At 41.6% G+C, this 286,196-nt stretch overlaps 15 protein-coding genes and 1 long non-coding RNA gene across 36 annotated transcripts in view; 10 read left to right on the forward strand and 6 right to left on the reverse strand.

The window, feature by feature from the left end:
* Window positions 1-61,491: 61,491 nt before the first annotated feature.
* On the reverse strand, window positions 61,492-65,031 carry rln3a (relaxin 3a). Of its 2 annotated transcripts, none has more exons than XM_065964446.1 (2): window positions 62,612-65,031; window positions 61,492-62,012 (listed from the first exon to the last, which is right to left on the reverse strand). In XM_065964446.1, exons 1-2 carry the CDS (start codon window positions 62,769-62,771, stop codon window positions 61,729-61,731), a joined length of 444 nt encoding a protein of 147 aa, XP_065820518.1. In that variant the 5' UTR covers window positions 62,772-65,031; the 3' UTR covers window positions 61,492-61,728. The 2 variants fall into 2 exon arrangements, with proteins under 2 accessions (XP_065820518.1, XP_020512144.1); XM_020656488.3 differs by having other exon boundaries at window positions 61,492-62,015.
* A 137-nt stretch (window positions 65,032-65,168) lies between these two features.
* On the forward strand, window positions 65,169-78,807 carry rfx1a (regulatory factor X, 1a (influences HLA class II expression)). Of its 5 annotated transcripts, none has more exons than XM_020656493.3 (18): window positions 65,169-65,307; window positions 68,180-68,560; window positions 69,033-69,142; window positions 69,224-69,319; window positions 70,155-70,246; window positions 70,370-70,793; window positions 71,423-71,604; window positions 72,171-72,290; window positions 72,504-72,634; window positions 72,819-72,937; window positions 73,118-73,224; window positions 73,381-73,532; window positions 74,013-74,110; window positions 74,769-74,918; window positions 75,387-75,595; window positions 75,744-75,897; window positions 75,987-76,032; window positions 76,472-78,807. In XM_020656493.3, exons 2-18 carry the CDS (start codon window positions 68,200-68,202, stop codon window positions 76,630-76,632), a joined length of 2,712 nt encoding a protein of 903 aa, XP_020512149.2. In that variant the 5' UTR covers window positions 65,169-65,307; window positions 68,180-68,199; the 3' UTR covers window positions 76,633-78,807. The 5 variants fall into 5 exon arrangements, with proteins under 5 accessions (XP_020512149.2, XP_020512152.2, XP_020512154.2 ...); XM_020656496.3 differs by having other exon boundaries at window positions 71,429-71,604; XM_020656498.3 differs by having other exon boundaries at window positions 65,170-65,307; window positions 70,370-70,742.
* A 780-nt stretch (window positions 78,808-79,587) lies between these two features.
* Window positions 79,588-91,764, forward strand: atad5a (ATPase family AAA domain containing 5a). 2 transcript variants are annotated; one of them, XM_020656510.3, is made up of 22 exons: window positions 79,588-80,004; window positions 80,845-80,905; window positions 81,001-82,799; window positions 83,560-83,644; window positions 83,744-83,902; window positions 84,030-84,132; window positions 84,238-84,486; window positions 84,673-84,821; window positions 85,155-85,305; window positions 85,512-85,823; window positions 85,954-86,050; window positions 86,158-86,240; window positions 86,343-86,473; window positions 86,568-86,745; window positions 86,851-87,018; window positions 87,132-87,374; window positions 87,458-87,522; window positions 87,617-87,812; window positions 88,178-88,305; window positions 88,399-89,237; window positions 89,356-89,514; window positions 90,919-91,764. In XM_020656510.3, exons 2-22 carry the CDS (start codon window positions 80,855-80,857, stop codon window positions 90,995-90,997), a joined length of 5,424 nt encoding a protein of 1,807 aa, XP_020512166.2. In that variant the 5' UTR covers window positions 79,588-80,004; window positions 80,845-80,854; the 3' UTR covers window positions 90,998-91,764. The 2 variants fall into 2 exon arrangements, with proteins under 2 accessions (XP_020512166.2, XP_020512165.2); XM_020656509.3 differs by having other exon boundaries at window positions 79,589-80,004; window positions 85,509-85,823.
* A 235-nt stretch (window positions 91,765-91,999) lies between these two features.
* adap2 (ArfGAP with dual PH domains 2) lies at window positions 92,000-99,972 on the forward strand. The gene is made up of 11 exons (XM_020656489.3): window positions 92,000-92,322; window positions 94,174-94,298; window positions 94,392-94,483; window positions 95,263-95,351; window positions 95,713-95,825; window positions 96,770-96,919; window positions 97,005-97,088; window positions 97,756-97,818; window positions 98,098-98,175; window positions 98,259-98,487; window positions 99,219-99,972. The coding sequence occupies exons 1-11, from the start codon at window positions 92,235-92,237 to the stop codon at window positions 99,245-99,247; spliced, it is 1,140 nt and encodes a 379-aa protein (XP_020512145.1). The 5' UTR covers window positions 92,000-92,234; the 3' UTR covers window positions 99,248-99,972.
* A 94-nt stretch (window positions 99,973-100,066) lies between these two features.
* rhot1a (ras homolog family member T1a) lies at window positions 100,067-118,664 on the forward strand. 2 transcript variants are annotated; one of them, XM_020656491.3, is made up of 20 exons: window positions 100,067-100,408; window positions 102,781-102,839; window positions 102,956-103,037; window positions 103,589-103,632; window positions 103,715-103,768; window positions 103,879-103,931; window positions 104,237-104,345; window positions 105,136-105,237; window positions 105,441-105,539; window positions 105,871-105,979; window positions 106,102-106,222; window positions 107,292-107,376; window positions 107,484-107,629; window positions 107,820-107,920; window positions 108,018-108,148; window positions 108,616-108,699; window positions 108,838-108,960; window positions 109,357-109,559; window positions 110,398-110,520; window positions 116,511-118,664. In XM_020656491.3, exons 1-20 carry the CDS (start codon window positions 100,372-100,374, stop codon window positions 116,626-116,628), a joined length of 1,983 nt encoding a protein of 660 aa, XP_020512147.1. In that variant the 5' UTR covers window positions 100,067-100,371; the 3' UTR covers window positions 116,629-118,664. The 2 variants fall into 2 exon arrangements, with proteins under 2 accessions (XP_020512147.1, XP_020512148.1); XM_020656492.3 differs by lacking the exon at window positions 110,398-110,520 and having other exon boundaries at window positions 100,069-100,408.
* Window positions 118,665-118,799: 135 nt separating this feature from the next.
* Window positions 118,800-121,641, forward strand: LOC110001075 (uncharacterized). Its single transcript, XM_020656502.3, has 9 exons — window positions 118,800-118,986; window positions 119,059-119,136; window positions 119,252-119,284; window positions 120,028-120,114; window positions 120,194-120,494; window positions 120,566-120,649; window positions 120,751-120,837; window positions 120,936-121,007; window positions 121,170-121,641. The coding sequence occupies exons 1-9, from the start codon at window positions 118,924-118,926 to the stop codon at window positions 121,205-121,207; spliced, it is 843 nt and encodes a 280-aa protein (XP_020512158.1). The 5' UTR covers window positions 118,800-118,923; the 3' UTR covers window positions 121,208-121,641.
* c16h17orf75 (chromosome 16 C17orf75 homolog) lies at window positions 121,340-127,070 on the reverse strand. Its single transcript, XM_020656501.3, has 10 exons — window positions 126,719-127,070; window positions 126,051-126,125; window positions 125,490-125,615; window positions 125,139-125,267; window positions 124,897-124,957; window positions 124,689-124,808; window positions 124,009-124,073; window positions 123,761-123,900; window positions 123,571-123,674; window positions 121,340-123,333 (listed from the first exon to the last, which is right to left on the reverse strand). Exons 1-10 carry the CDS (start codon window positions 126,859-126,861, stop codon window positions 123,118-123,120), a joined length of 1,179 nt encoding a protein of 392 aa, XP_020512157.1. The 5' UTR covers window positions 126,862-127,070; the 3' UTR covers window positions 121,340-123,117.
* A 43-nt stretch (window positions 127,071-127,113) lies between these two features.
* Window positions 127,114-134,640, forward strand: LOC110001076 (BUB3-interacting and GLEBS motif-containing protein ZNF207). 5 transcript variants are annotated; one of them, XR_010668846.1, is made up of 14 exons: window positions 127,114-127,371; window positions 127,936-127,999; window positions 128,283-128,409; window positions 128,917-129,055; window positions 129,144-129,299; window positions 129,641-129,716; window positions 129,804-129,874; window positions 129,978-130,132; window positions 130,291-130,383; window positions 131,548-131,775; window positions 131,895-132,033; window positions 132,525-132,709; window positions 132,946-133,033; window positions 133,530-134,640. XR_010668846.1 is itself a non-coding variant. In XM_020656505.3 (13 exons), the coding sequence occupies exons 2-12, from the start codon at window positions 127,959-127,961 to the stop codon at window positions 132,683-132,685; spliced, it is 1,386 nt and encodes a 461-aa protein (XP_020512161.1). In that variant the 5' UTR covers window positions 127,114-127,371; window positions 127,936-127,958; the 3' UTR covers window positions 132,686-132,709; window positions 132,946-134,640. The 5 variants fall into 5 exon arrangements, 3 of the variants coding, with proteins under 3 accessions (XP_020512161.1, XP_065820516.1, XP_065820517.1); XR_010668845.1 differs by having other exon boundaries at window positions 132,525-133,033; XM_020656505.3 differs by having other exon boundaries at window positions 132,946-134,640.
* A 253-nt stretch (window positions 134,641-134,893) lies between these two features.
* Window positions 134,894-138,388, reverse strand: LOC110001077 (zona pellucida sperm-binding protein 3). Its single transcript, XM_020656508.3, has 8 exons — window positions 137,900-138,388; window positions 136,969-137,084; window positions 136,794-136,885; window positions 135,769-135,946; window positions 135,466-135,583; window positions 135,298-135,383; window positions 135,109-135,221; window positions 134,894-135,023 (listed from the first exon to the last, which is right to left on the reverse strand). The coding sequence occupies exons 1-8, from the start codon at window positions 138,272-138,274 to the stop codon at window positions 134,965-134,967; spliced, it is 1,137 nt and encodes a 378-aa protein (XP_020512164.1). The 5' UTR covers window positions 138,275-138,388; the 3' UTR covers window positions 134,894-134,964.
* A 1,763-nt stretch (window positions 138,389-140,151) lies between these two features.
* On the reverse strand, window positions 140,152-142,845 carry LOC110001073 (zona pellucida sperm-binding protein 3). Its single transcript, XM_020656500.3, has 10 exons — window positions 142,419-142,845; window positions 142,229-142,344; window positions 142,041-142,144; window positions 141,787-141,961; window positions 141,314-141,431; window positions 141,150-141,232; window positions 140,915-141,081; window positions 140,654-140,812; window positions 140,461-140,550; window positions 140,152-140,375 (listed from the first exon to the last, which is right to left on the reverse strand). Exons 1-10 carry the CDS (start codon window positions 142,764-142,766, stop codon window positions 140,200-140,202), a joined length of 1,536 nt encoding a protein of 511 aa, XP_020512156.1. The 5' UTR covers window positions 142,767-142,845; the 3' UTR covers window positions 140,152-140,199.
* Window positions 142,846-143,213: 368 nt separating this feature from the next.
* LOC110001079 (uncharacterized) lies at window positions 143,214-147,223 on the forward strand. Of its 2 annotated transcripts, none has more exons than XM_020656511.3 (4): window positions 143,214-143,624; window positions 144,831-145,190; window positions 145,644-145,750; window positions 146,735-147,223. In XM_020656511.3, the coding sequence occupies exons 1-4, from the start codon at window positions 143,576-143,578 to the stop codon at window positions 146,960-146,962; spliced, it is 744 nt and encodes a 247-aa protein (XP_020512167.1). In that variant the 5' UTR covers window positions 143,214-143,575; the 3' UTR covers window positions 146,963-147,223. The 2 variants fall into 2 exon arrangements, with proteins under 2 accessions (XP_020512167.1, XP_020512168.1); XM_020656512.3 differs by having other exon boundaries at window positions 143,217-143,624; window positions 146,750-147,223.
* A 1,016-nt stretch (window positions 147,224-148,239) lies between these two features.
* On the reverse strand, window positions 148,240-194,777 carry tnrc6c1 (trinucleotide repeat containing adaptor 6C1). 2 transcript variants are annotated; one of them, XM_065964277.1, is made up of 21 exons: window positions 194,678-194,777; window positions 188,126-188,228; window positions 186,780-186,801; window positions 174,933-175,283; window positions 164,766-167,270; window positions 162,915-163,109; window positions 162,343-162,509; window positions 162,177-162,254; window positions 160,998-161,216; window positions 160,736-160,885; window positions 160,177-160,296; window positions 159,742-159,825; window positions 159,372-159,612; window positions 158,889-159,053; window positions 158,591-158,767; window positions 158,184-158,333; window positions 157,757-157,867; window positions 157,193-157,408; window positions 156,344-156,417; window positions 155,682-155,821; window positions 148,240-155,589 (listed from the first exon to the last, which is right to left on the reverse strand). In XM_065964277.1, exons 2-21 carry the CDS (start codon window positions 188,186-188,188, stop codon window positions 155,196-155,198), a joined length of 5,622 nt encoding a protein of 1,873 aa, XP_065820349.1. In that variant the 5' UTR covers window positions 188,189-188,228; window positions 194,678-194,777; the 3' UTR covers window positions 148,240-155,195. The 2 variants fall into 2 exon arrangements, with proteins under 2 accessions (XP_065820349.1, XP_065820348.1); XM_065964276.1 differs by having other exon boundaries at window positions 160,736-160,888.
* A 32,193-nt stretch (window positions 194,778-226,970) lies between these two features.
* The window catches only part of LOC110003401 (septin-9), a 90,562-nt gene continuing 31,336 nt past the window's right edge, over window positions 226,971-286,196 (reverse strand). For 4 of the 6 annotated variants that reach the window (XM_065964751.1, XM_065964755.1, XM_065964753.1 and 1 more), the window contains 10 exons: window positions 281,106-281,852; window positions 236,533-236,742; window positions 234,407-234,535; window positions 233,992-234,073; window positions 233,599-233,736; window positions 231,357-231,474; window positions 230,509-230,604; window positions 230,308-230,404; window positions 229,316-229,367; window positions 226,971-228,671 (listed from right to left, as the gene is read on the reverse strand). In XM_065964751.1, the coding sequence (XP_065820823.1) occupies window positions 228,530-228,671; window positions 229,316-229,367; window positions 230,308-230,404; window positions 230,509-230,604; window positions 231,357-231,474; window positions 233,599-233,736; window positions 233,992-234,073; window positions 234,407-234,535; window positions 236,533-236,742; window positions 281,106-281,852 (1,811 nt within the window). In that variant the 3' untranslated portion in view covers window positions 226,971-228,529. Of the gene's footprint in view, window positions 228,672-229,315; window positions 229,368-230,307; window positions 230,405-230,508; window positions 230,605-231,356; window positions 231,475-233,598; window positions 233,737-233,991; window positions 234,074-234,406; window positions 234,536-236,532; window positions 236,743-248,514; window positions 248,649-281,105; window positions 281,853-282,754; window positions 283,118-286,196 lie in introns of those variants that run through there. The other 2 variants (XM_065964754.1, XM_020658970.3) reach the window with 2 other exon arrangements.
* LOC110003402 (uncharacterized) lies at window positions 254,660-263,983 on the forward strand. Of its 3 annotated transcripts, none has more exons than XM_065964757.1 (3): window positions 254,660-254,818; window positions 258,047-260,620; window positions 261,886-263,983. In XM_065964757.1, the coding sequence occupies exon 2, from the start codon at window positions 258,048-258,050 to the stop codon at window positions 258,987-258,989; it is 942 nt and encodes a 313-aa protein (XP_065820829.1). In that variant the 5' UTR covers window positions 254,660-254,818; window position 258,047; the 3' UTR covers window positions 258,990-260,620; window positions 261,886-263,983. The 3 variants fall into 3 exon arrangements, with proteins under 3 accessions (XP_065820829.1, XP_020514627.2, XP_065820830.1); XM_020658971.3 differs by having other exon boundaries at window positions 261,957-263,983; XM_065964758.1 differs by having other exon boundaries at window positions 263,596-263,983.
* On the forward strand, window positions 264,520-270,335 carry LOC110003400 (uncharacterized). The gene is made up of 2 exons (XM_020658967.3): window positions 264,520-264,550; window positions 267,746-270,335. The coding sequence occupies exon 2, from the start codon at window positions 267,747-267,749 to the stop codon at window positions 268,689-268,691; it is 945 nt and encodes a 314-aa protein (XP_020514623.2). The 5' UTR covers window positions 264,520-264,550; window position 267,746; the 3' UTR covers window positions 268,692-270,335.
* On the forward strand, window positions 273,250-276,859 carry LOC109985868 (uncharacterized). Its single transcript, XR_002278040.3, has 2 exons — window positions 273,250-273,927; window positions 275,185-276,859. It is a non-coding gene; the product is annotated as an uncharacterized lncRNA (long non-coding RNA).

Genomic DNA, 286,196 nt, shown 5'->3' on the forward strand with positions numbered 1-286,196 from the left:
CAGACTGTGACAGCCTGACAGAAAGCCAGTTGTGCCTTACTTTCAAATTATATACAGAGCGCTCATTTGACTGCTCCACAGCCTACTTGTTGCAAAGTTTGCAAGATGTGTTTGAACATTTTATTTTATGGGGCTTTCTGAAAAAATATTCCAATGCCCTATTACATGAGAAGGCCTCAGGATGGGGTCCGTTTATGGAGATCCTCAGGCAGGCAGCCAGGTGTTCACCTTGAAGCTGGTTTCAGGTCTGTTTTCACCTGAGGATAAAGCAAAGAAAATACCACAAACTGCACTAATATGAAAAAAATGCATGATTATTTGTTGTCCTGTTCAAGGTCATGCTCTTACCCTGTTCACCGTTGAGAAATCACGTTGTAATTGACACAGGAAACGGGTAAAACAAGTGCAATGCCTGCAAGGAGGCTCAGACAGGAGTAGAGGTTGGTCCACTCATCAAACTCGCTTGCCAGCAGACTCATGATCTCCTGGTTATTGTTCTTGAAACAACATTTGGTTTACCAAGGCATTAGTCTATGTGTGTGTATTGTGAACTGTAGTTGATTGTAGTCAGAATCAGCTTAATTGACCCACCGTGAATGCCCCAGGAAGGACATGATTTTTGAACGAGGACCACTCCTGCAGGACCTCATTCTCATGTTCAGGGCAACATTTCCTGGCAAGAGTCCGCAGATGAGAGATGTTGATTGTATCATCTTGTAGAGTGGTTGATTGCGGTGCGGGTCCCAAGATACTGAAGGCCCCAAGAATGTCCAGATCATGAAACCTCCTCTCCAGGTGTGTTTCCAGGCCAGTTATGTAAGGGTGGATGACCTACAATGAATAAATCAACATATTTTTAGAAAGAGCCTACACCCACTGTTACCTCCGTCATTAAGGGCCAGGCCATAGTCTATTCAGGAGTATAAATTCCATTTTCTCTCATTCATAGTTTCAAAATTGGACATTTACCTCTCGCTGGGTTCTGGCTCACTGCTCCTCCCTCAGCGCTTCATGACATCTCGCCCTCTCCTATTCCTCTCCTCCTCGTGCTGGCTCCGAGTCCTTGGGGATCATCGAGGTCCTGATGGAGGCGAGGCAGGCATGATCCAGGGAGTGGAGTCTGTCCAGCCAGAGACTGAATTGTGACAGGAACCTATATATAAAAAAGAAAAGATGCTGTTAAGTATTGGTCAGACCTGCAAACAACCCTCATTTCAATGTGTGAAATCAAACAGATTTGAATAAATAGATGATAATATAGATAATAAACACATTAAGCTTACCTGCTCCTTGATTTGTAAAAAGTTGACATTTGCTTTTTGAAAGATTTTGGACAGACATGCGAGGTGGGGCAAAACATCAGCCTGGAGGTAAACTGCTGCCGCTTTATCTGTATGTAGCACAGAATGTGTAGGGTCCCTTTGCCACTGGACATCTTCTCATCTCTGCCTCCTCTGCCAAGGCTCCAAGGAATGCACTCAAGTTCCTCAGTAGGGTCTCGATGACCCTGTGCTGAAAGAGCCAGCTTGTATCCTTCACTTCCTGAAAATGTTGCAATAAAGGACAGAATGATTAGTTATGAATAGACAGAAGATAACTACAATGGTATCAAATAACTATTACCTTTATTTTCAGATCACTGACACCCAGGGTAGCCGATGCTGCCCCGAGTGTTGCAGTACGATTTGCACTGTTTCTGAAAAATAAATGAAGTTCTTAAAGGTGGTCCCTATTCACCCCCATTGAATAGGGACCCCATTCACACGCCGCCAAAATGTATATAAAATCAATGAGTGACAAGCATGGGATACAACAGACAAAACAAGCTCACATAGGCATTAAATATTTACCTGTCATCACGGCTGCCCCCTCAGTCCCAAGTCCATAGAGTTTCTCTGTTGGGAGGCCCTTCCTCAAGATTACATCCTTGATGGCTGTCACAACACAGAGTCTGCTTTGCCATCGTCAATAGAGACCAAGTCCAGGAATTGACTCAACACATGTCCCTCTTTATCCAGGTATCTGAGAGAAAGCAAAGGCAAGTATTTAGTATTAAAAGTTCATTCGGACCAAGGATGTATGCAATTCTAAAATCAGACAAAATAAATGGTCCTATAGCAGACATGCAAATGAAGCAGTCTGGACATAGAGACATCAGTGCTAGCCTGGAAGTCGGCTCCTCGATGACTCCTGCTAAGATCTCAAGCATTCCGTCAATGATACGATGAGATCTATAATTATTCCTCTGGTCAATCTGACGTTGGGAAAAGTAAAATATAAAATATTTAAAAAATGTATTCATTAATGTTAAGATTGAATTAAATTTGAAATTATGGCTAGGGGACCTTTACCTTTAATCTCTTGAAATAGTTACATCCTAGAAGCTCAGCCAGGCTCAACAGCTTTGGGTAGTTTGTGTGGGGGGCCAGTTACTTTTTTATGAGCCAGTAAAGGCCCTTGAACCCACCAATGATTGCCTCGTGCTCTAAAACAACAGTTGGCTCAGAGGAATCCATCATTGAGATGCCTGTAAATGACAAAGTTATTAAAAATGGATTTGAATATACTGAAGTTATTACAAAACGGCTGTTGAAATCAGAACCCACCAGATGAAACAAGAGGCCTGACATCTGATGCTCTCCTGGTGGTGCTTCAGTGACGTGCCGTTCCAAGTAATCTTTTCTGTATACAGTCACTCCGACCTCAAGAAAAGCTCTCTTTGCCCTGCCTTTCTTATTTGCAGCACAGTCAACAAAACATCCCTAAAAAGTAAAGCAATCATTGATCAAATTAGCTAAATATCCACAGATATACCTGTTAATTTATTCTTTTTTTGTGATTGAATTATGCACAACACAATAAGATCACATATAATAACAAGTAGCTAAGGAAATAAGAAAGAAAATGGGGGGAAAAAAAGATTATTCATGATAGAACAAATTATGCAGGTAAAAATGTAACTTACCATGCTGTGTGTGGTACAGCCAAGTCTTTGAGGCATTCTCAGCCACTCTGGATCAGTGCCTCTGTGCTTGATGTCCTGTCTACAAAGCACAGAAGAATAGAAATGAGGCCTATTTCTAAGGAAATGTGCTTTTCTGACCTGACCTGCTTCTGCATCTGTGTTTGCTGTTGTCCTCCTCTCCTATTTCTCTCTCTCCATTACCCACATCCTATCCCATCCTGACTCTCCCTAGCAGTGCTTTTAGCTCTCGCAGCAATGTGTACTGTGTAACTATATTAATAACCATATTAATTTTCACTGAACTCATTTACAGAATATAGCAGTAGAAATATAAAATATAAATAACATATGGAATGAAAATAAGATATAAAGCACATAGATATAAAGTATAAGAAATAGTTTGAAGAATACAGCCATGTACTGAGCTCATGTTAATAATAAATGAGTTACTGTATGTTCTGTACTAAAGCACAGAGAGTTGGGACCTGTTAATGATTTAAATAATTCAGGTTATATTTGTTTCATGTTAAGATGAAGTACTATCCACAATAAGCTGCTTAATTTTTCCTCACCCAAAATCTGAGATCATTTGATGTGGAATATCATTGTGTGAGTGAGTGAGAGAGCTGAAAATAGAATGATTACAATAAGGTTTATCTTCTTAACTTTGAATAGATGTTGATTACCTGAATACTGGACCTTTGTTGTCTGGGTAGTACACTGTTGAATTTATAAATGTAATCTTACACACAGATGAATACAGAAAAATAGATGAGAACAAAAAAAATGATTTAATGAATAACTGATATTTTCTCTCTTTCTTTGCCATCCTGAAGACCCCTCACTAAAAGTCCATGTTCTCCTGGATCCGTGTCACATGTTCGAGCTTCTTCAGAATGACATTTCAACAGTCAAAGTTCTGGTGAGAGAAGATCGCCAGCAGATAAGACAGCAGTACATCAAGGAGCTCCACAAGCTTCAGGAGGAGGAGGAGGGTTTGCACCTTGGAAGACTGTATTCATGCTTCAGCTGTTCAAATAAAAATAGATCTCCTCCAAACAACTTGCAATCAAACCATTTTCTTCCCATTTTAAAACCCTTTGTCCAGTTTAGATGGGAGAAGTTGATATTATGTGATATTGATCTGGGAAGACTACATTTCTAAATCATTTTTAACTGTGCTTTTATTCACAAGTTATTGATCTTATTTACTCTCCATGTATATTGATTTAAGAATGGGGCTGTGTTTAAGGTCATCATTTTGCAATGACTCTGTTCCATCCCATTTTAAGAAATGAACTGCATTAGTATTTATCAAAAGAATAAAAAGTTGTGTAAAAGTAGACTTCCTTCCCTAAGCTATTGAGTTGAGCATTAATGCACATTTTAGTCTTGTCATTTCAAATCTGAAATGTATACTCATAAGTAGACATAAAGGAGTGCATTTATATAGAAATATTTATTTAATCTGAAAAACAACATTAAAAAAAGTCTGTTTTTATAGCAGAGATTAACATGTTTACAGCTTGGTACAAAACAAACAAATAGGTGTGATTAGCTCATGTCTCGATCGACACACACTGTACGGGGGGTGAATGTTTTGATGACTCATCAGTTTTGATTTGATGAAGGATAAGAGTTATTCACAATAAGGCGTGTAGCTGACCAGCTTGACAGGCGGGCGCGGTGTAACGGTTTGTCAAGAGGCTTAAAACACGTCTCAGCTCTCAGTCTGTGGGTGTCATCACTCAGGCCATCCGGGGGAGACCTCCCTCACAGCGAGCTGTTGAAGAGAAGCAACCGAAATCCACCCCAGAAGAACCAACAAATGCAGATGTTGTTGAAGCTCAGGTTTCTTCCTCTGTCTCTGCAGCTCTCTGGGCACCTCGACGGACCAGTCACCAATAATCCACACTGTGTCTATAGGAGAAATACAAAGGTGTTCAATTAATGCCTCAGACAAGACAAAATGTACAGTTAACTACATGTGACAGTTCAGGGTGTTTTTTTTGTTATTAGCCACATCTGCAGGAATAATATTGAACAAGGTAGCTGCAGCTCATCATAATAGATGCCAGTCTTAGACACTATTTTTTCTAATACTTAAATTTTTTGGTGTGAAGCTGACACTGTCCACAGACTCCATGACTTCACGGGGTTCAATAGAAAACAAATGTCTTATAATAAATGACAAAGGGTTTTTAATTGAGGATATGCTGGCAGAGGTAGGGGCATCACTGATCATCCCCCCACTAAAAACCGCCCCTCAGCTCAGCACATCAGACACTGGAAAAACTCAAGCTATTGCCTGCCTGAGAGTGTTGGTGGAGAGGATAATACGACGTGTCAAGGAATACCATATCTGGGATGGGGTTGTTCCTCTCTCCTTGGCCGGCTCCATCAACCAACTATGGGCAGTTTGCTGCCTGTTGACGAACTACCAAGGCCCCCTGGACATCAAAGGTGACAAGCCTGTCTAGCTGGTTGGATTTAGCACATTCCCCAGTTATTAATGACAATTAATCAAATGTAATGTATACATGAATTGTATATCTGTAATGTATATTATTTTGTTTATATGTTATTTACATTACAAATCAAGAGATTAACACATGAATTGTATATATGTGATGTTCATTATTTTGTGTATGATATGTTACTTATTTACATTACAAAGTCAAGAGATTAACATTTGAATAAAAAAGAAGTAAACACAGACCCTCACATCACATATTCCTCATTTTTATCTAAAATGGGATCACAGCATGTCAAGTAGAATAACTATTTAGTGCAGCATAAAAAACAGAACTGTAGTCAGTTACACAAATACATTTTAGTTTTAATTCATTAAAAGGCACATGTAAACATTTCATTTAACATTAATTAAACAGTCTTATTTACAAGGTTATGATTTTTCACTCAACAATTCATAAACTGCATTGATAGCACATACAGTACTCAATGTTTGGACTTGAGAAACACATCCATATAGATGTTGTAATAGAACATGTCAAGCTGCTGCCTCATTGAACGAATGGTGTCTTCATCCCTCCAGACCCTCTGAACTGTGAGATCTGTGTGTGTGCGTGTCAGTTACAAAGTCACACCACTCCAGTCCGCTGATGGCAAGTTGGCCCTGAACCTGCCAGTAATATTTATGACCCTTTTTAAGTGTGGCCTGACCTCTGACTGGTGTTAGGTGCTTAACCTCAGCAACAGAATCGGTACTGCAGCATTTCACTTCCACCAGTCCAAATGGTGGAGTTTCAGTCGGGTCAAAAACTTTGCCATCTGGGCTGACACCAAGGTGAGGTGCATCAGGGTGCACAATGAAGACAAATTAAACAAATCAGAAAACTGTTTTATTATGTCAGGCTCCTGCTTCAGACCCCTTTTCATTGCCAGGGTCTGTGGCGCTCCTTTAAGAATATGCGCTGCCAGGGCTTTTGCTGAGAACTCACCACGTACATGACATGCCTCCCTGAACCTGCTGGCAGTCACTCTTGGCTTTCGTACTGAGACCCACAGCGGGCTGACAGACTGTTGCCTGGTCTCAGCTTCTATGGCAGCAGAGAGTTCGTGAGACACCTTTAGGCTCTCAAGGTGGTAATGCTGCTCATAGTCAGCAGTAAACTCAAAGTCAGCTAGAAACCTGTAGCCTTCAACAGGCAGCAGAGGGAATTCTGGGGCATTTGGATGTTTCATTATTTCCCTAGTAGCCTCTAAGGGGCACTGGTATGATAGAACTGATCCGAAGGGCACAAGACCAAATTTGGACTCCACCATGGTGAGTTCCTCAAGCCCATGAAGAATCTTACAGATCCCCAGCTGTGGCTAAATGTCTTTCAATTTCTCTCCAACAGACATCACACCCGGGTCAGGAAGGGGCCCCACCACACAAGATTATATGAGGATTCATCAGTTATATTTTGTGTGTTTTTAATAGAACTGCCAACTGCAATTGTTTGCACACCTCTGCTGGAGACTCTGCTCTTCCTCTTCCTCCCATCAAGGTCCTGACCACCTCCCCCCCCTCTCTCAGCTCCTCATCAGCAGCTTCAAAGGACAGCCCACCCTCACCCTCACCCCGCTCACTGTCCCACTCTCACTCTTACTACCAGCCAGGTACAAAGAGAACTCTCCAGACTCCACATCAGAAAAGCCAGTGGACCAGACAACATCAGTCCCAGGATCCTCAAGGTGTGTGCGTATATACATAGATATATATACATATATACTGTACATTCTATATATTTATTATTATACTAGTCTATATTATATAACATTTCATTATATTACACTATATTGTTCATATTGCACTATATTATACCATTTATTTATCATACCAAGTCACTTTAATCATCACTTGTCACTTTGTCTTGTCATTCTCTTCAAATACTGTTTCAATTCTCAATTCCCCCCAGTTAACTTCAACATTCATTTTTGTACTGTATATACCCCCTGTTTTTATTTTTTATTTTTATTTTTATTTATCTCATCTATTCTGTTTAATGTGTATTTGAGCTTTCTTGTCTGTGCTGCTGTAACGCCCGAATTTCCCCTCTGGGGATCAATAAAGTATTATCCTATCCTATCCTATCCTAGATGTTTAGAATAACATTCATATGGTTGACTCACCTGAATATGCTGCATACAAGGTGGATTTTACACCTGATTTGACACCAACTTCAATTTTGGTTTCCGAACCACCATCTCATCCACTGACTCTGGCTGGATCCCCTGTTAAATGGCAACAAAGACATTTCAATTAATATAATATACAGGAAAAGATTAAAAGTTCCATTACAAAAGTTAAATTGTAGTAAGACACCAAATTGGGAGACAGTATATTGTTAGGGTTAAAATGTTTTGATTTCTTTTGACAGAAACAGAAGACATTGTGTAGTAGCCTACATCAGAATGGTGGGTGGCATAGATCAACTCTGAAAAAAACAGTCAACCTAAGATAACTTGCAAATAATCACTTTTTCCATGTCATTTTCTGGTTCAAGTCAATTACTTTATTTATTCTTTTTCAAATTGGATTTTTTTTTATAGTCGAATTAAGAATTCGTGTTAGGGGAACCGGAGCACCCGGAGTAAACCTAAATAAGAGAGACAAGGATTAAAAGGTAGAAAAGGGAAAGCTAGGGTCTAATATTAATTACTTTTCAATAAGTTGTGCAGTTGTTGTGCACTATTTATAATTTCAACAATCAACTTTATCAGCTTCAGTTTTTATAGAACTGAGGGAATAAGGTGATAAAGTGAAAGGTTTGGGGAGGGGGTGGAGCTAAAGGGGGAGATAAAAGGGGAGAAAATGAACGGTTGGTGAGGTATAGAGGGGGGGCTATTCCAAGACTTCGCAGTCACAGCAACAGAGGAATCGCCATGGAGTATTTTTCTCCTCCTTCTTCTTGCCCTTATTTGACTTGACTCCAACTTGCTGCACTTTATTCATCCTCAGTTTCTTAAACCAGCTCCACCTATTTGACTTGACTCTGACTTGTTCTTCAGAAATAGTTGGCTGAACATTATTCTTTTTCTGTTTGATGAAGATGCTCCACCACTTTGACTTCTTCTCTGCTTCTTGCTCAACAAAGCTTTCCTCTGTATTAGCAAACTCATAAAGTTCATCCATTTCCAAATGATTGCGAAGGGACGGAGTTGTGTCCATATTAATTATCCCCTGCTCTGTGTCGATCTTTTCATTGCTCCGCCAATTGACTGACTTCTTCTCTGGGACTTCACTTTTGATATCTGCATTTCTGTGGCTCCTTGAAGTGTCAATTTGTTTGCAAAGGCTTTTGAGAACATCTTTCAATGTCCTTATGACACCTTTGAACACCCCTCTGCATGCTCTGCAGTTTGGGCACTTGGCACAGGTACCAGAATGGACAACAAAGGGTTGTTTTAAATCATTCATAGCCTTTAAGATAATGGAGTCATCGCCATTGGTGAACATATTGAGGAAAGCCTCTGCAAATGTGGGAGTAACTCTGATCGATGCGTCAGCACCAACCACTTCCCAGAAAGCCTCGCTGAAGGAGCCTTTTAAATTCTGTTCCATTTTTTCATTGTAGATTTTACTGGCCCTTCTATGACCTAAACCTAAGTTCAACTCGTTGCAAACGATATCATGAAAATACAGTGGAGCGACTGTCTCTACGGAAAATCTCAGCACATCTGCATACATGCTGGTCAGCTTCTTCTTCCCCTCCATGTCCAATATGCCTCTGCTTAAATCATTTTTTTGCCTCTTAGTAAGGCTGTCAAAGAATGACTTGAATATAATACAAAAGCTATTTTTCAGTAGCATTACTTTCTCAGCAAAGTGTTCCTCTTCATCATCCATTTCCAAATGATTGCAAAGGGACGAAGTTGTGTCCATATTAATTATCCCCTGCTTTGTGTTGATCGTTATAAAGATGCTGCTTCCTTTTCCATGTTAGATGGATCCATTGTGCTTTGTTTGAGATTAGACTTTTTCTGTTGAGAGCTTTTTAAAGTTTTCTCCTTCCTTCCTTTCTTTTTGTTTGATTTCATGACTGTTCGCTATGATGGACTTCTCTGGGTTCAGTTAAAGGGATATAGTTATTCTGATAAATTTGACTGTCTGTTCACAATCTTGATCTGAAAATCCTAAATCTAATTATAAGCGAGTTATGGATTGTTACATCACACATCAAAGCGTCTACTCAACCCTGTTGACACAATGATGACGTATGTTAGCGATCGTACGCGCCTGCGCAGTTTGGCACCGGAAGTACGGCGAGGTGCGCGAAACTATGCGAGGGGATTTACAACAAAATATTATGATACCTAAACCAGCTGACTTTGTCAAGTTGTAAAACACTTCCAGGTTCGTATGGTATTAGAAACTACAGAAGTTAAGAGCACAAGTCAGTCATCAGTGGTCATATTTATAAAATGTCAAACAAGAAGACAGACTTTGAGTTAGCCTATGTGTCGTAAAATGACAAACTGGCAAGCTTAAAACAAGGATACAAGACCACTTTGTAAGAGGCCAGGGTCGTTATTAACAAGACAGAAAACTAGCAAAGTGAACCTATATGACAGGGCACATTTCATATTGTGTCTTTGGCTTGCTAGTGTTACACCCCTGTAGCTCAGTAGTCCCATGACAGCTCTCAGCTCTCCCACAGTCTTTGGTTTCTTCTCCTTTAAAGCTCTGACAGCAAGCGTATCAGCAGGGTCCATTTTGCTGCCCTCTGCAGATATACGTCCTAAATAACGAACCTCACGCTTGAAGACTTCACACTTACTTGGTTTCAACTTTATCCCATGCTGACGTAGTCGCTGTAACACTGTTCTCACATCCTCAACATGGTCCTCAAATGATTTGCTAAAGACAAGCGTGTCATCCAGGTATGGTATGAAGATCTCATCACGCAGCCCTTCCAAACATTCTTCCATACATCGCTGGAAGGCAGCTGGGGCATTCATCAAACCAAAGGGTATTCGAATCCATTCATAAAGACCCCAAGGTGTCACAAAAGCTGTCATAGGTCTGCTTTCTTTAGCCATGAAGCCCTGATGGTAAGCTTTACCTTGATCTAAGAGAGAGAACCAGGAATTTCCACCTAGGCCATCCATGATGTCTTGCACTCTGGGAATCGGTTGGCGATCAGGAAGGGTTTTCTTGTTCACTTCACGGAAGTCAATACACAGCCGCAGAGTTCCATCTTTTTTTCGTACACAAACCACTGGTGATGCATACGGTGAGTTTGACTTCTCCACCCAGCCTTGTGCGATGAGGTCATGCAAGTAATCTTTCATCTCTCTGTAAAGTGGCTTAGGTACAGAGAGGTATGTTTTTGCGACAGGTTCAGTGTCTTTCAGAGATATGCTGAGTTGCAGTTTCTCTATGCAGCCGATATCATCATCTGTTTTTGAGAATGAAGCCGACTCCTCTCTCAACATCTGGTGAGCTATCTCCTTCTCGGGTTCGCTGAGGTGGCTCAGATTCACAGGTGGGTCCCATAAATTGTCATTACTGTGTTTCTTTTCAACTCTGATGTGATTCATAGTTGCTGGAGGTGGAGGGCGGCAACCCTCTAGCATGGAAGCTGGATAAACTGCCTGAATCTGCTGCACAGTCCCAATCACAGTCCTTCCTGCCAGCACTATGTCATGGTCTGTAGGATTCTGTACACTAACAGTAATAGATGGTTTATTACCTTTTCCCACTTTTACAAGCGTGTCACAGAATTGAAGTCCCTCAGCCCAGCGTGGGTTCACATCTGGCTCAAAGATAAGTGTTGTATCTTCATCTGGTGCAGACACATTTACATGGCACTCAACTTTGACAGACATGTGTTTTGGTATGTTGATCCTGTCTTTTTTTGTCTTCACAACATATTCATGATTTTGCTCAACACTTACTTGCTGTACAAAGGCTTCTGCTTGGTTTGGCTTGAGATCAGGGAATGCTGCCCTCACTGCGTGACTGAGGCGTTCTCTGTTGTTAGAGCTGGACTGTTTTGATTCACTGTTTATAATGAGATCGATAACATTAGAGCCAATTATGGGACGAAACAGATTGTTACCTTTCATCACAAGTGTTGGAACTATAACTTCTGTGGTGACTGCTTCTCCTGGAGCTAGTCTGAAAGTAATCTTCACCCAGCCTGCATATGGTATATTCTCACCATTTGCTGCCACAATGTCAAGAGTATCTGCACTGTCCAGAATTTCAGAAATGTCTCTCAGTCTCAAGTCTGGTACGTGTTCTTGTTTCCATTGTTCATCCATTATTGTTACTTGGGAACCTGAGTCCCACAAAGCTTGAACTCTTTCATGTTGAATGTAACAGTCGATCACATATTTTTTTCCTACCAGAGGAGCCACTTTTGCTTGTTTTCTTCCTTTTGAGTGAGTGTTCACAGTCATACATGAAAATGGCACACATTTTTCTTGGTGCACAGCCCAACCATTAACTTGACATGACTTAGAACAGTAGAGTTCATTTTTACATGATGCACATTGTTTCAGTCTCATCTCTTCACCTTCTTTCCCACAGTGAGCACAGTGCTGGGACCTCTCTGTATGACTGGTCACTCCCTGTCCCGCGCGAGCGACCTTTCCCCGTTTAAAGGGTCACCTCCAACATGTCTTTGTCCTCTAGCTCGACAACCAGCCAGGAAATGCTCACTGCTGCCGCACCTGAAACAGTGTGTACAGTAGTCCTCAGCTCCCCGCTGTTGACAGCTAAAACATCTCCTCATACGTCTCTGATTTTGTGGTGGGAAGCTGCGCTGTGGGGCAAACTTTTGCTGATACTGTGCAGTCTCACCTCTCTGTCCGGGGCCAGGCGTGTACCAGTATCTCTGGGGCAATTCTTGTATCTGATGACCTGGGAACTGCTGAGCTGATGTGCCATCCAATCCTCTTGTTTGAGGCTGCTGATCTCTATACATGTACTGGGGCTGCTGCATAGACTCTCTTATCTGGGATACTTCGACTTTAAGATCTTTCAGCAAAGTCATTTCAGACCTCATTTCTTCAAGCTGAGTCAATACAGTTGAGGGAATTTTACCTGAGTTCTGTTGAGTTGATGGTTTTTCATTCTTTTCAACAGGAGCAGTGTTGGACTGGGCTGAGTGAATATTTATAGGACGTTGTTGTCCCAACAGCTTCCTTTTATTTTGGCTCTCCGTCTCATAAGCACATGCTGTGTTCATTCGCTCAAGTAACAGTTCATCAGAGATGTCAGTTTGTTCAAGGTATGGTCGAAGGTCACGTTTTATGTTATCATTTTGTAGCCCAGTTAACACAGTGTGAAGAAACATGTTCTGTACTAAACCTGGGTCATATTTGAGGCCTGACTCTGCTTCTTGTGAGGCAAACAAAATCTTTTGTCTGAGGTCAAAAGCACGAATGAGGAAGTTCTGCGGAGTTTCTTTGATGCCTTGAACTTCTGAGGTCAGCTGTTTGTAGAGTTCGGTTGCACTCTTTTCCTGGTAATGAGAACGAAGTATCCGTCTTAATGTGGGTACGGTCAAGTTAGCTTTTCCCTCTAGGTAGCTACGAATTTGCATGCCAGGGGAGATTGCTTTTATCACGGCATCCACAATCTCAGATTCTGGAACTCCTTTGCTCAGGCCATGTTCGATTTGTCGAGCTAAACTTGAAAAAGTGAGTCTCTCCTTCTGTCCAGGCTCACCAATTTAACCAGATATTTTAAAGTCTTTATGCCAAGGTGGATGACAGTGAGATGCGCTCTGTGTAGATGTTCTGCTAGAAGCCTTGTTGTTGATATCTATATTTTCTTGATCATCTGTTTTCCCGTGCCCCTGTGTTGTCGTCAACTGAAGCTGCAGAGCCTCAATTTCTTTCACTAGCCTTTCCTCTTCTTGATTTCGTTCTCTTTGTTGCTCTGTTAATTGTGTTCCTTGGGCATTTATCTGTCCTGATTTATCTTTCTTTTCAGCTACCTGGAGCTCAGAAATTGTGTCTTGTAGATGGAGTAAGTCAGACATACCTTTGTCCTCCAGTTTCTCTAACTCCGCTCTCTGGATGTGGTTTGAAATGAGTGTGATGAGTGCTGCACGACCCTTGCCAGTGACATGCTCAAATTCTGGGCCTGCGATGAAGAGATTGTCACGTAATTCCACCAAAATGGCTCTGGACAGCGCACACAATCCTCCTATTATTTCAAGCTGTAACTTCTCTAACTCTGATGAATCCATCTTTCAACAGAAGAGCTTAGGTGTCTGGGTTAAGTAGTGCCTTTGACCTTTGAGGAGTGGTAGTTGCCCTCCTAGTATGTCGTGATACCTCAGATTGCATGCACACTTTTCTCAGGTGTCGGGATACCACTGCAGCCGGTTCACCTCCTGCTCTCGATGTCTGGTAGATGTAAAAGGGCTGTACGATGCTCTGGGACATCAATCTCGAGTAGACACTGGCCCAGGCAACACACAATCCCAGCGGTGCCTCCAAATGTTACACCCCTGTACAGCGTACTGTAAGGGGAGAAATAAAGAAGAAAGAAACAAACACGTTGTTGCTGGCTTTCATTCAATGGTGTAATGAATAATATGCAATAACACATCATATTATCATTGTACAATATTATACACTTAGATGAACATACATGCACTGTTTAATACCTTTACATCTGTCATATAACAGGCTAGTATTTCTCAATATTGTATAATCTACTGCTTGTTTGATGTAAACACATTTAACTCTTTCTTAGTTGCTTTAGTAGTTATACACATACACACTTGCAGAGTGATATTTCTTTAAACTGTACCATGTAACTGTAATTGTTCAACTGACCGATACAACTTAAATAACACACTCTCAGTAGACGCACTACACCTGTCTCTATTGCTCTCTGTCTGTGTGATTCAAGCTAGCATGCACGCATCACGGCAAACACATTCATGCTTAAACTGCTTCATAAACATACTGAAATTACTTTGTATACAGAAAACATATCACTAACTTGTTCCCGGAAACTTACAACACATTTATACTTGGTTTTATTCACTTTTAACCAGTATTCTTACCTGTAAGGGGAGAAATAAAGAAGAAAGAAACAAACACCTTGTTGCTGGCTTTCATTCAATGGTGTAATGAATGACGCTCAGACAACACGCTCCCCCTGCTGGCGTAAAACCGGAAGTGTAAAACAATAACAAAAGCTTAAGACCAAACCAATCAATTACCGATATGCTTTTAAACTTAACCTTAGCAGCATGAATTAACATTAAATTATAACTAGCTTTTTAGCATTTTTAAAGGATATACAACATTTTAGAAAGACACTACTTTTAACATGTATTATTAATTTAACTTAGTGCACAATCTTATATCCATTACATAGACAGGCTGTATAAACGTCACTGAAAGGTTCAAATAGCCTAGCCTATATTTTGCGGCTCCAGACAGATTTTTTTGGGTGGAGCTACTGGCAAAAATGTCTCTTTTGCAGACCCCTGCAATTACCCAAATAAAGAGTAAATTATCTTATTCCAGACATACTTCTTTTGTAGATGCATGTCCTGCGATGTGACTATTGCGCATGCGCACATCATGATGACGATGAAACAATATATCGTGTCGTGTGGACATTTTGGATGTGGTTGGCTACGGAACTCCACCTGGCCACAACCTCCTCCCCTAATGCTAAAGTTGATTCCGACCAGTAAAGGCGCTTTATCACGCTCTTCCTTCACAAACCAACATCCTGTGTTTTGGTTATTTTTGCAAGCGCATCCATTTTTTTCCCAATCCTTGGTCACAAGACAAAAGATTTTCAAACACAAATTAATTTTTTATCATTGTTTAATTCAAATACATACCGTTTGCCCCCATACTTGGCAGATTGTCCTGCAATTATAAGATAAACGCAGAAAAATATTTTATTTTATTTTTATGCATTAATGGACAATAATTACCACAGAACCACGGAAAGCTTTTCTTTGACTGTCAGCATTTTTAAGACGGTGTTTTTGGGTTCGCCATATCTGTACATTGCATTCTGCGTCACCATATTTCTTCGCTGCTTGGCAGTTGATTGTCGACTCTGCTAGTTTTATCACCAGCATCTTAAAGTTAGCATCAAAACTTCTTCTCATTTGTTTGTTAACTTGCACCACTTTTGAGCAGCCTTATTCGGGCCGTCACTGTGCGTCTGCATCATTCAGGCGAACTGTCACTGTTGTGAGTTTTGATTGACCGCTTTACATGTGGGGGTGTCCCAACAACTGCTGTAGTAATGCTGCAGCTCCCAGTGCAAATGGGACATCTTTTGAATTGTCTTCATGGACAATGTACTTGGTCTCTCAAAGTAGCAACACATAGCCTACAGTTTTAATCATTGACTAATTAATTATTAAAGGTTAAGATTAATAAAAAGTTATTATAAGTAAAGTGACATGGTTGTCACGTCGGGGAATATTGCTCTGCTCACCCTCCTCTCGTATTTATCCACATCAATCATGAGTGTGATTTAATAAAAAAATATTGTTTGAAGTAGTGTAGATGGCATTCAAATCTACTACGATCACGCTGATGGATCGTTTTCATTAAAAAGTGAGCGTTTGAGCTTTGATTATGCTTGATGAACTCTTTGGAACTCTTCAATATTGTTTTTTTTTTTTCACGTTTTGCGGCTGGGCAACAGACCCAGGTGCTCCAACTGAAGTGGATGCAGACCATCTCCTTTGGCATCTCGAGGAAAACACAGGCACATTAGTACATAGACACCAGCTTATAAAAATACAAGCAGGGGCCGTCACAATGTACACAAAAACATATGTTGACATTATTAAAACTTTGGTAAGGCCTATGTGACTTTAACCTCTGAATTCTGATGGCTGATGGGAGCTGATGGGAGCATGACCCAGAAATTACAAAAAGACATAATAATACATACTTGCTCAATCAATGTAGGTGTTCTAATGTTTTGAATGGGTCTTGAAATTCACCTGCTCTCAGCCAAATGTTGGCTGTGGTTAAGAAGTGTGTAAGTTTCACCTGACATGTAGGCAGCTCAACCAGGTTTAGACTGCAAATAAAATAATATCAACTGCTGAAACTCTGAACCCAGCTTCCTGACAAAAGTTAGTTTCAAGCTCTGGTTATGACAAAGTAACAGTGGCAAAATAATTCGGACTTAATATGGAGAGACAAGTAATAAGTGAAAGCAGCAAGCGGAATAATAACTCATGCTCATATAACTACAAATCAAGCAAATAACTGCCAGCTAGTGTAATGGATATAAGATTGTGCACTAAGTTAAATTAATAATACATGTTAAAACTAGTGTCTTTCTAAAATGTTGTAAATCCTTTAAAAATGCTAAAAAACTAGTTATAATTTAATGTTAATTCATGCTGCTAAGGTTAAGTTTAAAAGCATATTGGTAATTGATTGGTTTGGTCTTAAGCTTTTGTTATTGTTTTACACTTCCGGTTTTGCGCCAGCAGGGGGAGCGTGTTGTCTGAGCGTCATTCATTACACCATTGAATGAAAGCCAGCAACAAGGTGTTTGTTTCTTTCTTCTTTATTTCTCCCCTTACAGTACGCTGTACAGGGGTGTAACATCTAAGCCCACTCACATTTCTAATATAACTAAATGAGCATTTATTTATATACTTTACCACATTAAGTGACAACTCTCCAGCTGGGATCTAATCAATCACCCCGTCTTTCTGCCAGCCTGCCTGCCTGCCTGCCTGCCAGCCTGCCTGCCTGCCTGCCTGCCTGCCTGCCTGCCTGCCTGCCTGCCTGCCTGCCTGCCTGCCTGCCTGCCTGCCTGCCTGCCTGCCTGCCTGCCTGCCTGCCTTGCCTGCCTGCCTGCCTGCCTGCCTGCCAACACTCAACAAGAAACCACTGAGCTGATGTACCGGCTCATTGTGAGCTGAGAGAAGACCTGCAGACACGTGCAACATGGGTATGTCTGCAGGCCTTATTTCATGTTTGATGGAGGTTAAAAGCCACGACCATCAGGGCAGAAAAGGTAGACAGTTTCTGTTCAGTAACAATAAGTTGAACATAAAGTAACACACCCACTTATGGAAAAAAAGTAGACAGAAATAGTAAATCAAATAATGCAAGATACAGTGAAAAAATGGATTCAATGAATTAGAAATCAATATTAATCCCAGCTGATGAATGAATAAACAAATATATAAATAATACAAAAACAAACAAATAACTTGCTATGTAGATTTGTCTTTTACCTACAATCTCTGAGTTTGAACTATTATACTACTTTTACATATTTTGGGATTTATTTGAAATACAGAAGCTTTTTACCACTTTGGATTTCACTCTGCATCTCCAAATAAATGTATCACCATGCAAGGTATCATGAAGAAGACATGTCTGTAAGAGCCACTTCATGATTATTAAACATGGAAAATAACTTCCAACGACATTCGGACATTAAAAGACTACAAATGGTAAAGTAAACGGAGTTAACCACAAAGTTAGTTATATAAAGAAAAGGGTTTGGAGGTATAAAGACGGTCATGTGTTTGGACTCAGTCCAACACTAAACTCTACTGGATGACTACAGAACTACAATCTATTAACACAGTTCAGGACGGTTAAAAGATCTTGCATTTTATTAAAAAACATCTAGGCCTACTGAATTACATTTATTTGAATACTTATGAAGGTGTAAACAGATCCTGCTGCACTATGAAAGTGTAATCTATGGATTTCTCTTCATATAATGATGTTTATTCTTCTTTTTTGTAATTGAAATATTTGTCAAATATTTCACCTCGAGATATCACTCATGCAATTTGAGCAGACTTTACCTTTAATTATGTCAGAAACTATACAGTAAGATCTGCTGAAAATTCTCAGGACTACAGCCAGGGACACGAGGAATAAGAATCCAGTGAAAGTTTCTTGTCTTAACATAGTGTTTTTTTTTCTGTCAGCCGTTATTATTGACGGTATCTTTTGCACGGCCGCATTCCTTCTTTTACCGTGGTCAAGTGAGCCGTCTTTTGCAAAACCCGGTCAAGCCAGCCGGTGCTTAAAAAGTGTCTAAACAAGGAATTACAGTACGGGTGCTCGTAGCACCCAAAAATGAGAAATGCGGCCGCGTATTTTGAGAAATTGTTATTAAATAAGACGTGTAAAATAATATAAAAATGTATTTAAAAATTGTATGAGTTCTCTACATTTTAAGATGCTTTAACTGAAAAGTTTTTGAGAAAGATTAAGTTTAATTCTGCTCAAATTGCATTGAGACGCTTTGATATTTTAGTCATATTGATTATTTTATTTTGAAAAATCTATGACAGGTGACAAAGCTCTTTCAATGGGTTCTTGTTCGTCATGTCCCTGGTTGTTATCCTGAGAATTAGCAGCAGATTTGACTGTATAGTTTTTGAGAAAAATGAAGGGAAATTCTGCTCAAATTGCATTGAGATGCTTTGATATTTTACTCATTTAGATTATTTCATTTTGAAAAAGAGGTGACAAAGATCTTTCAATGGATTCTTTCTCTTCATGTCCCTGGATGTTATCCTGAGAATTATCAGCATATGAGTAAAATCTGCTGAAAATTCTCAGGATGACAGCCAGGGACATGAGGCACAAGAATCCATTGAAATATCTGTCAGAGATTTCTTCAAAATAAAATAATCAATATGACTAAAATATCAAAGCATCTCAATGCAATTTGAGCAGAATTTACATTTATTTTTCTCAAAAACTACTACGGTTACTCATGATCTGTGAGTGCAGTCAAGAATACAGGGGTGTACATTCTGCCAGGAAGACTTTTTTTTTAAACTAATATGCTACAGATTGCTACAGGCTTGGGTGGCTCAGGCTTTCTCACCTAGCTGTGGGAGTGTCACCCACCTGGGGGAGAAGTTACTGCCCTTTGTGATTTCATGAAGGGAAAGTCTCCAAACGGTCTGTTTGAGCACACTTTTTTTTTTACTCACCAGAAAACACGATCTTGAAGAGTTACATTTGTTTTCTCCAGATCTTACCTTAACAGATTTACTATGTAGGCAACAAAAATGTCAAAATGTTTTGTTTTAAAGATTTATTTTTGGGCTTTTTGTGCCTTTAATGGATAGATAGGACAGTGGATAGAGTCGGAAATCAGGGAGAGAGAGTGGGGAACGACATGCGGGAAAGAAGCCACAGGCGGGAAGCGGCCCGCCTGCTTGAGACGACAGCCTCCATACATGGGGCGTGCGCACTAACCACTGCCCCACCAGTGCCCCAAAAATGTCAAAATGTTTTGATTTCTTTTGACAGAAACAGAAGACATTGTGTAGTAGCCTACATCAGAATGGTGGGTGGCATAGATCAACTCTGAAAAAACAGTCAACCTAAGATAACTTGCAAATAATCACTTTTTCCATGTCATTTTCTGGTTCAAGTCAATTACTTTATTTATTCTTTTTCAAATTGGATTTTTTTTTATAGTCGAATTAAGAATTCGTGTTAGGGGAACCGGAGCACCCGGAGTAAACCTAAATAAGAGAGACAAGGATTAAAAGGCAGAAAAGGGAAAGCTAGGGTCTAATATTGATTACTTTTCAACAAATTGTGCAGTTGTTGTGCACTATTTATAATTTCAACAATCAACTTTATCAGCTTCAGTTTTTATAGAACTGAGGGAATAAGGTGATAAAGTGAAAGGTTTGGGGAGGGGGTGGAGCTAAAGGGGGAGATAAAAGGGGAGAAAATGAATGGTTGGTGAGGTATAGAGGGGGGGGCTTATTCTTTTTCTGTTTGATGAAGATTTTTGATGAAGACACTTTTACTTCTCTGGGACTTCACTTTTGATATCTGCATTTCTGTGGCTCCTTGAGGGGGGAGAGCTAGATCTCATCTCTCTAACCTCTGCAGAAGGTGGTGTGTTATTTCTAACATGTTCTTCCACCATGACCTCAGGCTTCACAATTGAATCGGTGGAGGACGAAGTTGCAGGAACTTTCTCTTTCTCTGATTTATTTTTCCTCCAAATAAGAAACCTAGCCTTACACTTTGTTAGATTTTCAGCTTCCATCTCACGGGCTGAATAATACTCATCATAATACTCATCCAACCTCCGGCAGTATTCTTCATAGTCTATGCCTTCGGCTTCCCACATGGCTTCTTTCTCTTTTATCTCTTGGAGGCCTTCGAAGGCCGTCTTCATTGCATCCTGGATTAGCCATTCGGTATATTCTTCTGGGGTAATTAATGCTTCCTCTTCTTCTTTCACCATATCATTTTTGTCATTCTTCTCTTCAGATTCTCTGCACATATCCTTGGTCTTGTCTTGGACAGGAGCATCAGTCTGGGTAGAGGAATTGTCTCTAGGAGCTAAAGATGCTGCTTCCTTTTCCATGTTAGATGGATCCATTGTGCTTTGTTTGAGATTAGACTTTTTCTGTTGAGAGCTTTTTGAAGTTTTCCCCTTCCTTCCTTTCTTTTTGTTTGATTTCATGACTGTTCGCTTTGATGAACTTCTCTGGGTTCAGTTAAAGGGATATAATTATTCTGATAAATTTGACTGTCTGTTCACAATCTTGATCTGAAAATCCTAAATCTAATTATAAGCGAGTTATGGATTGTTACGTCACACATCAAAGCGTCTACTCAACCCTGTTGACACAATGATGACGTATGTTAGCGATCGTACGCGCCTGCGCAGTTTGGCACCGGAAGTACGGCGAGGTGCGCGAAACTATGCGAGGGGATTTACAACAAAATATTATGATACCTAAACCAGCTGACTTTGTCAAGTTGTAAAACACTTCCAGGTTCGTATGGTATTAGAAACTACAGAAGTTAAGAGCACAAGTCAGTCATCAGTGGTCATATTTATAAAATGTCAAACAAGAAGTCAGCCGCTCCTCGAGTTTACATGGTGAAGTGAGCCGCCCCTAAATTTCAAGTGCCCACGTATTCTGATCTTTATGGTAAATGCTCCGGACTCCAGAGCGAGCAGGAGGAACAGACAGAGAGAGCGATGAAGTCAAGTGCTAAATGTCTAGGTCTTACCATAAAACTGACTATGAGATACACGTGTATGAAACGGGAGTAAACACAATACTGTTCAGGGAATAGCTTCGGAGGTCGGGGAAGTTAGTGTGAGAATAATACTGCGAGTCTGCGGTAACTTCCGTTTTTCAAAATAAGGTGTTCACAATTAAAAAACAAAACAAAACAGTTTTTTTGGAGAAAACAATAATTATATATATTTTCTTACCTAAGTAAACAGTGATTCTGATATTGCACAGGTACTATGAAGTACTTTTACTGTGTGCTTTCTGAGAAATCCACTGTCAAAGTCCCTTATAAATCACTATAATGAGCCTTTTTTTCTGACTTTGATGTCTTGTAAAAACATTTTCCTCCATAAGTACACAATGATTCTGATATGGTTGGACTTAGTACTTCTTAGACTACATGCACAGGTACTATGAAGTACTTTTACTTACCATGAAACTTAGAATAGCCTTAACAACAACAACAACAACACAAAGCACTGTCAGTAAAATAGTGGTGGTATGAATTTCTATCACGCAAACTACTGGTGTGTATAAGGAATTATACAAACACAAGATTAATAACATACATAATCTTGAGAGTCACGTCTGTTGTATTCATTGTTGTTGTTGATGCTCTGTTTGTTTCTATCCATCTCTTTCTTTCTACATCTCCCTCTATCCCAGTTTACAAGCCCAGCCTAAATATTTAAAGCCTTTGAGCCCAGCGTAGTTTCAGCAGACGTCCGTTCAACATGAGTCCGGTTCTGCTTGCGGTTTCTGACTCCTAAACGCAGTTTTTTTCTTGCCACTGTAACTTCGCTAAATGTTGCTTAGTGCTCACATTTTAGACAGTCGAGCAAAATATAAGAAGGTAAAAACAACTGAATGATATGTAAAAAGCCAAAAATGAGTTTTATTTTGCAGAAATTACACAGAAACTTTATGGACACAAGCAGCCCTTTCCATTCATTCAGACTCAAAATAAAACAACAATTTAAACTTTTGTTTAACGGTTTCACTGAAGACATTTGATTGATATATAAAGAGTGAAACAGAAGTGCGGATGTATAAATGTGTGTTGTACACATATTCGTCTGCCTGTGTCTTCCCTCTCACATGAAGGGTGTGGGGGTCTCTCAGCAAAGGGAGCTGATCTCGCTCTTGCTGCAGCCCCACTTGCAGCAGGCGTTGGACAGGCCCACCACCACGTCCCGGCCCTTGCGGTCAGCCTTGCGAAGGGCTTCCAGGATCTCCTCTGTGATGAAAGAACGGGCCTTCCTGCTAAACACGTCCCCCTGGTTGTCTCTGGGTGTGATGCTTAAATCTCTGGTCCCCTGGAGGAGACCCTCCACCACAAAGTTGTGACTCACGCCCTCTGAGGATTCATCCTGACGGGAGCTGAATGGGTCCTCTGAAGAATCTGCTGCACGGAAACAAGAGGAAGCGTCATAAAACATGCAGGCTTCTCTAATACAGGGGAAACAGTTTAATCATTTTCTGTATAAAATCAAATGTAGAAATGATGGAGCATGTGAGTGACACAAGCCGGAGGGACATGGGTAAGTTTACTGAATTATGTCCTGAAGTTGTACATTCATTTTATAGTATATAGTACAGTATAGTACCTGCCCAGTGTTTCCGAGTGCATACATAACAATAATAATAATAATAATAGAATGTACATAAGATCGGGGTATTAGATTTGTTTATTCAAATATAACATAAATAAATATAAATAATAAATCCAAATAATAGCATAACATGTTTCCCCTTTGGCATCTTACTACAGACTGTGACAGCCTGACAGAAAGCCAGTTGTGCCTTACTTTCAAATTATATACAGAGCGCTCATTTGACTGCTCCACAGCCTACTTGTTGCAAAGTTTGCAAGATGTGTTTGAACATTTTATTTTATGGGGCTTTCTGAAAAAATATTCCAATGCCCTATTACATGAGAAGGCCTCAGGATGGGGTCCGTTTATGGAGATCCTCAGGCAGGCAGCCAGGTGTTCACCTTGAAGCTGGTTTCAGGTCTGTTTTCACCTGAGGATAAAGCAAAGAAAATACCACAAACTGCACTAATATGAAGAAAATGCATGATTATTTGTTGTCCTGTTCAAGGTCATGCTCTTACCCTGTTCACCGTTGAGAAATCACGTTGTAATTGACACAGGAAACGGGTAAAACAAGTGCAATGCCTGCAAGGAGGCTCAGACAGGGGTAGAGGTTGGTCCACTCATCAAACTCGCTTGCCAGCAGACTCATGATCTCCTGGTTATTGTTCTTGAAACAACATTTGGTTTACCAAGGCATTAGTCTATGTGTGTGTATTGTGAACTGTAGTTGATTGTAGTCAGAATCAGCTTAATTGACCCACCGTGAATGCCCCAGGAAGGACATGATTTTTGAACGAGGACCACTCCTGCAGGACCTCATTCTCATGTTCAGGGCAACATTTCCTGGCAAGAGTCCGCAGATGAGAGATGTTGATTGTATCATCTTGTAGAGTGGTTGATTGCGGTGCGGGTCCCAAGATACTGAAGGCCCCAAGAATGTCCAGATCATGAAACCTCCTCTCCAGGTGTGTTTCCAGGCCAGTTATGTAAGGGTGGATGACCTACAATGAATAAATCAACATATTTTTAGAAAGAGCCTACACCCACTGTTACCTCCGTCATTAAGGGCCAGGCCATAGTCTATTCAGGAGTATAAATTCCATTTTCTCTCATTCATAGTTTCAAAATTGGACATTTACCTCTCGCTGGGTTCTGGCTCACTGCTCCTCCCTCAGCGCTTCATGACATCTCGCCCTCTCCTATTCCTCTCCTCCTCGTGCTGGCTCCGAGTCCTTGGGGATCATCGAGGTCCTGATGGAGGCGAGGCAGGCATGATCCAGGGAGTGGAGTCTGTCCAGCCAGAGACTGAATTGTGACAGGAACCTATATATAAAAAAGAAAAGATGCTGTTAAGTATTGGTCAGACCTGCAAACAACCCTCATTTCAATGTGTGAAATCAAACAGATTTTAATAAATAGATGATAATATAGATAATAAACACATTAAGCTTACCTGCTCCTTGATTTGTAAAAAGTTGACATTTGCTTTTTGAAAGATTTTGGACAGACATGCGAGGTGGGGCAAAACATCAGCCTGGAGGTAAACTGCTGCCGCTTTATCTGTATGTAGCACAGAATGTGTAGGGTCCCTTTGCCACTGGACATCTTCTCATCTCTGCCTCCTCTGCCAAGGCTCCAAGGAATGCACTCAAGTTCCTCAGTAGGGTCTCGATGACCCTGTGCTGAAAGAGCCAGCTTGTATCCTTCACTTCCTGAAAATGTTGCAATAAAGGACAGAATGATTAGTTATGAATAGACAGAAGATAACTACAATGGTATCAAATAACTATTACCTTTATTTTCAGATCACTGACACCCAGGGTAGCCGATGCTGCCCCGAGTGTTGCAGTACGATTTGCACTGTTTCTGAAAAATAAATGAAGTTCTTAAAGGTGGTCCCTATTCACCCCCATTGAATAGGGACCCCATTCACACGCCGCCAAAATGTATATAAAATCAATGAGTGACAAGCATGGGATACAACAGACAAAACAAGCTCACATAGGCATTAAATATTTACCTGTCATCACGGCTGCCCCCTCAGTCCCAAGTCCATAGAGTTTCTCTGTTGGGAGGCCCTTCCTCAAGATTACATCCTTGATGGCTGTCACAACACAGAGTCTGCTTTGCCATCGTCAATAGAGACCAAGTCCAGGAATTGACTGAACACATGTCCCTCTTTATCCAGGTATCTGAGAGAAAGCAAAGGCAAGTATTTAGTATTAAAAGTTCATTCGGACCAAGGATGTATGCAATTCTAAAATCAGACAAAATAAATGGTCCTATAGCAGACATGCAAATGAAGCAGTCTGGACATAGAGACATCAGTGCTAGCCTGGAAGTCGGCTCCTCGATGACTCCTGCTAAGATCTCAAGCATTCCGTCAATGATACGATGAGATCTATAATTATTCCTCTGGTCAATCTGACGTTGGGAAAAGTAAAATATAAAATATTTAAAAAATGTATTCATTAATGTTAAGATTGAATTAAATTTGAAATTATGGCTAGGGGACCTTTACCTTTAATCTCTTGAAATAGTTACATCCTAGAAGCTCAGCCAGGCTCAACAGCTTTGGGTAGTTTGTGTGGGGGGCCAGTTACTTTTTTATGAGCCAGTAAAGGCCCTTGAACCCACCAATGATTGCCTCGTGCTCTAAAACAACAGTTGGCTCAGAGGAATCCATCATTGAGATGCCTGTAAATGACAAAGTTATTAAAAATGGATTTGAATATACTGAAGTTATTACAAAACGGCTGTTGAAATCAGAACCCACCAGATGAAACAAGAGGCCTGACATCTGATGCTCTCCTGGTGGTGCTTCAGTGACGTGCCGTTCCAAGTAATCTTTTCTGTATACAGTCACTCCGACCTCAAGAAAAGCTCTCTTTGCCCTGCCTTTCTTATTTGCAGCACAGTCAACAAAACATCCCTAAAAAGTAAAGCAATCATTGATCAAATTAGCTAAATATCCACAGATATACCTGTTAATTTATTCTTTTTTTGTGATTGAATTATGCACAACACAATAAGATCACATATAATAACAAGTAGCTAAGGAAATAAGAAAGAAAATGGGGGGAAAAAAAGATTATTCATGATAGAACAAATTATGCAGGTAAAAATGTAACTTACCATGCTGTGTGTGGTACAGCCAAGTCTTTGAGGCATTCTCAGCCACTCTGGATCAGTGCCTCTGTGCTTGATGTCCTGTCTACAAAGCACAGAAGAATAGAAATGAGGCCTATTTCTAAGGAAATGTGCTTTTCTGACCTGACCTGCTTCTGCATCTGTGTTTGCTGTTGTCCTCCTCTCCTATTTCTCTCTCTCCATTACCCACATCCTATCCCATCCTGACTCTCCCTAGCAGTGCTTTTAGCTCTCGCAGCAATGTGTACTGTGTAACTATATTAATAACCATATTAATTTTCACTGAACTCATTTACAGAATATAGCAGTAGAAATATAAAATATAAATATGGAATGAAAATAAGATATAAAGCACATAGATATAAAGTATAAGAAATAGTTTGAAGAATACAGCCATGTACTGAGCTCATGTTAATAATAAATGAGTTACTGTATGTTCTGTACTAAAGCACAGAGAGTTGGGACCTGTTAATGATTTAAATAATTCAGGTTATATTTGTTTCATGTTAAGAATAAGTACTATCCACAATAAGCTGCTTAATTTTTCCTCACCCAAAATCTGAGATCATTTGATGTGGAATATCATTGTGTGAGTGAGTGAGAGAGCTGAAAATAGAATGATTACAATAAGGTTTATCTTCTTAACTTTGAATAGATGTTGATTACCTGAATACTGGACCTTTGTTGTCTGGGTAGTACACTGTTGAATTTATAAATGTAATCTTACACACAGATGAATACAGAAAAATAGATGAGAACAAAAAAAATGATTTAATGAATAACTGATATTTTCTCTCTTTCTTTGCCATCCTGAAGACCCCTCACTAAAAGTCCATGTTCTCCTGGATCCGTGTCACATGTTCGAGCTTCTTCAGAATGACATTTCAACAGTCAAAGTTCTGGTGAGAGAAGATCGCCAGCAGATAAGACAGCAGTACATCAAGGAGCTCCACAAGCTTCAGGAGGAGGAGGAGGGTTTGCACCTTGGAAGACTGTATTCATGCTTCAGCTGTTCAAATAAAAATAGATCTCCTCCAAACAACTTGCAATCAAACCATTTTCTTCCCATTTTAAAACCCTTTGTCCAGTTTAGATGGGAGAAGTTGATATTATGTGATATTGATCTGGGAAGACTACATTTCTAAATCATTTTTAACTGTGCTTTTATTCACAAGTTATTGATCTTATTTACTCTCCATGTATATTGATTTAAGAATGGGGCTGTGTTTAAGGTCATCATTTTGCAATGACTCTGTTCCATCCCATTTTAAGAAATGAACTGCATTAGTATTTATCAAAAGAATAAAAAGTTGTGTAAAAGTAGACTTCCTTCCCTAAGCTATTGAGTTGAGCATTAATGCACATTTTAGTCTTGTCATTTCAAATCTGAAATGTATACTCATAAGTAGACATAAAGGAGTGCATTTATATAGAAATATTTATTTAATCTGAAAAACATTAAAAAAAGTCTGTTTTTATAGCAGAGATTAACATGTTTACAGCTTGGTACAAAACAAACAAATAGGTGTGATTAGCTCATGTCTCGATCGACACACACTGTACGGGGGGGTGAATGTTTTGATGACTCATCAGTTTTGATTTGATGAAGGATAAGAGTTATTCACAATAAGGCGTGTAGCTGACCAGCTTGACAGGCGGGCGCGGTGTAACGGTTTGTCAAGAGGCTTAAAACACGTCTCAGCTCTCAGTCTGTGGGTGTCATCACTCAGGCCATCCGGGGGAGACCTCCCTCACAGCGAGCTGTTGAAGAGAAGCAACCGAAATCCACCCCAGAAGAACCAACAAATGCAGATGTTGTTGAAGCTCAGGTTTCTTCCTCTGTCTCTGCAGCTCTCTGGGCACCTCGACGGACCAGTCACCAATAATCCACACTGTGTCTATAGGAGAAATACAAAGGTGTTCAATTAATGCCTCAGACAAGACAAAATGTACAGTTAACTACATGTGACAGTTCAGGGTGTTTTTTTTGTTATTAGCCACATCTGCAGGAATAATATTGAACAAGGTAGCTGCAGCTCATCATAATAGATGCCAGTCTTAAACACTATTTTTTCTAATACTTAAATTTTTTGGTGTGAAGCTGACACTGTCCACAGACTCCATGACTTCACGGGGTTCAATAGAAAACAAATGTCTTATAATAAATGACAAAGGGTTTTTAATTGAGGATATGCTGGCAGAGGTAGGGGCATCACTGATCATCCCCCCACTAAAAACCGCCCCTCAGCTCAGCACATCAGACACTGGAAAAACTCAAGCTATTGCCTGCCTGAGAGTGTTGGTGGAGAGGATAATACGACGTGTCAAGGAATACCATATCTGGGATGGGGTTGTTCCTCTCTCCTTGGCCGGCTCCATCAACCAACTATGGGCAGTTTGCTGCCTGTTGACGAACTACCAAGGCCCCCTGGACATCAAAGGTGACAAGCCTGTCTAGCTGGTTGGATTTAGCACATTCCCCAGTTATTAATGACAATTAATCAAATGTAATGTATACATGAATTGTATATCTGTAATGTATATTATTTTGTTTATATGTTATTTACATTACAAATCAAGAGATTAACACATGAATTGTATATATGTGATGTTCATTATTTTGTGTATGATATGTTACTTATTTACATTACAAAGTCAAGAGATTAACATTTGAATAAAAAAGAAGTAAACACAGACCCTCACATCACATATTCCTCATTTTTATCTAAAATGGGATCACAGCATGTCAAGTAGAATAACTATTTAGTGCAGCATAAAAAACAGAACTGTAGTCAGTTACACAAATACATTTTAGTTTTAATTCATTAAAAGGCACATGTAAACATTTCATTTAACATTAATTAAACAGTCTTATTTACAAGGTTATGATTTTTCACTCAACAATTCATAAACTGCATTGATAGCACATACAGTACTCAATGTTTGGACTTGAGAAACACATCCATATAGATGTTGTAATAGAACATGTCAAGCTGCTGCCTCATTGAACGAATGGTGTCTTCATCCCTCCAGACCCTCTGAACTGTGAGATCTGTGTGTGTGCGTGTCAGTTACAAAGTCACACCACTCCAGTCCGCTGATGGCAAGTTGGCCCTGAACCTGCCAGTAATATTTATGACCCTTTTTAAGTGTGGCCTGACCTCTGACTGGTGTTAGGTGCTTAACCTCAGCAACAGAATCGGTACTGCAGCATTTCACTTCCACCAGTCCAAATGGTGGAGTTTCAGTCGGGTCAAAAACTTTGCCATCTGGGCTGACACCAAGGTGAGGTGCATCAGGGTGCACAATGAAGACAAATTAAACAAATCAGAAAACTGTTTTATTATGTCAGGCTCCTGCTTCAGACCCCTTTTCATTGCCAGGGTCTGTGGCGCTCCTTTAAGAATATGCGCTGCCAGGGCTTTTGCTGAGAACTCACCACGTACATGACATGCCTCCCTGAACCTGCTGGCAGTCACTCTTGGCTTTCGTACTGAGACCCACAGCGGGCTGACAGACTGTTGCCTGGTCTCAGCTTCTATGGCAGCAGAGAGTTCGTGAGACACCTTTAGGCTCTCAAGGTGGTAATGCTGCTCATAGTCAGCAGTAAACTCAAAGTCAGCTAGAAACCTGTAGCCTTCAACAGGCAGCAGAGGGAATTCTGGGGCATTTGGATGTTTCATTATTTCCCTAGTAGCCTCTAAGGGGCACTGGTATGATAGAACTGATCCGAAGGGCACAAGACCAAATTTGGACTCCACCATGGTGAGTTCCTCAAGTCCATGAAGAATCTTACAGATCCCCAGCTGTGGCTAAATGTCTTTCAATTTCTCTCCAACAGACATCACACCCGGGTCAGGAAGGGGCCCCACCACACAAGATTATATGAGGATTCATCAGTTATATTTTGTGTGTTTTTAATAGAACTGCCAACTGCAATTGTTTGCACACCTCTGCTGGAGACTCTGCTCTTCCTCTTCCTCCCATCAAGGTCCTGACCACCTCCCCCCCCTCTCTCAGCTCCTCATCAGCAGCTTCAAAGGACAGCCCACCCTCACCCTCACCCCGCTCACTGTCCCACTCTCACTCTTACTACCAGCCAGGTACAAAGAGAACTCTCCAGACTCCACATCAGAAAAGCCAGTGGACCAGACAACATCAGTCCCAGGATCCTCAAGGTGTGTGCGTATATACATAGATATATATACATATATACTGTACATTCTATATATTTATTATTATACTAGTCTATATTATATAACATTTCATTATATTACACTATATTGTTCATATTGCACTATATTATACCATTTATTTATCATACCAAGTCACTTTAATCATCACTTGTCACTTTATCTTGTCATTCTCTTCAAATACTGTTTCAATTCTCAATTCCCCCCAGTTAACTTCAACATTCATTTTTGTACTGTATATACCCCCTGTTTTTATTTTTTATTTTTATTTTTATTTATCTCATCTATTCTGTTTAATGTGTATTTGAGCTTTCTTGTCTGTGCTGCTGTAACGCCCGAATTTCCCCTCTGGGGATCAATAAAGTATTATCCTATCCTATCCTATCCTAGATGTTTAGAATAACATTCATATGGTTGACTCACCTGAATATGCTGCATACAAGGTGGATTTTACACCTGATTTGACACCAACTTCAATTTTGGTTTCCGAACCACCATCTCATCCACTGACTCTGGCTGGATCCCCTGTTAAATGGCAACAAAGACATTTCAATTAATATAATATACAGGAAAAGATTAAAAGTTCCATTACAAAAGTTAAATTGTAGTAAGACACCAAATTGGGAGACAGTATATTGTTAGGGTTAAAATGTTTTGATTTCTTTTGACAGAAACAGAAGACATTGTGTAGTAGCCTACATCAGAATGGTGGGTGGCATAGATCAACTCTGAAAAAAACAGTCAACCTAAGATAACTTGCAAATAATCACTTTTTCCATGTCATTTTCTGGTTCAAGTCAATTACTTTATTTATTCTTTTTCAAATTGGATTTTTTTTTATAGTCGAATTAAGAATTCGTGTTAGGGGAACCGGAGCACCCGGAGTAAACCTAAATAAGAGAGACAAGGATTAAAAGGTAGAAAAGGGAAAGCTAGGGTCTAATATTAATTACTTTTCAATAAGTTGTGCAGTTGTTGTGCACTATTTATAATTTCAACAATCAACTTTATCAGCTTCAGTTTTTATAGAACTGAGGGAATAAGGTGATAAAGTGAAAGGTTTGGGGAGGGGGTGGAGCTAAAGGGGGAGATAAAAGGGGAGAAAATGAACGGTTGGTGAGGTATAGAGGGGGGGCTATTCCAAGACTTCGCAGTCACAGCAACAGAGGAATCGCCATGGAGTATTTTTCTCCTCCTTCTTCTTGCCCTTATTTGACTTGACTCCAACTTGCTGCACTTTATTCATCCTCAGTTTCTTAAACCAGCTCCACCTATTTGACTTGACTCTGACTTGTTCTTCAGAAATAGTTGGCTGAACATTATTCTTTTTCTGTTTGATGAAGATGCTCCACCACTTTGACTTCTTCTCTGCTTCTTGCTCAACAAAGCTTTCCTCTGTATTAGCAAACTCATAAAGTTCATCCATTTCCAAATGATTGCAAAGGGACGGAGTTGTGTCCATATTAATTATCCCCTGCTCTGTGTCGATCTTTTCATTGCTCCGCCACTTGACTGACTTCTTCTCTGGGACTTCACTTTTGATATCTGCATTTCTGTGGCTCCTTGAAGTGTCAATTTGTTTGCAAAGGCTTTTGAGAACATCTTTCAATGTCCTTATGACACCTTTGAACACCCCTCTGCATGCTCTGCAGTTTGGGCACTTGGCACAGGTACCAGAATGGACAACAAAGGGTTGTTTTAAATCTTTCATAGCCTTTAAGATAATGGAGTCATCGCCATTGGTGAACATATTGAGGAAAGCCTCTGCAAATGTGGGAGTAACTCTGATCGATGCGTCAGCACCAACCACTTCCCAGAAAGCCTTGCTGAAGGAGCCTTTTAAATTCTGTTCCATTTTTTCATTGTAGATTTTACTGGCCCTTCTATGACCTAAACCTAAGTTCAACTCGTTGCAAACTATATCATCAAAATACAATGAAGTGACTGTCTCTACGGAAAATCTCAGCACATCTGCATACATGCTGGTCAGCTTCTTCTTCCCCTCCATGTCCAATATGCCTCTGCTTAAATCATTTTTTTGCCTCTTAGTAAGGCTGTCAAAGAATGACTTGAATATAATACAAAAGCTATTTTTCAGTAGCATTACTTTCTCAGCAAAGTGTTCCTCTTCATCATCCATTTCCAAATGATTGCAAAGGGACGAAGTTGTGTCCATATTAATTATCCCCTGCTTTGTGTTGATCGTTATAAAGATGCTGCTTCCTTTTCCATGTTAGATGGATCCATTGTGCTTTGTTTGAGATTAGACTTTTTCTGTTGAGAGCTTTTTAAAGTTTTCCCCTTCCTTCCTTTCTTTTTGTTTGATTTCATGACTGTTCGCTATGATGGACTTCTCTGGGTTCAGTTAAAGGGATATAGTTATTCTGATAAATTTGACTGTCTGTTCACAATCTTGATCTGAAAATCCTAAATCTAATTATAAGCGAGTTATGGATTGTTACATCACACATCAAAGTGTCTACTCAACCCTGTTGACACAATGATGACGTATGTTAGCGATCGTACGCGCCTGCGCAGTTTGGCACCGGAAGTACGGCGAGGTGCGCGAAACTATGCGAGGGGATTTACAACAAAATATTATGATACCTAAACCAGCTGACTTTGTCAAGTTGTAAAACACTTCCAGGTTCGTATGGTATTAGAAACTACAGAAGTTAAGAGCACAAGTCAGTCATCAGTGGTCATATTTATAAAATGTCAAACAAGAAGACAGACTTTGAGTTAGCCTATGTGTCGTAAAATGACAAACTGGCAAGCTTAAAACAAGGATACAAGACCACTTTGTAAGAGGCCAGGGTCGTTATTAACAAGACAGAAAACTAGCAAAGTGAACCTATATGACAGGGCACATTTCATATTGTGTCTTTGGCTTGCTAGTGTTACACCCCTGTAGCTCAGTAGTCCCATGACAGCTCTCAGCTCTCCCACAGTCTTTGGTTTCTTCTCCTTTAAAGCTCTGACAGCAAGCGTATCAGCAGGGTCCATTTTGCTGCCCTCTGCAGATATACGTCCTAAATAACGAACCTCACGCTTGAAGACTTCACACTTACTTGGTTTCAACTTTATCCCATGCTGACGTAGTCGCTGTAACACTGTTCTCACATCCTCAACATGGTCCTCAAATGATTTGCTAAAGACAAGCGTGTCATCCAGGTATGGTATGAAGATCTCATCACGCAGCCCTTCCAAACATTCTTCCATACATCGCTGGAAGGCAGCTGGGGCATTCATCAAACCAAAGGGTATTCGAATCCATTCATAAAGACCCCAAGGTGTCACAAAAGCTGTCATAGGTCTGCTTTCTTTAGCCATGAAGCCCTGATGGTAAGCTTTACCTTGATCTAAGAGAGAGAACCAGGAATTTCCACCTAGGCCATCCATGATGTCTTGCACTCTGGGAATCGGTTGGCGATCAGGAAGGGTTTTCTTGTTCACTTCACGGAAGTCAATACACAGCCGCAGAGTTCCATCTTTTTTTCGTACACAAACCACTGGTGATGCATACGGTGAGTTTGACTTCTCCACCCAGCCTTGTGCGATGAGGTCATGCAAGTAATCTTTCATCTCTCTGTAAAGTGGCTTAGGTACAGAGAGGTATGTTTTTGCGACAGGTTCAGTGTCTTTCAGAGATATGCTGAGTTGCAGTTTCTCTATGCAGCCGATATCATCATCTGTTTTTGAGAATGAAGCCGACTCCTCTCTCAACATCTGGTGAGCTATCTCCTTCTCGGGTTCGCTGAGGTGGCTCAGATTCACAGGTGGGTCCCATAAATTGTCATTACTGTGTTTCTTTTCAACTCTGATGTGATTCATAGTTGCTGGAGGTGGAGGGCGGCAACCCTCTAGCATGGAAGCTGGATAAACTGCCTGAATCTGCTGCACAGTCCCAATCACAGTCCTTCCTGCCAGCACTATGTCATGGTCTGTAGGATTCTGTACACTAACAGTAATAGATGGTTTATTACCTTTTCCCACTTTTACAAGCGTGTCACAGAATTGAAGTCCCTCAGCCCAGCGTGGGTTCACATCTGGCTCAAAGATAAGTGTTGTATCTTCATCTGGTGCAGACACATTTACATGGCACTCAGCTTTGACAGACATGTGTTTTGGTATGTTGATCCTGTCTTTTTTTGTCTTCACAACATATTCATGATTTTGCTCAACACTTACTTGCTGTACAAAGGCTTCTGCTTGGTTTGGCTTGAGATCAGGGAATGCTGCCCTCACTGCGTGACTGAGGCGTTCTCTGTTGTTAGAGCTGGACTGTTTTGATTCACTGTTTATAATGAGATCGATAACATTAGAGCCAATTATGGGACGAAACAGATTGTTACCTTTCATCACAAGTGTTGGAACTATAACTTCTGTGGTGACTGCTTCTCCTGGAGCTAGTCTGAAAGTAATCTTCACCCAGCCTGCATATGGGATATTCTCACCATTTGCTGCCACAATGTCAAGAGTATCTGCACTGTCCAGAATTTCAGAAATGTCTCTCAGTCTCAAGTCTGGTACGTGTTCTTGTTTCCATTGTTCATCCATTATTGTTACTTGGGAACCTGAGTCCCACAAAGCTTGAACTCTTTCATGTTGAATGTAACAGTCGATCACATATTTTTTTCCTACCAGAGGAGCCACTTTTGCTTGTTTTCTTCCTTTTGAGTGAGTGTTCACAGTCATACATGAAAATGGCACACATTTTTCTTGGTGCACAGCCCAACCATTAACTTGACATGACTTAGAACAGTAGAGTTCATTTTTACATGATGCACATTGTTTCAGTCTCATCTCTTCACCTTCTTTCCCACAGTGAGCACAGTGCTGGGACCTCTCTGTATGACTGGTCACTCCCTGTCCCGCGCGAGGGACCTTTCCCCGTTTAAAGGGTCACCTCCAACATGTCTTTGTCCTCTAGCTCGACAACCAGCCAGGAAATGCTCACTGCTGCCGCACCTGAAACAGTGTGTACAGTAGTCCTCAGCTCCCCGCTGTTGACAGCTAAAACATCTCCTCATACGTCTCTGATTTTGTGGTGGGAAGCTGCGCTGTGGGGCAAACTTTTGCTGATACTGTGCAGTCTCACCTCTCTGTCCGGGGCCAGGCGTGTACCAGTATCTCTGGGGCAATTCTTGTATCTGATGACCTGGGAACTGCTGAGCTGATGTGCCATCCAATCCTCTTGTTTGAGGCTGCTGATCTCTATACATGTACTGGGGCTGCTGCATAGACTCTCTTATCTGGGATACTTCGACTTTAAGATCTTTCAGCAAAGTCATTTCAGACCTCATTTCTTCAAGCTGAGTCAATACAGTTGAGGGAATTTTACCTGAGTTCTGTTGAGTTGATGGTTTTTCATTCTTTTCAACAGGAGCAGTGTTGGACTGGGCTGAGTGAATATTTATAGGACGTTGTTGTCCCAACAGCTTCCTTTTATTTTGGCTCTCCGTCTCATAAGCACATGCTGTGTTCATTCGCTCAAGTAACAGTTCATCAGAGATGTCAGTTTGTTCAAGGTATGGTCGAAGGTCACGTTTTATGTTATCATTTTGTAGCCCAGTTAACACAGTGTGAAGAAACATGTTCTGTACTAAACCTGGGTCATATTTGAGGCCTGACTCTGCTTCTTGTGAGGCAAACAAAATCTTTTGTCTGAGGTCAAAAGCACGAATGAGGAAGTTCTGCGGAGTTTCTTTGATGCCTTGAACTTCTGAGGTCAGCTGTTTGTAGAGTTCGGTTGCACTCTTTTCCTGGTAATGAGAACGAAGTATCCGTCTTAATGTGGGTACGGTCAAGTTAGCTTTTCCCTCTAGGTAGCTACGAATTTGCATGCCAGGGGAGATTGCTTTTATCACGGCATCCACAATCTCAGATTCTGGAACTCCTTTGCTCAGGCCATGTTCGATTTGTCGAGCTAAACTTGAAAAAGTGAGTCTCTCCTTCTGTCCAGGCTCACCAATTTAACCAGATATTTTAAAGTCTTTATGCCAAGGTGGATGACAGTGAGATGCGCTCTGTGTAGATGTTCTGCTAGAAGCCTTGTTGTTGATATCTATATTTTCTTGATCATCTGTTTTCCCGTGCCCCTGTGTTGTCGTCAACTGAAGCTGCAGAGCCTCAATTTCTTTCACTAGCCTTTCCTCTTCTTGATTTCGTTCTCTTTGTTGCTCTGTTAATTGTGTTCCTTGGGCATTTATCTGTCCTGATTTATCTTTCTTTTCAGCTACCTGGAGCTCAGAAATTGTGTCTTGTAGATGGAGTAAGTCAGACATACCTTTGTCCTCCAGTTTCTCTAACTCCGCTCTCTGGATGTGGTTTGAAATGAGTGTGATGAGTGCTGCAAGACCCTTGCCAGTGACATGCTCAAATTCTGGGCCTGCGATGAAGAGATTGTCACGTAATTCCACCAAAATGGCTCTGGACAGCGCACACAATCCTCCTATTATTTCAAGATGTAACTTCTCTAACTCTGATGAATCCATCTTTCAACAGAAGAGCTTAGGTGTCTGGGTTAAGTAGTGCCTTTGACCTTTGAGGAGTGGTAGTTGCCCTCCTAGTATGTCGTGATACCTCAGATTGCATGCACACTTTTCTCAGGTGTCGGGATACCACTGCAGCCGGTTCACCTCCTGCTCTCGATGTCTGGTAGATGTAAAAGGGCTGTACGATGCTCTGGGACATCAATCTCGAGTAGACACTGGCCCAGGCAACACACAATCCCAGCGGTGCCTCCAAATGTTACACCCCTGTACAGCGTACTGTAAGGGGAGAAATAAAGAAGAAAGAAACAAACACGTTGTTGCTGGCTTTCATTCAATGGTGTAATGAATAATATGCAATAACACATCATATTATCATTGTACAATATTATACACTTAGATGAACATACATGCACTGTTTAATACCTTTACATCTGTCATATAACAGGCTAGTATTTCTCAATATTGTATAATCTACTGCTTGTTTGATGTAAACACATTTAACTCTTTCTTAGTTGCTTTAGTAGTTATACACATACACACTTGCAGAGTGATATTTCTTTAAACTGTACCATGTAACTGTAATTGTTCAACTGACCGATACAACTTAAATAACACACTCTCAGTAGACGCACTACACCTGTCTCTATTGCTCTCTGTCTGTGTGATTCAAGCTAGCATGCACGCATCACGGCAAACACATTCATGCTTAAACTGCTTCATAAACATACTGAAATTACTTTGTATACAGAAAACATATCACTAACTTGTTCCCGGAAACTTACAACACATTTATACTTGGTTTTATTCACTTTTAACCAGTATTCTTACCTGTAAGGGGAGAAATAAAGAAGAAAGAAACAAACACCTTGTTGCTGGCTTTCATTCAATGGTGTAATGAATGACGCTCAGACAACACGCTCCCCCTGCTGGCGTAAAACCGGAAGTGTAAAACAATAACAAAAGCTTAAGACCAAACCAATCAATTACCGATATGCTTTTAAACTTAACCTTAGCAGCATGAATTAACATTAAATTATAACTAGCTTTTTAGCATTTTTAAAGGATATACAACATTTTAGAAAGACACTACTTTTAACATGTATTATTAATTTAACTTAGTGCACAATCTTATATCCATTACATAGACAGGCTGTATAAACGTCATTGAAAGGTTCAAATAGCCTAGCCTATATTTTGCGGCTCCAGACAGATTTTTTTGGGTGGAGCTACTGGCAAAAATGTCTCTTTTGCAGACCCCTGCAATTACCCAAATAAAGAGTAAATTATCTTATTCCAGACATACTTCTTTTGTAGATGCATGTCCTGCGATGTGACTATTGCGCATGCGCACATCATGATGACGATGAAACAATATATCGTGTCGTGTGGACATTTTGGATGTGGTTGGCTACGGAACTCCACCTGGCCACAACCTCCTCCCCTAATGCTAAAGTTGATTCCGACCAGTAAAGGCGCTTTATCACGCTCTTCCTTCACAAACCAACATCCTGTGTTTTGGTTATTTTTGCAAGCGCATCCATTTTTTTCCCAATCCTTGGTCACAAGACAAAAGATTTTCAAACACAAATTAATTTTTTATCATTGTTTAATTCAAATACATACCGTTTGCCCCCATACTTGGCAGATTGTCCTGCAATTATAAGATAAACGCAGAAAAATATTTTATTTTATTTTTATGCATTAATGGACAATAATTACCACAGAACCACGGAAAGCTTTTCTTTGACTGTCAGCATTTTTAAGACGGTGTTTTTGGGTTCGCCATATCTGTACATTGCATTCTGCGTCACCATATTTCTTCGCTGCTTGGCAGTTGATTGTCGACTCTGCTAGTTTTATCACCAGCATCTTAAAGTTAGCATCAAAACTTCTTCTCATTTGTTTGTTAACTTGCACCACTTTTGAGCAGCCTTATTCGGGCCGTCACTGTGCGTCTGCATCATTCAGGCGAACTGTCACTGTTGTGAGTTTTGATTGACCGCTTTACATGTGGGGGTGTCCCAACAACTGCTGTAGTAATGCTGCAGCTCCCAGTGCAAATGGGACATCTTTTGAATTGTCTTCATGGACAATGTACTTGGTCTCTCAAAGTAGCAACACATAGCCTACAGTTTTAATCATTGACTAATTAATTATTAAAGGTTAAGATTAATAAAAAGTTATTATAAGTAAAGTGACATGGTTGTCACGTCGGGGAATATTGCTCTGCTCACCCTCCTCTCGTATTTATCCACATCAATCATGAGTGTGATTTAATAAAAAAATATTGTTTGAAGTAGTGTAGATGGCATTCAAATCTACTACGATCACGCTGATGGATCGTTTTCATTAAAAAGTGAGCGTTTGAGCTTTGATTATGCTTGATGAACTCTTTGGAACTCTTCAATATTGTTTTTTTTTTTTTCACGTTTTCAAGCTGGTCAACATCTGCTCAAGGATTTTTCATGTGTTTAGGAAAATGCTGTACCATTGATTTGCTGTGAAACAGACACAGAAAATATGAATCTACAATCAGTTATCTTAACGCACAGACTTGCGTGTGGGTGTGTGTGAAAACATAGTGTGGTGGAAGGTATTGAAGAGTGCACTTACACAAAGTGCTTCATGAAACGAAAGGTGCAGGCACTGGTCTGGCAGGGCAAAAAAAGAGCAAGATTGCAGAAAGCTGCGGCTGGGCAACAGACCCAGGTGCTCCAACTGAAGTGGATGCAGACCATCTCCTTTGGCATCTCGAGGAAAACACAGGCACATTAGTACATAGACACCAGCTTATAAAAATACAAGCAGGGGCCGTCACAATGTACACAAAAACATATGTTGACATTATTAAAACTTTGGTAAGGCCTATGTGACTTTAACCTCTGAATTCTGATGGCTGATGGGAGCTGATGGGAGCATGACCCAGAAATTACAAAAAGACATAATAATACATACTTGCTCAATCAATGTAGGTGTTCTAATGTTTTGAATGGGTCTTGAAATTCACCTGCTCTCAGCCAAATGTTGGCTGTGGTTAAGAAGTGTGTAAGTTTCACCTGACATGTAGGCAGCTCAACCAGGTTTAGACTGCAAATAAAATAATATCAACTGCTGAAACTCTGAACCCAGCTTCCTGACAAAAGTTAGTTTCAAGCTCTGGTTATGACAAAGTAACAGTGGCAAAATAATTCGGACTTAATATGGAGAGACAAGTAATAAGTGAAAGCAGCAAGCGGAATAATAACTCATGCTCATATAACTACAAATCAAGCAAATAACTGCCAGCTAGTGTAATGGATATAAGATTGTGCACTAAGTTAAATTAATAATACATGTTAAAACTAGTGTCTTTCTAAAATGTTGTATATCCTTTAAAAATGCTAAAAAAAATAGTTATAATTTAATGTTAATTCATGCTGCTAAGGTTAAGTTTAAAAGCATATTGGTAATTGATTGGTTTGGTCTTAAGCTTTTGTTATTGTTTTACACTTCCGGTTTTGCGCCAGCAGGGGGAGCGTGTTGTCTGAGCGTCATTCATTACACCATTGAATGAAAGCCAGCAACAAGGTGTTTGTTTCTTTCTTCTTTATTTCTCCCCTTACAGTACGCTGTACAGGGGTGTAACATCTAAGCCCACTCACATTTCTAATATAACTAAATGAGCATTTATTTATATACTTTACCACATTAAGTGACAACTCTCCAGCTGGGATCTCATCAATCACCCCGTCTTTCTGTCTGCCTGCCTGCCTGCCTGCCTGCCAGCCAGCCAACACTCAACAAGAAACCACTGAGCTGATGTACCGGCTCATTGTGAGCTGAGAGAAGACCTGCAGACACGTGCAACATGGGTATGTCTGCAGGCCTTATTTCATGTTTGATGGAGGTTAAAAGCCACGACCATCAGGGCAGAAAAGGTAGACAGTTTCTGTTCAGTAACAATAAGTTTAACATAAAGTAACACACCCACTTATGGAAAAAAAGTAGACAGAAATAGTAAATCAAATAATGCAAGATACAGTGAAAAAATGGATTCAATGAATTAGAAATCAATATTAATCCCAGCTGATGAATGAATAAACAAATATATAAATAATACAAAAACAAACAAATAACTTGCTATGTAGATTTGTCTTTTACCTACAAGTCTCTGAGTTTGAACTATTATACTACTTTTACATATTTTGGGATTTATTTGAAATACAGAAGCTTTTTACCACTTTGGATTTCACTCTGCATCTCCAAATAAATGTATCACCATGCAAGGTATCATGAAGAAGACATGTCTGTAAGAGCCACTTCATGATTATTAAACATGGAAAATAACTTCCAACGACATTCGGACATTAAAAGACTACAAATGGTAAAGTAAACGGAGTTAACCACAAAGTTAGTTATATAAAGAAAAGGGTTTGGAGGTATAAAGACGGTCATGTGTTTGGACTCAGTCCAACACTAAACTCTACTGGATGACTACAGAACTACAATCTATTAACACAGTTCAGGACGGTTAAAAGATCTTGCATTTTATTAAAAAACATCTAGGCCTACTGAATTACATTTATTTGAATACTTATGAAGGTGTAAACAGATCCTGCTGCACTATGAAAGTGTAATCTATGGATTTCTCTTCATATAATGATGTTTATTCTTCTTTTTTGTAATTGAAATATTTGTCAAATATTTCACCTCGAGATATCACTCATGCAATTTGAGCAGACTTTACCTTTAATTATGTCAGAAACTATACAGTAAGATCTGCTGAAAATTCTCAGGACTACAGCCAGGGACACGAGGAATAAGAATCCAGTGAAAGTTTCTTGTCTTAACATAGTGTTTTTTTTTCTGTCAGCCGTTATTATTGACGGTATCTTTTGCACGGCCGCATTCCTTCTTTTACCGTGGTCAAGTGAGCCGTCTTTTGCAAAACCCGGTCAAGCCAGCCGGTGCTTAAAAAGTGTCTAAACAAGGAATTACAGTACGGGTGCTCGTAGCACCCAAAAATGAGAAATGCGGCCGCGTATTTTGAGAAATTGTTATTAAATAAGACGTGTAAAATAATATAAAAATGTATTTAAAAATTGTATGAGTTCTCTACATTTTAAGATGCTTTAACTGAAAAGTTTTTGAGAAAGATTAAGTTTAATTCTGCTCAAATTGCATTGAGACGCTTTGATATTTTAGTCATATTGATTATTTTATTTTGAAAAATCTATGACAGGTGACAAAGCTCTTTCAATGGGTTCTTGTTCCTCATGTCCCTGGCTGTTTCCTGAGAATTAGCAGCAGATTTGACTGTATAGTTTTTGAGAAAAATGAAGGGAAATTCTGCTCAAATTGCATTGAGATGCTTTGATATTTTACTCATTTAGATTATTTCATTTTGAAAAAGAGGTGACAAAGATCTTTCAATGGATTCTTTCTCTTCATGTCCCTGGATGTTATCCTGAGAATTATCAGCATATGAGTAAAATCTGCTGAAAATTCTCAGGATGACAGCCAGGGACATGAGGCACAAGAATCCATTGAAATATCTGTCAGAGATTTCTTCAAAATAAAATAATCAATATGACTAAAATATCAAAGCATCTCAATGCAATTTGAGCAGAATTTACATTTATTTTTCTCAAAAACTACTACGGTTACTCATGATCTGTGAGTGCAGTCAAGAATACAGGGGTGTACATTCTGCCAGGAAGACTTTTTTTTTAAACTAATATGCTACAGATTGCTACAGGCTTGGGTGGCTCAGGCTTTCTCACCTAGCTGTGGGAGTGTCACCCACCTGGGGGAGGGGTTACTGCCCTTTGTGATTTCATGAAGGGAAAGTCTCCAAACGGTCTGTTTGAGCACACTTTTTTTTTTACTCACCAGAAAACACGATCTTGAAGAGTTACATTTGTTTTCTCCAGATCTTACCTTAACAGATTTACTATGTAGGCAACAAAAATGTCAAAATGTTTTGTTTTAAAGATTTATTTTTGGGCTTTTTGTGCCTTTAATGGATAGATAGGACAGTGGATAGAGTCGGAAATCAGGGAGAGAGAGTGGGGAACGACATGCGGGAAAGAAGCCACAGGCGGGAAGCGGCCCGCCTGCTTGAGACGACAGCCTCCATACATGGGGCGTGCGCACTAACCACTGCCCCACCAGTGCCCCAAAAATGTCAAAATGTTTTGATTTCTTTTGACAGAAACAGAAGACATTGTGTAGTAGCCTACATCAGAATGGTGGGTGGCATAGATCAACTCTGAAAAAACAGTCAACCTAAGATAACTTGCAAATAATCACTTTTTCCATGTCATTTTCTGGTTCAAGTCAATTACTTTATTTATTCTTTTTCAAATTGGATTTTTTTTTATAGTCGAATTAAGAATTCGTGTTAGGGGAACCGGAGCACCCGGAGTAAACCTAAATAAGAGAGACAAGGATTAAAAGGCAGAAAAGGGAAAGCTAGGGTCTAATATTGATTACTTTTCAACAAATTGTGCAGTTGTTGTGCACTATTTATAATTTCAACAATCAACTTTATCAGCTTCAGTTTTTATAGAACTGAGGGAATAAGGTGATAAAGTGAAAGGTTTGGGGAGGGGGTGGAGCTAAAGGGGGAGATAAAAGGGGAGAAAATGAATGGTTGGTGAGGTATAGAGGGGGGGGCTTATTCTTTTTCTGTTTGATGAAGATTTTTGATGAAGACACTTTTACTTCTCTGGGACTTCACTTTTGATATCTGCATTTCTGTGGCTCCTTGAGGGGGGAGAGCTAGATCTCATCTCTCTAACCTCTGCAGAAGGTGGTGTGTTATTTCTAACATGTTCTTCCACCATGACCTCAGGCTTCACAATTGAATCGGTGGAGGACGAAGTTGCAGGAACTTTCTCTTTCTCTGATTTATTTTTCCTCCAAATAAGAAACCTAGCCTTACACTTTGTTAGATTTTCAGCTTCCATCTCACGGGCTGAATAATACTCATCATAATACTCATCCAACCTCCGGCAGTATTCTTCATAGTCTATGCCTTCGGCTTCCCACATGGCTTCTTTCTCTTTTATCTCTTGGAGGCCTTCGAAGGCCGTCTTCATTGCATCCTGGATTAGCCATTCGGTATATTCTTCTGGGGTAATTAATGCTTCCTCTTCTTCTTTCACCATATCATTTTTGTCATTCTTCTCTTCAGATTCTCTACACATATCCTTGGTCTTGTCTTGGACAGGAGCATCAGTCTGGGTAGAGGAATTGTCTCTAGGTGCTAAAGATGCTGCTTCCACAAGGACAGAGCTCGGGTCTTCTTGCTCAGCAAAGTTTTCCTCTGTATTAGCAAACTCAAAAAGTTCATCCATTTCCAAATGATTGCAAAGGGACGGAGTTGTGTCCATATTAATTATCCCCTGCTTTGTGTCGATCGTTACAACCTCACTGGAGCACATTGAGGTGGATGGAGATGAATCTTTAGGAAGGGGAGAGCTAGATCTCATCTCTCTAACCTCTGCAGAAGGTGGTGTGTTATTTCTAACATGTTCTTCCACCATGACCTCAGGCTTCACAATTGAATCGGTGGAGGACGAAGTTGCAGGAACTTTCTCTTTCTCTGATTTATTTTTCCTCCAAATAAGAAACCTAGCCTTACACTTTGTTAGATTTTCAGCTTCCATCTCACGGGCTGAATAATACTCATCATAATACTCATCCAACCTCCGGCAGTATTCTTCATAGTCTATGCCTTCGGCTTCCCACATGGCTTCTTTCTCTTTTATCTCTTGGAGGCCTTCGAAGGCCGTCTTCATTGCATCCTGGATTAGCCATTCAGTATATTCTTCTGGGGTAATTAATGCTTCCTCGTCTTCTTTCACCATATCATTTTTGTCATTCTTCTCTTCAGATTCTCTACACATGTCCTTGGTCTTGTCTTGGACAGGAGCATCAGTCTGGGTAGAGGAATTGTCTCTAGGAGCTAAAGATGCTGCTTCCTTTTCCATGTTAGATGGATCCATTGTGCTTTGTTTGAGATTAGACTTTTTCTGTTGAGAGCTTTTTGAAGTTTTCCCCTTCCTTCCTTTCTTTTTGTTTGATTTCATGACTGTTCGCTATGATGGACTTCTCTGGGTTCAGTTAAAGGGATATAATTATTCTGATAAATTTGACTGTCTGTTCACAATCTTGATCTGAAAATCCTAAATCTAATTATAAGCGAGTTATGGATTGTTACGTCACACATCAAAGCGTCTACTCAACCCTGTTGACACAATGATGACGTATGTTAGCGATCGTACGCGCCTGCGCAGTTTGGCACCGGAAGTACGTGAGGTGCGCGAAACTATGCGAGGGGATTTACAACAAAATATTATGATACCTAAACCAGCTGACTTTGTCAAGTTGTAAAACACTTCCAGGTTCGTATGGTATTAGAAACTACAGAAGTTAAGAGCACAAGTCAGTCATCAGTGGTCATATTTATAAAATGTCAAACAAGAAGTCAGCCGCTCCTCGAGTTTACATGGTGAAGTGAGCCGCCCCTAAATTTCAAGTGCCCACGTATTCTGATCTTTATGGTAAATGCTCCGGACTCCAGAGCGAGCAGGAGGAACAGACAGAGAGAGCGATGAAGTCAAGTGCTAAATGTCTAGGTCTTACCATAAAACTGACTATGAGATACACGTGTATGAAACGGGAGTAAACACAATACTGTTCAGGGAATAGCTTCGGAGGTCGGGGAAGTTAGTGTGAGAATAATACTGCGAGTCTGCGGTAACTTCCGTTTTTCAAAATAAGGTGTTCACAATTAAAAAACAAAACAAAACAGTTTTTTTGGAGAAAACAATAATTATATATATTTTCTTACCTAAGTAAACAGTGATTCTGATATTGCGCAGGTACTATGAAGTACTTTTACTGTGTGCTTTCTGAGAAATCCACTGTCAAAGTCCCTTATAAATCACTATAATGAGCCTTTTTTTCTGAATTTGATGTCTTGTAAAAACATTTTCCTCCATAAGTACACAATGATTCTGATATGGTTGGACTTAGTACTTCTTAGACTACATGCACAGGTACTATGAAGTACTTTTACTTACCATGAAACTTAGAATAGCCTTAACAACAACAACAACAACACAAAGCACTGTCAGTAAAATAGTGGTGGTATGAATTTCTATCACGCAAACTACTGGTGTGTATAAGGAATTATACAAACACAAGATTAATAACATACATAATCTTGAGAGTCACGTCTGTTGTATTCATTGTTGTTGTTGATGCTCTGTTTGTTTCTATCCATCTCTTTCTTTCTACATCTCCCTCTATCCCAGTTTACAAGCCCAGCCTAAATATTTAAAGCCTTTGAGCCCAGCGTAGTTTCAGCAGACGTCCGTTCAACATGAGTCCGGTTCTGCTTGCGGTTTCTGACTCCTAAACGCAGTTTTTTTCTTGCCACTGTAACTTCGCTAAATGTTGCTTAGTGCTCACATTTCAGACAGTCGAGCAAAATATAAGAAGGTAAAAACAACTGAATGATATGTAAAAAGCCAAAAATGAGTTTTATTTTGCAGAAATTACACAGAAACTTTATGGACACAAGCAGCCCTTTCCATTCATTCAGACTCAAAATAAAACAACAATTTAAACTTTTGTTTAACGGTTTCACTGAAGACATTTGATTGATTTATAAAGAGTGAAACAGAAGTGCGGATGTATAAATGTGTGTTGTACACATATTCGTCTGCCTGTGTCTTCCCTCTCACATGAAGGGTGTGGGGGTCTCTCAGCAAAGGGAGCTGATCTCGCTCTTGCTGCAGCCCCACTTGCAGCAGGCGTTGGACAGGCCCACCACCACGTCCCGGCCCTTGCGGTCAGCCTTGCGAAGGGCTTCCAGGATCTCCTCTGTGATGAAAGAACGGGCCTTCCTGCTAAACACGTCCCCCTGGTTGTCTCTGGGTGTGATGCTTAAATCTCTGGTCCCCTGGAGGAGACCCTCCACCACAAAGTTGTGACTCACGCCCTCTGAGGATTCATCCTGACGGGAGCTGAATGGGTCCTCTGAAGAATCTGCTGCACGGAAACAAGAGGAAGCGTCATAAAACATGCAGGCTTCTCTAATACAGGGGAAACAGTTTAATCATTTTCTGTATAAAATCAAATGTAGAAATGATGGAGCATGTGAGTGACACAAGCCGGAGGGACATGGGTAAGTTTACTGAATTATGTCCTGAAGTTGTACATTCATTTTATAGTATATAGTACAGTATAGTACCTGCCCAGTGTTTCCGAGTGCATACATAACAATAATAATAATAATAATAGAATGTACATAAGATCGGGGTATTAGATTTGTTTATTCAAATATAACATAAATAAATATAAATAATAAATCCAAATAATAGCATAACATGTTTCCCCTTTGGCATCTTACTACAGACTGTGACAGCCTGACAGAAAGCCAGTTGTGCCTTACTTTCAAATTATATACAGAGCGCTCATTTGACTGCTCCACAGCCTACTTGTTGCAAAGTTTGCAAGATGTGTTTGAACATTTTATTTTATGGGGCTTTCTGAAAAAATATTCCAATGCCCTATTACATGAGAAGGCCTCAGGATGGGGTCCGTTTATGGAGATCCTCAGGCAGGCAGCCAGGTGTTCACCTTGAAGCTGGTTTCAGGTCTGTTTTCACCTGAGGATAAAGCAAAGAAAATACCACAAACTGCACTAATATGAAGAAAATGCATGATTATTTGTTGTCCTGTTCAAGGTCATGCTCTTACCCTGTTCACCGCTGAGAAATCACGTTGTAATTGACACAGGAAACGGGTAAAACAAGTGCAATGCCTGCAAGGAGGCTCAGACAGGAGTAGAGGTTGGTCCACTCATCAAACTCGCTTGCCAGCAGACTCATGATCTCCTGGTTATTGTTCTTGAAACAACATTTGGTTTACCAAGGCATTAGTCTATGTGTGTGTATTGTGAACTGTAGTTGATTGTAGTCAGAATCAGCTTAATTGACCCACCGTGAATGCCCCAGGAAGGACATGATTTTTGAACGAGGACCACTCCTGCAGGACCTCATTCTCATGTTCAGGGCAACATTTCCTGGCAAGAGTCCGCAGATGAGAGATGTTGATTGTATCATCTTGTAGAGTGGTTGATTGCGGTGCGGGTCCCAAGATACTGAAGGCCCCAAGAATGTCCAGATCATGAAACCTCCTCTCCAGGTGTGTTTCCAGGCCAGTTATGTAAGGGTGGATGACCTACAATGAATAAATCAACATATTTTAAGAAAGAGCCTACACCCACTGTTACCTCCGTCATTAAGGGCCAGGCCATAGTCTATTCAGGAGTATAAATTCCATTTTCTCTCATTCATAGTTTCAAAATTGGACATTTACCTCTCGCTGGGTTCTGGCTCACTGCTCCTCCCTCAGCGCTTCATGACATCTCGCCCTCTCCTATTCCTCTCCTCCTCGTGCTGGCTCCGAGTCCTTGGGGATCATCGAGGTCCTGATGGAGGCGAGGCAGGCATGATCCAGGGAGTGGAGTCTGTCCAGCCAGAGACTGAATTGTGACAGGAACCTATATATAAAAAAGAAAAGATGCTGTTAAGTATTGGTCAGACCTGCAAACAACCCTCATTTCAATGTGTGAAATCAAAAAGATTTTAATAAATAGATGATAATATAGATAATAAACACATTAAGCTTACCTGCTCCTTGATTTGTAAAAAGTTGACATTTGCTTTTTGAAAGATTTTGGACAGACATGCGAGGTGGGGCAAAACATCAGCCTGGAGGTAAACTGCTGCCGCTTTATCTGTATGTAGCACAGAATGTGTAGGGTCCCTTTGCCACTGGACATCTTCTCATCTCTGCCTCCTCTGCCAAGGCTCCAAGGAATGCACTCAAGTTCCTCAGTAGGGTCTCGATGACCCTGTGCTGAAAGAGCCAGCTTGTATCCTTCACTTCCTGAAAATGTTGCAATAAAGGACAGAATGATTAGTTATGAATAGACAGAAGATAACTACAATGGTATCAAATAACTATTACCTTTATTTTCAGATCACTGACACCCAGGGTAGCCGATGCTGCCCCGAGTGTTGCAGTACGATTTGCACTGTTTCTGAAAAATAAATGAAGTTCTTAAAGGTGGTCCCTATTCACCCCCATTGAATAGGGACCCCATTCACACGCCGCCAAAATGTATATAAAATCAATGAGTGACAAGCATGGGATACAACAGACAAAACAAGCTCACATAGGCATTAAATATTTACCTGTCATCACGGCTGCCCCCTCAGTCCCAAGTCCATAGAGTTTCTCTGTTGGGAGGCCCTTCCTCAAGATTACATCCTTGATGGCTGTCACAACACAGAGTCTGCTTTGCCATCGTCAATAGAGACCAAGTCCAGGAATTGACTCAACACATGTCCCTCTTTATCCAGGTATCTGAGAGAAAGCAAAGGCAAGTATTTAGTATTAAAAGTTCATTCGGACCAAGGATGTATGCAATTCTAAAATCAGACAAAATAAATGGTCCTATAGCAGACATGCAAATGAAGCAGTCTGGACATAGAGACATCAGTGCTAGCCTGGAAGTCGGCTCCTCGATGACTCCTGCTAAGATCTCAAGCATTCCGTCAATGATACGATGAGATCTATAATTATTCCTCTGGTCAATCTGACGTTGGGAAAAGTAAAATATAAAATATTTAAAAAATGTATTCATTAATGTTAAGATTGAATTAAATTTGAAATTATGGCTAGGGGACCTTTACCTTTAATCTCTTGAAATAGTTACATCCTAGAAGCTCAGCCAGGCTCAACAGCTTTGGGTAGTTTGTGTGGGGGGCCAGTTACTTTTTTATGAGCCAGTAAAGGCCCTTGAACCCACCAATGATTGCCTCGTGCTCTAAAACAACAGTTGGCTCAGAGGAATCCATCATTGAGATGCCTGTAAATGACAAAGTTATTAAAAATGGATTTGAATATACTGAAGTTATTACAAAACGGCTGTTGAAATCAGAACCCACCAGATGAAACAAGAGGCCTGACATCTGATGCTCTCCTGGTGGTGCTTCAGTGACGTGCCGTTCCAAGTAATCTTTTCTGTATACAGTCACTCCGACCTCAAGAAAAGCTCTCTTTGCCCTGCCTTTCTTATTTGCAGCACAGTCAACAAAACATCCCTAAAAAGTAAAGCAATCATTGATCAAATTAGCTAAATATCCACAGATATACCTGTTAATTTATTCTTTTTTTGTGATTGAATTATGCACAACACAATAAGATCACATATAATAACAAGTAGCTAAGGAAATAAGAAAGAAAATGGGGGGAAAAAAAGATTATTCATGATAGAACAAATTATGCAGGTAAAAATGTAACTTACCATGCTGTGTGTGGTACAGCCAAGTCTTTGAGGCATTCTCAGCCACTCTGGATCAGTGCCTCTGTGCTTGATGTCCTGTCTACAAAGCACAGAAGAATAGAAATGAGGCCTATTTCTAAGGAAATGTGCTTTTCTGACCTGACCTGCTTCTGCATCTGTGTTTGCTGTTGTCCTCCTCTCCTATTTCTCTCTCTCCATTACCCACATCCTATCCCATCCTGACTCTCCCTAGCAGTGCTTTTAGCTCTCGCAGCAATGTGTACTGTGTAACTATATTAATAACCATATTAATTTTCACTGAACTCATTTACAGAATATAGCAGTAGAAATATAAAATATAAATAACATATGGAATGAAAATAAGATATAAAGCACATAGATATAAAGTATAAGAAATAGTTTGAAGAATACAGCCATGTACTGAGCTCATGTTAATAATAAATGAGTTACTGTATGTTCTGTACTAAAGCACAGAGAGTTGGGACCTGTTAATGATTTAAATAATTCAGGTTATATTTGTTTCATGTTAAGATGAAGTACTATCCACAATAAGCTGCTTAATTTTTCCTCACCCAAAATCTGAGATCATTTGATGTGGAATATCATTGTGTGAGTGAGTGAGAGAGCTGAAAATAGAATGATTACAATAAGGTTTATCTTCTTAACTTTGAATAGATGTTGATTACCTGAATACTGGACCTTTGTTGTCTGGGTAGTACACTGTTGAATTTATAAATGTAATCTTACACACAGATGAATACAGAAAAATAGATGAGAACAAAAAAAATGATTTAATGAATAACTGATATTTTCTCTCTTTCTTTGCCATCCTGAAGACCCCTCACTAAAAGTCCATGTTCTCCTGGATCCGTGTCACATGTTCGAGCTTCTTCAGAATGACATTTCAACAGTCAAAGTTCTGGTGAGAGAAGATCGCCAGCAGATAAGACAGCAGTACATCAAGGAGCTCCACAAGCTTCAGGAGGAGGAGGAGGGTTTGCACCTTGGAAGACTGTATTCATGCTTCAGCTGTTCAAATAAAAATAGATCTCCTCCAAACAACTTGCAATCAAACCATTTTCTTCCCATTTTAAAACCCTTTGTCCAGTTTAGATGGGAGAAGTTGATATTATGTGATATTGATCTGGGAAGACTACATTTCTAAATCATTTTTAACTGTGCTTTTATTCACAAGTTATTGATCTTATTTACTCTCCATGTATATTGATTTAAGAATGGGGCTGTGTTTAAGGTCATCATTTTGCAATGACTCTGTTCCATCCCATTTTAAGAAATGAACTGCATTAGTATTTATCAAAAGAATAAAAAGTTGTGTAAAAGTAGACTTCCTTCCCTAAGCTATTGAGTTGAGCATTAATGCACATTTTAGTCTTGTCATTTCAAATCTGAAATGTATACTCATAAGTAGACATAAAGGAGTGCATTTATATAGAAATATTTATTTAATCTGAAAAACAACATTAAAAAAAGTTACGGGGGGTGAATGTTTTGATGACTCATCAGTTTTGATTTGATGAAGGATAAGAGTTATTCACAATAAGGCGTGTAGCTGACCAGCTTGACAGGCGGGCGCGGTGTAACGGTTTGTCAAGAGGCTTAAAACACGTCTCAGCTCTCAGTCTGTGGGTGTCATCACTCAGGCCATCCGGGGGAGACCTCCCTCACAGCGAGCTGTTGAAGAGAAGCAACCGAAATCCACCCCAGAAGAACCAACAAATGCAGATGTTGTTGAAGCTCAGGTTTCTTCCTCTGTCTCTGCAGCTCTCTGGGCACCTCGACGGACCAGTCACCAATAATCCACACTGTGTCTATAGGAGAAATACAAAGGTGTTCAATTAATGCCTCAGACAAGACAAAATGTACAGTTAACTACATGTGACAGTTCAGGGTGTTTTTTTTGTTATTAGCCACATCTGCAGGAATAATATTGAACAAGGTAGCTGCAGCTCATCATAATAGATGCCAGTCTTAAACACTATTTTTTCTAATACTTAAATTTTTTGGTGTGAAGCTGACACTGTCCACAGACTCCATGACTTCACGGGGTTCAATAGAAAACAAATGTCTTACAATAAATGACAAAGGGTTTTTAATTGAGGATATGCTGGCAGAGGTAGGGGCATCACTGATCATCCCCCCACTAAAAACCGCCCCTCAGCTCAGCACATCAGACACTGGAAAAACTCAAGCTATTGCCTGCCTGAGAGTGTTGGTGGAGAGGATAATACGACGTGTCAAGGAATACCATATCTGGGATGGGGTTGTTCCTCTCTCCTTGGCCGGCTCCATCAACCAACTATGGGCAGTTTGCTGCCTGTTGACGAACTACCAAGGCCCCCTGGACATCAAAGGTGACAAGCCTGTCTAGCTGGTTGGATTTAGCACATTCCCCAGTTATTAATGACAATTAATCAAATGTAATGTATACATGAATTGTATATCTGTAATGTATATTATTTTGTTTATATGTTATTTACATTACAAATCAAGAGATTAACACATGAATTGTATATATGTGATGTTCATTATTTTGTGTATGATATGTTACTTATTTACATTACAAAGTCAAGAGATTAACATTTGAATAAAAAAGAAGTAAACACAGACCCTCACATCACATATTCCTCATTTTTATCTAAAATGGGATCACAGCATGTCAAGTAGAATAACTATTTAGTGCAGCATAAAAAACAGAACTGTAGTCAGTTACACAAATACATTTTAGTTTTAATTCATTAAAAGGCACATGTAAACATTTCATTTAACATTAATTAAACAGTCTTATTTACAAGGTTATGATTTTTCACTCAACAATTCATAAACTGCATTGATAGCACATACAGTACTCAATGTTTGGACTTGAGAAACACATCCATATAGATGTTGTAATAGAACATGTCAAGCTGCTGCCTCATTGAACGAATGGTGTCTTCATCCCTCCAGACCCTCTGAACTGTGAGATCTGTGTGTGTGCGTGTCAGTTACAAAGTCACACCACTCCAGTCCGCTGATGGCAAGTTGGCCCTGAACCTGCCAGTAATATTTATGACCCTTTTTAAGTGTGGCCTGACCTCTGACTGGTGTTAGGTGCTTAACCTCAGCAACAGAATCGGTACTGCAGCATTTCACTTCCACCAGTCCAAATGGTGGAGTTTCAGTCGGGTCAAAAACTTTGCCATCTGGGCTGACACCAAGGTGAGGTGCATCAGGGTGCACAATGAAGACAAATTAAACAAATCAGAAAACTGTTTTATTATGTCAGGCTCCTGCTTCAGACCCCTTTTCATTGCCAGGGTCTGTGGCGCTCCTTTAAGAATATGCGCTGCCAGGGCTTTTGCTGAGAACTCACCACGTACATGACATGCCTCCCTGAACCTGCTGGCAGTCACTCTTGGCTTTCGTACTGAGACCCACAGCGGGCTGACAGACTGTTGCCTGGTCTCAGCTTCTATGGCAGCAGAGAGTTCGTGAGACACCTTTAGGCTCTCAAGGTGGTAATGCTGCTCATAGTCAGCAGTAAACTCAAAGTCAGCTAGAAACCTGTAGCCTTCAACAGGCAGCAGAGGGAATTCTGGGGCATTTGGATGTTTCATTATTTCCCTAGTAGCCTCTAAGGGGCACTGGTATGATAGAACTGATCCGAAGGGCACAAGACCAAATTTGGACTCCACCATGGTGAGTTCCTCAAGTCCATGAAGAATCTTACAGATCCCCAGCTGTGGCTAAATGTCTTTCAATTTCTCTCCAACAGACATCACACCCGGGTCAGGAAGGGGCCCCACCACACAAGATTATATGAGGATTCATCAGTTATATTTTGTGTGTTTTTAATAGAACTGCCAACTGCAATTGTTTGCACACCTCTGCTGGAGACTCTGCTCTTCCTCTTCCTCCCATCAAGGTCCTGACCACCTCCCCCCCCTCTCTCAGCTCCTCATCAGCAGCTTCAAAGGACAGCCCACCCTCACCCTCACCCCGCTCACTGTCCCACTCTCACTCTTACTACCAGCCAGGTACAAAGAGAACTCTCCAGACTCCACATCAGAAAAGCCAGTGGACCAGACAACATCAGTCCCAGGATCCTCAAGGTGTGTGCGTATATACATAGATATATATACATATATACTGTACATTCTATATATTTATTATTATACTAGTCTATATTATAAAACATTTCATTATATTACACTATATTGTTCATATTGCACTATATTATACCATTTATTTATCATACCAAGTCACTTTAATCATCACTTGTCACTTTATCTTGTCATTCTCTTCAAATACTGTTTCAATTCTCAATTCCCCCCAGTTAACTTCAACATTCATTTTTGTACTGTATATACCCCCTGTTTTTATTTTTTATTTTTATTTTTATTTATCTCATCTATTCTGTTTAATGTGTATTTGAGCTTTCTTGTCTGTGCTGCTGTAACGCCCGAATTTCCCCTCTGGGGATCAATAAAGTATTATCCTATCCTATCCTATCCTAGATGTTTAGAATAACATTCATATGGTTGACTCACCTGAATATGCTGCATACAAGGTGGATTTTACACCTGATTTGACACCAACTTCAATTTTGGTTTCCGAACCACCATCTCATCCACTGACTCTGGCTGGATCCCCTGTTAAATGGCAACAAAGACATTTCAATTAATATAATATACAGGAAAAGATTAAAAGTTCCATTACAAAAGTTAAATTGTAGTAAGACACCAAATTGGGAGACAGTATATTGTTAGGGTTAAAATGTTTTGATTTCTTTTGACAGAAACAGAAGACATTGTGTAGTAGCCTACATCAGAATGGTGGGTGGCATAGATCAACTCTGAAAAAACAGTCAACCTAAGATAACTTGCAAATAATCACTTTTTCCATGTCATTTTCTGGTTCAAGTCAATTACTTTATTTATTCTTTTTCAAATTGGATTTTTTTTTATAGTCGAATTAAGAATTCGTGTTAGGGGAACCGGAGCACCCGGAGTAAACCTAAATAAGAGAGACAAGGATTAAAAGGTAGAAAAGGGAAAGCTAGGGTCTAATATTAATTACTTTTCAATAAGTTGTGCAGTTGTTGTGCACTATTTATAATTTCAACAATCAACTTTATCAGCTTCAGTTTTTATAGAACTGAGGGAATAAGGTGATAAAGTGAAAGGTTTGGGGAGGGGGTGGAGCTAAAGGGGGAGATAAAAGGGGAGAAAATGAACGGTTGGTGAGGTATAGAGGGGGGGCTATTCCAAGACTTCGCAGTCACAGCAACAGAGGAATCGCCATGGAGTATTTTTCTCCTCCTTCTTCTTGCCCTTATTTGACTTGACTCCAACTTGCTGCACTTTATTCATCCTCAGTTTCTTAAACCAGCTCCACCTATTTGACTTGACTCTGACTTGTTCGTCAGAAGTTGGCTGCACATTATTCTTTTTCTGTTTGAAGAAAATGCTCCACCACTTTGACTTCTTCTCTGCTTCTTGCTCAACAAAGTTTTCCTCTGTATTAGCAAACTCATAAAGTTCATCCATTTCCAAATGATTGTAAAGGGACGGAGTTGTGTCCATATTAATTATCCCCTGCTTTGTGTCGATCTTTTCATTGCTCCGCCACTTGACTGACTTCTTCTCTGGGACTTCACTTTTGATATCTGCATTTCTGTGGCTCCTTGAAGTGTCAATTTGTTTGCAAAGGCTTTTGAGAACATCTTTCAATGTCCTTATGACACCTTTGAACACCCCTCTGCATGCTCTGCAGTTTGGGCACTTGGCACAGGTACCAGCATGGACAACAAAGGGTTGTTTTAAATCTTTCATAGCCTTTAAGATAATGGAGTCATCGCCATTGGTGAACATATTGAGGAAAGCCTCTGCAAATGTGGGAGTAACTCTGATCGATGCGTCAGCACCAACCACTTCCCAGAAAGCCTCGCTGAAGGAGCCTTTTAAATTCTGTTCCATTTTTTCATTGTAGATTTTACTGGCCCTTCTATGACCTAAACCTAAGTTCAACTCGTTGCAAACGATATCATGAAAATACAGTGGAGCGACTGTCTCTACGGAAAATCTCAGCACATCTGCATACATGCTGGTCAGCTTCTTTTTCCCGTCCATGTCCAATATGCCTCTGCTTAAATCATTTTTTTGCCTCTTAGTAAGGCTGTCAAAGAATGACTTGAATATAATACAAAAGCTATTTTTCAGTAGCATTACTTTCTCAGCAAAGTGTTCCTCTTCATCATCCATTTCCAAATGATTGCAAAGGGACGGAGTTGTGTCCATATTAATTATCCCCTGCTCTGTGTCGATCTTTTCATTGCTCCGCCACTTGACTGACTTCTTCTCTGGGACTTCACTTTTGATATCTGCATTTCTGTGGCTCCTTGAAGTGTCAATTTGTTTGCAAAGGCTTTTGAGAACATCTTTCAATGTCCTTATGACACCTTTGAACACCCCTCTGCATGCTCTGCAGTTTGGGCACTTGGCACAGGTACCAGCATGGACAACAAAGGGTTGTTTTAAATCTTTCATAGCCTTTAAGATAATGGAGTCATCGCCATTGGTGAACATATTGAGGAAAGCCTCTGCAAATGTGGGAGTAACTCTGATCGATGCGTCAGCACCAACCACTTCCCAGAAAGCCTCGCTGAAGGAGCCTTTTAAATTCTGTTCCATTTTTTCATTGTAGATTTTACTGGCCCTTCTATGACCTAAACCTAAGTTCAACTCGTTGCAAACGATATCATGAAAATACAGTGGAGCGACTGTCTCTACGGAAAATCTCAGCACATCTGCATACATGCTGGTCAGCTTCTTTTTCCCGTCCATGTCCAATATGCCTCTGCTTAAATCATTTTTTTGCCTCTTAGTAAGGCTGTCAAAGAATGACTTGAATATAATACAAAAGCTATTTTTCAGTAGCATTACTTTCTCAGCAAAGTGTTCCTCTTCATCATCCATTTCCAAATGATTGCAAAGGGACGGAGTTGTGTCCATATTAATTATCCCCTGCTCTGTGTCGATCTTTTCATTGCTCCGCCACTTGACTGACTTCTTCTCTGGGACTTCACTTTTGATATCTGCATTTCTGTGGCTCCTTGAAGTGTCAATTTGTTTGCAAAGGCTTTTGAGAACATCTTTCAATGTCCTTATGACACCTTTGAACACCCCTCTGCATGCTCTGCAGTTTGGGCACTTGGCACAGGTACCAGAATGGACAACAAAGGGTTGTTTTAAATCTTTCATAGCCTTTAAGATAATGGAGTCATCGTCATTGGTGAACATATTGAGGAAAGCCTCTGCAAATGTGGGAGTAACTCTGATCGATGCGTCAGCACCAACCACTTCCCAGAAAGCCTCGCTGAAGGAGCCTTTTAAATTCTGTTCCATTTTTTCATTGTAGATTTTACTGGCCCTTCTATGACCTAAACCTAAGTTCAACTCGTTGCAAACGATATCATGAAAATACAGTGGAGCGACTGTCTCTACGGAAAATCTCAGCACATCTGCATACATGCTGGTCAGCTTCTTCTTCCCCTCCATGTCCAATATGCCTCTGCTTAAATCATTTTTTTGCCTCTTAGTAAGGCTGTCAAAGAATGACTTGAATATAATACAAAAGCTATTTTTCAGTAGCATTACTTTCTCAGCAAAGTGTTCCTCTTCATCATCCATTTCCAAATGATTGCAAAGGGACGGAATTGTGTCCATATTAATTATCCCCTGCTTTGTGTCGATCGTTACAACCTCACTGGAGCACATTGAGGTGGATGGAGATGAATCTTTAGGAAGGGGAGAGCTAAATCTCATCTCTCTAACCTCTGCAGAAGGTGGTGTGTTATTTCTAACATGTTCTTCCACCATGACCTCAGGCTTCACAAATGAATCGGTGGAGGACGAAGTTGAAGGAACTTTCTCTTTCTCTGATTCATTTTGCTTCCAAATAAGAAACCTAGCCTTACACTCTGTTTGATTTTCAGCTTCCATGTCGCGGGCTGAAAAATACTCATCAGAATACTCATCCAACCTCCGGCAGTATTCTTCATAGTCTATGCCTTTGGCTTCCCACATGGCTTCTTTCTCGTCTATCTCTTGGAGGCCTTCTAAGGCCGTCTTCATTGCGTCCTGGAGGAGCCATACGGCATATTCATCTGCGTCAATTTCTGCTTCCTCTTCTTCTTCCACCATATAATTTTTGTCATTCTTCTCTTCAGATTCTCTACACATATCCTTGGTCTTGTCTTGGACAGGAGCATCAGTCTGGGTAGAGGAATTGTCTCTAGGTGCTAAAGATGCTGCTTCCACAAGGACAGAGCTCGGGTCTTCTTGCTCAGCAAAGTTTTCCTCTGTATTAGCAAACTCAAAAAGTTCATCCATTTCCAAATGATTGCAAAGGGACGGAGTTGTGTCCATATTAATTATCCCCTGCTTTGTGTCGATCGTTACAACCTCACTGGAGCACATTGAGGTGGATGGAGATGAATCTTTAGGAAGGGGAGAGCTAGATCTCATCTCTCTAACCTCTGCAGAAGGTGGTGTGTTATTTCTAACATGTTCTTCCACCATGACCTCAGGCTTCACAAATGAATCGGTGGAGGACGAAGTTGAAGGAACTTTCTCTTTCTCTGATTCATTTTGCTTCCAAATAAGAAACCTAGCCTTACACTCTGTTTGATTTTCAGCTTCCATGTGGCGGGCTGAAAAATACTCATCAGAATACTCATCCAACCTCCGGCAGTATTCTTCATAGTCTATGCCTTTGGCTTCCCACATGGCTTCTTTCTCGTCTATCTCTTGGAGGCCTTCTAAGGCCGTCTTCATTGCGTCCTGGAGGAGCCATACGGCATATTCATCTGCGTCAATTTCTGCTTCCTCTTCTTCTTCCACCATATAATTTTTGTCATTCTTCTCTTCAGATTCTCTACACATATCCTTGGTCTTGTCTTGGACAGGAGCATCAGTCTGGGTAGAGGAATTGTCTCTAGGTGCTAAAGATGCTGCTTCCACAAGGGCAGAGCTCGGGTCTTCTTGCTCAGCAAAGTTTTCCTCTGTATTAGCAAACTCAAAAAGTTCATCCATTTCCAAATGATTGCAAAGGGACGGAGTTGTGTCCAAATTAATTATCCCCTGCTTTGTGTCGATCGTTACAACCTCACTGGAGCACATTGAGGTGGATGGAGATGAATCTTTAGGAAGGGGAGAGCTAAATCTCATCTCTCTAACCTCTGCAGAAGGTGGTGTGTTATTTCTACTATGTTCTTCCACCATGACCTCAGGCTTCACAATTGAATCGGTGGAGGACGAAGTTGCAGGAACTTTCTCTTTCTCTGATTTATTTTTCCTCCAAATAAGAAACCTAGCCTTACACTTTGTTAGATTTTCAGCTTCCATCTCACGGGCTGAATAATACTCATCATAATACTCATCCAACCTCCGGCAGTATTCTTCATAGTCTATGCCTTCGGCTTCCCACATGGCTTCTTTCTCTTTTATCTCTTGGAGGCCTTCGAAGGCCGTCTTCATTGCATCCTGGATTAGCCATTCGGTATATTCTTCTGGGGTAATTAATGCTTCCTCGTCTTCTTTCACCATATCATTTTTGTCTCTAGGAGCTAAAGATGCTGCTTCCTTTTCCATGTTAGATGGATCCATTGTGCTTTGTTTGAGATTAGACTTTTTCTGTTGAGAGCTTTTTGAAGTTTTCCCCTTCCTTCCTTTCTTTTTGTTTGATTTCATGACTGTTCGCTATGATGGACTTCTCTGGGTTCAGTTAAAGGGATATAATTATTCTGATAAATTTGACTGTCTGTTCACAATCTTGATCTGAAAATCCTAAATCTAATTATAAGCGAGTTATGGATTGTTACGTCACACATCAAAGCGTCTACTCAACCCTGTTGACACAATGATGACGTATGTTAGCGATCGTACGCGCCTGCGCAGTTTGGCACCGGAAGTACGGCGAGGTGCGCGAAACTATGCGAGGGGATTTACAACAAAATATTATGATACCTAAACCAGCTGACTTTGTCAAGTTGTAAAACACTTCCAGGTTCGTATGGTATTAGAAACTACAGAAGTTAAGAGCACAAGTCAGTCATCAGTGGTCATATTTATAAAATGTCAAACAAGAAGTCAGCCGCTCCTTGAGTTTACATGGTGAAGTGAGCCGCCCCTAAATTTCAAGTGCCCACGTATTCTGATCTTTATGGTAAATGCTCCGGACTCCAGAGCGAGCAGGAGGAACAGACAGAGAGAGCGATGAAGTGAAGTGCTAAATGTCTAGGTCTTACCATAAAACTGACTATGAGATACACGTGTATGAAACGGGAGTAAACACAATACTGTTCAGGGAATAGCTTCGGAGGTCGGGGAAGTTAGTGTGAGAATAATACTGCGAGTCTGCGGTAACTTCCGTTTTTCAAAATAAGGTGTTCACAATTAAAAAACAAAACAAAACAGTTTTTTTGGAGAAAACAATAATTATATATATTTTCTTACCTAAGTAAACAGTGATTCTGATATTGCACAGGTACTATGAAGTACTTTTACTGTGTGCTTTCTGAGAAATCCACTGTCAAAGTCCCTTATAAATCACTATAATGAGCCTTTTTTTCTGACTTTGATGTCTTGTAAAAACATTTTCCTCCATAAGTACACAATGATTCTGATATGGTTGGACTTAGTACTTCTTAGACTACATGCACAGGTACTATGAAGTACTTTTACTTACCATGAAACTTAGAATAGCCTTAACAACAACAACAACAACAACACAAAGCACTGTCAGTAAAATAGTGGTGGTATGAATTTCTATCACGCAAACTACTGGTGTGTATAAGGAATTATACAAACACAAGATTAATAACATACATAATCTTGAGAGTCACGTCTGTTGTATTCATTGTTGTTGTTGATGCTCTGTTTGTTTCTATCCATCTCTTTCTTTCTACATCTCCCTCTATCCCAGTTTACGAGCCCAGCCTAAATATTTAAAGCCTTTGAGCCCAGCGTAGTTTCAGCAGACGTCCGTTCAACATGAGTCCGGTTCTGCTTGCGGTTTCTGACTCCTAAACGCAGTTTTTTTCTTGCCACTGTAACTTTGCTAAATGTTGCTTAGTGCTCACATTTCAGACAGTCGAGCAAAATATAAGAAGGTAAAAACAACTGAATGATATGTAAAAAGCCAAAAATGAGTTTTATTTCACAGAAATTACACAGAAACTTTATGGACACAAGCAGCCCTTTCCATTCATTCAGACTCAAAATAAAACAACAATTTAAACTTTTGTTTAACAGTTTCACTGAAGACATTTGATTGATATATAAAGAGTGAAACAGAAGTGCGGATGTATAAATGTGTGTTGTACACATATTCGTCTGCCTGTGTCTTCCCTCTCACATGAAGGGTGTGGGGGTCTCTCAGCAAAGGGAGCTGATCTCGCTCTTGCTGCAGCCCCACTTGCAGCAGGCGTTGGACAGGCCCACCACCACGTCCCGGCCCTTGCGGTCAGCCTTGCGAAGGGCTTCCAGGATCTCCTCTGTGATGAAAGAACGGGCCTTCCTGCTAAACACGTCCCCCTGGTTGTCTCTGGGTGTGATGCTTAAATCTCTGGTCCCCTGGAGGAGACCCTCCACCACAAAGTTGTGACTCACGCCCTCTGAGGATTCATCCTGACGGGAGCTGAATGGGTCCTCTGAAGAATCTGCTGCACGGAAACGAGAGGAAGCGTCATAAAACATGCAGGCTTCTCTAATACAGGGGAAACAGTTTAATCATTTTCTGTATAAAATCAAATGTAGAAATGATGGAGCATGTGAGTGACACAAGCCGGAGGGACATGGGTAAGTTTACTGAATTATGTCAGGATTGTTTGATTTTTTTTTTTTAAACTGCTAACTATTTAAACGAACACCACTAAAGACATTAAATGAGATAAATAGCTCTCTGATAGCAATGAATACATGTAAACTGTGACTGCCATAAAAAAAACATGAGCATACAATAAAATGATTATTGGAACTTGTGATTTCATTTTTAATTTAATTATTTGCTCAGGCTTTTATGCACAATTGCACACAACTCACCAAAGAAATGTAAAGACAGAAAAGACTATTAATTCAAAGGTGAACATAGAATTATCAATTTCCTGGCATTAGTGCAGGATAAAATACATTAAACAAATACAATAAGAAGAAATGTCTTCACCTTATTCTATGATTACATCACCAGATGAAGCCAACATCTTACATATAAAGAGACATGGTCAGAAATTGGGAATGTGTTGCACCCTCAGCCTCTTACCTGCACTCCTGAGGGACCGTTTCCACCGTGAGCCTCCACATGTGAAGATGACCGCCCGGATGAACTCGCGGCCACAGAGCTTCACCCCGTACGATGGCTCTTCCAGGGGCTGAACCCCGGCCACCAGCACACATACCACCAGTGCAACAGCTTTCCACATGGCACCCAAAAATAAAAAACAGCAAATCAGAAAGACAAGAGATGATTTGCTTTGAGCAGCACTTGGCTTTCTGTCTCCCTTTTTGCAAAGCTGTGACTCTCTAGGTGACCCAGGCGTGGTTTATAAAGGGGTTTAGAGTCCTGTCAGGCAGACATGCAAACTGCGCATACAGGCCTACTCAGAGAGAGAGGAACCGATTAGAAACAGAGATACAGTCAGAGACCTTTATGAAGACAAAAAGGAGACCAAAGGTGGCAGATTTAATGAATATGTTAACCCCCAGTGATATACTTGTGTTGCAGCATGAGCAGCACTTTGGCCACCTAATGTCCCTCAACATTATGCAGTCAATACAACTTGAAAACAGGTGCTGTTGACTTCCCCCTGACTCTGGTATTTTTACTATTGGATTTTTATTTAGATTTTGACGAACTTTAGTTTGGACATCTGAAAAAACAAAGCTTTTGGTTTTGCCTTTTGCTTTTTTTGTATTAATAAACATTTTCCTTTATTTGCACGTGGGTCCTCCTCTTTGTCTTTGACACTCATGACACCAATGTGCCATAAACCTTTATTGCTAATAACAACCGTGTATGCGTCTGTATGCTTCACCATGGGACACCATTTCTCTTGCTATAATGTGGCACCATTAATTTCTAATTCACAGATACCAAAGTCGCCCTCCCCATACGTATACTGATTGTTTTGCAAGATAGATTGAATTTCATATCAGCAATAACAATATGTCCAACTGACTGCCTGAAGACATCAAATTAAACTTTTAGGCCTATAGGCATGTCACCCAATTTACTATAATAACATTTAACAGTTGTTGATGAGACCAAAGGTATATTCAGGCCGTTGTTTTGTCATTACCGTCATTCAACATCCCAATTATATACGTACATTGCATTATTGTTATATGTAATCGAGAGAAAACCCTGTATTTCTCTAAGCGTTTATTCATCTCTTTGCCAAAAGGTGAACAAGAGGACTGAGACCCTTCCAGTGACATTTCAAATTTCAGATAACATAGAATTCTTATTATGAGTCAGACAAAAATAAAGCACATTTTTATCTGTGTATCCACAGTCAAAGGTCACCCATTTAGGGAATTACAATGAAGGTGGTGAATTTGTAATTAGCGTGACGACAACAAGCAAACAAATGGCATTTAAGGAGGCTGTCCTCTCTGACATTCGTTTACACAAAGTATCAGACCTCCTGAGGTCACAGAGGCAATATGGAAATGCAATGGCGTACCCTTTTTTATAAATATATCAATGACGCATACTGCAGAACAATATACTATACAGTCCTACACTATTACTTGTAAGACAGTATTATTATGATTTAATTTAGTCTCTTAGTAGGATACCCAGCAGCCGTGTCAAACATTTTGCTGTGTGACAAAAGCCAATATAAAACTGCAAAAAGCTACTTATAAAGCAAGAAATTGGAATACCCGCCACCGATAGTTAGTTAACAATATGTAGAACACCTGAGGAGGGTGATGCAGTTTAAGTCCAGGTATGTTGTTCTTTATTTTTCAATCCTTTTGTACTTTTATATTTTTAGACACAAATAGCATAGTTGTTATAATTTTCCAATAAGTCAAGATTCCTGAGTCCATTCATTCAACGAGATAGAATTTAATATAATCCAGTTGTTTAAAACGGTTAATCTGGACACGAATTATCTGGATTTGGAAATTTGGAAATTTCATTGGTTAAAAGTTACCCAATCGAGGGGCTCTGGTGGCCTAGTGGTTGGTGAGCGCACACCATGTGTGGAGGCTGTGGTTGTTAGGTGGGTGGCTCCAGGTTTGGGTCCAACCTGTGGCTCCTTTCCCGCTTGTCATCTGTCTACTGTTTTATCTCTCAAATAAAGGCATGATAGCCCAAAATTAAACCTTTTTTTTTTTTTAAAGTTAGCCCCATCGACTCAAAAGTTTGTGAACAACACAAACTGGAGGTTTCAGAACCAAGACTTGAATATAACTTTTCTTTTGAACAACGATTATTTGATGCAATGGGCTCGGATTTACCAGGCAAACACACAGGGCCATCATCACCAAAGATAAATGCATTAGCCTGCATATATTGAGTGTATTGACTATCCCACTTTTCTTTAGATTTAAGGGAGAATTTATATGAAAGTCAAATTATTTGCTGTTTTGACAAGCACTTGGATGAACCTATGACTTTTAATAGCCTAGCATTCACCTTATTTGTAAAAACTGTATTCGGTTGATGGACAGGGGTGTTCCATAAATGGGTGTGGAAGGATTTGTAGTAAAAAAAAAGAAAAAAAAAAAGAAAAAGATGTGTCTGTGACTTTAAGAGAATTTGGCAGGATTCAGCCAATCAGAGCAAGGAAGGGGGTGGGAAGGGAGCGGGTGGGTAGCAACAGTTGCCCTGGTGAGGACGAAGCGCCATAGCCACGGTAGCCCTGGCGACAAGAACCCAGCAACGAGAATCAACAACAACAACAACTGAATCCACCATAAAAAATAAAAAAAGAAGATATTTTACCGGTGAGAAACCCATACGTGGAATTTGAGGTGAAGCTTTTAAATACAGGAAGTATTTTATGTCAAATTATTCTTCAACGGAATCGTGCTATTGCTCTTTTCCCCTGTTGTTTCTGTAGCCATAACATGCACTGCCTTACACGATAAGCTAAGGCTAACCGTCGAGCCGATTATGAGTCGGGTACGTGTATTGAATGGGACTAGTTTGTGTCCGCTGCTCATTCCGGTGACAGTGAATTGTGCCTGCCATGACGACGCAGCCACAGATGCATACTCAAGCAGGCCGTTGTTATGGCGATGTCAAATGCAAAAGGCACAAAATGGCGGTTGTTGTAGAGCCCAGTGAGCCTGCTGCTACACAGCTAGCATCGGTGCTGTCACGACAGAAGCGTGCTCGTTGCTTTTTACCGGCTGACGGTTCGAGTTAACAGTCACGGTCACTTTTCTGTTTTGACGGTAATTCAAACGGCAGTATTTGACGTTACACGCAGCTTAACTCACCGAGCACATCATGTGAACTACACGGAACAGGAGAGCAAATAGTGGTAGTCAGCTTTAAAGTGTTATCATTTTGACATTTCAGGGTCAGTGTTAACCTCTATGCAGAATAAGAACTACACAAATACAGCTGATTTATCGCTCTCGGACATGGGAAGTTGTAGTTGGTGGAGCAGGTGTCGGACATTTAAGCAGATGGGCGTGGCGAAGGTGCTGTTTATATCCCAGTTCAGTTAGACGTGTTCATTCACTGATTTACTACAGTTAAAAACATGTATAATAAGGTGACTTATAATTTACTACCAAGGTAATAATGATACCTCATTTGATTAAAAACACACATAATATGTAGTAGGGCTGGGCGATATGGACCAAAACTCATATCTTGATATTGATTAGCAGAATGGCGATACTCGATATATATCGATATTGTATTTTATAAACAGTATAAACACATGGAAAATAAAGTACCTGTTTGTGAATTTAAAAAGTAATATTATAAAATAAAAATGTTCCTTAAATACAATAAAAGAGAGAGAGAGGAGGAGCAGGGTGAAGAGGGACAGACAGTCAGTCATCATCAGTGAGATGAGAAAAAGGCGACCTGGCACCTCTGTAACATTATTTTAATGCAACCTAAACTATATTTATATTAACGATATTGTCTTACCCTATATCTTGTTTGAAAATATATCGATATATCTTAAAAACTTTATATATTTCCCAGCCCTAATATGTAGGTCATTACATCCCCTTACTCTGCCCTGTCTTGAAGATCTGGGACACATTCAATAAACATTCCTTCATATATAAAATAGAAAGTAGATGCCATGCATAGCAGATTTCTAGCCCGGGCTAATTTCCAACCCCTGTCTCTGGTAGGGCTGTGCGCAAAATATCGACATGGCATTATATCGTCATGTGCTCCTTGCAAATACAAATATCGCTGCAGATGTTACAGAATCGATATGGCTGTAAAACCATGATGACAGTTTTGAAAGACAATTGACCTGTGATGCAGTTCACAATAACACCACATTATCCATAGAAATATGTAAACGTATTTCTCGGATCTCTGAGGACCGGAATTGAGGTGTTTTAAGTTGTAGGATCCATATACCTCGGTTCTTATTCTCAACAATAAAGAACAGCTGTTGTGGTGAATTCTGTGTAGAGCATGGTCATTATCCAAAATCAATGTACCTCACGATATTTATCATATCGTAGCATCTTTATCGTGATACCGTATTGTGGGTTGTGGGAAATACCCAGCCCTAGTCCCGGGTCAGGCTTTTAGGATTAAAACAGAAGCCATTAGCCTTAAAGAAATACATAGCTAGTGATACTTTTCAAATGTAGACATGGAAAACTCCATAAATAAGAGACTAAATAAGAACAAACATTAAAATGAGGACTGTTACAGGAAACAGTCAATAATCACAGACTATCTAAAAACCTTGATCTCTGTCAGTTTTATAATTTCAGATTGTTAATGTGTTTCTCTAACTGAGAAGGATGACTGTCCAAATGTAGTTCTGTGTTTTGGTGCTCTACTGTTTCCACCTGATGTAGCCCTTGTTCTGATTTCACTGATTGGTTTGCTTAGGAAAGAATGATTTACAATGTCACACAAATTGTGTGACACAATTAGTAAAAGGTGTGCGTGTAATTTCTAAGGAACTGTGCGAAATGAAGCATAAGACCTGTCTGCAAAGCCACAAACAGCGATGTGGTGAGGGACTTTCCCAACTTGTGCTTCTTCTGTAAATGGCCATAGGATGTGTGATCACATTACAGGTAATAAGACACTAGAGTGCTTGTTCTTGTCAGTGCGCCTCCCCCACACAAGATGCAGCACAAACAGGTCAGCTTTTGTAGTATTTTACCAAACAGCTCTTTAACTAATGAACTTACATCAAGACAAATAATTCAGAGAGTAGTAATACTACTTTGTGTCCAGGAAATCAATGGTTGACCACAGATAAAACTCATGAGAAAAAATGATGAGGAGAAGAGAATCAGATCACTTATTTAAACTTACACTGTAAAAAAACAAAATCCTGCAACAAACATAGTTTGACTCACCTCCAGCATTTGCCCAATTCATTTTCCAAAGTGCACTCTATGTCCCAAAGTACTCATTAATTACTTTGTACTTCAGTTTGTATATAAACGTATGCTTTATTATAAGATATGATTCTTAACATTTTGTTGTGTGACATCCTCCATTGCTCTAGGTAGGTCTCCATGCCCTCCCCGTCTCTATGTAAAGGATCAGTCAGTCAATCAAACCAGTTCTAAGATGAATCCTATATGGACAGATTTAGAGCATCCTCATACTTACCTTCAATTAATTTCTATTCACTTTTTTCACTAGGGTGATTCCCAGCTCTTGTTATGGCCACCTCAGGCTATGTAGGTGAGATCCAACCAGCAGCCCAAACCCAGGGGGCTATTATTACTGTCACATCGGGGCAACCTGACGACAACTCCAACCCTCCCACTGCCCCTCAGTTTCTGGCTGAGATTCAGACTGCTGTGTCCACACCCACCATCATCACATCCACAGGCCAAACTACTCACACTGATCAAGATGCCTCAATCACCGCTCAAAAGCCAGCAGCTGGAAGTCAAGCCCAGTTAGCAGCACAGGCCCAGCCAGCTCAGACACAGTATGTGACTGCAGAGATCCAGGGCTCCCCTACAGAGTCGGGAAATTCTCAAAGCACTCCTCAGTACATTGTTGTTACAGTCACAGGTAAGGATTAGCAGCACTTACCATATTCCATAGGCACTAATGTAGACTGGGTCAGCTCAGGGCTTATAAATACTCTGGCACAGTCATTAACTTTATGAAGGCATTCTTCAGTTACTCATCATATAATTGTTTAAAAAAATCAGACGAAGAAGAAGATTTAGAGGTTGTTACTGTGTAGAGCTACGATACTTTGACATGTTTTAATAAGCACATTAGTTCAGTACCTTATTATCAGGACTAAGTTTGAGACAAGTGGTGAACTAAAATGTGAGAAAGTAAAAGTCTTTCACCAACTGGTCAATGTATTTCAAATGTAGTTAAATATAAAGGCTTTTCATATGTTGACAAAACTCCAAAACAGAACTATTAGAAATGCAACATCATTAATTATAGAACAATATGAAGTAAAGATAAAAAGTGCATAATATACTGTACATAAATGACAATCTTAATACCTTTTTTTCCTTTTTAGAGGGCTCCCTTCACTCAAGTGACAGTGTGTCAGACTCAAGTCCCCCTCCAGCTGTGGTGCAGACAGGTGTCCCCACGCAGGTTGTTCAGCAGGTGCAGGCAGCTCAACAGGTGAAATGGGAATGCAAACAAAAGCAAAACATTTAATGTTTTCTTTACTCTTTGAGTGAATTCATTTCTTTATCTAAACAGAGGTCTGTGGTGCAGGCCACCTCTCAGATAGCCAAGACTGAGCCAGGCACCCAGCTCAGTGTCACCAGTCTGCAGCCTGTTCACATCAGTCCAGAGGTAAGTCAAACACACTGTAACTCAGTCAGTGTCTGTGTATTCATAATAGCATTAGTTCACAAATCATATCTGTGGTCATACCTGCCTGTGCTGGCTTCCAGCTTATCTGTATCACCGAGGTAACAGCATTAGTCAGGGATAGCAATCTAGAAGAAAGGCAACTGCAGCACGAGATAGGACAGCCAGAGTACCAGGCCGATGCATCAGGACACCATATTAAAGAATGCTGTGGAAAAGCAGTCTACATCCCCTTCAATATCCCCATGGAACTTCTTCAGTTTTACCAATCAACGTACTTGCCTTTTGTCCACGCAGACAAAGAGATAGGAGGCCACCTTGAAGTCACAGGCCCTGATAGCCTGCCCCTGCAGGCTACAACTGCAACTATCCAAGTAGGTCAGGGACAAGAGGGAGACTGCTGCTACAGAGTAAAGGGAACAGAATCTATCTGTAGCTAAAAATATGTGTACACTGTTGTGGGTCATAAAAGATAAAGATAAAGATAAACTTTATTGAGCCCCCGTGGGGGAAATTTGTGCATTACAGCCGCTCCAGAAAACAGGGGACGGGAATATCATTATTAAAAATAAAAATAGAAGTTAAAAATCAAATCAAACATATTTACATCAGTTAAATAAAAAATTCAATAATGGAAAATTACACAGTAACTACACTGGAAAGAGTTATTGTTATAAAAAAAAAAAACATAACCAAAAGTCATAACCATGAAGCAGTACATGAAAAATTCAAGAGTTTTCAGGGGATGACAAAGTTGATAAGGTCTAACAAGGCTGACCATGTTTTTTTGGGGGGATTTGTGTGCATCATTTTTTAGGTCCAGCAGCAGCTCACACCAGTGCAACATGTGTACACCAATCAGGTGCAGTATGTTGAAGGAACAGACACCAGCTACACCACTAGCACCATGTAAGAATAAAACAGATCTTCAATCTACATCACGTCTCGAGAGAGAGTTTGCTTTGCCGACAATACAATGTCCATAATTTTGCATTATTACTAATACATCATTGTCTCATGTCTCTTATTCAGTCGTTCCGGCACCTTCCCTTACACTGACACCCCGCTGTATACCCAGACCACAGCTGCCCAGTATTATGAAGGTCAGACAACCCCAGGCTCCCAGGCCTCCACCCCTGGCACACCTCTCACTGTCTCTGTGACTGCTGGCACAGCAGGTGGGGTTTCCATGTTTGTGGCCCAGCCCACAAGTGCAGCAGGGGGCGGGGCCACAGTGGTGACCACAGGTGGAACCACCAATGGGGCAGGGGATGGGGCAGGCACAAATGGTGGCACAGCCGGCAGCTATGTCATCCAGGGGGGTTACATGCTGGGCAGCGGCAGCGGGGGTGCAGCTGGCAACAGCCAGAACTACTCACACACTGCCCGCGCCTCTCCAGCCACCGTGAGTATTACAGAGGGCGAGGAGAGTAGCGTGCCGTCGGCAGACAAGAAGGTATGCAGAGGCGCCAAGTGCAGGAATTTCTTCTTCTTTTGTTCTCATCTACACAACCCTTTGATGGCACACGCTGATGACGCCATAGTTTGGTTGAGAGGAGAACACAATTAAAAATGTTTTCAATCACGTCAGAAAAAGGAGATGTTAGTCAGCTGTGTTTTCATGGAAATAAAACTTGTCACAAAGAGTATTTTTAACTGTGTTTTCCTCCCAAAACCAAAAAAAAACTATGGCCTCATCATGTTCATATCATTACAGTGCATGTGACAATTTCCAATTTGCCTGAAATGCCCCAACAACATATGATTCATCCCAAATTCATCCTATTGAACGCCATATGAAAATGACAACCAACGTATGTTTGGAAACATTCCATATTCCAGGTCATTTATTCATTGCATACCAAAGTTGTATGCCACGGCACGCTTGTGTTTTCATTCTCAATTGATGGATGATTTTATTGTGAATAGTCTGTGCCTTTATGATTTGTTGATACGAGGATTGTCTGTGCATGAACTCTGACTCAGGCGGGTCATCTTACGGGGATTTCTCTGCTGTTTGTATCTACTACTGGCTTTGCTAATTGCTCCAGCTACCTTCTTCTTTTTTCATTGCCTGCCTGCCAGGTACAGTGGTTGCTGGACAACTATGAGACAGCTGAAGGAGTTAGTTTGCCACGTTCAACCCTGTACTGCCACTACCTGCTGCACTGCCAGGAGCAGAAACTGGAGCCCGTTAATGCTGCCTCTTTTGGGAAACTCATCAGATCTGTGTTTATGGGGCTTCGCACACGTCGCCTGGGCACACGGTAAGACATCATAAGTCGTATTCCCTTTTTTTAGCCCCTTTGTCCACATTATTTTAAAAGTCTTGTTAGTAAAAACATGGAATCACAGACAGAGGGACACAGCACATTTCCCCACGGAGTCAGCACGCGTTAGCAGCTTACCCTCTTCATATGCACTGTATCATATACATGCCTATTCATCTCAACTAGTGGACACCCATACAAAGTTCCCTGCAGGAGACCGATGGAGAAAATCCATAAACCTCTCTGTAACATTGCAAAACGTTTTTGTAAGTGTGGGAGCAGTGTGGGAAGAGATGAAGACAGACAGCATGTGTGTGGGTGAGTTTGACAAAGGAGGGGAGGGGAGGGTGAGCAAGTGAGATTGACTTTTTGGAAATGTTTGTTAAAAATGGGTTTGTGTATGTATGAAGCTTTGGCGGAGAAACCAGTGTTTTCTGCAGACAACATGAACCATCTTCCCTCACAGCTTCCCGTTCTGTCCTCTTATATATTTCCCATGAGAGGCAGACAAGCCGACACAGGCCCAGTTTGATGTGAAAATGTATTTTATCTGTTCTTGACAGGGGTAATTCTAAATACCACTATTATGGGCTGAGGATTAAGGCTGGCTCTTCTCTCCTCCGTCTGATGGAAGACCAGCAACATCTGGCTATGAGGCAGCAGCCCTTCTCACAGAAACAGAGGTACACACACATCCTGTGTGTGTTGTTATGCCACTGTAACAAAGTGTCTCACACTGTATACAATATTTGTCTTTAAATACTCTCACAGGTCAAGGCATCTAGTTCTTGATAACATGAAATTGCCAATTTCTTTCACCTCATTATCTGCCATCCTTGAGTAGATCTGAGTGTTTTGTGTAATTTATTTATGTGCTTCACCCATTTTCTTTTCAGATTGAAGCCTGTTCATAAAGTGGAGGGGATGACCAATGGGACAGCAGCAGGAGCAGGTCAGCAGCAGCAGCAGCAGGGGTCTGGGCAGGTGGACATCAGCACCCAGGTTCAGCAGTACCAGCAGTTCCTAGGTGAGTTAACAAACAGTTACAGTTATAAGTGTTGATTAAAAATATGTCTTGTATTATGGTATTACATTTAAAATACAATACTGTACCACATATTGTTCAAATATAACTTTGAAGTTAGTCCATATATAAAATCTGTATAGAATCTTCAATCATCAAGTATCGATTGTCTTTATTTCTGTCTTAGATGCATCAAGAGCTCTCCCAGAGTTCCCAGACATCGACCTCCAGGGGAAGGCTCTGCCAGAGGGCATCGAGCTGGAGCACATAAAGAGCTTTCAGCTGCTGTACAGAGAACACTGCGAGGTAACCGACGGAGAGGGCATCAGTCAGTTAGCGGATGCCCATTGTGTATTGATGAGGTTGCTTTTAGTTGAGGATGAGAAACTACTTTGAAAACAATAATACAAACATGAAAACTGAGATCTCTTTTTGTTGCTCTCTAATTGAGCTTCGGACCATTTTTAATTGCTCGTGTCTTTTCAGGCAATTTTAGATGTGATGGTCAACCTGCAGTTTACCCTGGTGGAAACTCTGTGGAAAACCTTCTGGAGGTTCAGCCAGAATCAGGCTGGAGACGCCACGCTGGCTGTGTGAGTGCTCAAAACTTGTGTGCACACATTCAAAATACAGTTTTTAGTTCAAGACGCACAAAAAAAACATCCACTATTTCAGCACCAGTTCTATTATTTATCAAATGCAGGTTATTAAAACTGTATGTGTCTGTGTGCTTTGTTGTGTGTTTGCAGTCACGATGAGTCAGAGAAGCGCCTCCCAAAGTCCTGCCTGGTGTTGCTGTGCAAGTACGATCCAGTACTGCGCTGGAGTCGTGACTGTGACAACAGCCTGTACCAGGGCCTGGTGGAAATCCTCATCCCTGATGTCCTCAGGCCAATCCCCAGTAAGGCTCTGTCATCAAAAAAGCGTAGTAAAACACAGAACAATTTGTATACAGAGGAGAGGCTACTCTACAACCTTTTCTGGACCTATATTCACAATAAATGAGAGAAAAAAGATCAACAAGACATTTCTGTGACAGCCTTCTTCTTTGGTTGGAACATTTGAGCTGTCGCTGCTGGCTCTATCATGGGAGAGTACAAGGTTTTTCCTCATTTTGTGCCAACTGCTCTGCTGTGGAAATTTTCAAACAGCAAATTAAATGTAATAATTTCAGTTTCGGTTTATTTTATTGCATTGAACACAAACATATTTTCCATGTTCTGAGTTCTGTGTTTTTCATGTAGACTGGAATCACATTGAAAATGTGTTTACATAATACATGCCCACAATCACTGCTTTTCCAGAAGAAGCTTTGCCATGTCCACTGAGGGATGGAGGACATGTATTAATCATGCCTATCCTTTTAACTTGCTGCCTCCAGGTGCCTTAACTCAAGCCATCCGCAACTTTGCCAAGAGTCTGGAGAGCTGGCTGACTAATGCCATGATGAACATCCCTGAGGAAATGGTCCGCATCAAGGTACACTCTCTTTCCAGCCTGCAGCTGATGGAAAACAAAATCTCTAAGCCATGGAGCAAGCAGTGTTAGAGGCCTGCAGGATCATCACTTGTTGAACAAGTTTGAAAACATTTAGTTTCTGGGTGTTCCTCTTGTTGTGGTTTTACATCTAACTCAGTTGTTTATGTATTGTCTGTGTTTTATTAAGTGACTCTCCCTGCAACCAAATTTACCTACCGATAAAATAAACCTGAAGTTGAACCTGGGCTTTTAACTGCACCTCTGTGGTGCAGCTTTTATGGAAATCAACATAGATGCATTTCAAACTTGATTTTGCGATCATTTAGAGAAGAAAACAGAAATGACTTCTCATGGAAACAGTCTCTTTGTGATTGTTGTTCTCGATGTAAATGCAATTTGTTACTGAGAGTATTGGTCCTGACAATGTCATGTATCTGCAGTGGTCATTGTGAAAAATAGTCCTTGTACACTAGTCAATGGCATGCTTCTTTCACAAGCTCAAAGCCAGAGCTGAACATGCATTGCTCAACTCAAGTAGCCCAAAAACCCTGTTACATAATGTTGTTAGAGAAAATCTGTATGTATACATGCAATACATGCATTCATGTGAAATACATGTTTAATATCCTAGCATCCTTTCCCCCTGGTTTTCTCTCAGGTAACATCTGCAAATGCATTTGCTCAGACGCTGCGTCGCTACACCAGTCTAAACCACCTCGCACAAGCAGCCCGCGCTGTGCTCCAGAACACGGCCCAGATCAACCAGATGCTCTCTGACCTCAACCGCGTTGACTTTGCCAACGTCCAGGTTTGTTTACCCTTGCTCACGCCGGCAGCGCTCTTGTCAACCTCCATGAATTTCAGTGTTCTTGGTTTAAGTATGCAAAGGTTTTTTAGGTTGTGCAATTTCGTTATTTCTTTTGTTTTTCTGAGGTTCGTGTGTCAGACGGTTTATGAGTCAGTTTGATAATAAATCTGTATTTCCTGCAACCCTTCTACCCAGGAAATGTAAACCAAGCCCACTCAGCTTTTTATCAGAAACCAGTTGTCTTTCTAAGTAACACAGACACATGTACCAGATAGTGATTTGTTGTCTTGCATGAAGACATTTTAGCAGGGGAAGTTTTTCTGAGCACAACGACCTTAGTCTTGTGTTAAAGAGTGTTTTATGAAAACACCAAGTTCACCCCTTCTGCTCCCTGCTGGTAAACAAATGCAACAAGCTTGGTCTTATACTGACAATTTCCCCAATTTCCTCCTTATCCATCTTCTTCAGGAGCAGGCTTCATGGGTGTGCAGGTGTGAGGACCGTGTCGTCCAGCGGCTGGAGCAGGACTTTAAGCTGACCCTCCAGCAGCAGAACTCTCTTGAACAGTGGGCGGCGTGGCTCGACAGCGTGGTGTCCCAGGTCCTGAAGCCCTACCAGCACAGCCCCGCATTCCCCAAGGCCGCCAAGCTCTTCCTGCTGAAGTGGTCCTTTTACAGGTGTGATAGGAGGAGTTTAGATGTCTAACATAAAACAGGCAGCAACATTTGCTTTCTATTAGCAGCCTTTTAAGCCCTCTCTTATTGTGACTGAGAGAAGAAGTGAGGTAGTCACAGAGAAATATTTGTCTCCGTCTCTGCTCTTCAGCTCCATGGTGATCAGAGACCTGACCCTGAGGAGTGCCGCAAGTTTTGGTTCCTTTCACCTGATCCGCCTGCTGTATGATGAATACATGTACTACCTGATCGAGCATAGGGTGGCCCAAGCCAAAGGAGAGACTCCCATTGCTGTCATGGGAGAGGTACAAACACTCTCATACAAAACACACACTCAGAAATAAATGATGTGTGACATATTTATAACTCCATTATATTCCCCTCTTTCCATTAGTTTGCCAGTTTGGGTCGGGGTCTAAGCCAACTGGATCCTGATAAAGGTAACTACACTGTGTTTCTGCTGCTTCACAATCTAACCCTGCATCCAGGTGGTGTGGTAATCAACTGACTGCTAACTAACTTCCTGACTGGGAGAGTTAACATGAGCACTCCTAAGTCAGATGAACTCTGAGAGTCTCAGAAAATGTTGGGTGTTCTTGGTACCTGACAAACTTCACGTCATATTAGGCTGAAAAATGACGGACAGAGTAAACATGTCGATGCAGGAAACCTTTTTTATGCTTTCACCTACTGCGTATTAAGTTCTGCTTACATGTGTATGTAATAAAGTAGTAAAATGTTACCCTTTGTTACTGTACACAAACAGTGACCTAGAATTTTTACTCAGTAAATAAACACAGCAGTGTCACAAACCTAAAGCTAGAGAACAAACCAAAGCTGCAACACTGACTCATCCTCATATACCCGTGTGTGTTCCAGAGGAAGACGAGGAAGAGGATGATGAGAGCGATGATGAAGGTCAGGAGCTGTCCCTTCCCTCCGATGTGGCTGTGCTCGGGGACGAGTCTCTGGAGCCACCTGCTAAGCTGGCCAGAACCGACCAGAGAGTCCTGTTCACGACCGGAGCCGCCGACAACTAAGCACTGAGTAACACTACGAGCAGACATGGGTTAAAACTGGTTATACACACACACAGACACACACAGATGTACAAAGAACACTACTTTATACACTCCACACATGTATATAGATCTTGTATGTGTGTGTGTGTGCACTCCTTAGCTGCATACTGTAACTGTCCCACTTGTTTACGCACTCACACTCTCTGTCAGTACTGCTGCTGCCCGGATGGCACAACCACCTGTTGGTCCCATTGATTCAACAGAGTTTCATCTGCATTGTAAAAGGATTTCACAAAGCAGATTCTCTCGGAAACACAGAGAATTTTAATGTATGGTTGTGTTGTTGATTTGTAAAAACAAACTCAAGCCAGGCATGTTTTTGTTTTCTCTCATTGCATCTCTACCTGCAACAGCCTTCTCTCTCCCTTCTGAGAAACTTCTGCTCATCCTCCTTACACTGTCACTGCCATATCAAGTGGTGTTGAAAATACTGTGATGTGTGTGTGTATGTGTGTGTGTAAAGGTGGAGGTGGACCCTCCACAGTAAATTGTAACTGCGTTTAGTTGTTACTAATTTGTTTGGAGACTTGGTCTTCAAGAAGAAGAAACACACAAAAGGCAGCAGGCAGTAAGAAACCTCTTGGGCGTGTTTATCTTGTTTTGTTTTGTTGTTTGTTTTACGTGCAGGCACTTCTGTAACTCTGAAAGAACATGCACATCCACGATGGTGTGTGTGTGTGTGTGTGTGTGTGTGTGTGTGTGTGTGTGTGTGTGTGTGTGTGTGTGCGTGTGTGTGCGTGTGTGTGCGTGTGTGTGCGTGTGTGTGCGTGTGTGTGCGTGTGTGTGCGTGTGTGTGCGCGTGTGATTGTGAGTCATCTAAACTGTGGACAGTTTCCTCTGTAGATATTTTCTAAGGCATTCAGGTTTTGATTTTGGAAGACGTGCGTAGATTCCCAGCTTGATTTTATTTGCCTGAAAAGAAAACGTTGTCGTGTTCTTGGAGTGCCTGTCGCAGCTGCTACACTAACCTGTAAAGAAAAAGCTACGTCTGTGGAATTGGGGCTCCCATTAGTTGCTGCAAAAAAAAATCCTCTCTCTCTTATTGAACATGTGGTTCCATTAGAGAGGTTGTGTATGTGTCATATTATAAGTGCTTCATTCCTGTCCTTTAAAAAAACGCTCCTTTGTTGCCTAATTTCCCTTTGACATCATTTCTTGCCTTATTTAAATATTTTATCCATGTGTGTGCCAATCCTGTGTGCTTTTATCCGAGATCTCAGCTTTGTTTTTAAATTCTCTATGTTTTTACGGGGGACTGTGCCTGAGTAGGAACAGTGATCAACTTATATTCTGCTGTATATTTATCCACTTCTTTGAATTTCGTTGTCACTCAGTGAACCTCTTGTGCAGTGTATGGTGCTGTGTTGTCACACACATTGTAAGCAACCTCTGTGTGCATACTTGATTTGTGATTGTACGTTCGGTTATCAATCCTCTTCATATCTGATGACTTTTTTCACTAACAGGCAACTTTGCACATATTGTCGAGAAAAAAAAAACGTCCTGAAATGTTTCTCAGTTTCTTTAAAGTCATAGGTGTGATTTTTGTACCGTGGGGTGCAGGTGTCAGATTGTGTGTGAACATCTCGTGTCACTCGTGAGAGATGTGATGTTTTTTTTTTTTCTTTCTGCACAGTCCTCCACCGACACTCATCTCCCTGCACTGTGCTTTCATCTCGCTGCATTTCCGCCCTCCTGCCAATGGCTTTGTTTTGCTTCAAACATCCATATTCTTAAACACTGTTTGTCCCGATTGGTTGTTGTAGACATGTCATCATTTTGGATTTTCAAATGCAATGTCTTTAAATAGCTGCAGTGTGCATCGGCAGCCTCAAACCAGCACATCATCCTTTATACGGAGTCTAATGCTACCAAGACTGAGTACATATCAGTCCAGTAATGATCTACACAGCATATAGAATGGCCATTGTTTACCCTGTAAGAAAACTGTTTAGTCATTTTTACAGTGCATTGTTTCTTATGTACAAAACCAGTTGAAAAAAAAAAAGATGTTCAGTGGCAGTGTTTTATGAATTTGGTCTGCTGTAAGTATGACTGTGCCTTTGGAGGTGGTAGAATGCAATTCAGATGTTTTTAATTTTAAAGATATAAATTAAAGAATTTTTAAAACTGCTTGTGTTTTCGGTTGTTTACATTTTTATCTCTTAAAAGAAGAAAGAGGTGTCACTGATAAGTCTCACTTTATCAGGGTCGATAATCTTTGTGGCATGAAAGCCGTCTGACAAGCGCCTATATCTCACTGAGTTTTACAGTAAAGCTTTGATAGACAGACAGTGACTTCCTGTGTTTTTCTCACACACACACACACACACACACACACACACACACACACACACACACACAAGTAAAACTTCCACTGCAAACGACAACAAATAAAATTGGAACCGAAACCACATTCATTCTGTTTTATGATGGTGTGACTCAGCTGAACCAAATTACAAGTTACATCCAATTATTCCTGGAGGTTTTTTTTTTTTTTTTTCCTGGAGGCGACAAATCAAAGACAAAAAATGTTACAACCCATCTCCATGTGCAAGTAGCCCCTCTGAAAACATTCTAGTAAAACAGTAGTTCGACCCGTATCATTTGACCTGAGAAGAATTACAATTTTAAGCTTTAAATACACATTTTGTACTTTTTCTTACAGGGTTTCTATTCAAGTAATTATGTCGTCATAATATGTTTTTCTTTTTTTTAATACATAATATAATTTAACACGGAATCATGAATAAATTTTGAATGTAATTCCCAAAGAAACTGGTACAAGGTGCCGCCTGTAGAGGGAGCTGTCACTTTTTCATCTCCGTCGAATGCGACCATACCCGCCATCTTTCTTTTGGGCAAAAACGTCACACGATGCCCAAAGCGTCTCCTGCCGTGTGATTGGTGGAATCCTGTCGTGCCAAAGTTCACGCAAATTTGGCGCTCTTCAATCCTGACCGTCCTGGCGCGTTTTTGAAAGCGTAACACAACGTCAAGAAACATGTATATGGACTTTTTTTACTCGGAATTATTCGCAGATTGAGCGGCTAACGGGGTTTCCTCTCGGGTTCGTGTAACCGGGGCCGACAAGTGGAAAATGTTTGGGGCACTTTCGAGGAGCGGAGCCGCTTTGAGAGGAGCAGCCGGCGGTGTCTGCTAGCTTGTTGTTCTACATTGTATACGACTGGAAAAAACAAACAGCTGGACGCCTCACACGATGAACTTTGCCTCTAATGTTAATTCTCACACATACGGAGAAGTGTACAATAAAAGGCGAGAAGGGGGTTTCCTCTAAAGCTGAAGGAAGTTACCTGCTCTGTATTATCGGTGAGTGTTTTTCCTCCACCTTTATTTTCCTGGTTGTCCGTCTGTCATGTCGAACAAAACCTGGAAGAGCTTACGTTTCTGGACGACTTGTCAGTGGTAACATCAAAACCTGACATTATCTGAACACTGTGTAACACTCTCAAAGCGTTTGAATACAGATTTTGCTTTACTGGACCTCTTTTGTTAAGTATTTAATGCTACTGTACATTGTTCTGAGTATAATGCTGCATTCATGTGTATGTCGGACATATCGGAAAAACGAGATCCCGAGTTTTATAATGCGCATGAACACCTGCTCAAGTCGGAACAACAACTCGGAAAAGAGTGTGTTTTTGTAGATTGTTATGAGTCAGATTGCTTTATAAACAAATCGTACATGGTGTAGTGTTTACATAATTATAGAGGATGGGCTGCCCTTCGATGTAGCAATAATTAAATATGAAAAGAGGGCGATTGTAAACGGTGACGATAAATAATAAATAGCATGCATAGGGACGTCTTCCTGTTTATTTTAAGACTTATTGAACACAAAATGACAAAAGCAGCAAACCTTTACCTTTGAGAAGCTGCAACAAATACTTTTGAGAAGACATTTGTGAAAAAACCCAACTCAACCATGACATGATGAGAAAACTATTTGACATTTTTTCTCAGTCAGTTAATCAGCTCCAGTATGTCGGTCTAGGGAATAATAAATATGTAATGAGGGACAGAAGGATAGGTAGACAAATGTAAGTCTAATTAAACTTAACTGATGGTAACTCTTGGAAATTAAGTTAACAGTTTATCTGGATCCAAGATGTTCCACCATTTGCATAACACATTTTTCTTATTCTTTAGGTCTTAAATTATGGCTGGTGTTGTGGCTATGGCATCTGTCATCGAGGACTTTGACACCCAGGTAATTCTATCGCACTTATTTCAGCTTAAACATATGCACTTTGTTTGTTGTTATTCAGTATCACGTGTAATTAACTTTGTCACTGCTTTTTACAGCCTTGCAAGAAATCTCGCAAAGATGCTGTCAGTCCCGTCGTCAAGACAATCACAAACTATTTCTCACCTGTGCCAAAGCCTGCAGAGAAACCCTTTTCTCCTCCTCGCTCCAACAACATCAGGGACTACTTCAGCCGGAAGGCTCCGTCCTCTAAGGATAAAAGCGGCTCACCCGAGCAATCAAAAGAGAACTGTCAGACATCTCAGCCTGCAGAGAAACACACGGTGAGAGAGGCAGGGGCGAAACAGCCGACTCAGAAACGGAGCCGAAAGGCCAGCAAAGCAGCAAGGAAATTGGTGGAGGCTGAACCTGTTAACTCCACATCGGATGAGAGCTGCATGATTGTGGAAGAGCAACATGATAGCAGAGACTCAGCAGCAGGAGCAATAAGCAGCTGTGGCATTCTTGGCAGTGATGCAGCGGCCCTGCTGGTCCAGCTCAGCGCCGAGGCTTGTATCTCTCCGGGAAAATCGGAAGTGAATGACTCTGAAACTGTCGGCTTCGAGCAGGCTAAAAAATCCGAAAGTCATCATGAGGATAGTTCCAAACATAAACCAGAAATTGAATGTATCCAATTATCGCCAATTGCACCCCAAAAAGAGAAAGCAAAACAAGTCAAAACTGTTGCAAGAAATTCTCGAAAAAGGCTGCAACAGGAGGAAAAGGATTCAAAACCAGAGGAGAAAGAGAATGAGAGTTCCTTGTGTGATGTCAGTATGGAAGTCAACGTGGATGAGACTTCTCAGCTGAACAGCACGGTCACCATCTCCTTCGAGGATTTTGTGCGGAGTCAGGGTCAGGATGGGGTGGAAGGAGAGGACACAAGAGATGAACGGGGCAAAGCAGGTGACGGTGAGATCACAACAGATTCAGAAGAAATGGACATTGAGCAGATGGAAATCTCTAAAGCTGAGGAAAAGGTTGTTTCTACGGAGCCAATACTACAAGTCTCACCTCGAACACTAACCATCCAGGCTGAAGTGCATACAGTCTCACCCAAAACGGACGCTAAGGCTGGAGGGAAGGTAGCTTCCATCTTCAACAGGAGGAAAGGAGCGGCGAGTCCTGCTGAATTAAAATCAACTTCAGAGATGGAGGCTGGAAAACAACTTCCTTCTCCCTCTCTGACTGTCAAGCGGAAATCCAATGTGGTTCTTCAGGAGGAAGATCTAGAGCTCTCTGTGCTCGAGAGCGAATCCACGGCAAAGTGCAGCGACGCGGAGAGGAAGCAGTTCATGGCGGCCTTCAAACGGCCCGGTGTGGATGGGTCCAAAACCAAGCCTGCTAAGAGCCAGGGCAAGCAGAAGCAAGCCGGGGAGGAGGCAGAGAAAGTGGCTGAGGAGGACGACGAAAGACCGACCTCTGTCGAGCAAGAGCCTGCTCCCTCTGTGGAAAACAAAGCTGCGAAAAAGAAGAAACCAGCAAAGAAAGGCAGACGGAAAGGTCAAGAAAAAGAGGCTGTCACCCCTCTGCCTCCTGCTCCTGTGGAAGAAACAGTCGCCCACAGTGTTGAGGTCGATGATAAGAAAGAGGAACTTCCCATGACCTCTACTCCTTGCATCCCAGCAGTAAGGAGGTCCAGGAGGGAGGCTGCTGTTAGAAAAACACCCGAGGCCACTCTGACAACTCCTATAAGAAAGACCAGGAAACAAATCGAGTCGAAGGAGGACGCTGCAGCTGCTGATTTACCCGACGACAGCCCTGCAGACGTGTCCACCCCAAGGAGACGCCGGTCCAAACACGGAGTCTTTGTAGCAGAGATGCTGTGCCCACCTGACAAACAACAAAGTCCAATCAGGTAACGCAGGAGGATTTAAAACAACATATTAATATATAAAGTTTGTTTACTGTTTCATTTACACACCCAGTTTATTATTTAAACTCACCTAAACCTAATGCAGAGCTATAAATCAGTCCTGAACTTGCTGGTTAGACTCTCTTATTGGTTAGACTTCACGATACCTGAATTTGAATCATTGATAAGATACTAGTAAAAATCAAACGATATCCACAACAACAAGAGTCCTTGGCAATTTAGAGAGTGTCACCTCCCACTTTTTATGTTTGTAAGAATGCAAAAAGAGGAGGGGCTCTTAGACCGCCCCGTTCCCGGGCCTGTTCGATGGCCACGTCTGGTCTGTGTATTTAAAACACAAGTAAATCATTGCATATCTTTTACATCATATATAACTTTTGCATTTTTTTTACTTTGAGCTTTTTTACTTTTCAATACAATTCATCATTACAATGACAGAGATCGTTTTGGTTTTAAAACACGGGGTATCAGAAAGTATTGAAGATTTTGACAACCATAACATAGAGAAGTATTAAATAGTTTAGCATAGTGCAGAATAACAGTAATGCAATGCAGAGCAACAGCATTAACTTAACGTTATCATCTTCTTATAGGGAGGAATGACTGCTGTGAGTTTTAAGTGAGACTTAAAATACTTTAAGTCAAGTGTACTATAAAAATAACTCCAACACAGAAGTGCATAGACACATATGATTAGGGTTACATTTGATTATGTTCACATTTAAATGTTTTCTTTTGTAAGGATCAAGTTCACGAGAGTTCAGAGGAATGTCTCCTCGACCAAACCTGAAAGTGGAAGTGGCAAAAACACACCTGTGGCTGCTAAAGTAAGCATGACATTTTTTTTTTTATTTTTTTTTAAATAACTTCATTATATTCTCCTTATTATGGGCTCAGGATGATCAACTACTCTTTGTTTCTCTCAGGCATCAAGTGATGCTAAAAAAAGGAAGCAGGCGAAGAAGTTGGTGGAGAAAGCCAAAGTGATTCAGCAAAGTAAAAAAGCTGTGGTCAAGGAGAAAGGCACCGTAAGGCGATCGTCACGAGCCGAGGCCTCCGCCAAGAGGAGCTACTGTGAAGACGAGGTACACAACAGATGGATTGGGATTTATTTTAAGGGATAGTTAAATGTTTTTAAGGCTTGTTTCACACTAGTGACCCGGGCTTATTGATTTTTATTGACCCTGTTCATCCTTCTTTTTTTTTTGTCAGGATTCTGTGATTTGTCTGGAGGAAAGTCAGTCTGAAGCACCTGAAAAGACTCAGAAGTCTTTACGAAGTCTAAATGACGTTCTGGGAAAAGCAACATCTGCAGGCAAGGACACAAAGAACGCCACATGTCGTCTTTTCTGCTCTCGGTCACAATTTGTGTAAGTGTTTTTTAAGACTCTTATTTAACGTCGTGTTTTCTTTCCCACAGGCTCCAAAGTGTCGTCGCTGGCTCAAGAGAAATCTGCCCGTAAGGTGTCCATCTTTGATGACAGCAGCCACGACGGCTCTGAGAGCACGCAGGATGACGAGCAGTTCAGGGCGCGCAGAGAGTTCCTGAAGAGCGGCCTGCCCGAGTCTTTTAAGAAACAGATCGCCAAGACCGCTGCGAGCAAGGAGGCGTACTCGCTGTCCTGTTCCTCCTTTCAGCCAGTGATTCACGTACAGCAGCAACTAATCGGTAAGCTGTTCCTGCTTCAAAATGTGCATGTTTTTATCTTCATTTGAGAAATGTTATTTCTTTTATACCGCGCTGACTGGCAGCAGCGGTCACACACCGTGTTGATATTGGCAAAGGAGTGACGTACAGTATACAGATAATCGTACCAGAGTCTGTTCAAACTTTGTTTTTGTCTCGTTTTGACAGATCGTCCTCTTTGGAGTCTGCTGTGGCCAGAGCCTTCGTCACTGCGTCATCTTAAAGAGCTCTGGTGCCAAACATTCAGCCCACTCCAACCCGTCTGTGGCGTCCTCTGCACGAAGACAAAACCCGCCTGCAGAGCCTCTTTTGAACGAGTATGTTGGAATCTTTTTCATCCTCTTATTTTCTCAACGCCTGTCCCCAAATGTTCAGGATCGACTCCTGACCGAGGGACATGGACTTGTTGGGGATTTAGTTCTCTCTTTAACAGGATTTAGATGTCAAGAACACCTTTTTCTAGTTTAGAGCTTCAACCTTTTCATCTTCTTTGTCATATATTTAAATTAGCTTTTAAAGAGTATCTGCATAAACAAATTTGGATGTTTTTCTGTCTATTTTGATTTGTATTTTTTTGCAAAATTATGCCATGCAAGTTGTTTTTTTCTGAGCTTTGACACAAAACTGACTCACATCAAAACCTTTTGAAGGGTTCTGGTTGGAGGCCTGAGATCTCTGAAGGTGCTCGTCAGCTTCTCATGGAAGAGGTCCGAAAGTCAAACCCGTCCTTCCCGGTTCAGATGTTCCTCAGTCGCTTCCTGAAGAGACGCACTGACCACCAGCAGCAGAGCACGGCCTCAGGTCAGTCTGACACAAACCTTCTTAACTAAAACAAAAGTAGAAGTGTTGTGTTGTAAAGCATCAGCATCCATTTGCTTACTATGTTTTTCTTTAAGCCTTGACGAGATAATCATTTGCACAGAAACAGAAAATGCTGCTCAGGTGTTTCTTTACAGCGTCAAATAATATTAAATGATTTCCCACACACATTGCATGTTATTCAGTAGAGCCAGAGGCTGCAACGAAAGACCCGAGTTCAGCAGGAGGGAAGAGAAAGAGGGCGGACGATGACGGGGAAACAACAGTGAAGGTCGCTAAGAAGCAACGTGCCAACTCTACGCAAGAGAAGATTTCAACGTCTGAGCCCGAGCCGACAAAAAGGGGAGGCCGTACGAGGCGAGGGCAGAGAGCCAAGCAGGAGGACGGGGGGACTGAGAAAACCAAGCCTTCAGTTAAAGCTTCTCCCATCCCACCTGAAGACGACTCTGTGGTCGTGGTCGATGACGTCCTTTTGGTAGATGATGATGCAGAGAAAAAAGGTGAGACGACAAATTCCTATCGACTGAATCTCTTAGTTTTTATCGTAACTTCTCTCTGAATTCAGTACTGTCCTTTATAACACAGAATATATTTCAAGCCTCTAACTCAGTCTTTGGTTTGTTTTTACAGATGTGGTGAAGGAGGACGTGTTATGGACAGACAAATATCAGCCCCAGCACTCGAGTGACATCATCGGAAACCCCGCTTCAGTGAGGAGGCTGCACAGGTGAGACACTGAAACTTTTATGTGGTGTCAGCCCTGGATGCTTTGCTATTAAGGGTGGATTGTGGAACGGGAACATACAAAGTTTCATGTTTGTTTTATTTGTGCAGCTGGCTCAAGGAATGGAAACTCCGTACGGACAGGGAAGAGAGGAAAAAGCAGAAAGAGAAGAAACAAGAGGAAAGCAGCAATGGTGGGAGGTTTAAAAAAAAAAAAAAGTAATTATGGTCTTCATTTCGAGTTGTTTTTCCTCGATGGTGTTTGTTTTGACAACATGATTGCTCTCTGTGTTCAGACTCAGACTGCGGAGAAGACGACTCCCAGGACGGAGACGACATGTTGTGCAACACGATGATCATCACAGGACCCACTGGAGTAGGAAAGACTGCTGCTGTTTATGCTTGTGCTCAGGAGCTCGGCTTCAAGGTACAAAAAAAACCCTCCAGGATCAAAACTCTGACACTGGTGCAGCTTTCAGCGTCTTCATTTCCAAACGTCCCTCTGGTCTTTTCTCTCCCAGGTGTTCGAGGTGAATGCTTCTTCTCAGCGGAGTGGCCGTCTTATCCTGTCCCAGCTGAAGGAAGCCACACAGTCGCACCAGGTGGACAGTCAGGGGGTCAACGCCCACAAACCCACCTACTTCAACAGCTACGGCACGAGCAGCAGCGCCGGAATCATGAGGGCAGGGTCCTCCCCCAGTGAGTACACAACTGATAGTGCTCGCAGTGTGAAAGGATCTGTTCTCTGCAGACTGTGAATGTGCTTGGAAGTTGATTTTTGATTTGTTTTTCTACGTCTTTCAGGGAAGATCAACTCTCCTCGTCGGGTGGTTTCCTCTCCCAGGAAACATCCCCAGTCCCCAAGAGGTGCTAAAAGAGGAGGCTTGGCTCCCACGGCTTTAGCTAACTTTTTCAAAATGGGCGGACCCACCAACAAGGAGACGCCTAACACTAAGAAGAACGAGCAAACTGGTAAACACACCTTCAATGTGTCCGCCTTTTTGACATGTCTTATGATGTTATCTCTATAAAATCTGTTTGATAACCGGTGCTTCTTCATCTCTCTTGCTTATCTCTTCATACAGAAGCATCCAAGAAAGACGTGAAAGCGAATGATACTGCAAATAAGCGCAAAGCCTCAGTCGTCAAATCAGCGACATCCACCACCCCTAAAGAGAAAAGTAACGAGGAGCAGAACAAGAAGACAGCAACCTCGCTCATCCTGTTCGAAGAAGTGGATGTGATTTTTGATGATGACTCTGGTTTTCTGGCTGCCATCAAAACATTTATGAGCACCACCAAGAGACCGGTCATCCTCACGACCAGCGGTGAGTAAAACAAGGAGGAAAGAACGAGTCTTCAGTTTATTCCTTTTTTTTTTGTTTTGCAATAATTCATTTCATTTCTGTAGATCCGGCTTTCAGCTCCATGTTTGATGGAAACTTTGAAGAGATCCTTTTCAAATCTCCGTCAGTGGTGAGTGCACAGCTTCTTAAATAACATGTTCCGCTCTCAGATCTCACAGACTCGATCGGTTGTTAAAAGTTTGTGTGATGTCGTGATGCTTCAGGTGGATGTGAGCAGCTTCCTGAGGCTGTTGTGTCTGACCGAGGACGTCAGGACGGACCAATCTGACGTCAGCTCTCTGCTCCGACTCAACGACTGTGACATCAGGCAGAGTTTACTGCAGCTGCAGTTCTGGACTCGCAGTGGAGGAAGAGGACACCACAGTGTGACTGGGCCATTGACCCAAGCTTGCAAAAATGGTGAGGAGAGGATAAAGAGGAAATATGAAGACATTTGAATATTATCGCTGATTCTGACTTTACTTCCCTTGTTTATATTTCATTTTTATCATATCTATCTGAGGTTGACCTGGTGAAAGGAAAAGCTGCAGATCCTTAGATTAAAGGGCAGAGAACCAGCAGATGTGACATTTATGCTTCAAAAAATGAATTTAGTTTATATCGATGTCAAAATAGTTGGCCTTTTAAATTTCCTTAAATGGTTTAATCATCCGTGCAGCTCTTGGATTCTTTTCAAATGACTCCAGGAAACGTGCTTTCAAACAAAGTTCTAATAGTTAAGCTACATGCCACCGTCTTAAAAATGTCTTCTTCCTCCTAAACAGCTGAAACAAAACCAGAGACGGATGAAAAGGCAGCGTGCACTCTTCCTCCCTGCGACAGCGGCTGCACTGAGAGCTTGCTCGGTCTGCTGAACTCAGAAACAGAGAGAGACATGTGGCAGCTGCTCGAGGTTAACTCCTTTTACTAAACATATAAACATGACACAAGCGAAGCTGTGTTGTTCTTGATTTTAAAATAATGACCTGATGTTTGTCTTCAACAGAGCCGGAGTCTGGTGGAGGAGGAGTTGTGCTTTGAGCGGCTGACGAACAGCAGGCGACGAGGAGTGGACCTGCTCTATTCCAACATGGAGATGCTGTTACCTGTACCATGCACACAGCTGACTACCTCTACCTACAAGCTGCCGCTGCCTCCTCCTCCATCTCAGGACCCTCCCTCTGATACACTGCCGTCACACCAGAGGTTGTTGCTCACGTCGGAGTCAGCAGACTTCTCAGATGATAGCAGTCCAGTTAAAATGTCCAACAGAATGAGGAAGAACAAGAGGAGGCATTGTTTACCTGAACGGGAAGGACTAGACTCGGACTCAGACTCAGAAGACAATTTTCTGTCTCTCCGCAAGCCGCAGGAAGCTCCTCCAGCAAAGGAGGAAACCACACAGAGTTTAGTCTCAGAGAAGGTAAAGAGGACGCCGCTGACTCCTGAGGAGCGGGCTAAAAGTCTCCCAGTGTCCCGGGGTCTAGAATCAATGGCAGACTTCTTTGATAACATGTCCTACATGGACTCCTCCCTGTTAGTCCGATCAGAAGGGGTTGACAGTGCTCAGAGAAGGTCACAAACCGGTGCAGTGGTGAAAGATGGGATGACCGACGAGCCAAGAATTGACATGGGCCGAGTGAGCGGGGAGCTCGTCTGGGAGATCCCGGCTGCTGTGGAGGCTCTGAGCTTCCAGAAGTGTCGGGTTTCGGTGGCGGAGGCGTGGGAGAAAGCACAACATCTGGAGGGTGACGTTGGAAAGGAGGCCGCGGCAGAACTCAGCCTCCCTGTGGCCGCTCACCGTGAAGGTTTCAGCTTCTCTCAGGACGGCTTGTGTCGAACACAGTGAGTCTTTCTCATCTGTCTCTGCAAATATGAATATATGAATACCTGTTTGAATACCACGGTAATCTTATTTAACAACTGTGGAAAATAAGAGTTACAGCGTGTGTTTCTGTTCCAGGCTGGTCCAGCGGAGGAGAGAGGTGATGGAGAGTCTGATGGTCAGAGGAGTATTTGGTTCTCTCTGTAACAGACCTGCAGCTGCTCTCGACTATATGCCGGCCCTGCGCACCATCTGCAGATCGGAGCAGTTGAAGGAGCAGGGCAAGGTCAAACGAAGGTGAGCATGCAGAACACTTTCTTTTTTTTAAACTCGACCAGCAGCATCAGGTCTTAGACTTTATTGTCCTAAATGGGCAGCAGTGTACAGGTTTGACAGCCCAGAGGAAAACAACAGGGCAGGGTTAAGGGCAGTAATGTCTGCAGGATCAGGCTTTTCCTGAAGCGAGCTGTCCTGCCCCTCAGTGCTCGGTACCTTTAGGGCAGAAGAGGGAGCTGCTGGTCTCAGTTTGAAGTTTGCAGGTCAGAATGTGGTTGAGTATGACTTGACTCGTATACTGATGTAATTTTTCTTCATGTCTTTGACACCAAGCAGTTAAAAATAAGTGTATGAAAGTGTACGAGGACTCTGGATGCATACCAACACGACTGCAGCCAAGTGTCTCGTTTAGTTTTTATTTAAGATTACTGAACATGTGGTTTTAGTTCTTCTTGTCTAAATCAGATGTTGTACATTCTCTTTATGTTCACTGTTGGTCAGGCCTGTGGATTCAGAAATGAATTATATCGTACTTTGGAGGACTATCGTGTTTACAGAATGAATTTTAGAAACACTGGTGATTCTAGTTTCTGTTAGGGTCCTCCAAGCATCGTTTTTCATCATTATATTGTAAACAATCGAACACCAACCAAAAAAAATTGAGAAGTCAACAAATTATTTCCAAACACACATTAGTATTATTTTCAAAATAAAACTGTAAAGAAGATTTAAAAAAACCTCAATTTCATATACTCGTATACTGATGTAATTTTTCTTTATATCTTTGACGCCAAGCAGTTAAAAATAAGTGTATGAAAGTGTACGAGGACTCTGCATGCATACCAACACGACTGCAGCCAAGTGTCTCGTTTAGTTTTTATTTAAGATTACTGAACATGTGGTTTTAGTTCTTCTTGTCTAAATCAGATGTCGTACATTCTCTTAATGTTTTTTTCTTGTTGTTGTTTTGTGTTTTATGGAAAGCCCTTTGTGAACTTTGTTTTAAAGAAGTTACAAATAAAGTTATTATAAGCAAGTGTGAAACACTTTGAGACAAAATTTGAGACAAGATTTTAAGAAACAGATTTACAAGATGTGAAACACTTTTACATGTGCTGAGACAAATTTACAAACGACAGAATCTTGACAGAAAGGGAATGTACCATTCCAGACGAGCAGCCCGGGTTCAGAGCCGGCCTGTGGCTCCTTTCCCCAATCGCCTCTCCCTTATTTCTGACTGTCTCCACTGTCAGGTCTTGTTTGTAATGTTTGGGCATACTTTGGGTCTTCTTGTCTTCTGTGTTACTCTCCTCCACACAACCCAACATGATGTATCTAAATATAAATATTTAAGGTAAACACTGAGTTTCAGCGGTGTCTCTTTCCTCAGTGAACTCTGAGCTGTTGTGTTTCTGCCTCCTCCAGGTTCCTGCACTACCTCGATTCAGTCAGCCTGGGTCTTGAAAAGAGCACTCTGCAGCACCTCGCTGAAGACTTCCCTTGAAGAGAAGACGACGTGTCCTAACTTAAAAAAAAAAAAACTGTCCTTAAAGTGGGGCGCAATGTTTTTTAAAGGTCACACTTAAACGTTGTGTTTGCAGCACAAAGAGTCGCAGTTGGGCTAAAGCATGAATCAGCGTTGCCGGCCTCTCGTCTCTTCTTGGTGCTGGGCTGCAGCAGGAGTCGGTGTTTGTGCACAAAGGTGAAGCTTTTCCTCCGAGATACAAATGACTGAATCACTGCATACAGGAGAGGAAGTGTCACCTGAAGGCGGCACTCCTAATCGCCCTCTGGGACTTTGGTGCTCATTAAGAATGCACTAATAACTACTTTGCAAGGTTTTTTTGTATGAAGCTGTTGAGGAGTGTTTGATTTGTACAGTAGTGTTTTACACATTCACAATCTACCAGCCTCCTTTGCATTTTGCAAAGTGTTTTTATCGAATAGAAGTGTGTGTCTTTAAGGATTTGTATGAGATTCATATGTAAAATAGTTTGTGTCTGTACCTGTAAGTTGTAATCCTCCACACAAAGAACCACAATGCACTCAGACTTTCTGCTTCTCTTTGAGTTCAAGAGGGCGGACAGCTTTCAGCAGAGAATCCTGCTTTATCTGTTTTAGCCTTAAATGTCACCTGAACACTCATAACAGTTTTTTTTTCTTCTTGATTTCAATTTGAGCATTTTGTGCTTTGTAGCCTTTAATCTGTACACCTTTTCACTGTGGGTTTTGTTGTGACTAAATAAAGGTTTATCACAACCAAATGAATAACATTTGTCGGGCTTTTTGGTGCACATAAATCTTCACAATGAATTCAAGTTTTAGACAGATCATGAGCTGATGGCAGTTTTCTTTGAGAGCTTCGTGTGAACAGGTTTATTTAAGACACTGGGTGAACTGGTTTCAGGTATGAATGAATATCTAATTAGAGAGTATATTTAGAAGGAGAGCACAGAAGTGGTTTGGAAAACAGGAAACAACCCTCGGTGACAGAAGCAGCTCTTTGTTTCCGTCAGTTCATCTTGACGCGCTCGATAGAGGAGGGAGAGGGAGGTCCGCTTTGCGTAAACTCATCTGTCGCAAGTTCCAGTTTTTTTTTTTAAATTTGTATTCGACTTCTTTTTTTTTTTTGTCAGCTCGCATTTCGCCACGTGTCTCAACGATGTGACCACCATGTTTAGAAACGACAACACGCCGGATTTATCGTCGTGTGAGAAGGAAAAGCCAAAGTTCCTTTCAGAATGGCAAACCGTGAACGCAACCAAAGGATCCTGCTGGAGCTCGTGAAACAGCCGGGAAACAGTCGGTGCGCGGACTGCGGCGCGCCAGGTGAGCTCATGACAATGTGTCTGTAAGTCATTTGACCTGGATCACTCCTGATAGTTTCTCTACATTAACAGGCAGGGCTTCTCAGCACAGTAGATACAAAGATTTCTCACTTTTTAATTGTAATGTTGTTGATACTGACACTGGCGGACTCAGGTTGTCTGAGGGAAAGGGCCAAAAAACAACAAGGGCACCTGAGACTGAAGGTTGACTCAGGCATGTAAGCATACAAGGCTCCAGTATTTCACTGTTGGCTGATTAAGCAAGGCCTGCTGTTAAGGGCAGTAATGTCTGCAGGATCAGGCTTTTCCTGAAGCGAGCCTCCTGCCCCTCAGTGCTCGGTACCTTTAGGGCAGAAGAGGGAGCTGCTGGTCTCAGTTTGAAGTTTGCAGGTCAGAATGTGGTTGAGTATGACTTGACTCGTATACTGATGTAATTTTTCTTCATGTCTTTGACACCAAGCAGTTAAAAATAAGTGTATGAAAGTGTACGAGGACTCTGGATGCATACCAACACGACTGCAGCCAAGTGTCTCGTTTAGTTTTTATTTAAGATTACTGAACATGTGGTTTTAGTTCTTCTTGTCTAAATCAGATGTTGTACATTCTCTTTATGTTCACTGTTGGTCAGGCCTGTGGATTCAGAAATGAATTATATCGTACTTTGGAGGACTATCGTGTTTACAGAATGAATTTTAGAAACACTGGTGATTCTAGTTTCTGTTAGGGTCCTCCAAGCATCGTTGTTTATCATTATGTTGTAAACAAGCGAACACCAACCAAAAAATTTGAAAAGTCAACAAATTATTTCCAAACACACATTAGTATTATTTTCAAAATAAAACTGTAAAGAAGATTAAAAAAAACTCATAATTTCAAAATAAAACACCATCATGTTAATGCTAGCTGGAAGAGATGTTGTTCATTCTCCAACATATTTGGGTCTACACTTGCAAACATTAATTCTTTTACTATTCAATGAGTGACTGTGGTCAGATGGGGCCCCCTTAGGGAGATTTCCAACTGTCATTGCAAACTTTGCACATGAGACACTGCTGTGGTTTAAAGTTTGTCTGCCCTCTGGGGCGCCAAGGAGTTTCCTACCCCTGTGAGGTGCATGTGTGAACAAGCAGATCAGGAGGATTTCAGGGGCAGTCCTCCTGAGTCTGAAATCCTCTAGACCTTTCAGGAGTGCAAATGTGAAAACGGTTTTATCGATGTATTTGAATGATCAGTTTGGTCAAATGCTCTTGTTTTGTTCATGCAAAGAAACAAGACAGATTTTCAAACACAGGAAGTTGCCCCAGAAAAAAAGCCCCCATGTCGTCATAGTTACAAGAAATTACTTTTTGTTTCCTCATCTCAGAATGAGCTATGGTCACCTTAACCTAGATTATTTATATAAACCTGTAAGACTATTACACCAGGGTTAAAAATGGAACGAGAAGCTGAATGTGCTCTTTCTGTTCCCTTCTCTCGGTTGTTTCTTATTTTACGTGAAACTTTTTATCCTGCGGTCTCAGTCGAGAGTCAGAAACAGTTTTAATGTACTGTATCAATGAGAAGATTCATGGTCAGATTGAGGTTCAATAAAATAAAATGAACTAACTCGAATGCACATTTATAACGGGCAAGTTTAAAGTCTAATTGTTAGGTTTACTTTTTTACTTCGTCCCTGGGTGATATGGTGGTCTAATCCTGAACTTTCCTGAATTATACTTTGATTAATTAATTAATTATATTCTCTAGAACTCTGTAATTACCCAGGAGAAGAATACAATGAAGAGTGCAAGAAGGGTTAGGTAAGGAGCTGCCAGGTGATGCGTTAATGCCCCCTTGTCTTGGTAAATTTCAGATCCAGAATGGGCGTCCTACAAGCTGGGGGTGTTTGTGTGTCTGAACTGCTCGGGCATCCACCGCAACCTCTCCAGCCGGGTCAAATCCTTAAAGCTGGACTTCTGGGAGGACGAGCTGGTGGAGGTAAAGATCTGCTTTTTGTCATGCCTCACCCTCTAATTTGTCTCTCCATGATATGATAAAGTCCTAAGTGTGTCTTTCTCGGGTGATTGGAAGTTCATGAAATCCAACGGGAATGACAGAGTCCGACCTTTGTATGAGAAAGCTGTTCCAGCGTACTACTATCGGCCCCAGGAAAACGACAGCGCGTGAGTATACTATTAATCCAGAGTTTCTACATTTTTCAGATTTTTCTACTTTCCTTATCTCTTTGATGTTTAAATAATCTTTGCTTGCTAAGTATTTTTTCCAGGATGTAGATGTTCTTTAAAAATGACCTGTGTGACCTGATTCCCTCATGTTAGACTCTTGTGTTTTTTTTAAATCAAACTTGATTTGTGCAGCGCAAATTCATAACAAATGTTATCTCAAAACACTTTACAAAAAGCAGGTAAAAGACTTACTCTTTGTTTTTGTATCAACAAAGACCCAACGTTACAGTGGCAAGAAAAAACGTCCTTTAAGAGGCAGAATCCTCGAGCAGAACCAGACTCATGGTGAACAGTAATCTGATGAAACTGCGTTGAGTTTGAAAAATGGGATTGAGGGCAATGCAGGAAGAAGGATACAGATAAACAGAGAGAGAGGGTGGGGGTCCATAGCAGCAGGCCTTCCCCACAAAGATCCAGAGAAACCTACGAGACAAGAGAGCTCAGGTACTCCCAGGAAAATATGTGGTTAGTAAGTTACATGAAGGTTTTTCAGATAGTAATATGATGTGCATGTACAGTATGTGATCTCCTGTTCATGAGCCGTCTCAGTTTGCTGACTGGGCAGTGTCACAGAAAACAAAAGAGAAGTGCAACTGCTGAACTTCCCCTGCGAGAGCACAGCGATGGAGTCAGATTTATTTACTGTAAGTCTGACTTACTGCTGCAGAGAAGTGTTTCCTCTGTCTAAGTGTATTTGACGCCTGCTCTGTCCGCAGCATCCTAAGAGAGCAGTGGATCCGGGCCAAATATGAACGGATGGAATTCTCTGGAGAAATCAAATATCCGCCTGTCTCATACACAACAGGTGACTTTTGGCAGTTTTTTAAAAATCAGTATATCTTTTATGATGCAAACATTTCTATATGTATATTTATATACTTGTGTGGATAAGATGGTTCCTCAAACTCAGGCAGATCTGTGCAAGAAAAGCATGTTCTTTGTCCAACAAAAGGAAGAATCTCTGGGGAAGAGAAGAGAACATAGATAAGGACTGTACTCTTTTCTTTATATTAAAAACAAAGCATCCACCATGAGCTCAGCACTGAGAAACATTCAGCAAAGTTACAGTGGAGAGGGAGAAACTTTCAGAGAGCTGCTGGAGGGAAGGTGGGACCTGTTTGTAGTCTAGCACCTCTGACCGTGCTGCTCTGTTGGATGGACTCCAGGTTTCTTTGAGGGGATACTGTGGAAGAAAGGGAGAGACAACTCGCATTTTCTGAAGAGGAAGTTTATGCTGTCGGAGAGAGAGTTCACCCTGACCTACTACAACAAAGAGAATGTGAGTTACCTGCAGCTCTGACTCTGGTTTCTTTTCAACGAAAATAAAACAGGCTGAAGCCATGAAGGTACGACAATGAGTTTGGTTCAAGGACCAGGATGCATGATGTCAACTCTTTTTTTACCAGATAAAAGACATAATCGGCACACTTACAAAGGATGAACAGTTCAGACAGATCAAAATCAGCTGTTTGTTTATAAACTGACAAAACATATCAGACAAATTATCATATTGATCTGATGAGAGCGCTAGAAAGCAACCAAAGTTAGTACAAGTAATCCTGAGTGGACCACAGCTTGCTCTGAAAGGTAGGAGCGCTCATTCAGGTAGTACCTGTCAGAATGAGCTACTGTACTTTTCTTGTTTGGGGTGGGAGTTGGGGGGGGGCGTGGGGGGTTGTGGCTTTATGGTTTTATTGTAGAGACAGGACTGTGGATAGTGTTGGAAATTGGGGGTAGAGAGATCGGGTAATGACATGCGGGAAATGTGCCGTTGGTCCGATTTGAACTCCGCCCTCCCGCTTCAAGGGGTACAGCCTCTGTACATGGGGCCCAGGGACTAACCCCTAGGCCACTGGCGCCCCAGCTCATTATTTTCAATGCAGCTTATTTTGTCAGCTGAGCTAGCTTATTGTTTCAAAGGTAGCAATTAATTAAAGGTACAGTAGCTCATTCACTTGTTCAGGTATGGACGCTCATTCTGATGAATGTTATTTTTTAAGGTAAGGTAGCTATTTATTCAAAGGTTGCTCTTGTGAGTTGAGGACACGCATGCTTATAAAGGTAGGTCATTCTGTCCAGTCAGGTAGGGTCGCTCATCCTGGCTACTCCATCGTCTTAATGTTTCATCTCATTAAACCATTCTGCTTGACCAAAACAGCAGCACACTAACTAAAACCAGTGTTTGTATCTGTTATTCTAATCTGAGGTGTAATTGTGATACAGGAGTCCAAAGGCCCCAAAGCTGTGATCTCCATCAAGGATCTGAACGCCATCTTCCAACCAGAGAAAATCGGTCATCCTAACGGGCTGCAGATTACCTACCAAGAGGACGGTCGCACCAGGAACCTCTACGTCTACCACGAGAGTCCTGAGGTGGGACTGCACCACCAAACGTTCTGATTGTCATACCCGTCTTTGGAATCGTGTCAGAAGTTCATCATCTCTTCTTCTCCTCTAGGAAATAGTGTCATGGTACAATGCCATTCGCTCTGCTCGCTATGCGTACCTGAAGACGGCATACCCGACTGGAAGCGACGAAGAAGTACGTTTTCTATACCTGCTTTCAGTAACTTCTACCTGTCAATACACTTTAAAATGTGCTCTAAATCCGGGCTTCTCAACTAGTCTGGTCTCAGGACTCACCGCCAACTCCGTCATGACAAATCAAGACCGTAACTTTATGATGTTTCTTGACCAATCAGATTTATTTCATGGAAAATAGTGCAGTGTGGACCTCATACGGTACAATACATGGGACAGAACAAAGCGAACATGTTTAAAAAACGCTGACCAGCAGAACTTTCACTCTCAGATGAGTCAAAACAGAAAAATGTCTCCTTAGTAACTCATATTTGAAGGCTTAAAGGTCCCATATTCTACTCCTTTTTTTACCACTTTAAATAAGTCTCAGAGCTCCCCAAAACATGTCTGAAGTCTCTTGTTCTAAATCCACTCTGATCCTGTATTTGATCATGCCTATAAACCCCTCTATTTCAGCCCTGCTCAGAACAGGCTGTTTCTGTGTCTGTACCTTTAAATATGTACATGAGCTGTGTCTGACCACGCCCCCTCTCTGGAAGGGCTCGGGTGTCGGGTTTGAAGACGGACTAGAGACACATATTAGAGCTAGAGAAGCATGGGGAAGAGCATTTTACAGAATATCTGACATTTAACACTTCACTTCACTTCACTTCACACTCTACTTTCAGCTGATTCCAAAGATAACAAGAAAGTACCTCAAAGAGGGATACATGGAAAAGACCGGGCCCCAGGTGAGTTTACAAGGTGCAAGAGGGAAACAAACATACAGATGCTTGTTCTTTGTATGTTGTATGAACAGCTATCGTTCTGTGTTGTCTTTGTCAGAGTGTGTGTCTGCTATGTTAACCCAGGCATTGATCTAAATCGTGCTATGAGAGTGTGTTTCTGTTCCTCCTACATACATGTACAACCAAACACACACACAGGAATTGAGCTTTGTCATAAAAAGTTCAAATTGAATCTGCATTTCTCTGCTGTAAAAGTGTATTATGTAATGTTTGTCTCTACAGCAGACGGAGCCATTCAAGAAGAGGTGGTTCATTTTAGACTCTGAGAAGAGGAAGCTGTTCTACTACAAAGGGCTGCTGGTGAGGAAACACACCTCATCACTGTACATATGAGCTCTGTGTGAGTTTAAACGGTTCTCTGTTCTCCTTTATTGTGAACGTAGGATGCAGAGGAGTTGGGGGTCATTTTCATCGGCACAGAGAGCAAAGGATACTCTGTGAAGGAGTGCGTCCCGAAGCACGCTCGGGGAAACAAGTGGAAACACGGCGTGTTGTTGGAGACGCCTGAGCGGCAATTTGTCTTTATGTGTGAGCAGGAGAGGGAGCAGAGAGAGTGGATTAACGCCCTGAGACAAGTCCTACTCAGACCCATGTCCCCGCAGGATTATACTCGTAAGTAAGGCGACGAGGAAAGTGTACAGTGCATGGATGTTAAATGCTTTCTTATATTCACACACATATCATAAATATCATCTCTTTCATATGATGGTTGATGGAAATTCTCGTCCCATTAAACCTTAGAGTATTTGCATTATAATGCTTCATGTTCAGGTTGAATATGTCTCGACTTTAACCCACAAAAGTTGCAACTTTCTTACCTGTTTTGGACTATGGTGACCTATTGTACACGCCTCCGCTCAGTGTCTCCTCATAACAAACTGTTAAACTCTGACTCACCACTGGCAGTCAAAAGTGCACAACCACAAGTGTCGGAGGTTTCCACAATCCTGGTTGTTTATTACAAACATCAACCTGAGAAAGCCTGTTTGTATGGCTACTATTTTATCATACATGAGAAAAATATTTCATATAAAAAGTCTAAATTTTAAACTTTAAAGTGGTGCTGCATGAAAGTCTCAGCATTAATCAAGTGTTTAAAATACATTCATTATTATTTATTCTTAATTTGATAGAGAGGAGACATATGAACAAACACAAGTATAGAAAAAAGTTGTTTTTTAAGTCTCTTCCAATGTCCCTTGGTAGATACATTTCAAAATGTGACATCATTGAGATTTAAATATAAAATGCACGGTATTTATTCATGAAAAAAACTTTACACAGCACCACAGGTATCTGTCATATATAACTATTTTGTGACCCTGCACTCTTGTTTCTTTCAGTTGAAGCCAACAGCAGGTATAAGAGATGAAGAACCGCACGGTTAACAACGTGACGATGAAGACAGACTGCAGAGCTGAAAAACACAAGAGACAGAACTCCTGCAGCACGACAGATAAACGACATGGAGACACCGTGTTCCCCCCAGTCATGACTCCAATCTTTGTGTTGTAGTCAAACATGAACACTGACTGTGATCTGTGATCTGAGTCCCAGTGTGGATTAAAGACCAACTTCAACTTATTCTCACTCGTGCTGAATATGAGACTTCAGGAAAAACTCTGTCAAACTCACTGTTATGAACAAACTAAAGCTGTAATGTTCAATCAATGCAGGTCATCATGCTGTTTTTATTTTGTTTCTCATCGTTTCATTTTGTCATAAACATGATTTAGCGTTTTGTTGTGAACATATTTCATGGAAATGTTCCCCAAAACAAATCTATTAATGTAGAAAGTGCAGTTTTTTGTTTTTTAGATTTATTTTTGGGCTTTTTGTGCCTTTAATTGAGAGATAGGACAGTGGATAGAGTCAGAAATCAGGGAGAGAGAGAGTGGGGAATGACATGCGGGAAAGGAGCCACAGGCCGGACTCGAACCCGGGCCGCCTGCTTGAGACTACCAAGCCCCCCATAAAGTGTAGTTTAATGAATAAAATGTAAATTAATGTTGGATACAAAATTGTTTAATAACATTTGTGAACAAATAATTGGTGTGAAGATGCAAAGTTCAAACATTAAAGAGCTGCAGTTCTCTACTCTGACGCCAGAGGGCAGAGCAAATCTGTTTTGTTTTTTTAATTCAAATGAAGTTTGTCCTTTGCTGCTCGCCGTAGTTGCCGGGTACTGGAGGTCGGGCATGCCCATGAAACAGCCACTGCGAAGTGCTATGCAACCACCGAAAAGACTGTAAAATACACGAAAGTGCGAAGAAATGTGGCGCAAACTTCATCTTAAATGTGTTCTCTGTTGAGCTGATAAGTCGCACGTTGAGAAGAAACGCGGAGAAAAGCGTGAAAGAGGAACGTCCGGTTTGTCCTACAAAGGAGAGTTTGACAGACTTCACTGCGCAGGCCCGCTGCTAGAGAAACCACCGGGAGGAGGACATCAATGAAACAATAAAGACTGCCTTATTTCAGAGGGAAGCCAGATAAAAGATGAGGAAGGACGTGAGGATACTCCTCGTCGGGGAACGTAAGTAGAGGGAGACTTTAATCCACAAGCGGTGGTTTTAGCTAAAATGCTAGTGACAGGAGCTAGAGGCTAAGCTAACAGATGATGTAAAAATCTGTGTGCTTGAAACATGAGCAGCAAGAGGCTTGTTGGGTTATTCTTCAGTGTATCCTGATCATCTACACTGACTATTATTTTCCATATTTGTCTGTTTATAAAAAAGTATCGGTCTTTATTTTCTGTTTGGCGTTTTTAGCCAGTTAAATATGCATTCACGTGGTGTCTGAATAATCGGAAATATTAGTTCTCTCTGGGGAAATTCCCCTCATTCATTCATGCATTCCTTCCTAAAGGGAAAATAACATTTTGACATGCCCTCATACTCAATACACTACCGACCATAACCACGCCTTATCTGAGGACTTCACCTGTAAATAAAGCTGGGCGATAATGGAGCATAAATCACATCTCGATATGTTTTAGCTGAATGGTGATACACGATATATATCTTGATATTTTCTTTCTTTAATTCTGATCTATGTGGGTCGAATGTCACAGTTTTATTAGCAGCCAGCTGCTCAATGTCAACATGAACTATGGAAGAGGATTAGGGCCAAACAAGAGAAATAATAAATTATGATTTTTTTTTTTTGTATTTATTATGCACTTAATAGAAATAGACGTAAACTTCCTTTCATGCTGTGCATATTTTGTTATGCAGGCGGTTTTGAGTTCTGCTCTTAGAGGAAGAACAGCGGAGCAGGATGAAGGGGGGTTGAAAGTAGCCCTATTCGACCTGTTCAGACTGACCAAATAATTAACTGGAAGTTATGTACATGATCTCATATTTAAGAGATAACTGTAAAGTTATAATTAACATCATTGGAGCTGAGACGAACCGTTTTTCTTTTCGAGATCTATTCACCCTATCGTGTCTTCAACAAATTTTTTGGTCCTAAAAATGTCCTAAAAATATGATTTCTGAGAATTATAATTTTTTAAAGCTAATATTATGTCTTTGAATGGCGATCTTTATTTATTTATTTTATTTTTCCCGAATTTCCCCTCTGGGGATCAATAAAGTACTATCCTATTTCCAATAAGCCGATTAAAAAAACACAAAATAATATGCTCATTATGACACAAGAAAAGGAAAGATAGGCAATGCTCACAGTTGAGTGTGTTCCCAATGTTTCTAATTTATTATGACTTGAATAATAATCAGATTATGAAATTTAATGTTGATACATTTCCTGGTAATTGACTCTTGTTGGCACAGAGATGCTTAATCACACATGCAGCATATTAAGCAGAATTATGGGTAAATTTGGATCCCAGACCCTGGGTTGAGAGCAGAGTGAAGACTTAAAGGGCAACAATCCGATCCGGTCTTCCCCTTTGTCTGTGTCTGACCTGGACTATTTGTTGGCTGTGAAGCTTATGTGTTGTTGGTACTATTTATATTTCGGTTGTGGCTCTGCAGGGTGGCCTACATTGCCACATTAGGCAAGTTGGTACCGACTGTTCCAGAGAGACATTCAGGCAGAATGCTACGTGACTTCTTCGTCGTTGTGAAGTTAAGTAGAGCTCAGTTTGCAGGGTTACTCAGAGAGCGTTTAAAAATCACAGAGGTGTAATGCTAAGTATCAAGAAGAGATATTTGAATCATTGATTCAGATTTATAGATCGTGATTTCTTTTGGTCTCTTAAATGTGATAAAGGAGCATCACAAGCTCTCAGAGACCAAAGAGACTTCATCAGATCACAGGTTTTGTTCAACAAAAAGTCCAAAAGCCGTCAATTTTCGATATAAAGCCAAAACAATCTTTTCAATGAGATGTGAACAGAACAGAGTTTTTGCTTTCCTGCTGGTTCAGTGACTCTGAAATAGTTCTAATAATTATACTTGTTATAAACGGAGAAAGGGTACGGCCTGTCTCTGTGTCGTTTGACAGACTTTTATTTTGATGAATCCTTTGACTGAGACTGAGGAAATGTTGATATATCCAATAACAATGAATAAAATGTGACTTTATGACGTTAGACTCTGACATGACCTAATGCACGATTGGGAATCTTTAAGTGTAACTGCAGGCCTTTATCGGTCAAGTAAGTTGATTTTGAGTGACTGTGCGTCTCTTTATTAAATCTCTCCTTAATGGACTTAATTCAAGACCACGTTTCTCCACTTTGGCCTGAACTGAGTCTTTAGTTTTTTAAAAGCTTCTTTCAGAGTCTTTGCACTTCACTGTTAGTCCAAACCCGTTGAGCTTCTTTGATCTGTGTCCTCCTGTCACTCAACACATCACCAGAAAATGTAGAGGTAGCATGCTAACGCTCATCATCAGAGGTAGAAGCGTGCCTTTAAAAAACCTTTTTTTTTACCCTTACAGCCAAGGTGGGGAAGACCTCGCTGATAATGTCTCTGGTGAGCGAGGAGTTTCCTGATGAGGTACGTGTCACATGACAGACGTTGTATAAATCATCCTGGTAGCTGTTAATCATAATTGTTAAAATGCAAAATATAAATGATGCATGTTGTGATGTAAGTTCACGCTTGCTTGATAGGTTCCTCTCCGGGCGGAGGAGATCACCATCCCAGCTGATGTCACCCCGGAGAGGGTGCCCACACACATCGTGGACTACTCAGGTAAACTCTTCACCTTACTGCACAAACACACAGTCTGCAGTTATGATGTCTGTATTAAGATCATTCCTAAGATAGGGTAAATAAAATGCATTTTTAACCCTTTAATCTGTTATGCATCTATTTAAGAATATATTTCATGAAGACACAATATGAGTGGGTGCATTAATTAAGCTTGACTCAACTAATTTAGCCCAGTAACACATAGAGACATCCACGTCTTAATCGATCTTCATCTTTAAGCCGTCATCAAGCTTACAAAGGTCTGAGTGATCTTGGATGTTCAGCCTGTTTTTCATGTTAAAATCAAATTCCTCCTCGTGTAATATTCTCCTCCAACCACCCTTTTCTTTTAAACTCAAGAAATAGGTCATGAAACGGACAATAGAGGGTTATGAAATGCAGCTTTATGTTGACTATATTTGACTTGAATTGGCTGTATAAAGGCCAATCCAATGTGTAATGGTCCCTCCTCCCTATGAATAAGAACAGGTTGTTGTATGGCCTGATACATTTTATGACATTGAACATATGTGGCTTTCTGACCCCTCCAGAAGCTGAACAATCAGATGAGCAGCTGTTTCAAGAAATATCAAAGGTGGGTTTGACGTCATCGTCTGCACTCTGTTTTTTATTTTCTGTGTGAATCCCAAACTTAATATTTTCATTCGTCTTGACAGGCTAATGTGATCTGCATAGTTTACTCGGTCAACAACAAGAAGTCCATCGAAAAGGTGAGCGTCGTTGTCCTCACATTCAAAGCTGTTGCCATGTCGCTGTTTGAATCGGGACACAACTCAAGCTGCGTGTGAATGTGTTTGATGTTGTGATTTACTCCCCTCAGGTGACAAGCCACTGGATCCCCCTCATAAATGACAGGACGGACAAGGATAGCAGGTGCGTTCAAGTTACTATATAGATGTGTGTTTTGAGTGAATGTGTGTCAGTCTCCTCTGTAGGTCACGTCAGCTGAAATGGCATAACGTGCAGCTGCTGAGCGAGCGTTTTTTTCAATCAAATGTTTTTGTTCATAAAGAGATAAATAGCCTTTGCATATTCTCAGCGGGCTTGTTTACATCATTGAATTATTTTTTTGGTCCATCAAACTTCCCAAAACCTCCCAAAGATATTCAGCTAAAAAACATAGACTAATTGATAATTGCTTTGGCTCTATCCTGCATTGATGAATGGTTTTGTTGCAGGGTACCATTGATCCTCGTTGGGAACAAGTCGGACCTGGTGGAACACAGCAGCATGGAGACAATTCTGCCAATCATGAATCAGTACCAGGACATCGAGACCTGTGTAGAGGTATGAGATAATATGCGCAAAAACACATGTGCAGTTCAGAGTCTTTTGGATGCATTGAGGCTGTTTGTGTAAATGTTGAGGTAAACCTCGATGAAGCACCTGAGAGTGTTGACATTGAATAAATCTGTCAGAGCTTTCTGTCTGCGTGCTGCAGTCCAGCTCCTGACTCCTCTTACACTCAGAGTCATTAATAGATTTATATCACCGAACTCCGGGCGCTCTGATGGACTGTGTTGAGTGTGCTGAGAGGTTCTGCTGCCAGGGAGGAAGCCTGCCTCCGTCTGTGTTTCAGCTTAATTCAAATCTCCCTCTGTAGCATGAGACCGCTCAGTCATGCTCTGCTCAGGTGGATCACTTACAAAGTTAAAAAAGGGAGCATGAGGCGGACGTGAGAGACGGCACACACCGAATCAGCTGGTGAGAGTTGGACTGGATTGAAAGAGGTGAACTGATGTTGAACTGCAGACTCAGTGCTGGAGTCGTTGTCCTAATTCTTTTAACTTTTGTACATTTCTTTCATACACATCTGCATTATTTTATCCTGACTGTTAATCGTCTTTGTGTCAAAGTCCTCGTGTTTGGTGATTTTTATGGTTTTAAATCTGCTCAGCAGCTTAAGTAAAAAGCTACTTTCCATACTGTACCGTCTTGCAAATAATCTCTAAGCCTTTTTTGGAAATTAAAGTAATTAGGTACCTTGTCATTCCCTGAGAGTTTTTCTTGGTCAGGGCATCAACACTCACACATGGCCCTCTCTCTTTCTCTCTTTCTTTCTTTCTTTCCTCGTTAGTGCTCTGCCAAAAATCTGAAGAACATTTCCGAGCTGTTTTACTACGCCCAGAAGGCTGTTCTCCACCCGACGGGACCCCTTTACTGCCCGGAGGAGAAGGAGGTGAGGTCTTCAGTCGATGCACATGCAGCACACATTTTCCTTTGGTGACATACTGTACAAATAGATCAGATTTTAACAACGAATGGAGGAGATACTGGACAAGTTAATATTGCATTCCTGAGTTCTTTAATACACTGAAATATTTCTGTGTTGTTTCTGCATCATTGCATCACCTAACAAATCACATTTCTTTGTTGTTACAGTTGAAACCATCTTGCATTAAGGCTTTAACTAGAATTTTCAAAGTGTCTGACCTGGACAACGACGGCATCCTTAACGACAACGAGCTCAACTTCTTCCAGGTAACGTCTTCCACTTAACGGTCTGACTGTGGCTCAGCGGAAGAGTTGGTTGTTTCTCAACCGGAAAGGTCGAGTAGGGTTTTGATTCCTACCTCAGCAAATGTAAATGTAGTAGTTGTTTATCCACACTGGGTAGGTAAGGTTATCCTCATTGAAGAAAGTGAAAGTATGGGACGTTTGCTTGTCTTGCATCACCTCCAGTTAGTAATCATGTCGCGTCCTGTTCATCGGTGTAGAGGAGGATAAGTGCCAAACTGCTACGCTGGTTTAAGATAACGTGTTAAAACATGATGAAGAAAAACAAATGTTTTATTGTTGCTTGTGTTTGCAGAGAACGTGTTTTAATACACCTCTGGCACCTCAAGCCTTAGAGGACGTGAAAAATGTGGTCAGGAGAAACATGACAGACGGAGTCAAGGACAATGGACTCTCTCTCAAAGGTCGGACAAAATCCTGTTTTCTGATTCCTCTTCTTGTTCCCTCTTGTCTGACTTTTTTTTTTTTTTTTTTTTTAAGACAATCCTTGACCTGTTGTTCTTCTGTGATTGGCTCTTTGCTGCAGGCTTCCTGTTCCTGCACACGCTCTTCATACAGCGAGGGCGACACGAGACCACCTGGACTGTGCTGAGGCGGTTTGGCTATGACGATGACCTGGAGCTCACACAGGAATACCTGTTCCCCTTGTAAGCACAGATTCAAACAGGATTATATTTTATGTGAAGGGAAAGAGGGGACGGGACAGAGTGAGATGCTGGGACAAATGTCTGCATCGCTTCAGTAAGACGCCGTGTTTGATGACCTCACTGTGAGGAGTTTATGAACGATGACACCTTGAGAACCTAAGCTCCCTTTTGTTTGTCAGATTTAAAATCTGTAGGGGCGACTCCTGACAATTCCTTAGCTCATGAAAAGTTTTGCAGGTGATTTTCTAATTAATCGCTCAAGTGTTAAGTCAGTAAAATATGTTTCAAAAAATTAAAAAGTCCTGCTAGACTTTTATTCAGCAGAAGGAGATAAGGAAAAATAACAAATTCTGATCTTTATCGTCTAACATCTGATGCTAAAGAGATCAAATCCACATGTTTGATAATTTTTATCGTCCTGTTAGGAGGAAACTATGAGAATTTTTCTGTAACTGTTGAGACAATGCATGAGTTTTACTTAAACTTAAAAGCTCTAAAAATGTTGTCAAATAAAACGTTATATATTCCAGCTTGTTCAAGAATCCAGCCCACAGAAATATTTTAATATTTTGTCTGATCGTTCGTTCCTCGTTTCATCTTCTGTAAGAATTCTTTTTTTTAACCTTTCAATTGAAAGTGAATCGAGCTAGTTTATAATTATTGTGCAGGTTCATTTGAAACTGAGTAGAGATGCACCGATCAGGATAATCAGAGACAATGCCGATACCGATGTTTGAAGTTACAATTTAGCCAATTTAAAAATTTGGATTCCGATATTTCTTTCATGACTTCTTTTGGTGTCGGACTCGCACAAGGCCGACTTTTTCTCTCATGTTTGACATGAAAACAAGTCAGAGTTTGTCCAACAGCTGACTTCCCTGCCCAAAAAAAACCCCTCTTCTCTGAATCAGTAGTTAGCTGCACTAGATGTCAGCATTAAATTGTTTTGGCACAACAAATAAACATCGGCATTGAACCGATTGATGCATCCCTAAAAAATTAAGTGATATTACGTAAATGCTGCTGATGTTTCTGTTAAATAATTGATCTGTGTGTTCCTCTGATGCAGGATAAAGATCCCCCCTGACTGCACCACAGAGCTGAACCACAACGCGTACCTCTTTCTCCAGAGTGTCTTTGACAAACACGACAAAGTGAGCGCTTAGAAATGTTGAACTTACAGACATTTTTATATTTAAATGACATGTCAAGTTTGAAAGTGGACTGCTGTACACACTTGTCACTCTGTGCTATGATCCAGGATAGAGATTGTGCGCTGTCGCCGGAGGAGGTGAAGGACTTGTTCAAAGTGTTTCCCTACATGCCATGGGGGCCGGATGTCAACAACACAGTGTGCACTAACGACCAGGGATGGATCACATACCAGGGATACCTCTCGCAGTGGACGTGAGTGTGGAACATTTCTATAAATACACACACACACCCAGACACACACACACTCACTCCTATTTTAGTTTTACACAACCTGAATGAGTTCACACGTATGAAGCATTTACATCAAAAAATACACACAGTCTTTTACAAATGTAAATAATAACAATGTGACTCATCATGATGTTTCTGTTTTCTGCTGCAGGTTAACAACATACCTAGATGTGCAGCGGAGTTTGGAGTATTTAGGTTACCTTGGTTACTCTATCATCTATGAACAGGAGTCCCAGGCAGCAGCCATGACAGGTGAGGAAACCTGAAGCAGCTCAACAACCCATTTCTGCACAGAATGAAAGAACATCGGCAGTGAAGCTTGCTTTTTGTTAAACATCTTTTCTTTCAGTGACGCGTAACAAGCGCATCGATCTGCAGAAGAAACAGACACAGCGCAGCGTCTTCCGCTGCAACGTCTTGGGCGCTAGAGGCAGCGGGAAGAGTGGCTTCCTCCAAGCTTTTTTGGGCAAAGACCTGCAGGTCAGTGGATATCAAAACTGCAAATCTTTCCCCTAGAAGTCTGTTCTTTTATCTGTGGTTTTGAACTATTTTTTAATGGGAAACTACACTGGACATGAAGTTACAGGAGCTGTTATTCATCACACTATAACACCAAGTCAGTTAAACGTCATGGATATCAATCTGTCCATTTAGGAAGCACAAGTGATTGTAAATCAGTTTCAGCTGCTTTAGTGAAAATAAAAATAACAACAGATGAAATGGAAAGGCAAAAGAATAAAAGGAGGAGAGGAGGAGGAGGAGGGAGGAACTGGAGGGGCACAGGCAGAGTTCTACAAAATGACCTCCAGCAGGCTGCTGGTGTGGCATGCCTCTCCATTGCATCTGTCGTCACTTTAATTTGCACCAAAGCAGAAGTCAAAGAGAACAGACTCCAATCAATTTCTAATATAAATCTTGATGGTGTCCTGTTTCATTTTCCACCACAGCAACAGAGGCGGATCAGAGAAGACCACAAGTCCCTCTACGCCATCAGCACTACCTACGTTTATGGGCAGGAGAAGTACCTGCTGGTGAGAAACATTCACTCATCATCTGCTTTTTTTTCTGGATTTACTGTTGCGTAATCTGCCTGTTGCATTAAACTGTGAATCCCAGCGAAAACGTTAATCCCTCCGTCTGCACTCTCTGTCTCTCCCTCTCACTACAAGCTCCACGAGGTGATGCCAGATTTTGACTTTCTGTCCGAGGCCGACCTCGCCTGCGACGTGGTGTGCCTGGTGTTTGACGTCAACAATCCTCGTTCTTTTGAATACTGCGCCAAAGTGTACAAGGTATGTTTCAGTAGATGGTTAAATGTTCATCAGATGCACCGCTGCTTTCTACATTAGCTTCATTTTGTTAGTATATTCACCTCCCTTCGTTCACCTACACTAAGCTCTCAAGTGGGACACTGGGAGAGGAGGGGGAGGAGATGGAATTCATTTAACCTTGTAGATGGACAGCCAGATGTTCGCTCTGCACTGACTGCACTACTCTTTACAAATCATCAGAAATACCTGCAGTCTACCTGTGAAATAACATTCCCTCTAAACAAGGGTCGTTCCAATAAACAGAAAAAAATCTAGCATGGCCAAACACGATCCAAAACCACACAAGTGAAGAAGGGAAAGAAACGAGGGGCTGCATACTGTCTTATTAACGACATTGAATGATTGTGTTTTTTCCAGCAATACTTCATCGACAGCAAGACGCCATGTGTGGTGATCGCCGCAAAGTCGGACCTGCACGAAGTACGGCAGCACTACAGCCTCACGCCGCAGGACTTCTGCCGGAAGCACAAGCTCCACCCGCCTCAGCCGTTCACATGCAACACGACCGAGGCACTCAACAAAGACATCTACACTAGACTGACCACCATGGCCATGTACCCGTGAGTATTACCACCTTGTGTCGTCTCCTTTGTGTTTACCCTGAGCGAGTCCTGCTACATACATGAGCCATGCCTCTCCACTTTTATCCCCCGCCTGGATGTATGTTCAGGCAGTGATATTTCGCTCTTAGTATTCAGAGATCAGTGAAAACAGGAAATTATATAAACCCTCTTTATGATGTGCCGATAGTTAGACTCAACCAGTTCTTTGGTTTGTGCAGATTCTTCCCTTAAAACTGAAACATTTTAATCACACTTGCTAGGTCGATGATGCAAGCCCCTCCCTAAAATTCTTGAAGGTTAATCCTTCAATCCTTACAGGGTGCTTTAAAGCTTTGTGTTAGGATCAGATTGGAGAGTAGATTAATTAGCACTAAATGGGATGCGTCCATTAAATCTCATATTAACAGGCCAGAAATCCACTTCTTTAATTTGATTAACTGCAGAAAGGTCTTCTTCTGTTCTAAGAGTTCTGACGTGGAGGCAATGAATCCCTTTTATTTTGTTAGCTTTTGCATTTCCTTTGATTTGCCTGATAGAGTCTGTAAATGGTTATCATGACTGTTTTCCTCCTTTTGTTGTGATTTGATCTCCTCATGTCTCCCTGAAATATCTCTATAAAGTTCATGCGACATGTTTCCTTTAGCGGTTCTTTAGTTTTTCTTTTGAGTCGAGTGGTTGAATGTAACTGGGAAGAGTTCAGGCTTCATCTCAGAAGTTTGTATTGTCTTAGCTCAGGTCCTTTAGTTGTCGGCCTTGTCCTCCTCCTCCATCCTCCTGTTTGTGTGTTGTCTCTGTATGGTGGTGAACAGACGCATTTTTGTGTGTCTTTCCGCAGCCACGCCCGTCTCCGCTGCATGTGTGCCTGCAACAGGTGCACCTATTGCCTGTGTCAGAACCTCCTCAAGTCGGAGCTGCTGAGAAATATTAAGGCTCAACTCCGCAGGGTCGTTTACAACAGGTTCATATGTAGAATAGTTTAGTGTTGTTAATGTAGACTTTCTCCCTCCTCTCTCGGCTCCTTCCTCCTCTGAGCTCTTTAACACTGTTGGTGGTCTGGTGACGGCTCCTCTGCTTTCCTTCAGCTTGCTCCTTTTCTCAGATTTACGCTGCATATCCACTGCAGGAAACTACGAGATAAACTGTAATTAAGCATGACGGCAAAGTCATGTTGAAAAGAATACGTCAGGTCTTCTTTATGTGATGCTTTGTCGTCTTAAAGGGACATTCTCCTTTTTCTCACTGCTGTGTAGCTGCTTATCTCCACATGCCAGCTGTGTCTTGCTCAGCTGTTCCTCAGCATTGTGATGCTTGTTAAAAATAGTAATCAAGGGTTGCAGGGTTCAAAGTTAGTCTTTCTAAACACACGGTTATTGATTTGTCCTCTGGATATTTCTTTCACATTAGTGTCTGTTTTTAAATTTGTTTCTTTTTCACCGCAAAAACTCAAATCTTAAGGAGTCTATTTGTCTGTTTAATAGTCAAAATATCATGAAATATTAATGACATTCGGCTTACAAGTCCTGATAAAACTTTTATTTCAAGATATAAAGCAAAAAAATGAGGCTCGAATTGCTTAATGAGTAAAATATTAAAAGAAAAGAAGATGTCTGTCTGGACTTTAATAAAGCTTAATGAGATATTTTTGACCAGAAATGAGACAAATTCATCGGTTAAGTTTGCGTTTTTTCCGAAGTTATTATCTGGGTGTTAAAGGCACAAGATAAGAACTGGCTGACCTCTGAACTTGAGCATCATTTCAGAGTTGCCCATTATCGGTTGTTGTTTTTTTAGTTGGGTTTTGGTTTGACAAGAAGCTCACAAAGTCCAAGAAATGAGAAACAAAAAGTCACAAACACCTGCTCATAATAATGAAGACCCAATCCAAAAATGTCTCAGATTTCATCAGTGCACCTAAAACACATCAGTCATGTTAGCTGTGTTGGTTTCTGCTCCAGCTCCGGCCGGCCGGCCCGCTCTCTGTTCAGTTTGACACGGCGCAGCGTGACCCTGCTGTGCCAGCTAACACCTCGGCTGTTTGCCAGGAAGGTGACCGTGTGCTGGAAGAAGTGTGAAACAATGCATGATCCACTGCTGCTTGTGCCGTGCAAACCTCCACCCAATGATACAACTCTCATAAAACACTAACATGATGTTAAATTAGAGGAGATATGAAAAATATAGCTTTTCATTGGAAAGCATGGTTACTTTTTTTGGATGCTTCTGGAAATCTTTAGCCTTCTTAAGACTGCCGTTTCAAGCCGTCTTATTAACGCCCCTGTAATGTTTCTCCTTCAATCTGAATGTTGCAGAGGCGTAATAGGGGATCAAGTGATCCCCTCTCTAGTCTGTACCATCATCAGACGTAATAACAGAGGCGTTACAGAGGCCTAATAGTGAATCAGCTGATTAAATCTGTGAATTCACACCGCTAGTTTGTACTGCAGTGGATATGCAAACAGCAAATCTTGACTAATACTCTTTATAATTTGCACGGAAGCTAAGTGTGAGTTTTGATTTGTGCTTCATTTAAACTGAAAACCTCATTGAAGTCTGCATGATTGTAATCAGTCTTATCATTCTTCCTTTCTATGCATTTCTGCACGGCACCTAACTTAAATAACTTAGCACTCTCTGATAACTGATTACCTGTGATGATGTTTTCAGTCTCGCTTTGTTTTCTCGCTTCATTTCCATCCTCATCCTCAAAGTCGACACCTACAGGAGACGCTTTGTTTTCAAGCCAGTGATTTCAAATGTTTTTTTGCAGATTTTCTGATATAATTTCTCCCTCCTGATGCTGAGTCTGTCACCTGAACTCATGTATCTGCCAATACAGCGCATCTCTCCGACATCAGCAGGATAAAAAAAAAAAAGACTCTGACTTCTGACATTTTTATAACGTTAGCCGTTTTCATATATTCACTCCTGGAAAATATCTAGATAATGTCAGGAGGACTGCTCTGTAGATTCTCTCGACCTGGCTGTTTACACATGCTCCTCACAGCAGGAGAAAATCTCTGTCGCGGACGAGGCAACAGAGTCCGCTATATGACGCTATAATGAGAATATTTGCCTTTCTATGAATGCTACGTGCAGTTCGACGGAATAACAGCATCAACAAAAGAGCAGAGAACAACATACTGGAGAACAGGAAACATAATGCAGCATTTTAATAACGTGCACAGAGATCGTAGTGGTCGCGTGCAGACACTTTATGCATCGTCCAGCAGTCACAGGTTATAAGCGTCACCACCCTCTGTCACTCACTCGATGGTGAATTGTGCAGATTATATCCTCCTGCGTTCTCACATCAGCCCACTTTGACTTGCTGCGGAAAAAAACTCTATAAGGGTCTGGCAGGAGAAGATCAGGGTATCAGCTGTTTGCGTTCACACATACAGCTCCTACTGGAAATATCAGATCTTGTCAAGAGTTTTCTGCAAGTGTTAAAGCCCTATTTGACTTCCTGTTAGCACTCTGATATCTGGAGAATGCAGTATAAAAGGCTGATTTGGATACACACATTGGTGTCTGATCTGATGATCATGTGTTCTCCTGTAGGTGAAGACTACATGAATGTAACCAGCTGATGTTTTAAAATCAAAATGTGTTTCCTTGATGTTTGACTTGATTGTATTGTACTGTCATTTCATTCTGTTTTTCCCCCCATCTTGTACGTCCTGTCTTTGTGTTTTTCTTTCCACCCTTCAGGTGTTCAGAGTCATATTTTTGGCTGCCCCTCTTCCTCTTCCTCCTGCATGTTTTCACCCTCTGCTAATCTGCATGCCGCCTTCTTGCATGTCTCACCTTTTCTCCACTTCTCTGGGTAGCTGAAGGCATGCCTCATTCTGTTTGCAGCAGGATAGGTTTCTCATCTATCCACCTCTGCTGTAACGCAAGCTTGGTGTTTGGAGTGAGATGGGGGAGGTTTTCTGAAGAACAAGCAGGGTTTGAATGGCTGTTAATGGTGTTACATATCTGCAGTATTGTGTGAGTTTAAATCAAATTTGAATACATTTGTTTGCGCACATTTGGCTCAAAATGTAAGACTTTGGGTTGGGCTTTAATGGACTGAGACGGAGCTGCGTTTTGCTGCATCCAGAACTAACATTTTCTTGTGTTGATGCCTTTAATGTCTTTGAGTTGTTGACTCTATTAATAGCATGACACTTTGATAGCTGGCAGCTCAAGAGCCGAAACACAACCCTGAAGGCACCGTGCTGCAGAGAAGTGGGTCGGTTGACTGAATCAGATTCTGTTTTTATTCGACATTGGACGACATTTTGATCCAAGTCATTTGCACAGTGCAGTTAGTGAATGAAGTTTGAAAAGATCAACCAAAAACCTTAAAAGTTACTGCAAAGGTCATTTTCGCAGTTAATCGCCAAATTTAAAGAGTTTATCGCAATAAATCAGTTTTTCTTGTATTTGACATTTAAAAATAAAAATTGTAAGGCTTATATTTTGATGTTTTGTACTGCCTTAAGCTGAGAGTACTTCACATCCTGTGTGCTTTTATTTTTTAATAAAGTAAGGCCCTTCCAGTAGAGTGAAGGTTAGGACGTGAACTTCAGAAACAGAAACAGGAAGTTGTAATAGATCACAAACTGATGTCAAACAGCTCAAAGGAACGGTAACAAAGGTCAATGTTGATGTCGTAAGGTCAATGTGTGATGTCATAAGGTGGATATTACTTTGGACTCGCCAGCTGAGCTGTCTGAGAGTTTGTTAAAGTGAAATGAGACATTCCAAGATGCAGCAGTGTCCTTCTTTTACATCACTGAGACTACAGGGAGACACTGAGGACGACTATCTACGGGGAGGCTAAAGGGACAAAATAACATGAGATTAATGACATCAGTAAAGACCTTAATCAGTCGTTAATTTAACCAGTTAATTCTGACAGCCCTAATCTGAAGGTTTTATTTCAACTTGTGTTCATGAACAATAAAAAAAAGTTGTTAGTTTAAAATGCTAAACTCAACAAAGACAAATAGAAGAGTAAAAACTATTAAAGTAATAGTAAAAAGTATTGTCAAAGGACAGAAAAAACTAATTTAAACATTTTCATGAAAAGTGTTTGACATGATGAAAACAAGATTTAATGCTTGAACATTTCCAGTCATGTCCGGGCTGCCGTGCGGTGTGTACAGATGGTACATGTGGCTTCTTTTTATTTTCTCGTTGTTTGTGTGTGCGGTGACGTTTGAGCAGGTACGCAGTCAAGGTTGAGCTTGTGCTTTGATGGTTTTTGGTGCTGAGTGAAGTTCTGTATTTATCAGGCGAGGTGGAGCTGGGTGATGTGACTGAACACAGATATCATGGTTAGTGTCTTCTTTATAATCTATTTCTAACCTGGAGTTTAAAAAAAAAACATTTTTAGTCTTTTCTTAGGTAGTGCAGACGATTCTTGCCTTGTTAATACCAGATGTAGTTATCTTGAGTTGAAACTGTTCAGGCCCGATCACACAGAGACGCATCGCTGGATAATCATCGCAGCAAAAAGACTCTCTTGATCATTTTGGAGATTAAATACATAATTGTTAAATCAAAACCGTAATCGGCAGAAGATTTTCTTCATGAAAAAGCCTCTAGTTTCAGCCTTATTCAGTAGTGTACAGGAAATATCTCCCAGCTCCACCTGCTGTATCTGTGTGCATACACACCCAGGCAACCATATGACCTGGTGCTGTGTATATGTGTGTGTGTGTGTGTGCGGGGGAGGCTCCTGGGCTGGGTGGAGGCTGTGGGGGGCTGCCTGCTGTCAGAGGAGGGTTTCAGTCTGACACAGCAGGTTTCAGCCGTCTCCAACCTGGAGGAGTCGGCCTTTATGGAGGCCTCTGCTGAGACGCTAATTCTCCCCGACAGGTAAAGGAAGCAACCAATCACAGAGACTCAATACCACCCCTTTAGTTTGTTAAATCTGAAGCCACATCAGCAGCTGCTTTGTCTTAATATGCTAAGCTAACTGACAGCTTGTTGAAGCCCTAAATATGAAATATTGAACAGACAAATACTTTATAAATGTTGACTCTTTCTTGTGGAGAGGGAGGAGCAGTGAACCGAGTGAAAAAGTTGCTCTTCATAACTCTCCTGAGTGTCAGGGTCTTGGTGTTTGTGATGTAGACCAGTAAGGACCTCTCGGGTGCAGGAAACGATTTGAATTGAAGGTGGACACATGATTTACACATTTCTGTCTTTTCCTCTGCTTTTTGTCGATGCTTGCTTTTACTGTTAGTCGGCTTAGTTCCTCAGTGTTTGTGCTTCTTGCCAGACCAGCTGGCTGTGTGTTTGGTCAGGCCGGTTTTAACAGGATTTTAATAACCATTCTTTTTCTTAGTTTTCTGCCTCTTTCTGAGAATCAGCAGCTGCTTCTTGTTGTCCAACCTCTGCTTTTCCCCAGCCAATCGCTTCATCTTTTATCTGCGTCCTGTTCTCCAAACCAAAACTACACCAAATGTCAAGCGAGAAAGCATGTGCTCCTGTTTTAAGCCGCTGTAATAGGCTGCTGATTTCATCTTTTATGGTCCTGATTCAGGGAGGGAGGGAGGGAGGGAGAGAGAGAGAGAGAGAGAGAGAGAGAGAGAGAGAGGAGAGAGAGAGAGAGAGAGAGAGAGAGAGAGAGAGAGAGAGAGAGAGAGAGAGAGAGAGAAGAGAGAGAGAGAGAGAGAGAGAGAGAGAGAGAGAGAGAGAGAGAGAGAGAGAGAGAGAGAGAGAGAAGAGAGAGAGAGAGAGAGAGAGAGAGGAGAGAGAGAGACGAGGAGGAGAGAGAGAGAGGAGAGAGAGAGAGAGAGAGAGAGAGAGAGAGTGAGAGAGAGAGAGAGAGAATGACTTTGTTTTGTCATTTGGTGTCTCATCCCGCTGTGATTTTAACAAGCTGCTCCCTATTTATTTTTTATGCATTTGTCTCCTCTCACCTGCTCTCCTGTGTCCTGCTTCCTCCCTCAGGCACATGGCTCAAGCGGATCTGAAGAACTCCACCTTCTGGCTGAGAGCGAGCGTCGGTGCCACGGTGTGTGCCGTGCTGGGCTTCGCCATGTACAGAGCGCTTCTCAAACAGCGGTGATGGGACAGCGTGAGACTTCCCCGCTCCCTCTCGTTGACTCTGCCCTCTTTTCTTCTACCTGAAAGACTCGAGAAAAAAAAAAAAAAGACTGACCAACCAACCAGGGCAGTATCCTCAGTCCACAACTCCTCCTCTAACTCCCACAATGCAACACGGGCAAGAACAAATGAGCAAAATCCTAGGTACATTTTTTTATGCATTAAAAACAGAGTGTGGTTTATTTTTTTGTTTATATTGGTGGCAGACAGGGACACCTGACCTGCAACACCCTAAACAATTAACATGTGGAAAAACATTCTGCAAACTAAGAAATGATGCAGATTCAAACACAAATGCAGAAGTCAAGAACAAATGAAATGACAGAAATGTGCTGCAAATGAAGAAGAAAAAAACGTGTTTCATCGAGTCAAAAAAACCCACAAATACAGAAAAACTGCAAATGTTGCAAATCAATCCACCTCAACCGTAGACGGTATGAAATATGGACGTAGTCTCAGTGACATCACCCTTTGGTTACTGAATGGGAATTTTGAAGCGCAGCAGTGGGGGTGGCCATGTTGAAAATGCTGCCCAAGTTTCCAGTCAACCTCGAAACAGGCAGAGGAGTGCAGCTGAGGCGGGCTGTAAACCACGACTAACAGCTGTGTTGCGCCTGAGTGCATGATATATCATTCACTCCCCTGATTATGCAAAACTCTTATCCGTCATGAAATAAAAATGGATGAGTTATAAAAGAACGTACAGTGTGTGGCGATAAAGACCTTGACCTTTCCAGAGCCAAAAGAACCCGGCTGTGCACGTGTTTATTCCTGCTGTCCAAATTAATGTTTTAATGAGGTGTGCATGTTCTTTATGGGCTTACGGACCCAGCCTCCAGTGGACACTCGAGGAACTGCAGGGGTTTTTTTTCTCCCATCTTCCATATTTACCGTCATTTTTCAACACCAGAGGTCGCCACTCGATTCCAGCTGAAGGTCCCAGGGCCACTTCCTCATCTCCTTCTTTTTTTGTTAAAAAGAAACGGTGCCTCTGAGCGCCCCTACAGACTGGGAGCGCTTCAGTGGAGTTGTCTGGGTTTGCAGCATTTTTCTGTGTTTGTGCATCAGTTTTGCGTTTTCTTGAGGATTTCCGCAGAATGTTTTTCATTTAATTTGCAGGTTGTTTCCTGTCATTGAATTTGCACCATTTCTAATTTTGCAGCACATTTTTCCTAAAGGGAGTCATCTGAGGCCGTTGCAGGTCGTGCACCATGTTGACCACTGTAGTTTCTGTAGAGGGGGGGAAAGGGGCAGGTTTGAAATATCACTTCTTCATGAGTTCATTCATTCTGATGATCTGGGATCTGTTGGTCTAGTCCAGGGCAGACTCTACTAGTGGCTGGGTGTTTCCAGCTGACCCAGTCTTGTTGTTGTTTTTTATTCTCTCAGGTCAGTATTATTCTCAGCTAGATGTTTGGAGACCAGAGAGAAGCAGCCATAATCAGACACACCACAAAGGGACTCGATTCTGTTCATAGATGTGTATATGCAGTAAATATTATGTATGTATACTCATAGACACCTTCATGAGGTTTATACATCTAACACTAGAAAGGTCATGGATGTCATGCACTTGTTTATTTTTGCGTGTTAATTTATTAACCTGTTTTTTTTTTCTTGTCTGTTTTGAGTGCACTGCATGAAACAGAGCGAGGGATTGACATTCTCCATGTATTTTTGTATTTAGTATTCTTAAAGCTTGTCCTCCAGATGTATCATGACTTTATGTTTTTATGTTTCTGCTTTTCAAATAGAGCTCTGTCCCTCATTATATTTTTATGAAGTTAGAGGCATCGTAGAGAAAGAGATTTAGCAATTAACAACAGCCATTCTGCGCACCTCTCCCACCTTAAAACTACGACCGTGTTTCTTCATGTTTCTCTTCTTTTTTTCAACATTTACAGTAAAAAAAAAGTATGCTCTGACACAGCTGTGTATGTGTGAGTGAAACGACAATTTAACAGCAACAAGGAAAATAAAATGGTTTTAAAAAACTGACATTTACACCCACTGATGTCATTGTGTTTGTGTTTCATCACCCATTTCAAAAAGGAAATGTGGGACATGAACGCATGCACGACTGTTTACACGAACAACTGGGACTTTTGTGAAGCTGAACAGAGAAGTGAGTAAATGATGCGGCGCTGAACGATACTGCTCTGTTCTCGTGTGAGGAGGAAGTCACACACACACGCACACATACACACACAGGTAATCAGACTGTTAACCACTGTGAAAACACCACTGAGGCTTAAACATGTCTTTGGATTTGACTAAAATATTGTTTGAAGGCTTCCTGCAGAAAAGAAAAGACACTATGGTAAGCTACCATCTCTTTAATGTTTCATAAGAACAATCTGTGTTTTGTTTTAAGGCTTATTTATTTCTGTAGAAAATAAGGTGGGCGACTTATTGGTTCAGACTTCAAAACACAACGTTGTTCTTCTATACCAAAGAGAACTGCAGTGCTGTGAGTACAACTTAAGATAAAGTTGTTAATCTGTTACTATATCTGAAGCATGAAAAACATCCATTGGATGATGGTCACTGTACTGGTATTATTGTCTACATTTCTCTCTTTACAGTCTCACTTAAGAGGATATTACTATATTTACACAGTAAGTTTTTCTCTGTTTACATTTAAAAGAAGAAAAATATACAATATTTCTGTTTGTGTTTGAGGTAGATTATACTTATAATATCTGCTGCTTTTTATTTTAAGGCCAGATTGTGTTCTAGCATGTTTCAGCAACAAGGTATTTCAATATGAATCTACTCTGGACATTGAAAGCCTCCTGACACACGTCAAAGAAACGCACTAAAAGAAGACATTTAGTCAAAGTCAACCTTTTTGTCCAATTTTCGCTGTACGTACTGGATGTACAGAAAATTGTTTCTCAAACTGCAATAGTGTAAAAAATACAAAACAGATATACAGCCTTAAGATTTGTTACTAGTTGTAAACGTCGTACTCATCTCTGACCTTTACACCAAATCTGATCTGTCATTCTTGACGTTGCGCAGGTACAGTGTTTCCCCTACCATTATGTTAGGGGGGCATTGCCCCCACTTGAAGGTCAAGTTAATAAAAATAAATAAATAAATAAATGTTTGGGGGTTTTTTTGGGGCTTTTTGTGCCTTTATTGTAGGGATAAGATAGTGGATAGAGTCGGAAATCAGGGAAAGAAGTCATTTAAGGATACCTTCCCGATAGAACAGGATAGCTGTCATTAAAAGTAACACATGAACACCAAGATTTGTGTCGGCGTTCGTCTTAAGTGTGCTGCTGCCTTCTTGGCCAGGTCAGCCTTATGAAAGAAATCTGGATCTCAATGGATTAATTACCTGGTTTAAATAAAGGTGCAGTCAGTGCGAGAGGTCCAGAGAGCGGACAGCAAACGCTTCATGTTTGAGATCATCATGACGAACGGAAAGAGAAAAATGTTGGTGAGTCAGCTCGGTCTGGTTTGACTGTTCCTGTTTCAGTCTGCGGCCTGAGATTGAGATTGTGTGTGTGTGTGTGCAGGCAGCAGAGACAGCAGCTCTCAGACAGGAGTGGGTGGCACACCTCTGGCAAGCCATGCATCTCTCCACCTCGGGGGTCTCGGACTCCAGAGGCATGAGAACAAACAGCATTGTACCCGTCTGCTCACAAACTGACAGCGTGAAGTATCTGCCTCCTCGGCCCCTCTCTGCCCCCTCAGGCCACATCCACCATGAGATCAGGAGCATCGCCTCCCCCGTCTGCAGGCCCGAGGAGCTGGACATCGAGGAGGAGCCCTTGTACCAAAACCCAGAGTCAGCATCAAACTACCAGGATCAAACTGGTAAACTTGTCTTAATATCTGCAAAGCAAAGTTAATGAAGGTTAAACTTTCATACTGACTTCTTTGTCCAGGTGCAGTCCAATGGGGGTCCAATGAGTTGAGCAACGCAGAGGAAACACAAGAAGGAGACTATGATGTTTTACCAGTTAGAAAACGTACAATGCTTTAATATTCCTTCATTTTACTTCAGTTGTGTAGACAGAACAATCATGGTTAAATATCTAGACTGGTCCTAAAGTGTGTTCTGTCTTTTTAGAGATGTGTGAGTTTAAAGAGGAAACTGAGACAGACGAGGGCGTGTACGATGTCCCTCTCTCCAACAGGAGGATGGATGAACCTCCAGGTGGGATTAGACAGTTTTTTTGTTTTTTTTTAAATGTCAGCACTAACTCCATTTCCTCCTTCTTCTTTTGTAATATTTTTTATTTCGCTCCATTTTAGACCCAACAGAAAGCATCTATGACGTGCCGAGCTCTTTATTGAGGAAGACATCTGACTCAGATAACTCCTCAGGTGAAAACATGGATCAGAGTATTAGTGGAGGCTATGGTGGTGGTTGTAATGTGCAAGTGGGAGGGGGCAGGTTTCAGTACCAGAGGGGGGATCTCATATCGTGTAAAGGTTCAGAAAGTCAGTAACAACTTGAATCTTTTCCCCCTTTTGTTGTGGTTGCAGAGGAGCAGCAGGCAGACGGCGTGTACTGGAGGATATAAAAGCAGCTTGACCTTTTTCTGTGTAGAGCAGCAGCAGACTTTGAGCCACTGTGTATCTCAACATGTGCACACAGCAACAGATACACCATGAACCATGTCTGCATGAGAGACATCATGCACAGCCACCACAGAGAGGTTCAACAGTGGATTTTAATTTCTTCTTCTTTTAGTCAAGGCAGAGCCACAAACACACAGATACAAGTATAGAGACGATCTGTACAGAAAAGACAACACTCATTACTGACAGTCAGTCGTATATATTTTTACATGTCACCTACTTCAAAGCTTTCAAGTTCACACAACCAACATTTATATTGCTGTATGACACACTTTGGACTGGTTTAAATGGTTCTGAAAGCCTAAAAATAAAATGTAGGCATGCTAATAATATCTGTGAACCCTCGTTTATAAACTAATATTTATTCTATGTTTCACTTTCTTTCTTCTCTTTTGATCATGTTTGTGACTTTTGAATATTGCAGAACAGAAACTTAAATGTAGGGAGAGACATAATGACGGGTTTGTTGTCATTGAGTCTTCAGCTGGTGAAAAACAAAAAGAGTATCCATAATTACAGTTTGTCTTCACTACTGCACCCCCCCCCCAAAAAAGATTAAAGTCACAAGTTGATAGACGGATAAAAACAGTCGCAGTGTTCATTAGAAAATATAACAGTAGTGCAGCTATCGGGTTGAGATATAAACAAAAGCGAGGCGTACATAACAAGCAATGCAGAAAAGTGATTTGTGCATTCTCCATAAGTTCCTTCTGCAGAGATACGACAAGTACAATCAAACATGATACAAAACAATAATAATAATTAAGGAATATTTAGACATCAAATAAATCCACTCCGATGAGCAGTAGCTTTAGTTTGGATCAGCTCAGGGTTTCCGTCATTGTCAGTTAGCAGTAAAACATGAGGACTTGTATTTGGTTCATTGTTTGGAAACTCACACTCATGACGTTTAAAGTACAAAAGGAATGGATACGATGGATACGAGCAACGTGCCACAACAACTACACTGATATTTTCATCTGGACCGCCTTCTCTGGGATCATCGTCCGTCTGTTCTTTTCTGATATAATCTTCAATTAGGAGCTAAACTTTCAGGTTTTAAATGTAGTGATGTTACAGTTACAGTACGTTTGTTAGATCTTACCACGGATCTCCTCACTGAGAAGCAGCCGTGATGCCAGCACAGACAAAAATGTGTTTTATTACTTATCATGCTTCACAATGAAACTCCTGAAAATGTCCAGAAATGTTCAGGGTTGGGATGCATGTGCAAACGCAAACAGCTGAATTTTACCCAGATTTTGTTCTGCCAGCTCCTGGGTAAATTAAGCGGGAGGTCGTTTTGAGCTGTTGTGAGAATACAGCAGAAATATCTCATATAATTCACCACCAAGTGAGCGGGGGCAGAGGTGTTAATATCCTGTTACCGACGAGCAACCAGCATGTTTTGTTGATAGTGTGAATGTCTAACTTAGCGTAGTGTTGATCTAAAGTCTAAAATTGTCATCATAGCGTCAGACTCTGTTGTTTTGTTCACTGTTTCTGAGTGTTGTTTTTTTTCATGTCATGTCTTGCCTCCTGAGACCCCTCCTCCAGTCTGACAGGAACAGTCACTCGCTGTGAGGGGCAGCAAGATGGACATTTTCTTGAAATTTTCAGGAGTAAATATGTGAAAGCGGCTACATATTTGAAGTCTGAGTCTACCATGCAGAAATTGGTCAATTCAAAATTTTCCATGTGCCCATATTTTATCTGGCAAACTAATATTAAACTTACCATGTAGTGCTATAATTAAGTGATACTTGGTTGTTCTGTGGCCGGAAGAGCAGAGCAACAATAGATGAAGGTTTTTTTCATGCCCGACAGCTTAGAGTTATGTGTTGTAACACGATCAGGCCTTGGCCGAGGATTGATCCCTGAGGAACTCCTCCAGGACAGAAATTATGCTGCAGGCTTCAGGCAGGTCGCTGTGCTCGGCCCTGGCATTCTGCAGCAGAACATTCCCGTTTCCGCAGCCCTGCAGGAACTGGCAGCAGCGAAACAGGGCGTAGTGACTCATCTCGGCCTGCCGCACGAAACGCTTCAGGCTGTTCATGTCCTGGATCGCCTGCGGAGGGCAGAGTGGTGGTTGACAAAAAGAGGAAGAAGCGAGGTAAAAAAAAGGGAAGAGATTAGGGTACTTTGTATCTGACAAGAGGAACTACATGCCTTCAGAAGTTCACCCGATTGTGAATGAGTTGTATTGTTAATGGAAAAAAAAGAAAAAAAAGTATGCCACACGTTTTCTGGAAACTAAACAAGCTTTAAAAACATTCATGATCCGTCTTCAAATCTGTCCGCGTACCTTCAGTTTAAAGTTCTCCAGAATCTGTCCGAGCAGGAAAGGATTACATCTCTCTGCGGCGTTTAGAAATGCCTGAGTCCAGTCGTCGCAGAAACGGTTACTGACTGAAAGAAAACCGGTTTATTTTAAACCTCGTCTTAGTACAGTGATGCAGAATCCCATTGAAAATATGTCAGGGAGTTAGACTGACCGGTGTTAGAGAGAGTGGGCGGGCTGGTGGAGCAGTCTATGATCAGGTCGGACTGAGTTTCCTCTGAGATGGCCTTACACAGAGAAGCTGCTGTCGTGTCTTGTTGGGACAAACCCTGCAAGCTGGCTGCTTTGATGAACCTGAAACCATCAAACAGATGGTTAAAACATCGAGTACTACATGAAAAAACACAACGGGCAGGCTTTATTTCAGGGTTTGTTTAGCGGCAGGACTTTCCGCTCACTCACCTGGACACATCAGTCACCGTCCTCTCATCTGAGTTAGTGACCTCCACGTGCGTGTGACTCAAAGCCTGTACACAGGAAATAAATGACTGAAATGTGTTGTCTTGGAGAAAAATTACAAATGACACAAACAGACTTTGATTGCTAAGATAATGATAGAACTTCTGGTTCTTAATGAATGAGGTATTTGAAAGAAAAGACCATTTAAAAACACCTGAGTCTCCTCGTTCTGAGAATGTTTACAATACAAATATAATAATTTTAGTTGCATGTTTTAGTTGTTTGAGGGAAAACTACTTAACTTGAATTCCACCACTGGAGATCAATAAAGGATCATCTTATCTTAAATCACACTGGAACTATCTAACAAACACACAGATCATTTACAGTGATATCCTGCGTCTCTTTTTGTTTACATTTCTTGAATAGATTGAGTATATTTCACACTGCATAACACCTCAAATATTAAAGCTATGCTTGCATATCCTTGATGTAAGATATGAAAAGCATCTGTGTCATTACGTCTTATCTATTGTCAGTTTTCTTTCACATCATGAGGGGGATGGTGGGATCACGATTGGAGTGTAAAATAGCTCCTGTTATTCAAAGTCTCTCCAACAAGCCTTCTTCTGTGACCAGTGATTTAAACCGGACGTTTGCTAAAGGTGATAAAAATGACTCACAGCATGCAGCAAGAAGCTGATGTTGCTCTGGACCAGCTGCACCACCCGATGAATGTGCATCACAGACTCCTCGTACCACCGGCTCAGATAGGGACGCACCTCCGTTTCAAGGTTCTGCAGCTGGCACACACAAACATGTAAAAAATGTTGCATACGTGATGTAATTACAAATCTATGTTTTCAGTACACTGTGGTTTAGCTCTCATACCTCTGGAGTTTGCAGGCTGCTATGAAGGCCTTGGACGTATTTATCCAGCTCTAATCTAAATGTGTGAAGGGTCAAGGAAAAGGGACTCAAACCTGTTTCTCTCCATGAAGAGGGTAGAAATACAACTATGAAGGGAGGGCATTTTGTAATTAAAAAACAGATGTGTACAATAACGGCTCGAGGACTTTAGGTGGTGCTTATTCCATGAGGACAGTATTCAATAGGCCGTGCACAAAGGATATAGATTCAGTCCTTTTTCAGAGCCGCCCATGAAGCAGATGACGTAACCATTTCCGTCTGCATCAGGCTGTTCAGGAGACCTTTCTTGCTCCAGGAGGCAGCAGTAGCAGCCGACTGCCTGCTCCGGGATACTGGGACAAAAACCAATCAACACGTTTGTGTTAACCAACATTTTAAGTTTATTAGCTTCTTGGTTTTCAGCCACATTTGTTTTCTTCTCTCTCTGATGGAATCAAACAAGTTAAACATGATCTGAGGTTTGGCTCGTCCTTACACTTTGATTCTGTCTCTTTGTAAGTAAATAGTGCATCGCTAATGCATTCCAGTTCGCTGGGAAAATGTGAAATGACTACCTGAGCTCCACAGTGGCGATGTTGCCCATGCCTCCCAGCAGAGCTCCTTTGCTCAGCCTCCTCGAGATGTAGGTGCGCAGCTCAGGTTCGGCCTCTGATGGCAGGCTGCTGTCGATGAGCGTCAGGCTGTGGGGGGCGAAAGCAGACAGTCAGTTTGGATCGGTGCAGCCGTTGAAGGCAACGAGGAACATGGGAAGCCACTGAAGTCGATGGAGAACAGATGGAGAAAGCTGATGACGATTAGCCACAACCAACACGACACACAACTGAGTCACATAGCTGCTGCAGGTGGGTGTCAAACAACACAAAATTCACTCAACTTCACCCAGACTATGACAGGAATCTCATTCACTTTACAAATGCATAAGGCCAACAGCCCATGTAACTCAGCAGCGATGACCAATCAGAACAAAATCACAAATGAAGACAGCATTGATTCCATGTTGATTGGATGTCCCGTGGCAGCCCGTGGATACACCAATATACAACAGTGAAAGGCAAAGAGAAACGACCACTGAAAGCAAGAGGAAGGTAGGCGCCGGCGGGTGACTCCTTCGTTACCTAAAGTCATCCTGACTGGTTGTGGAGTCTGCTCGTCTCTGGTTCCATGCCCCATTTTCCCCAGAAGCCTCAGATCTACAACAATTGACAGTTCACTGATCACCTGGTTAGTTTTCAATGTGTGGGGTCTGTTTGTCCTGCGTCAGTGTCACTGTCAGCATGTTCAGGAACACGGGACAACACAAACTCACAGGTTCTTTGAGAATCAGAGAATGTATAACAATTACCAGAGGTGGAAAGAGTACAGGACTGTAGTTACTCTGACTAAAGTTGACTCAAGTAGAAATGAAATAACTGGTCTATAAATCTACTCGAGTAGCCCAAATATAGGAGAATAAAAGTTAACTTACTGTTTATGAAAACTACTCAAAAAAGCTGCTGAACTACAATAACTTGAATATATGTGAGTCATAACTTTCCACCCCTGACTGATATGGTACAAAATAAACATCAGGACCTGCTTTATATTAAGGGGGGGAAGAACAGTGATGGTTAGATATCCTGTATGATAAGGGGGCTTCAATTGAAGCATAAAATCACTGTATAATAGTTTAATATCAATGTTCCTGAAGCAGGTACAGTAACATCACACTGTGCATGTGTAAAGTTTCATTATTCCTCATATTTTCTGCACAGCTCTACCTGAGATTAATAGTATCCAGCATTACCTTGTGCCTTGATAAAGATAGATGGTGTAGTAGCAGTTCAGCTGGATTTTCTGGCTGTATCCCGCGATGTCTTCGCTGTCAAAGTCATCCTTCTCCTCCACGTCGATGGAGTCCTGGAAGGACGAGGTCTGGGAGGTAAACATGATCAAACCTCTGCACGGAGCAATCAGCAGCCGGCTAAAGTGACAGATATTTATATCGTGTTTATCCCGTTAAGCTGCGCTGTATTAGTAGATATTTATATATGTAGTTTGGATCTGTTTGTCTGCTGTTTAAATCGTACAAGCTGATATGCAAATACTGCAGCAGGTACCTCTGTTGTTCGCCTGTATATGTGCCTTGTGCGCATGCGCAAATGTTCTCTGTTTGCTGTCCGACTACCACATGCACTTTCATGTCAGTTCCGGTGTTATGCTGAGAAATGCATGTCTGCTAAGAAATGCATTCACCTCGCAGGTCAATACAGAATATATGAGACCATAGACTATAAATATTAAGTGTCAGATACATTTTCTACACTGCCGTATTTTATTTTGCATCCACCGTTAAATTAATCTACGGACGCTTTAGAGTCAAACACTTGTTTTGCAGCTCAGGCTTTGAAAACCCTGCTGCTACCGAGCCTCCACAACAATACGGACATTAAACGTTTAGTAAGTATAAACTTCAGATACATTTTCATCACAGATCTGCCTCAAGAAAAAACCATGTAAACATTTTTTTAAATCACTTCCGCAAGGTGTATGCATTTATTTTTACAGTCTATGATTTCTCGTCATAACACCGGGGCCAAACGATCCCCCGCTAAAAGAAAACTATTATCTTTAATCATTTGCAATTGACTGAATAGCGAAATATAAATATATGTGAGTACATATAAGGCTAGCTGTATCTTTGTCGAAACACAAGTATCGAGAAGACAAGTATCGAGAATAAAAATATAAATGAAAATAAAATAAAAATATAAAAACAAGTAAAAATAAAATAAATAAAAACAATTAAAAATAAAATAAAACATATAAAAATAATATATATAAAACAAGTAAAAATAAAATAAAAATAGAAACACAAGTATCGAGAAGAAATCGAAACCAGTCGGTGTTGACCGATAGAGGGCGCTGTGACACTGCTGTTCGGAGCTGGAGATTTGGACGCCATCTTTACTTTCTTCAGTGCTGTGTTGGTATGTAAGCTGTGTTGTTTTGTTTGATTAACAGGCTTTGAGCCGAGAGACAAAAACATGGGAAGAAAGAAGAAAAAGCAAATGAAGCCTTGGTGCTGGTATCCTTTTGTAATAATTTACTTTTAGTGCTAAATATGATAATTAGTCCTGTGTGTGTGTGTGTGTGTGTGTGTGTGTGTGTGTGTGTGTGTGTGTGTGTGTGTGTGTGTGTGTGTGTGTGTGTGTGTGTGTGTGTGTGTGTGTGTGTGTGTGTGTGTGTGTGTGTGTGTGTGTGTGTGTGTGTGTGTGTGTGTGTGTGTGTGTGTGTCCGTCCTGAGGTGTGCTTCAGTCCTCCTGTAATACCAGTTCGGTTGTGTTGAGCCTCCTGAACTGTCACCTCAGGTACTGTAACAGAGACTTTGACGATGAGAAGATTCTCATTCAGCATCAGAAGGCCAAACATTTCAAGTGTCACATCTGCCATAAGAAGCTGTACACTGGTCCCGGGCTCGCAATCCACTGTATGCAGGTGAGCAAAGTAAACAATGAACCAAACACTCATCAAATGAAATCATGTGTACTATGCACTGCACTACCCCGTATTCATTGTTGTTCACTCAATGGCAGACATAGGTTCATTTAGTTAAAAGCAATTCAATCAAGCAAATGTTATCTCAAGACATTTAACAAAAGGAGTAGGTCTAGACCTTACTCTTTGTTTTACTCATAGACTTAATGTATTTTTTACAGTCTATGGTTATACCCCTATGTGTCCACTGTATGGGATAAGTGTAAATGAAATGATGGTCCATTGTAGGACGGGGACGATATACGATATGCCTTTGTCTTGACTCGATCACGATTCATGGGTGTCGATATTTTTGAAGGGATATGGCGATTCTAAAGTATTGCAATACATCAAGTCATCCAATTACATACTATCTATTGTTGCGATTTTATTTTTAAGCAAAACTTAAGCGGAATCATACAATAGGAAAGAGAGTAGAATATCAACATCTCATCACTGTATCTACAGGTACATAAAGAGACCATCGACGGAGTTCCTAATGCGATACCTGGACGGACAGATATAGAGCTAGAAATATACGGCATGGAAGGGATTCCAGAAAAAGACATGGACGAGAGGAGAAGAGTGTTAGAACAAAAGAACCAAGGTATTAACAAGAAGAAAATACCCGTAATGTGCTGTCTTGTTATTTTTTTTTGTTCTAGAGATTTATTATGCTTTCCCCTTTTTGTCAGACACTCAGAAGAAAAAGCAGAATCAAGATGATTCTGATGAGGACGATGATGATGACGAGCCGGGTCCTTCCTTCCAGCCGCCCGCTGCAGTTCAACCGCAGCCAGGCATGCTTCCTGGCTCGGGTACACCAGGGATACCACCGGGCAGCTACTCAGGTGAGAAACACAAGACATGAGTCAACACTAGATGTAGTGAAATGGATATGAAGACGCTTTAATCACGCCTCATGCTCTCTGCAATGTGTGTATACATCGGGACGACGCCTGACATCAGACAAATAGATTAAAATATTGTGATATTAACACAAAAAACAAAAGCGTGCATCACTACTTTTAATCACAGTGATTACACTATGTGTAGCAGCATGTCAGATAAAATGCAATTTAAGTATTTATTAGCATTCAGGTATTGTAAATGTCCTGCTACTTTAATAATAGGCTCCACGCTGGTTTTCTTTACACATATAAGTTTGTTAAAATACATTTCTTTGTTTTAGGAATTCCTCCCATGATGCCAGGTGTGCCACCCATGATGCCAGGAATGCCGCCCTTACTGCCAGGAATGCCTCCAGGGTAAATCTTAGGAGTTTGAATCAAGTCTGACAAATGTATTAACCCCCTATGGGTATTTTAAACAGTTATTTTTCCTAATGTTTTTAGGATGATACCAATGGGCGGGATGATGCCTCCAGGTGCAGGGATGCCGCCAATGATACCAGGAATGCCACCAGGTAATGTCCTACCAGCTACATAATGATGCAAATACTTTGAAGAAATGACAATCTTTTTATGCTTCTGTAAGAATAAATATCTTCTGCTGTTTTTTTTTTTTAGGCATGCCTCCCCCTCTGGCCCACCGTCCAAGCATCACACACATGGCTCAGGTTGCTGCTGCTGCAAACATGCTGACTAGACCAACAGTTCCTGCTGCCTCTCAGCCCTCAGCCCAGCTGGATGTCTCCAAGCCTCTCTTCCCCATTGCTGGACAGGTGAAACATTTCCCACTCTCAAGTTCTCTCTGAACTTCTCTTATTGAACAGTGGAGGTTCAACTCGTTCTGTGTGCTCACACAGTGATGGAGAATTTATCTAAAGAATTAAATCCATTATTTTTCCTTTCCTATTTGAACTCTTTTCCTGTGCTGCAGATTGGCAGTCGTGTTGCAAGTACAACCGCAGACCCGTCATGTTCAGACTCTCAGTCTTCCTCTCCTAAAGCTCTGTTCTCTATCACATCACAAGTACGCAGCTGTGTGCCTGCTCTGCTCCGACAACCTGCTGCTTTACAGCTGGCATGAACTGTGTGAAGCTTGGCTGTGGGGCATTCATTGTTTTTTTTTGCATATTAATAATGAAATCCAATCCTTTATGTGGGCAGAAAAGAATTCTAAAAAGGTTTGTTGTTTCTAGCGAAATTCATTTGATTGCTTTTTCTTTTGCTACAAATCTGCATTTATGAAAACCTGGAAACAAAATGAACATATTCTCCTGAACATGGTCAAAGAATAGAGAGGTATGCAGATTTGTAAAGCTGGCTTCTTAATTCTGAGCTTTAAGGCAACATAACACAGCATGCTCTTACTTTTTTTCTTTCAGGTTTGATATGAAAGCTTTTTCTTGAGTCGTACTTTTGAAGTTTACTCTGCCTTGTGTTTAAAAACAGCAGTTTAAACATGTCATAGTGGTGCGATGGTTCTCTTCTGGTCTTGCTTCAGAACCCAACAACAACTCACATTTGAGATATTTCTACCCAGTCAGATTAATTTGATGAAAACTGGAACAAAAACATGTTTAAAAGCGCTGACTGGAAACAGCTCCACGGCCCACTTTTGGGTCCCGACCCACCAGTTGAGACTCCTCTTCATGGCCTTTGCATCGATGTGGCATTTTGCAGTGGAAATCAAATGCAACAGGATTACATGGCACAATTTAATCATGATATACTGTGAAAGGGCACGATAATGGTTTGATTTAAATTCCTTTGAGTAGCTCTCTAAATACAATCTTTAAGTCGTCCAACATGACGGAAGAGGAGACTGAGATTATTGAATACAGGAACATGTTTCTCTTGGACACTTAATTATAGCTGTGTTAATAACAGCTACCTTTGTGAACAGTGGTGGGTGTTTTAAAGATTTAATGTGCTCAGAGTTTAAACTCTAAAGGTGCAGAGAGTCTGAAGATAATTTTTCATATTGCAACATTTCATAAAAATGAAACACCTGCTGGCTATCTGAGGGTATCGAGGAGATAAAGAGGCATCTACTGACATATCTAAATCATCTTTAAAAACAAATACAAACTTTAATAATAGTGACCTTATGACTAAATGTGCCCTTCAACTGTGACATTTCAATATTTTGCAGCAGCGTCTCTCTAATGTGTTTTCCTGTCTCTCCCCTCAGATCCAGCAGGCAGTATCAGGGTCCCCTCACTTCCCCCCCTCCACATCCTCTGACCCTACAAAGTCCACATTTCCAAACTACACGCAGGCCACTGTAGCAGGGTCCAGCCCCAACGCTGGTAGCAGTATAGTCTCCAAACCTCCCTCCACTGTGACCAGTAAGCCTGCCACCCTCACCGCCTCCAGTGCAACCAGTAAGTTGATCCACCCTGATGAGGATATCTCACTGGTGAGTAGTCCAGCTGCGGCCCTTTGAAGATGTTAATCATGTATAAAAATCTAAAAATATAGACGTTCTAGTAGTTAAGCTTCATCATTTATTTCTCCCCATTGCTTCTTGTCTTGTAGGAGGAGTTTCGAGCTCAGCTGCCCAGATACCAGCGCAGTCTTCCCCGCCAAGGCCAGACGGCCGCCGCCTCCCAGTCAGTGGGTCCCATGGGTGGCATGATGTCTCCTCAGCAGGCCAGCATGAGGCAACCCTTACCTGGTACTCATCGCCTGCCCGTAGATCAAGTTTCAATATCATAGAAATCTTCATCCATGCTTCTCTATAAATTATCTTTGACTTACAAGAGATGTTTCCCCAAATGATAAAACCTTATGACTTAATGACCCATAGCATCATCGAAAAAAAATCTTGGCATAGCAGGCAGCCTCTGCTGTGCCTTTGATTCAACAACATAATGTTATAGTTACCATGTTAGCATACCGCTTTTAGCTTTGATCTCAGAGCATCATTATACCAAAAGCAGCATTCAAATCATCTGAGTGTGTGATATGTAAAAAGCATTCTTAAAACAAATATAAACCTCATCAGACAAAAGGTTTATTATTAACCAAGTTAATCCTCAGATGACCAACTCTCATCTTATAAGACATGACGTTCTCATAATCAAGAACATGAGACTCTCAATCGTCTTCCATAGTAAAGGCTTTGGTGTGGTGGCTTTAAGTCAAATATCTACCGTGTCTCTGCAGGCCAGTATGGGGGTCCACCCCAGGGAATGCCAGGCTACATACCAGGGATGCCTCCATACGTACAGGCCCCTCCTGTGGGTCCCCCAGGGTACCAGGGAGCCCCTCCGCGCCCCCCTTTGGGTATGAGGCCCCCCGTCATGTCTCCTGGAGGCCGCTTCTGAAGCCCACCTCCCTCTCTTCAATAGGTTTGGACACTCAACCCTTTTCTAATGTCCTCAGCTGCTAGTAGACAAACCAGTATTGGTGTTTTAGTAGCACACTGACTGTTTACTACTGAGCTGTGAGGAAGAGACACTGAACACACAGCAAACACAAGAGGTTTAACAGCATCACAGAGGGCATGGGGGGAATATTGTCACTAATCCAGACTGTTGTTTCAAACCATCTCTGTTCTGTGGCTTTTTTCTCATGTTTCATTCAGGTGTGTAGAAGTGTAGTAGATTTGGTTCGTAGTGTTGTGAAGGCGCTGGAGTTACATGGGCAGTACCCCCCCTCCCCCCTTTATCAAGGCAAGTTTTTCTGTGAATACTTCTCTAAACAGTGAGGCCTTCACAGCACACAGTGCTGTTGGACTTTATGTCCCCAACTTTGTTTGGTGAGGGCTTCATGTCTCTGTTTATGCTCTCTGCTGTTTTCTGTTTGATTTGGAGTAATTACTCCCTTAAACTTCAGCAGACGAAGTTCTTAATGATGGTAAACGTATTGTTCTAAATCTGTATTGTAATAAAATGTGGCATAAATGTAATCGAGACGTCACAGCAGGTTTGTACTCCAGTAATAAACGACATTGTGATTTTGTTGTCTTGAAGATGAACTGTATTTAATGTGCATCTCTCCTTTCATTGTATTTATAGATGTTGGTATGTTTCCTTTATCTGTCAGTATACTGATGCTCTGTGCACATCACATGCAGACTAGCCTGCACTGACTTGACTGTACAGCAGCATGACTTCTGGCTCGCTCATGGCTGTAGTGCTAAAACTCAGATTTCTCTTCTCCCTGTAGCGATGCCCTGGGGGACTGGCTGAGGCCGTGTCTCAGTGTAGCCCTGTTCAGCCTGAGGCAAGTCTCACCGTTTTCTGTTTCTCATTCATTAGCAGGGGCCCTCACAGCGAGCTCGCTGTTGGATCTACATGTCCCCAAACTTGCAGCAAGTTTGGTGAAGGCCCTTGTTTGTGTTGTTGCGTATCCAGGCATGTTAGCTCATGTGAAAAACAGGTTCATTCTTTCTAATGAGGCTGAAATGTGCTCTGTTTCTGATTGGTCAGAGCATTAAAACGCTCGGTTTTCATTTGATATCTTAACATTTACAGCTATCAAATGAAATTCTTTAATCCTCATTAACTTATCCCAAAGTGTAAAACAGTGATGGTCAAAACTCAAACACTGGGACAGACCCTTCCTCCACATGTTCTCTAAATGTCATGCTTGTTTGAGGGTTTGTGATGAACACGTTACCTTTCATATGCTTGTTAAACTCAACCCTGTTTGTTTTATCAGCTGTCCTCACTTGATCATTTGAGTTTAATGAAGGAGAGTCTCTGCCACTCACAGGTTAGTTAAAGCTGTAAGTACCACTGCGTTTTTTCCTTCTGTCCTGTTTTTTTGTTTCACAAGTAGAGGAATTCATGTTTCATCTTGTTAAGGTTTACAACAACGGCAGCCAATATTTCAGTTTGATAACTTCACAATAAATCAGGGTTGATTCTTGAGTTGAAACATGTTCAATGGTTCTGCCTGATGTGAGCAGCAGCTCAACGTGGTTTTGAAAACTCAACGCATGCTCTCGATTTAATGTTCTACTCGAGTCATCGCAGGCACAGACTCCACTGGTAAGTACTGGCTCATGTCTTTGTTAAAGATGCTAAACCAGTTAACTTATTGTGTGTCTTTAAACCTGCTCATCAGTTCAGTTAAATGAAAAGGTTTCACACATCTTCTGCTTTTATCCACTTCATTATTAGTCTGAACATCATCTGCTACTGGGTCAGATTTAAAGGTTTGGAAGAGACACTTTTCTGCTTTTAAGTTCAGTCCAATCTTCAGTTTTAATAATGAGTACATGTGACATCTTCACCACAGTCTGGACGTTCTTTTAATAAACCACTTTATTCAACTCTAACGTGTGTTTGTATTTTCTCCTCTCATAAACCAAACGTGTGTTCTTGTTAGTACTGTAATAACACTGTGTTATAGGGATGTCGGTATGGTCATGTCAATAATTTAATGTATGAATTGTTGGATTTCTTGTTTGTCAATAAATTAATTTGACACCAAATATAAAAGTTGGAGAGAAGCTTTAAGTACTTCAAAATGATTAGGACACAAAACTGGCTCAGAATCCAAATGACAGTCCAGACTCAGGATGATTCATTGTCTCCATGCAAAGCTAAGAAACATTTTAATCATTGTCCATTTATTGTCAGAATCGTTTTTTTCTCTACTTGATGGGATAAATGACGAGAGGGCCGAGCATGACTCTGCCACAAACTGCGACATCTGAAAAACCAATGACACATGAATGAGAGTATTTATGACTCTTCCTACTAATGAGGAGAAGTTTTGTCGTGATGTACAGCTTTACCTTTCGAGGCAGGAGGTCTCACATTTGTCAAATCGCTCCATGTGAGAGAAGTCGTGTAACAGGAGCCATCACAACATCGACACACATCATCGACACCGTCCACATTTTCCCACCTGAAGAGAAAAGTACACAGATTTAAAATATAAAAAGGTTCTTACAGTCAGACTGACTGACGACTAAAGAACTCACCCTGAATGTGTGTGGTCACAGGCCTTGTTAGTGAAGCTGCTCCTCCACATGTCGGCTACAGCTTTCACATGGCAGGTGATGAATATCTGAGGAAAGAGGAGGAGACATGCCATGAAGGAATATTTCCAAAGATTGTGAATCATGCGGTTTATTCTGAAAGTGTCTCACAGAGTTCCTCGTATCCTGGTGAAACAGGAAAACATCCATCTGCAGCTCAAGAGAGTTAGTTCTCGTTCTGGGTCTGAAATGTGTGTTTGATCCTCCGTTTTTTGCATCAGTGAGGCACCTGAAATCAGTCTTATTGTATTTATTCATGTCATGTTTGCACAGGGAAAAGTACACAAAACTCAAATGATAACCAAACAAGCAGAACAATAAAAGATAAAACCACACAGGTTAGAAACAATCATTAAAACAAAACAACAGGAATAAAGTTCTGCTCTTTCTGACTGCACATGGAGCTACTCTTACCCGTGGTTTTGAATGAAGTAGTATCTGGGGACTGATGTGACGTCAGGTTTCAGAGTGGCCACGCAGCTGTCAATCAACAGTCGTCTTTGTGGAGAATCGGGACCGGTGTAAGACGCCTGCAGGTGCAGGACATCTCCGAGGAAGAAGACCGTGGAGAACGTCTCGTGTGTCCAATCATCTGCAGGCCCAACACAAACATCACCACATGTAGAATACTTAAGACTTTAAAGCTAACACTTTACATCTATAGTTCCCTGCATAAAGCTCCAACCTCCATTTTAACCTTTCCACAAGTTATCATGTTATAACATGAACCAATGTATTTCATTCATTCATAATCCACAGTGTTGATGTATGTTTGGAGGGTATACCATGCAGGGCTGTGTCCAGACTTTGTTGACTGGGGTGGCCCACCACCTGGGGCACTGACTGTCTCTCACACACAAATTCATTTTATTTGAGCAACATATACACCTCCTGAAAGACTAAAAAAGAAGACGTATGTCCAAAGTCAGAGTTTGAAGTAGAACATTGCATTCAAACTCTTGCACACTGTCTCACTTGCAAAAGCACTGTCTTTAGCATTCTGCTAAAATGAATCTACCAGACGTAATCCAGCTTGCATGGGTTTTCTTTTCCAAACTTAACACTGCCAACGGCAAAATATAGTATTTATAGTAATAAAGTATTTATTTACAAATGGAATTAGGCCCCTATACTACCAGCAGTCACACAGCTAGACTAGATCCAGTCTGAAATCAGGGGGGGGGGGGGGGAGAGAGAGAGAGCGCATGAGGTAAAGGAGCCACAGGTCAGATTCAAACCTGAGCCATCCGCTTGGAGAACTACAGGGCGTGCACACTAACCACTAGGCTACCAAGGACCCTTTGGAAACACCTTTTCAAAATGATCCATGATTCCAAATAAAAACTCAACACTATCAAACAAATTGCTTGTAGCTTCATAAATACGTTTGTTGTTATTTTCTTGACTAAACAATATATTTTTTAAAAGTCCTCACAAACCATTCATCAGCCTGAGAGAGAAATCGGAGGTCACTGTTGGCGAGGAGGGAGTCGGAAGTATCGGCTGAGAGATGCTGCTCACAAAGTGTGTCCTGTTAAAACACAGTCTACACATTAAAACACTGAAAGCATTGTGCTGGCATTCTTCTCTGTTCGAGGCTGATAAAGATGTCACCTTTTATAGTGACAGGAAACAGGAACTACAGCAGGGTTGGTCCTGGTGATGCCTTGGTACGTGACAGCAGGTGAGACGATCAGCTTGTTGGAGTAAATCACAGAGTCTTCAGTCATCTGTGGATGAATAGAACAAACAAAGCACAGTGAACAATAAGGTAAATTCATTTTCCTTTGATAAAGTTCAGACTAAGAGATAATCCTAGTTGTTATTTGTTAAAGCCAATTTTTAAACATTTCACTCAAAAGTTTGTTCACAGAAAAACATTTCTGGTATGTATGGTACAATGCGATACGACATGATACACTTTATTGTCCCCTGTGGAAACTTGTCTTGGACTCTAGCGCTGCACACATTGAGCTCCCTCTGCAGTCGTTATCGTAGGAAGTGCTGTGGGTGATTCTAGTGTCCCTCCAACGAGCCTTCATCACCATGATGTTAGAACAAACACCACCCAAATGATAATTTTTTTAAATAACTTAATATTAGTCAAGGTTATATACATACACACACATATATATATATATATATATATAGATTATTTTTTTATTTATTTTTATGCATTGCCTGTAAAGCACTTTGGTCAGATGAAGCTGTTTTTAAATGTGCTATACAAATAAACTTGAGTTGATTTGATTACTGATTTGGCCAAAATGCAGTATGTGAACAAATGCATGATCCGCAGTATACCAAAAATACTCTAAATGTCGTACTGATTCAGGACAAATCTACAGTATGAATCAGACCAGTCTCCCTCTCCTCATGCACCATCACCCACAATGCAAAACTCCCAAGTCAGAGATCAAAATGACAGACAGCTAGGGCCGCAGGAACAGAGGAAATAATCACAATCAGACCAAACCACATAAAGAAACCAACAGATGGTTGATCACTAAAAGAAACAGAATTCACTCCAGCATCAGGGACTCACCGTTAGTTCAGAGCCACAGTCCTGCAGTCCGGCTTCAATGATGAACTCAGAGTCAGCAGCAGCTTCAGCTCTGCACCGACTGCTCTGAGAGTGATCAGCTTCTCCTAAAAACAGCTCCTCTGCAGACACCAGGCGTCCAGTTTTATACAGATCAGCCTTCACCACCACGATCATGCTCGACTCTGTGCATGCTACGCGGACCGTAGATTCATCTTTGACTTGTGTTTCTCTGCACTTTCCTTTGTTAGCTCTCAAAAATTTATACTCTCTTCCTTCACAATCGATTATGGGTTCTTCTTTCAGAGGTCGGACGGTGTCTGCAACAACAAATACTGTCATCAGCAGCAGAGAGACTGAAAGAGCTGAAGTCCACATTCTGCTCTTTTTTTTATCAGAACACCTGGAGCAAAGCTGTCTGCAGAAGACTCAGAAACTGGACACAATCCTCCCTGGATCTCAAAACCTTCTCAGCTCAGACCAAACACACTTAAAGAGAAGACAGCTGGAAGCAATTACACCTGAGCTAATCAAGCTACAAGAATGTGATTGGTCCACACATCCCATGGTGTAGGTTGCTTCATCTCTGCAACCTGCAGCAGGGCAGAGAGACAACATTAGTGTTACCTCAGGGAGACAGGTGTAGATCTTTTAGAGCACATGGTGTCAGAAATATACGCCAGGTAATGAAAGGAAAATATGTCATATTTGGTTTTATGGATGAAGTGTAAACATGAACTCAGAAGTATTAGAGGACAATAAACCATCTCTGAAAGAAGTCCTCTCCTCCAGATAAAACTATGTTTGCAATCAAACGATTATAAAAAAATCATCTAGTTTTTCTGATTTAGATCTTTGTTGGAAGAGACATGTAGCTGCACTGCTAAAATTCAAGTCTAAATAAGCAAGTATGTGTCTAATTCCTGGTCATAAATATCTCAGGACACTTATTTTAAACCACAGTCACCTGACAAGTCTAAAAAAACATCTTAAATCCTCAAACAAATAGTAAAAAACAAACACAAGACAAGAACCACACGAGCAAACTTAATTTGCACATTTTCTTTTTTTACTCATAACAAACATTTCAGGTCTTATCTTTTGAATTTTTAATATCTTGAAATGTGTTTATTGGACTTTCAGGTGAATGTGGGTTTGCTCTGTTGCCTGAGTTAGTACTATGAATTATTATGTTGCCTGAATCATTATCATGTTTGGGTTCTGATGTTGGTCTGGGTTTTTGTTGGATGTCCCATCTGTGGGTTGCTTTGTTGTTGGTGTTTTTTTGTTATGTGGTTTCTTATTCTGTGTTGTCATGTTTGCTTCACTTTGTAAACCCTTGTTTTTAAAAGTGCTTAACAAATACATTTATAAAAGCAGTCTAGATTTGAGCTTAGCAGTGTGTATGGATTTCTGGAAGTCTCCTTTCTTATACCAACTAAATACAATACAGTTTGTTACCTGGGCTAAACCTGGTTTGATCTTATACTTTTTAATTGCATTTCCAGAGGCAGTAATCCTACCTTTCTGAAAATGCTCATTTGGATTAATAGTGATTTACAATCACAGTAATCAGTGAAAATGTGTGAGATGATCCTTACACCTCAACTTCTAGTTTACCTTTAGTTCTGTTAATGATAGATATGGAGCTTTACAGCCTGTTGGATCATGTTCTCAGCTGTTGCCATGACAATTCACAAACAGGTTCTCTCTAATGAGACAAATTCCCTCTTCATGACTGAAACAGAAATCCTGATTCAGTGTTTTAACAGCAGCTGGAAATGAGACAGTCAAACAAAACATTGGATGTTTTGGACTCCGAGTGTGCAGCTTTTCAACATTTGCATCCTGGCTGCTGATCTACTGTAAATAGACATGAACAGTAGACACTTTAGGTGTGCCCACTCAAATACTTGCAATTTGACACCCTGATGATTCATTTTGTAAACATGTGAAAGTTTAAGATGTCAGAAGCCTCAGGTTCATCTACGAAGACTTAAAATAATAGTGATTTTTAGCATCTACAGCTAACTTTGAAATCATTTCATATGTAGGGAAACACCGAACTTGTGGCAGAAACCTTAGAGGCAACTAAACATTGATTTTAACACATTGAGCAGCCAATTATTTAAGCAGCATGGAAATAGTTCAAGTTAACAGAACCATGCACCACAAGAGCAAGATAATAGTGTATACACTGTACCCATTGTAATCATTTGCACCATGTCAATTTAGTGAAACACAAAAAGCAAATAGACCTTTTAAATCGTTTATTATATCTTTGGTCATCCGTTTGGGAAAGTTCAGGTTGTGGTAGCGTTCGTCCATTCGGTCACTTCTGTAGCAGACACATCTGTGGAGAGGACGTCGCTCAGAGCCTCTGTGTCGTTTGTGTTCATCTCTGCAGACTCTGACTCCAGAGTGATCGCAGGGTGGAGCTCTTCTACAGGAGCAGCGACTTCACCGTCTTCATTGGCATCTGAAATTTAAAGACACAAGCTTTAAAAGAAAAAAAAAAAAAAAAAAAAGTCACATTTTAATAAAGTCTTTTCACACAGCTTTACCTTTTTGGTCTGCTTCACTTTTCAAGTCTTTTTCCTGGTTAGACTCAGAAGTCTGATCCTCAGCTTCTGTAGAGGAGTCAGGAAGCTTCTCTGCATCAAGGATACAAAGAGTTAGAATTGCAGCATTTTGTTAAATTTATCACTATAGAAAAGCTAACCGTCCAGGTCTGATGAGTTAACGTTTCATCCCTACCAACTCTGTAGTTTATCCCACTCCTCCACTTGCTGCCATACTGCACAGGTCTGCCGATATTTAAGAGAGCACGAGGGATCTCGTCTTCAGGTAGTGGTCCACTTCTCTGCTTACCTGGCAGGACCAGCAAGGGACCCACTTTGGCCTCTTGTTCCCAACCTGCCAAAAAAAACAACAAGAGGGATTATGTGGAAGAGTAACATGGTGTAAAAGGCGAAGCCAGACATCCCTTTAAATCAAGATGTTGCCCTGAAACCGCACCTTTGGATGTCACAGTGCTCCTCCAGAAGGATTCAGGTTTTTCTGGCCTTACAAACCCACGAGGACCAAACGCCCGTGGGCTGCTGGGTTTACTGGGGATCTGTCCCACTTCATTTTGGTTTTGACAGTGCCAACACAAGTAGTCATTGCCATCAGCTGAACTCCACCTGAACAGGAGTCATGTTTTAGAACTCTCATTTTCCATTAACTCGATAATTTACTGGACAACACTCACCTTCCATTGTTGAGCGTGCACGCCTTATCGGGGGACTCCGTGTTGCTTACAGGTACAGCATTCAGGTGGCAGGTGATGTAGAGCTGGAAGAGAGGAAGGAGAAGTGTGAGCGGGGGAAAGAAACCGCATGTGACAACATTAGTTAAAGTCGAGTCAGAGCGCACCTCTCCTCTGTCGTCATTATGAAACCTGAAGGCATCAATGAGCAGGCGGAGCTTATCATCCTGAGTCCGGGGTAAGAAGTGAGACCTTGAACCTGGAAGCTGAGAGTCAAGCAAACACCTGTGAGGAGAGCCAGGACAGGAAGTTAAACACAGTATACACTCTAAACAGTTAATGAAGGATTTAGTGATACAGTCCAAGAGGAATGCACAATTTATGCAAGTCTATGCAGAAGAAACTGGCATATGTAACACTTACACCAGGGTCTCATTTACCCACAATGCAACAGGTCAAGGAGCAGGACACAAAGATCTGATTTCATTGAACATTCTTCTAATTTTTTTTTAACTTTAGTCACTCAAGGCATTATGTCACCTTCAACACAGCACCCTCTACAGCCCAAAACAGACTTTGTGCAAAAACTTAAATTAAACCTCACTCTCAAGTTACTTCATCAAGCTGCAGCGTCACTCACCCGTTCTCTAAGAAGACGTATCTGGGCGCAGAGTTGATGTCGGGGTGAAGAGTGGCCACACAGCTGCTCACAAACACTCTGAGCCCCATGTGATGTCCCACTCTGACCGAGGCCTCGATACTGATAGGCATCCCGAGGTGAAAGACATTAGAGCTTCTCTCATACATCCAGTCACCTGCACAGAAATACAAACAAGATCGGAACAAGAGAAAGCACTGTTAAAAAACAAAACAAAAACAAAGGGTTAAACCCACTTGTCATTATTCTCAGGTCAAACTGCAGAGTTTCCACAGCAGCCTGAGTGGACGTGTAGGGGATCCAGGTGGGTTTGATAGATGAACTGGACAAACTGTACTTCCTAAAAAAAGGAGGAAACAAGCAGTTTTAAAACCACAGAACTGAAAATGGAACTTTTTAAATAGATTAAAAAAGGCAGGCAGACCTTCCATAGTGACACTCGATTGGAATCACAGCCTCTTCCATTCGAATGAGCCCATCAGGAGACACCTCAGGAGAGTATATGAGGAGGTTTGTGTAGACCAGAGAGTCCTCAGTCATCTGTGGAGAGTGCAAATGTTTAGGAGAAGAGATTTAAGGTGACATCAAATGTTTGAAGTGTGTTCAAGTGTTACCCAGTGTTTGGTTCCGCACTCCAGGAGTCCAACAAGGATGCTGTACTCGTTTCCTGAAGATGCTGCAGCCGTGCAGTATCCATCCTGCTCCACTCCCAGGCGAATGTCTGCACTGTTCACAGGAGCGCCAACTCCAAACATGTCCGCGTCAATGACGATCTCCAGAGAGTCCGGATAGCAGCTCACCCTAACCGTGTGCACCCGGTGCGGTTCCTCAGACGGAGACTTCAGTGCCGTGTGTTTGGAGCTCTCTGCGATCTGAGGTGGAACGGCAGAAGAGGGACTGAGACCGATTTCTGACAATAAGAATCCCAGAAGGAGGCTAACCCAAAGATTAAAGGTCTCCATGGATGTCAAAGAAAACAGACAACTGGCTGTGCATGAACCGGCTCCTGTTTGACCCCCGAGGCAGAACACAGGTTTGAGCTGAGAGGGTGTTTTAAAGCCAATCAGACTCATGTGAGCAGCAGAGCACACCTGAATCCAATCATCCACTCATCAGCTCTCAGACACACTGAGGCACCACATAGAAGTCTGATATTATTATTAAAAGTTTCCTGTTTGTACCCCAAAGGATCTGAGTTTGAATACAAATTAAATGACAAAGTGTCAGGAAGAAAAAGAAACCTTTTACACTTTCCAAAAATAAATGATGCATCATAAAGTAACAGCAGCTGCTGCAGCTTTTATTCATGCATGCATGCTTACAGGAAACGACAGAAAACCACATGAGATCAGAATCAGTCTGCCAGTCTCTCAGGTTTCCTTAAACACTGAATGTCAACAACAGAACCTTTGTTAGCTGCACGAGACTGTCATCCTTCCCACAAACAGACTTCAGACTGATATAACACACCAGATGTTTCCAGTGATACAGAATGAAAGTCACACTCTTATCTCCTTCTTTTCTTAATTCATAATTTCATAACCAGACAAGATATTCTTCATTTCTTAAGAGGTGTTAGACAACCTAAGCGTGCAAAAGCCACAGCTTAACAGCGGTAGTTCTTGTTTTGAAGTCGTCTTCCTGTTCGAGATGAAGAACAATAAATGTAGAACGGCTGAGCTTCAACTCTCACAGGACTGAAGGAAACAGGACGAGGACAAAATGACTGAGTTTTGGTTTTTCTCTTAGAGCTCGTTCAACTGAAAACATCATGAAGACGACCGCTGCATGCTTTCTTATTTTCATTCAGCTCTTTGAAGGTGAGACATCAAGATTTTAACAGAAATTTACACTAAAGGAGAATGTCAGGAACGCTTGCCACTAATTTGAACTTTTTTGTAACTTTTAGTCCTCACATTTACTATTTTTTTTCCAAGGTACAGTACATGCAGTTCTTTTTTATACTTGGCGGTAAACTCCATCAGATCACAGTTGTGTGTTTTAGGTCACAGTTGTGTCAGCAGCTCTGTGCGGCGGCACTTTAACACAGAAATACTCTGAATGCTCACAGAAATGACGGCTGATACAATATTCAACATGTGGTCTGAACTGAACTCACTTCTGATGATCAGAATTTACTTCATCAAATAATTTTACTTAAATTCTTCACCCAACAAAAAGTAGTTGTTCTTGTATTCAGTCATAAATGTATTGGATATTAATAAAAAACCTTTGACCATGAAAGGTGAAGCACACAGTTAGAACAATAAAGATTTAAAACCTCTGACTTTAAGTTTCCCTGTGTAGTGTAAAGTACTACCAGTTTATAGTTTGTTATATTTATAAGAATAATTACAGATGTACTTTATTTTTCTGCATATTCTCTGGCCCTGAAAGTAAGAAAAACCACACAAGATATGGTATTTCAAATCAGTATAAAAAACAATTTGACCTTGGGCACAACTCAGACTTGTTTACATTCTGTAACGTCTCACTTGAACTACAAACTGCCTCTTTAAAGAACCTAACAGCATGGAGCAAATAAAAACTGATCTGACGGAAGAGATCCTTGCTTGTGTTGTTCTTACTCTCTGATGTTCGTCACTTTGGATAAAAGCTTCTGATAAATGAGTTGTAGAAAAGAGGTTCTTGCCACTAATGCTAAACGTTGAGTCTCAAAAATAACAAATCGAGTTAAAAGTAAAAAGAGTTGTTAAGAGTCAGGAGGAAACTTTTGTTAAGATTTGGCACCAAATAAATAAAAACATATTGATTGATTGGATGAATGATAAGTAAAGAGATTTGAAATCAGAGCTTTGTGGTGCTGCATTATGGCAATTTTAGAGGTCAGCAAAGTCACAGGCTTCTTCTTCTGGGAATCAAAAATCCGAATCCAATAATCGTTGTGATCTTTCAGTTTGGACTAAAGCTGAGGACTAACACTGTCATCTGTGAAATCATGATGCTCATGTGAGTAGAATCTGTGTATTTTCTCCAGACCTTGAACTCTCTTCTCCCTCCTGCAGCCCGTGCAGAGCTGATCTTCACACATCTGTCAGAGAGTCAGACCCTGCAGCTCTCCTGGTCCCCTCAGCAGGAGCGCGGCCTCCTGACGGGCCTCCACCTTTACCACCGCAGCGCCCGCAGTCAGACCACCCTGCTGTCGATGGCCGAGGGCTGCGAGCTCAGGGTTGACCCGATGCTGGAGGGCCGTCTGCAGCTCCGTGGAGGACTGGACTCTCTGCAGGTCAATGTCACCATAACACACCTCCAGCCCGCTGATACAGGGCTGTACATGTGGGAGCAGAGCCACAGGAAGAAGAAGAACAGCTCTGAGCAGATCATCAGCGGAGCGCAGAAGGTTTTCCTGTTGGTGGAAGGGACAGGTAAATCATTATAGATCTGCTTAGAGGCGTTGATTTGCATAAATATGGAGTGGCAGTGAAGTCTGCTGAATAAATACATGTACTGGCAGGTGTGGAAAAAAGACATTACATGCATGTGAGGACTCATTTTATCTGGTGAAAGTTATCATGTTTAAATTTGGGATGGATTATGATTTTGCTAACCGTCATGGGCCCATTACTCAGCAGGGCTCCAGAAAGCCCCCCGCCCCGCCCCCACAAAGATTAGGCAGTGGCCTAACTTTATTATGACTCAATCATGTAAGAAATGTCCTGAAGAGTTACAGACGTTTGCAGGTTGATTAAAGGCTACATTTTTAAATTGTTTTTGGAAATGCATCTTCAGTACTGAGACCTTAACGTGTTGAGAGTAATGTAAACTGTGACATTGTCTTCATGTGCTGATGTGTGTTTGTGTGTGTGTTTGTGTTTCAGGGCAGTCATGTCAGTGCTCACCCAGTTACGCTCCTCTGCTCTTCACCGTCTTCACAGCAGTTGGACTCCTCCTGCTCATACTCAGCTGGCTCGCTGTGGAGAAATGTGTGAGTTTTTTGTGACTTTCATTTTTATTTTCTGACTGTTTGATCATGCCTATAAACCCCTCTATTTCAGCCCTGCTCAGAACAGGCTGTTTCTGTGTCTGTACCTTTAAATATGTACATGAGCTGTGTCTGACCACGCCCCCTCTCTGGAAGGGCTTGGGGGTGTCAGGCTTTCTTGCTCCATGTCCTATTGTTTACGGTGAGAAGGCAGACTCAGAGGGCAGAACAAACACCTAGCTGTGGGAGTGTCACCCACCTGGGGGAGGGGCTACTGCCCTTTGTGATGTCATGAAGGGAAAATCTCCAAACGGCCTGTTTGAGCACACATTTTCTGAAAAGTGGAGCAGGCAAAAGACAGAGAGGATGGTCTTTTCTCATCATTGGGGGGGTTTGTAGACAGACTATGGACACATATTAGTGTTAGAAAAACATGGGAAGAGGATTTTACAGAATATGTGACCTTGAATAGATTCCCGACAAACTGACATCTGTCTCAGTGAGCTTTTCGTGGCAACTTGCTTCAATATCTGAGACAAATCCTTCACTTCAGTAGGAAATATCTGAAATAAATCCCCAAAAAGATCATCTCATGAATGTACAAGCTGTAGCCTCAGAACGTGTTATCTTATTAAAGCCTTTATATTGCTGATTCATGTCCTGTATTCCTGTGTTCTGTCTCATAATTACAACAAATAATAAATTATTTATTTCAGCTTAATTTAAGTGTATTATTTTATGTGAAAGGAGAAATTCAAAGCGGTATGACTCTATTAAACATCCACCAACATCATCAAAAAAGTCACCTGAAACTATTTTGATTATAAAATAAGTTCTTTAGTCAAAGATGCCTGAAATCTTCTGCTACTAGCTTCTTAAGTTTAAATCATTTGACTTAAACTGAAGATTGTCTGAGTTTTAAGAGCTCACTTTGAACTTCACTTCCTGACAATTTGAAGTCTTAAATTGTCAAGTTATTCTTAGTAGTTGTTTGTGTTTCAGGTGAAGGCGAGGCCTCGTCACAGACCTCAACCTTCAGCCCCCATATACGAGGAAATGACAAGGAAGCAGCAGAGTGCCGGAATCGCCCAAAATAACCTGACCCCCCCTTCACACCTGGAGGAAGTCAACTTCCCCGTGTACGCCAACCCAAACATTCGACAACAGCAAGACAACTACTACGCCTGCCCCAGACAGCTCGCCCTCCGAGCCTGAGGCAGCCTCTGCCATCGCACTTCTGGTGACAGCTTCACCGCAGAGATGGTGAAAAAAGATCTCAGAGCATAGATTGTGTAAAAAGATGGACATCATGACAGCAGCTTAGAAGTGAAGCAAAAATATTGCGAGCTCAGTTTCTGACTGGCTGCAGAACAGGTCATAAGCTCCACTTCTTCCATTATAACAGATGGGACAATGGGTCAATTAATTTTTCTCCAGCATGCTTTCTGTCATTAAAGTTATTTCTTATCAAGCTGATTTATGTACAAGGGTTCTTTTATATTGATAATTTGTTTTAATTGTCTATTTGATGCTACATGAAAGGTCATAGTGCCATGATTGACAGCTCTGATGACAAATGTGGCTCCTGCGGCGCTGTGTGCACAGGATTAGAGTTGACGATGAATGATGACTGGGATAGAACATCAGGAATAAAAGAGTCATTGAACTTTCAATATCTGTGAGTGTCAGCTTCAAACCAAGACACAAGAATCTGTTCTATGTAGACTGTGCTGACCTGAGGGATCTTTGACGTTTAATCAATAAGTTAAAGTTAAATCAAGTCTATCCTGTGTAAATATCTCTGAGTCATGACTGTCTACAATGAGGGAGAAGCTTGAGTCCCGCTGGCTGTGTTGTTGTCAGAGTCGAGTATACATGGACGGGATGGCCGGCTCCTCCCCTTGTTTATAAAAGCTGTTTTAGTCAAGAACTAGAGAGAAGAACATACTCATTGATTATTTGAATTTCATGTAAGCGTTTTTAGATCACGGTCATTCATGTAAATTCACATCAATATGAAGCTACGAGCTAACCAAAGAGCGCTAACATTAGCATACTAACACATCACTGCAGGACACAGGTGATTGCAGCTCAAACCAACGACAATTTTGTCCGCAGTTTAATCTAACCTCCTTCGTGAGATTGCGAGTGGATGGGTGTTGGAGGTGTGTCTTCAGAATAGTGGAGGTGTCGCTTAACAGCTGTTTTTGTGGTTTCATGCTAGTGCTTAAGGGCGACATCTACTGGATCAAAAAGTGGCTCATTCTTCCGTTAAATGCGTGTTTTCATTAGCGGAAAGGTGCAGGATGTCATAAACGACAGCTCCACCAGCAGATCTCTACTGTGCAGACTGTGTGTGATGTGTCAGTGCCTGTGGTGGGGGGGATTCTGGCTTCACCTTTGTGGGACGAGGGGCAGACATGAGGTTTATTTGACATGCAAAAGCACAAAGTCAGAGAGAGAGAGAGAAACAAACGAGCAAAAGGCACTGATGTTTTTTAACAGCCAAGAAAAAAGCTATTTTATTAATATTTGAAAGAAGCTCCATAGTTCATGAAAAGATTTGTTTCGGTGCATGTCATTGAACAATCACATTCTATGAGGAGAAAGAGATATACAGAGAGAAAAAAATAAAACATTACAAGCCACTGACTTTTCATTAAATCTCAGTACAGACATTTTACTTAATATTTCAAAAACGAAAAACAAAAAGGCAAAAAAAAAAAAAAAGCAGCCCTAAACCCGAACTCCCCCCACCCACGATCCCACCCCAACCTCCAAGAAATAAAACCTTTAACAACAGAAAATAAAAACCCGTTGAGGGTGACAGGCTAGAATCCCACAGTGCTAAAGAGTGAGACGCTCATTGGTTTTTAGGAGTACACAGCATGGCGATGTAGCGCTAGGTCGATCTGAATCAGGGGGAGGAAGCTGGAGGTGGGGGGACTCCACATGAATCACCCCTCCACCCCCTCAAAAACAAAAAAACACATTAAACCCCCCCCTGCAATAAACCAGCCACTTCGAAGTAGGCCATAAAATCCCCATCTTCCAACCCCCCCCCAACACTTGTGCATAGTTTCATGATCCTTTACAACCAGCTCATGTTTTACAAACATCCTCCGAGACGTGGAAACGCTCCACAAAAGTCTGATTTTTAACCTCTATTCATAATCATAGTAACAATAATACCCGCTGTGGGAGAATGAGAGAGAGAGCTAGAGAGAGAGAGAGAGAGAGAGAGAGGAAAGAAAGAGTAATGCACAATGTTCCTGATTCAGTCAGGACGGGACCTCATTAAGAAAAACACACAAGAAAGATTCCAACATACAGCATTTTGCATGTTATTCACCGTCGTTCTTTTTTTTTTAACAATCAAAATCATTGACCTTTTTTTTGTTTTAAATGTAAAGCAGTTTTAATATATAGATTTATATATAAAGCACTCCATTTTCATTTAAAGTCCATTATTTGGTTATTATGTAACTGCTACGGATTTAGAAACAGGTAAATTTCTCTTCTTCCGAAATCCATAACTTTCAGTGCTTAGAATTGTTTCTTTTAAATCATCCTTTTTTTTTTTTTTTTTTTTTTAACTTTTAACTCATCATAAAAATGTACATTAAAATGGCGTGGAGTCGGTACTCTGGAACCCTGGCCTTCCTGAGACAAGATCCACTTTTTCGTTTGTGTGCAAGATAGTGAGCAATTATGTCTTTTTCTTTTTCTTTTTTTTTTTTTTAAATCTTTTTCATTTCTTTTTATACAAAGGAAAAATATATATAATCAACATAAAACATACAGGCTTCAGATAGTCCATGAAATCAACATCGACAAGAAGGTCAAACAGAACAAGACAACACTGTTCAATCCCAGAGTTCTGAAAGTAGCACGATTGATCTTCATTCTGTGAAGTGTTGTGTCGCACTTTTTCTTTAAAAATGGAAGCATTTGTCCTTTTTTTTTTTTTGTCTTTTTCCAACATTCCCATACGTTTAATTCTTGTGTCGCTGATTTTTCTCGTTGTTGTAAACTGTCAGTGGCCTTGCAGAAAAGAAAAGAAAAGAAAAAAAAAACGACAACATGAGTGAACTGAACAGAACGAAAGCTAACAAACCAAAAAGGTAGGCACCTCTGAAGTGAGCCCTAGAAGCCAAGGCTCAGTCTGATGTCTTGTCCTTCACGCTCTCCGTTGCTCAGATTTTGGAGAGTTGAAGTCCTTCTACCTCGATCTATGGCCACAGGTCTGCAAAATACTTTTTTTTGCTGCATTTTTTAAATATATATGTGATTTTTTTTTTTTCATTTTTAGGTTTTATTTTTTTAGGTTTACAGTCTGAAAAATGGTGCAATACTCAATTATGATCCATACTTTCTTGGATTATTCCACAATGAAAGCCACTAAGGTAGATAAACATTACATTTTTAAAAACACACTTAATTTTAGTCCTTGAGTAAACATTTACACATGAACTGTCCCCGTCCCCCCTCAGTACTTGTATCATGTTGTTCATTTAGCTGGATGAGGGGTGAGGCCGACACTCAGTGCAACGCTAGAGGCTAGTAACAATTAACATCAGAATATAGTTTTGACAAGCAAAGAAAAAAAAAATCTAAGTATACTGAATCGAAAAAAGAATCACAAGGCGGATCTTCCTCCGCTGTAATCACGAGCTCTCACACAGTTTCATCGTCAACCTCGCGCGCTAAATAAACAATCATTCGTACGACATACAGTTCAAGCAGCCTTGTGCAAACACTCAAATACGACAGATGTAAATTTGCCTTTTATATCGACCTTTGTTTTCAACAACACTCGTATTTTAAATTTTGATTCGCTCTGAACCGTTGCTATCAAAAATCTCTGAAGTGTATGAATGAGACAAAAAAACCACTACAAAAAGTGTTCACATTACATTATTGGCGCTTCTTTTGATTCAAGTATTTGTTTTCATTATTTTGTATTACTCTGATATGTTTATGATCTTGTCTTCTGGGAAATGTCGAGGAGGACACACAGGCTGTAAGGGCTGAAGGGGAAACAGAGAGATCTAGTCGTATACACACATACAGCCGTTATGTACTCTTAGTTTGTATCTGTGTATGAACTAGCATGTGCATATTCAACCCAGGCCTCGGAGATCTGCTAATTCCACTCTACTCAGGGCCCCGGTCTGATCCATGATTGAGACGCAGATTTTGCTTGAGCTCCAGTTCCCTCTGAGTCCGTGCGACTTTATAGAAAAAAAGAAAAGGGGGGGCGAGCATCTGATTTCCAACACTAGACAGGTAGATAAGAGTGCAGGGGGGGAGGGAAGGAGAGGTGTGGGAGGGGGGCGGGGCTCTCAGTGCTGGTGCTGCGCCAAGAAATCCAGGGCACATCTGAGACCCGACCTCCGTCCCAGTCACCCGCCCTCCCGCGCTGTTCGACTCCCCTGCTTCCAACGCCAGTTCATTGATTCAAGTCCAGTGTGGAGTAAATGCAGGTTTTTCAGGAACAAACACACAAACAGACAACAACAGGCAATAGTGATTGGTTTGTTGAATGATGCTAGTCTCGAGCGACTCGGGAAGAGGGCAAAAGTTTTAAGACTTGGTACCAAACTTGAGGTGTGTCCCCCCATTTCTGCTGATACACCAGGTCCCTGCGTGGACCACCGACCCCAGAGCCAGATGTGCAGAAAATGACCTGTTGTAATAAATCCGCCTGCACCACCTTCAGGTTGGAGGTCCATAAATGAACCACCTGGATACAACTTCCCCCCCGCCTGGGAAGAGCCCAGGCAGGGGGGGAGGGGGGAGGGGGTGAGAAGGCGGCGGCTTGCAGAGAAAACAGGTGTCACAGCCTCGGAGTGCACAGCTGGAACAGACTTTTTTTTTTTTTTTTTTCTAGTTTTTGCAAAAAAACCTTAAAGAAAAAAAAAAGATGTTTTTGGTTTTTAAAGAGATGTACCCGATGTGACCCATAAACAGTGCACAGACACATACAGGGACCACCCCCGCCCGCCTGGCCCCCCCCCCCCCCCCCCCTCCTCCTCCTCCTCCTCCTCCTGCAGCCGGCTTCTAATTTTCCAGTCCTTCGTTTATTAAATACCAGCACCATTCATCCGTCCTGCCCTTCTACTCCTAAAGCCTCCTGCAGCAAGAAAGCAGACTAAAGTCTCGTCACGCTAAAGGTTAATGAGGATATGGCGAGGTGGAAGAAGATATTTGTACATCAGTTGGCACAAAACTGAAAAAACTGATCGCCAACCAATAGTGCCTCCAGCAGGTCATTTTAGTGTCATCGTGTAAATGGACTTCTTCAGACAGAGGGGAGGGGGTGTCGGGGGGGTTTAAGGGCAGCTGCCTGGTCGTAAAGGTTGAGAGCTGAGTGGAGATTGGCAGATGTGGCAAATGGCTGTGTTTTTCTAGATGGCTGCGAACGAACACCTCCTTGTCTTTGCATAGAAATGGAAGGCTGTTATCAGTCGAGGTGGTACTAAGTGTAACTGAGTGCTCCCAGAGTTGAACATAAAGCACCAGTGTGAGTGAGGCCCATCGACACTAAAGGATGTGTGTGTAATGAGACGAAGGGGGAAAAGGAAGCTGGCTCACTATTGCGTCTAGAAGCGTTCTCTAACATGTCGTTTCTCACTTAAAACCCCCCTTTCATGACTCAAACTTGACCCCCCCCCCCCCCCCCAGCCAGCCTTCTCTATTATGCATGACCTTGCTGCACAGCTGAGGCGTACCTCTAAAAACACCAATGCCTTGGAGGTAGTGGGAGGGGCAGGAGAGGAGCTGAACACTGCATAACGACTGATATCAAAAAGCCATGAAATCATCATCATCAGAAAAACAATCATTATCTATATCGTCAATGATAACAGCAACAAGATCAGCGAACTTCATGACAACAAAAATAAAAAATGCACACTGGCAATTCCGTAAGTAAAACCAAAAAAAAAAGAAAAACACAAAACACATGAAATGCCTCCATCTCTGGCTAAAGTGATCCTTGCAGGAGAGACAGAGAGAGTGGAGTTGGAGGTTGCTGAGGACAGACTCTGGCGCAGCAGTAGTAGTAGTAACTTAAATACAGGTGGGCCAGTTCTGATAGAGCTGCTCTTGGCTTGGAGGCCAAAGGGGGGAGGGGAGGAAAAAGGAGAGAAGCCAGTCTTGTATGGGGGATCCGCAGGGAGGCGGTGTCGGGCGAGCGAGCGAGTGAGCAGGAGGATGGGGTGAGGGCTGCTGCAGAGCACCTCGCTCTGCAGCAGGCAGGCACTCAGTGGCCACACTTTCACACAGGTTGGCAGGGCCTCCAAAAAGAAAGAAGACAAAAAAAATAAAGGACGAAAAAAAAGATGGCGATCCTCCCTGCTGGACCCAGTAACACACAAACACGTTCGAGTGTTTCCAGAAACCAAAGGCTAAAGATTTCAAAGTATGCAATGTAACAGTGATTTTTACTCTGATAAAGAGGGTGAGGACGGGTGCTTCTCACTGCTGCACCCATCATCAGTTTGTAAAGAAGTTCAATCTTTGTATTTCCCTTCACTTTGCTACCATGTTTGACATCCTTCCTGGTCCCACCAACTTGAGGGAAGAAGGACAAAAAAAAAACACATCTTCACATCCATGTTAAGTTAAAAAATAAGTATATAGAGAAGCCACTAAGCAGATTGCTTTTTTTGTCTTTGTCAGTTTTTTTATTTGCCAGTGTTGCTTCTCCTTTCTTCTAGTCGTTGGCATTAAGGGTCAAACGAGCTGCGGCGCTCTCGCTAAGTGCTATGATAGACCACCTGTTCACAAACCTTTGCTTCATACTCCTCTACGTATTTGGGCAAAAAGAAAGAAAAATAAAGGTCATCTGGTCTTCTGGGTAAAAAGAAGGGAAAACAGGTTCCTTTCATTTTGGTTTGATGCCTTCTCCCCAAGCACACAAACTCACACACACACACACACACACACACACACACACACACACACACATCCGTCCCCCCTGTCTCCCCCGAAACTAGTCACTGGCATAAGTGTGGAGAGTAGGCTGGCTGAAGAAGTGCTTTGTGGGTACGTCCTTGTATTTTGGACAGATGGGGGTTGAAGTCCAGCTCGCTACTCTCCTGAGCTCACACACTTTCGGGGAGGGGGGAGATGAAGGGTGGTAGTGGCAGTTTTAAGGGTGGAAGGGGGGGTAGGGGTGGGCGCAGGGCAGATAGAGCTTTTGCAGTTCAGTCATTCCTTATAGTCTCCTCTCCGCTTGAGAGAGGTTATGGTAAGTTTTCTTGGACGGTAGAGTCTGTGGCTTATATTGCACGTCACTTGTTTTTTTGCAGGTGGAGTGGAAGAGAGAATCGGGGGGAGGGGAGGGGGGGGGGGGGGGGGGGTGTTTGACAACACTGGTGGGAAACATTTTGAGGTTTTCCACAACATCAGAGACAGGGTCCGAGACTGAGACCAAAACTGCGAGCGTCCCGCAGACGAGGTGAGGTGCATTGAAGTTATTTGTCTTTTACAGTTCCGTAGTAATAGCAGTGGTTCATTTTTTTTGTCATCCATCCCGTCTTTAAAATGTTCACGCGACAAACCCCCAAAAACTCTCACCCCACCAGGTAAGATTGACAGACACATTTTTTTTTTTAGCTTTGCTCGCAATGGTTTAAGAAGAAAACGTAAAAACACTAAAAACCACTACAAAAATCAAATGGCTTGGACACAGAGTTGCATCATTCCCTTTGAGCGTGTTGTGGGGGAACTTAATCTGCTTGCAAAAATGCACTGAAAATATGAGCTGTGGTTTGTTTATGTAAATCCGCAGCAGCATGTAATCTCCACTCAGGTTTCACTGGCTCAGAAATAAGGGTGTGCAAGTGTCCGTATGCTTCTTCACCAAGTACAGAGTGAGTGAGGACAGCAGGGCAGGAGAGAGGTTAAGGCTAATATTAGTGCTGAGAGAAACAAATGTTGAGTCTGGACCAGCTGAAAGTTTCGACAACCACTCTGATTGAAGGTTTTTTTTTTTTTTAACTTTGGGAATGATGCCTTTTAATGGGTCTCTGAGGTGCAGTATGATTGCCTCAAAAGGCAGAGAGGGATTACGCAAGTTTCAGGATGGCAGCTCATCGTCGTGTCAGTTTGACTTAAGTACAAGTTTCACACAGCGAGTTCTCCAAAGTTCACGTCTGTAAAAAGTTCTCTTTTCTTTGTTGAGTGAAAGACTTTTTTTCCTGTGTCTCCACGAGTGAGAGCCAAACACTGTGAGCTAAATCTCTCACTGAGATTCACAGAACGAACTGCAAATGAAATGTTGACAAAAAAAAAAAAAAGGAGTCGAGGAGGTGGGCGAGGATGAGCAGCGAGGGTGAAGCCTCGTCCCTCCTCGCGTCGCTCCTTTCCACCGTCACACCCACACTGATTATCTCCACAATGATTTGCAAAGTTTTTCGCTCCTATTGGTGGTTTGTTCCTACATGGACTCTCCGCTGAGCAGGTCCCCAGGCAGCAGCGTATTGATTGGGGTTGGACTCCCCACCACCCGTCCCTCCTCTCCACTCGGGGGTCCCCACAGGCTGGAGTACTGTGGCACGCCCCCCCACAGCAACTCACCGCCCGCCTTTCCTCCGCCTGTTCCCAGGCCGCTGCTACTGCCGCTGCTGCCACCGTTGTTGTTGTTCCAGTGGGGTGAGTGACCAATAGGATGGGACGCTCCAGACCCGGTCCCGCCCATCCTCGACTGATTGGAGCCTGGAGTGGCCTGCCAGCTGGTCGTCCCGCCCATCAGCTGGCCCTGTGCAAAGAAGCGGTTCACCTCCTCTTCCCCGGCAAACTCCGCCAGGATGGTGGTGTTTCCGAGCACACACCTGGAGGAAAAGCACAAATGATTGTTAAAAAACTTAAAATCAATAAAGTAAAAAAGAAAAGAAAAAGGTGTTCAGTTCAAGAAGTCTTGTACATGTGCAGGGACTTCTGAGCCTTGGCAGCTTCGTCCTTGGAGCTGTAGCGCACGACCGCGTTGCCCTGCGTCAGGTTGAGGTGGAATGTGATGAGGGGGCCGTGCTGCATGCACAGAGTACGCAGAGTCGAACCATCGATCTGAGACACAAACAACAGAAAGAGTCAAACACAGATTCAATTTCCTCTTGTGACAGCTAAACCCCAATTACACAGGATTAACATTACCTGGGGACCTCTGATCATTTGTAAGAATTGTGCAGGACGTCTGTGTTTTAAATCCCCTGTGAACCGACCATGTCTGTAATATTTGAAGTATAAATGACGGGGAAAAACACCGGCTATGTTTCTGCAAACACAGAGGTGCTTTGATAAAAGTTATCCAGTCCGATTAGCTTTTAACATTTCCTCTTTTTTCTTGTGGACATCTTCTCTCAACAAATCACCTGCAGGCTGGACATTATAAAGTGTGATCCTGCCCCCTAGAGACCAGGGAGATGTAATTTCCTCCAAGTTTCCAATCAGAAATGTCAGTAAATTCAAGTAAATCAAAGACTTCACTTGTCCTGTACAAATATGCTGCCCCAAGCACCAATATTGAGGGGTTATAGTAATCCTGTGCAAGTAGGGCTCAATAGAAAATATTGGACTGTAGCGGGTTACCTGTGGGGTGAGGTTCCTCAGAACCAGCCAGCTGCTGGTCCTGTTGGAGGTGTCTGTGCTCCACGTGGTGCCTGCTGCATGAAACACAGAAACACAAACACAGCAGAATGTTTGTTACCAGGAAGTCGATTGTTCATCTGAAACCAAAATCAGTTACTTCCACTAAACGGGTGGTGTTGATTTGTGCCCTGCAGAGAACCACCACCCAGTGACAGTTGACAGTGTTCCAACCACAACAAGACATTTGTTTGTCATCTCGTCTATTCCTCCTTCAAGACGGGCCTGTGTGGCTGTACACCACATCAAAGCGTTTCTCTTCGAGTACACCCCGACTACAAACTGTACACATCATCAACACGCTCCATAACGACCTTAAGATAACTGGTTTCACAACAGAATAACAATTGTCTGCAGCTGTGCGTCTTTCTTTAGTTTGTCTTGATTATTTAAGCGGTAAGAGGATTAACTCATTTTTCATTTGCCTTCACAAATCTTTGCAGCTAAAATCTCTGAAAGAATGTGAAATCTATTTATTGACGACTAAATAAGACTAGAATAAAATGTTCTGTAATACAGACTAGGCTGTTAAATTAAATAATTGTGCTCTTCTCGGAGTTGGAAGGTTTTTCTTGTGATAATATAAGAAAAGGATGTAAAAGAGTTTAACTGGGATTTGAAAATCAAAACAGCAACATATTTGCTTCAAACAATTATTGGTTCCAGTGACCCTGTAATATTTGCTCGTCTTTCTTGAACAGTTTTTGTTTTCATATCAAAGTCACACATCGCAGAAGGAAACTTAAAACACTTTGCCGTCTGCCTCCCTAAATGTTTCTCTAGAAAGACTACCTGAGGTGTAAGAGCTGCTCCAGCCTTGAGCCAAACCCAGCGAGTTGCCCCCCCAGGTTGAAGGCTTGGTGTTGGTGAGACCGGGCGGGGGTCGGGAGGGTGCCACGTTACTGCCCCTGTGGCTCTGGGGGACTTTCCACAGCTCGTGGGACAGAGGGGCCTGGCTGTGAGAGATGGGGCCTGGAGACCATGTCGATTTCATCTCTGGGAGTTTACCTGAACAGCAAAAAACAATCAGAAAAGGTTTGTCTGCAGAACGTAGAAAGAGCTGCTCAGACAGCAAAGAGTTAAAATGATCTTTCATATCCGCTCAGAAAACTACATTTACCATGCCACACAAATAAAAACACTAACACCACATCAGGGGAAAGATGCACTGCATGAGAGGCAAGGTTTAAAGTGAGAGGTCTCAAAGGAGGGTCATATTTTATCGGGGGGGGGGGGGGGGGGGGGTCTTTAAAGGACGGGAGAGATCAGGCTGTCCAATGAGAGGCTGACATTCTGGTTGTTATGTTAACAGGAGGGAGAGGATAAAGTTGATTTGCAGTGATTCAAACCATGTACCTGCATCGTCCATCTCCGGGGACGACAGACTGAACGAGCTAGTGTAGGCACTGACTGGCCAATCAGAGGAGGGAGGCAGAGCCTCGTTCTGAGATGAAGTGGGAGAAGAGCCTGAGCCGATACCATCAACACAAACAGAAAGACAGACACAAACAAATAAGGAAAAAATAGAAGAAGAAGAAATGGAGTAAAGGAAAAGTGCACAAACATGATGGAAGTAAGAAAATAGTTCAAACAAAGACGGTGATTATAGATGAGGTTTAAAGTAAGAAAATGAAGAGTGGAAGAAGCAGCAGCTTGATATTTAAGATTTAAGTTATGGAGGAGACAGAGTTCCATAAGTTCAAAAACGTCTGCTTGGGTTCCCTGTTGTTTATTTATTTTTTTACATGTAGTGACTGAGACACTGAGTCTACACTGCTCTCACCTCCACTTCTGTCCCGTAGCAGGTAGCGGTTGACATCTTGGATGTTGGTGTTGATGGTGGGCCCGCTGGGGACGCTGCCAGGTGTCATGTTGGGGTCGTTCTCAGGGTCGATATTCTGGAGACCCTTCCAGGGCACACCGGGGCAAAACTCTGGAATAACAATGATATTTTACAACTCTTTATAGAGGGAGCAATCTAAGTACTGAGCAATTGACCTTCAGTGCAGTTTCTCTAATGCCCCAGATAAATCTTTCCTTTGTTTTTGAATTGCCAATCTCTCCCTAATTTTGTGTCGTTCACATAGTTGGAGGATCAAATCTGAGAGTGTGTTTTTATTTCACAAGGAGCTGCCAAACAGGTTGGCAGCGATGTCGATCATTTAAGTGAGTCTGCTGAGACCTCCTAACCTGGTGGCCAGTTGATATTGGTCCCGTTGGCCATCTTGTCACTGCTGCTCTTGCTCTGGCCCCAGTTGTCTTGGGAGACCAGGGGGCTTGTAGGAGACTCTGAGCTGGACATCAGGTTGTAGGGGCTGTAAGAGTCCTCCAGCTGATGAGGCTTGCCAGGGGGCCCCAGGTTGGCACCTGAGTAAAATATATATGAAAAAGAACTTTGTTAAAGAAATTTTATCAGCTCTTTATCAGAAAGAGCTTCCTGTGGTGGTGACTCTTTGCTAATTACCCAGCATGCACTTGTGTTTCTCACCATGTTTGCCGAGGTTGGACTCTAGAGGAGAGGAGCTTCCAGAGAGGCTCTCGATTGAGTTTGGATGCGTCCACTGCGACAGACGCGATTGAGGCTGGGGGGGTTCCTTCATCGACAGACCCCCCACCTCCATGCAGTTTACATTCATGTTTTGATTCAGTCCAGCTGTGGAGAGAGAGAGAGAGAGAGAAAGAGAGAGAGAGAGAGGGAGAGGGAGAGAGAGAGAGAGAGAGAGGGAGAGAGAGAGTGAGAGAGACAGAGAGAGTGAGAGAGAGAGAGTGAGAGAGAGAGAGTGAGAGAGAGAGGGAGAGAGAGTGAGAGAGAGTGAGAGAGAGAGAGAGAGAGAGTGAGAGAGAGAGAGAGAGAGAAGGAGAGAGAGAGGAGAGAGAGAGGGAGAAAGAGAGAGTGAGAGAGAGAGATATATGTTAGTACACTGCTCAGCGTTATCCGTGCACCCAGCAGAGAGACGTCAGTGGCACTCACAGAGAGAGTAGGGGCTGTAGGTGTTTGGAGATGACTGCGGCTCTTTGGTCTGCAGGTCAGAGAGGCCTGGAGCCTGGGGGTGACCTGGAAATGAATCCAGGGAGGATTTAGACCCGCCAGGGTGAAGGCCAGAGTGGGAGGGGGGCGGCTGCTGTTGTTGCTGCTTCATCAGCAGGGCCTGGGCCAGCTGACGCTGGTGTTGTTGGATCTGCTGCTGCATGTTATTGATTGTACGTGCAACCTGAAACAACATCACAAAAGAAACATTTAGTAACGATAATGTTACATATATTTAGATTTACGTTAGACAGTGTTGTTTTGTGATCACAGTGCATCATGACTATTTGAGAAGGCTACGAGGGAAACTCACTTGCTGCTCTTGTTGTCGAATGGGGCCGGAAACGTTGCGTTGCGCCTGCAACATCTGCTGCTGAATTTGTAAACGCTGGTATGCCTGTGGATCAAGGATAAAAACATCATCAGGGCTGTAATTCAGTTTTAACTACAGTATTAAAAAAACACTGTTTGAAAAATTGTAAGAATTTTAAAGGGCAAACAGTACAGTCCAAATTAACTCTAATTTAAAAAAGCTGCTAATGCATTTGGTCTTCAGCTTCATGAATATGAAAACACAACTTAGTAAAATGGTTTACAAACATTGAAGTAGAATCTGCAGATCAAATTAAACTGATCGTGCATTTTGACTTTGTAGGTTTAGGGTCTGAGATATTTGTCATGTGCGCTCTCATGGAGGTTTTTAAGGTATCTGTTCAAACTTAACGCAGAGGAGCTGGATGACACTCACCAGTTGCAGCTGGTAAAGTTGATTCAGAAGGGTCATATGTTGAGGGTTTATTGGTGAGGTTAAAAGTGCAGGATTCAGACCAATGTTTTTTGCTGCAAACTGTAAGAGCTGTGCTTGAACCTGTGGGTAAAATATCAACACATTAAAAACACATTCAAATGTATAAAAGGGGGAATGTATTGGTGTTTGGTGCATAATCTCTTCATTTGGAGAAAAAAGTCCCAAAGCACCTTGAAATATTAAGTTCTAAGAAGTGGAAATAATCTGCCTCTTTACCGATACGTACATTTCTATCAGTCCAAATAGGTCGGAGTCGATGCATAATAAATGAGAAATTCTAAGTGGAGATGTTTATTGACGCTGTTATCTGAATGCTTAATATCTGTCATGCATACATTTATATTTTCTTAGAGATGTGTCAGTGTAGTGATGAGGCCTGCTGTGTGTGTGTGTGTGTGTGTGTGTGTGTGTGTGTGTGTGTGTGTGTGTGTGTGTGTGTGTGTGTGTGTGTGTGTGTGTGTGTGTGTGTGTGTGTGTGTGTGTGTGTGTGTGTGTGTACCTGAGGGGAGAGAAACTGAGGCACTTGAGCACGTAGACTAGGCTGAGAGGAACTGAGAGGCGGCACTGGTGGCTGAGGAGGCGGCTGAGGCTGCTGCATGGCCCGGGCTTGTGCTGCTCCACCTGCTCCACCAAACATTCCACTCTGCATCTGCTGGACGAGTCACAAGAGAAAAATCAACCTCTATTTCAGGCAAGCACACACAAAAACTTTCCACCATAACAAGAGGTTGTTCTCTTCATGGTGTGTACTATTGAATGACCTTATCCATGTAGGGCAAGCGGGAGTCTGCTGAGGGGTCTTTGGAAAGAAGCGGAGGCCGTGGGCAGCTCATGGGCTTGTTGATGAGCCCGTTGTTGTAGTCGTGACCGGTCATCCCCATCCCCCGCTTGTCTAGCTCTGTCTTCTTCTCCAGCAGAGCGCTCATGGCCTGGTCTAGGTTCATGTTGTTGCTCTTCAGAGCCTCCTCTGCCGGGTCCCTCTGGAGGTATGAGAGGAAAGAATCAGAAAGGTCAAAAACAAATCAGGCCAAAGAGCAGGTTAGGAACTATGTTACAGGTCTGATAAGAAGAAGTAGATCACTGGTCTTAAAACTGGGCTTCAACTTTGTCTTAAATGATTAAAATCACGGCTGTAAGTGAACATAACTTCTCACTTTTCAATGTTTCTTATTAAAGGCCCGTTTCTACCAAGCGGTCGGGTTTGGTTAAGTACAGTTCAGTATGGTTAATCCTGATCTAGCTTGTGTTTCCACAGCCAGCTGTACTCTTGTGGAGTGTAAACCAGATCTGCATGAGCTACGTTATAGCACGACATCATAGCAGGATGACATTGGCAAAAAACAAAACCAGCTTTTAAGTTACTCTCTTATAATCCAGTGGATATTTAAACATGGCATGTTTTGTGTTTGTCCCTCCTTTATTACCCCTGTGGCACGGGAAGTGGCAATTCTTTCGACCAATCAGTGGACGGCAGGGTGTTTAGCTCCACCCTCTAGGGTCAGATTGGTACGTTGGGCAACCCAATAGAAGAATAGCAAAAAAGCAGGACAGTACAGATTGGGTATTTTGGCACCATTTTTAAGTTTTGACAGTGAAATGCCAGTAAATGTGTACCGTACTTAACTGAATCAGACTGCTTTGTGGAGTCTTAAAAGTCTATGTTTTTTAAAACTTGTGGGATATGCTGCATTTTTTAGTTATTTAGGAGCTGATGGTGAAATCTTCAAATATCTTGTTTGTCTGACCAACAGTAAGCATTGAACAGGTAAGCATCTATATCTCATTAATATACAACCAAATACACTGATTTATACCACAAAGCATTACATGGACAAAATACATGAAGCAAATAAATATTGCTTCATTTTGTGTTAAAGTAAATCTCCTTATTGAAGGGAGGAAACGTAAGAAACAGGAGAAAGAAGAGACAGTAGACTCACAGGGAAGCCCATATCTGTCAGCTGTTTGATGAGACGATTCATGATCCAGGCATCTTCTTGCTTCACTGGGACTTTCACCTGAGCGGGAGAAGAAAAGAAACTTAATATCTGACTGTAAACATGTTGTAACAGATTGTTTTTACAGGAAATCTACTTTGGTCAGCACCTTCTGTGGGGCTTTTTTGGATGCATTGCCCCAAGAGTTGCAGGAGGAGTTGCTTTCCTGGGAGGCAGTGTTGTTCCACATGTCTCCCTCCTCAGCGTCCCACTGACCCCCCGACAGGTTCAGCTCTTCACCTCCACCTCCCCATCCATCTTGCATAGGTTTGGGTGCTGGAAAACACAACACAAGAGAAGTATGAAAAGAAAATGTTAAGTGTGTAAACACTGAGTGATAACTCTGCAATGTGAGTCTTGATGTAAAGTCATCGAGAAAAGTTAGAACTATCTCTTAAAAATAGTTTATGCTAACAACAGAAGGCTCAATTTGATAATCCTCAAAACTTTTCAGTTTCTCTTTTTGTTTATACAAAAATATCAGAGGGCCACTAGGGGGCAGCATGGGTTGCTGGTTTTAATTCACAATGCTCTTGCTTCCCGGGTATCATTTAGATGTCCTTGAAACATCAAGGCACAATTGTTGAACTTTTTTTTTAGCGATGCGGAATACACAAGATATTTTTATTTTTCCTCAAAGTTACAAATTGTTGGTAGAAATCCTGAAATTAGGCTTTTTACCAGGTTTGCAAGACGCAGGTGGCATCGTCTGGTTGCCCCGGCCATAGCCGTCAGGGTTGTTGTCTGCCCAACCTCCACAGGTGCCTATAGGCTTGCCCCAGGAAGACGTCCCGTTGTCCAAGCTGACTGGAGCGGGTGCAGCTTCCCCCCACGAGTTCTCTGATTTACTGTGGGAGCTGGATATCTCTCCCCAACCTGGATGACACAAGAAATAATTATTCCACTTAAAAAAAAAAAACTTTCATCCAGCATTCAGTCTCAGTTAAGCTTTTTCATAGCATAGCAAAGAGATACTACAAATTTAAAATAATGAGCTCACTAAAACTATCAAGGCCAGAAACAAATAAGGCAAATTTTCAACGTGGCATTGTCTGAAACAACTGAGGGTCAGAGTAGTACAGCTGTCAGTCTTCTGCTATCCAGTTTACAAATCCAGTTTACAAATATCAGAGACTTTCCCTGGATTATTTAATTTACTGAATTTGTTCCACAATAAGCAAAATGTTTGTGCCAGCTTGCGTTGCATGATCTCATGCTTCATTGATGCTCTCTCTTGATTAAAGTCAGAATCATCCTGACTTAATGTAAAAACGTTTCCCTTTAAAAAGAGGAGTATTCTCTTTTTTTGTAATTCAACTTTCATGAGTTTAAATTGATTGATAATTTATTTAAAAAAATCTTAACAATTGTATACCTTATATTGCTCTGAATTAAAGCCACAGACCTTAACAAATCCTTACTAAAGCCTTTTTTATTTTGGTTAATATTTGTTGATAAACTGAGCTTTCAATCTTTCTGAGCCTCTGACACATCATCACCCCGTTAATCCTTCTCTTTAGGAGTGTGAAGTGCCACTCGTGCAGAAATCTGGGCTTGCTTTGCAGGATGGTTGACACACAGAGAAGATGCCCGTTTAAGATTTGGCAAAGCCTGGTCCCTCTTGGCACCAGAGACATGGTGCTGTCTGTGGGCCAGGGGCAGTGCCAGGCTCAGCTTAGCTCTCTCTCCAGGAGGAGGTCAGATCATGCAGGCCGCTCAAAAATGACAGCACAATCAATCGTCTAGAATAAGTGGCCAAACAAGTGCATCAGTGGTCTAAATATAGCACACAAGGTTAAACAAACTTCATCATTTTTTCAGCACTTTTTATGCTTGGTTAAGAACAATATGTTTTTTTTATGCCAGCTAAAGGGAAAGCCACCAGGTTTTATTGAAAAGCAAGGGAATCCAATGTGGTGACACTGTGCAGGGTCAAGTGAGGGACAGCAGGGGGCGCCTGCCCCCTAACAGTTCCTAAGGGCTTGCTCCACCTCCTCCCTTCCACGACTGACAGATGGTGGCTCCCATATAATCACACACTTCCTATCCTTCTCAAACAGTTTGTGGTGAATCGCTATTTTCACGAGGCACTTTGTAAACAGCATTCTTGTGCTTCCCTTGAGTACCCATGAGAGGTTGCCAGGGTTACCCGCACAGAAGGGTCCAGTGTTGTGAAATCTGAGGAGCCTCATGGAAAGACAGGGCGGGGCTGCTTAGCTCATTTGGATAGTGAATTAGATGTAAATCCAAGGAGGACAAACTAGGACAAGTTTGACCTTTAAGTGGATCAACAGATTGGAGCGTAACAAAGGACTGTTCCCAATAACCAACCAGCTTTTATGTTTGACACCTTTGCTTTGAACAATAAAACACACAGAAATTAGGAAAATTATTTAACTTAAATTTCAAATTGGAAACAAAACCCCATTTATATCTGAATGCTTACAATTTAAAAATGTGTTTAGGTCAATAAATCTGCTAAAAACTATACAACAAAAACACTGCAGAAATTAGAGGCTAGGGTTGTCTTACCTTGAGCTATCAGGGGACCCCGATTGTGAGATGGCCCAGACTGATGTTGGGCAACAGGATCCATGGGTCCACTGGTGGGCCCTGGGTTTTGGGAGTTGGGGGTGTGGTTCTGTAAAGGTGCAGGCGGCCCATGATAATTGTGATTGTGAGAAGGAGGGTGGTTGTTATTGGAGCCAGGGGGGTTATTGCCTCCAGTGGGGACTTTGGCCTGGGAAACACCTGGATTGTTCCTGTCCCACAAGTTGACTGCTTTGCTGTAGGTACCAGGGTCCCCCCAAGCTGATGTCCCATCATCTATCTCCATCTTACGTCTGATTGAAGGTGGAGAGGGCTCCTCCCAGCCTGTGGGCTCTGCTGAGGATTCCTGCTTGTTGCCAGTCCAGCCACTGCTCGGCTTTACTGGGCCTGGGCCGCTCCAGGAGCCCATGCTCCCTCCTCCACTGCTTCCACTGGGCCCATCCTGAGGCTTGCTCCCCCAGCCTTGGGGAGGGCCATTGGGGCGCTGGCAGACAGACTCACCCCATCCCCCATTCCCTCCAGGTCCAGACATCCCAGGTCCTGTAGAAGGCATTCCCCAACCTCGAGGATTCTCCTTCAAGCCTCCTGTTTCCCCTTCCCACCCAGGGTTGGTGGAACTCTTTTTGCTCTCTTCTGCCTCTCTCCAGTCCCCTGAATTATTGCTCCCTCCACTGCTACCCCAGCTGTGAGATGCTTTTGGCTGATCTCTCCAGCCCTGGGATGGTGTCTTGATTTGAGGTTCATCCCATCCAGTAGACTTTTCCTCTCCCCAGGACTGTCCCCCATTCTTGGGTATACTGGTAGAGGGGCCTGTTGGTGGAGGATTCCCCCAGCCACTGGGGCCACTTTGGGGTTTAATGTTGTTGGGTTGCTCTCCCCAACCAGAGCTAGGCTGGTTGGAAGCAGACATGCCTCCACCCCAACCTGAAGCTCCCTGAGAAGCAGGCACATCATTTTTGCCCCCAGGGTCAGTCCTCTGTGAGGAGCCCATGTTAGTGTTGGAGGGTCCTTGGGTGTCACTTGGGGTGCTTGGGGTGGTTGGGCCAGAGCCCCATGAATCAGAGCTTTCATTCTTGCGTTTAGCATTTTCCATGTCCCAAGAGGTATGCTGACGAACAGGGGTCTGTCCCCAGCCAGTGTTACACAAAACCCTGGGGTCCAGATCCTGGGCAGGCAGCAGAGGAGCTGGATTATCTCTGGCTGAAAGGTCTCTTTGCCGGGGATGTCCTTCCATGCTGTCACTGCTACCTTCACTGGCAGCAGCTGTGCTCACAGCTCTGTTCCAGGGACTACCCTGTGCATCCTGGGGAGGAGAGCTAGGGGCATCCCAGCCCCCCTGTGTCTCTTCAGTGTGCTGCTTTCCCCAACCTCTACCAGACTGGTCACCCCAGCCTCCAGAGTTTCCTGCTCCACTTCCTCCATGGCCCCAGCCTGAGTCCCAGCCAGGTGCCTCCTTTGATGAAGGTGCCTTTGAGTCGCCACTGTTACCCCATACTGAGCTACCATCTTCTCCATTGACCTGTGGGCCCCCTGATGGGGGCTGGCCCATGGAACCTAAGCCTACAGGTGCACTACCCCAGCCAGGCAAATTGCGGATGGGGCTGGGGGGTTCCTGTTTATTAGTGTGATTTGGTCCATCAGTTTTAAGGTTCTGAGGTTCTGAACTGAAAGACACATTTGTGGACGGGGAGGGGTGTGGCTCTGATGTATCAGAGGTCATCATGCTACCCCAGGCGCTGCCAATCACAGAAGAGTTGCTGTTAGTGTTGGCTCCAGTACAGGTGCTGGTCTGGGTTGGTGGGGGGCCAGATGGATTACAGAGGTTGGGTGTAGGTTGAGGAGTTGAAATGTTGTTGGCTCCCCCTGAGCTGCCTCCCCCTGTGCCACCCCCATCATGTCCCAGCATTGGCCAGGCTGAAGGGTTGGCATTAGGGTTTAGGTTCAAGTTAAAGTTGTTGGTGGAAGATGATGAAGAAGAGCCCCAGCCCCTGCTGCCTCCTCCTCCTACTGAGCTGTCACTCTTCCCTTCACTCCCCACTGAAGACTGAGGAGGGCAATGGGAGGGTCCAGCCCCAGAGCCCCAGCTGCGATTGGCTGCAACCTGGCTAGAGAGCATGCTGGTTCCAGTATGATTGGCAGGGCTTGGCCCACTGTTGGCCTTGCTGCTAAGTTGGTTGGCAGGGAAGTGGCCAGCCTGGCTATTAGCCCCTGTGGCCATAATCACTGTACTACAACTACTACTAGTACTACTGCTGCTGCTGGTCAGGCGACCAGGATCAGTGTCCAAAGGGCATCCTCCTGGAGGGGCCTGGCTCTGGCTGAGGGTAATAGAAGGCCAAGCCTCTGTGTCCTTCTGGTCAATGATCAGTTGATCCCAGCTACTGAGATTGGTGGAAGATGCAGCACTTGTGGCAATCCTGTTGGCTGGCAGGTGTCCCCAAAGGGGATTATCATGCTGGGCTCCCGTGCCACTTTGTGGGGGCAGTTCTGTGTGAGAGAAAAGAGAAACAACATGACATGAGCATAAGCTGAAAAATGACAAAAGACATCTAAATCATGTATTTCATCACTCCTACACATTCTACCTAAGGTTAAAATACCAAGGAAACATTTAAGGTGTCTACGTACATAGACAAAACAAAATGCTTTATTAATGAAAATAAATACCGCCCACACAAAAGAGCACCCATAGCGTGGAGATGAGCAATGCAATATCAGAGATATCTTCAATTATTTTAAAAAAGCAACATTTATAGACTTCTAGCACTTAACATTTTCATGGTTCACACACATTTTAATTCAAATGCATCCAAATGCACCATGACTGAAGACATAAACAAGACTTTCCTTGACCTAACTGCGATCAGGAAAGAGAATATACAATGTAACTATGGATGACTTGCTTTTTGCTTCAAAATTGTATTTGCTGTACCAGATTCTTTTGGTCCGCTAAAATAAATAAAATAAATCTGCTTTTAATATTTATTCACCAATTTGAGGATAAAGCCCTCATAGCTAAGTACTGAGTCATATCTGTGCACCACATTAAAAGGATATAATCCATGTTCGAGGCCAATGCAACTGAGTCATCTTCGACTTCTGATCCCCTAGACATTGCAGTCATGACCTCTTCTTAATGTGAAGCACAAACACTCTGAACAAGCCTGGAAAACCTGATTCCAAACCAAACGTGTGCCTCTGTCTACCTGCACATCTCCTAAAAGTAATGCTCTGGCTTATCTCATATATATCCCCATGGAGTTCAGCTAGTTCAATATATTGATCATGTTGATTAAAAATATAGCCCACTTGCAGATCATGAATGCTGCACTGATCAACCTGCTGCTAACGGATTGCCTATTTCCTGCTGCCTCGAGTGTTGCAGTAGCTTGTTGTTTACATGTTCCATCACATGCATGCGTAGTTTGTTTGCAAACACACTTTCACAATTGCATTTGGGAAGTGACAGCATTTGTGCACCACCCCCTGCTTTAAAGCTGAGTTCACTGCTTGCAACTAAAAGGAGAGAGCAGAGGCAGTGAGAAAGTACGGGAGGGGAAAGAGGGCACTGTGTTTCTGATACACACAGTGCTGTCGTTCTGTAGCGTCACTCCGCTGAGGAGTGCAGGACCGCCATTTTCTCAGTCCTGAACTACAGCCAAAAAGGCTCTGAGCTGCCGTCTGCAGCTCCTGCTGTAAAAGCATGCACGTCTCACTTAAAATAATACACACAAATCAGAATATCTCAGCCCTGCATGCCTGCGATGCACTGTCGCTTTAACAATCGAAAGGGCTCACTGCTTATCCACAGTGTGTAAAAACAAGCCACCAAAACAACGCAGATGGAGCAGCAGATAGAGGAAAACAGGGAACCCAAGCGGCAAAGAAGGGGAGAGGTGATACATAGTAGTGAAATACCTGTGGAGAGGTGCCTCCCAACCATCCTGTAAAGAGCTAGGTTTTGTGCGACGCAGCAACCATCCTTGTCTCAATATGTCTGCCTGGCTCGCCAAGCTTCTGAGGCTCGTTTCTGAAATGCTGCCAAGAAGTTGCACAGCTCTTGCGCGGCATAAGACACCACCCCCCACCCCCCCCACCCCCCCCCACCCCCACCCTCCCTCTCTTCCTTCCTCCCTCACCACTCATGCACAGTCCCTCCCACCAACACGGCTCCGGCTGGGTCTCTCCTCTTCTATCTATTGCCTCCCTCTGGCTTTATTTATAACGTTACTCTATTCCTATCCTGACGGAGGATATACTCTTTCTCTCTGGAAGAGCACTGAAAGAAGTCGGCTTGGGGGAGGGGTGAGTTGGAAGGATGGGGCAGTATTGATGGTGGGGGGGGGGGGGGGGGGGGCTCGACTAACAGCTGAATGATAAAGCCAAGGGACCTTTCATTAAGCACTCACACAAGGCATGAGGAAAAACAACCCCCCCCCACATCTTTCAACCTTTCAAAACTGTCACTAAATATTTGGCCAAGACCACTCCATCTGCAATTAGCACTGCCAGCCCACAATGGAAAGCCTTTTGAATAGCAGTGGCAGAAAGAAAACCCACAAGAGCCTGCTGCACCCACAGTGCTGGAATGATAATTTTTCACACATGCATGAGTTCATGTATGCACAGGCACGTCATCAGGCCACACATGATGACAAATGTTTGTTTTGGTCGACTACTAGCTGTGAATGTCTTGATTATACTGTCAGCGGCAGCAGTGGCGAGCTTTCAGAAGCTAACTGCCGCCCACTTTAAAAGGGGTACTTTCAGGGCAGTGGGCAAGAAAATGACATGGCTGTGCTCTTACATATCACAGTGCATGGATTAGAGGCCGGTGATCTGCACAGGAGTTACAGCAGATAGGCAGAGGAAAAGAAGGGGGGGGTGAAAGAAAAAAGAAAAGAGCCGAAGCCACTGGATCAAGGCTGGTATTGTTTACAAATGATCCCAGCGCCCACGCAACAACACAATAAGTCAATGTTTGGTAGAGAACAGAGTCCCTTTATAACAAGGGTTCAGTTCACTGTGCCTCTCAGCTGTTAGGACTGAACATGCGTTGAGGTCATGGCATGCTTCTGCATGGCCATTCACTACTTATCTTAACAAGGGCACTGTGCAGACTACCGTTGTCATGATACCAGAATTTAACATTTAGATTTAATGCTACTAAAAATCTAATTATATCTGTAACTGCTTTAATACCACGGCAACAAAAATTAAGTCCCAGACGCCCAATATTGGGTAATTTCCTGCTTTTAATTACCAGACATTGCAAGCAGACTCCAGCACACTGTCTAACTTGCACAAATATGTATGCGATGTTTCAGTAAGTAAATTTTGCCCACAAATTTGAACAATTTTTGGCTGCTTTCTGCAGTTAAAACTTCCATACTTTTTGATACAATCGATCAGTAAAAGGGAAGTAATCAAAAAGTATTGAACAACCTTACTGCAGATACTGTGCGTCTACTGTGTTGATGCACATACACTGGCATCAGAAAGAAACACAGATTACTTCCTGAATGCTCAGATGAGCAGGCAAGCCTTCGTTTTGACGCTTTCCTTCAGCCTCCTATCAGAGGGGGGCGGGGGGAAATGAGGATCATGTAAAGAGGGATCATGGGGAATGACCATACAAAGACAGCAAGGACAGAAAATGAAGGGCAGAGATGGATTTTGATAGATGGACGGAGGAAGTAATTTAGGAGGACTGTAAGGGCCTCAACTGGACTGATCCAAGCTTAATATAGTCCCAGAGGGGCAGAGGGACTGGATGGTACAGAGCTGACAATGCTTGCTGCCAGCCAGATGAACGACCTCTCTGACAGACACACACACACACATGAACACACTATTCAGGAATGTGCATCATCTGTATCCAACTATTACAACAAACACATACTGATTGTTTTTACCTCAAAAGAGCAAATCTAATTTCAAGAGGAGCATGCATTGATTTTGGATCTGAAGGACCAGCTGCAGAGTTATCATGACATCATTATTTTGAACTTTAATCAGAATCAGGAATACTTATTAATCCCAGGGGGAAATTTGATGTGACACCAATACAACTTTAGCGATCCAAATTCTTGCCCTCAGTGAAGTTTCGGCCACACATATCGGATATGAAAGATTTTTAAACTTTCACTTACAGAGACACAGAGATCGTGCTTAGAAAGCTCTCTCACTGTTTCTGTTGGTTAATAGTGAACACATAACAGAGAAGTAGGTCTGAGATCAGTGTTTCTTCTTATATTATTACATCGTGACATTCAACAGCTGACACTTTCATCTGGCACAAGTTGAAATGATCCAGTGTAGCAGCGTGTTGTTGCTTTTATTAACAAGTAGGCATTGTGCATTTTTAAAGGATTTAACATGTGTTAATGCAGAGTTATTTTGAACGAGCGGGTAAGCACTTCCACTAGCACGTCTTCTAATCTAATCAGCATGTTTTAAATCCCTGTTTATGAATTGTTGTGAATAAGTTGAATGCTGAGATTTGACACCGTGGAAGGTTTACAGCAGGAACTGTGCAACACATATCAACGCTGTGATTAAAGGCTTTATATGTGATTTTTTGATCCAGCAGGTGTCACCCTTGAGCACCAGCATGAAACCAAAACAACTTGCGGTACATTGTTGTGTTAGCATGCTAATGCTAGCGATCTTTATTATGCTTGTATCTTCACACTGCATGTAAATTTACCTGAAATGAGCGTGATCTAGAAACACAGTTAAGCAGTGAGTACAGTATGTTATTCTTCTTTTCTCTAGTCCCTCAATTAAACTACTTTTATACGTGAGGGGAGGAGTCAGCCGTCCGGCCCGGCGATGTAAACAAACTGAAGATAGGACTCTGAAAACTCTGAAAATTCCACAGACAGTGGGACTCGGGTGTTACACCCATTGTAGACAGTCATGACTCAGAGTTATTTTCAGAGGATATACTTGATTTATATTACATTAAGTGTGAAAAATCACATATAAAGCCTTTAAAAGACACTGTGCAGAGATATATGCAACAACTTGTTTTCTATGAAAGCTTTCTCTGCAGCTGCTTTGCCGTCAACGTATTGTTATTATCATCGCCATTATCTCAAGGTGAAAAGACAAAACAGGACTTTTTAAAAAGGTACACATCTAAGACATGTGGACGTCATGTTTGCTTTCGAGTATCCTCTTTTCTCCTCCCCCTTCAAAAGGATAAACCAGGTCAAGGGCTTTCTCCAGCATGCCAGTCTTAAAATAGCATGCTCCTTCACACCTCCTCTACATGAAAGAGCCCTGGGATTCAGAGTGTTAACCAAGCAAGAGGCAACACTGAGAGAAGGCTGTTATAACTGGAAGATTGACAGACGTGTATAGAATGTGTGCCTGGGTAATCGTGGGGCGCCATGGGGTCAACAAGGGGGACGTGTGAGCTGTGGTGTTGGTAAAGTGAAGGACTTGAACACATGTGCATCAGAGAACAACAAGTATGCAAAAAGTGAGAGAGAGGAGCAGGGGCCACAGAGCAAGCGAGACAAGACAGAGAAAAAAAAGAGAAAGAGCGAGCGCTGAACATTTGTGGTTAACAGCAAGCTGATGCTTAATCACATCACAAGACGTCCCAGCCCTCTTCGAGGGGATTCCCAGGGCTCTTTTTCAGCATCATCAGCAGACTTAAAGAGCACATCAAGTCTAGCGTGCATCCACTCACACTCTCTCCACCAGACGAGCTATTAGCACATCAGCAGCACTGTTTCCTCACTTGACAAGGTCTGTTTACATTAGGATGTTTTTGTTGGTGCTGTTGTGCTTCACAAGTACAATACAGGTATATAAAAACCTCGTTCAGGTTTAACAAGGGGGTGTTAGACAAATGAAAAAGGGAGCAGCTGTAAATCTTAAGTGCCTGAGCAAACACACAACAGGACAGCATGTGTGTTCCTTGATTAGATGACATTCAACTTAACAAGTCCAAGACTGCGGAGTGCATTAGTGCTGCACAAAGAAACAATAAATGCTCTTAATGCCATTCAAGTCAATACTCTCAATAAAATCTGAACTTTGCGATAAACCTGGACCATTAAAACACACCAGCAGTCGCAGCTGCTTGCCTTAACAGCAGAATAAAACTTGTGTAAAGTTGACCAGGGAGGCAGAGAGAGAGGGAGAGAGAAAGTTTGAGTTTATATACAGGAACATAAAAAACATTCAAACACACAGACCTCGCTTATCGGGCCTTACTTTTCGACAGAGCGGACATGTGACTAATGAAAGACATGGTGAGGCGAGGGGGGAGAAAGCGGACGGAGAGAGGAGGGAATGAATGCAGCCAGTGTGCTTCTACTGTTAGCTTTCGGTGAGAAATGAAAAGCAGGGGAGGGAGACAATCAGACGAGACGATGCTGAAGGGACTGAGGTGGGTTCACCTGTGGAGCTCTGCGTTGTGCAAAAACCTCTGAACTCTTGAATGTTATCGCTCAGCTAAGGTGGAGGTACATTAAAAACAAAAACTACAACTGGACTCCTATGTGTCTCACAGTTAGGAATGTCTCCCCGTTCATCCGTCTTAATGTAATCAGTCAGTTCAAAGACACACAGAGAGCAGCAGCAGAGCAGTGCTCTCTGCCAGAGAGGGGCGGAGAAAAGCAGCAGCTTTTTACCGTAAGCCATGAGTCACTTCAGCCCACAGTACTGGACCTCTGCCATGCTCGCTCTCTCCTTTCTCTCTTTTCTTTCCCTCTCTCTCGGTCCCTCCATCAGCGCCAGGTCAGGCCCCTCTGAGGAGCCCAGCCAACGAGCTCGTTCCACGAGGCTCCTCCTCCAAACACAGGAAATACAGTAGGGCTGGTTAGCTATGCTCGATGACGAGTAGGAGGAAGATGATGAGAGGGAGAAGGAGGAGGAGGAGGAGGAGAAAGTCAAGAGGAATGGATTCAGATCATCACTATGGAGATAGAACTGCTTTCAAACTACATCAAAGTGACTGGACGAGGCTGTTATGGTTAAAAAAAAAAAAAAAAAAAAAAAAAAAAAAAATTGCAGACAAGTGCTGAAAATAGTCTTCCTCTAACATCATCCCTGAACAGCAGAATAGACCTTCACCACTTGAGAACACAAGAACCCGACTTGAATAGCCTCAGGAAGGAAAATACACAAACATAGAGAGACAGCCAGCTGTGTTTACTCTCCATCCTCTCCCCCTGTATTCCTCTATCCCCACGTCTAATCCCCAGCCAGGCAGAGGCAGAGGGGAAAATAAACAACACTCAGCAACACCTATGACGCCTTCGCACTGACTCTACAGGTAAACCACACGGCTTTGATCACAATGCAATAAAAAAAAAAAAAAAACATGGCCGATGGCCATTTAAGAATGCAAATGCAAATATATGCAAAACACAACCACTAATGGAGCAGCACATGGAACAGCATTCAGAAGGAGCTGTGAATAAAAATGCAAAACTTGTTGGGTGTAAAACTAACAGAGACATATTTTGAGTCCACTGTGTTTAAGTCTGTTAACATTATCTTTCAGTGTTGCTGTCTGAAGCCGGGCAGACACTGAAACGGATTAAGTCAGATTTTAACCCCCGACTAATTTTAGAGTGAGCGATGTTCCCGCCAGATGTTTTGTTGTTGTTTGACGTGCAGTTTGAAGGGAGGGAGAATTTGATTCAGAGACATCTGTTAGATTTTTTTGGCAGGTCAGAAAGTATTTTGTTCGGTCTGGTTTTTTTTAAAATAAATTAATCTGTTACAAACTGTACTTAGAGCTTTTTATTATTTTTCGGAGTAGGAGTTTATGTTTTGTGGCTTAACTTAACAGAGGCTGCAGTTTTTCTTCTTTCCAGTCTTTAAACAGAGAGACGCTGCCTTTGACTCAATGCTGAAGACGCAGTTGTCATGTTTGAATGCACTTTGTTTGAACTCACACTGTGCAAAACAAACAGTTTTTGTGTAGCCTGAGCTCACACACTTCACGAGACAAAATGTGCTACTACTATATTTGCGGCTGGATTTCACACCAAGTAGAGATGAAAGGTAACTATAAAGGATGATTTAAAGTGAATGACTCCTCCAGCAGCCCTCCCTGCTGTCTCCACTGAAAAGGGAAAAGGATGAATGTAGAGATGTGTAAGAGACAGTGTCTGGTCTGACCTGTAGGCAGGCTGGCTGTTGAGGACGAGGAGCAGGAGGGAGAGGAGTGTATGGGTAATGCTGCTGCAGGTTCAGTAGTGGCGGGACGTCCCGTGGTGAGAGGCAGGGTCCCCGGGGGAAGAGGCTGGCCCCTCTTTAACAGCTGCTTGTGCTCCTGCTGGCGGAAGCGCGGGGGAACCTCTCTGGGCGGGTAGCGCTGCTGGAGCGGAGTCTGGGGCTGCTGTGCTGTCTGCGGCTGACCTCCGGAGGGGGCGCGCTTGCCATTGCCACTGCTTGGGGGTGCAGGCGGGGCGGCACTGGGGTTGACGGGGGGAAGAGGAGGGGCGGGGTCCGGCTTGGCAGAGTCTGGCACTGTGGGAGGGAGAGAGAGGGTGGTGGGGCACAGGTAAGAAGAGAAATACAATAGGCAGGCAGAGCTGTTGAGTGCAAACAATTATTGAAGAATTAGTGACTCATATTTCATTCGTCATTATATTTGACATGTTGAGAGCAAACCGGTCTTTGCTGCCCTGGCACATACCAGAGATTCTCATACTTTTCTTATAATTACAGTCACCTAAATGAATCTGCAGATCAGTTTATGAAGTGTCTTTTTTTAATCTGTTCCAGAGAAATAGTAATCCCAGATCGATTACTGAGAGGACAATCTCCCCCAGCTTTCCACCCTTGAACCGAAAAGTCTCAACTCACTCGTCTACACTACACACACGCTCTGCATACAAACACCGAGGTTCACCGCCTCTTCATTGATATAAACCTATTCATGCCACTTTTTTTAAAGCTTGTACGAGGTGCTGGTGTCAGTAGTATTAAAAAAAAGTATCAAAGCTTAAAAATAATGACAGATCTCCAGTGCTGAAACGTTGCCAATGTATTTGTGCAGATTTTGCCTTTAATTATCTGTTAAACAAAGACATCCAATACTTCTATTTGTGTTGCCATGGTATCAGAATTGTCTGGTTACCTGCAACGCTTCTGTTTCTAATTTTTAAAGTCAATCCTGCTGCACACACAGAAATATCTGACATCTCTTCTGCAAACGCTTCCTGCTCTCTCTGCACTGCTGCTTCTTAAAGGCCATGGTAACTTTTGGATGAAGACGATGTTGTTAAACCCAGGAAGGCAGACGAGGAGACGTCTATAAATGCACATGATTGGCTTCCTCCTAGCTACCGGACGCTCGGAGCTTGTAGGCAGCGGTCAGCTTAAACACACGGCTGCTCTTTGGAGAAGCGGAGCACTCTGTTATAATCTCAGGGTGGTACTATTACAAACCTTTAGCCTTCAGGGATGGCCAAAGACACAGATTAGAAGTGATGAGGAGGTCAAGTAGCAGATAATGGACTTAGATGAGCCTGATGCATTATAGTGAGCTCCTGCAGGACAGCACAATAAAGAGTTCTCAGCCTCGTCAACAAACACTGTTCATGCTCTGTGGCAGGTTAAGGCCCCTGAAATGATCGCCTCTCACTGCTGTTTGTTATGAACCGCCTGTGCTCGAGCCAGAGTGCTTATGTCCCATTAGCTCTAGTTACCCATAGCAACAGAGTCTGATTTTTTCACATACACACACACATATACACCTTTGCCCTGACAGCAGTTTCTACTGTTTGTTTACCATTAGTCCGATTTTTGCAAACTTTCAGCCAATTAGCCGGCCGAAGAGACCCCTGTGTTCATCTTTCTTAAGCCTGCAATAACTGACATTACTGGCCACAAGGGGGCAGCAAAAAAAAAAGAAATTGCTAACATTGCCAACACATCACTAACATACCTTCACCTTTTAGGTAAAAGCAGTAAACAGAAGCCACCTCATGCGTCTTTAAGAGACGGGTTTCTGGCTCCCTGGTTCACTTTATTTCACCAGTCACTCTTTTCTAACTTCAGCTTTGGTGTAAAAAAAACCCCCAAAAAAACACAGAAATATTGGACAGTTAAACTAAGTGTTACTAGTAAGTTCAACAACTGTGTCTGTCTGAGGCTGGTTTTAAGAAGTCTTTTGCTAATTCAGCTGCCTGTTGTGACCATAAATCACACTTAGAAAGCACAGCAGGCACGGGATTATTAATTATTAAATGTCATTATGATTGTGGCTGGAATGACTGCAATTCACTAAAATCCTTTGTGGTGCGAAAGGATCAAACCCTATACAAATAAAGTTATCATCAAACATTAAATCAGAAGGCCTCACTGCAAAAATAGAAATTTAAAAAACATATATATAAACATTATTAGAGCGCAGGAAAGCTTTTGATTAATTAATGCAAAGATATCCAAGATCATCCCGTTAATGTAAATTAAACACAATTAATTAAACATCAAAAGCAATAAGTAACGCTTTTCCTCTTTCAAATTTGATGAATTGTTATTATTAAAATAAGCAAATCTGTGCACTGTGAACAAGTCAAATTCCTTTTTTAAATAATGCACACAAAAAGACGACACTGTGAAGTCTTCAGCAGGCTAATATTCAGAGTGTGAAAGGTGAAGGGTCACCGCTAAGTCACGCAGGAGGATCAGCTCGGGGTCACAGAGCTGCTGCTGCTGACTGAGATGCATTATGGGACACAAAGCACACTGGATAATCTCCTCAGTACATTTCATTACATAACAGAATACTCGCTTAAACTAGAATGTAAACAGGATACAAAAAATGTGCGTAAAGCCGACACGCACTGTACGAGCACAAACGTCAGCTGATCAGCCAACCACGCTCTGTTGGTCATTAAAAGAAGGAGAAGAAAAAAAAGCATCAACCAAAAGAAGAAGAAAAAAAAAGAGAGAATCTTTGTGTGGCCTAAATGAGTTATAAAGAGCGGCGCTTCACCATTGGCTGCCCTCCCGAGTGTGTGCAGTGAAGCAATGAATAAGTAGCACACATGCGGCCGGCCCGACACACACAAAAACAAAGAGTTATGTAATGCTGAGGCCCACACGGAGGGGAGAGGACGGGATGGTGTCGGGGAGTAAACCTCCAGACATGTTTCCCCTCACATATAACAAGCCCCTGGTCCCCATGTCTCTGTGTGTGTTTATGTCTGTGTTGCATGTGTGTGAGAGCGGGGGGGGGGGGGGGGTCTCTATGTTATTTTTGCCCCCCAGTACTGTGCGACCACCGCCTGCATATTTTGGATCCAGTTCCACACGTTTCTGTCTCTCCCTCTCCACGCCGCCTCTGAGCTCAGGGAGGAAGCGGGAGAGCTCGAGTTTGCCTCTCATCGGATTTTTCTACATCTGCCCCATTTCCTCTCCGCTTCATCCGTCCCCACTTTCCTCTGATCTCCTCTCCATTTCTCCTTCATTCGCTGTGATCTTACTATTATCCTCTTGTAATTATTACTGCTTTATAGGCAGCAGATGGACGCTGTAATTTCCCCAGGCCAATTCTCCGCGCTGATTTGAAAAGGAGGTGATTTCCTCCTTAAAAAACAGGAGGACTTTGTGGTTGTGCTGCTGCGATGAATAATGAGAGTTATGGAGGCGATCGTTATACAGTTGGGACTCTCTCTGGTGTGTGTGGCGTCGATTCTTATGGAGGCTGGGGGAAGGGGAACGCTTGCTTGCTGGCTTGCTGGCTGCTGGCTGCTGTATCGGCCAATCAGAGGGGAGAAACAAGGAGGGAAAGGAGGGGAGGAGCTGACGTACGGGAGGAAGAGAAGGAGGTAGAGCAGAGAGGGTAAGTGATAAAGAGAATGGCTTATGTGTGTAAGACAGTCTCCTCCCCCTCGTGTGCTACTGTGAGCTGGAGTCTCGCTGCCTGAAACCGGCTCAGATCTAAATCCACTTACAATTAGAGCCTCGTTTGACTGTAGTGTGTCACACCACTACTTCTCACATGAATGACACAAATCCTGCATGTTTACCCACATCAGAAACAGGCATGCATTTAAGGCGAATGTTCCTCCATTTGTAATGAAAATAAGAGATTGAATGTGACGGGGGAGCAAAACAAACGTCGAGCATCAACAAGGTGTTTATGTTCAGTACAAGCCTCACAAGGCGGTGCTGTACAGAGAAATGGAGTCAAAAAAAAAAAAAAAAGAGAGAGATCAGAGCCCCTCGCTCTGACAGCCTATTGACAAAAAACAGTCCTCAGCTGTGTGGGAGCACAGGAGAATTCCCAGTTCATCAAAGATGCACATCAAACCGTGGCCTCGGGGATGTGTGCACTTCACGGAGAGGAAGACATCCCTTTTAACACTTTAAAAGGAGGTCTTAATTTTCTCACAGAAAAGATGATAGCATGCTCTCCCGACTGTTTAAGAGCGACATGTTGGGGGGGGGGGGGGGGATGTCAGAGAGTTTAAGGTAAGTGGAAGTGGAGGAGGGGGTGGGGTGGGGTGGGGGGGTGCAGAGCTGGAAACAGGCCACATGACCTTGAAGATAAAGGAACCTTCTGTGGGAAAGCTTTAGGAAGAGGAAGTCTTTAGATAGAAACGGCTCAGGATCTCCAGGTAAACTGGTTCATGCAAAGAAAGGTCACGTGCTCAGATCAGGTACGGAAAGTTAAACACAAATTACAAACTCCTGATTGTGCTTTCATTCTGCAAATGCCTTTAGTCGTGTCTGTAGATATACTCAACGCCATCTCCTTATAGTTTATGACTTATCAGAGGTTTTAAAACACATTTTTTCGGTAAATAAAATTCATAAATCATTTTTAACTTTTTAGTCAGGCGTCTTTCCTTTTGCTGGAGAAATTGAATATTTAGCAGTACGTCTTCTATTTAACAGAAGACACTGGCAACGCTTCAACTGTGAAACCTTGTTAATTTGTTGGCAGGTTTCCAACAGCAGCAGATTTAAACACCGTTTATATCACGTCAGTTCTCCCTACACGTCTGAAAATAGCAACCTGCTGACTCTGCGTTTCATTCATCTGAGTGCATTTTCTATATTACCGCACATACTTATTTCATCAATGAAGACAATATTTGCATCTGTAACTCGAGACAATATTGACACCCCCCCCCACCCCGACCTCTTATAAACATCAATAAGGTACTAATTGTTAACAGAGTAAAATGCATCCTTCATGCATGCCACTGTTCAATAACACAACAAAAAGTGAAGTCAAAATAGAAAAGACTAAATTCTGAACTCAAAGGCAGCAGAGAGAATCATCACATCATGAGCGAGGAGGGGAGGCACGTCTTCAGGGTTTCTCCATCTCTCTCCTCCTGTGGGCTTTCAAATGTGAGCTGTGAGTCTCACCAGAGAGGAGATTAAAGGGCTTAATTAGAAGAGAATAAATATGACAGTGTAGTTAAGAAGGGAAAGCCCTCCCTCGCCGCGTCACATTCAACACAGACAAAAAATGCTGTTTTTAAAAGCACTTTATATCTGACTGCACAGCGTGAAGAGCACAAGGCCATATAGGTCAGAGCATGTTTTATGCTACACCTCATCTGAACGATTCTACACCTAGAATTATACACCAGGAGGAATCACTCTGTTCTGTTTCAAACTACTCTCAACAGTTAAGAGTCAGACGATGATGAGAGGAGAGTAACCGGCATGTTGCTTTAAGGAGACATGTGGAGGACAGAGAAAGAGCGACTCATCACTCCCCTGGCTCAGGCCTTTCTGTGCCAACAGCTGCGGGCAGATTCCTCCGTCTGTTATGTTTTCGATGAAGTGATGTGTGAAAGAGAGTGGGACGCCCTGTCCTCCTGACCTGACCTGGGTCGGGGCGATTTATGGAAGCTTTGAAAATTACATTAATATAGAGAGTGGAAAGAAAGGATCTCAAAGCTGCTTCAAAAGGGATCAAAAATGTGTTTTTAAACTATATTTATAAGATCTGATTCACCCGTTACAGCCTAATGTATCCCTGCATAAAGCATCACCCAGTGACATTACACCGCTTCCTCAACAGCCAGCCTCAGAAATGCACACAACATGACATCCTTTTATTTACATCCACTGAACATAACATTAACACACCTTTATCTACAAAGGATCAAAAGACTATAATTTGTCTCTGCAGAGTAGGGCTTTCACAGTGCAAGTATTTTAAACTTAGACATGATACTTATATAACATATCAATACCTATTTGAATACCACAGCAACAAAAATCCTAGACCCCCAACATGAGTCATTCAACCACCAAAACTTGAACACAAAACCCTGCACACTGCTTTAATTACACAAACGCGTTGTAGTGCTGGGCAATTAATCAGAGTTTCAATTTCAAGTACGGGGCTTCCCACGATCATGACAACAAGATCATGTCGATGAAACGATCGCTGTGCTGCATGACGTGTGGCGCTCGTTCTGTCCAAAGGTTTTGTCATGTGATGAGAGGTCAATGTGTTGGTCGCAATAGAACATCCCCACTACCTCAAAAAGATAAGTAAATCATTCTTATATTATGACTTTGTTTATGTTTTCTCTTCTTTATTTTCATGTATTGATTATGTGTTTAAATTTAATAAATGTGATGCAGAGGATTTAAAATCAATGAGTGTTTATTAGTTGTGATAATTATTAAAATAATGGAGATTGTAACGCTCTTAAACATGTGGTTACAAAAAGTATTAAAGTATGGAACATTTGGACAACTTTAGTGCAGACCTGAATCCTCCCACCAGGAGTGGAGAGACCCAAAGTCAAACCTGAGCCCGCTCAGAAGTTATGTTTATTCTACCTGATTAAAGACTAAATGTACCGACAATTTATCGTCCAACAGCAGAATCCAGCCGCCACCTCTGTTGCTCTCTAAACTGTGGTTTATCATCGCCGCCGCTGCATCCGTTAAAAGCTGTGCACCCTGGGACACAACACAGAGAAGAGGCGGGGACGATGACAGGAGGCACACTGGTAGAAATTCCCCGCTGATCGCACCGCAATTTATGACTCTCCAACACAAAGCGCTGGGCGTAATTAAGCGAACGTGAAACGGCAAATTAATCTGTTATGAAATTACTGCCGCGACACGACCACATTATAATGTTATCATTTATTGCTCCGTGTGAACGTGCGCCGTCGTGTGTGTGTGTGTGTGTGCTCTTATCTTATTTGATAGGGATACAAAAAAAACAGAGCTTGAACAATCGCTCATTAACCCTTTAAATGAACTGCAGCCTGTTGATGGAGGAGGACCTCTCTTAGGGTTCACTTCGCTTTGAAGGGACAATGTGGTTTATGCACACTCCTCTCGGGAACTTTCTGGAGCAGGGCTGGTCGGTAGCACCACAAAGCAGCTAATGGTTCAAGGTTCAAGGGGGGGGGGAGAATTGTCTTCAGAACTTCAGATGTCTCCATCATGTCCATAGACTCTATAAAAGGATGGATGACATGACCGTTTCCTTAAAGTGAAGCTGAAACATTTAGCGCTTCCTCCTACTGCCTGGCTGCAGTACAGGTCATAAACTCCGCCTCCTCCATGTTAACAGATGGGACATGGGTCAAACTATAAAATCTCTCTCTCTCTCTCTCTCTCAAGGTTTCTATAATTAAAACAACTTCTTCTTTGTGCTGATTTATGCCCAAGTCTTCATTTTCCTGAGACATTTTTTGATGCTATATATAAAAAGGTAATGCTTTGATTGACAGCTCTGTTGAGCAATGAGGCTCCTGTCACACTGTGTGCACCGGATTAGCAGAGAAGAGGAGGAACAGCAGGGGAAACATAACAAACACAAATACAAGAGGCAATGAACTTTTCATGACTGTGAGTGTCTGCTTCAAACTGACACAAAAATCTTTGAAGATAACTCCTCCGGGTGAGATATCAGATGCACAGGAAGTGGACGGACTAACGTGCAGACAGAGAAGAACAGGAAAAAAAAAACTAAACCTTTAAGTCTCTCCTCTTGGATTAAAAAATATATTTTATGGCAATCTTAATTCCTTTATGGGGGGGAAGTTGCTGAGGTCTGTGTGTTTAAAGTTCATATTTGATAAACAAATGCCAAAATACAAGGGTTGGTCATGAGCTTATCACACCTCTGATTTAACCACGAGCATGTGTCACTTCAGCTGCCAAATAATTTGAATAAATACACACAACAAATACAGGTCTCTTCATGCAGAGTCTGCGGTCAGGAGATTTATTCAAATGAAGTTTAGTCTTCATGGAGCCAAGTTAAGATTCTGGTCCTGAATGCTCTGGATTTGTTTGGACCAGAGAAGGTAGGCGGTTTTAATGCACTCCCACACGGCCGTTTTGGACGCCCCTCGGTTTGCCAGATATGAGAGCAGTTATCAGGTCAACAGGTGTTGCAGCGATGGAAGCGGGCAACAGAAGTGGTTCAGATAGAAGTGATTGTACCCGACCTAAAAAGCCTCTGCATGTTTCTAATAAGCTCCACGAGCAGAAACGTGCTCAAACGAGGATCAATATTGGAGATGCTTTTGAAAAATGGAGAGAGGTTAGAACACAGAAAGGTTTACAGACCCATGCAGAGCTGGCTAAACACTGAAGCTTCAGTGTCCACCACATGGTGACCTGAGTGAGCATCGGCTGTAGAGAGGAGGGGGCGGGGGGAGACAGCTCTCTACAATGTTTTGAATGTGACTGCAGTTCCCATTTTAAACACTAGGTGTCGGAGTTACATATTGCTCCTTTAAAATCTAAAATCTGCTTTTGTTATTGATAAATCTGGTGAAATATTGCAGCACAACAAGTTGCAATTTCCTCAATATCACTTTATGAGTAGTCACGTCAATGCTTTCTTGCTAAGCATGCCTAATTTCACCTGTTGCATGGATTGCATATTTTTCTGAAATCCTGCAGGCCAATGATGAAACACTTTGCCTTTAAACCAAGAAATGAAAGACTGTTTGGAAGCTCCGTTTAATGTTCAAACTGACTCTAAGGTTCGGTGAGAATTATCTTCATAGCTTGTCGTAAACATGCATCTTGTCCATGACTGAGGCAGAGGGGTCTGTGCAGTGTTTCTGGGTAGTAATGTAGAGCTGTACGAGTGAAACCATGTGTGCGTCTGCCAGAGCACACAATGTACATATGCTGCTGGTATTCGCATGTCACATAAGGGGACTGTTAGAGCGAGAGTGTGTGTGATAGACGTGAGCCAGTAGAGCTATCCTGCAAAGGGCCCCCTTAGCTGTGCCGGCAAACAGGAAACTGCCGTGCATTCTCACAGTTTCACATGGCTCCGTCTGTTTCTCCTGCTCTCGGCTTTCATGCTTTATTTTCTAGACCTCCCAAACAACCGAAGGCGTTATGTTCGAGCAGACGCCTCCCTGCACTTTGCACAAATGTAACCAAAAACAATTCAGCCAATCTCTTCCCTTATAAACAACCATCTTCTTCTGCTGCTTTCCCTCCTGCTGGTCCCTGGGTGGGCCTCTCTGCTAGACCAGACAGGAGGTGGTATACTGTTACTATGGTGCTGGGGGTCTTCCTGGAGATCTCCTGTGTTTTATCAGCCTCCGCGCTAGCCATGTTCTCCTAATTAGCTCCCAGTGTACCCTGCATTAGTACCAGGGACAAGCTGCTTCTTTCACTTGATTAGTCAACTGTCAATTCATCGTTTACTTGATATTTTTTAAGTGAATGAGACAATAATCTGCAGCTTTAAACATGTAAACTAATCTTGATAAATATTATTTGATATGAATGGATCTCTGAAATAATAACACTTATACTTCTTAGATTAAATCAGTGAAATCACCTGATGCCCTCCTTTAATGTAGCTCTATTGTGTCTGCTTTTATTATGTACATGTTTAAAAATGTTTAATGTAGGGTTGCAAAAATCAAACCATATATATTACTATACCAAAGCCCCCAGTATTTAAACATTTCTTCTTTGTTACCAAAAAGTTGCAGGCAAACTTCTGCCCATGCAACATAATCATTCCTCTCCTACACACCTGTCTCCTGAGAATATGTATTTCCTTAAAGCTTTGATACTCTTTGATACCATTGATCAATAAATGATGCAGATTGTACCACCTCAAAACATGTGTTAAGGAAAAGTATCGAAACATATTGATAACTAAAGTTTAGTGTTGATGTTTTTAAAGTGTGCCACCTTGTGTTAAGTTTGACCCTGTGTTTTTAAAAGCATATATTTACACCCACACAAGTAAATCACATTCTTCCCTTTTGCAAGCCAAACGTGGACAACACAAGTTTTTTCTTTTCTGTTCTACTCTTAGATATGAATCTAATAATCCTACAGAAAAACACAAGTTGCATCTGAAGGCATCCAAGAAAGTACGATGCTATAAAAAGTCAAACTGACACTGAAAGCAGGAAGATCAGAGTTAAATTGTGTCATAGCGCGTTGCTGTTCTGAGCAGCAGCCAAGAAAACACTTGTGCATATTGGAGCTGGTTTGAAATGGGGAGAAAGGCGTACTATATATAGGTCAATTTGTGGATGCTGGGAGACAACAACCAAGTCGGGGATAAGAGACAAAGAGAATGCTAACACAGCTAACCTAGATCACATTCATTAGCGCTGCAAACGGGTAGGCACTGAGTGTGACTCAGACCGGAGGAATAAGGAGTAGGAGTGGGGGGGGGGGGGCACCTCAGTGACATTACAGCCTCATTAACTCATCCTGCAGGGAGAGAGTGGGAGGTCAAGGCGCTGACCCTCAACGATTCCAGCGCTCACAATCGTATGCGCCCACAGGAGGATAAAACACGTCCCCCCTCTTTACTGATCCGAACAAAAAAGTAGCCACCAAAACCTGCACAAACACATTTGTCTGAACACAGCTTAAGGCACTCAAACACAAAGACACTCACGCAGTAATTAGGTGTGTAGTCTCTGGCTGCTATTAAGGCCACGCTGCCAAAGTCTAGCAGAAGTTCTAATCAGATTTCGCCCCTGCCCGTCCCTTGTGAGGCATTAAGTCCCTCACCCATCTGCCTTCTTATCTCGGATGGGAGAAATCTGCTCCTGGGCTAACCGACAGTCCGACACCGCCTCATCATTAAGAGCTTCGGCTTCAGCAGAAACAGTGAGTGACAGTTAAAATGTTTGCAAAATCTCCTCTCAGACAAATTTCTTTCTTTTGTTTTTCTCTTTCTTTGCCTTTTCTTCTGAGATTTCTGCTCACCTCTACCCTCCTAGGTACGCCCCGAGGAGCCCGTAGAGAGTCCACAGCACCAGCTGCACCATCCCCGTGCTCCTTATTAGTCCTGTCTGAGCAATATGGCCTCCATTTTTGGCTCAGGTAAGTTGGACCACCTGGCTGATTGGGCTAAAGATGTTTTATGATAATAAAAGCTAATGCTTCTTATCCAAATGTCTCCGCAGAGAACAGCGGGCAAAAAGTAATCGTCTTCATGAGTTAGCCGTCTAATTAATTGATACACAATTTCCACACTCTCCCTTCTGATGGGTTGTCATGACAACAGAATTCTAAACTTCAATATGAAATCTGTTCAAATTCAACTAAATTGATACTTGTCCCGATATCACAACAACAAATTCAAGTCGTAGGCCTCCAGTATCAGGTACTTGGAGGGTGCTTTCTTTTTAATGATGATGAAAAGTAGCAGGTAAACTCCTGCTCACAGTCTAAATTGCACAAATATTTTGCAGATGTTGCTGCGCTGACATGTCGCCAAATGTTGGTATCATTAGCATCTTAAGTGTTTAACATTTTGACAACCTTATCCTACTGTCTGAGGCATTAAATCATAAACTCATATCAAGGTTCATGACAGATGGCTCCGCCTAAACCTTGAAATATTGTTGTTTGTGTGCAGAATGTTGTAACACAAGGCAAAGGAATATTCTCCTCTGCATGCAAATAAAAAAACTGAACTGAAGAACTGAACTTTGAATTGTACCTTTTCTCTAGTTGATGCCAGAATTAACAGAATAAATAAGTTTAATAAAGTTAACAACAACTCACCTTTGGTTATCTGTTCTGTGGCCTGGAAAAAGCAAAAAAAAAAAAAAAAAACATGTCAGCAAATGTTGGTCTAAATGTTAATGCTCCACAAACATCTGAGTCCCATTGGCTGGATCAGCAGCTGCTCTGCAGTGCTGGAGCAACTATCCAGGGCAGTCAGGACAAAATGTTCAGAGGCTGCTTTTGCTCATCTATTGAAATGCTAAGAGGTTCATGTACATTCCCATTGCTGGATGAGGTGAATGGGTTCATGGGTGGGAGGTGAAAATAGATAAAACAAATGCTCCTCTCATACGGTAAGGATTCTTTACCAGCACAGAATGGTGACTTCAAGGACGTGTATGTTTTAGAGAGAGCAGCAGGCTGACCTTTTAACACCTGAGCATACATACATACATAAGATCGACCGAGGAAATCAAAGTGGAAACTGTAATTTTTTTTTTTACTGCCGAACTACTCGTAAACATTTTAATCCAGAACATAAACCCCACTGGTATATAAGATGCATTCTGGGGAAATAGCATAGACTGTAAATCTTAATGGACAAAGCCTGAGTGACGTCAGCCATCTGTTACAGCAGAGGGGTCTGGAGGATCATAGGCAGCAGCCACCATGCTGGAAATGCTGTCTCAGTCTAACTTTCAGTCAACCTAACAACAGGCAATTCATCCCCAGTACAGTGTGTGCCCATGTGGACAATACCAAATCAGACCTATATCGTCCTTTGTACCAGGCTGTAAACATGTTGATTGATGGTGTAAAAACAGCTTTCTTCAATGGGGTGTCTATGTGACTTCCATGTCACTCAACAAATTGCAGGATGTTGGACTTCTGCATTGGCTTCATTTTACAACACTGAAGGTTGCTGCTTAGAAAAAAGGTATAAATTGCCTTCCTGTGTGACGATGTCTATTGCATTCAACAAAATCCAAGACGTGCAGTTTCTGTGCAGCTAGATAGCATTTTGCCAGCTACAGGTACGACATAGTTCTGATCCTACAGTAAGGATGGACCCACAGCCTGTGATAAATTGACCTGGAGTTGTGCTACCGACCTCCGCTGCTCACTTATTGTCTTTATAATTGAGGCGTCTTTTCAATCAATCCCCCACTTCACGAGGTTTGTGAACTGTATGTGCAGTGATGATGGTGGCTGCACTTGCACAGCCATGACGGCACATGTCTCAGTATCTGGTAAACTGCTCACAAATATATATTAGGCAGCCCACATAATAGATGAAAAAACAAGTATTAAAAATGCGTCCTTTACACCGGCTTTACGGTCAATAGAAGTCATTCTTGATTCAAGCTAAAATATGAGTGTGTGTGTTCGTCAAATGAGCGTACCTTTTTCTGAGCACCTTCTTTCTTTTTCTTCTCGTCTTGCTTTTTCTTTTTCTTATCTTCCATCAAATGGTTCTCTTCTCGTGTTTTTTGCTTCTTCTCACAGCTGAAATACAAAAACAGAGAGAGAGAGAGAGAGAGAGAGAGAGAGAGAGAGAGAGAGAGAGAGAGAGAGAGAGAGAGAGAGAGAGAGAGAGAGAGAGAGAGAGACTGCCATGAGGAGAAAGGTTCTGTGCCTGAGCAGGTAAACACCTTCAGTAAAGTGATGTAGTTTTGTTTATTTCGCTGCATTGCTCAGGTGTAGCTGTCTAAGGTGAAATCAGTTTCGTCCATGGCGGCTGTGGTGTCACAAGATCACACAAGATCATGTGTTCAGTAGTAAAACAACCACCAGACAGAAGAATGTGGGTTTGTTTTCCACTCTTGAGCATCACTTCTTAACAAATTGTGATGCACGAGGGTGTTTTTTTTTTTTTTTTTTTTTTTAAAGTCGGTGGTCTTTGGGTTGTCTCTGGAAACTATTAAGGAGGCCTTGCAGATGTAGAGGGGGCCAAAAGGATGAGGACCCCCTGTCTTTAGTCCACAAACCAAGCGAGGGAAATGGACCCAGACACAAGTGATTGGTTGAAAAACCACAGAAATCAATCAAGCTGATAGTCTGGGTTGATGTCTTAATGCACTTTGATAGCTGACATCTTCTCCCCCCCGGTCCAGAGAGGAAACATTTTCACAACAAACACACAAACCAGCTCCAAAACCACCCGACAATGCCCCATTGTTTAACATCCATGAGTTACTCTTTATCCAATCCTCTACGCAGACAAACAAAAACACAACAGCAAGAACCGGGTCTTTTTATGGACTGAGACGAAGGGAAAATAGCCTGGAAACAAACATAGATTGAAGTAAAGTTTCTTGAACTTTAAATGTGAAATTGTACATAAACCATCAGGGTTTTCCCAAGCCGTGCCAACGCTGCTGCAGGCGATGGCGGTGTGTGCCATAACCAGGCAACAAGCACTCCCAGAAGCCCTGCTTAGCAGTTAGCTGGAGACAGACGGCCCTTCCCTTAAGCACTGCACTGAGATCAGTTTGGTTGTGGAGTTTCAAAAATAGAAATAAAAACAAAAAACAAAGAAGAATCTTTTTTTTTTTTTTGTTTTGTTTTTTTTAAATGAAAGAAGAAAAAAAAGAGCAAATCAGAGCATTAAATTAAGTTCTTCAGTCTTGAAGTGTTGGGAGCGTGTCGTAAAGAGTTCAAGGTTCAGGAGACGGTTTTGATGATCAGAAATATAAAAACAAAGCCCGTGTGCAGGAGTTTGTAAGCTTTCCAACTTATTCTAAAACAAGAAAGTACCTGTGATGCCTTGGACTTGTACTGTTGTGATTATAGCAAATGTGGATTTTCAGACTGCCGTTTCAAGCCGTGTTATTTACACCCCTGTGATGTTTCACCTTCAATCTGAATGTCGCAAAGGCGTAATGGGGGGGCAAAGTGATTCCCCCCTCTGTACCGTTTTCAGAGGTAGTAACAGAGGCGTTACAGAGGTGAGACGGGATCAGCAGAGTCAGCGAGGGAGCACAGCGCTGTGTGTGTGTATGTGCATGTCTGACTGTGTGTGTATGTGGAGCTGCCGCTGTGTTGTGTTTCTGCAACGATGAAACGCAACGCAAACTCACAGACTGGGACAAGAACATTTCGCCGTCCCAGGATCAATATGAACGTACAAAGACGTGATGGCTGCTGAGCTGAGTTAGTGCTATTAAGCAGTCTGAAAAGGGCTAATGACGAATGTGAAGTTGCATATTTCCTCCAAGTTACTCCAGTCTAATCTTGCAAAGTGTGCAGCTCTGCTTTAGTGGACTTGATGACAGCAGCTGCTGCCCCCGTCTCCCAGAGGCCACGGCCACCTCCGCTCTCAGACTGAGCGGCTAGCAAACAGGTGTTAACAGATCACCAGGGGCAGCAAGATCCCTCCACTGAAAAAGACCAGAATTCATAATATGTCTCAGCTTTCTCTACCCTCTTCAACATTGTTGTCATACGACGAGAAATTATAAAAAGAATATTCAGAGTTCAGTAAGTCAGAAATAAATCCAGAGCACCTTTAATATCAGACTTTTCATGGAAACCTTTGTAGTCTGCTTTTTTTGAGAAGGTAGCTACAAAACATAAATACCTAAACAAAACTTTAAAAAAAGTTAAAGCTCCAAAAATTCTGATCTATGTCAACAGAGGGAGTTATTTTTGGATAACATTACTCACTTGTACTTGTTCAGCAAATGCCATCAATGCAGGAGCTGAAACAGACTCCTGCAGCACTACAGGCCCTGTGGTTAAAAGAAAGCTGCATGACAAACAGCTGCTTTACAGCTGGATCTTAGTCCAGATTACATGCCTGAGTTTAGGCTGTGGGAATTCACTTTCAACACAAAAAACACACAGTCAATTCACATCATTAACTTCTTTTCACCTCCGAGAGGCTGGAAAGGGAACCTGCTGGTGCAGCTGCCATGCTAAATATAGCTGATGCTGCTCCTTTCAAAGGCATCAGTGGGGCTCATGTCATGTAGGATCAGAGGATAAGAGAGATGCTCCAGTTAATGTGAGCTGCTGTCGGCCTCCAAACGCCGATGACGAAAGTGAGCGCCGATCAAAGTGTCAAAATGATTTCAGTTTAAGAAACATTCAGTCCCCGAGCTGGACAGAAAGAGTCTCCCTCAGTGAGAGCTGCTGGTTCATCTCCAAACATCTGTCTGGCCTGGACAGATGTGCTTCCCCTGGACTCTCGAGCTGAATGACAGTGAGAGCGGGAGGATGAGGTGATGCTATCTCTTGCCCATCTGAGTGAGTACACGCTCTGCTATTGGAGGTATGGACTCCTTCTGATGAGGACAATAATAATGCTTTGATAAAATCAATGCTATAATGAATTCAGTCACACAGGAGGCAAGAGTGCAATCGTTCATTTGTTTATTGACTCATAGTGGGCTGAGCTCCATCACGAGCAGCCTTTTGCAGCCCGGGAAAGCACATCTCGTGCCGATATGAAGGACGTAGGTCAATGAGCTCAGCTCTGTTGTGGAATTACACCCTCCTGTCAGAACAACAGGATTAGAGGCTGGTGTCCCTCTTAAAACCATGCACTACACTCTGCCGACAAAGGGAGGGAAACAAGGAAAAACCAAAAAACACAGTCGAACCGGAAAGAGACCAAGGACAGACTAATAAAAGCAGGTGTAAAAATGTTTAGAAAATCGAGCAGCGATGGGAGAGGGAGGAGAGCTCGAGTGTGCAAGGTGAATTGTGTTTATGCAAATGTGGAGCTGCCCCACATTGGAGTGAGGAAGACGAGGGGGCTACGGCGGATGGGTTTGGTTTGTGTGTGTATGAGAGAGAGATTGGGGGAAGGGGTGCTAGACGGCAGTCGCTGGGCACAGAGCCAGGAATGCCATCGCTGCAAGCCAAACAAGAGCACGGCGAGCCCTTGGGAGAGCGCTCGCTAGCAAGCACAGCAGCAGCAGCCGCCACAGCTACACGGCAGAGTGTGCAGATCCCCCTCCGCTCTCCTGCGCAGACGCACTTTAGGAGCAACACAACCTCTGAAAAATAGAATATTGTTCAGCAGGTTTTCAAATGCAACAACAAAACAGAAAGAACCAAGTCGGTCCGTCTACCTTTGTAATCGCACGAGGGTTTAAAAACTGCTGGGTAAGCACAAACAGAGTCCTTGTGCTCTGCAAAGAGGATTGCACTCTGTAAAGTACTTGAAGCTATTCTCAGAGTGGTCATGTTAATGTGCTCTGACCCGGCCTGACGACAAGGAAGAGAGAAACTTATACTGCTACACTCCTGGCGCTCTGAACCGGCCCCTAAAATAGCTCGCATGGACGTGCTCCAAAAAGCAAGGCCCTCCAGTCCAAATGTCTTCTGCTCCCAAAAGTAGGGGGGCACTTTTCATGAACCAGGATGACGATTTATTGGTCCCATCGATCAAAGAAAAACTCTTAAAAAAAAAAAAAAGTCTTATTAAGCTTCCAGCATGAAGCTTTTTCACTGTTTGCACATTTGTCTTCATGGATCAAAAGAAATGAAGCGTCTTTGAGAAGTCACGGTCTGAACTCGTGCAGAGTTCACATAACTCTGAGCAGCAGCAGAAGACTCTTCATGTCTATGAAACATGAACAGGAATATTCTTTAATGCATTCCACCTACAGATGGTGAATACATCTGACACCTTAATGCTTCTGGTAAGGTTTACAATTCAATACCAAAAGTTTTAAAAAAAGAATACACTCTGTTTTCTTTATGACTGATAGTATAGAAAAGTAAAGTCCAGAAGCTTTTTTTTTTTTTACAAATCCAGGTTTTTTTTGTCTTATTTTTAACCAAAAGCAGCTGTGAGTGAAAAGAGAGACCTCTGTCTACGTTGCCAAATATGTTGGCAACATTTCAAAACTGAGTGCAGAAGTTTGCATGCAATTTTTGGACATTAAAAAACAAGACAAGTATCAAACACTGGGTGTCTAGAAGTTGTGTTTTTGTTCCCGTGGTATCGGAAAAGGTATCAAAATCATTTGATTTTTTTTCTAGACTTGTGCATGCAGCCAGCCGTCCATAAGAAGTGATCTGTAAAAGATATCCAGCACTGAAAAAACCAACACGGGATATTAAGCCACAATAATGAAAGTGGGATGATCAGTCCGGTTAGGTTGTGTCCCATGCATGCACAGAGGCTGTCGTCCTACAGGTGAGTGTCCCAGGTTCAAATCTGACCCGTGGCCTCCTTTCACGCATATCATTCCTCACTGTTTCCATGGCTTCCAACTCTATCCACTGTCCTATCAAATGAAGGCATAAAAGCCTGAAAATATGTCTTTTAAAAGCATATTTGTTCTCTGCAGATTTCATGCTCATCATTTCAAAGAGAACTCCAGAATCAAGTATCTGATTACTGACACTCAACAAGTCGCCAAACCAAACGCCATAATCAGCAAAGCACCCCCGCACCCCCACATCCCCCCCCCCTCCCCGACCTTGTGTCATACACTGGGGGAAAAAACGCCACCAAGAGTTTTAGACTCCAAGTGATGCTATGACCTAAAGCCTTATAGTAATCACAGCATTTAGTGGCCTGTTTTTGTTATCAAGCCCCCTTTGGCGCCTCTCTGTGAACACACACTGCCTCTTTCAGGGGTCTGAGTGCTGACTGGGGGCCCCTGACCCAGCAGGGACAGAAAAGAGTCCCCCCTCCCCAGCCTTTACCACCACCGCTTCATCCCTTGCCAGTCCCAGGCCCAAATTAGGGACTCTATTTACACATTAGTAAAGCAGCGGGCCTCTAAGCTGACGTCAGCTTGCCCTCTGCATTCATGAGTGTAGGGGGCATACCCCCGCTCTGTACACACCTCCTTCTCCTTCAGGAGTGTGTGACACTGCAGGATATCACGCTGCAGCAAGAACCCGGGGCAGCAATGACGGCCGTCTCTATGGTGAGGGGGGAATACAGGAAGCAATCGTTGATGCATCTTATCTCGAGGTTTACACAGCCCGCTCGTGCTCAAACCAAGGACTGACAAACCATCCAACAAATACAGTTTACAGAACCAGGTTGTAACGATACCATCCACCTTGAACTTTAATGTGATACTGGTCAAAATCAAACGACATCAACAACAAACTTAGTCCTTAGGCAGCCAATATGATGTTTTTAATGGATTCATTCCTCTCCTACGCACCTGTCCTGGGATATATAGATGCATTTTTTTTCAGTACTTTCTGATGCTATCTTTCATCACAGTAACAGACAAGGTATCAACAAGTATAAAACATGTTTACAACCTTATTATAAAATAAGAAGAATTACTATATGTCCCCCAATGGTTATGTTAGAGCAGTGAATGCATCTCAAACAGTGGCCCTTCCTCCAGACTTCTGCATAAACATTTATTTTAAAGTGAAGGCCAAACTACAAGCTAACTACTTGGCTACACATTATAGTCTTAATGAAAGAAACATTAATGAATCTGTGTTTGCTAATGCGTTTAACAATCAGGTGATGCATGTTGGAGCCAGGCAGCTCCCCCCCTCTCTCCCCCCCCCCCTCTCTCTCTCTGCAGCTCGGAACATGTTTGGTGACACTGAGCTGCAGAAATATCCATGTCAACTCTCCTACACAGCAATGCAACACGCATCCAGGCTGCTGGAAATACGACAAACCAGCAACAACAACACAGGGTGCCCTTGAATTATTTGAACCGTAGAGGCTGGTTAAGCAAACTGGTCCGTGATAGCATTCAGAAAAAACTATAACAAATCAATGCTAAGCTAAGCAACAGACAGCACAGAGTGAAAACAGGGAGGCAGAGCTGCTGTAAAGAGCACTCGGAGAAAACATTGATGTCAAAGCGGGCTGCGCGGAGGAGATTTTGCATTCCCGCCACAGCTGACGAAGTTTACCTCGAATAGCAGAAAATATTTCCGACAGCTGAGCGCGACGCGGTGCAAAACCCTGTCCGTGCCGAGCGCTCAAAAAACGGATTAATAAAGCCTACCGTGAAGCGTTCAGGAGGTTCTCGTTGGCGGCGGAGCCTCTGCAGCCATTTTGTAGTAACTGACCGGAGCTGCAGCTCGAGAGACGGTTGAATCCGTGGTAACGGGGGGGGGGAAGAGGGGGAGGAGGGAGGGAGGGAGGGAGAGAGGGAGGGGGGGGCGGAGCTTCACCTCTCCACGTGACCTTCAATAACAAAACAAACTGGTCCCATTTCCCCAACGCTCCCCCCCCCACCCCCCCCCTCCTCCTAATCCCACCCCCCTCCGGCGTTTCCATGACAACTGCAGCACCCTCTCTCTCCCCTCCATCAATCCCCTCCTGCAGTCACACTCTGCTTCTGCTGCTGACTCCCATGAGGAGAGTTATTACAGTATTTCAGCCTGCATTTTTTAGACATGATGGAACCCGGGATATATTTTTACACCAACAGAGGGCGCAATTTCTGCTAAAAGGCAATGTTGGTGTTTCACTGCACACTGTGCTGTTTGGCTATTTTTATTTTCACTTTATTAGAGATGCATTTAATTCATAAGTAGGATGCAGATACTCAAGAATACTGGTCTGAAATGCAAATTAACTTCTTTAGGTGTGCAATATTAATCTGTATTTTTTTTATGATGGATTAAAAATATTTTAAAATCATTTTTAAAGGTGTGAGGGGGTGTCAGTGGCCTAAAGTTTGTGTGCACGCCCCATGTACAGAGGATGAAGTCCTTGAAAGCGGGCTGACCGGGTTCAAATCCAACCTGTGGCTCCTTTCACCGCATGTCTTTCCCCACTCTCTCTCTCTCTGTGTTTTCTGACTCTATCCACTGTCCTGTCTCTAAACAAAGGCATAAAAAGACCCAAAACAAATCTAAAAAATTGTGTAAATATTGTTTACGGAAGAGGATGTAAGTAATGTACATTATGTTGTATCCAGTAACTCAAACATCTGGTGAAAGTTGCAGAAGTAATCCTCTGTGGTACCAGAGCAGATATTCTTCTTTCCTCAGGCTCAGAGATTCCCCAAGTCACTCGTCTTCTTCATAAATAATCATGTTTGTTTTTAATTTGGGTGAAGAATAAAGGAACTACAACTTGTGTACAACCCTGTAAGAGAGAAAGATAAATATTGTTCTTGACGCTCTACCTAAGGTTTCTTTAATTCATTCTTTTTGGCCTCAGACTCGAGGGTAGAGGGTTTCCTGCGCTGTTGACATCGCAAAGCTGAGGTCAAATTGTGCAATGTGACGCTGGGCTTTATGAAAACTGTGAACTTGACTGTCTGCAAGATGTTAAAAGTTCTTTATGGCAATGACTTTGTGCATATCACTCACTTCAGGATCAGATTAGTCCTCTGTGCATGGATCAATGCAAACCCTACCTGCAGCCTCAAACTGAGGAAACTCAGACTGGACTGAAGGGCCCTGCAGGACATTTAATGTTTAAGCATTATGTTAAGGCTAAATCTGTTTTTGTGCTTTGCTTTAACACACTCTGGATTTAAGTATTTCCAGTTTGCACTGCACTTTGTGTGTAAATTTAAGATACTTGCACTTCACCTTAATCATGCACGTCCCTGCACATCTGCACTCTAAAGCTCCTGCAAAGCACCGTCTGTATTTTTTGTGTTTTATATTTGATCTTATAGCCCATTGCTTTAATATAAAGATACCTGCAGTATAATAGTCCTTCATGTCTTTATTCTTTGATTTGCACCAAAACAGCAAGTCAAATTCTTCCCATGTGTAAACATACTTGGCATTAAATCAGATTCTGCAGGTGTATGAATCCCCCTTGTCTGCATGAAGTCCACTCCACTCTACGTGGGACTCCAGTGATGTGGAAATGAATCTGTAAACATCAACTGTTGAAACACGGATAAAAGATAACCGTCTGATTAGAAAGCAGGACGATCACCACCGTGTGCTTACATTTACATGACCATATGTACTCGAGGTGTCCCGGCATATGGATGATTGTGTCACCAGCATATGGATAATGGCAGAGATATACATTACAGAGAAGGTGGCAAAACACAATTAGTCAGTACATGAGATGATGGAGTGTGAGCGGAGAAGTGTGTATGTGGAGGAGAGGGGAGGGGAGGCACTAATCATGCACCATGGTGATGAATCTTTACTGTCACAGCAGTAGATATAAATAATCCATCATCTGAATCTTTTTCAAACATTGTGTGTGTTTTATTTTATTTGTGATATTCTGGTTGTTTTAACATTTTAAATACATAACATGACTTGTACAGTAAGGAAATGCTCACTGCTGTTGCTCATCCTGATTGTTGTTTTTTGTTAATGAAGGCCAAAAAAAAAAGGAAAATGTTTCTGGTCACACGTGGTAAAACCCAGTCAAGATACCTGACTTTCCTCTCCGCACTGTGTCTGTCTGCAGCATTGATCAGCGCCCGTCAATGTGAGTCTGAAAAATTCAATCATGACCCTGACCGGCTGACCTGTCTGCAGTGGGTCAAGCTCAAAGGTCAGATTGTTACCATATCAACTCCACTCCATGTGTGAAATGCAAGAAGGTCAATCAAAGTGTCACTTCATTCAAAGATTCAGATGGGAGACCCGCCGAGAGCATGCAGGGAGACACTTTGATCGATCCAGTTTAAAGTGTTCCCTGGGCTGGAAACGTACCCTCAGCCCTTCAGCAGGACGATACAGCACCTTCTCTGATTGGCTCATCAATGTGTAAGAGAACCTTAAGGTGACACTTCTGCTGCTGATGTTGGACTTCCACATGAGAGAATATTGTGCGATTATTTTTATGATAAATCTTCACACTGCACTTTGGAGAATGTGCACTAATAAAAAGAGTGATGGTGCTCTGCAGCTAATCAGATGTGAGCTGCGTGGGTGGGCATTAGCCCCCCATATACACCGTGTTGCATTTGCACTCAGCGCTAATGAGATTTATGACAAGCATAAATATAATTGCATTGAAATTGTGTGGCTCTATGTGTTCAGTTGAACAATTAAGCTCCGGCAAACATAAATTTACTTTCTCAGTGCTGTTTGTCTGTTAGTCTCTTCTTGATCTTCTTGCTTCTCTGTTTATTTTTAAATATGTTTTTGTGTCTTTTTTTTCTCTGATGATCAACATTAAACCTTCTGTTTTTGTGCACACACTGTACTGATACACTGACATTTCTACCAAAGAGAGAAGATCTCAGGTAGAAAAGATGAGTATGTGCTACGCTACAAAAGCTATAGTGTGTTTGTCATCTTTAAAAAGTCAGCACATCCCATTTCTGACAGCACCTGCCAAGGTCAGCGTGCTGTTTTAGGCGAGGTGGTGGAAGAGCGGGCGCCGTATGTGCCACAAAGCCTCGCTCCCCAACAACAGCTATGATTGTTTCTATTTTCATTTGAGATGAGATTAAAGTCCTTGGGGACGGAGATATCAATCCGTTGTAACATAATGAGTCTTTTCTAGAGAGCAGATAGACACTTGGGCCAACAATGCCTGTGGTCGATATTTGCCTGCCACTCATGATTATGTGCACAGGGAGCAGGAGGGAGACAGAATAAGAGAGAGACGGATCAGGCGCACACAGAGAGAGAGAGAGGGAAAGACCAGTCCTCCCTCTGATTATAAAAGATTATATTGTAATTACATCATCAACTTATTCCAATTAGCATCAAGAATAGAATACCAAAATCTCTATCATCTCTGCAGGGAAATAATGATCTATATTGCATATTTTCTAGTGCTCTAATACGAATGCAAGCAAAGGGATTGTTGGGGGATAATACTGTAATAGTAATAGATGCTACACACACACACACACACCATCTTCTGCTCCCCTCAGCTTCCATGTGTCAGAGTGATGAATGTCTCCTTCCTCTGACTGACCTCCAAGGTCAGCAGCAGTGGGGCAAATGCAGCGGAGCCCGCCTCATTTCCCCCGGCAGCTACAGCGAGGTAACAGCTCGGGCATATTTCACCAACGACTCGGCCAACAGCTCTCATATTAAACGTAATCAAACTGGATCAATGCTCTGCAGCACTGGGATAGACTAGAACAGGGAGGGGAGGGCAGAAAGGAGGATTTGTTTGGTTGTCTGTGTACATATGCATGCATGAGCGTCTGGAGCAGAGAGCTCATGTTGTTGTTGAATCTGCACAGTGAATCCTGCACAGGAGCTTTAGCGTTTATCACATTATGATGCAGAGCTCTGCATGTACATACTGTCCACTCTGAAATCTAATTTTGTTACAGGCCACACTAAAGTAGAGAAAAATGCTCCGTTTCAAATTCGCTCTCCTTGTGATGTCACAGTGGGATTCTGGTAAAAAAAAAAAAAAAAAAAAACCCTACCCTCCCCTCATATCTCCACACTCAGCTTAGAAGAAAACTTTTGCCCATTTTTATTCTCGCTACAGAGGAGTGATGTCTACTGGTAAAAACTCAGGGGTGGGGGGTGGGGGGGGGGGGAGGGGCTCATTGCATTTAAAGAGACACACACACCAAAACAGAGCATTCTGAGAGAGCTGGTTTCTACAGGGTCACAAACCTCCTCTGGTGCTTGTGTTATATTTTGACCTGATATCAATGAGTCACAACCTTTGGAAACATACTGCAGAATCCTAAGTCTATCTGCCTCATGCCCTAAAACCCATTTGATCCGTTCTATCCCATATGCCACCTCTGCCTCGGGACGTGCCTTTAAATTATACATAAGTATGTCATTACGCTCAGGAGCCAAAGACGGAGGCTTAATGAATCTGGGCAGCGTGTCTGTCTGCAGCATCTCCCCTCACAGGAGAGATCTGATCAATCATCCTGTCAGCACTGCAGCCACCACTGTCTACACCTCGCCATCATAAACAGATTTATTATTCATGAATTAGCATTATTGTCCACTTAATTATTCAGCAGGTCTTAATCATAAGGCGGATAATCTATTCCAGGTCGTGGGAAATTAGATAAGGAAAGATAACGTTGTTTCAGGAGGAGCTCGGCGTGTTGAGGCGAGTGTGGTGGAGAGTTTTCTTTGAGTGGTTATGAATTTAAAAGAGGCGGAGGGTAAGAGTGGTTTGGGAGAATTAATCCTGTTATTAACGGGGGGGGAAAAAAGATGTGAAAGTAGGAGTGAAGATGAAACAAAGAGCTAAACAACCCTGAGATGTATTTAGATTAATGGGACAATAAGGTGAGCTTTCACAAGGATGATGAATTACAATTAGCACCCTGAGGATTGTGCACTCCTATCTAGTAATGAGAACATTAATTTCAGAGATCTTCTGTCCATGGAGGTAAAATCTGTCCTCAAGGCAAACACAAACACAAACACAGTGTTGATGAATTAACATGAATGGTCATTGCATGAACACTTTCACATTCACAACCCTGCAAACACACTAAGGTGGGCTGTAACTCCTACGAAATGAATCTATAATAATTATGAAATAGAAAGTGATTGGATTTAAACATTAACATTGTCTTTCATTGTTCCTCCACCTCTGGCTCTCTCTCTCCCTCCTGTCACCTCGTCTCCCCTCTCTGCGACCATCACCCCTCTCTCTCTCTCTCTCTCTCTCTCTCTCTCTCTCTCTCCTCCTTGTTGTTTTCTAGTCCGAGCACATATACGCCACAGAGGGCCATGAATCATTCATAGCAGCACATAATGCCCTCTGCCCACTCCCCAGAGAGAGAGAGCGAGAGAGAGAGAGAGAGAGAGAGAGAGAGAGAGAGAGAGAGAGAGAGAGAGAGAGAGAGAGAGAGAGCAATGGATTAAATCCATGCAAATCAAATAAATAAGCTCTCATTTACTGATATCTCATCATTTTATCTGACATGACATTAGTTCACATGTTTTTCTTAAATAGCAAAGTCAAAACAGTTTAGCTTTTTGTTTCATGAGATGTAAATGTTTGCATACTTACAATAGGCTCTTCAGATTCTTATGACTGGAAGTATGATTTTTACCATTGCCAGACAATTGGACAGTGCCTGTGTTTCTGAATTGTAATCTGTGATCAAGAATCTGCACTTTATCTGTAAATCAATTTGCACAAATTGTTGTTCTCTCCTAACTTATTGTTTGTAAACTGTCTCTTTATCATGTAATGCTTTTTATGATGTGTGCTGCTGCCCTCTTGGCCAGGTCACCCTTGTGAAAGAGATCCTGATCTCAATGGGTTATTTACTTGGTTAAATAAAGGTTAAATAAAAATAAAATGATCAGCTCTCATCAAACTATAAATGATTGGAGAACTTCAGACATATCACTATTTAAGCTAGTTGATCACTTAAGTACAAATACCAATCAGAGTGTCAGTGCTGTCCAGTAGATTTGATCCACCACTTAACCTACCCCACAGCTGTAGGAAGAGGACAACAGCCCCCGTATATGGGCTTGCGACAAAACCGCTAGCCGGCTACTAAAGCTACATAGTGCTGAAAACAGGCGACCGGAGCACTCTGTGGACATGAGAGATGTCATGAGAAGCAGTCCTCCACTTATCTGTTATCTAGTTAACTAATATTCAGACACTCTCGATGGCAACACATGCTGATGTTTGAACTTTATTATTTCAAATTATATTTTCTTCATTAGTTGAGCTTCCTTTAAAATCTCTGTAAACCTTAATAACTGCCGGTGAGTCACTGGAGCAGAACCTCAAAGTTTGGAGAAAAAAAACAACAAAAAACCAACAAACAAATAACACCAAAAATCGTCACTATGTGTACAACCTACCCCACCAATTTTATTTTACATCATTTTGTTACTATACTCTCCCCATGTATTTCTTTGTTCTGTTTGCTCATTTACTTATTTTGTCCCTCTTTCTAATTCATTCATTTCATTTACTGACCCTTTTCCTTTTGTTTTGTTTTGTTTGTTTGTTTGTTTGTGTCTAAATCTGCTTGCAGAACTGTTTCCTACCACAGTTCAACCTCTTGTTTTTATCTCTTTTTTAATTGTGTGAGTGTGTGTATGCACGTTTTGGTGAATAAAAGTAAAATTTAAAAAATAAAATAAAATAGTTTGGAGCCGATTATTGTTTCAGATTACTCTTAAACTACAGAAATACAAAAATGATTATTATTACTATGTATTATTATTTCCTATAAGTCAAATGGATACCTGGTAGTAATTGTAAATATGATAATTTTGACCCTCATCAACCACAGTCTGTGTCACACAGCAGCTCTGTGAGTACAGTACATCTGTTGAGAGCAGCTTAAACATATCTGTTGCTCCGGTCAGCAGGCTTTTAAAACAAACAGCTTTAATACACTTATCTTCCCCAGAGAGCGCCGCGTGTGGAGCAGCAGGAGGATTGTAACAACACACAAAGACTCAGTGACAGTGAACACACGGTCAAAGGGAGGGGTCCTGGTTTTTCTTTTCGAGCGCTAATCTGTCCCTGTGTCTGTGATGATATCAGCAGGGAGAGACGACATGGAGCAGACGGGGGGACATTTTAAAGTCTCGGCTCTTTTATCAGCCCTGCATGGATTTTCTATTTCCTCCCATGTGTGTAAAAAACAAACAAACAAAAAACACCCTCTGCTCTTCTATCTCTCCTTATGTCATCTCATCACCTTCCCTCTTTTCCTCTTACTCACTGATCAAGTCTGTAAAATAAAAAGGGGGTCTGTTTGTTTTCCACTATAACAAATACGCCTGCTCATTTCCCAATGGGGAGATTATTCAGTGAAAGCAGCTGCTGCAGTGTTTGTTGCAGTGAAAAAGCGAAATACTCCTGCATTATGATGGGACTTCATGTTAAAAATCACTACAGGAAGCAGAAAAGTCTTCAGATCTGCAAAATAAAATATACAACAGATCTCTGTATGGCTAATAAGATCTCATCTACTCTGACTCATGGCTATAGCACCGGGTTAAAAGATAAATATTTACATCACAGACATGCTACATTTGATGTATTAGAAAGGAAGACAGTAGCTGCAGTCAGGTCTGGGGATCTTTCTTCTATCGCTTATCACGTCCTTGCTCTTGGGGAACTACTGCACAAAAAGTCCAGGGACTTTCTGGTTGGTCCTCGCAGCGCTGAGCGTTTCTGATTGGTTGAGTTCTCAGAGGATTTAGATGCTGTTCGACTGTCTGGATGAGTCGCTGGCTCACAGGATGTCCTGCTGTTGCACAACTTTTATAATCTATAAAGGAAAACACAACTATCATCAGTTGTAAACAGGATACGGTGAAGTTGTCTGTTGTTGCTGAAAACAATGAAAAGAGTTCCCACAAAGTATCTGCCATATATCTAAAAAGACATGAAATGCTAATGCCTGGGTGTTCATGTTTTATTATTAACCACAGTGAGGGGGAGAGTGCAGAAGTTTGAACAAGGAAATGTCTACATGCTGAATTCTTGTCAATAATTAGACTAAGAGTTTTGCCGCTGTTATGATTCTTATTGCTAAAAAGATATGCTCAGTGGCAGTTCGAGAGTCTGTTGGGGCCCTTTATGCAAAAATGAATTGGGGGCCCCTCCAACCACCAAAGCAGTTGCCTACCTTGCCTGTTGACAAGCAGCGCCTCTGGATGTGATACATGTGTCACCAATATTTACCCGTGCATGAAAACTTTGTGGTTATTTCTCACATCAGTGGGCCGATTTGGCCTTAAACATTTCGGGTCTTTGGACATCAGTGGAAACGTAGTCGACTGTGGATTCTTTGAGTCCCTTTAAAAGAAACTTGTGGGAGTAAATGTACTGGGTACTTTTACGGTGGAAACTCTGTCAATGTTTATCTAAAAAGCTGATATTAACGCACACAACACATTCTTTCAGTCAGATCAGTTTCAGATAATCTTCTGCAGACTGTTTTTTTTGTTTTGCAAACACTACGACCAGACCACTATGGCACTGAGTCAGGAGGGACAGCCAGCAGCATGAGTAACAGGTTTGGTGAGACGAGAGCTGGAAAGTACCAAAGAGATACAAAAAAAAAAAGATCAAAATCTTCTGTATTAGCAGCATTTAAGATAACGAGGAGTCATTTGTGTATCTTGTCTGTGCAGGCGGCCGTGAGAAAGCATGTGTGTCATATTTATGTGTGCAGAGACACGTTCACCTCTGTGGGCTGCTGCTCAAAATTCTTCATGCATATCATTGCATTGATAAAAAAAAATGTTAAAATAACAAAATATGTTTTAAAGAGCCCATATTCTCCTAATGTTCACCTTTCATGTTGTCAGTCTGTGAAACCTCTAGAGGAGCTTTGCACGATTTGCAGCTCAAAAACCTCCTTATTTATCTTTTATACTGGCGTCAATAAAAACTCTCATTTCAGCTGCTGTCTCTTTAAGGCCCTTCTCCACACGTGCCCACTTTCCTCTGATTGGCTAGCTCTCTGGAAACCTTCCAGCGGGGGGGCAGAACACTGCAGGGCTGCCAGACCTTGAGATCTTTGTCTACGTTTAGCTTGGACGTCCAGCATTGTAACTCTAGATGTGAGTTTTAAAACGGGGATCAGCAGATCGTGATACATCATGAAATCAAATCGAACCTTTGACGAGATAATCGTAATCGAGACATTACGATTAAGGATGTCTCGATTACGAGTAAGGATGCACAGCCCTACCCCGGCTTGCATATGAGATGTTGTGATGACAACCCGTGTGCATACTGCACAACAATCATTCATCCATGTTTGCACTCATTTCTGTCAAGCCCTCTTATCATGTCAGGATCTGTTCACCATGTTTACTCTGATTAATCAACTTCAGTGCTGCTCATCACAAACTCTCACAGAAAGAGAGGGGGGGGGGGGGTTGCGTCTTGGTCTTTCGTATCCTGCTGTGAGACTGACAGAAAAGTGAAATCCACACTGACACACGCAGCCATTAGGCCACAACATGACAAGTCTGCACATAAGAGAGAATAAACAAGAGGGGCTAAAATTTCCATTACACCCCTCCTCTTCTCTGTGCAGCCTACAAAAGCTTCTTTCTCATCTCAAGGACTCTGAGTGTTTTCTGTTAATGCATCCACTCACCAAGACCTCACCCTGTCCCTCCCCTCTCACACACACACACACACACACACACACACACACACACACACACACACACACACACACACACACACACACACACACACACACACACACACACACACACACACACACACACACACACACACACAAAGCCTTTAATGTGGAGTCTCAGGGCTCTGATTATGTGTGTTTTGTGTATGTGTGTGTTCGCTCCGTTCTTATCTTGACAAGCTCTCAAGGTCCTAATTGGTGCACAACAAGCAGAGCTGCCAGAGCAGAGCCCCCCAACTCTCACCTTGTTTAAAAAGAGGAAGAAGAGGAGGAGGAGAGAGAGGGATGCAGGAGAGGAGACATTAATGTAAGAGAGACAAGTAAAAGAGAGAGAGAGAGAGGATGGATTAGAGAAGAATACCCGCAAAGAAAATCTGTCTCTATCTCTGAAAACCTTACACTTAAAGTGACATACCTGAGACATATCGCTATTACAATATTCATTTTTATAACAGCCCAAAAGAAAAACTTAAAGTCTGACTGATTCTCTGTCTGCTGAGAAAAGTCATGATGACCTGGAGGATCTGTGAAATGTGAAACAAACACGGCTTTTTACGCTGGGAAGAATATTTTAACAGTTGAAAGTATTTCAAGTCCCGGTTAGTACCTCGACTTAAAGACATATTGTCATTACCCACGAATGAAACATCAAGGTGCCACAGCGTTTCAATCAATCAGACACATACGCACACATACAAAGCAACAAATAGATACATGGATTTTATAATGAATTACGGACTTAATGAACTTACTATATGATCAGACGTTAAAGGCTTTATATGCAATTTTTTGACCCAGCAGATGTCGCCCTTGAGCACCAGCATGAAACCAAAACAACCTGCGGTGCATTGTTGTGTTAGCATGCTATTGCTAGCGATCTTTGTTATGTATCTTCACACTGCATGTAAATTTACCTGAAATGAGCGTGATCTAGAAACACAGTTAAGCAGTGAGTACAGTATGTTATTCTTCTTTTCTCTAGTCCCTCAATTAAACTACTTTTATACACGAGGGGAGGAGTCAGCCTGCGGTCCGGGCGATGTAAACAAAGTGAAGATAGGACTCTGAAAACTCTGAAAGCATCACAGACAGTGGGACTCGGGTGTTACACCCATTGTAGACAGTCATGACTCACAGAGTTATTTTCAGAGGATATACTTGATTTATATTATATTTAAGTGTGAAAAATCACATTTAAAGACTTTTAGGAAACATGCTATGTTGAAGTGCTGGATTCAACAACACAGCAGCCAGTATGTCCTCCTTCTAAGTTTAGATTCAGCGCTCTCTTGTCATCTTTAAGGAGCAGCAGGCGCCTCAGCCTGAGGGGAGTGGCTAACTCACTCTGAGACCACCAACTGCTGCTCGCATTAGTCATAACCGGTAAGAGTCACACAGCCTGTTTAAATGGAGAATGTCATTTACAGTAGAGATGTGGATACAGGAGGGGACAGTGTGGGGTGTACAGGTGGAGGTTGGAGGAGGTGCCCGGCTTCATTTAAACACGTTCTGTCTCCATGTATGTTCTCTGTCATTGACACAGACACACAGTAAGTGAATGAATGTGTCACACAGAGGGTGATCGTGAGAACGTGAGAGGTGTCAGAGGACTTGGAGGTGGTTTGTCGGGCAGCACCGAGGCATTAACTCCCCCCCCCCCTATAATCCGCATATTGATCCCTGTACTCGGCCCACTCCGCGATCAATACAGGCAATAAAACCCAACCCAGCAGCAGCAGCCTCTCTGGGGAGAAGTGACAGACCCTCAGGCGAGGTGTGTGTGTGTGTGTGTGTGTGTGTGCAGAACACCTCTGTGTCTGCAGTGTCGTGTGTGTGTGAGTGTCCCAACACAGATCAGTGAGCTGGACAGTCCACGGTGGCTGTCATGCACGCTTCCCCTCTGGGACACTCTGAATGTTCAACATGACAAAACAGTCAGTGTGCTGCATAAACGATCAGACAAGATCCAACCAGAGAGAAGTTACACTGCAGCATATGCTTCCATAGCTCAATCATACACACACACACACACACACACACACACACACACACACACACACACACACACACACACACACACACACACACACACACACACACACACACACACACACACACACACACACACACACACACACACACACACACACACACACACACACACATCGTGCATGGATGAAGAATTGCACAATCGCTGACACACATAGAAAGACAGTGTAAGACACACCGCCACCTGCAGGTGAGTCACACAACAAGCGGTATATTCTATTACTTATTTCTTATTGAGAGCTAAATTTGAAAAACATGTCAGAAATATGAATTTTAAAGTGTTAAATATTCACCTTTTTAAATCTTAGAGGAGAAGTTGTTTAGCTTAGTACAATTTGCATTGAACATATTTTTGTAAGGGTCTTATTGGCTGCTACTTGAATCAGTCTGATCGACAATATCTTCTGATCTTGGGGTACAAAAACGTGATATTTCACATCTACCACAAGTACGGAAGCCCGAAAAGGACATAAATCCAAACATTTTATTTATACGTGTTCCTGTGACGACTAGTAATTTTGGGTTGTTTTCTCGAGATAGAGGCTTATTTGTCTTGTAGTCTGAAGATAACAAACCTTATGTTCTCATAGCACAGGGTATTAAAGAAAAACAAAAACAAGGCCGGTCACTGATCGGCCGCAGACCACGACATGCCATGCCACTAATGAGTTCTGTTTAGCCTATTTCTATGTTTGTTATTTTGCTTTTACACTTGTATGTTGTATGTACACAAATATGTTGAGAGAACAACCAGAAATGTTTTTGTCTCACTGGAAAGGCTACAGGTATGTCTGCCTCGCACGTCCATACCAGAGAAAACAGGAATTTAATAGAGAGAGTTTGCACAACCAATCAAAGGCTCAGGGACGGATCGTTCTTTGCAGACACAAAATTAACAGATGAAGTCATGCATGCAGCAATATAAAAACTAAATACAACGTTGCATGGCAATAAACACAGAGAGACAATTTTCTAAACCCTGAGTTAAAATATGAATTAAGTCTGAAATGACAGCAGGGAGGATGTTTATAATTCACTATACATCACAGCGTTTGTTATTGTTACCACCCCCCCTCGCCTCGGTAATCATCATTACTTTTTTTTTATTGTGGCTGTTAGCGTAGCATCATTAGCATACTGTATTGCAGTGAGGTTGAGGGGAGACCCGGGGTGGATTGTGACGCTCGTAATTTTGTCATCTCGGGCCAAAACTATTGTTACGCAGGCGACACAATTACGCAATTCTGCATCTTTTAATATCAGTTGGAAATTACACTGTTCCAGCTTCAATCAAATTCATGAGGTGCAGAGGCAGAGTGTTTTATTTTTATGGAAATGAGCTCATGAAAATCACATTTCTGTGATTAGACGTCTCCCAGGCTGTAGTTAACACTATTAGCAGCAGATATTATGCGTGACTTTTATGTGGAGTTGTATAAAGCGTGTTCTTCCTGCAGGTAGACTCTCGCAGTAAACACATTTTGAGGACGCATTTGTGCACTAGACTCTACCTGATGCTCGTAAACAGAGAATGAAATTTGACCTGATGGTTGGCTCCTCGCCGTCCACTCTGATCCTCAGCAGAAGAAGCTGCAGCAGAAAGAGAGAGAGAGCAAACGGAGGGAGGAAGAGGAGAAGGCAAACAGCAGGGTGAGAACTAAAAAGATAGAGCCAGACATGTTAGGACAAAAATAAACAAACGAATAAAAGACTTTAAAAAATCACAGCGATGGGCTGACACACAGGAGCTGTTTTATTAAAGAGTAGCAGTGGTGAGCCGTGCAGACTGTGATAACTTGACAAATCCCAGCGCTTGTGCTCTTGAGAGGATTTCGCTTCATTAACAGATAAAGAGTGGAGGAGACAGAGGAGAAGAAAGAGAGACGGGGCGAGGGGGGGAGACAAGTCTGCTCTTTGTTCCTCCGTCGTTACTTATTTCACCGTTATCTGCTCCGGGGAGCTTTACTCGACGACATGACCTTTAAGTTGCAGGAGCATGAATAGACAATGAGCACCAGGTTCAGGCAGTACGTTGATTTGTGTTTCATCTTCTACTCGGATGCTTTTTTTTTTAATCACACAGCAGTGGGAGGGGTCCATAAGGTGGAGAAGAGGAGTGCGAATGTGCCAAAGAAATAAATATGCTGTGTTCACAACCTGCTGAATCCCTCAGAAGAGACTCTTTTAGTCAAAATGAATGATTTGACATTTTGTGAAATATTTGCTCCTCTTCATGTTTTGGGTTTTAGATGAGAAGAGTGTCACCGCTCTAATCGGTCTTTCAAATATGACTGTTTGATCACACAAAAGCACAACTGTACAGAAAAGCCAATGAAACGATGTGAGCGGGAGTCAATCAGCCGCAGGGAAACGAAGTGAAGACGGGTCTGTGAGGGCTGAAGATGTTTGAACTGAAGCAAAAGAAGAAGAATTATTCTGGGGCTTTAGGGCTCTTTGAGCGAAGAAGAAAATGGAGAGAAACTGGAGGGAAATAAAAGACGAGTTCACGCAGAGTTCAGTCAGAAAAATAGTTCTGAACGTGAACCCACACTCACATATGGAATTGTTTCTTTGATCAAGGCTAGCTTACAGCTAACATTTGAACCAAGCAGAAACCTCCAGTGTTGGAAAATTAAGCAAATACTGAAGCACAAATAAACAATCTGGAATCTCTTACTTTGCCCGCTAGATCTATGTCTTAAAAAAAAAAAAATCTCTGACAAGCAACAGAACCTTTGGACTGATAAAACCTGCATCAGAGGTGACAACATGTAAACCAAACATCTATAAATAATCTTTTCTGTGATGCTCTGTTTTTTGTTTTTTTAATCAGTCATATAAAAGCATCAATGTCTGTTTCATTGTCGCTAAAAACTCCTCACCGGAGCTTTAAGAGAACACCTTCAAATGGATTATAGATGATCAATACTAGACACTCCGCCCACTCTCGACCCAGACTCCCCCGGGAGTCCGTGCAGAGGTCAGAGGTCAGGGCTCCAGACAGACCAGCCCAGACACGGCCCCTGACATTTTAACCTCCCCAACAGCTGATCAATAACCAAAACGGCTGCGGGCCGAGCGAGGAGCACTTCTGCTGGTCTGAGTGTGTGTGTGTGTGAAGATGTGTGAGGATGTGCTGGACTGGATCCCGATGGGCGGGTTGGCAGCGTGCACCGCAGCCTGTGTGTGAGCGAGGTCTAATGTGAAGTTATCTGAGTTATTGGAAGACTAGAAAGCAGCTTTTTAAAGGACGTCTTTGTATAACAGAGCATCGTGATCATAGTGAGAGGAAACAAGGATTAAGTGTGGTAAGTAAAGAATTTAAGGGAACAAATCTCTGAAATCTTTTACACCCTGGAGTCAAAGAGAAAATCTTAAACGCTCTGTTGTCTTCAGCTCTTTACACACACTGTTTTCTGCCTCCTCAAAGAGTTGAACCTGTTTGTGGAGTTTTGGCAAAGAGATAAAATACCAATAACAGAGACGGCTTCAAATTAAGAGCGAGAAGAAAGACAACGACTGTGAAGGAGGGGAAGATGAACCGGAGTGTTATTTATAAACCACAGATCAATAATGTTACATTTTTAATTCTGTTTTAACAGAGGGGGTGAGCACATGTGCACACCCACACACACACACACACACACACACACACACACAGAGCACCTGGCGCTCCTCCTGGCGATGAATGGAAAGCGGAGGTCTTTTATTAAATCAGCTCTCTCTCTCTCTCTCTCAGGTGATTGAAGAAGAGTTCTTCAGAGACATTTAGATTTAAATCACGCCTCTCCCAGCATCAGAAAAACAAAACGTCTGTATTCAAGGCAGAATATTCTCACTCCTTCTAGGTAACTAATCCCTTTACAGATCCGACACCCCTTAAACATTTCTTGTAGAGGCCTATATGTATTCTTATCTCTGAGGGGAAGTTCTGTTTTTACACTGTAATTGAGAGACATGCTGGACCTGTGGACATGAATAAGTGGAGATGTGTGAGTGGGGCTGCTACACAGGGAGCGTGCCAGAGCTGTTGGGGGTTCAGTGACTTGCTCAAGGGCACCTCAGCAGTGTTCAGGAAGTGACCTGGCACCTCTCCAGCAACCACACCAACTTTCATACTTCGATCCGCACCGGGACTTGAACCTGCGACCCTCCGGTTCCCAAACCAAAGTCCATACAGACGGAGCTAACTGCCCAACTTCATCATGTCATCTGCTGTCATTTATTAATCTGTAGTGAGTGAAACTCTGATGGATATGAATAAAAAAAATGTGTTTCTTGTTATTTTCGGGTCAGGTAAGGCTTGAATCAGTCTTGATGTTGAGAAGTGGACCCTGAAGACGATGGTGAAACATTTCTTTATCATTTCCCACAACAAGAGGAGCAGGAGCAGGAAGTATTGAAGAACAAGAGCCTGAAAAGTCTTCTCAGTAGATTAAAGGCTTTATATGTGATTTTTTGATCCAGCAGATGTCGCCCTTGAGCACCAGCATGAAACCAAAACAACTTGCGGTGCATTGTTGTGTTAGCATGCTAATGCTAGCGATCTTTATTGTGCTCGTATCTTCACACTGCATGTAAATTTACCTGAAATGAGCGTGATCTAGAAACACAGTTAAGCAGTGAGTACAGTATGTTATTCTTCTTTTCTCTAGTCCCTCAATTAAACAACTTTTATACACGAGGGGAGGAGTCAGCCGTCGTCCCGGCGATGTAAACAAACTAAAGGTAAGGACTCTGAAAGCATCACAGACAGTGGGACTCGGGTGTTACACCCATTGTAGACAGTCATGACTCAGAGTTATTTTCAGAGGATAGACTTGATTTCTATTATATTTAAGGGGGAAAAATCACATATAAAGCCTTTAACAGAGTTTTTACTTTGCTTTGAATGTATTGATATTTTAAATATAATACCTGTATGAATAACTGTACTGGTTATTTATTGACTGTTGTAATCTCGTGACCTCTAATCCAGAGGTCATGTCTTGTTTCTGTCGGCTGTAGGAACTCCCCCATGATGAGCCCCCTCGTATCTGCCCCCATCAACAAAACCTATTTACTGAACGGATGCAGCACCACTCAGTGCTCCCATGATCCTCTCTGCTCCGTCTAACCCCTGATGAACTGAGGCTGGTGGATTGGGGGGGGGCACTGAGATAATTGCCATTTTATTCTGCACCTCGACGCAGATTGCATGCTAACTAGCTGTTTCCCCGCTAACCCTCGTTTAACACAATGTGTGTGACGGTTAACAAATGTTCGCTGGTTGGTTGTGTAAGCCGGGTGAAATGTCAGCGTGTGGGGGGATGACGCTCTCCCTGATGAGTGTTAAAAAATGTCTGGAAAACACCTGACAGTCGCAGCTCTGGAGCCTGAGGAAGCTGTGGTTTCAGACGAGTTAAACTTCATGTCTCGCCCTGATCAAACGTTTACTCCACAGGTAGGACAGACTCACGCTGAGCACACACCTGTCTCCTCCTCGGAGCAGAACTGAAGATGAACTACAGCTTCACTCTGCAATCAAGAGAGCAGGACACACACACACACACACACACACACACACACACACACACACACACACACACACACACACACACACACACACACACACACACACACACACACACACACACACACACACACACACACACACACACACACACACACACACACACACACACACACACACACACACACAGCAGCACAGGTGGGATGCAACAAACTACAAAATACTTTCTGACTTTTTCTTTCAGCACCTGGGAGGAACTTTTGATTTCTGTCATTTGGTGGCGCCCCCCTATGGACAAAGTGGAAACTCCTTTTTCTTCAGTAATTTTGTCCTGAACATGCCTAAGTAGTGTTTTCTAGCAAAAGCACAATCGTATCCGGCTTTCTTTCTACAGTCGAACATGTTACTGACAGTGAAATGTTTGCATGAGAATGATAAAAAAAGAAATAAAAGCCTCTTCCTGTCTGCGTGCTGTAAATCACTCCTCTGTGACCGACCCAGTGGAAGCGGTAAAAGCCATTTCAAAGTTTAAAGCAGGATGAGATTTTTAGTTATAAAACACTTCTTACACATTTAAAGGAAAATATCTGCAAAGTAATTAGATGTCCCGTTTTTTCCACAGGGGGGCGCAAAATCAACACAAACAAAAAGTTCCTAACAGGAGCTTTAAGCTTCAGTGCATTCCTTTGGTGTACACGAAGTCGATATCTCACAACATGACGTAACACCATCATGATGTCATCGTTGTATCAAGAGCAAAACAGACAAAGGAAGGAAACTGGACTGCAAAGAAATGCATCTAGGTAATTTGATGTCCATGTCAGAGAATATATTAAAAATAGAGATTAATGTTTTTAATTTGAAGCTTAAATATTTTTTATATTTTTTATTTTTCATTTCTGTTGCACAGAGAAGCAGGTAGAAGTGTCCTTCAGGGGTCGACTGAAGTTCCATCAGAAGTTGTCGTTGTGCTGTTGTCCTTTTTTATGCAAGTGTCTGTATTTCTACTTATTAAAATCATTCGTTTTTTTTAAATCCTACAAAACAACAATGGAACCCAGAAATAAGAGCAATCAACACCGAACGATTCCAAAAGAAGCCAGCGCCATAAAGCGGACTATCCTGTGACCTCTTAGTTGGAATGAATCTGTACCCAGCTCAGACCAGGAGCAGACCGGGGGATTACAGCCGAATGCTCTTTTCTTCCCTCTCAAACGGTCAGACAGCGAGCCGGCTGCAGCCCAGATGAGCTCTATTCACCATTCCTATCTCGTCTCTGCAGCCCTGCAGGCTCATCCATCTCCATTTCCCGCTCCCTGTCGTCGGGTTCTGCAGCAGCAGCTCAGCCTTAATCAATCTAATTACCAGCCACAGAATGGACCCTCAGACCCATCTACCTGTCTGTTAAAAACCCTCCAGACCCCCTCAGAGCCAAACGCTAAACATCCCCCTCTCTGTAGAGCTGCTGATTAAAAATGACGGTCGACAATGACGAGAGGGAGAAAAGCTGAAACGATGCTCAAACTTCTCACCTAAATGCTTTTTGGTTTATTATTGAAGGTGTTGTGTTTTTTTTTCTGTTCCATCATCTTCTTTAAAATGACAGAATTTGAAAAAGCCCTAAAATGTGTTTTGTACACATTTACATCAAACCTTTTAAAAACAACTTCTCTATGAACTTTATTGTTCCTGAACACAAACAGCAGAGGAGATCAAGTGAACCATCATGCAGCTTCTCTCACTGATTGGTACAAAGGGGTTCCATCACATCCCTACCAGGCTTTTTATAATCTGCAGTGTGACTGAGCGAGGAGAGAAAATTAGTCGATTTCTCTCTCTCTCTCCCTCACTGACAATGGCGAGCTAATTAAACTCCTGGCATTTCATATTCATGACTAATTAGCTAAACGAGATGGCAGCTCCAAAGTGGGCTGCTCTTAATTACGCCCGAGGATTTTAGTTACACCTTGGTGCCGAGGTGTGTGTGTGTGTGTGTGTGTGTGTGTGTGTGTGTGTGTGTGTGTGTGTGTGTGTGTGTGTGTGTGTGTGTGTGTGTGTGTGTGTGTGTGTGTGTGTGTGTGTGTGTGTGTGTGTGTGTGGAGGCAGTATTCATCTTGTCTCCTTCCCGGAGGCTGACCCCCCGTCTCAGTGTAGGCGGAGGTCAAAGTTCACCTGTATGTGCTGTACAGTACACATCATCCGTGCTGTTCCACACCGTCTTAACTGATCCCTGGTTAATTACCCAGGTGTTATTATGAAGTGACTCATTTTACACAACAGCTAAAGTGAGGGAACTGTTCAGACTGATTGTAGCAGACAGTTGACTTTTCTGGCCGTTCTAAAGGAAAGTTTTTTGTACAATTCTTTTTTTATTTAAATTGTACTGTGTTCACTTTTTGTTTGCAATCTTTGCTCTTTGATGCTGTATCAATGTAAATTTCCCCGTTGTGGGATAAATAAAGGATTATCTTATCTTATCTTATCTCTTATCTTAGTCCAGTCTTTGCACCAGGCCGGTGTCATGGTAAGGACCAGAGCTGAGTTTCTGCAGTGCCTGATTCACTCATAAATGACGATTTATTTTTAAATATTCATGAAACTCCCGTCTCACTGTACCTGTATCACAGTGTTTCTCTCCTGTAGGTTCGCTTTAGCTGCTCTGGCATCATGTCGGCTTTGTGAATAGAACATTTTGTGCTTGTGTCGGAGTAATAGGGTTTACATGCATGTGTCTTTGCAGCAGGGTGCAACATGATCATTAAACCTTAAAAGAAAGACTTTATACTGTCGGCTGCACTAAAGGAGTAACACCTCCCTCAGGCCTCCGTCTGCTCCACACACAGCAGCACAGCTCTGACACGGTTCAACCACCAGCAGACAGACACACCTCCTTTAGGCTGACTGTCCCGTTTATCACTTGTGCTTTTTTGTGTTTTTGCACATTTATTTTGAAGTGTTTTAGTGTAAAGAAGTGAGAAGAGGAGAAACAAGGAGAGCAGAAGAAAGCTGCAGGTACGTACTGTTCTCATTCTCCTAATCTCAACCCTAAATCCTCTTTCAGTCTTTACAAGATTCCCAAATCCTGAATAAATCCTCAGCAAGACATTAGCGCTCTGCAAACCCCTCTCTGACTTTAGAGAGATTAGAATCCTGCAAAGCTCTCCGAGGCTGAATACTCTCAAGAGAACCTGTTGGTCAAATGCAAAACCTCGACAAAGGGTTAGCTCCACTGTAGGCACATCAGGGCAACACAAAAACAGCTAAGAGAAGAAGAGTTGACCCCACACTTGCTCAAATGCCACATAAAGTTATTGGTTTTTTTAATCACAACATTTCGAGTAGAGGTCTTCTTCATGTGAGAAAAATGATGGCCACACCGATCTTTACAGATTTCAACACCAATAGGCTGATTGGTCCCCTGTAAGATGCACATACTGTATGTCCTGAACAAGTCCTTCTGGGTTGGCTGCTGAAATGAAACCCTGTGGCTTCTGGAAACTTTCATTTTTGACAGCATACGGCCCTGTGTCCACCTACAGTAGCCTTTTTTATTCTGAGCACAAGCGTCTTTTTTCCGATTGTTTTCAATGAGAAGAGAGCGTTTGCGGCGTCTTTTTTTCCCAGCACTCTGCCTTGTTTTTGTGCGGCGCTCTTTTCAAAATATATGATATTCCCCTGTTTCTCTGTCTCCTACAGATCATACCCTGAACCCAAAACCTCCTCGCTTCATCTCCAGACAAAGTAGAAGGTCAAGCATCCTCCGTTTGAAGCTCAAAGTGAAGTGTAAGAAATGATCTCAAATATAAAACACACAGTATAAAGCGACAGAGCGTTGTCGGTCATCCAGCGGCTGTTTTTAAGACGGTTGTCATGGTGACAACACGCACGTGCAGCTCACAGATAAAGATTCATCGGCTCTTTGTAAATGAGTATTCATTTTCACATCGAAGTATTCCTTTTATCCATTGAGTCTACGGTATACACTGACATTCTGCAGATGTGTATTATAAGTAATAAAAAGCATTGCAGCAGCACATGATGGCATCCAAAAATAAAGAGCACGTTTCCCTTTTAGCTCGTGTGATCTTTGACATCCCTGCTGAACACTAGAAACTCACTTTTAATTAAAAGAAGAAGAAAGTACAGTATGTGGGTGTTGTTGGGTTGCCAGCGAGATGTTGTGACTAACTCAGCAGCATGCGTTTAGCTGCAGTTGATTCTGTGTATCAGCGTGTCCTTATGCCTCAGCTTAAACAATCTTTAAAGCAGGAAGTGACCTCCTCTGGTGTCTCTTTGAACCCAGGTGTCCTACTTTATTACGGCAAACTTTTCAGAGGAAGGAGTTAATGAAAGGAACCTGAGCAGGAGAAGTGTAGTAAAAAATATAAAACCACAAACTTCCTTTAATAAAGTCACTCATGTCAGGGATTACAGGGACCCTGTTTCCCCTTCTCCTCCTCTTTATGTCTTTAGAATACTAACAGAGATAAAATAAAAATAAAGATTCTTTCTTCCTCATATGAGTGATAGAAATAACTTTTCAGGGGCGCTAAATAGCCTAGCGGTTATGTTGCGCGCCCTCATGTACAGAGGGAATAGTCCTCCTCCTCCGGTCCAGGGTTAGAATCTGACCCCGACCCTTTGCTGCATGTCTGGCACCCCATCTCTCCTCCAAGCATTTCCTGTCTCTCTTCAGTGGACACTGTTGACATGAGCTGCCTCCATGACAGGGAGAAATATATGTAAATATGCAACGCACGCACGCACGCACGCACGCACGCACGCACGCACGCACACACACACACACACACAATAAGATCATGGATAAATCTAATTTCATGTGGGGGTAAAAATCTCTATAATATTATTACAGCACACACACTTGACTACCTGTGTGTTGTTGTGAGTGTGTGCGTCTGTGTTTGTGTGTGAGCGGAGGATTCTATCTGTCAAATGCTATTGGCTGCCGAGGCTGTGAGGCGCTAATCCAGTTGTTCCTGCAGTGTTTAGATTAGCACCAAGCTAATGGATAGGCTGCCAATGTGACACAAACACACACACACACACACACACACACACACACACATACACGCAGAAACGCACATATACTACATACACACGTGTACCACATGTCACCTGCCTCCAGATCTGCCAAGAGAAAAGTTTAATTGCAGTACCTGGGTTTCATCCTGTAGAGGGCAGTCGCTTTGTATTTCTAACTTTGTACTCTGATGTCGAGATGTGGACTTGGATTGATCATCAACACTTAACACACATGCACGCACGCACGCACACTCTAACCTCTCTCCATTTTTCAAAAGCATCTCCAATATTGATCCTAGTTTGAGCACGTTTCTGCTCGTGGAGCTTATTAGAAACATGCAGAGGCTTTTTAGGTCGGGTACAATCACTTCTATCTGAACCACTTCTCTCGCCCGCTTCCATCACTGCAACACCTGTTGACCTGATAACTGCTCTCATATCTGGCAAACCGAGGGGAGTCCAAAACGGCCGCGTGGGGATGCATTAAAACAACAAATCCATTCAGGACCAGAATATAAACTTAGAAGGAGGACATACTGGCTCTGATGATACAGTAAGATCATTATATCTAACAGATTGCTCCTTTACGTTCCTGCCATATGCAGACACCTACACACTCGTACACATAATCAGCCTCTCTCCTCTGATTGTCTGCAGCACGCTGCTTTCTAAATATATAAAAACTCTACTGATATGACAGTCATCGATCAATAGAAAGCTCTCCACCCACCCGCCGCTCACCGAGGGAACAGAGCCGACACTGAAACACTTTTGTTGTCTGTCATATTGTGGGTGGAAACAGCTCGAACCTCACAGCTGCATGTGCAAACTAAAAGGAAAAACAGGCTCCATGTCGTACGCCGAGACTGAAAAACACTGAATATATCAGAGCAGAGACAGCGGCGGGGAACAAAGAGCAGACGGAGGTGCTGAGGAGATGAAGTGAAGGCGGAGGATCAGTGGAGCAGCGAGGAGTGAATTTGCAGAGAGGGACTTTGTGCCAACACGTCTCCTCTAATAGAGAGCACGGTCTCCCCTCTGCCTCTCTCTGCAGGCTTACAGACGACGCTTTACTGGTTCATATCCGACTGACTGACTGACTGCAGCCACGGGGGGAGTGTGTGTGTGTGTGTGTGTGTGTGTGTGTGTGTGTGTGTGTGTGTGTGTGGTCAGTGTAATATTAAACTCTCACTATATCAAACCCTTCATACAAAGAGAAGAGACGAGCTGATGGAGGGAGAGAAAAAGCCCCGAGGACAGATGTGCACATGGCAATAAAGGAGTTGACTTTGTCCGTTGATCTTACGGCTTCTTGACATAATAAAGGGGAAACTACGGCGGAGTTTAAACTGGAGAATCTCCCTCACTATCCCAGTTGACTTTATGCCCTGAAATGAATTGGGGGATGTAAAAGGAAACATACACACCTACCTGTGCGATGCTGTGTGTGTCTCTATAGACGCCTGATGGCAGTTCCATAACCTGAGTGACAGAAAGATGGACAGATAGTCAAAGACAAACTGGCATTAGAGATATAGGATGACACCTGGACTGGTGTCAGTTTCACAGAGGGTCAAAATGTGGACATTTAATCGGCAATCATCAGGAAAATGTCGTCTTTGTGTAACATTATGCAGCTTTTAATTTTTTTTGCAATTGCATATGATAAAAAAAACAAAACAGAAATGAATATGGACGTCTCTGTGTGATCTCTAAACGCAAACAACACCATCAGTAAGACGCACCGCACTGCTGGAATCTAAGTCTGAGTCAAACATGGCAGCAGCGCCTTACCACATCAGTGTTTTTGTACTTTCACACCTGAACAAAACTCCTGAAAGTATCAGAGGCGAGCTGCATGATCGAACACAAACAGCCTACATGTATCGAGTCAGAGCTGTCTGTGGTTTAATATTTGATCAGATGTTGTTATTGATTCTTTAATCAGCTGTTTACCTGATTATTATAATTAGTAGTTTGCTGTTTCTGGTCAGGTCTCCCTTCTAAAAGAGATGTCTGATTTTACATTTTTGTAGGCATACAAATACATTTAATTGTAATAAATGTTCCCATAAATCAAGGAATATTAAATGCTTTCAAGAGGAAGTATGAGGGTGTCCATTTCCGTGCTCCGAGCGCCGTTTATTAGTAACTTTATCATTAATATTCCTACTACTGGAGCTGACAGAAACACTCTGACCGGTTTGTGTGTCCTGGATGATCTGGCATGTTTTTAAAATGTTTCAGACAAGTTTCAAATTCAATCGTTGTGAATCTTTGGTGCCCAAAGAAAACGCCCCCCCTTCAGATATATTCATGTCCCCTGATGTTTTCTAAAAACGCCCCCGATGAGAACCGCTGCTCTAGAAAAAAAGTTTGCTATGGAGCTTTCTGTCGCACTTTGCTTTTCCTACGTTCTTGTTTTTCATGTTGATCAGCACCCGAGTGGAGAACAGGGCAGTCTCAGAGCAGCTTCTGTGTTTGTGCCTCTGCTAGTGTGTGTGTGTTCAGTCAAGCATCCAAACGTCCCTCCTCTATACCAACGCTGAAAACTGATGTGCAACCATGAGGAAAATTAATTTCTTATTATGTGACTCTCCTCTCAAAGCTTGTGTCCAGCATGTGTACAAAACACTCTTCTCCTTTTGTCAAACACCTTTACGTTTCCTGCTCTGCATCATTATTATTCACCTGCAGTCTCACCTGGCTGCATACATCAACCTGTACCACGCTCTTTGTTCCAGCGTGCACTGCTGACTTTATTCCTCCTATCTCTGGTGAAATGTGCAGGATGTCTGGAGACTCGAGCAGGAAAGTCAAAACGTGTTCTTTGTGAAGGAACACATTTATGGACAGACCAACTTGCCAGCTCCGGTTTGATTTTGCTCAGGCAGAAGACACGAGGCTGGTCCTCCTCGGCTTCAGTCAGATTTGAATCAGGACTGTTTATCTGATACGGGGTCATTTGATAAGACGACTGTCTGACGTCGTCAAAGCATTTTTTGTAAACAAACAAGATGGCTGCTGATGATGAAGATTGGGAATCTGTTATCTGCTCCGCATTAGCAGCTGGAAGTTTCCGCTACTAAATCTTGTCCTGCCAAACCTCAGTGTATGATATGTTTGAAGAAGCTACCTCGCATAGCGGCCTCCCTCTAAAGCTGCATTTCCACCTAAAGTAACCAGGACTTAAAGTACCAGAAGCTTTTTTAAACAGGATAAAGAGTTCCTCCAGCTGATTGATTTCTGCGTTTCACTGAGGTCTAAAGACGAGAGAATTAGAAGGATTAGCCTGCTGACGTGTGAAAGAGTCTCCTCAATGTTGCGAGAACTCGACCAATCAGCACTTAAAGCCCCGCCCCAGAAGTCCCAGTACTTTTAGAAAGTACGACCACCCATTAGGGATCTTTAAGGAGATTGTTAATCTTGTGGTTCTAGTGTCTGAAATGCACTGAAAGTCGTTAGTCCCTCTGTAAAGTTCCTGCAGAGGGGGTGCAGGTAAATCTTTCTTCTGATTGGGTGTAGTGTTAGGAGGCTTTTTGTTTTTTTCATTTTGGTATTATCAATGGGATTTAATAACATATGGATATGAAATATTCAGACTTTTAAACCTTTTTCAAGTGAACAGGTCTGTTTAACTCAAAGGTTGATTTAAGGTGAAGCAGAACTTAAAAACTGACTTCAGCCCAGACTAAAAAAAGTACATTTAACTACCTGTATCCTGAGAGACTGAGAGTAAGTGTGGCTGACATCAAATGCAGCTCCAAGTGAAAATAGATATTGTAATGAAAACAGCCCGATATGAGCGGAGTATTGATTGGGAGTCCTCTTGAGAACAAGCCAGTGCAGGAACTATCAATCGACTCAATTATGGCCAGTATTGAGTTTCTCACTTCACTAAAGAGAGACATCATCCTGTGCTCACCGACAGGAAATACCCCAGTTACACACACACACACACACACAAAAACACACACACACACACAGTCTCCACATCTTCTCAGATCAATCTCATTTTTCATTTCCCACCTCCTTATACTGCGTCTATTTATCTGTCTTCCCTTTCTTTCTTTATCTCCTTTACTGTGTTCATCTCAAACTCACTTTAATCCATTTCTTTGGCTCTGCCCTCTTCGTCTTGGCCTTGTGCCATAAGTTGATCTCACCCACCCGACCTCCACCTTCACAAAAAAAGAAAGCAAACGTTCTGACTGAAGACTGGGCTGTCATCTTTGGATTCTTCCTGAAAATATCGATGCTAACGCTGGAATGTGACGTCTGTACAGCTCCTGAAAAACCCCAAATCTGAAAACTTCAGGATTTTTTCTGGAGTTTTGTGTAAGTGTGAACAGGGTTATACTGCAGCTATCTGGCTGTTAATAATCCGTTTTTATGTCATCCACAGACCAAGGGTTGAAAGCCCCAAGGTGCTCAGGCTTGACCCCAGTTGTCTGTAGTTTAGTTCAGGCAGGAAATTATGGATTTTTGTCAGCAGATTTTTAGCTCTAGTGGGAGTTTACCTCTCACACTCGCTAACAGAGCTGAAACTAAGTTTGGCTTTTGTAACTTTGAGGACCAAAAAGGACATCTCAACGCTAGCTGAGATGTCCTTTTTGTTCCAGCTAACTGCTAACTTTAAAATGAATAACAAAGCATTGCATATCTCAGATTTTAGTGACCAACTAAACAGATTGTCTTTTTCTTTCAACCTCGGATTCTGCACGACAAAGACTAAGTTAGCATTATTAGCTGAAATATGCTAACTGTTGAGTCGCGAGCCCGGTGGCTGTCAATCAAAATGTGATCAGCCACGCCCACAAAGTCTTGAGAGACGGTCTAAACGGCTAAATGAGCCTCTTTAAAACTGGATTTGTTACTGATTACTTTTCACTCTTTTGTTAGACTAAATGAGGCTGAAAACTTTAACACCATATGAATCTTGACGATTTCAAGACAGATTTCCAGAGGCTTTAAATTCTTGTCTGTTTAGTTCAACCAGTTGTCCATGAGACTTAACGTTCAGCAGCGGGTCCTCTCTGCTACAATGACTTCAAGTCTTTAAAACACAAAACCCAAGTTACAGAAGAGACAAAGACATTCAAGAAATCAGAAAAAAGAAAAGATTCCAGACAGACGAAGCTCAGACGCAAATACATGCAGTCACAGGTACGCTACATTCACACGCTCGCTCACATTCATTCCCATCACGGCAGCGTTAATCGCTGACACTCATCTGCGACTCGTTTAATTACTCACAGTAATTAGCCAGAGGCAGGAGCTACCGGCGCCGCTCGTCTCTCTCTCTGTTTCACCTCTCCTGCTCTGTCTCGATGTTTCTTGCGGTGTGAATGTCAACCGGCATGCCCGTGTGGTATAAAGAGCAGCACACCCCTGCTTTCATAAATTATGACCAGAGACTGGCATCACTAAGATGGCTTTGGAGAGTTTATTCCCAACATGAAGTGACCGTTTGAACCCCTTATATACCCAAGCTGAGATGTCTTTGTTTTTAGAATCATTGCCGACACAATATTTTTTGATTTTTTTTTTTTAATATACGAAAATGCATCACATCGATCAAAACGTTCCTCCCTCTCTGTTCAGTCGGCTAATTGAATTTGCAGCTGACTTTTAATTAACAGCAGAGCCAATTTGCATAAAGTTGGGTAATTTGCATATGGCGGACGGCGGCCCCTCCCCCCCAGCATGTCTGAGTGCCTGGCACAGAGCCAAGAGGAGGGAGGAAAGAAGAAGGGAGGAAGGGACGAGTAGAGGAGGAGAAGGTGAGGAGTCTGCACACAAAGGAGAGGACAAACAGCAGATGGGGGAAGGAGGAGACAAATAGGGGCAAACAAGTAATCATGCCATGAGAAGCCACGAGGTAGACACACACTCAAAAAACAAAAAAACAAATGTATGCGCAGCGTGATCCCTCACACACACACAAACCGGTGTCACACTGGAACAAATATCTCCACAGATTTTGCAATCAAGTGGGCTAATTAATGAATCAAGGAGGGAAACGGATGCGACGCATGCTAAACAGTTACAGTGGTCGTACAAACAGGTGTTAATTGGAGGCACATTGGCTCTATGCAGATGAGCAGGCCGACCTGATAACAAAATACAGAAATAACGTGCAAACAAAGAATAACACCTCTGCAGCTTTAAGTGGAGGGATGCTGCAAGACAGAGCATGCAGCTCAAGAGGTATAAACACTCAGAGTGTAAGAATGTATGTTTGTTCAACAGCAAGTATCAGATTAAAGATTCAAAGACTCACAACTCCCTCTACTCTCCCCAATCTACAGATAAAACTACAGTAACCATGTCTCTCATGTTCATGCCCACATAGAGATAGGACATGATGAAGTACTATGCTACTGTACTTAATCTCCCCAGGTATCGGTTTTTAACTTCACTAGATGTCATATTTTTACATTTGCGCTCCACATTTTTACAACAATATCTGTACTTTCTAGTACACCAATTAAAATGTTTTCTAAAGTGGAATTATCTTAGTTAGTTTTTCTGTGCATCATTGTATGACACTTTCCAAACATCAAGAAGGATTTCTCACTTAACCGATGCAACAATATCACATGAAGAAGATGCTTCTTTGAATGCTTCCTTCCTTTGTGTTCATTTTTTTTAAAGATTTCTTTTTGGGCTTCTTGTGCCTTTAATTGAGAGACAGGACAGTGGATAGAGTTGGAAATCAGGGAGAGAGAGAGTGGGGAATGACATGTGGGAAAGGAGCCAAGGCAGGATTTGAGCCTGGGCCGCCCGCTTGGAGGACCACAGCCTCCATACATGGGGCGCACGCACTAACCACTGTGCTACCAGTGTCCCACTTGGTGTACCTTTTAGTGAATATCACACGAGAGGTAATATGACACAAACTATAAAAAAAGAAAAAACCGACAAGAGACAAAAACTGCAGAGCAGATTCAGAGCAGCAAGACATTTCCCCCAAACAAAGACCAACGTACACACTGGTGCTACGTTAGCGTCCAATATTTCAGTAAACAGCCTTCAACAAGTTCCCTCAGAGGACATGTCAATGTTTTAACTATTTCACTTTAACTTCAGGGGACAAATAGAATCAGCACTTCTACTAAAACTTTTGTGACATCCGCACACATGAACCAGGATGAGTATTTGTCTGTCCTCGCTACCTCCCACCCATCACATGTTTCAGGGCTGACCATTAAACATGTCATCTATCTGTTAATGTGTTTCCCAGAATGCCTGGAAGAGTGTCCAATATGTCCGTGTAGCACTTTGGTAAGAGGATGGATGACATGTTTGAATCTTCAGCCAAATCTGTTCAGACATCGCTAAGCATCAAAATAGCTGGCATGGTGCATTCAGGGACGTGTGTACAAGTGGAAACACTCTGCATGTAACTCTGAATATATATATTCAAGCCGACAAACACTAAACATCCGCAACCTGCGTATCGTACAACCTGAAACAGAAATAAAACTCTGCATCAGCTCGCACAAAAAACACCGCCCCGCCTGAAAGCAAACAGCGAGCTAACAAACACGGGTTCTCTCTCTGTCTGAGTTGCCCGACTTCATTAGTATCCAGAAAAGATTGCAGCTCGTTAATGAATGTCATTAAGGCAGGCGGTGAAGCGCTGGGTGGCTGCCAACAGGAACGACTGCTGGGTGGCGTGCAGGGAGGGGGACGAGTCACGGCCGGTGCCGAGCGGAGCTGCAGCTGCTCCTCTCTCGGTTTCTCCCCGGAGAGAAAGGAGTATGAGAATGTGGGGGTCTCAACTTTTGACATGAGGGTGCACGGATTGTCAGAGGACCGGAGGGGGGAGGTGGTGTGGGTGCTGCAGGCGTGTGCCATCTGAAAACGGCAGGCGCCATTTTGAGGAGCGATGCAGCGGGGTCGCCATTTTGAAGCGTTTCTCATGGGGGAAATGAGAATTAATGAAAGTGCAAATATCCAAAGCATATTTAAATATTGACACTGGAAAGGCTGATTTGATTACGAGGCATTCAGTGCACTACTGCATCAAGTTCGCTGCAACGCTTCGACCTCCCAGCAGCGACTCGTACCACAAAGTTTCTCTCAGTCTCGAAAGCAGACAAAGAGAACAAAGTGTGGCAGCTTTGTTCAGCGTTTAATGGAAACCACTGCGTTGCATTTTCAGAGAAAATCTGCACATCCAAAATATCAGCTAGGAACTGAGAACATCGAGTTCAGAGAGGACACTTTTAGGTTATTGAGTTTGTTGTGATGTCGCCAAATGAGCTAAAAAAACAAAAAACAAGACCATCAACAAGAAGACTGAACATTTCTTCATCGTTACACTTTTTATGTATTATAAAAAGTGGGACACCAGACACAAACATGGCGGCCTTTCAGTCCATTAACAACGTTTCTACATAGCTTTGGAGCTACTCATTATCATATCATGTTTATTATGATGCGTGCTTCTGTTCCCTGATTGGCCAGGTCATCTTTGTGAAAGAGATCTTGATTTTAATGAGTTAATTACCAGTTTAAATAAAAAAGGGTTTATTACCATTGAATATGTGCAGGAGTGTTTCTCCAGACTTTACATTGTGATTTTATTTATGTTTTAAAGGTCTATTTTGGGGCTTATTTTTTTTTTTATCTCTTTATTAAAGAGAGTGAGGAATGACATGTAACAAAGGAGCCACAGGTTGGATCTCGAACCCGGGCTGCCCACTTCAAGGTCTGTAGACTTTGCACACGGGGCAGGTAAGCTAACCACTAGGCATCGGCGCCCCTACATTGTGATTTCAGCTACAAAAGGTGATTCAGGGGATTCTTTTGCTGCAGTACAGCGAGTGGCCACAAGGCAACACTGGAAATCAATAAGTAACTTCATGTGAGTGAGTGTCACAGGTGTTTGAAGCCTCATGTTTATATTTTCTCTTCTTGGTTTTATGTAATCAGAAGGGATCATGCTTTGATGATGAGGTTGGTGTGCGTTTCATGGTTGTGACAAATCACTGTAGTAATCTTAGAGCTACTCATCTTAAAAATCCACATACACATACTACATTACATACTACAAACATCTGAGTTTCTGTCACTTATAAAACAAATGCACTCTAGCCTGATGAAAAACATCACCTCAGCGCTCCCCGTTTCTAGCTGCTGTAAGTCAACATGTGAAAATCACCACAATAAAAGCTTTTTGTTTGTAAAGTAGTGTGTGAGTACCTCTGGATGCTGACGTCTGCACATCCTCACACTGATCCATGACTTGTCTGCAGCTCGCCTCCTGCTCCAGTCTCTCTCACTAAAGCAAGAAAACACTCACTGATGCATTCAAATGATTAGTGCTAATCAGTCGTGCACTGCCCGAGCAGGCGGCCATATTGATTTCAGGGACTAATCAAAGGGAAGGCTTAACGACGTGACGATTAAAGTGCTCCAGTGTGTGAATTACACCTGCGCTTAAATGCAGAGGAGATCCAGTGTAGTCGAAACTGATCTGTTTGGCTCCTCCTCCGCAGTGGAAGCAGGAAACGAGCAGGTGAACTCACACAGTCTGGATGTTTGTCTCCAGCTCTCTGCAGCCTGGATCTGTCAAAGAAATCCACCAAGGAGAAAAACAGCGCAGGGAGGAATTTTATAGAAAGAGAGAACTTGAGGAGAAGAACATATTTTTACAACTTGAATCTTTATTTCTTTAAAATAATATACAGGAAACTTTGTTATTATCAATAATACAAGTACAAAAATGTTTGCAGAACACAGACGCATATACAGGACAGAGCATGACAGATAAAAACATTATATATGGTTCAAACTGAGATCGATCATTGGTAGATTATGGGGGGTGAAGGGGAGAGAGGGGTTAAAAAATAATGTCTAAATGTTGTCTATTTGGCACCAACAAACAAACCTGCTTCTCTGTCCAGTTTCAGCCAACATGCTCGCAAACATTCTCCAATAAATAAGGCACTAAGACGGGCGACAGGGCAGGAAACACATGAGTGTGTGTGTGTGTGATAGAAAGTGAATAAGTGGACCAAAACAGATGACAAACGTTCACATTTGATATCGTGCATAAATACTTATTCGTCTTAAATCACTCTGTAGATATTCCTATCAATAAAAAAAAAGAAGACATTTATTACTAAGAATTTAAAAAAGAAATCCATATTGAACATGATATCTACATTTAAATGAAAACACAACATGTGAAACATATGAGCGGAAACATGGTACGTGGGATTTGATGACCTTTCTTTGGTTCAAAGTTGAGGAAAGCTCTGAATAATGCTGCGTCACATAAACAGACCGCAGAGCGCTGCTCGGCCCCGTTCCAACATGTTTTCAAAAGACAGACGTCGACAGTGATCGAGAGCAACACCGAGTATCATCACTTCCCACGTATGTTCATACAAAGATAGAAAACAGTGAAGCCCTTAGCAGACATGCATCAGTACTTTTTATTTACTCCTTAAATTCAAATGATTAGAGTGTTTACTCCAGATTTGTCTTATTTATCTCATATTTGCAGACAACAATCCGGCCTTTCACAGTGACCAGATTATTTTTTTGTTTTCTAGACCTCCAGAAAAAGATTCTGTTACCATGACTAACCCAGCTTTGTTATCCTGGAAGATTCATGTTGTTATCTGGAGATTACAAGGCTTCGAGAAAAACAACATTACTCTGTGTCCAAGGAAAAACGGAGTAAATAAAATGTATGGATGCATGATGGCTGAAGGCTTCCATAGAAAAATGTGCTTTTGTTAATGCATCAATTCTGAAAGGCACTGCTTAAAAACATCAAAGTTGAATAAAGTAAAAGTGGACGAGGGTAACAAGATAATTAAGGCACTTCTGACACTGAAAGATTTGAAAGCGTCCGTCCGTTGTGTTTGGCAGATGCTTAATGTTTGGCACCACAAGTTAAAAAAACCACAAAAGCCGGATGACGAAGGCGATAAAATCAAGCTGCGGCACATCACGATGACTTCACTTCACGTCTTTGTCGGCGGCAGTGAGAGGAAAGTGTTTGTTCATGAGCCGGTACACGGACGGGGAAGAGTCCATGCGGCTGCACAAAGTCAGTGAAATATAAAGTCTCCTAAGTTTCTGTCCCACCTGTGCGATGGAGATGGATGGAGTGGAGGGAAGACTGTCGGTTAAAAACGGAGTCTCATTGACACACAGGTGAGGGCGCCCGCGTGCGTGCGTGCAGGTGGCGTTTACATCTCGTGGGCGGAGAGATGGTGTTCTGGGAGACCGTTGGCATGAGACACCGCCGTGTTGTTCTCATTGAGGCGCCTCACGCGATACATTTCATAGTGGATGCTGCTGGTGATGTCCTTAATGTTCTGCATATGGGTCCTGAAACAAACACGCACACATAAACTATTAAAATACAGAAGACGTTTTAACGTCACACAGAACTGCTCAAATACCTCGACTACTGTTTTTTTACGTCACTGAGATGTTTGGACTTTGATCACAGGAGTCATTTTGACAAATTGAGACTCTTTTCAGATTCAAATGCAAAATCTTATATTTAGAAATTTGATAACTGAAGTTTGTTTGGAAGGCGAAATTGCTCCATCAAGCACCTGAAGGAAATGAGACCACCTCGACTGTAAAAATCAACCTCCTCTTGTAATTAACCCCTCTGTCACATAACTACAGGATTTATTGTCCTGTTTATCACATCACCTTCTGTACTCATCCTCACTACACTGCTGTCATATAGGCTTTGTTTAACTGTTCATTATTTAATGTTTGATGCTTGTTCATGGAGAGCATGGAAGTTAACCGGAGTCAAATCTCCTGTATGTGCACTCATACCTGGTCAATAAAGCTGATTCTGACACCTGCATGGTTACTAAGGCTGTACAATTGTTGTTCTTAGGGTTATTTAAGGAATCATAAATAATGTCATACGACCTGTATACGATCCTATAACACAACAAGACAAGGTGGCATAAAAACAGACAGAGTTAGAGATCAAAAACTTCTCTCACCTGATGAGGAGATCCCGTAAATAAGCAAACTCACAGTGAGCGATGTTCTCAACTGAAGGAGACAGAGAGAATATGAGGTATTAGAAATGATACACAGAGGATATAAAACTGGCTACAGCAGGGGACACTGGCAGAGTAAGCTCCAAAGGTTAAACTGCATTAGAGCTGTGTGCTGTACTGTTCCTACAGTCCACTAGGGGGAGTCAGTGAGCTCACTGTGATGTCACTGTAGACACATCAAGTACTATATGTGGATTTAACAATGAACAATGTAGATCTGTGTTACAAATGTATGTGAATCGAGTCCTTCTGAAGAGATCAGACCAAATTAAATCCTGCAGTCTCTGTGTGTGTGTGTGTGTGTGTGTGTGTGTGTGTGTGTCTGCACAGCACACTGCAGGAAATGAAACTTCCTTAATGAGACACTTGATGGAGGGTGGGGCCTCCTGTCTGAAGTGGATAACATAATTGAATATTGAAAGATGTATGCAGCAGGAAGAATGGATGTTAAGAAAAGTCAACACTGAGCTGATGTTGGACTTCTAAGCCGCTGATAAGACGGAAAAAGATTGAATGAACCATAACAAAACAAAGGAGGAAAAATGACACAATCTTTATTCTTCATGAGATTTTATCTATTTGATAAAAAAAAAAAAAAAAGGTCAAATGTTTTTTCCTCTCCTCAGTGTTCTTTATTTCCCATGCGAGTCAGTTTATCTTTGGTAGTAAATTGGGTGTGTGTGTGTGTGTGTGTGTGTGTGTGTGTGGGGGGTGGGTAAACAGTAAACAAGTGAGGCCTCTTCAGACAGACTGCCAGTCTGAACCAGCTGCGTGGTGAACGACAGCGGTTTGTTTTATTTGACAGACTGACTCAAACACCGTCTATAAACATCTCCTGTTCTTTTCTTCAATGCATAAAATACTGACTCTGTCCTGTATTTTTTTTCTCGCAAAAAAAAGATTTAAAATAAGAACAATGGAGTGATTCTTACCTTCAATTGTCCCCCACTTGGTTTTCCTCCCCAGCAGCCTCCTGCCGTTCACCTGGTACTCCTGGTCGCTGCCCACCACAGCAAAAGGAATCATCTCCTGCTCAGAGATTAAAGGGCAACAAACAATGGGGTCAGAAATGACTAAGTATTAAGTCTAAGTATTAATGAGGACAATAGAGTCTCATGTATTTACAGTCTCACCCTGATCTTCTCGTTGATCATTCTGTCCTCTGCGTCCTCGTCAAACTCTTTCTGAGGGTAAACGTCGATCCCGTTGGCTCGCAGCTCTTCCCTGATCTGTGGAGAAGAAATTCAAACGCAGATTTTAACACAACAAACCACTTCAGTTTAGAAAGGATACAACCTAAGGCCCTTTAATTCCAGGATTAATTAGGCAGACTTGTTTAATGCGGCCATGAGAGACATCAGACAAAACGAACCTAAATCTGTGTAGAGCACAGATTAAAAATGTGGTATTAACACTAATCTGCTTCATAATCACCCTGAAAGTTTGGGTTTAGTTATTAATCTGTGTCTGTACACAAACAAAACAGAAACCCTGACATGATGGATGCCTTAAAACGCACACACACTCGAGCATGTGTGGATAAACCAGGGGTACTTTAGCCCCCTCATTGCTCAAGAGAAGCAGGGGAAATCCTGTGATCCTTGAAGATTTTGCCAGTAAAAACACACAAATGAACAAATGGAGAGGAAGTGTAGAAAGTATGGAGTGAAGAGCAGGAATGAAAGAGAGAGATGATCTCGAGCTATTCATGGAATGAAACCATGTTTTGTGACTGTCCTGAAAGTGCGAGGAGAGGAGAGGGAATGACCACAGAAGAAAACCACAGGAACTTCTTTCTATCTCCGGTTGCACCACAGACATGACAAAAATGCATGCACGGAGAGAGAGAGAGAAAAAGGGGATGTTTCTGGATTATAAATGTTGCTTGAATGGGAACAAATGGGGACATTTGAGATTAAAAATACATATATCTATAAAAAAACATTAAAAAAAAGAGTATATGTAGCTGTTGTGTAGTTACCTTCTTTTTGAAGAAGTCCCTCTCCTCCAAGGTGAGAGTATCTGCTTTGGCAATGACTGGTACGATGTTGACCACCTTACTGAGACGTCTCATGAACTCTACATCAAGAGGCCGCAGACTAAAGCAAGAGAAAGAGGAAAATATATTAAAGAACAAAGACGAGTAAGAATAAAGTAAAGCAGATATTAGCTGTAAAATCATTCATGTAATACAACAACACTCCACCAGAGGGCAGAGGTTCCTCACTCTCACTGATGCAGGAACTCCCACGGCTGCTAACACACAGTATTTACACTTCCAGCTGTTGCATCCATGACCTAATCCTGCTTTACAATGTGTGTGAACAGCTGCATGATGAGGTTGAAAGGAGCTGTGGCCAGTTTGAGCAGCTCAGGTTTTTTCCCGCAGTTTGACAAAAGCGTTAGCGTAAGGTTACGGGAGTGCTTTCTGCTCTTGCTAACAACACATCGACAAAGACCGGCTAATTGTCAACTAAGAGTTTTATGCATTCCTGCAACAGCACACTCAAAATGCTCCCTGGCATGAACACAGACTCTCTGTAATGCTCATCCTTCCTGCCTCTCTCTCCCATTAGACTTTTTAAGGCGATCCCTGAGCAGCTGCTGGACAGCCCATGTGACATCTGCAGCGTTCAACATAAAAATGTTGGGGCAAAGAGACAGGGGGGCCGTTTCACAGCAGCACCGAGTCTGAGAAAAGACAGGCCAGGACACAGGAGTGCAGCTCTTGAAAGGGGCTCTGCAGTAAACTGTGTGCAGACAACCCACAGCTGCTTGACATTCTCCCAAGACTGCCCAACTCTGCACCGGACTTCAGTTACACAAACCCAAAGCTATAAAATGCACAGTGAATCCATCATTTCAAGGACACATGAGACCGTGCACCCTTCCCCTAATTTCTCCTGCTAGTTCTACCCCGCTCCAAACTGTGCAGGGAGAGACGGCAGTTTATGCACTTCAATCAGAGCCAGATGTGTGATTCTGTAAGAGATCCAGAGAAAGAAATTTGGGACAATGTGCTGCTTCAGGGCCTGGTGAGAGGAAACAATTGTGTGTGTGTGTGTGTGTGTGTGTGTGTCCTGGGATATGTTGCATTGCGCTGAGCGGAAATGTGTAGTGATGTGTGAGTGAATTCAATATTTAGGTAAAGGGAGCAGGGAAAACTGAAAACTTGAGAATGAATGAAGACAATCTGTAAGAATAAATGATCTGTCTGCACTGTAGCTGCCAGTAACACGGGCCGGGCCTGAAGTTCCACTTGATGGACTTTTAATGCATTTTCACCACAAGTGAATTCAAGTCAACCCAATACACGCAGTTTTCTTTCTTTTTGCTGGGAATTGGATGAGAAGAATGATACCATTGTGTCCGTATATAAAACACAAAGTCAGATGCCACAGGCGTCGGGTTCTTTTCAAAAAGCCGTAACTGGAAACTTAAATTGTATCATTTTCTGATGAAACTCATCCAAAAGGCATTATCTTCAGCTCCAAGTCTGGCATGCAAAAGCTATTCTCGGGGAAACTTGTGGCAGTGCGTGTTCCTTTCTACGCTCACATGAAACATTTCTCAACACATGGTCAAAAATTCAACACTATGGTATCCTTTAGTTTAATTTCAAACCATGATTACAAACAACTGATCAGGAGTCCTACCGTGCTCTGCTTTTCTCTTCTGTTTTCTTCTTCCATTTATATTTTGTTATTTTAACTTTTCTTTATGGATTTATTCTGTTTGAGAATTGCCCTCATTTTCACTGATGTCAAGAGAACATTCAAAGACTACTTAAGATTTAAAATAAGTTTGAATGAATAAATCAACTGTGGCTTTGTATTTTTTTAAACCTTTGGAGGGGGGGGGGAAGAGAGAGAGAGAGAGAGAGAGAGAGAGAGAGAGAGAGAGAGAGACCCCATCTTTATCAGAAAGTTTAACAGATGTTAACTCCATGTTAATCTGAGTGGAGTGCACAGCCCTTCTCATTAACACTCCGTGTATACATATTTTAAAATACTACAAAAGTATTTTCGGGGTGACTTGAAGTTAAAAGAGTCAGCTGTTGGTTGTAGCTTTATAGTTACTGTACAAACATGTGAGAGGTTTGTCATCTCTTAGAAGGAAGTAAATAAGTGTACTGCATCATGTGTTTGGCGATGACGCAGAAGAAGAAAATGAATATTCATGTTATCTTAGCTCTGTGCGTCTGTTTAAACAGGACTCCTCACCAGTGTCCGGTGGGGGGGATGAAGTATATGCAGCAGTGGACTCTGGAGTCAGGGATCCTTTTCTTTCTGTCGATGTTGATCTCCTCCTGCAGGTACGCCTCGTACTGGTCGTTGATGAATTTCATGATGGGCTGCCAGCTGCTCCACATCAGGGAAATACAGAGGGAGAGATGAGACAGACATTAGTTAGAAGCAAAGGGGAACAGAACAGGAAAAAGAAGGGGTTGATGGGTAAAAGCAGGAAGAGGGAGGGGCTCAAAGATAAAGAGTGAGTGAACAGGAAAAGTAAGACAACAGGAAAGTTAAGGAGCAGAGGAGGAAGTTCTGGCTCGACACGATTCAAATATAACTTTATATAAAGACTGACAGAAAAAGGTAGGATTGTAAACGTACCAGTTCTCGTTGTTGATCTGGTCTCCAAATCCTGGTGTGTCGATGACCGTCAGCTTCATTCTCACTCCCTTCTCCTCGATGTCTGCACACAAAGAAACACAAGCAAGGTCAGCCAGCTCACTGTATGCTAGAGTCACAAAAACACCCTTATAAAAACTAACCAGGTGCTAAAGATGGATAAAAAAGAAAGGAAAAAAAGCTAAATTCTGCACATGCAACTATTTCTCATCTGAACGTAAGCAGTATGGAAGACTATGTCAAAGTGTAAATGTATACACAAAGACAAAGAAAAAAAGGAAAAAATTAAACAAATAGAGTATGAAACATGTTCATTTAAACTGAGAGTTCTACAGACACAGACAAAGAAAAACAGAGGTCTCAGAGAGCAGAGTGAAGAGGTTCAAGTGGCTTGTACCGTGACTGATGGACTTTATTTCGATTGTTTTGGGGATCTTCTCCTGGGCCGTGGCCAGCACTGACTTACGGCTGACTTTAGACTTGAACAGGGTGTTCATCAGAGTAGACTTTCCCAGGCCGCTCTGTCCTGTAAGCAAAACGTCAGAGAGGCGGTGAGGAGACAGCACACACACACACACACACACACACACACACACACACACACACACACACACTACACAAAATGTTTTCCACAAGAGTTTAAACTCAGGGTGACACGCTGCATGTGTCTGCACAAACACAGTCGCCAGATCCATCTTGATGTGTGACAACAACCCAAACACACCATCAATAAGACAGATTGGACCCCTAGGTATGCAGTTAGTTAGCTCAAACAGTTAGGAGGCATGGATTTAAGTGCTCTTATTTACAAGAGGATAACAAACTAACAGAGACATTTCAATTCTGGGAAACACAACATCTGAAATTAAATCCTGACACTGCACAGAATAGTCTGTAGATATGGAATTTAAAGCTGAAATTTGAACTTAAAATGCTCTCCAAGGCTTTAGTGCAGCAGCAGGTGAACCAACTTGATCACAAGCTGTCCGTCTCTAAGGACGGGACCATCTGTGACCCCTTGAACAGCTTCACTTTTTATTAATGAAGAGGAGTTCGAAGGGGCCCTCTGAGTCTGACTGATGGGAAGACAACATTCACAGTTCAACTTTAGGTTATAACAACATCAGGACCTTCCCTGAATGAAGAGGCACACAACAATCCTACATGCATGTAAGGGCTCCAAATTCATCCATGTTTGTTACATGCAAACATGGATCTATACAACCAGCACTGAAGCAAACAGCTGCAGAACTTCATGCAGACACTTTAGACTTAAGTTCTGAAGGTTTGGCAGCTTTGATTTCATAGCTTTCACCCATTTTTACATCAGCTACATTTTCTAAAGTTTTCTCTTTACCAACTTTGATCAAATTCACACACACTCATTATTATTATTATAATACAACTACAGCACTTAGTCTGATATGTTCATTCTGAAATGGTGGAATATATTTTTACCTGAGTGTAAGAAGGTGAGACAGGACACACGTTTGTTAAGTTTTGTTTACCATAAACTTGACGGCAATACGTAACTCAGTCTGAACCCTGAGGCTGCTTCTTCAACAACAACGGGCTTTTTAATTGAGGATGAAACACAGACCGAACGGCGCGACATCATCAAGAGGAGACAGACATGCATCGCGGAGGAGGAGTTGGTTTTATGGTAGCCTGTCTACTGTGGAGCTCTGTGTGTGTGTGTGTGTGTGTGTGTGTGTGTGTGTATAATTAGCCCCTCATTTTAAAAGTGTCTGATCACAGTGATGAGGACTAAGAGAGAGAGAGAGTGTGTTTGAAATCTGTGTGGCTGCTTATTAAAAAGCTGAAGGCCTCCATTGACTGGAAAACGTTGATTAGAGAGAAAATCTGAATAACAGGACACGTCAGAACAGCTGAATGAAGAGGTCACCAGAGAAACACACTGACGTGTAATCAAGATGGGTTAACATTTTCTACTGACTTCACTGCACTGAATTACAAGTTAAACAAAACGAAGAATAAATTCATCTTGATGTGATTACAAAGTCACATATTTATGCATCAGAGAGAACTTCTTTAGTTTGAGTGTAAATGGTTCTCATGTTGTACTTCATACAGTCAGAGTAATCCTATTGTTAATATTTACAAGCTCTTTGTTGTTTTTATGAGTGAAGGAGCCAAAAGTTTCTCTAAATCAACTTTCTCGTCTGACACACTTCAGTTGAATTAAACCAAATATTGTCTATAAAACCGAAACTTTAGATTTGTTTATTTCTCAAATACCACAGGTTTGTATAAACGGGGCAGAGATGGGGACTCGAGTCGCACTTGAGACTCATTTGGACTTGCATTTCAGTGACTCCAGACTCGACTGGGACTCGAGGTTTAGGATCGAAGCCCAATCTTTTTATATTTTATTTCTGTATTTTCTTTATGAGCCGAGTGTCTCGCCCTCCCATCATGCAGCACCCACTGAACTGGTCAGTGTGTACTCATCTGATAAAAAAGGGATAATTTCTTGACGAGTTTAGCACCTCTGCTACTTACCCACAACCATGATGTTGAGCTCAAATCCCTGCTTCATGGCCTTCCTCCTCATCTGCTCCAGAATGGCGTCAATGCCAACGTAACTGAAGTCCACCACGGGACCCCCGGCCTTCTCCCCGTACAGAGCACCCACCGCAGGAGACACCATCGTGTCAGGCAACACCACCTCAGACATGGCACTGCTGTTGTAGCTGGGGATCACTTCTGGCCCTGATGGAAGACGAAAAAAAGAAGGAGTTGATATGAAGTGTGATTTAAATGGATTTTTATGCGTTAAGGGAATGTGGAGTAAGAAAGTGAGGGACGCATTTACTATTGAACCTTAATTATCTGTGATCATAACACACAAACAACTTGCTCCAATAAACTTTCAAAACCCTAAAACAATGGTACCACTCTCTACCAATTTCCCCCAATGGTTTATCTACTTTACAATCAGAAAATTCTTCATCCTGGAAAATCACAGCTAAACATTCGATAAATAAAAGTAGCAGCCTCTTCATCAGCACACGGGATGCACCTGTGGGAGGGTTAAAGCCGAAATGTGTGAAAAATCTGTTCAGTTGTTTTAACCTGCTATCACCTCAAACACACACACACACATATTTAAAAAAAAACATCTGACTTGTAATAAGTCTGGGCTCTTCCAAAGCAGAGTTTTTACTCATCAAAAAACTATTAGAAAATAAACTGTGATGCATTAAAGTACTTTGCACTTGGCAGGAGGTTATCCCGACAGTTTGTTTTGATAATGATTAGCTTAATGTCTCTCTTGGAATGCCAGCTAATGTGTGTCCAATCACCAGAGAAATATCCAGCATGTTTAAGCCCTCTGTAAGGACACGAGTATGCCTGCAGAAAGTGTCTGCAGCTCTGCTTAACAATGTGTAAAGTCAGCGTAGGTTAAGAATTTATAATGTGTATGTTTGCGTCTGTATGTACAGTAGTCCATGAAGCTGCTGCCCCCCTCACAAGGCCCCTCTTTCCCCTCCCTCTCCTCTGTGCAGAGTTACTGTCCTGTTGATGTGAGAGAGGAAAAGACAAGAGACGACTGGGGCTGAAACCTGATACACTCACCCACATACCCCGGGTCAAACACACACACACATACACACACACACACACACACAGTACATGCTGCAGTTTTTAAAAACACAAAGTTGACTTGTAGGAACAAAAATGTACTAGCGAATAAAAACTTGAACATGCACGGGCAATCAATCCAAAACTTGCTGCCAAGAGTTTAACAGCTTTTCTTTTCTAGCTCAGGCACAAAAAACTCGGCCTGCCACGAGGAGAAGAAGTCCAGACAACAATCCAGTTCACTCTAAGAATTAAATAGAAAAGAGTTGAGAGCACTGCTGGCATTGCAAGGCCACACACTCAACCCGGTATTATATTTAGTGATGAAAGAAAGAACAGCACTGCCATAGAAATTAAGGTATTTGAGTAAAAATTGTGCAGAATGTCTTAAATGCACAAATATCAAAACTTTGCCAATGTATTTGTGCAGTCTAGCCGGTGCTCTCTCGTACTTGCTTCAGTACTTTTTGGTACAATTGATCATTAAAATAACAGAGATTATATCGTTTCAAAACATGAGGTATCAAAAAGTATCAAAGTATTGCAAACTTTGACAACCTTAGCAGACACTCAACACCAGCTCATTCTCTCCCTGAGGTTTTCTTTCATAATGTGTCTCATTGTGTGTCTCTATGTGTGTCACAGAGACCCACCTATGGAAGCAGCTCTCCTGGCCTCCTTCACCACTTCCTCATCCTGTTCCAGCAGTCAGTCAGCAACTCACCCACTGCCCTCCACCTCTCCTCTACTGCATCCACATTCCTCTACCTCTGCTCATGTCTTTTTCTCCCAACCTCCCCTTTCCTCTCTCCACAGCCTCCTCATACCTTATCTCTGCCGTCGTCAGTTTCCCCTCCCCGCACCAAGTATTACTTTTCTATTGTCTCTCCTGTATTTATTTTTGATCTTTTGTCCTTTTTCTAAACTCTCCTGAAGTCTTTTGATTACCTTAATCTCTCTGACCACTCCTCATGTCAGCCCTCCTCCCTCTCTCCGCTCCACCCGTGCATCGTTGACAGTGATGTACCGAAAACAGAGATGTGTGCTGGAGGCTCACAGACCTTTAGAGACTGGGCTGTGACAACCGAGTCTCACCTGAGGTAGGAGACCAGAGAACATCAAAGGGAAGGGACATACAAAGAACGGGAGCTGACAGTCAGTTTAGATTAAGTGTCAGCCTCAGTAATCTCTACTATCATCCAACAGCAGCCACACCTGCAACACATGTGAATAACCTACATTCTTCCTGCAGCCCTAAATCTCTTGACACCTATATGCAGCCCCAGCAGCAATCCAACCTGACCTTACCAAATAGGTGATAAAACACAGGATGAAGTGTTCCCCAGAGAGTTGATCTGGACCTTCATATCTGCTCAGATTTACTTTCTTTCCCAGATTTCTGTGTACAAATGAAAACAGTATCTATCTTCTGTATGTGATCTTGACATAAGTTCCTTGTTTCCTTGATTACAAAGAACAATGCTTCCCAAAGCTATTGTATTATCAAGATGTCTGTTGTGTATGACATGAAGTAAACACACATTAATCTCCTACAGAGACTGAAAAATACTTCAGTCACCTCCAGTAGACAGAGTGGAGTACAGCTGTAGCTGTGTCTGTGCATCCTGCATCTTAACTAACTGGTTTCCTGGAGAGAAGACTCCACAGCATCGTTTAACTGTCAGCATGAATTCACACCGCCCCTTTTTCTTCGAGTTAAAGAAGAGTCAAACACTGTAAACGACTTGGCAAACATGCAACACAAACAAAAGGAACACAAGTTCCTTGAGCATGACTGTGGGAAACACAGCTCTTTACCAGTCAATGGAAATAAATCTCTTTCATTCCAGGTAGTAAACTGTTTTAGTCCTGCAATCCCACCATGTACCAACGTTGATTTAAGAATTTTAAGCTGTGAGTGAGCCAATAAAACCAGACGGGTGAAGGACTCAGGAGTAGCCGATTGTAAAACATCTGGATGAAGGGACCATTAATCAGACAGAGGTATTCATACTTTAAGCTTATCCATGGTGTCCTTCCACAGTGCTGCAGACGGATAACTGCTCTGAGCCAGTAAACACAGGTGTCAGGAGGCAGCCGGTTGAAGCCTGACCCTGTAAATGTTAGCAGACATTTGACCTCCACGGGGAAAAATGTCTGGCCCTGAAGGATTACAGACTAGTGGACGTTACCTAAACCCTCCCAGACTGACAAATATACAGGTTCATGTCAGGTCAAAGAGGGATGAAAACACAACAAATTGAAGGGAAACCAGGTTTCTGAATGTTTGCCGTCAGTAAACTGGTATTGGAGTAAACATTGTAGGCACTGAATGGTGTTAAATAAGGTCAACTGATCTGGCTCCACCTTTAAAAACAAATAAAGAGCAATTAATGAACTGTTGTGTTAATATTCCCGCAGTGTTTGAGATGACTGTCAGGTGACTCCTCCTGTGTGGGAACTTTGACAAACGGACCTTTACTACATTTTTAAGAGTTGATCTCGTTGGACGTTGTATATTTGCAGCAAGAAAAAGTAGACAATTCTGCACACTCACTTGATGCCACAAAAAGTTTAATCATCACAACATTTCGACCCAATGGTCCTCGATAGGTAATAAAAACGAAAGACTATCACCTGACCATTGGGTCGAAATGTTATGATTAATACACTCTGTGCTGTAGTGTTGAGTACTTTAGAGGTCTTGTTTTCTTTTTCTTGCTGCAATTGTAAAGTTGCCCTACCCCTACATGATATGCATATAAACACTCTCCTTCATATTAGTAGATGTGGACATGCTCATTGTGTTGTTTCTCCTTTCAAAAATGTATTTGGTATTTGAAATACTTAAAAATTAGAAGTATAACTGAACAGCTTAGATGATGAACCTTTAGCAGGACAACCACATTTTGATTTTTATAGATTTGAAAACAGATGTATCAAATTCTTTCACTTTGAATAATCATAGGAGACCGGATTGTTGGTCTTGGTGGAGGTCTGAACTCGCGGAGTAGCCCCTCTAGTTTAGTGTCAAGTCTATAACGTTGCTGAGAAACATCAATCCGTGTGAACCAGTGTTTTAAATCTCCTCACAATGTCTTGGGCTTCAACAGCATTCATAGTAAATAACTGATGTAGGAGTACATTTTCTCCCTCAGCTCTACTTTCTGACAGGTTTTCATCTGTTTAGGTCGAGCGGTGGGATGGCGTGGATAATGCATTTCCTCGGAGTCTGTGAGAGAGCAAAATTCATTTTAGAAATTGGAAAGAAGAGAATGACTCATGAGCTTTCTGCAATCCTGTTTTCAATTACAGGCAATGGAGAATTTTTTTTCCTTGCTTGCTGCAGCATCGGGTTACTTTGCTTTCGGTAAATACGACAAAAAGTCTCCAATACCACAAAGCATTTCGGAGAAGACAAAAGACGACAGACAAAAGGCAAGAAAGAGAAATAAAGATCAAATTAAAGTAGCTGGAAATGATGCCATGCAGAGGAGAGTGGCAAAAAGCAATAGTGCAAAAAGGGAGAGGACTAGTGAGTAGAGGGAGTTAAAAAAGATAAGGTCAGGAAAAGACGAGGGAGTGTGGAATGGAGGAGGAGGGAGGGAGGAAATAATAATAAAAAAAAAAAAGAAGCAGAGTTGAGAAAAACGTTCATGATTTATTCCTTACGGACTTCACACAGGCCTCCAAACAGGGATGTAGATCCAGCATGAACCAGATATTATTTTACAATAAAACTACGGGGGAGTTTGCAGAAGGCGCTGACTGCTTTGTCTATGTTTAGTGAAATGTGCTCAGATCCACTGAGCCGTGCCTCAGCTGTCCTGGGTGTTGATCTCGACAGCGTGGCGAGTAAGTCAGAGGTCACGTTCCCAGTTTAGGATAGAAAAGAATTGCATGGATGTTTGTCCTCTTATAACTAAGCAGTGATTTGACCTTTAGTTTAACCCCACTTTGAGCACAAGAGAGGAATTCAGAGAAAAGAGAAGGATTGGAAACATGGACAAAAAGAACTTCACACCTGGAGGAGCGATTCACTCACTGAATTCCTAAAAATCGGATTCTCTCTCTAGTCAACAATTTTCTATTCTATTAAGTTATTAGATACTTTGCTTAAAACTTTAATGCCTCATTTTCTGTAAACTCTCTTGAAAACCGTTAGACAGTGTGAGATTTCAAGATCTCATAGACCTGCTTGAGGGATGGGCAATGTTAATGTTCTCTCATGTTGTAGTCCTTTAATTAATATTAGAAATTATGAAACACAATTGTGTTGCCATTTTATGCCTTAATTATGTCACAAGTCACCTACCATGCAAGTCCCCCCCTCCCCCAATACAGGCAATGTCAATTGAATTGATCAAATTAATAAAATTTAACACATTTAAACCATAGGCTGTATAAAACACGGACGTGGTCTCGGTGATGTCATCCATTCATTTCTGATGAGCCGTTATGAAGCCCAACAATGATAGTTGCCATATTGGAAATAATTTCTCAATTTAACTTCTATCACTTTAGAAACATGCAAAGACGTAGAACTGAGGCAAGCTGAAGCCACCTTGCAAACAGCTACAACATCAACCTGTCAGTCACATCAGTCACACCCCTAATTATGCTTTTTTTTTTTTTTAATTAGCTCTTAGTCCTAATAAAATCAAAACAGATGTGTTAATGAAGATGGGCTCTACTGGGGATTTCTTGGTTTTTGCAGAAAGACTAAAGTGGACAATCGTGGAACTGCAGTTTATAGCACTTCTGCATGGCTTCACTTTTCAGCACTGGAGGTGGCTGCTTGATTTAAAGGGACAGTGTGCTACACAGGAGAAGGAAAACATGAAGATTTGCAAATCACTTTGCATATGTAAATATACATCACCAGCCCAGTTGCAATGTACAATACTTAACAATGACAAAACTACATCCCAGTATGAGTGACAAAGTGTTTGAGAGCTTTGATGAAAAAGTAGAATCTAAATGCAATTCTCCTGCAAAATCAATCTCATGGCATTTAGAGCACAGCTGCTTTAAAAGTGAAGCTTCTGAAGCTTGGAGGAGCAAGGTCCACTAGTGTGTACTGTGCAGTTCAAATGCTATTTTATGTCTTTCCTCTCTTTGTCAGGAGCTCCATGTCAAATTCACATTAGAGGCCTAATCCACTAAATGGGTCGTTTGCATATTTGCTCTGGTATAAAATCTTTTTATGGGCCTCTTAAAAAACATCTGCTCCTCTTGTCCTTTATTTACATTCCCAGACAGGACAAAGGAGGTTTGTAGCCTTGTCTCATCTTCTCATGGCTACTTTTGTTTTTTTGATCATGACCCAGATGCTTCTTCAGAAGTGTGTGGGCGGCTGGAAATCTTTTTCACTGTGATCAAATCAAACAATTTTCTATCGTGTATCCTTTCAAGGGTTCTCCAGCTTGCTGTTTCACCGTTCATTTTGACTGAGAGAAGAAGATAGTGTACTGTGCAGGCAAAGCTTGTAAACGTGAAGAAATAAATATGTGGTCAGTTGATTGCTCAAGACTGGGATTTTGAGCAGCCCTCCAGCACAGAATCAATTACATATCTAGGACCACATGGGTTTGGGACAGACCCAAGCGAGGGACATAAACATGATGTACACACACCCAAACACTGTTTTCCCACCCTCTGACAGTGAACCCCCTAATAAAAAGAGGAAATTGGAGTGGTGGCAGAGCAAACATCGTCTGTTGTGTTATTAAAGAGTGTTTGTGCAATGTAAGGCCCAGTTCCCAGAGTCGTACAACTCTCCGCAGTTATGTGGCCTTTTGACCCTGCAATGTCCAACTCACTTATCTTATCACTCGGGCCTGGAACCTGTGAGTGTCTGGATGTGTGTCAGATAAATGTATGCTAAATTATTCAATGATAATTGATCTATTTCTCCTGTACGAGATACAATGAAGTTTGTAAAGACACGATAGTCAAAAGCTGCTGATTGGCTGGATGCTGATGATGCAATATCCCAATACAAGGGTTAGGATTCAATATAATATGCTATGTTGCAATAACAACAAGCTACAAGCAAGTTATTTGATTGGACAGAAGGTATTCCTTGAGTGCTGATGCAGAGTAAAACAGCACTGAGACTTCTACCTAGCACTTGATTTTTGAAAAGTGCTCTATAAAAAAGGTTATCATTCTACCTTTATATATCACTCAACGTCAGGTGTTCTGAGTGCTAGAAATTCATGTATAGCAAAGGTCAACAGACTCTTATTTCACTGCTTGCTTGATTAATGGACACATAGGTATAAATGTGCATTACATGCAGGTCAGTGTTAACTTGTAGTAACAGTGCTGTAAGGTTTCTGTTGCTTGGCAACATCCCACTTTTAGTTAAGTTACTGAGGTTGTGTTTGAAGATTATTAATTAATTATTAATAATGACTATTAAGCTTTGTTGTCTACAAAAAATATATCTAGATGCAGGTGCAGCTAGCAAACTTCTTTTAGTCATCGCCTCTCAACTCTAACTATTGTCTTGCTTCTTAAGTTGCTAGCTGGACTGTAAATAATGGCAGTGCACAGGAAAAAAGTTTGTGCTTGAAGTCCTTTAATGGCATCTCTTAGCATAGCAAATCTCCAAACAGCTGGCCATTGTTGCCAACAATAGCTGATGGGTTCTGAGATTGTGTATAAATTGATGTGCTACCTCTTTTTGTCTCAGTTTAAGATGTTCTGTTGTAGTCGATTACCTGAAAATATAACACTGCCCTCTAGTGGTTGGAGGTTTAAACAAAAGACAAACCCTGAACAAAAAGTAATTTGGGAATCAATATACTATGACAAAACATTGTTAGACCAATAATAACCTGTTGTGTCCTTATGAATGCCAATGTGACTCCATCAGTAACATTCTTCATTCAATCTTGGTACTTTGAGTCTACGCGTCCATGTCAGTGCAAGTAGCTTCAGCATCTAGAGTTACTTTGCAGACATCTGAGAAATGTTTCTAAATTGCAGTCAATGACAGTAGAAGCCCACAGGTTTGTCTAGACTGCCAGAGGAATGTGTTGAGTCTCCACATGCGGTGGTGCACAAGAGAGCCGTTGTCTTTCTAGGCTCTTCGACAGCGTGCGACATCGAGCTGCACAATAAAAAGGTCCTTCAGCTGCAACAAAGCACTTTGCATGCATACTTTAATCCATATATTATTAAACACAAGAGCACTTAACCTTACTGACTAACTCATCAATCCAAGGCTCATTTGTTTAGTTTCTAACTGAACATATTAATTTAGGGAATAAATAACTCTGCAATACTACATTCCTCATTTCAACTTAATCCATTTTTAAGCCTTAAAACAATATTCCAGCCCAAAGCACATAAGTATTAACCCTACAGTGTGTGTACACTGAGGACAAATGGATCAGGAAGTTGCCAATATTTATAAAGTAATTTTCTCCTCAAAATGAGTCATCCAGCTATTATCTGTTGGCTACTCACCGACAGGAGTTAGCCAGACTGAGCTACTGAGCCTGTATGGATGTTTATTTCATCTCATCTGCAGGTCAAAGTGTATCAGTTAGCTGAGAGCAAGCGTTTGTCTAAAGCAGCAGGAGTTTCAGGCTGACCTGTGTCCTCAGACATACCTCACATCAGTAAGAAGAGTCAAATAATACAACACAAAAATTACACCAGCAGAATCCATTTGAAGCAGCGCATCAAAAACCATCCGTCAAATCTGTTTGAACCATGAATCAGTGTATTTAAACATCTTTTAATGTAGTAAAATATCTTTGCTTCTCCCTCTTACCTATTTGAAACCCCAGATATTTGCAGAGTGAAACAGAAGGGGTTGCTATCTATCTTGATTTCCCTCTGCTAAAGTCATTACGTCATTTTCGATGGTAGCTTTATCGAGGTAGAGAGGACATGGCTGCTTCCTGTCAGAAATCTATAGTTGAGGATACAGCGCCCTGTTTTATTTAAAGCTGTGTCAGTGTTTGGCTTAAAGCTAGCAAGAAAATAAGACATGATAGAAAGACAAATCAGTGTCCAAATATTGTTTAGAGACTGATTTGGGACGGATAAAGTATAAGTATAAGTATAAGTATAATCAACATGATTCAGGATGTCACGTTGCAGAGCGGTAAAGAGCTTGCAGTCAGAGCAAAGATAAAAAATGTGAGATCAAAAAATGCTGACAACAGGATTTGTTAGTGCAAGAGCTGGAGATTAGGAGGTACATTTTGGTTTCGATTAGGAAATAAAAGCCTGTGTTCAGCAGGTTTTTTGGGGGGTTTTTGGTCAACAAATTAAACCTAATTACTGCATTCCATTAGGTATATAAATAATCTAAGCCACACTGGTCTAGCCTAAGTGTATTTAAAGAGATTAGGGTTATTTAAGGTATTTTCTTTTACCAATCATTTATTTCTTTAATTTAAAAAATATGGGGCTGCACAGTGCTGCAGTCGTTAGTGCTGTCGCCTCACGGCACCAAGGTTTCTGGTTCGAATCCCCCGTCGGATGTGTGGGTTAGGTTAATTAGTGACTCTGAATTGTACATACAGGGATGTAAGTGTGGCTTGTCTGTCTCTATATGTCAGCCCTGTGATGGACTGCAGAACAGTCTAGGGTGTGCCACGCCTCTTGGCCAATGACAACAGGGATTAAAATCAGAGCTATAGCTAAAGGAAAATGAGCAACACTGTTGACTTAAACTAAAAAGGTGCATCACCTGACAGTGTAGAGTTGGGAAACATCAGAGCACTTACAATATGTAGTGTATAACTTTCTACATACACGCACAAGTCAATCATTCTTATCAACAACCCAACCAGGAGGATCCCTGATCCCTCCGACTCTTATCGTGCATGTCATATAGAGCCTGTCACCCTGGTCCTCTCCCCAGCTTTAGGAGCTGTATTTATGGACTGTGTCTGACCCACATACAAAGCTCAGGAGTACAACACACAACAAAGACCAAACTACTGAATATGATCATTTGACAGGTTTATAACATTTAACATTGTTTCCATCTAGACAGTTGACTGGATATGAATATTTGTATTTTCTAACAGTTATGAAATCCAGTTTGAGTGAGGTCAATTATTTTGACTTCATAGCTGATATCATCATTTCACCTTTAAAATGGTGCTAGCATCAAAACAAATGTCATTGATGTCTTTGCTCCACAGCACTACAAGTGAAATACCAGGTGCATCTCATATAATAATACAGTCCCTGGAAGTCTTTAGAAGACATGCTCTACTCTGAAATTCAGAATAAGTCTAGCACTAAAAGTAGTTCAATAGTTTCCAGGTTCTGTTTCTCTTATTTCCTGAATGTTACCTTAAGGAAAACATTTGAATTCTAAAGACTTTATGTCAAATGTTTCAAAACAAGTGAACAGAAATGCACAGGTTCATGCACTTCCACAATCCAGAAAACTCAAAGCTGCTATTCTGAAAATGTACTCCTGAAACACTTTCACAATTTTAAATTACAGAGCTCCGCTTAAATTCATGAAATATTTTGCATTTTAAAGCTATGATGCAGAATTCCACAATAGATGCATAATCTTACTGACAGACTTATTGGCTGCAACACGAGACACAGAAGGTAACGATGACCTTTTCAGCGTCCCGTCAGACCCTGGTGAAAGGCCAATGTCTGTTCTCGCCTGGCAATGCAGTGGGGCCACAACAGAGCTCCTTTCAACAGCCCTGAGTGCGACACTGTGTGTCTATGTGTGTGTGTGTGTGCGCATGTTTGTGCAAAGCAGAGGTGGTTGCCTCTCCTCTCTGGAAAAGTCAAGGTTGGTTGCTGTTTTCCATCAGTCTGATACTGTCAGAAGGTCAAAGCTTTGTATTTCTAAGGTCACTCTGAACCAAAAACCCTGGATGATACAATTTTCAGGCTCTTGTTCCAGTTGCAATACTTTGTCACCTAAAAACAGCTACATAAACAAAAAAAACCCATGAAAGCAGACATGTATAAATAAACTTAACAAAGAAACTTAAAAAGTTTGAGTGGAAGAAAATCACTCAAACCGATCCAAAAAAAGAAAGCATTTCCTAAGATTTTGGTCATAATTTGATATAAAGGCGCTTCCAACTGGAAAGAAACAAGGACTACTTTCCACTGATTATCATTAACTTCTAAGAGGAGGTCCTTTCTGTGCTTTCCAAAACAGAAACTAAACTAAATGATTCACTTCAGCCTACTGACCACATATGTGGAGCTAACCTTTGCTGCACACACACACAAAGTCTAAAAGCCAGTGGTGGTAATGGATCACTGTCAGAAACAGCAGAAGACGTCCAGCGTGTGGACGGACAAAATCAAGAGCCAGGAAACATGAAGACACAGAAAAGTTAATTCAAACAGTTAGAGGCAGAGACGGGATGGAACATCCCTCGGTTTTTACAGAAAGTGTGTGTGTGTGTGTGTTATGCAAAGGCGGATTGATTACAAAGCCTGCCACAGAGCACACACACACAAAATGTAGGGGATGGAAGACCGAGGGAATTCAAACCGTGCCTGAACAATACCAATTACACACGATAAAAAACATGCTAAACCTGAGTGAACAAACTGAAAAACTAGATGTGAAAATATTTCTTTTTGCAGCCAACATTTCCAAAAAGCCACATAGCACATCTAGCTTGACACCCAACTGCTCAAAACAACAGTACGATATGGACACTGCTGGGATCCTGAGTCAAGTATGGAAAGGCATGCAGAGATATTTATCAACTGAAGTAGGAAAAAACAACAGATAATCAAATCTCCGAAGTGGAGAAACATGCAAAAAACAACAGACAACAACAGAACACGACATGTACTCCCTCTCTTTTTCAACTGCTTTCTAACAAACACACACGACACACATTCTCTCCCGGTATGTTAAACACTCACCTCGTGAAGTGTGTGTACTGTAAGCGTGTGTGTGAGTCGTCCCCTCTGCCAAAGCGCGGCGCTCCAGTGAGAGGCCAAATTCTGCTGTAGCTCTGAAAGCTCCCTGCCTGCCCCTCCCACCCTTCCATGTCAAATGACTCAGCAGAGAAGGCAGCAAGCCACGCCCATTTCCTTCCAATATCTCTCCCCCTCCCCCCCCACCTCCGACAGGGCAGAAAAGCCCTCACAGTCACTACACCTCAAATTTAAGGAGAGAAGGAGTATGAAAAAGTATCGGTTTTAAAACATTTTTAATGGAATAAGCTGAAGATTTAGAGGAAAAAGAAGGCAGAGACTGTGTGTGAATATATCTACACTGATGGTGACCCCAGACTAAAAGCCAGCTGACTGTCCTTCCTTTTACCTCCAGGGATCATTTACAACCCCAATTACCTGGCCTGACCCTCTCATCAGCTCCTCCAGCTCTGTATTCATCACATCCCTCTCATTCCTCTCACACGGACCTGAAACACTCATCCCAAAAACTAGGGAGATTTTCCTTTGACTTTACATCTGCTGGTGCTTTCATCAACTCTGCTTTCCAAAACACAAACATTTGGGAGTTGTGTTTTTGATAAAGCAATTTTCACTCAGGCTCTTAAATATGCAGATTGAGGAGAGGATACAGAGACATTTAATCTTTCTCTAAAAGGAGTAAATAATCATAAAAGTAGGGGTTTGGATTGAACAATACCACTAGAAAAAAAACAAAAAAAGCAAACACATCCTGACAACTATGGTGATGTAGACATGTTATATTATATTTAGTATAAAGCTATCATAACATTACAGATGAGGAAACACTCAGTAGAGATCTTCTAGAAATAGATGGCTGTTGTTTCCTGGAGCTGTATGTTTGGTCTTTTTTCTTGTCAATGTAAGCTGCCACAGACACAACATCTTAAAACAGTATTGTTGTTTTGCTGGAATTCTCTGAGTGGGATGAGTTCTCAAACATTTCCATTTCATGTTTACAGTCTTGAGTTATCAAGTGACGGGTCTATTTTGTGTGCAGACCGTCTACCGCAGGAAGTTAGTTTTAGAAGAATGTGTTCGATCACATGGTCACTAAAATTTCAAACATTTTAATAGTATGGCATCATTACAAAATGCAATCCAAATCCAAAATGAAATCTTGTGGGCAAGGAAAACGCCATTTCTAACTTAAGTATCATTTGGTATTTTGTCTGTTTTTTTCCTTCTTCATTGACTTTCAGTGTAAAAAGCTTCAAAAACAACTTATATGGGTCAAATTATTTTCTTTTTTCATGAGAAATAGATATTGTTATCTTAAATCGATGATGTAAAGCTTCATTGACCTCATAGAAAGAGGCTGTTGTCCTTGAAGCGGACGGCCTGGGTTTGAATCCAACCTGTGGCTTCTTTCCAGCACGTCTTTCCCCACATTTCAGACTCTATCCTATCTCTACAATACAGGCATAGAAAGCTCAAAAATAAATACTCAGAGGAGGAGCTTTCAGCGAGGGTTCTCTGTAATCTCCTATGGTCTATTTACATTTAAAGGATATTAAAATGATCCACCAAAAATACAAAAAAACAAAGAACATGCAGTCTTCATTTATTTTTAACCCTGAGCGCAAAGCAATGACTTTGTCAGATTACTGTTCTTATGGGGTTTGTATATTTGTGTGATTAAAGAGGAGAGGAAACAGCTGTCTCCAGGATGTGTAATTACACACACACACACACACACACACACACACACACACACACACACACACACACACACACACACACACACACACACACACACACACACACACACACACACACACACACACACACACACACACACACACACACACACACACACACACACACACACACACACACACACACACACACACACACACACACACACACACACACACACACACACACACACACACACACACACACACACACACACACACACACACACACACACACACACACACACACACACACACACACACACAAAAAGCAGGACATGCTGGAAAGATGGATGGCTTTCAACTCATTATGCCGATTAGCTGCCAAAATAAACCCTCACATCAGTGTTGAATCCCTGCCACACCCAGCGCAAGAAATTAAACCACATCCATCTGAGCGATCCGAGTCATCATTATGGGCCTTAGAGATTTTGCACTATACCAATATATACACACAAGATATTAAAAAAAAACTTCACACACACATCCTTGTAAGTGTGATCAAAACCAGGTCTTACCAAATAAGGAGTTAAAATAAAGCTGTTATGCTAAGTTTTACAACATGGGTAACGGTACATTTTCCCAAACCAGGGGCCCTCGTCTTAAAACTGTCCAGTCTTTGCCTTCTCTCTTCATCTCCCTCTCTCTGAAACTCCACTCTATTGCCCAATAAAAAAAACAGTCAGTGTTTGAAAACTGGCAGGAGTTTCCAGTGGGCTTAGAAGAGAGTTTTCTGGTCTGTTTTCCCACAGGAGTTCTTTAAATAGGCAAACAAAACTGACCCATGGATGATGCACAAAAGATAACGATAGGAGGACATGCAACGTGTCACTCTAACCAAAACACAGAATACTAAAGCATGCTGAAATGAAAAAAAAAAAAAAATCCCCCCTCCTCTTGTGTTCTTACAAAGCTGTGACTCCACAGTGAACCCACAGAGTGTGCCAAGCATCATTTGTTTGATTCCACACCAGTTGGCATGCTCATTTTATTACAGAGTTGCTGCCCTTTTAAAATGAAAAAGACCTTGATTTTGACGAGACATGAGCTGGATAGACAGAAAGTCTGTGGCAGGGGCTGATGTTTCTGGGCCGTGTTGAGCCAACATGGTGTCATGTATTGGCAGGAGGAGTACAGGGCTGCCTGGCCGACCCCCTCGCAGAGTTCCACACAGCTGTCCAAAGTCTTTCATAACGCAGAAACATGAGGAATAGAAGAAGCATGACTCACTGGGTGAATCATTAAAAAAAAAAAAAAAAACTTCACTCACTGGTCTTTTCTTCCTCTGCAGAGTGTTCACTATCTTTAAACATTCATGTGAAATAAATGTAGCAAAGGGACCAAAGGGAGACATCTGACATCTGTTAGGTTGATTCAACATATCATTAATTACCTTAAAGTATGTATACAAGTATGTCAAGCTGTGCTGTTAACCTGAGCATGTTGAGGTTAATCCAAAAAGACACAAAGTGAGAGGAAAAGCTTTGAGAGCATTGTTTGTGTGATGGTCTTGTGCTGCCCATGTGAAAGATGTGGGTGGAGACCACAGAGGAACTAAATGTTTCCTTTGTGTGTGTTTTTTGTTTTTTTTCCTATTTCTGCTTCTGACTTCCAAAAGCTTTATACAGTATATCAATAGATCATACAATGAGTGAACCCATTTGTGTATGCATGAGTGTCAAATGATGAAACTATGTTTCTGGTTAAAATGATCATTAACCATGTCCCGTGTATGTGTATATATACACACAAACACAGCAGATTCCACCTGATCTGTATTGTTCAGTCTCTCAATGTAAACTTGAGTTTGCGCTCAAAGCAGGTGTGTGAGACTAACTACCTGTGTGACAGCATCTCCTGCTGGCTGCTGACGGAGTTGCAGCAGTGCAAGCTTAAAGACTGAAAAGAGTCTTAAAACATCAGTCACACAAAGTTAACTCTTCCTCATTCTGTAGGAAAGCAAGGGAAAGGCACAGATATACCTTTTTGATGTACAAATAATCTCAAAGGACGTAGGAAAAAAGTCAATTTAACGTTTTTGTCCTGCAGAGAGTTTGTTAAATAAATCTTGAACAAAACTCGGAGGACTTCTGGTCTGAAATCATAACATTGGTTAAAACTAAACTATAATCTTTTGTTACTAGTAATCATTGTCTCTTAACACTTCATTCCTCACTCCCACATTTACAGACTCAATAAATGCACAACTGCAAATAAAAATGATCAGCTCTTTGTAATTCTACACGCATACAGCTAATAAATCCCAACATACATTTGAAGGGGGTACTACTTTGGAAAAAAAAAAAAAAACATAAGTTTCCTTCCAACAGTTGTATTTCTAAACTTCCAGAAATCAGCAGCAGTAACCGTTTTTTTCTTAAGTTTCATTACTAGAGAAACAGAAACTTAAGGAGTCGACTCTGCTCTCACACAAACACAGAGACCAGACGTCCCCCGACAGCCGACCAGTGCAGCTGAGGTGAGCTCTTTTTATTTACTGCTAAGTTCTTTATTCACCCAGAAACTACTTCACATGAATGTTGTTCAGCACTTATATTCAACTTCTGATTCTAAAATCTGGCCATGTGCCTTGAGAGGATGCATTCATGCTGAATCTGTAGATAGAGATGAGGTAGATGTGGAAAATGTGTATGAATATCCTTTTGATGTGTGAAATACTACCCATGAAATTAAAATCAGATCACTGAAAGAGGAACTTTAGCTGTCTGGACCAATCGTTCCACAAACGCACAAACTGATTGAGAACACAGATTTGGGATGAATAATGACAGCTATAACTTTCTACACATTTTTACAGGATGATGAAGATTACAGGAAGAGTCGCATATTGTGTGTCTCTGCTCTTTCTTCTGAACTCTGTGTCAGCTGTGAAAAAGCTCAACTCCATCAGTGAATTGAAGAGAATCGACTTCGGCCGATCTGTACCTGCACACACTCTCGTGCTTCTCCACTGGTTCGCCCACACGATATTCATTGATGATAACAATGAAATACAGCTGACCTTCGACCCAAGAAATGGAGATTATGGCTCACATCATTTCCACAACTATGAGGCTTTGTTGGACCCTCCGCCTCAAGGTCAGCGCTACTACATTGTTGGCAACGTTGATCAACGCACAACAGTTCAGCTTCCATCTCATGTTGTAAATCCTCCAGCTTTACTTGAGGGAGGAAACAGGGACAGGATCATTATTAGAGTCAGGGGGCAGAGGATTGACCAGGTGTACATCACACAGCATTCTCACAACCAGGGGACGCCATGGTATGATCCAAACCATACCTACCAGATCAGTAAGGACCTCTTAAGACAGATCAGAGAGTTTGCTATGAGAGGAAACCAACGGACTCTGATGAGTCTTCGGAACCGGTTTGGGAGCAACGCTGATGTGTCCACCATCAGAAACACATGGGGGAACCTCGCCTGCCTTGGACTGTTTTTGTGTATTGTGATGAAGGGACATGTCTACTTTCAGGAACAAAGCAGAAGACCAGAAAGTAGTAACAGTCATGTATCTACTGGGAACAGAGTGTCAGGCATTAAGCCCACCTCTGAATCCAGAAACAACAACCAGTGCCTGTGCGACTGTTTGCTTATTGTCCTCTTCATCATTGGTTTACTTTTTATGTTCTTCCTCAGCAACAGAGGGCAGAGGGTCTTTTGAGTTTAAGTCCAATTTAGTCAGTCGTTCAACTTCATTCAGACTAGAATCAGTGATCAGCACATCTTATTCATAAGAGGAAGTGATCAGTGGTTTATACATGTTTGTGTTGTGTTGAAATATCTGCATTAATTAAACTGAATTATCCGTCTGATCAATGTCAGAGTTTTTATTCTAAGATCAAGGAAACCAAAACACAAATGAGCACAGAGATCAGAATATATACCATGTGTCATTAGATTAAAGAACCAGTAGATGTTGGATCACACATTCTTTTTTTAATTGCTCAAACTGTTCTTATTGTTAGAGTGGCACGATGTAATGGACCTACCATTTTATCTCTTTACTGTAATGTCTTGAAAATCCTTTTTAACATTCTTGCACATCATTTCAACTTAAAGAATTCTTAAAGGACAAATATTTTCTCTAATTTATGGGTTTATTGGACATGTCAGCATAAACTTGACCTGGTGGACTAAAGACATCCTTGGTAACATCCTTAATAAGCCAGACTCTCAACAACTAGTAGTGCCTCACCCAGTGTCAAAACTTGATCTGCATGCCAATTAAAATTATCAGATGACTCACAGGTTTCCTCATTCCTTCACAATCATTCCACTCTTAACTGCAGACAGAAATAATCTTTGCATTTCTACAAGCACATTACCTGTTAATCCTGACAAACACTTTAAGGGAGCACTATTTTCTCTGAGAAGACAGTAAAACATCAGCTGTATTACAACACTTCCTGTTACACCGGGCAGTGTCTTTTTTTCTTTCAGTTTCATTTCCAGAGAAGCCGTAACTTTGGGAGTTTAACTTTTGTCACAGAGACAAAAAGAGCAGACGTCTCTCGGCAGCAGGTCGGCACAGGTGAGCTCTCATTTATTATTGACTGATTACTAGTTTTTGGTTTTCTTTCATGTCAGTGAAACACAAATCTAACATTTTATAAAGGTTCTTTACTTTAGAACAGTGGTTCTCAAACCTTTTAGACTGCGTACCACCTCCGAAAATATTTGGCTCTCCAAGTACCACCATTATGGTAGATGTTAAAATACACTGTAGGCCTATTTCTACACACATTTTACGCAGGTGGTTATTTATTATTGACTTTTGACAGCCACACTATAGGACTACTAAGGGCTAGCGCTAGAACTGGCACTTAAACTAACACAACACTGACATTTGCCCAAATCAAAAAAAGTGCAGCACAATAAAAATGACTTTATACCAACAACCTGTTTGAAAATATTTAGTCTCCAGTGTTTCCCACACAAACACGATACCTGGGCCCAAGTATATTTCCGACCTGTTCTCATTTAATTTTTCATTTATTCATAAAATTGCTGCGTGCCTGAGAGAGCGAGAGGGAGCGGGGGAGAGAGAGAGTGCGCGAGAGAGTGCAGGCGCGCACTCCACAGGCTCTGTGCAACCAGAGCCGCTGTATTATAAGTCTCTGCATTCAACATGGCAAAACTGCCTTTAAAAAAAAAAAAATCCCTCTCGACTCCTGCAGTCCTGAGTGTTAACACTAGAACCGCCAAGACCGTCTGACGGACGGTTTGGGTTTTTATAATACAAATAACTCTTTATAAATAAAAACGTACGAGCCTCTCATCATGACTTTTCTTAAACATGTGTCTTGTATGTTTTTTTGAAGCCCATGTGTAACTAAAATAAAACACAAGATTTCTGAGCATTTATACCTCTAACCGCCGCCGCCTTCATATTGACGGCAGTTGAAAATGATACATTTCTCTGGATTGTTTTCGCGCGTCGTTTTATTTTTTTATTAGTTATTGTTTCTATTTATAGACTTCATATATATGTGCAGGAATTTAACAAAGAGCAACAGATAGATAGGATATACAAATAGATAGATAGAGACCATAGACAGATAGATACATGCTCATTCTTGAGCCGGCAAAGGAACAGAGAGAGGAACACCTGCGTGTCAAGGTCTGACGTCGGTGCTCACTGATCCACAGCATCCACAAGAGCTGAGAAGGAGGCAGTGTCAGACAAACACGCACTGCAAGAAAAATATGACCGTTGTCTCCTGCAAGGGGTGCAAGCGCCCTGTGAGTGGGAAGGGCACCTTAAAGGTTGAGCACTTTTGCCGCAAGTATGTGCATTACGTTCCGCGGCGCTGTCCAAGGTGCAGATCGTTCATTTGTTCATCTGTTTGTTTGTTCGCCGCTGCATCTGTTATGGATTTCTGCAGTTTTGTAGACTATATAGTTTGTCATGCCCATAGATAGCTGTGTTTTTGTTGTTGTTTTTGGCGTGCGTGTTGGTCAATGATTTCCTCTATGTCGGGGAAACAAACCCAGTTGCAGAGAGGAGGAGGAGCATCTGTGTTTATCTCTTTTTTTGCAGTGTTTTTATTAAAATGCATAGCCTAATATAGTCAAAAATATAATAGACTAAAAGTTATGTATATTTCATTATTGTAGAATGTGTTTTAGCAACGGGAGAGGTGGAGCAGCAGTAAAGAACGGCGCACTAAAAAAGCCAACAGATATTGTAAATTGACATGCAACATTTAAAAGGTTACCAATCCTGCCTTATGCTGATAGCCTATTTGGTTTGTAGATAAAAGTAAGTTGTATTTAACTTCATCAAAAAAAAAACATTATTTGTGTGCTTCTGAGCACAAACAATTTCATTTGCATATGCCGTCTGAAAGACGGCGGCGGCGCTTGGAGGTCCTAGTGTTAAGACAGCAAAATAGAGGAGAATCACATCAGCTTCAGAGCAAGAGAGAGAGAGAGAGGGTGAGCGACTGTCCGTACATGCATCAAAAAGTGAAGCTTCTCCTTGGCTCCGTTATGTACAGCTGCTTGCTGCCGATTGTGCTAAACTCCAATAAATAACAGAATATCTGTTGATGTAGGCCTACAGCTGCTTGCTGTAGATTCAGGACTGAACTATAACAGAATATTGAGTGGAACTTTTCAAAACGCGAGGCATACTCCTGTTGTTGTTTATGTCTGTGCGCGAGCAAAAATTGAGCAGATTAAAGTTGTTTGTTGCAAAAACTAAATTAATTAAGAGGGGAAAACACATTTGATATAAATACAACTCAATAGATACAAGACAGATAAGATAAGAGTATGACAAAAAAAATATGTCGTTTTATGCAGAACAGGTTTTTTCGTTTTTATATTGTGGAGATTTCTTTGCGTACCACCACAGGGAGCCCGCGTACCACCGGTGGTACCATAGTTTGAGTACCACTGCTGTAGAAGAAAACATTCTGTTAGAACGGTAAAACATTTTAAATAGATACAGAACAAAAGGAAACATTGTTGTAACTGGATGCTTTGTTTTCCTCGTCATTGTCACTGGGGGGATATTTTGGATTTAAAAACATTTGTATGTTTCAGTTGTTATGAAGTCCATAATGGGTAAGTATAAATAGGCCTATAATTGATCATTTTGCTTGTTTTAAACAAGTAGTTTGGTTGTTTTGAATTTTAAGATTTTAATTGTTGAATAGGTTTTTCTTATATTTTCTTGTAAATAATCAAATCGTATTTGATTTACGTTAGAAATAAAGATATCAATCAAGAAGTTGGTTATGAAATTAACGAGCAAAACATGTGGACTGACGTTTGTTTTTAAGGCAAACACTAATCTCACAATCCATCGCCTGACAATGATAAATGCCTTCTTTTACAGTCTGACTAGCTGAAGTGGGAGTTGAAAAACATTAGCTTGCGGATTGTTTACTGCACTTGCATGCTGATGTCTCCTCAAAGACATTAAATAAAGCTAAATCATTGATAGATTGCATTACAGCAGATTGCCTTTATGCTCTGGACAGTATCATATCTAATTCTAATATTTAAGTCGGCTAAATTAAATATGTTATGGTGTCAATTTGAAACTCAAAGTAAATAAACTTAAATCAAACTGTAAAGTAAATAAATCAAAAAACTGCTTTTGATTTGTTGAAGTCAGGTGACGAATTGAGATTTGCCCCCCTCCCCCCACTGCCTGAGGCTAATCATTTGATGCATGTCTGGTTAACACATGAATTTAAAATGTACAGAATGGATGATAACTGAAATAACTTTTCTAATGTTTTCACAGGATGATGAAGATGGCAGGAAGTGTCGAGTGTTGTTGCGTAACTCTGCTCTTTGCTCTTACCTCTGTGTCAGCTGTTCAAGAGCTGAATTCAATCAAGGATTTAAAGAAACTTGACCTTGGACCATCTGTACCTGAACACAGTCTGGTGCTGCTCTACTGGTTTGCCAACACAGTTATCATCAATCATAACAATGAAATACGGTTGACATTTGACCCAAGAAATGGAGATTACAGCTCACATCCTTATTACAACCATGAGAATTTGTTGGACCCACTGCCTCGAGCACAACACGACTACACTATTGGAAATCTCAATCAAGGCACGTCAGTTCGACTTCCATCTTATGTTGTCGATCCCCCAACTTCGTTTGCGGTAGGAAATATGGACAGGATCATAATCAGAGTCAGGGGAGATAGGATAGACCAGGTGTATCTCACACAGCATTACAGTGGTTATCACCACCATGGGACAAAATATGATCCAGCTCACACCTACCTGATCACAACGAACCTCTTAAGACAAATCAGAGAGTTTTCTATGGGAGGAAACTACCAGTCTTTACTGAATCTCCGAGACCGCTTTAGAAGTAATGCTGATGTTTCCCTCATCAGAAACACATTGGGAGACCTCGCCTGCCTTGGACTGTTTTTGTGTATTGTGATGAAGAGACAGATCGACTTTCGGGAACAAAGCAGAAGACCAGAAAACAGGAACAATGATGAGTCGAATGAGAACAGCAGTCCAGTCAATAACTATGAGAACAGAGGTCAAGTCAATAACTATGAGAACAGCAGTCCAGTCAATAACTATGAGAACAGAGGTCTGGTCAATGACTTCACAGAAGAACCCCAAAACGAAGACCAATGCCTGAGCTGTAGAACGATTTGTTTGGCCCTCATTTTCGTTGTGATTTTATTAATTGTAATTATAACTCACATATAAAAAATTTCAGTTAACATTAAGAAACAGATTTATTTTTGTAAGCTCCATAAAGCTGAGACTCTTTGGGATTTAAGTCCTAGAAAGCCAGACACTGAACTTTATTCAGACTAGAATAAGTGATCACTACAACCTGCTTATCCAAGACAGGAGGTGATCATTCTTTTTTATCATTAATTGGGTTTGTACAGGTGCACCGACTGAGCGACAGGTGACTGAAAAAATGAATACCAGCATGTCACGCCTTGTGAAAATCAGAAATGAGAATCAGCCAAAGAAACTGCAACCAGTGCATCTCTAATTGAATCAGTGCCACAGAGGTCAAAGGCCACAGGTTTGTATGTCAGACACTGAATACATTTGCTGTTAATGTCTTTTTCTGTTAATTTTCCTGTCCTGAGAAATTACAATAGATCAAAAATAGTATATTTGTACCATTAAGGACTAATTTTGTCAGAGAAAGAATCCAGTGATGGAGTTCTTGGAATTACACTGTAAAGCACACAGGGAGGCCATGTTTAATACAAATTATAACTGAGGAGGAGCATTCGGTGGATCATTTGACAGAAGGACCCAGGGTGTGATGAGGGAATGATTAAATGTACTATCAAATACCAGGAAACATATAAAGTAGTCAAATATTAACTCAGTACAAGATAATATAATGTTATGATTCTACTCCTTCTAGGCTCCACAGGATGGGCTTGAAGACAAGACAGAAATGCCAAATATAAAAACATAACTCTGGAGTGATAAAGGAAGGGGTTGTCATGGCTTCCTAAGTAATCCTCAGATAATGGAAAAGAACGTCTTCTTCATATTTTATAACAGGGATAGAATCTATGTTAGAAATATTGTCTTATGAACAAATGTTGGCTAGAATCAATGATGTAGGTGAGAACCTAAAGAGTTCATGGGGTCGCTTTCTTGCTGTAATGAACTGTTTGACTGACTGTGGCTGCTAAATGTTTCTATGCTATGTGCAACGTATCACAGGCCTTTTGGATCATTTGTAACAAAGTGATGATATGGTTTGTTTGTCCTTTAAATAAAAAATCTTCAATGATTAAAAAGTACATAGACTGCATTTTTGAGGAGCCTTTCCTGGCTTCTAACCACTCACACACATTCATACAATAATGTAGTGCCATGCAACACTACTGAACAGCCAATCTGTCGCACACATTCATTCACTACAGGCTGTGACTTTTTTACATATCATGCAGGTCTATACTACAACCAGTAGCTCCTCAGTCTGGAGTAAAAACTAATAGTAAAATCTGGACCTGCACTGGCTTGTTTCCATCCTTAACCAGCCCATAATGAGAAGACTCAGACGATGCACAGATTTCCTCCTCCCTTTGAAGAATTACTCATTGAATAAATGTAAAAAAAAAACAATCAGCTTTTTGCATTTCTACCAGCACAATGCAGGCGATCACTTTCACCTGAAGGGAGTACTACTTCAAGTGTTTCAAAGTTCAAGATTAAGTTTCATTCAAACTGTTATCAAACTGCTGTTAACCTCTAGACACACCTCAATTTAATTTCCATAGAAACTGTAACAAAGGGAGTTTTGTTTGCAGTCACACAAACACAGAGAGCAGACGTCCCTCTGCAGCCGACCAGCGCAGGTGAGCTCTCTTTTTTAACTGATTGACAGTTTTTGATTCACCAGGAAACTAATTCACATACATGATTTACAGCAACTGACTCAAGCTTCTTTGACTTTTTCCCTACTGTTACTACAACTATTTATTTGTAGAAAGAAAAAAAAAAAAGGTCAAATTTCATACAAAATAGTTGTACATTTGGAGGATGTTCAGGTAAACTGATTAAGCTTCATATTCAATATATAATAAAATAATTCCACAGAATGCAGACTGTCTTCCATTTCTAACACAGAGGCATTAAAAATCCCTTGAAACGTCATACTAGTCTGTACTCTACGATGGTTTCTTGAACGGTTCAAACCTGCAGCTCAAATGAAGCACAAACTTTATTCTGTTTAAGAAGTTCTAAGAAACATTTAGAGTAGATAGAGAAAAGAGGAAATACTGAGACGGTGTTTCTGCAATAAATAAAGAAAAGAGGACATACAGTGACTGCTGGGTGAATTTTATTTCCCTGCTACTGACACGGGGACATATTTGGCTTTTTGAAATACTTGTAACAATAGTTATTATTATAATTACTTTAATTTAGCTTTTTTATTAAAAATGTATTTTGATTGGAGATTTTAAGCAGGGGCAGATTAAGCAAACTATTAAAGCCGGAAATCCCTGAGTCAGCCAATTGAAGATTGACCAGGTTCATAAAAGGTTTATTTAGTTTTTGTATTGGGGTGTTAATCGTGTAGAGCCTTAAGTCTTTCAAACTTTATTTCCAACAAACATGTGATATAATCACTGGGAGGTAGATACGGGGTCGTTTGTAACTTCTTCATTTTATTTTTAGGATCCGGGCACCGAATGTACAAGGATTTTTGTTTCCTCATTCCTTTGTCTTGGTAAATTGGAAATTTGGCAGTTGTGATGTGCCCCAAAACTACTAAAAAATGTTCACAATGTCAAGATTGTGAAAGGCTCTTATTACTTAAGTCTGCCAATTTGACTTCATTTTTAAAATAATTCCCTTTTTAATCCACTTTTGAAACAAACTCCTCTTAGGTGATTTGTTCGATCTTCCCCCAAATTACAAATGTTGTAGACACATTGCAAAGTAACAGTTATCATAATAGATGTATTATTTTCAAGACTGAGAGTTTCTAATATTTCAATATCTTTTTAAGTTTAGAATTAACAAATCATGAAATAAAAATGACTACTGTAAAGCACATGGATTTGATGTGTATGGAGCTGATGATTAGTAACAGTGATAACTTTTTAAATGTCTACAGGATGATGAAGATGGCAGGAAGTGTCGAGTGTTGTTGCTTAACTCTGCTCTTTGCTCTTACCTCTGTGTCAGCTGTTCAAGTGCTGAATTCAATCAAGAATTTAAAGAAACTTGACTTTGGACCATCTGTACCTGAACACAGTCTGGTGCTGCTCTACTGGTTTGCCAACACAGTTATCATCAATCATAACAATGAAATACGGTTGACATTTGACCCAAGAAATGGAGATTACAGCTCACATCCTTATTACAACCATGAGAATTTGTTGGACCCACTGCCTCGAGCACAACACGACTACACTATTGGAAATCTCAATCAAGGCACGTCAGTTCGACTTCCATCTTATGTTGTCCATCCCCCAACTTCGTTTGCGGTAGGAAATATGGACAGGATCATAATCAGAGTCAGGGGAGATAGGATAGACCAGGTGTATCTCACACAGCATTACAGTGGTTATCACCACCATGGGACAGAATATGATCCAGCTCACACCTACCTGATCACAACGAACCTCTTAAGACAAATCAGAGAGTTTTCTATGGGAGGAAACTACCAGTCTTTACTGAATCTCCGAGACCGCTTTAGAAGTAATGCTGATGTTTCTTACATCAGGAACACATTGGGAGACCTCGCCTGCCTCGGACTGTTTTTGTGTATTGTGATGAAGAGACAGATCTACTTTCGGGAACAAAGCAGAAGACCAGAAAACAGGAACAATGATGAGTCGAATGAGAACAGCAGTCCAGTCAATAACTATGAGAACAGAGGTCAAGTCAATAACTATAAGAACACAGGTCGAGTCAATAACTATGAGAACACAGGTCAAGTCAATAACTATGAGAACAGAGGTCGAGTCAATAACTATGAGAACAGAGGTCAAGTCAATAACTATGAGAACAGAGGTCTGGTCAATGACTTCACAGAAGAACCCCAAAACGAAGACCAATGCCTGAGCTGTAGAATGATTTGTTTGGCCCTCATTTTCGTTGTGATTTTATTAATTGTAATTATAACTCACATATAAAAAAAATTTCAGTTGACATTAAGAAACAGATTTATTTTGTAAGCTCCATAAAGCTGAGACTCTTTGGGATTGAAGTCCTATAAAGCCAGACACTGAACTTTATTCAGACTAGAATAAGTGATCACTACAACCTGCTTATCCAAGACAGGAGGTGATCATTCTTTTTTATCATTAATTGGGTTTGTACAGGTGCACCGACTGAGCGACAGGTGACTGAAAAAATGAATACCAGCATGTCACGCCTTGTGAAAATCAGAAATGAGAATCAGCCAAAGAAACTGCAACCAGTGCATCTCTAATTGAATCAGTGCCACAGAGGTCAAAGGCCACAGGTTTTTATGTCAGACACTGAATACATTTGCTGTTAATGTCTTTTTCTGTTATTTTTCCTGTCCTGAGAAATTACAATAGATCAAAAATAGTATATATGTACCATTAAGGACTAATTTTGTCAGAGAAAGAATCCAGTGATGGAGTTCTTGGAATTACACTGTAAAGCACACAGTGAGGCCATGTTTAATACAAATAATAACTGAGGAGGAGCATTCGGTGGATCATTTGACAGAAGGACCCAGGGTGTGATGAGGGAATGATTAAATGTACTATCAAATACCAGGAAACATATAAAGTAGTCAAATATTAACTCAGTACAAGATAATATAATGTTATGATTCTACTCCTTCTAGGCTCCACAGGATGGGCTTGAAGACAAGACAGAAATGCCAAATATAAAAACATAACTCTGGAGTGATAAAGGAAGGGGTTGTCATGGCTTCCTAAGTAATCCTCAGATAATGGAAAAGAACGTCTTCTTCATATTTTATAACAGGGATAGAATCTATGTTAGAAATATTGTCTTATGAACAAATGTTGGCTAGAATCAATGATGTAGGTGAGAACCTAAAGAGTTCATGGGGTCGCTTTCTTGCTGTAATGAACTGTTTGACTGACTGTGGCTGCTAAATGTTTCTATGCTATGTGCAACGTATCACAGGCCTTTTGGATCATTTGTAACAAAGTGATGATATGGTTTGTTTGTCCTTTAAATAAAAAATCTTCAATGATTAAAAAGTACATAGACTGCATTTTTGAGGAGCCTTTCCTGGCTTCTAACCACTCACACACATTCATACAATAATGTAGTGCCATGCAACACTACTGAACAGCCAATCTGTCGCACACATTCATTCACTACAGGCTGTGACTTTTTTTACATATCATGCAGGTCTATACTACAACCAGTAGCTCCTCAGTCTGGAGTAAAAACTAATAGTAAAATCTGGACCTGCACTGGCTTGTGTCCATCCTTAACCAGCCCATAATGAGAAGACTCAGACCCAGATGATGCACAGATTTCCTCCTCCCTTTTTAGAATTACTCATTGAATAAATGTAAAAAAAAAAAAAACAATCAGCTTTTTGCATTTCTACCAGCACAATGCAGGCAATCACTTTCACCTGAAGGGAGTACTACTTCAAGTGTTTCAAAGTTCAAGATTAAGTTTCATTCAAACTGTTATCAAACTGCTGTTAACCTCTAGACACACCTCAATTTAATTTCCATAGAAATTGTAACTAAGGGAGTTTTGTTTGCAGTCACACAAACAGAGAGCAGACGTCCCTCTGCAGCCGATCAGCGCAGGTGAGCTCTCTTTTTTAACTGATTGACAGTTTTTGATTCACCAGGAAACTAATTCACATACATGATTTACAGCAACTGACTCAAGCTTCTTTGACTTTTTCCCTACTGTTACTACAACTATTTATTTTCAAGACTGAGAGTTTCAACTATGGGAATATGTTGGACCTGCCTCGAGGATACAAGTACTACACTGTTGGAAATCTCAAAGACAACATACTGAGGCCACTTCCGGATTATGTTGTCAATCCCCCAACGTTGCCGAACGAAGAAAACAGGGACAGGATCATATTTAGTGTCTGGAATCAAAGGATCAACCAAGTGGACATCACAGAGCATTATGTAATTTCAGACAACCATGGGACTGAATATGAGCCAAATCATACCTACCACATCACAACTAACCTTTTAAGACAGATCAGAGAGTTTTCTATGGGAGGAAACTACCAGACCCTGTTGAGTCTCCGCAATCGCTTTGGAAGTAATGCTGATGTGTCCAGCATCAGAAACACATTGGGAGACCTCGCCTGCCTCGGACTGTTTTTGTGTATTGTGATGAAGAGACAGATCTACTTTCGGGAACAAAGCAGAAGACCAGAAAACAGGAACAATGATGAGTCGAATGAGAACAGCAGTCCAGTCAATAACTATGAGAACACAGGTCGAGTCAATAACTATGAGAACACAGGTCGAGTCAATAACTATGAGAACAGCGGTCGAGGCAGTAACTACACCTCAGAACCCGAAAACAACCACAAATGCATGTGGTGTTGTATCATTTTTTCGGTCCTCATTTTCATAGTGATTTGTATTGCAATTGGTGTGTACTTTTTATTCGGTTAAGATTAAGAAACAGATTTTTTTTGATTTTTTTTTACGCTCCATAAAGCTGAGACTCTTTGGGATTGAAGTCCTATAAAGCCAGACACTGAACTTTATTCAGACTAGAATAAGTGATCACTACTACCTGCTTATCCAAGACAGGAGGTGATCATTCTTTTTTATCATTAATTGGGTTTGTACAGGTGCACCGACTGAGCGACAGGTGACTGAAAAAATGAATACCAGCATGTCACGCCTTGTGAAAATCAGAAATGAGAATCAGCCAAAGAAACTGCAACCAGTGCATCTCTAATTGAATCAGTGCCACAGAGGTCAAAGGCCACAGGTTTGTATGTCAGACACTGAATACATTTGCTGTTAATGTCTTTTTCTGTTATTTTTCCTGTCTTGGAAAATTACAATAGATCAAACACAGTAAATATGTACCGTATGACCAGGTGTACATCACACAGCATTATGATAATACTCACAACCGGGTGACGCCATGGTATGATCCAAATCATACCTACCAGATCAGTAAGGACCTCTTAAGACAGATCAGAGAGTTTGCTATGAGAGGTCTCTGATTAGTCTTCGGAACCGTTTGGGAGCAACGCTGATGTGTCCACCATCAGAAACACATGGGGGACCCTCGCCTGCCTTGGACTGTTTTTGTGTATTGTGATGAAGGGACATGTCTACTTTCAGGAACAAAGCAGAAGACCAGAAAGTAGTAACAGTCATGTATCTACTGGGAACAGAGTGTCAGGCATTAAGCCCACCTCTGAATCCAGAAACAACAACCAGTGCCTGTGCGACTGTTTGCTTATTGTCCTCTTCATCATTGGTTTACTTTTTATGTTCTTCCTCAGCAACAGAGGGCAGAGGGTCTTTTGAGTTTAAGTCCAATTTAGTCAGTCGTTCAACTTCATTCAGACTAGAATCAGTGATCAGCACATCTTATTCATAAGAGGAAGTGATCAGTGGTTTATATGTCAGCATAAACTTGACCTGGTGGACTAAAGACATCCTTGGTAACATCCTTAATAAGCCAGACTCTCAACAACTAGTAGTGCCTCACCCAGTGTCAAAACTTGATCTGCATGCCAATTAAAATTATCAGATGACTCATAGGTTTCCTCATTCCTTCACAATCATTCCACTCTTAACTGCAGACAGAAATAATCTTGGCATTTCTACAAGCACATTACCTGTTAATCCTGACAAACACTTTAAGGGAGCACTATTTTCTCTGAGAAGACAATAAAACATCAGCTGTATTACAACACTTCCTGTTACACCGGGCAGTGTCTTTTTTTCTTTCAGTTCCATTTCCAGAGAAGCCGTAACTTTGGGAGTTTAACTTTTGTCACAGAGACAAAAAGAGCAGACGTCTCTCGGCAGCAGGTCGGCACAGGTGAGCTCTCATTTATTATTGACTGATTACTAGTTTTTGGTTTTCTTTCATGTCAGTGAAACACAAATCTAACATTTTATAAAGGTTGTAACTTTAACAGAAAACATTCTGTTAGAACGGTAAAACATTTTAAATAGATACAGAACAAAAGGAAACATTGTTGTAACTGGATGCTTTGTTTTCCTCGTCATTGTCACTGGGGGGATATTTTGGATTTAAAAACATTTGTATGTTTCAGTTGTTATGAAGTCCATAATGGGTAAGTATAAAAAGGTCTATAATTTCTAATTTTGCTTGTTTTAAACACATAGTTTGGTTGTTTTGAATTTTAAGATTTTAATTGTTGAATAGGTTTTTCTTATATTTTCTTGTAAATAATCAAATCGTATTTGATTTACGTTAGAAATAAAGATATCAATCAAGAAGTTGGTTATGAAATTAACAAGCAAAACATGTGGACTGACGTTTGTTTTTAAGGCAAACACTAATCTCACAATCCATCGCCTGACAATGATAAATGCCTTCTTTTACAGTCTGACTAGCTGAAGTGGGAGTTGAAAAACATTAGCTTGCGGATTGTTTACTGCACTTGCATGCTGATGTCTCCTCAAAGACATTAAATAAAGCTAAATCATTGATAGATTGCATTACAGCAGATTGCCTTTATGCTCTGGACAGTATCATATCTAATTCTAATATTTAAGTCGGCTAAATTAAATATGTTATGGTGTCAATTTGAAACTCAAAGTAAATAAACTGTTAAATCAAACAAAAACAAACTGTAAAGTAAATAAATCAAAAAACTGCTTTTGATTTGTTGAAGTCAGGTGACGAATTGAGATTTGCCCCCCTCCCCCCACTGCCTGAGGCTAATCATTTGATGCATGTCTGGTCAACACATGAATTTAAAATGTACAGAATGGATGATAACTGAAATAACTTTTCTAATGTTTTCACAGGATGATGAAGATGGCAGGAAGTGTCGAGTGTTGTTGCGTAACTCTGCTCTTTGCTCTTACCTGTGTGTCAGCTGTTCAAGTGCTGAATTCAATCAAGAATTTAAAGAAACTTGACTTTGGACCATCTGTACCTGAACACAGTCTGGTGCTGCTCTACTGGTTTGCCAACACAGTTATCATCAATCATAACAATGAAATACGGTTGACATTTGACCCAAGAAATGGAGATTACAGCTCACATCCTTATTACAACCATGAGAATTTGTTGGACCCACTGCCTCGAGCACAACACGACTACACTATTGGAAATCTCAATCAAGGCACGTCAGTTCGACTTCCATCTTATGTTGTCCATCCTCCAACTTCGTTTGCGGTAGGAAATATGGACAGGATCATAATCAGAGTCAGGGGAGATAGGATAGACCAGGTGTATCTCACACAGCATTACAGTGGTTATCACGACCATGGGACAGAATATGATCCAGCTCACACCTACCTGATCACAACGAACCTCTTAAGACAAATCAGAGAGTTTTCTATGGGAGGAAACTACCAGACCCTGTTGAGTCTCCGCAATCGCTTTGGAAGTAATGCTGATGTGTACAGCATCATAAACACATTGGGAGACCTCGCCTGCCTCGGACTGTTTTTGTGTATTGTGATGAAGAGACAGATCGACTTTCGGGAACAAAGCAGAAGACCAGAAAACAGGAACAATGATGAGTCGAATGAGAACAGCAGTCCAGTCAATAACTATGAGAACAGAGGTCAAGTCAATAACTATGAGAACACAGGTCAAGTCAATAACTATGAGAACAGAGGTCGAGTCAATAACTACACCTCAGAACCCGAAAACAACCACAGATGCAAGTTGTGTATCATTTTTTCGGTCTTCATTTTAGTAGTGATTGTTATTGTAATTGGTGCCTACGTTTTATTCGGTTAAGAAACAGATTTATTTTTGTACGCTCCATGAAGCTGAGACTCTTTGGGGTTTAAAGAGTCCATATTCTGCCCTTTTTGGGGTTTGTATATTTAATCTATGTACCTACTTTTGTACGTTCACAATAGCTAAAGTTCGAAAAAAGTGTCTGTTTTCATGTACTGCTCCTCCTTGCTCCCTCTACGCTCTGAGTCCTTCAGCTACGCTCTGTTGAGCCCACACTGTTAGACCCCACGTGGGCCAAGTCTGCTCTGATTGGTCTGCCGATCCGCTCTGTCGTTATTGGTCAGTTGCTCAACACGCTTGTCGGAAATTTCAACATGAGCTGCAGGGCTTGCCACAACGAGCCAATGGGCTTAGATCAGTGATCTCACACTGACAATGACGCACTGACAAATTTTTATCGAGGGGAGCTAAAACCGAGCGTTACATGCAGCTAATGCTACAGCTAACAGGAGGACGTAGGAGAAGCCGCGTTTCCGCGGACTTTGAATTTTTGCACATAGATGTGCCTAAACATGCACAGGACACTTGGAAAACACACTAAAGAGCATATAAAACCAGAAAAAGCATAATGTGGGACCTTTAAGTCCTATAAAGCCAGACACTGAACTTTATTCAGACTAGAATAAGTGATCACTACAACCTGCTTATCCAAGACAGGAGGTGATCATTCTTTTTTATCATTAATTGGGTTTGTACAGGTGCACCGATTGAGCGAAAGGTGACTGAAAAAATGAATACCAGCATGTCACGCCTTGTGAAAATCAGAAATGAGAATCAGCCAAAGAAACTGCAACCAGTGCATCTCTAATTGAATCAGTGCCACAGAGGTCAAAGGCCACAGGTTTTTTATGTCAGACACTGAATACATTTGCTGTTAATGTCTTTTTCTGTTATTTTTCCTGTCCTGAGAAATTACAATAGATCAAAAATAGTATATATGTACCATTAAGGACTAATTTTGTCAGAGAAAGAATCCAGTGATGGAGTTCTTGGAATTACACTGTAAAGCACACAGGGAGGCCATGTTTAATACAAATAATAACTGAGGAGGAGCATTCGGTGGATCATTTGACAGAAGGACCCAGGGTGTGATGAGGGAATGATTAAATGTACTATCAAATACCAGGAAACATATAAAGTAGTCAAATATTAACTCAGTACAAGATAATATAATGTTATGATTCTACTCCTTCTAGGCTCCACAGGATGGGCTTGAAGACAAGACAGAAATGCCAAATATAAAAACATAACTCTGGAGTGATAAAGGAAGGGGTTGTCATGGCTTCCTAAGTAATCCTCAGATAATGGAAAAGAACGTCTTCTTCATATTTTATAACAGGGATAGAATCTATGTTAGAAATATTGTCTTATGAACAAATGTTGGCTAGAATCAATGATGTAGGTGAGAACTTAGAGAGTTCATGGGGTCGCTTTCTTGCTGTTATGAACTGTTTGAATGACTGTCGCTGCTAAATGTTTCTTTACTATGTGCAACGTATCACAGGCCAGGATCATTTGTAACAAAGTGATGATATGGTTTGTTTGTGGGTCAGTGACAAATAAGGGTTGTTCAGATGACCAATTAAAAAAAACACAATTTGAAAGCATGCATCATTAATTAAAATGTGAGATTTGTATTCACGTTGGTTTTGTGTTTTTTAAAAATGAGATTTAAACTTTTTTTTTCAAAAGGTAAGACTAAATGGACCTAAAAATGTCAAGTGGTGTAACCACTGAAAAATTAAGAATATTTTATACGAGTATATGTAAGTGTACTCATGATTGTAATTACTTCATTTTAAAATAGCACAAGAAAATAGATTTTATTAGGATTATCCCTAAATTTATAAGTTATGCCTTTTTTCCAATACTGAGCGGGGCACAAAGATGAAAACACCTGTTTTCTAATTAATTTTTGGTAAATTATGTAAAAATTGTTAAAAAACATGTTATTTCACTGCAATAAAGGACTACTTTTATTCAACTTTAATTGTCCTGTACTATAATGTAATATATGTAATAATACTGGTTACACCAATTGACGCAAACCAGTTACACCAACTGACCATGCTGCTTTTACAGTCAAAGGCCATTGTTTCTTGAAGAAATTGTTGTTAGCACATTTGTCTTAAACACACAATAGCATAAAACTTAAGTAAATAGATCGGCCTTTTGGATGGGTCTCAGATCGGCAAATTGTTACTGATACCTGATCTAGCTGTCTTAGTCAGGATCGGTGCATCCTTATTTAATTCATATCTTAAGTAAATTACAACATCTGACCAAAATTAATTTCTTCAGTATTTGGAATAAACTCAAGGTACTTTTGCCCTAATCAAAGGATAACATACCCACAGGCAACACTTTACATCTCTCCTTCTTTACATCATGGCCATCACAGCACAAACAGCATTGCCACCTTCTATTAGGGGTGTAAAGGTACACGTACTCGGACCGGACCGTTTCGGTACAGGGCCTTCAGTCTGGTCCGCACGATCCGAGTATGCGCAGAACAGAAGTTCTTTAATCTGTGTTCCCACACGGACCGCAAAGCGGAGGCACACCTCAGTGTGAAGGAAGGCTGCGGCCGCTGGTATGGGACAGAGCTTTTAGTTAGTAACTTGTAAAAAAGTTCAAACATAAACTGTGCAAACTGTGCAGATTACTAGTTCCTCGAGCCCTGTCGGTTTGGAAAGTTGCATATAACCGGAATGGAGTTCTTTTTACAAACTTGCTCTTAAGTTTTGTTTTCATTTTCAGTGATGATCCCGCTCCAACAGCGCTGCTGCGTGAAAGGGGAGACACGTCTGTGTGGGAGTATAACCTGTAGCATTATAGAATGAACACCCTCCCACCCCAACAGACATCCTTTTGATAGTAATTCTGAACGGGCCAAAGCCATAACAAATGCCATAGAAGTTCTTATTTCAACAGAGGGAAATAGTAATAGTTCTGCAATGAAACTATACTGTCTCAAATGTGATTAGGTTTATTATGTGCTCAAAGGGCATTCAAAAAACTGTTGCCTTCATAAACTAAAAGGTGTCAGTGTAATTTAAAAGAAATATTTTTACATATAGGCTATATTAATTACTCCATTTCATTCTAAAATATTTTATTTCATTCATATCTTTTATTTATTGGAGACTCTTTTGGTTGAAGGATGCAGCATAAGTTTATTATTATAATTTTTTTACAATGTTTAATTTAAAATGTTAATAAAAAGTAACCTGAGCAGGTGTACAAGTCTGAACTGTCAATGCTGCCCAATGTGTAAAAGGGAAATTCTAAATATTCCTAATAAAGAAAAAAAAAAAAAGTGTTGCATCAGGTCCCTTTACTGTACCGAAACGAAGCTTCAAAACTTGAAACCGTACCGAACCAAAATTTTTGTGTACCGTTACACCCCTACCTTCTATAGTACCAGACTTTGGCAAGCAAGCTCCAGGTAGTGACATGCTGATACTACCTACCACATGGCCCCTGAAAGCACACACATCTAAAATGCAACTACTGGTGCCAATATTACAGCATACATATATTAGATCATACATGTTTAAAGGTGCACTATGTAGATTTGGTTGTGAAATTTGAAAGTTGGAGAAGTGAAACAATTCTTTGATATATTTTCTGAACTGAATACACAAACTTTATTCAAAGTAAAAAAATGGGTCCCTGGAACACTATTTGGAGATATAAAGCTACCAGGAGAGTTACGCTTTCACTGTTGCGGGCCACCATAACTTCCCCAGTAGTATTTTATTTATCGTTACAGGGACCAAATTTTCATCTGAGGACAGTTTGTGTTTAGAGTTATGATGGACATATACCACATAATTTGTAAATTTCTCCAACTTTCACATTTCTCTACCAAAACTACATAGTGCACCTTTATAAATGTACGTACATGGAACACAAATATGCAATTTGAAGCTAAACATTTATAAAATGCCAGGGCATTTTGTCCGAGACCTTTGATAATAAGGCTGTGGATGAATAACCACTTTAATCAACATAAAAAATACTGATATTTGACAAAAGTGGCCTCTAACAGAAAGGCTTGTCATAAAAGTATAATAGTGTAACCAGTTACACCATTTGACATTTCCACTTCAAATCAAATTTGACAGGCATTATCATTGAGAACTATGTAAGCACATTTCCTGGTGTGAACATTTCAAATCTAATTTTCGAAGTGAATACAAATTTTTATAATTATCATAAATTGTTAATGTTTTTCTGAGGTCATACCATTTGACATACTGGCCCCGCCCTTAAAATGTCAAATTATCTCATGTTTTAAAGAAAGTTGCTAAACATGGCGTGCAGTAGTTAGGACCATCAGGGGTTCTTCTTTGTGATATAATTTCTTGTCACATGATATGATGAATATATTAACAAAATGGCTCCTTCGATGGTGGTTACACCATGTTGACAATTTGGTACTTGACTGGGTGACACGATTTCCCTAAAATAACTATAATATTAAGAAGAACAATGATGTTCCATTACTTTTATTTATTATTGAACAGTTCTATTGTAAGATTATGCCAGACAAGTTCATAAGGGTGTTATATGAAAAGTTTAATTCTTTGGTACGAAGTTTCAACGGTTACACCACTTAGACATTTTTGCTATTGACCCTTGTCCTTTAAATAAAAAATCTTCAATGATTAAAAAGTACATAGACTGCATTTTTGAGGAGCCTTTCCTGGCTTCTAACCGCTCACACACATTCATACAATAATGTAGTGCCATGCAACACTACTGAACAGCCAATCTGTCGCACACATTCATTCACTACAGGCTGTGACTTTTTTACATATCATGCAGGTCTATACTACAACCAGTAGCTCCTCAGTCTGGAGTAAAAACTAATAGTAAAATCTGGACCTGCACTGGCTTGTTTCCATCCTTAACCAGCCCATTATGAGAAGACTCAGACCCAGATGATGCACAGATTTCCTCCTCCCTTTGAAGAATTACTCATTGAATAAATGTAAAAAAAGAAATCACTTTTTGCATTTCTACCAGCACAATGCAGGCAATCACTTTCACCTGAAGGGAGTACTACTTCAAGTGTTTCAAAGTTCAAGATTAAGTTTCATTCAAACTTCTGGTAACCGCCAGACACACCTCAATTTCATTTCCAGAGAAACTGTAACTAAGGGAGTTTTGTTTGCAGTCACACAAACACAGAGAGCAGACGTCCCTCGGCAGCCGACCAGCGCAGGTGAGCTCTCTTTTTTACTGATTGACAGTTTTTGATTCACCAGGAAACTAATTCACATACATGATTTACAGCAACTGACTCGAGCTTCTTTGACTTTTTCCCTACTGTTACTACAACTATTTGTTTGTAGAAAAAAAATAGGTCAAATTTCATACAAAATAGTTGTACATTTGGAGGATGTTCAGGTAAACTGATTAAGCTTCATATTCAATATATAATAAAATAATTCCACAGAATGCAGACCGTCTTCCATTTCTAACACAGAGGCATTAAAAATCCCTTGAAACGTCATACTAGTCTGTACTCTACGATGGTTTCTTGAACGGTTCAAACCTGCAGCTCAAATGAAGCACAAACTTTATTCTGTTTAAGAAGTTCTAAGAAACATTTAGAGTAGATAGAGAAAAGAGGAAATACTGAGACGGTGTTTCTGCAATAAATAAAGAAAAGAGGACATACAGTGACTGCTGGGTGAATTTTATTTCCCTGCTACTGACACGGGGACATATTTGGCTTTTTGAAATACTTGTAACAATAGTTATTATTATAATTACTTTAATTTAGCTTTTTTATTAAAAATGTATTTTGATTGGAGATTTTAAGCAGGGGCAGATTAAGCAAACTATTAAAGCCGGAAATCCCTGAGTCAGCCAATTGAAGATTGACCAGGTTCATAAAAGGTTTATTTAGTTTTTGTATTGGGGTGTTAATTGTGTAGAGCCTTAAGTCTTTCAAACTTTATTTTCAACAAACATGTGATATAATCACTGGGAGGTAGATACGGGGTCGTTTGTAACTTCTTCATTCTATTTTTAGGATCAGAGCACCGAATGTACAAGGATTTTTGTTTCCTCATTTCTTTGTCTTGGTAAATTGGAAATTTGGCCGTTGTGATGTGCCCCAAAACTACTACAAATGTTCACAATGTCAAGATTGTGAAAGGCTCTTATTACTTAAGTCTGCCAATTTGACTTCATTCTTAAAATAATGCCCTTTTTAATCCACTTTTGAAACAAACTCCTCTTAGGTGATTTGTTCGATCCTCCCCCAAATTACAAATGTTGTAGACACATTGCAAAGTAACAGTTATCATAATAGATGTATTATTTTCAAGACTGAGAGTTTCTAATATTTCAATATCTTTTTAAGTTCAGAATGAACAAATCATGAAATAAAAATGACTACTGTAAAGCACATGGATTTGATGTGTATGGAGCTGATGATTAGTAACAGTGATAACTTTTTAAATGTCTACAGGATGATGAAGATGGCAGGAAGAGTCACATGGTGCTGTGTAGCTCTGCTCCTTGCTCTGACCTCTGTGTCTGCTGTGCAAGTCCTCGATTCAATTGATGATTTGAAGAATATCGACTTTGGAGGATCTGTACCCCAGCACAGTCTTGTGCTGCTCTACTGGTTTGCCCACACAGTTGACATTGTTGGTAATTCAATACGGCTGACATTTGACCCAGACAATGATGAGTATGGCGCACATCATTTTGGCAACTTTGAGAATATGTTGGACCTGCCTCGAGGATACAAGTACTACACTGTTGGAAATCTCAAAGACAACATACTGAGGCCACTTCCAGATTATGTTGTCAATCCCCCAACTTTGTCGAACGAAGGAAACAGGGACAGGATCATATTTAGTGTCCGGAATCAATGGATCAACCAAGTGTACATCACACAGCATTATGGAAATTCAGACATCTATGGGACAGAATATGATCCAAATTGTACCTACCACATCACAACTAACCTTTTAAGACAGATCAGAGAATTTTCTATGGGAGGAAACTACCAGACCCTGTTGAGTCTCCACAATCGCTTTGGAAGTAATGCTGATGTGTCCAGCATCATAAACACATGGGGTAGACTTGCCTGCCTTGGACTGTTTTTGAGTATTGTGAGGCAGAGAAACGTCTACAGAGCTCAGCTACAAAGTGGAAGAACAGGAAACAGTAACATTAGTCGTCTTGGAACACATGAGTTGTCTTGGAACACAAGATCAGGCATTAACCACACCCCACATCACCCAGATGACAACCAATGCTTAATGTTTCTGCTTTTTTTGGTCTTTATCGTCTTTTTCCTTGTTGTGTGTGCACTGAGTAAATGAGTTAACCTCATTATTGAACATCGTTCCTTTAAGGTTTAGAAATAAGCTTGTTATCTTCGTATGCTCCAGAGTGCTGTCAGTCAGCCAGTCAGTCAATTTTATTCAGATTAAAACCAGTGATCAGCATATCTTTTACAATCATGTTGGGAGGTGATGAGTACATACTTTGGGTTGACTCTTATCTTTGTACAAAAGCTGAAGTCTTTAACCTCCAAGGCACTGTTTCAGACATCTGCTGTAAATATCAAATTACAGCATTTTGATGAACTTTACCTGCCTGGATAAAAATGTGCTGTAAACAACTTAAGCTTTTTTCTACCTTGAAATAATATAAAAGATTAAAAAAACAGTAACTTCATTCATATAGAGCCTTTCTAACATTACCACTTCAAGTGCCTTTATAATACATGTTTTACTTACCCTTTTACACACATAATCTTACACATGCAAAGCTTTTGATCAGTTAATCATTCACAGCAGGTTATTCCTTCAGGGCCAGTTTTCTATTCTGTTTGTTGATCATTTTTTTAACGTTTGTCTTGTTGGCCATTTTGCCTTTATTTGATAGGACAGTGAAAATCTGGGAGAGAACATGGAGGAAACAGTGGGATGACACGCAGCAAAGGGCCAAGTGTTGGAGACCAACATGGGGCCGTTGCAGCGAAGATGCCTCTGTGAAGGCTTTATAGAGTGCTCATTTACGGTCTGTTTTTTTTTTGCTTTTGGTAAAAGGATTGTAATTTCTAATGGTTTTATATTTTTTCTGTAGGGTGAAAATGATGTTGAATAAAGTATGATTTACCAGTGATACTCCTAGCAATGTCTTATTCAGCTTAAGATGTGTAAGAAATATAAAAAAGGTGTGTCTGTTGTTTTTAACAGTATCTATGCCACTTGAAAAACAGCTTATCTGCGTGACTGCTTTATCCCTTGTGACATTCACAAGTGCTTGTTTGTAGATAAGTTACAGACAGTCCTATCAAAAGGCCTTTATGTTTGTGTGAAAGAGATTAATTATGTTTGAATGCGGGAAAAACGAGGTTAGCACTCAGCAGGCCAGCACAAGACCCAACATATCATCAGATAATGAGTCACCATTCAAAACTGCTGCAGACTCAGCTTTATGAAAATGTTGATCAAAGATTTCTCTCAACACTGTTGGAGTTCAGAGCTACTCTTAATGACAAACAGGCCCAGCAGTTGGTTCGGTCTGTGGAAAAAGAAGACTAAATACTGATGGATTCGATCATTTATTAAAACCATCTCATCAACAGCTGTAGTTCAATGTAAGTAAGGATGGTACTCTAAGAAACACATTATTCCTGCCTTATAATATGATAATTAAGTAAAACTTTGCATTTATTGTTAACCAGTGTACTCTGTCATTATGGGAAACAATCAGAAACACAACACATCTCTAAATTTGATCGGTTTAATTCTGCTTAGAAGACTGAGTTTAATTGTGCACAGGAGCGTTTTTGATTTAGTTTTCTGGATTTAGTTTGTATGCAGCCAAAGCAGCTCTTCATCCTGTTCTCTGTGTCCTTCAGCTCTGCCCTCCATCACACCTACAGCTCTGACACAGCCATGATACACCAGACTGTTTTCATTCACAGGTTGGCAAACACTGATGCTTCGTAACTACGATTTAGCACCTCATAAAGATGCACGTTGCATCCTTTGCTGTCTGCTACAGACAGAAATGTCAACTGGTTGCTACATTTTTTTAAATTATGAACTTGCAGGTAAGTAGCTTCTAGTATTGGTCCAAAGTTTAAAATTTGGGTATGTTAAAACCTCTGAACAGCAGCCATGTAATTCAAGGTCAACGTATGTAACAGAAAACAAAGATGAGTAGTTTACAGAATGAATCAATGTGTTTGCCTGTAAACATGAGATCACATCCTGTTGAATCAGCTGCTGTTGATACAGCTGCTCATCATTATAGCAGGTAAATGTACCGAAGCGAAACATGTCATTACAGCACCTTGTTCTTGACAACATCCGCCACAAAACCAACCAGATAGCATGTTCATCATCACAAACTCTCCCCCCCGAGGGAGACACTCTTAACCCTGTCATCTGTGAGAGGAGGACTGTGTACAATAAACACTTCAAACAGACACTTTGAGCCCAAAGGCAGGTACGCAGATCCAGTTCATTATAACATAAGGCAGGAAGCTAAACTCCAACAGGCCAAATGGGCTACACATAATCGCCAATGTCCTGCTGGAAACACTGCAGAAACAAGCTGCATCAGAAGAAAACAACATATGATATCAACTGAAAACACTGCCAGTTTTCCAGTCAGAAAAAATACCTAAATATTTATGTAAAAATTAAAAAAGAAAAAGAAGAATTTGCCTGAATCAGTGCTGTGTACTTGTTGAGGAAATGGAAAGTAAACTGTAGTTTCGGGCATGTTGACAAAGCCGTGTTGTCTGTCCGATTAGTTTCACTCCCAAACGACTCAAAGGTTAAAGGGAGGTTTTCTCTTCAGGTTTTTTTCCCTGTGAAGTCTTTTTACAGGAACTCGCTCTCTTTTTGCACCCTCTATTTCCCCCCCCCCTTCTCTTTCTTTATGTCCTATCTGCTCCTCTCTTCTTCCTCAACTTCATTCTAGCTGAGCCTCCCTCCCTGCACATGCATGACTGAGTAGGAGGGTTGTAATCCGAGCCAAATGTGGCAGAGAGTGAGACTGAATCCTTTCACTTTTTCTTGCTTAGTTCCCCTCTACTGACACAAGAAAACATCTCAGATATTCAGCATGCATTACATATTATCTGACTGATTCACCAATGTTAAAACTATAGAGCAAACATATCTTCAAGAAGACACAGATATGAAACCAAATCCATGGTTGTGCAGAGGATAGAGAGACACACAGACAGGCAACACGCAGCATAAAAAGTGGAAATTGGAGGGTTTCTATTTTTATGCAGAATGTTTTATGACCTCCAGATTTGGAATGTATCACCTCCCAGCCGCCTACGCCTGGATACTTCTCAGCCAGAGAGAGGAACCAGTGAGCACAGCTGCCTCTAGATAATGGAGCTACACACACACAAGCACACTTACATGGATTGGACACACATTGAGACGCATTTACACTATAAAGATGAGCCAGTCTTATGGGATAAGTGTTATCAAGGGAAACTGTAACAACAACCTGCAAGACAGGAGATATTTTAAAGCAACGGCATAAAACCCAGCACAAATATACCATGTATTTTCCCATCATAGCAAGGACCGGTTTCAAGCTAAAAACTGTGTAGAAACTTAGTTTTGAATGATCATATTTAAGTATAAAGAATGACACTGAAAAACACACATTTCCAAATGGAGTTAGATTAAAGCCAAACAACAATTAATGATTTCACATTACTTCACTATTACTTCAACTTGTAAAATATGGCATTTGACCTCAGGATGGCGCTAAAATAAAGTCCATGAGGTACCTTATATATTAAATTTCATGTTTTTAAAGATGAGGAATACCCAAAGTTTCTGAGATATCTTGCTGTGTATGTGAATTTTTGTGGGAAAGACAGGTTTTTATTGATTATTTATTGATTCAAACATGTTAGTTTTCCTTGTGTTTCAGTTGCATCTTAATAAGAACTGATTTAATTTGAACTACCAAATTAAACAAGTATGTATGACAGGCATATAAAAACTGCTAACCGCAAAAGCCTTATTTGCATTTTACAACGTGGCTGATTGAAGTTCAAGTGTGCAGGTCTAACCAGCTGATTTCCTGTGTGACTTGTTTTTTTAACTGCTGTGCTGGGATCAGCCCTGGGATTCTCATCATCACACTCGCTGACCTACATACACAGTTTGTCTAGACTGATCAGCTTTAAGCATGGACTTATGTTATGCTCTAGAAGGTTGTTATTTTTACCTCAAAGCTTCCTCCTAATTTGAATCAACAGAAATCCTCAAGTATTTCCCAAATACATAATCTAATTTGTGACTAACTGAATTACAAAGCTCAACATGAAATCAAACTGGTTGTCTGTAGTTTTGTCTTTTTACATACAAACATAGGCCTGCATCTTAAACTGCCTCAACAAGGCCCTGTTAGTGTTTTAACAAGATGACGTTGAAATAAAACATGTCGCAAACATTGAAAAAAAAGCAGGGACATTAAAAGAGGAACAATCGGATGATTTCCTCACAGTTTAGCTAATTAAAACTGACGAAAGTTGATTTGGAAAGACACCAGTGAAATCAGTTACAACCACAACAAGAACAATCAAGTGGCACTACATATAAAACACACAGCTTTAGGAAAAATACAAAACAACAAGTTATGGGACAAACTTTCCATCCGGAGGCAACAGAGATTAAAAGATTTCTTTCTTAGGCATGGTTTCATACTAAGCAACCTAAAATAAAAAGGTACATGAAAAAGGTCAAAGCAGACTAAATAATATACTCTGTTCAGTTACAAAACACTCCCAAGCTTCTTTGGTGGCATTGCTTTTTTTGGAAATATTCTCTTTAATTATCACTCTGAAGTTAATAGGCTGCTTAGTTTTTGCAACAATTAAATTAAAACAAACCGCACTTATATGAACAAGATGACTGTTTTTAGACTTAAAAAAAGGCTGTAATGATCAGTAATAGTGTAAACATTAAGATGCTAACCTGTGTGTGGTACTATAAAATGTTTATTTTGGTTAAAGCAGTAAACATTTGTGCGGATAATTACAGACAACCTTTATTTTCAGAGCGTCTTCCATGATGATTAAAACATGGCTTAACACGTGCTCATTCAGTCAGCATCATTGTAAAAGTGCTGTTTGAGGGTTAGACAACCCACCCCAAGCAGTGGTTTTAAATGGCATTTTTATGTTGTGGACCCTTCAGGCAAAGGCGAAAAACAGAGTAGAAGACGTGCATAAGGAGAGGGTGTATGGAGCAGTTAGAGAGAGGCCCAAAAATTGTAAAAGGCGAAAACACCTCCCTGAGCAATCCACTTTTTTTTTCTTTTTTTTTTACACACACAACGCGTTTGTTAGAAAACCAGGTGAGCTGAGCAGGTACTCACGGTCTGTTGGTCTGGCTGTGGGCGTCTCTGTGACAGGAGACTGCACTCTCTCCACCCGAGGCTCCACCAGGGACGGCAGAGGTGCACTGGGTGCAGGAGGCGGATGGTTGTTGTTCTCCACTGGACCGCCGTGCACCAAACCATCTGGCTGTTTGAAGACGGGCATCTCTGGCCTCCTCAGGGCCCCTTCGACTGGGCTGATGGCAGGGGACTGGGGATCTAATCTTCTCTGAGGTGGCTCGGGGATCCTTGAGACTGGGGCTGAGGACAGCTGGGTGTCCATCCTCCTGGGAGGGGCAGGGGCCTCACTGGACCGTGTCATGCTGAGCTCTGCCCTCCTGTTTGTTGAGAAGGAGTTGGAGGAGGTGTCCAGAGGAGTACTCCGACTGCTCAAACTGACCTCAGGCCGCTTGAGGCCGAAGCGAGCGATGCCTGCGCTCGGGGAGTTGTCAACCTGCTTCGAGGAGACCTCAATGGAGATTTCAGTGCGGCGGGCAGAGGCTGCCTCAGGGTTACGAGCCCCTGATAACTCAATTCGCCTCATGCCGGTCTTTGGAGAGCGTGGATTGGAGTCAGTGGGAGAAGATCTGGAAGAGGAGTAGTCAGAGCTGCGGGAGCTTAGGTCATAGCTCCGCTGACTGGAAGCGGAAGAGGTGGAAGAGCGGAGAGGGTTGGTGGTCCGACGAGACAGGGGCGAGGGATGTGTGGATGAATCTGTCTCCTCAACCTCAAACGACCTTTTCAGCGCTGGAAAACAAAACAACTGTGATTAGACATGAAACAACAAAATCTATTTGCTATATCTAATTGAACTCAAAGAATTTTGCACATATATTTCTCTTGACAATCAAATCATCTCATTATTTCTGCAAATCAAGAGCAAAGAAAGACATAATCAACAAATCCAAGATAATGAGGGCAAAAGCTGTAATGATTAGGACTCTTGACTCCTGGCATATCTACAAAATTGAAGTTTCAGCAACACAAGTGACTCTGCATGATCAAGTTAGTGCTATCATTTAGTCAAAGAAAGAAGAAACTGTGTTCGCAGACAGAATGACAGCCACAGAGTTTGAAATGTTAGAGTATCATTTATCAAAGGTTATTTTGCAAAATAGGAGAAAGAATATTGCAAAGTGTTAACCAAAAGATGTAGTAACTATCAGGACAACTACCTTTTATTTAGTGCTTGCAGTGTAAAGATAATTTAAGTGTCATAAAATATTCTGATAGATTATCAATAAACAAAACCCTGGTGCAGCAACAGGATTTTCTTGGATTCCTCTAAAAGCTGTTAAAACTGTGTTAAAACATTTTACCCCAAAAGTAGAAATTATAACCATGAACTTGATTTAACTAACCAAAGATTAATTTGTTGACAACTTGTTTGTTGTGTGACAGGAGAGAGAGAAAAAACAACCGCACATGTGGAGCAGTTAGCATAACATGGAGAAATGTACTGTTAGCATGACAAAAGTTATGGCTCGACAGGATATTCTCAATTTAAAACTAATTTAACCACAGCTAAGCTTTACTCAATTAGTTAATTTTAAGTAGGGAGGCGGTGGAAAATGTGTTAAATGAATTTTGAACCCTCTTCGATGGAGTAAAATTCACCAAAAAAGAGTGAATGGGCAAGCTAATCTTACCGGATTTGACACGCTTCACATAGCGCGTTAGCATGGCGTTCACAATTTCTAAATCCACTCGATTCAAAAAATAAAATTTAACGAATTACATACAAAATAATGTTCTATAGTCATTCAGCTACAACTGAACCAAACATGCCTCCACTAAATCATCTGTGGAAAGATTATTTTTATAATTTCCTCGTCTTCTTACTTATATACGGTTTCCGCTAGATATCGCGCACCTGTTCATTATGCTGTTGACATGACGACAACCGGTGGCCACGCCCCTCAAAAGCTCCGATAGACCACGTGACCGCAAACAACTTCTATGATTGGCTGGAATAATTTTGTTGACGTTCGTTGATATTGAAGTTCCAACGAACAAATACAAATATTCAACTTAAAATTGTGCTGGTTCAAACACATTTAATTCTAATTTGTATTAATTGTCTTGCTTGATTTGATATATATTTCTATTTTATCATGATGTCTCACCAATAAAAATAACAAATCAATAAATAAACGTGCTTTCTTATTGTGTTGCTCACATGGTGGAACGTATTTTTATTTGAGAAAATAGATTTCCTGGAATTAAGAGTTATCAATGCACTTTCTTCTTCTCTAAGCGCGTGATGTAAGCAAAGCAGTCACACTGAAGTTATTTGTAAAACTCATTGGATACAGCGATAAAGGCTTAATACAAAACAAGGATGAGAATTTATTGCCAATCAAGACAAGAAATGAACATTTGATGCTGCAGCTAAGTTATTGTAGCTGTATAAAATGCACATTTCTGGCCCTGAACAAAAATGTGTGAGGCTTTAAGGGATAAGAGCGAAAACAGTAGGCAGAGAAAGTTATTCAAAGTGCCTCAGACCACTTAACAGTGATTTTGATATAATGAGCTGCTGTGAGCTGGTGTGTGTGTGTGTGTGTGTGTGTGTGTGTGTGTGTGTGTGTGTGTGCGCGCGCGCGTCGCGCTGTGGTGACAGAAAAACACAACACAGTGAAATCCTCACAGACTCAGTGGAGTCAGACGCCCTGTCCGTCAGGCTCTCACTCTCTCTCTCACTCTCTCTCTCTCTCTCTCTCTGTAAAACAGCCTGGACAAATCTGTGCCTCTGCTGACATCAAACCACAATGCATCCTGGGATCTATATGTGTGCGTATGTTTGAATGAAAAGGTAGATTAATAGGTCAAACATGAGCTTTTTTACTGCAGGATCTTTCTTCACTTTAGGAGGTACTATAGCTGCATTCCCACCAAAATTACCCAAGAAGTAACCTTCAAAGTGATTTAAAGGTTCCTCAAGTTCACCAAGGTGTAAAGACCTGTTGGCACTTTAATCTGCTGATACATGAAAGTCTCCCTAATGCTGCAAGAACTCAACAAATTTGAAATATTCTGCCAGTACCATCTGAAAAGTCCCTGAGCTTAATGCCCATGTACAGATGTTATAGTCCTTATCGCAGAGGTCGTGGGCTCCTGTACGCCCTTTGTTTCAAGTCATCCCTCACTCTCTCCTCCTAAGGTTTTCTATCTCTCTTCAGACATCATATCTTAATAAGACAAAAAGGCCCCAAAAACAATAAATAACTTTTAAACAATCATTAGAAAGAAAAACAGGTTACCCCAAAAGTAGCTATTTCTTGAGGAAAGTTCCTGCAATGGAACTGATGGATACATTTATTCACAATTTTCACACTCTGTCTCTCACATGTCAGCAGACTATTGTTTCTCATCTTCATGGGTTATGTAGCCTGTGTGGAAATGCAAACAACAATTGGTGCAAGGAATGATCCCAATGTAGATCCAGAGACTAAAAGTTGTGGGTACTTTTGGTGAAAATATCTTTAAGCTAGTATCTCCTTTTTGAAGGGTCTAAAAAGACGGTGCCATTCATTTGCATCTTTAATTATACAGAAATGAATGTGTGCAAGTTGTGATTTCTTTATTTTTCTATATTTTTCAGGGTGAAATAAGTGCACGTGCATGTGACTTTGAAAACAAATATCGTTTGACATCTCCAGGCTAAATGCTAAACTTCTGCTTCTCTGAGGTGAAAGCAGTCCTTCATAAGATAAAACTAATGAACACCAAATGTCAACCGCAGTCCTCTCACAGTCTCTTAGTGTTAGCTCTTTCTCCCTCTCCCTTTCTTTACTCCACATTTAACCTGGAATTTTGAAAAAGCAGCCCTGGAAGAGTTCTGAAGCCCATTAACGTTGGACACTGTGCTATGTGATATCATGTAAACAAGCCAGCACACCAAACTGCCAAATAAGGCCGACCTCTCAGCAGAGCATGATGTTTTTTCTTCTTACACACACATAAGACGATATAAAAGTTCCAGAAAGTCACATGATGAAGGGGTTGTGTTATCCAGTGTAGCATGTAGTGGATGAGCACCTCATGGACATTCTCTACGCCTCTCAGAGCGTGACAAGAGATGAGCTGGATGGACAACAACACGAGAAAAAAAAAGCGGCCTTTTGTCTTCTTTTGTTGAGAAAAATGAGAGTAAGGAATTTTGTCAAGCTGCTAATTAAATAAAACAGTTTCCAACTACAACAAGAGTGATGGCTGTGTTTAAGAAGTTACAATTTTTAAGGTTTTCATGAAATCACACCCTGTTTTTGATGCTTTAATTCTTGGTATTTCTTAGCGATAGCCATTCATTTGTTATCTGTAATCACTTCACAAAGAAGTTTTTAGTGTTAACAGCATATTACCTCATCTGCTGGGTTCAAGCTGAATCACAACACGCAGGATTCCCACAACTGTTTATCATTTTCATTTCATCACAATCAGTCTAACCGTGTGTTTGTTTTTCACATTTGAACTCACTTACTAAAGCAAACACCTTATCGGCTGCAGCTCTTTTCTTATTTTGGTAGTGTTCAACTGGTCCAAATAAAGCTTTTATTGTGACAGTGTCAGGAAACCGGAAGTTGGCACTGATTGCGATTTTTTTCAAACCAAAAACAACATCTATTTATAGCTTTTATTTAGTCGGTTGATTCCAAAAGTTTGCAGCTATCCCACGAGCTGCACATCTCCAACTCATAAGCAAGTCAACCAACAACTTTGTTGTTTGCAATACCAGTTGCTCTTTTATCCATGCAGCTGCTCAACAAACATTAGCCTTCATATTATGCAGATTCATGACAGGAAGCGTTGAGACCAAACATCAAATAGGGTCATTTTTGCTGAATAAGGATGTCCCAATCTGTTGCATGTTAGAGCACAGGGTGAGCAACATTTAGCTCATTTTTATTTCTGCAAAGTTTCACACATCTGCACTTCATTTGCAAAAAGGAGAACTCATAAGCAACATTAAAAAACAACCTCATTCCCCCTGTTGAACTGCAGCATTACTTATTGTATATATGGACAATTGTTTGCACTTCATCTGTCTGCAATTCTTTCTATTACTACGGCAACCAAAGGGGTCAACAA

Source organism: Labrus bergylta, chromosome 16 (genome assembly GCF_963930695.1).
Source record: "Labrus bergylta chromosome 16, fLabBer1.1, whole genome shotgun sequence".
Classification (NCBI taxonomy): Eukaryota; Metazoa; Chordata; class Actinopteri; order Labriformes; family Labridae; genus Labrus; species Labrus bergylta.

Excerpts from the sequence above, each read along its gene's own strand:
- atad5a (XM_020656509.3), top strand. The coding sequence starts at position 80,855 with ATGGCTGGTGTTGTGGCTATGGCATCTGTCATCGAGGACTTTGACACC. Across the intron at positions 83,645-83,743 it reads ACACACCTGTGGCTGCTAAA|GCATCAAGTGATGCTAAAAA; the intron begins GTAAGCATGACA and ends TGTTTCTCTCAG. Across the intron at positions 83,903-84,029 it reads GGAGCTACTGTGAAGACGAG|GATTCTGTGATTTGTCTGGA; the intron begins GTACACAACAGA and ends TTTTTTTGTCAG.
- rfx1a (XM_020656493.3), top strand. The coding sequence starts at position 68,200 with ATGGCCACCTCAGGCTATGTAGGTGAGATCCAACCAGCAGCCCAAACC. Across the intron at positions 73,225-73,380 it reads GGAGACGCCACGCTGGCTGT|TCACGATGAGTCAGAGAAGC; the intron begins GTGAGTGCTCAA and ends GTGTGTTTGCAG. Across the intron at positions 75,898-75,986 it reads CCATTGCTGTCATGGGAGAG|TTTGCCAGTTTGGGTCGGGG; the intron begins GTACAAACACTC and ends TCTTTCCATTAG.
- rhot1a (XM_020656491.3), top strand. The coding sequence starts at position 100,372 with ATGAGGAAGGACGTGAGGATACTCCTCGTCGGGGAAC. Across the intron at positions 105,540-105,870 it reads ACGAGCTCAACTTCTTCCAG|AGAACGTGTTTTAATACACC; the intron begins GTAACGTCTTCC and ends TTGTGTTTGCAG. Across the intron at positions 107,630-107,819 it reads GGATACCTCTCGCAGTGGAC|GTTAACAACATACCTAGATG; the intron begins GTGAGTGTGGAA and ends TTTCTGCTGCAG.
- LOC110003402 (XM_065964757.1), top strand. The coding sequence starts at position 258,048 with ATGATGAAGATGGCAGGAAGTGTCGAGTGTTGTTGCGTAACTCTGCTC.
- LOC110001079 (XM_020656511.3), top strand. The coding sequence starts at position 143,576 with ATGAAGACGACCGCTGCATGCTTTCTTATTTTCATTCAGCTCTTTGAA. Across the intron at positions 145,191-145,643 it reads CCTGTTGGTGGAAGGGACAG|GGCAGTCATGTCAGTGCTCA; the intron begins GTAAATCATTAT and ends TTTGTGTTTCAG. Across the intron at positions 145,751-146,734 it reads GGCTCGCTGTGGAGAAATGT|TTGTTTGTGTTTCAGGTGAA; the intron begins GTGAGTTTTTTG and ends TATTCTTAGTAG.
- adap2 (XM_020656489.3), top strand. The coding sequence starts at position 92,235 with ATGGCAAACCGTGAACGCAACCAAAGGATCCTGCTGGAGCTCGTGAAA. Across the intron at positions 94,299-94,391 it reads GGGAGGACGAGCTGGTGGAG|TTCATGAAATCCAACGGGAA; the intron begins GTAAAGATCTGC and ends GGTGATTGGAAG. Across the intron at positions 96,920-97,004 it reads TCTACCACGAGAGTCCTGAG|GAAATAGTGTCATGGTACAA; the intron begins GTGGGACTGCAC and ends CTTCTCCTCTAG.
- c16h17orf75 (XM_020656501.3), bottom strand. The coding sequence starts at position 126,861 with ATGTTTACCTCCCAGACCTCGTCCTTCCAGGACTCCATCGACGTGGAG. Across the intron at positions 126,126-126,718 it reads TATCTTTATCAAGGCACAAG|ATCTGAGGCTTCTGGGGAAA; the intron begins GTAATGCTGGAT and ends CAATTGTTGTAG. Across the intron at positions 124,074-124,688 it reads TCAGCTTCTTGCTGCATGCT|GCTTTGAGTCACACGCACGT; the intron begins GTGAGTCATTTT and ends TCCTGTGTACAG.
- rln3a (XM_020656488.3), bottom strand. The coding sequence starts at position 62,771 with ATGTGGAAAGCTGTTGCACTGGTGGTATGTGTGCTGGTGGCCGGGGTT. Across the intron at positions 62,016-62,611 it reads ACGGTCCCTCAGGAGTGCAG|CAGATTCTTCAGAGGACCCA; the intron begins GTAAGAGGCTGA and ends GTTTCCGTGCAG.
- LOC110001075 (XM_020656502.3), top strand. The coding sequence starts at position 118,924 with ATGTCTTTGGATTTGACTAAAATATTGTTTGAAGGCTTCCTGCAGAAA. Across the intron at positions 119,285-120,027 it reads GATATTACTATATTTACACA|GTGCAGTCAGTGCGAGAGGT; the intron begins GTAAGTTTTTCT and ends GTTTAAATAAAG. Across the intron at positions 120,650-120,750 it reads TGTTTTACCAGTTAGAAAAC|AGATGTGTGAGTTTAAAGAG; the intron begins GTACAATGCTTT and ends CTGTCTTTTTAG.
- LOC110003400 (XM_020658967.3), top strand. The coding sequence starts at position 267,747 with ATGATGAAGATGGCAGGAAGTGTCGAGTGTTGTTGCGTAACTCTGCTC.
- LOC110001073 (XM_020656500.3), bottom strand. The coding sequence starts at position 142,766 with ATGGAGACCTTTAATCTTTGGGTTAGCCTCCTTCTGGGATTCTTATTG. Across the intron at positions 142,345-142,418 it reads AGTGCGGAACCAAACACTGG|ATGACTGAGGACTCTCTGGT; the intron begins GTAACACTTGAA and ends CACTCTCCACAG. Across the intron at positions 141,082-141,149 it reads TGCACGCTCAACAATGGAAG|GTGGAGTTCAGCTGATGGCA; the intron begins GTGAGTGTTGTC and ends ACTCCTGTTCAG.
- LOC110001077 (XM_020656508.3), bottom strand. The coding sequence starts at position 138,274 with ATGTGGACTTCAGCTCTTTCAGTCTCTCTGCTGCTGATGACAGTATTT. Across the intron at positions 136,886-136,968 it reads GTTTCCTGTCACTATAAAAG|GACACACTTTGTGAGCAGCA; the intron begins GTGACATCTTTA and ends GTGTTTTAACAG. Across the intron at positions 135,584-135,768 it reads TACTTCATTCAAAACCACGG|GTGCCTCACTGATGCAAAAA; the intron begins GTAAGAGTAGCT and ends GACTGATTTCAG.
- tnrc6c1 (XM_065964276.1), bottom strand. The coding sequence starts at position 188,188 with ATGGAAGATAAGAAAAAGAAAAAGCAAGACGAGAAGAAAAAGAAAGAA. Across the intron at positions 167,271-174,932 it reads AACAGCCAGCCTGCCTACAG|AACTGCCCCCACAAAGTGGC; the intron begins GTCAGACCAGAC and ends TCTCTCACACAG. Across the intron at positions 162,255-162,342 it reads CCAAAAAAGCCCCACAGAAG|GTGAAAGTCCCAGTGAAGCA; the intron begins GTGCTGACCAAA and ends TCTCCCGCTCAG.
- LOC110001076 (XM_065964444.1), top strand. The coding sequence starts at position 127,959 with ATGGGAAGAAAGAAGAAAAAGCAAATGAAGCCTTGGTGCTG. Across the intron at positions 128,410-128,916 it reads TCGCAATCCACTGTATGCAG|GTACATAAAGAGACCATCGA; the intron begins GTGAGCAAAGTA and ends CTGTATCTACAG. Across the intron at positions 131,776-131,894 it reads CTGATGAGGATATCTCACTG|GAGGAGTTTCGAGCTCAGCT; the intron begins GTGAGTAGTCCA and ends CTTGTCTTGTAG.